The sequence below is a fragment of the Hippopotamus amphibius genome, chromosome 8 (assembly GCF_030028045.1).
Source record: "Hippopotamus amphibius kiboko isolate mHipAmp2 chromosome 8, mHipAmp2.hap2, whole genome shotgun sequence".
Classification (NCBI taxonomy): domain Eukaryota; kingdom Metazoa; phylum Chordata; class Mammalia; order Artiodactyla; family Hippopotamidae; genus Hippopotamus; species Hippopotamus amphibius.
In genome coordinates this window covers 27,117,044-27,372,114 of record NC_080193.1, presented here as the reverse complement: position 1 = coordinate 27,372,114, position 255,071 = coordinate 27,117,044, and the positions used below count along the sequence as shown (strand labels likewise).

Genomic DNA, 255,071 nt, shown 5'->3' with positions numbered 1-255,071 from the left:
GACCGCACCCCCCCACCCCCCACACGTAATCCTGGGTTCCCTATGACCACTAACGCCATCCACGGACTGTGCTGAAGCCAACCCAGCCCCCTAACCCCTCTGACCCTCCTGTTCACACTTCCTTTACCTTAAGGCACAATGTTTCTTCTTTGTCCTGTTTTTTAACCACTGGCCCATGGTTGAGGCCACCCTGATTGTACCAGCCTGCATCCCATCTGTCAAACAAAGGGAACTTGATAAAAGGGGTGGATCACACAAGTTACGGAAGGGCTGAGGCATCCCAGGGACTTGTCTTCCGTCGGCTGAAGGGACCCAGGAGAGGGTGGTGTTACTGGAGCCACGAGCCGTGGCCCTTTGTGGTGGCTGGGATGCCGGAAGGAAGGATGGAAGAGACACGATGCTTCTAGAAAGGGCCCTAAAACTGGAGATGGGGAGGGAAACACCCTGGTTTCTCTCCACCCTCCAATTTTCCAATGTTTCCTTTTTTTTTAAGAACTTTTATTGAGATACAATTGATATACAATAAACTGCATATATTGAAAGTGTACAATTTGATATTTTTTTCTTATTAGTAATGTATATATGGCAATCCCAATCTCCCAATTCATTCCCCCCAACCCCCCCACTTTCCCCAGTTGGTGTCCATATGTTTGTTCTCTACATCTGTGTCTCTATTTCTGCCTTGCAAACCATTTGATTTGTACCATTTTTCTAGATTCCGCATGTATGTGTTAATATACGATATTTGTTTTCCTCTTTCTGACTCACTTCACTCTGTATGACAGTCTCTAGGTCCATCCATGTCTCTACAAATGTCCCAATTTCGTTCCTTTTTATGACTAATATTCCATTGTATATATGTACCACATCTTCTTTATCCATTCGTCTGTTGATGGACATTTATGTTGCTTCCATGTCCTGGCTATTGTAAATAGTGCTGCAATGACCAATGTTTCCTTTTGGCTGAAACTACCTGGTACTAAAGGACAAGAAATCGTGGGACACAGAACTCTCTGCTCTGCAGAGCTGGGACACAAAGGCAGGAGGTGGATCCGAGCGCAGACCCGGAGGTGGCAGCCACAAGTCATCTCAACAGAACAAGATTCCTGTCTCTGATAGGTGGAAGCCAGGGCCAGAGGGTCACCCTTCCCTCCAGGGGGCCCAGGACACCCCCCTCCACACCGGCAGGGCCAGAGCTGGGCACCCGGTCTCATGGAGAAGCACCCAAGATGAAATCAGGCTTGCTCTGTCCCCTCCAGTGGCACCTGAAGCTGCACCTCTCCAGCTGGCAAAAGCCAAGTTTGAAATTTTCAGGAATTCTGTGCAGCAGTTGCAAAACAGAGCTATTACTAAAAATAAACCACATGAACTTACAATTCAATCAATTATATTAAAAGCTAAGGTAATAAATACTTACAACTCACCCCTTCCTAGGGATTTACTCTATTTTATTACAATCTATATTTTTGAGGTTATTTGCCTCTATGCATCTGCGGGGTGGGGAGGGCGGGGAGCTGTCTCTTCTCAACTCCGTGCTCCCAGAGGGCAGGTTGATAGCTGGAAATCGCGCCTGGTGGGAATATTTGTAAATGGATGTGGGCCAGGCTGCAAACCAGGCTGGGCATCACAGAGCTAGTGTTTAGGGTCTGAGCAGCGCACCACTGCCGCATTCTCCCCAGGACGCCAACGAGGGGTCTGCTCTGCCTCACGACCCGTTCCAGGACAGACACTGAGAACAAAGAGGCTCTACTGACGTGCGATTTCCCACCCCCTGCCCCGATTGGGGAAAGTGCTGGCAACCATTCTCAGAAGGCGGAGGAGGGAGGAAGGAGGGGAGAGAAGGAGGGAGAAACATGCTTAAAATGCCAGGTTTTAATCCTACTTAATTCTTGAAATAACCCCCAGTAGCACCAAGAACTTCTCCCATTTTGCAGATGGGGCAGCTGAGGCCAGAAGAGTGAAGTGACCTGGCACGAGTATATGCTTTGCCCGAGGCAGGCCCGGCTGGCCCACTCAGCTCTGCTCAACTCCAAGCCTCTGCTCCTTCCACTCTACCCGGCTGTCTGGTGTTTTGGGTTTTGTTTTTTTTTTTTAAAACAAGAGTCGTGTTTTAAATGGCAAAGATAGAAGCAAATAGAATTTTTTTTTAATTAATTTATTTATTTATTATTTTTTTGGGGGGTACACCAAGTTCAATCATCTGTTTTTATACACATATCCCCATATTCCCTCCCTCCCTTGACTCCCCTCCCCCACCCTCCCGTCCCAGTCCTCTAAGGCATCTTCCATCCTCAAATTGAACTCCCTCTGTTATACAACAACTTCCCACTGGCTATGTATTTTACAGTTGGTAGTATATATATGTCTGTGCTACTCTCAAAGCAAATAGAATTTAATAAAACTTAATAACAGGCCCACTTCTTTCATTAATTCAATTATAAATTGTCTCTGCAGCAAATTCAGAAAAATCCACATCGTTTGTTTGAAACAGTTTATTTGTAACCCAACCTAATAAACAGGTTTCTGGGAAAGGCCATTAAAAAGCAGATGCTTCTGATGGAAAACAGTGAATGTGCAGGGTTGGGTTGGTTTGGTTTTTTTCCCTTTCCTCTGCTCTTGATAGAGATAATGTGTATCAAAATTTAATTTTGTTTAATAAGAATGTTCATCACTCCAATGATGCATGCATAGCTCAGACTGTCTGAGTGAGTGACCCTGGGGGAAGCAGACTGCAGTGGGACTGGGCCCAGGGACTGGGGTCCCCAGGAGAGAGGCAGCCCCCAGCACCTGGGAGCAGGTGGGGGAGGTAGCCCCCAGAGGCTGCAGACTGGGTCGTGGGCCTGGCAGGGGCTGGCCGGGGACCCAACAGACATGAGGGCCGGAGAGTCTTGGGAGAATCCCAGAGAAGCATCTGGTCTTCGCTGATGAGCCAAAGTGAGCTAAGAAGGAAGCAAAGGTGACAAAACAGGGGCCTTTGGAAAGCAGCCCTGTGTCCTAGGGAGGGACCCCAGGAGCAGATGTGCTTGGATCTTACTTGCTGTGTGGTTTTGGTCAATTTCTTTCCGTCTGAACCCGAAAAGGAGAAGTAATACCTGCTCCAAAGTTTGTTCTGAGGATTAGGAAAAAACATATAATACCTCTTATCCATAGTGGTTTTGATTTTTTAATTTGCTTCTTTTTCTTATCTGTATTTTTAAGATTATCTGCCAAGAAATGTGTCTACTATGAACAATAATTTACTTTCTTTTTTTCCCCAGATCTTTATTGGAGTATAATTGCATTACACTGTTGTGCTAGTTTCTGCTGTACAACAATGTGAATCAGCTGCATTTATACATATATGCCCATATTCCCTCCCCTGTGTCATCACCAATCATCGATTTGATCTCACTGGGTTATGTAGTTGCATCCCACCAGCTAGCTATTTTACACTTGGTGGTGTATACATGTCAATGCTACTCGCTCACTTTGTCCCAGCTTCCCCTTCCCTCCCTTCCTGTGTCCTCAAGTCCGTTCTCTACAACTGCTTTTTTATTCTTTCACTGCCACTGAGTTCATCAGTACCAATTTTTTAGATTCCTTATATATGCATTAGCATACAATATTTGTTTTTCTCTTTCTGACTTACTTCATTCTGTATGACAGACTCTAAGTCCATCCACTTCACTACAGATAACTCAATTTCATTCCTTTTTATGGCTGAGTAATATTCCATTGTATATATGTGCCACATCTTTATCCATTCACCTGTCAATGGACATTTAGGTTGCTTTGATGTCCTGGCTATTGTAAATAGTGCTGCAATGAACATTGGGGTGCATGTGTATTTTTGAATTATGGTTTTCTCACGGTATATGCCCAGGAGTGGGATTGCTAGGTCATACGGTAAATCTATTTTTAGTTTTTTGTTTGTTTGTTTGTTTTGAATTTATATTTTTAGTTTTTTAAGGAATCTCCATACTGTTTTCCACAATGGCTATACTAACTTACATTCCCACCAACAGTGCAGGAGGGTTCCTTTTCTCCACAGCCTCTACAGTATTTATTGTTCCTGGATTTTTTGATGATGGCCATTCTGACTGGTGTGAGGTGGTACCTCATGACGGTTTTGGTTTGCATTTCTCTAATGATTAGTGATGTTGAGCATCTTTTCATGTGTTTGTTGGCCATCTGCATGTGTTCTTTGGAGAAATGTCTGTGCAGGTCTCCCACCCATTTTTGGATGGGATTGTTTATTTTTTTGATATTGAGCTGCATGAGCTACTTGCAATCTTGAGAAGAAAAAATGGAGCTGGAGGAATCAGGCTCCCTGACTTCAGACTATACTACAAAGCTACAGTAATCAAGACAGTATGGTACTGGCACAAAAACAGAAATATAGATCAACAGAGCAGGATAGAAAGCCCAGAGATAAACCCACATACAAATGATCACCTTATCTTTGACAAAGGAGGCAAGAATATACAATGGAGAAAAGACAGCCTCTTCAATAAGCAATGCTGGGAAAACTGGACAGCTACATATAAAAGAATGAAATTAGAATACTCCTTAACACCATACACAAAAATAAACTCAAAATGGATCAAAGACCTAAATGTAAGGCCAGACACTATAAAACTCTTAGAGGAAAACATAGGCAGAACACTCTATGACATAAATCAAAGCAAGATCCTTTTTGACCCACCACCTAGAATAATGGAAATAAACAAATGGGACCCAATGAAACTTAAAAGTTTTTGCACAGAAAAGGAAACCATAAATAAGACAAAAAGACAACCCTCTGAATGGGATAAAATATTTGCAAACAAAGCAACTGACAAAGGATTAATCTCAAAAATAATTTACTTTCATTCATTAATTTATTCAACACCTGCCACACAGTGGGCACTGTCCCTGGTGCTGAGGACACAGCAGAGGATGGAACAGAATTAAATCCTGCCCTTCCATGGAGTTGGGCCGCACCTTCACAGAGTGAGTCAGATGATGATAAGCAGTAGACAAAACACATATTGCATGGTGGTAAGTGCTTAGGGAGAGGCTGGGGTGCAATCCTTAAAGATACATCAGGGGAAACCCCATGGAGGAGGGCCACTTGCGCAAAGACCAGAGGGGAGAGTCATGCAAAGGCCCTTGGGGCAGCAGCACCCAGAAGGCAAGTGCAATGGGGTGGGGCAGGCATGGGGAGAGGAGTGGAGATGGTCAGAGCAGAGCAGCATGCAGGCCCCATGGACCCTGGGGAATTGCCTCCAGGTGGGATGCGGGGCCATCGGGGATCAGGCAGAGCAGCATCACTGTCTGTGGTGGCAGGGACCTTGAGGATTGGATGAGGGGGTGAGAAGGGAGAAGGGGGCTCCTCCAATTCAGGTATCTGGGCTCAGGACGGATGGAGTTGCTGTCAACCAGGTACCACTTATTGAAGAGGCTATCTTCTCCCCATTGTATAGTCTCACCTCCTTTGTCAAAGATAAAGTGACCATGTGGGTTAATCTCTGGGCTTTCTATCCTGTTCCATTGGTGTATATTTCTGTTTTTGTGCCAGTACCATACTCTCTTGATTACTGTAGCTTTGTGGTATAGTCTGAAGTCAGGGAGCCTGATTCCTGGGGTCTGGGGAAGGTGAAGGTGGGGAAAGGGCACAGTGTGCGGGGGCATGTGCCCCTCAGATGGCTCACTGAGGACACCAATGGACTCTGGGGTTGGGGGAGAGGTCTGGGCTGGGATCAGGAATGTTTCAAGACGCCAGACTGGGTGAGATCACCCAGGAGTGAGTGTGGCCAGGGAAAGTCTCCCATGTAGAGGCCTCAGAGAGGAGAAGGCCTTGGGGAAAGAGAACCAGGTGTTGCACCAGTTTGCTGGGGCGGCCAGATGCAGTGCCACAAAGTGAGCGCCTTCAGCAACAGACACATATGTATCCCAACCCTGCAGCCAGAAGTCCAAGATCAAGGTGCCAGCAGGGCTTTGGAAGCAGTGGGAGGGGATCTGTCCCTGCCCCTCCCCCAGGACCTGGCGGTCCACTGGCAATGTCCCTCAGCTTGTAGAAGCATCACCCATCTCTGCCCTTGCTGCACGTTCTCCCTGTCTGTGTATTTGTGTCCAAATTTCCCCTTTTATAAGCACACCAGTCCTGTTGGGTCAGGGCCCACCCTTATGACCTCATTTTAACGTAATCACTTCTGTAAAAACCTCATCTCCAAATAAGGTCACATCCTGAGGTCCTGGGGGTTAGGGCTTCAACATATGTTTTCAGGGGATTGCAATTCAGCCCACAGCAGGGCAGCTCAGATATTGGGGCCAATGAAGAAAGCCCATCACGGGGGAGAGACAGAGCTTGTGTACACGTAAATGGAGTGAGAGGAAAGCTGAAATGACCACCAGACAACAAAAGAGCCTTTATAAAACACTGACCATCAATGCTTGGAGAAAAGCACAGCGCATGAAGGTCCTAGAGTGGCTGCAGCAAAGACAGTCATTATTATTAATAGTCCTTGTGCAGCCCCGAGGGGGGGCCTGGTCTGGAAGAGGAAATGGGAGGAGGCGGCCCCAGCACCCACTGCATCCTGGAGTGCCCAGCCCAGCTTCATGCACCAAGAGAGGCAGATGCTGTGGTCTCGACATCCCAGGCGTCCTCTTGGGGGTAGACCTCCCCCAGGCACACTCACTAAGGGTCAGCTCGGTGCCACCTAGTGTCCCAACAGGGTCCCCCCTTCCCCCATTCAGAAGAGCCCCAGCTTCATTTAATACTTATCTGAGCTCTCTAATCATGTTTGAACGAGGAGCAGAGCAAATCGTGTGGTCAGTCCAGCCACATGCCTGCCGCACCCCAAAGCCTTTCCCGAGACCTTCTTTCAATGGTGACTGGAGGGAAATATCTCTTTCCTGGGCCATCCATTCATTTATTCCTTCGCTCACTTATTCAACGTGTGTGTTCTGAGCACAGTGGCTGGGAGTGGGGAGCCTTGGGGAGCAAACGCTTTGGGAGGCACAGGTGCCAGGAGCCCCCAGTCACGAGGCAGGGCCCCCCATGCAGGGCCTCCCTGGAGAGGTGAATTACGAGCGCTCTCTCAACAAAGGCTTACAAAGAACTTTATTCACGGTGAGGAACCCAGAGCTCGCTTGAGATGTGGGCCAAGCTTTTATGAGCCCGCAGCCCTGAGCATGGCCAGTGGCCAGCTGGCAGGCACTTAGTTAGCACTTACTGTGTACTGGCCTCAGGGGAAGCAGGCTGGTCTGTGGATCCCTGCCATTTTAAGCCCCAAGGGCTGCTATTCTCTGGAGTCACAAAAGTTCTCCAAAAGGAAATAAGAGACTCCCCATCAGAGTGGCTTTACCGTGTGGCTCCCAGGTGACCCATGGTTCTCACCCACTGGGTGACCATGACGCTGCCCCTGTCACCCCCATCACAGCATCCGGGAGCCTTACCGTTTGCCTGGGAGGGGACCCTGGAATGTCCCTGAGGTTTGGAAAAGGAAACACCTTCTGCTTTCTGGGCCCAGACTGTCACACACCCTTTTGCTTCAAAATGCAGCTGCTTTGCTTCACATCGCATCGAGTGGTGCATCTCCCGCCAGCGTCACTTCGAGGGAGATGAATGTCTGTACAGCAGAAGTAGGAGCAAAATCAATAAACTGTCTTTGAAAAATGTCTTCTGTGTCTGGCAGCAGAGGTTTACAAATGAGGATATAAACTGCCCCAGGCCCATGAGACACTTCAGGCAGAGAGTCCCAACTGCGCCTCTCCCGGGGAAGGCGGGGACAGCCCGGCGAGGTTTATCCTGGGGCCCAAGTAGACAGTGGAGAAAAGACCCTTGGAGCTCAAGAAAGAGCTTTCAACAGCTTTGAGAAAGCAGGGGGGCCTCCTACAGAGAAAGGGGTTTCTCAGGGCCACACGGTAGGCGCAGGGCCCAGGGTCTCCTGGCTCCCTGTGCAGCTGGAACCCCTGGGTGCGCGGAGAGGTCTCCCAGATGGCAAAGAATTGTGCTGCCTTTGGCCCCGAGGAGTGGACCCCAAGAGAACCCTGCCAGCCTCGAGGCCTGGAGGGGAGCATAGAATGAGACCACGGGGCTGACTGCCAACGGCCATCACCCCCAGGGGTCCCAAGGGCCCTCTGGAGGCACGTGACAGCCACCCCCCGGGGACCTCACCTGCCAGGCTGACCAGGCCCTTCAGGACAGTGTCCCCTGGCTGTGCCCTTCTTCCCCCTCCTCCTGAAGACACCAGCCATGGAGGAAGGCCCCCCCGGAGAGCGTCTGCCAAGGCCCTGTTTCCACATAAGGTCACAAGGAAGCTGCGAATGCAGGCATCAGGGATTAACGGCTGAACACATCCTTTGGGGTGGGGGAAGGGAGACACAGTTCACACCACACACTGATGCTTTCACTTTCTTCTGTGGAAGACAGAGCAGCCTGGCAGCCAGGCCTTGTGCTGGGGGAGCACAGAGGCCAAGGTGCACTCGCTTGGAGATAAACCGTCCCACACAACACGGACGGAAACAAGCCTCCCACCCCCAGGCTTGCTCACACCAAGGCTGTCCTCCCCAAGGGCCTGTGGGAGGCACGGGTCCTGACACTGCCCACCTGGGCCTTGTGCAGATGGGCCGTCCTGGCAGAACTGGGAGGAAGGCTTGATGTTGGCCTTTGAGACGCACAGCACCATCTGGCCCTGGGAGGTGAAACCCCCCAGGAGAGTGAGAAGCAGGGGGTCCAAGGCAGGGGCCACATCCCAGCATAGGGAGGAGAAGCTGAGCCAGGTAGGTGGGCCCAGGAAGCCTGGCTCCCTGGGTGGGAGGGCTGAGCAGCTCTGGGGGCTGCAGCGAGTGTGTGGGACGGGGCTGGGAGGGGAGAGCTGTAAGGCAGGAGGACGAGCTCTCAGACACCCCCGTGGATGCCCACCCTGGAGCCTGGCTCCCGTCCCTTCCAGGAGCCTCCTACAGGCTGGAGGAAGTCACCACCAGACCAAAGCCAGAAACCATCCTTTAGGACCAGGACTCACCCTGACTCTCAGGCTTGGTCCTCTTTTGCCCAAAATCCCAAGCTCATGGCAGGTCTGGACTCCCAGGAGCACTCCGGGTCCCCTCCCCAGAGGAGCAGGTCGAGGACGGAAGCCATCCTGATAGGCAGCACAGAGACAGAGTGGGCCCATCACCAGCTCCCCCAAGTTGAATTTGGCTCAGAAAACATAAGCTGCAGAAGCATCAAATGAGCACAGAGGGGACTTCGCTGGTGGCGCAGTGTTTAAGAACCTGCCTGCCAATGCAGAGAACACGGGCTCGATCCCTGGTCCAGGAAGATCCCACATGCCATGGAGCAACTAAGTCAGTGCACTGCAACTACTGAGCCTGTGCTCTAGAGCCCGTGCTCTGCAAAAAGAAGCCACCGCAGTGAGAAGCCTGCGCACTGCAATGAAGAGTAGCCCCTACTCCCCGCAACTACAGAAAGCCCACACACAGCAATGAAGACCCAACGCAGCCAAAAATTAGTTAATTAATTAATTAATAATGAATAAAATATTTTAAAAAAGAATAAAATTGCTTAAAATGGTAGGGGAGTGCACGGAGGTGGGCTGAAGCCAGCAGGAGCCCACGCGGTGCAGAGGGAAGCCCACAGCAGGCAGCTTGCTCTGGGCCACTTAGGCGGCAGCAACACCTTCCTGAGACAGGGACGGGCCAGGGAGGTGGTCACTTCGGTGCTGGGATCAGTAGTGACCCCAGGATGGTGTCCATCTGGAACCTCAGAAGGTAACCTTACTTGGGACTAGGGTCTTTGTGGAGGTAATTAATTAAGATGAGGCCAGCCCGGAGTAGGTGGGCCCTGATCCAATGACAGAGTCCTTATAAGAAGAGATTAGATACAGACACACCCAGAGGACACGGCCACGTAGAGACGGAGACAGACATTGGTGTCCCGGGCAGCCACACGCCTGGGACACCAAGGATGACGACAGCACCAGGAGCGGGAGGAAACCTGACCCAGATTCTCCCCCGACCCAGGAGGAGCCAGCCCTGCCCACACCTGGGTCTCAAGAGTTCTGCCGTTTTAAGCCAGCAGTTTTGTGGTCGCTTGGTACAGCCGCCCCAGGACGCAGATACACTTCTTTAGTGATAACTCCCCTCTCAGAGATGTGTGAGGTGACTTGCTCATCACCTGCAGCACCTGGAGGACAGAGCCAGGACCCACAGCCTGGGTGCTCAGCAGACGTATCATGGACACTCCACACCATGACCCCTACTACCCGCCCCGCCCCCCCACCGCCGGCATCATGGAGTCGCCGGACCAGCACGCGTCCACTGCCTCCAGGGGCTGCAGAGCAGAAGTAAGGTCTCCCAGGTCTGGTGGCCAAGGATGTCACGTGGAGACTGCACCTGGAATATTGTCTCCAGTGGGGAAGAAGGGAACCTTGGGGCTGTCGCAAGCCATTTTGTGCCAGAATCCAATTTTTTAGTATATGGAATAAAAGACATGGAATTATAGAGGAAACGAAGTCTTTTGAAATCCAGCCAGCTGTCAAAATATTAAAAACAAACACACAGGACTTCCCTGGTGGTGCAGTGGTTCAGAATCCGCCTGCCAATGCAGGGCACACAGGTTCCATCCCTGCTTGGGGAAGATCCCACATGCCACAGAGCAACTAAGCCCATGCACCACAACTACTGAGCCCACAGACCACAACTACTGAAGCCTGTGCTCCTAGAGCCCGTACTCCACAGCAAGAGAAGCCACCGCAATAAGGCCACACACCACAACGAAGAGTGGCCTCCACTCACTACAACTAGAGAAAGCCCATGCACAGCAATGAAGACCCAACACAGCCAATAACTACATAAATAAATAAATAAATGACAGAACAGAACGTGCTGCTTTATTTGAGCTTCAGATATGAAGGTGCAGCTGCAGGTGTGAGAGCTCCTCAGTATCAGAGCCATGATGAGGCAGGAGATTTCTTCAGCGATGGCAAGGATGCGAATGGAAACTCTGATTTCCACTGATGACAACATCACCATCAACGTGCTTGTCGCCGTGCAGCCATCTGCGTCATTCACAGATTCTGTGTTTGTGATTTACCTGCTTGTTAAATCTACCTCTAATCCCAGCATCAATAGTTGGGTGCTTTCGTGGTCACTCAGAACACGGCATAGCAGGCGAGACGTGACTGGCCCGACACGCATGTTCCCGGCGGGGGAGGAACCAGGCGACATGGCTGCATCATGTCAGCTCTGGGGCTGTGGGCAACTGCCCTTCGTGTCTGTTTAGGGGTTTTTGCATTTTTGTGTTTTGTTGGTGGTTTTGCTGTTTAAAATGGACCCAAGCTCAGAGCTGAAATGCCATCCATTGTCCTAAGGGCAAGAAGGCTGTGATGAGCCACCAAGAAGGTACGTGGGAGAGGGTTTTGTTTGGCGTGATCGCAGTGCTGTGGCGTGAGGTCCACGTTATGAGTCAACAATGTAGAGTAAATTCGGTGCCTTTAAACAGTAACACATCAAATAAAGTTGTCTACTGATCAGTTGACAAAAATATTGTGTCCAGAGGCTCACAGGTTCGGTAATCGCTAATTCCGCGTCCATGTGGCTTCGTAGCACAGGACTCCCGCAGCTGAGGAGAACCGAGCGTGTTTCCAGCTGACGGAAGCACTGCTTTCCGTTTAGAAGTTACTGAGGACCAAGATGTGATTTCTCTCTACAACGCTCACAGGCCCTGGGAACTGCTACCACGCGCTGGCACTGTCACTGTCACATCCCCGTGACCCACTGGCCCTGTCACTTCCTTGGGATGCCCTGGCACTGTCACCTGCCATGACCTGCTGTCACTGTCACCTGCCTGACCCTCTGGCACTGTCACATCACCGTGACCCGCTGACAGTGTCACCCCCGTGACCTGCTGGCACTCTCACCTCACCATGACAGGCTGGCACTGTCATCCCCCATGACCCGCTGGCACTGCCACCTCCTTATGACATGCTGACACTGTCACCCTTGACCTGTTGTCACTGTCACCCACTATGAGCCACTGGCAGTGTCACCTTGCCATGACCTGCTGGCACTTCCACCCCCATGACCTGCTGGCACTGTCACCCCCGTAGCGGCCTGTCCCTCATCTGGTTGCTTTTACGCCCTGTGCAGCCGTAGTCACTTGGGCTCAGGGGAAGGAGGTGAGAAGCCCCTTGAACCGACTGAGATGCGTGTCCCCCATTCCCAGGAGGGGGCCTCCAGTGCTCAGAGGTGTTTAGCGCAGACAAGTTCCATTTCTCAGCATCCTGGACTCGTGGAGCTGTGATCAGGCTCAGATCCTCTGGGAAGTAAGGGGAGGGACTAGCCCCGGGGCCTCGGGGTTTAAGGCAGGAAGAAGAGAGCGGCCAAGGGCTGTGTACTGGAGGCAGGGCCGATGGGGCGTGAGCCCCCCAAGTCCCTGGGCCCCAGAAGAGCCACAGCTGCGTGAACAGAGAGGGACCCACAGGGCCCGGCATGGCCGTGCTGCTCCCCCTTCTTGATAAGAACTGCCTCCCAGGCCAAAGTTAATTAAACCGACAATCTTGGTAAGTCACAGGGGTAACTGCTCGGGGATAAATAAGATGAGAAGCCTTGTTTGTTATTTCTTCTTGCTCTTTTAAGCACCCAATAGATTAAATTAAATGGCTGGCTTATTTGCGCTAATACAGGTGGACGGGGCGCTCTTTCCTCAGTGACTAAGTGACAGTTGGTAGTGTTCTCACCTGGCAAACATCACCCATCTCAGTGCATGTTAGCCTGGCCACGAACTTCCAAATGATGCATGTGAAAACCAGCTTTCTTTTCCTCCCGAAGGCCACAGTTGAGTGGGCTTCAAGGTTTGTCCTTTCTAACCTCAAAACCCGCCTTCATGTGGTGTCCAGTGCGGAGTGTGGAAGCCACAGCAGTGGGGTCTTCTCCCAAACCCCCACAGAAACAGGAACGTCCTGGTGGCGGGCTCGCTCCTGCATCTCTGCAGGGCTGTGGGGCCGCAGGAGGAAGGACTCTGTGCTCACCATCAGGACCATACTGGGGCCCGACTGCCCCTCCTCCCACAAGTGCAGCCTAGAACTCAGGACATTCCCGAGAGAGGAAACAGAAGGAGAGAGACTCTGGAAGATAGAGAGACAGACAGGCTGGCTTAGGGCCTTGGGCCTGAGGAGTGGTGGGTGAGGAGTGTTGCAGAAACTCAGCCTCTGTTAACCAGGGCCGAACAGAAATGCAGAGACAAGAGTTTTGGGTGAAGCAGAAAAGAATAGCTTTATTGCTTTGCTAGGCAAAGGGGCCAGAGCACGTTAATGCCCTTAAAACTGTGTGTCCTGACCTGGTGGAGGTAATGAGGAGATTTATAGTAATGATTCAAAGAGGGCGTGGTCAGCTCATGGACTTTCTTTTGATTGGTTGGTGGTGAGGTAATCAGGAGTCGGCATCATCAACCTTCTGGTTCCAACGCTTCTGGGGTCTCCATGCTTGTGGGCAGCGTGCAGTTAACTTCTTCCACCTGGTGGGGGTTTCTGTATCTACAAAACAGCTCAAAGGACTGATACAGCTTCTGCTTCAGCAGATCTGAGCGGCCCTGAGAATTTGCACATCTGACAAGTTCTCATCGGATGTTGATGCTGTGGGACCAGGGTCCCCACCTGGACAACCTCGGACGAGATGAAAGCTGGAAATAGGATGTGAGTTCAAGGAAGATGGAGTCACGTCTCTTAGATGCCTCCATGGACAGAAACTTGGGCACATGTGGGAATGGACAGCAAATCTCAATGACAGGTACCTCCCTGGTGGCGCAGTGGTTAAGAATCCACCTGCCAATGCAGGGGACACAGGTTTGAGCCCTGGTCCAGGAAGATCCCACATGCCACGGAGCAGCTAAGCCCGTGAGCCACAACTACTGAGCCTGTGCTCTAGAGCCCACGAGCCACAACTACTGAGCCCGTGTGTCACAACTATTGAAGCCCGCGCACCTAGAGCCCATGCTCCACAGCAAGAGAAGCCACCACAATGAGAAGCCTGCGCACCACAATGAAGAGTAGCCCCCCTTTGCCACAAGTAGAGAAAGCTCACGCACAGCAACGAAGACCTAATACAGCCAATAAATAAATAGATAAATAAATGTATAAAAAATATATAAATCAATGGCAGTGGTCACAGGGAGTACCTGTGAGCTCTTGCTGTGCTCAGCATGTTCATACCTGAGTTCTTTCATCTTCACAAGGAGCCTGTGAGGGAGATGCCAGTATTAACCCCCATTTTGCAGACAGGGAAAATGCAGCAGAGAGAGGCTCGGTACCTGAAGTCACACTGCCAGTAAGCAGTTGTAAAAGTCAGGGTTCTCCAGAGAAGTCGAACCAATACGATAGATGGGTAGATGGATGGGTAGATGATAGGTAGATGATAGATAGATGATAAATGGGTAGATGATGATAGATAGATAGATGATAGATAGATAGATATAGATATAGATAGATAGATAAGACTTATGAGGGATTGGCTCACATAGTTATGGAAGCTGAAAAGTCCCAGATCTGCAAGCTGGAGACCCAGGGAAACAGGTGTCATTTAGCCCAAGTCCAAAGGCTGAACTCACATCAGAGGAGCCACTGTCGGAAGGCAGGAGAACATGGCTGTCCCAGCTTAGGCAAAAAAGCAGATTCAGGGACTTCCCTGGTGGTCCAGTGGGTAAAACTCTGTGCTCCCAATGCAGGGGGCCCAGGTTTGATCCCTGCTCAGGGAACTAAATCCCACATGCATGCCACAAATAAGAAGCCCGCATGCTGCAACTAAAGATCCTGCATGCCACAATGAAGATCCTGTGTACTGCAACTAAGACCCCGTGCAGCCTAAATAAATAAATAATAAAAGTTTTTTAAAAAGCGAATTTGCCTTTCTTCTCACTTTTTGGTCTGTTCAGGACTTCAACGGATTGGATGATGCAGCTCGCATTAGAGAAGGCGGATCTCTTTATCCACTGATTCAAGGGAATCCCTCACAGACCCACCCAGAAATAATGTTTCACCAGCTCTCTGGGCATCCCTGTGGCCCAGCTGAGAGGACACTGAAAAGTAGCCATCACGGGGGTCAAGGTGGGGTTCCTCAGAGCCCACACTTCCAGGACCACAGGAGACACGTCCTGATCAGTGTTTGGAATCTGACTCCCTGTTGAAAGTGGGCAGAGGGGCCAGAGGGCACGAAGCCCCAGCCACATGGCAGTGTTTTCCTCGGAGCCCCCCAGCCCTCAGCCCCGGAGATGAGAGGCCTGCTCAGGGCGCTGGCCACCCGGGGTGTGTCCTGGGGGGCGCGATGCAGCAGCTGCAGAGACGACCTTGTCCCGCACGCATTCTGCCTGGAGCAGCCCTCCCTCCCGCATGGCGAGAGAGAAAGCTCCTGGGGGCGAAGAAATTAATTTTAGGGAGAAACAAATGAACAGTGCTGAAGGGATACACCTCATAGCCCCGGGGACATCTGCTGGGGACAAGGCGTCTGTCCTCGGCTTCCGTGGGACACCTGGGTCATCAGACAAAGCCAGGACCCCCGGGCCTGAGAAGGATCCTCCTGAAGGTGGGGATGGGGGCCCTTCCCTCTGCACCTGCTGGGCCTGTGGGAAGCGGCTCCTGGGCTCTGAGTGGCGCAGAATCACCCCGATGCCATCCCACCCTGTCTGGGTCCCACCGTCAGGCCCCCTCTGTATGGGGAGCCCCAGAGCCTGTGTCAGGCTGGCTCAGCTCCTGCAGGAGGCACAGGCTGTGGCCAGGACCCACGAGGAGCCCAGGAGTGAGTTTAAGGAGAGACTCATGTCTTAGGCTTGCTTTTCTGCTCCATCTGTAATAAGAAAATAGTATTCTACCAGTTTCCATAATTATAATTGTGGTTATAATTAATACCTATAGTAATTCTATTCATAATTTTATTTAATTGTCAATATAAATAATAGAAGAGGAGAAAAAGATGGCGGCGAAGTAGAGAGACGTGGAGTGCATCCCTCTCCACAGATGCATTGGGAATGCACGGAAGGAGGCAGTCATTCCCACAGAGAACCAGCTGAATACCAGCAGACGGCCTCGGACACCGGAAAGGGCTGCGGAGAACCTGACATAGCCGACTGAATATTCGTCTAATCCAATACTTGGACATTAGTCTGAGGCTTGGACAGTCTTCTATAAACACCTCTATCACCAGGACAAGCAACCCCAAAAGCTTGGACAACCATGAGGAAACAAAGAAACACCATGCAGGCAAAGGAGCAGGAAAAAAACCCACAAGACCAAATAAATGAGGAGGAAATAGGAAAAATGCCTGAAAAAGAATTTAGAGTAATGATAGTAAAAATGATACAAAATCTCGATAACAAATTAGAGAAAGTACAAGAAACAGTTCATAAGAACTCAGAAAAACAAACAGCAATGGATAACAAAATAACTGAAATTAAAAATACTCTAGATGCTCTAACCAGCAGAATGACTGAGGCAGAAGAACGAATAAGTGAGTTGGAAGATAGAATGGAAGAAATAAACGCCACAGAGCAGGAAAAAGATAAAAAAATAAAAAGACTAGAAGACAGCCTCAGAGACCTCAGTGATAACCTTAAACGTACCAACATTCGAATTATAGGCATCCCAGAAGAAGAAGAAAACAAGAAAGGGTCTGTGAAAATATTTGAAGAGGTTCTAGTGGAAAACTTCCCCAACATGGGAAAGGAAATAATTCACCAAGTCCAAGAAGCACAGAGAGTCCCATACAGAATAAACCCAAGGAGAAATACACCAAGACACATATTAATCAAACTAACGACAATTCAACACAAAGAAAAAATATTAAAAGCAGCAAGAGAAAAGCAACAAACAACATATAAGGGAAAACCCATCAGGATAACAGCTGACCTTTCTACAGAAACTCTGCAGGCCAGAAGGGAATGGCAGGATATACTGAAAGTCCTGAAAGAGAGAAACCTACAGCCAAGAATACTTTACCCAGCAAGAATCTCATTCAGATTTGAGGGAGAAATCAAAAGCTTTCCAGACAAGCAAAAGTTAAGAGAATTCAGCACCACCAAACCAGCCTTACAACAAGTGCTAAAGGACCTTCTCTAAGTAGGAAACACAAGAAAAGGAAAACACCTACAAATACAAACCCAAAACAATTCAGAAAATGGTAATTGGAACACACATGTCAATAATCACTTTAAATGTAAATGGATTAAATGCTCCAACCAAAAGACACAGACTGGCTGAATGGATACAAAAACAAGACCCTTCTATATGCTGCCTACAAGAAACCCACTTCAGACCAAGGGATACATATAGACTGAAAGTGAAGGGATGGAAAAAGATATTCCATGCAAATGGAAGTCAAAAGAAAGCTGGAGTAGCAATACTCATATCAGACAAATTAGACTTGAAAGTAAAGACTATTAAAAGAGACAAGGAAGGGCACTACATAATGATCAAGGGATCCATCCAAGAAGAACATATCACAATGGTAAATATCTATGCCCCCAATATAGGAGCACCTCAATACATAAGGCAAATGCTAACAGCTATAAAAGGGGACATCGACAGTAACACAATTATAGTGGGAGACTTGAACACCCCACTTACATCAATGGACAGATCATCCAAACAGAAAATAAATAAAGACACACAAGCTTTAAATGACACATTAGACCATCTCGACTTAATTGATATTTATAGGACATTCCATCCAAAAACGACAGACTACACTTTCTTCTCAAGTGCACACGGAACATTTTCCAGGATAGATCACATCCTGGGTCACAAATCAAACCTCAGCAAATTCAAGAAAATTGAAATCATATCAAGCATCTTCTCAGACCACAATGCCATGAGACTAGATATCAATTACAGGAAAAAAACTGCAAAAAATACAAACACATGGAGGCTAAACAATTCACTATTAAACAACCAAGGAATCACTACAGAAATCAAAGAGGAAATCAAAAAGTATCTAGAAACAAATGACAACGAAAACACAACAACCCAAAACCTATGGGACGCAGCAAAAGCAGTTCTAAGAGGGAAGTTTATAGCAATACAGTCCTACCTTAAGAAACAAGAAAATGATCGAATAAACAACCTAACCTTACACCTCAAACAACTAGAGAAAGAAGAACAAAGAAACCCCAAAATGAGCAGAAGGAAAGAAATCATAAAGATCAGAGCAGAAATAAATGAAAAAGAAAGGAAAGAAACCATAAGAAAAATCAATAAAACTAAAAGCTGGTTCTTTGAGAAGATTAACAAAATTGATAAACCATTAGCCAGACTCATCAAGAAAAAAAGGGAGAAGATGCAAATCAACAGAATTAGAAATGAAAAAGGAGAAGTCACAACGGACACCTCAGAAATACAAAACATCATGAGAGACTACTACAAGCAACTATATGCCAATCAATTGGATAACCTGGAAGAAATGGATACATTCTTAGAAAAATACAATCTTCCAAGACTGAACCAGGAAGAAATAGAAACCATGAACAGACCAATCACAAGTACAGAAATTGAGGCAGTGATTAAAAATCTCCCAACACACAAAAGCCCAGGACCAGATGGATTCACAGGCGAATTCTATCAAACATTTCGAGAAGAGTTAACACCTATCCTTCTCAAACTCTTCCAAAATATTGCAGAAGGCGGAGCACTCCCAAACTCATTCTATGAGGCTACCATCACCCTGATACCAAAACCAGGCAAAGATGTCACAAAAAAAGAAAACTACAGACCAATATCACTGATGAATATAGATGCAAAAATCCTCAACAAAATACTAGCTAACAGACTGCAACAGCACATTAAAAAAATCATACACCACGATCAAGTGGGGTTTATCCCTGGGATGCAAGGATTCTTCAATATACGCAAATCAATCAACGTGATACATCATATCAACAAATTGAAGGATAAAAACCATATGATCATTTCAATAGATGCAGAAAAAGCTTTTGACAAAGTTCAACATCCATTTATGATAAAAGCTCTCCAGAAAATGGGCATAGAAGGAAATTACCTCAACATCATAAAAGCCATATATGACAAACCAAAAGCCAACATTGTTCTCAATGGAGAAAAACTGGAAGAATTCCCTCTAAGAACAGGAACAAGACAAGGGTGTCCACTCTCACCACTGTTATTCAACATAGTTTTGGAAGTGTTAGCCACAGCAATCAGAGAAGAAAAAGAAATTAAAGGAATCCAAATTGGAAAAGAAGAAGTAAAATTATCACTCTTTGCAGATGACATGATACTATATATAGAAAACCCTAAAGACTCTACCAGAAAACTGCTAGCACTCATTGATGAGTTTAGTAAAGTAGCAGGATACAAAATTAATGCACAGAAATCTCTTGCATTCCTATACACGAACAACGGAAGAGCAGAAAGAGAAATTAAGGAAACTCTCCCATTCACCATTGCAACCAAAAGAATAAAATACCTAGGAATAAACCTGCCTAAGGAGGCAAAAGATCTGTATGCAGAAAACTTTAAGACATTGATGAAAGAAATCAAAGATGACATAAACAGATGGAGGGATATACCATGTTCCTGGATTGGAAGAATCAACATCGTGAAAATGACTGTACTACCCAAAGCAATTTACAGATTTAATGCAATCCCGATCAGATTACCAATGGCATTTTTCACAGAACTAGAGCAAGAAATCTTACGATTTGTATGGAAACGCAAAAGACCCCGAATAGCCAAAGCAATCTTGAGAAGGAAAAATGGAGTTGGTGGAATCAGGCTTCCTGACTTCAAACTATACTACAAGGCCATAGTGATCAAGACAGTATGGTACTGGCACAAAAATAGAAAGGAAGATCAATGGAACAGAATAGAGAACTCAGAAGTAAGCCCAAACACATATGGGCACCTTATCTTTGACAAAGGAGGCACGAGTATACAATGGAAAAAAGACAGCCTCTTCAATAAGTGGTGCTGGGAAAATTGGACAGCAACATGTAAAAGAATGAAATTAGAACACTTCCTAACACCATACACAAAAATAAACTCCAAATGGATTAAAGACCTACATGTAAGGCCAGACACTATCAAACTCCTAGAGGAAAACATAGGCAGAACACTCTTTGACATACATCAAAGCAACATCCTTTTTGACCCACCTCCTAGAATCATGGAAATAAAATCAAGAATAAACGAATGGGACCTCATGAAACTTAAAAGCTTTTGCACAGCAAAAGAAACCATAAACAAGACTAAAAGGCAACCCTCAGAATGGGAAAAAATAATTGCCTATGAAACAACGGACAAAGGATTAACCTCCAAAATATACAAGCAGCTCATGCAGCTTCATACCAAAAAAGCAAATAACCCAATCCACAAATGGGCAGAAGACCTAAATAGACATTTCTCCAAAGAAGACATACAGATGGCCAACAAACACATGAAAAGATGCTCAACATCACTCATCATCAGAGAAATGCAAGTCAAAGCCACAATGAGGTATCACCTCACACCAATCAGAATGGCCATCATCACAAAGTCTGGAAACAACAAATGTTGGAGAGGGTGTGGAGAAAAGGGAACTCTCCTGCACTGTTGGTGGGACTGTAAGTTGGTACAGCCACTATGGAAAACAATTTGGAGGTTCCTTAAAAAACTACAAATAGAACTACCATATGATCCAGTCATCCCACTCCTGGGCATATACCCAAAGAAAACCATAATCCCAAAAGAAACTTGTACCATCATGTTTATTGCAGCACTCTTTACAATAGCCAGGACATGGAAGCAACCTAAATGCCCATCAACAAATGAATGGATACAGAAGATGTGGCATATATATACAATGGAATATTACTCAGCTATAAAAAGGGATGAGATGGAGCTATATGTAATGAGGTGGATAGAACTACAATCTGTCATACAGAGTGAAGTAAGTCAGAAAGAGAAAGACAAATATTGTATGCTAACTCACATATACGGAATATAAAAATGGTACTGATGAACTCAGTGACAAGAACAGGGATGCAGATACAGAGAATGGACTGGAGAACTCGAGGTATGGGGGGAGGCGGGGGGTGAAGGGGAAACTGAGAAGAAGCGGGAGAGTAGTACAGACATATATATACTACCACCTGTAAAATAGTCAGTGGGAAGTTGTTGTATAACAAAGGGAGTCCAACTCGAGGATGGAAGATGCCTTAGAGGACTGGGGCAGGGAGGGTGGGGGGGAATCGAGGGGGGGGCGTCAAGGAAGGGAGGGAATATGGGGATATGTGTAAAAAAAACAATTGATTGAACCTGGTGTACCCCCAAAAAAAATAAAATAAAATAATAAAAAAAAAAAAAAAATAAATAAATAATAGAAATTATTTAAATAAATTAGTGATTTATTAATTACATAGTGATTACAACTTAAACTATATTATTCATAACTAATGAGGATATATTAATTATACAGTTATAATTAATGATTATATAATAATATAATTAACTATATGTTATTCATTTAAAATAATAGTTATAACTAGTTATAATTTCTACAGTTATTCTATAAAAAGATAATATTCTATATCAAGAAATTATTTCTGAAATCAGGGATGAGTTGAGTGAGGGCCCAGGGGTCTCTGCTGGGCTGAAGGGACCTGAAAAGGCACATTTGGGGCCAATGGCAGCTGTGCCTCACCAAGACAGCCTGCCGGGCAGGAGTCTGGGCAATCCATCCTGGGTCCCTGACTGGTGCCCACCTGTGTCCCAGGAAAGCTCAGGCCTGCGGCAGTGAGAAGCAGCACCCTCTGAGGGACCCGCTGCCCCTGCAAGGGGAAACGGGCAGCAGGAGTCCCCAGACCCAAGACCGCACCTTGCTCCTCAAAGGCAGACCTAAAAGCCTTGGGTCCAGCTAGCGGGGCCCTGGCCCCATCCTCACAGCACAGCTGCCCACCCCCACCTCCAGCTGGATGTTTCCAGTCCTCCCCCTCCCCAGCCCCCTCAGGGTACCCTCTTGTTTAATTCCAGGTCCACCCCAGAAAATGAGGTGTAATGGCTTTTGGAAATGCTGTCCTACTTACAGTAAGAGCAGGTCTACGTCTGCCCCACCCCAGCGGTTAGGCAAAGGGATGCCTCTTAATAAACTCTGCACTTCAGCTTCAGGCTCCACCGAGACAGGCTCCATCAGCAGCACCCAAGAGGCCCCCGACTAGCCCGGGGCAGGAGGCACCGCATACGTGGGTGCCTCTAAACCAGAGCTACTCGGTCTGAGGGCCTGTGTGAGCACGAAGGCTGCCCTATCCTTGCAGCTTCCAAGCCAGGTGGGGCCAGAATTTGCATTTCTTTTCTTTGTTTTTAAGGCAAAAAGATATTTTAATACGTATAATGAAGAACCACATCAAAAACATATATAGGGGCTTCCCTGATGGCACAGTGGTTCAGAATCCGCCTGCCAGTGCAGGGAACATGGGTTCGATCCCTGGTCCGGGAAGATCCCACATGCCATCGAGCTACTAAGCCCATGCACCAGAACTACTGAGTCTGCGCTCTAGAGCCCATGAGCCACAACTACTGAAGCCTGCCAGCCTAGAGCCCGTGCTCTGCAACAAAAGAAGCCACCGCAATGAGAAGCCCACGCACTGCAATGAAGGGTAGCCCCCGCTCACCACAACTAGAGAAAACCTGTGTGCCGCAATGAAGACCCAACACAGCCAATAAATAAATTAATTAATTAAAACAAAAATTTTTTAAATGTATATAAAGAACATCTACAAATCAACAAAAGTCAAGTAGAAAAACAGGCAGGACGCTTGACCAGACTTCTCAGCACTAAAGATGGGCTGAGGGGTGCTGTGTCCAACACTGAAACCCGGCCTAAGAGCGTAGACCTCACAGTAGGAGTTCTTACCATGATTCAAAAGTGCTTTAAAATACTAATACTAATAGCTGGCATTTCTGGCAAGTTCCCAGGTGCTACGGCGGCTGCTCCAGGGACCCCGCCTTGAGAACAAGGGGTGGAAGCAGCCCCCGCTGGAGCTCAGGTGCAGCCTCGAGCCCAGGAAGTCACTTCTCTTGTCACTGGGACCTCATTATAAGGAAAGGAAAGTGCTCACCAGACGTTCATCCTGAGACACACCACCACGGTCGGGGCACCTTCTGCTAATTTCCCTCTTCTGCACCCCCCTCCTCACTTCCTCCCCCGCACCCACCCCCACTGCCGTGCCCCTCTCCCGTGTGTCTGATATTTGTCTTTAAATAGGTACATATCTTTGCAAAATATGTAGGATTGTTTTGTGTGGTTTTCCAGTCACACCAGTGGTATTGTGTTTCCACATCTCAATCTATTACCTCTTTTTTTTCGTCAAACCCTGCCTTTCACCATCTTTTGCCGTTGCTGTATGCGTATCTGGTCCCTCGAGGCCGTGCCCTGCCGCCTGCACCCACCACATTTCACTCATCCAGCCCGTCGTTGTTTTGAACACTCAGCTGGCCCCCAGCTCCAGGTCGCTCAAACAACAACCAACAAATAACCTCATCCCTTCCTGGAGGCGTGAGAATTTACCCAGTGCCGCAAAGCCCAGATGTCCGAAATTGTTCCCCGTGGTCCAGCATCCTCCCCGCCTTCACGCCCTTTGAAGCAGCGCATCTGCCCTTATGCTAGCTGAGAATGCAGAGACCAGCTTCCAGCCCAGGACCCCACGGGCACCGGCAGCACCGGAGGCTGGGGAGGCAGGAGGGCTCCTCCCCTAGAGCCTCAGGGTGGAGTAGGAGATAGATGGGCCCCTGGACTGGACAGCTGGTGTTTGTCAAGTGGAGTAATTTGAAGCTTTGTTCTCACCCAAGGACAAGGCAAGTGACAGACCCTGAGCTCTGTTGAAGTAAAGAGATAAGATGCTCTCTCCTGAGGTCAGGAAAACTTCCCTGTCTGCACATGAGCAGGGAGACTCCTTAGGGGTCAAAAAGGGAAGAAGTGTGGACATGCACCTACAGGCCTCTGTGGTGGGATCCATCTTAGCAAAAAGTTGCCCACGCATGTTGGGGAGGGTCCTAGGGCAGGGCAGGTGTGAAAAAAGAAACAAGACCATTGGCCAAAGGTAAACAAAGCCCCAGAAGAACGGTCCTAATAAGGGGTTTAAGTCATCTCTGTACTGCACTCCTCCTCATTAGAGAGGATGCCCAAACCCTTTCTCTCTGGGTGTGTGCTTCTGCCTTGCGTCTGTCTTAACAGTTTCTCTGTGTGCTCTCCCACATGTTATGCCCTATCTCTAATAATAAACTGTGTACCTACTTTTATACTTTTTGCCTCCTCGAAACATTCTCGCTTTCAAACGGGGGAAGAGCCAGGGCCGCTACCCAGGTTTAGCTCCTGGGCAGGGAACTAAGATCTCGCTTCAAGACCACTCTCTGAGATCAGGGGGAGCACGGACCTGTGATACCTTTTGGTTCAGACTTCTGGCCTCCTGTGCTGTGAGAGGACAAATGTCTGCTGTTTTAAGATGTCAAGTTCATGGTCACTTGTTACAGCAGCCCCCGGACTCCTGCCGTTTGGTGGGGGGAGGTCACAGTAATTGATTGCCCTGCAGGTGCCCTGCACTGGGCTCTGACCCCTGCAGTCCCCTCCCCATTCCACAGCTTCACCGCCAGCCTGTATTTGTAAGCATTGGGGAGGCCCTGCTCCACGAGCCAGCTAAAGAAGCACAATGTTCTCCCCAAGGTGAATTCTGAACTCATCTCTTCTCCTAACATTTACATCAAACAACAGCACAGCCTCCACTGATGTCTTGTGCTTTTTCCTTTTTTTTTATGCACTCATTTCACTGGGCATTTAATCCACCATCCTGTTTGAAGAAACTAAAAAGGAAGCACACATCTACTGACAGATCTGAGTGTCCTAATTAAACTCAGAGAAGGAAATGGAACATTGCAAAGCAAGTTTCTTTAGCTTCTGCATTCCTGGGTCAGACTTCCTTTTTCTAACAAATCCTTTTCATACAAAACTCTACTTATCCTCCAGTCATTTGCTTATGACTCGGAAATCCGGTCCTATTTGTGGGAGAATGGAAGTGTACTTGCCAAGGAGAGCAGAGACCCGCTTTGGGAGAGGGGGGATAGTTAAGGATCACATTCAAAAACATGAGAAATAGCAAACATGAGAAAAAAGTGTCTTAAACCTATTAGCAGTTTTATTTTTCTCATATTTCTCCCCACTGGGGAAGCATTTCAAGAAGATCAGAACCAAGTGTCTCCAATTCCCTCAACCTTTCCTGATGATCTCAAGAGGGCTGCTGCAACTCCAGCCATCATGTACACATTCTAGACAATAAAAAGGAGGAAGAGGAAGGAGGAGAAAACAGAGGTCAGAAAGACTTTTCCAGAAGTCCCCCGGAAACTGCTGGTTTTGTCTCATGGGTAAATGTGTTTCACACGGCGACCCGTAGCTACAAGAGAGTCTGACAGGTTTGTTGGTTCAATAGTTGAGGAAAGCCAGACAAAAGAGGGCTGGGCGAGCCAATCTACACAGCATGGTCTCACACCAGTGATTCCAAGGGGGCGGGGAGTAAACCCTCAATGCAGCCCCTGCCTGCTGCTCTGGTGGTTTCTAGATGGTGGAAAGTGTGCCCCAGGGGAGACAGGCTGCGTTCCAGGAATGGGGGGGAGGGGGAGACCCCACGGACCCTGCCAACATAAGCAGAGGAGGTGGCCCCAGACCCCCCAGGCAGCAGAAGGCTCCTGTACTGACACGAGCCCTGAGCAGGGCTGGCCGGCTCTGCTGCAGCCTCCAGGAGACAAATGAGCTTTTCCCCAGGCAACCTAAGGGGGACACGGCTGCTGGTACAAAATGCGGCCGGGGCAACCGTGATGCATGGCTGCTGTTTCTCAAGACTGGGACAGAGAGCTTACAAACTTCCAGAAGGAGCCGGTCAGGCTGAGGTCCTCGGGGGTTTGCAGCCTCTCCTGCTGGTGGCCTGGCTTCATCCAGCATGCTCGCCACAGCTGCCCGTGTCCCTGGGGCTCTCTGCCTCACCCCTGCACGTATCCCTTCCCACTGCCTGTCCCCTTCCTCCCGTGCCAGCATCCGCCCCTTCTGTGCAGGGTACCCTGACCCCCACAAATGCATGATGTCCCCACGGGGCCCCAGGTGGGGTGGCTGCCCCTGCCCCCTCATCTCCGCCACAGCAGAGGTGGATGGTTTTGTTTTCTGCGGGCAGCATCCAGCCCAGATCTCAGCTCACCTCCCCCAAAGGTGGGGCTCCTCCCCCAAGCTGCCCTCTGACCATAGCCTGGAAGGTTCTCAAGTATTTGTTTGTTTTGGTTTTTGGTTTTTGTTTTTGTTTTTTTGGCTGCATTGGGTCTTTGTTGCTGCACACGGACTTTCTCTAATTGCAGCAAGCAGGGGCTACTCTTTGTTGTGATACACAGGCTCCTCATTGCAGTGGCTTCTCTTGTTGCAGAGCACAGGCTTTAGGCACATGGGCTTCAGTAGTTGCAGCACGCGAGCTCAGTAGTTGTGGCGCACAGGCTTAGTTGCCCCGTGGCATGTGGGAATCTTCCTGGATCAGAGATCGAACCCGCGTCCCCTGCATTGGCAGGCGGATTCTTAACCACTGTGCCACCAGGGAAGTCCCAGTTCTTGGGTTTTAAAGGTCCCTGTGGGAGCCTTGCTTGGATCGCCCAGAATACCCTCCCCACCTGCATCCTGTCGGCTAAGCCCTGTTGCCACATGAGGTGACACAGTCACAGTATCCGGGGGTTGGGTTGCGGGCATCTTTGGGAGCCATTATCCCAGGATCACCCACAAAAGAGGACGCGCGCACAAGCTCTTGTTCCAGGGCTGTTTTTGGAGAATCCCCTAAACCCACCTACCTCTGGGCTTGTTAGTTACAAGAGGTCAAAAATTCCCTTAAGGATTTTGGCCAGTTGGGTTGAGCATTTGGTTACTTGTAACCTAAAGTCATTCCCAGCATCAGTGCTCTCCTCCCAGCTGGTGGAGGGTGAACTCCAGCCATGCAGAGGACACGGGGAGAGGCGCCGCCCAGGACCCCTGAGAGGGTGCTTCATGGTGGGGGGGGGGTGCCTGCGGGAACACAGCAGACGTGGTCTCTCTGCAGAGGTGCCCTGTCCTTTGAGGCCTCCGTTGCTCAACCACACCATGTTTACTCCCTTCTCAGGGTCCCTGCTCCCGCAAACCCCCACAGGCAGCGCCTTTCCATGGTGGGATCTAGCCCCCCGGCTGCCCTGTCCCGCCCATGCCCACCACCTGCCCCCTGGCATTGCCTCTCCAGAACTCCCCTCTTCCTGTATTTCTAGGTGGTGTGTGTCTCTCACTGTCTGTCTGCGTGGGGTGTCAGCTCCCTTCAGATTCATGTGTTTTCTTCTGCACTTAGCACAGAGTACATGCTCAGTAAACAGGTGTTTGGTGCAATGACAGAGCTGGTTTCAGGACCAGAGCAAACTCACAGTCCTGACTCAGCCTCTCTCCTCTTCCTCCAGGTAATTCTTCCAGAGAGCTCAGGACGGCCCCAGGCTTGCAAAGCACCAGCCCTGCCCAGAGACTCTACCTCTCGGCCCTGAAAGGACCTGCCAGTTAATGTGGGGAGAGGGGTCTTGGTGGTGGCGAGGGGCTGGAGCCAATGGCTTCACCACAACACGGATCAAACAAGACTCAGAAGCCCCCTCCCGACCCCTGGACAGCACAACAGCAACCCCCTTTGTGGAGGCAACAGCACTGAGAGGGGCGTTGGAGTGGAACAGCCATAGGTCACCCTGTCCAACCAGCTGACAGTCATTTGCTCACCAGCTCGTTAGGTTTGTAAAGCAAATTGCATTTCTCATAATTCTGCTGTCAACTGTGGGTGTACTTCGTGGTCCGACAGTGGGGAGCAAAGAATTTACCCAGAGCAGAGAAACCCGAGAAAATAAATGTGTGGTTAAGAATTGCTGCAACGGTCAAGAAGGCTCATCAATGGCACTTTCGATTGTGAAGGACAAGGGTTTGAATCTGCAAATATGGGAAATCAGCCCCTGTGCCCAATCGACTGAGCAAAGATCTGGCCACTGAGCGAGTTCTCCAGGTCCCTCCTCTGATGAGAACCTGGCCCAGGTATTGATGGGGACCAAAGAAACAAAATTTGACATGAAATCAATTCCGGAGCAGGGCTTGCTGATGGAATCCACCCCAGCTGTGTGTTCTCAGCAACTGCCAAGCCCTTCTGCAAGCTCTCCATCGGGACTGGGGTGGATGCCAGACTCTCCTCTGCCCCCACCCCCCAGGGACTGCCAGCCACCCCTGCTGGCCTGGGGAAGTGTTCAAGCCTCGGAGACTCAGAGGCCCCTCTGCCTTTGCAATGATGCAGCTACAAGCCCAGGAACGCCAGGCACTGTTGGCCACACCGGAAGCTGGAAGAAGCAAGGAAGGATCCTACCCAAGGCTCAGAAACTTGATTTCTGACTTCTGGCCTCCAGAGCTGCAAGAGATTAAATTTCTGTTGTTCTGTTGTTTAGCTGTTCAGTTTGTGGTAACCTGTAATGAAGCCCTAGGAAGCTAACACAGGTTTCAAATATGAGCAGAGAGAGATGGGGGGTTGGGGGAGGGGAGAGAGAACAAGGGAGAGAGAGAGGCTGTGACCCACTGGGAGGCCTGCCGCACCCACTGGAGGGGCCCCCATGACGAGGTCCAGGTCCCAAGTCTGGGAGCAGAGCCCCATGGTGGGGGAGGAACCTCAGTTCCGGTGGGTGGGGCAGATGGTGGAGAGTGCCATTGCCTCCCCACCCCACCACCGCGAGTGACCACAGAGCATCTGCTTTCTCTGGGGCTTAAATCTGGCTGCAGTGCTTGGGGTCCCTGTACCTGCAGCACCTGCACTCCTGCTCTGGAAGGCGGGGCTCTTTGCCTAAACACATGGCCCTGGGGGTTGCAGAGTGGACATCAGGGCAAGCTGACTGAGAGCAGAACCTCTCAGACCTGGCTGAGGGAGGACAGTCCAGGGAAGGACTCCTGGCACCTCTTGGGATTTTGCTCTGGGCAGGGCTCCGGGGTCCTTTGCGATGTTTAAACACATCCTCTGACCTTTCTTTGGAGCTTTGAAATTTATACCTAACGGAAAAGTTAACAGCTTCCTACAGTAAGTGAAATGAGCTGGTCACAGAAGAACAAATCCTGTATGATTCCATCTAAATGAGGTCCCTAGAGTAGTCAGATTCACAGAGACAGAGAGAAGGATGGGCGCCAGGGGCTGGGGAGTTAGTTTCAATGGGTACTGGGGTTAGGACTCGGCATAGCTTTCAAATACTCCATTCAACAGGGCATTATGGGAGCGGGCACTGCAGGTGCAAAGGCCCTGGGGTAGGGACTACCTGCTTGTGTCTGAAGGACACAGAGGCCATCGGGTTTGGAGCAGCACAAGGGGAGCGTGAAAGCGAGATGTGTGGGTCACACAGGGTCCGGGACTCTGAATGAGGAGCTGGGATTTTGTGCAAAGGCGATGGGAAGCCTCTGGTGGGATTTGATCAGGGCGTGATACAAGTGGCCTTCGCCTGCTGCGTGTGGACCGCTGCTGGGGGCTGGAGGTCCCAGAGTGGGAGCGGGAGACGGAGGCAGCCTCTTACCGTCCCTCAGGCCAGAGTGGGTGGGGCCTTGGAGGTGGAAAAAGGAGGCTGGATTTGGGGTTTGGGGGTGGGGCAAACATCTGCCTCCCTGTCCGGGTGGTGGTGGTGGGAAAAGAAAGGAACTGGGAAAGTCTCCAAACTTCCAGAAGGGATGGGCACACTCTGTAAATGTCTTGCTAGAACTGGTGTTGTTACCTGGGTATAGATATCGTTAGAACTTTGAACTGAACACTTCTCTGTGCGTTTCATTATAAGTTAATTCTATCTCATTTTTAAAATGCCTCAGGACCTTTTAAGGCTGGGAACTCTTCCGTGTGACAGTGTTGGGGACATGGCATTGTGCATCCGTAGAAGCCATAGATGTGCAGCACCAAGAGGGACACTGATGTGAAGAGTAGAATTCAGTTATTAACACTGAGTCAGTGTTGGCTGCTCAGTTGTAACAGGTTGTAGCAAATGTACCCACAGGACTGCAAGACGTTAGCAATAGGGAGTCTGTAGAAACTCTTTTGTACTTTATGCTTGGTTTTTCTGTAAACCCAAAATTGCTCTTTAAAATAGTCTAGTAATTTAAAAGGAACAGTCAGGGCTTGTGGTGGGCCTAGAGCCCCAGAGGGGCAGAGCTGGGGGTCTGGTTACTTGTTGTATCAGCACATCTGAATGCCACGTAACAAGTATGCCCTTCTGCTCTGCTTTTACGATAGCCCAGCATCTGGGCAGCAGACTCTTCCCGCGGTTCTGGCGAAAGCCCCCTGTTTGTCAGAGGGCACCCACCTTCCACTGTTTTCAATGAAGGACCCCTGACCCCCAACCCCACCCCACCCCACCCAACCCCATACACCCAGGTGCGGCTGCTGTGACCCTGCCAGCCAATTGGCAGAGTTGGTCCCAGGGCCACAGGGATTGGCTCAGGAAGAGTCACGTGATCCACATTTGTCCAATGGGGGGGACTCCAGGGTTTTTGCAGCAATTGCTTAAACCCAGGTGTTCTTGCTGCTCCAGATGTGCTAAGCAGCTGGGACCCAGAGTCCAGGCTGCTGGGGACCCACACAGAGGCTGCGCCTCCTGTCAGCCTGTCTACCTTCCCACATAGCCTCTTGTACCTTCTGGAACAAGAGCCATGGGAGCTCGACCTTGGGGGCTGACTCCTCACCTGGTCTCCACCAGCGCAGTGACAGGGCTGCGAACACTGCAGCAGAGGAGGGGGTGAGGTTCAGCCATGCTGGTGGAGACCGTTTGGAACAGTGGCCCAGGGAAACAGCCACTGCCGAATAGGGGAGCATTTATGCAGAGCACAACCTCCTGAGCGGGATGAGCCCTTCTCTCATGTCTGGGGCAGGAGACCCGGGGACAAGCCCCACCGCTGCAGTTAAAAAAAAACCAAGTGTGGGGCTTCTCTGGTGGCTCAGTGGTTAAGAATCCGCCTGCCAGTGCAGGGGACACAGGTTCGATCCTACTCCAGGAAGATCCCACGTGCCATGGAGCAACTAAGCCCATTAGCCACAACTACTGAGCCTGCGCTCTAGAGCCCGCGAGCCACAACTACTGAGCCCACATGCCGCAATTACTGAAGCCCGTGTGCCTAGAGCCTGTGCTCTGCAACAAGAGAAGCCACGGTAATGAGAAGCTACTCTGCAGTGAAGAGTAGCCCCCGATCACCACAACTAGAGAAAGCCCTCGCATAGCAACAAAGACCCAACACAGCCAAAAATTAAAAATAAATAAATTACTTTAAAACAAAACAAAACAAACAAACAAAACACCAAGTGTGTAACTGCGGCTGTAATATGCTCCTTTCTGTGTAAATCAGGGATCTGCAAGGCGTTGTGTGCCTGTATTTGCATAAAGGCACTTCCCACGGGAACAGACAGGTCAGAGAGCTGGGCAGCTGGGGCCCTGGTTACTAATTTGATCAGCACCCTTTCCCCTGAACCACCATCCCTCTTAATCCCCTCCCTCTTGGCCTCCACACTGAGCCCCCTCCCTCTCTGCCCCCTCCCTCTCAGAGTCTTCAACCTGCAATATGTCCCTCCCTCCCTGAGGCCTGGGGCCCAGGACGCCATCCTGGCCAGGACTGAGGACACCTTGATGGGCAGAGGACCCAATGCCCATTGCTGGCCTTGCAGAGCCAGGAGGCCAAGGGTCTTGCAGTGGCCCAGCCTGGACAAAGGACGTGCCAGGGAGGGCCCAGCATAGAGCCGACCACTCCGAGGGTCTCCAATCAACTCCTCGTGCCCACAAACCACTGTTATGGGCCAAATCGTGCCTCCCAAAATCATGCGCTGAAATCCTAACCTCCAGAACCTCAGAATGTGACCGTGTTTGGAAGGCAGTTAAGGCAAGTTCCCACTGGAGTAACATGAGGCCTGTGAGCAGCATGTCCTTACCTGAAGGGGCCATCAGGACGCAGACATGCACAGGGAGAGCACCACGTGAGCATAAAGTTGCCATCCCCAAGCCCAGGAGAGAGGAGGGGACAGATTCTCCATCACAGCCTTGGGAGGACCAGCCCAGCTGCCACCTGATCTCAGACTTCCGGCCTCCAGAGCCAAGAGAGGATACATTTCTGTGGTTCAAGCCACACAGTTAGTGGTGCTTTGTTTCCGCAGCCCGGGAAAGAGCGCAGCCCCTCACTCAGTAGAACTGAGCACGCACGGTAGGCTCAAGGCCGGCGTGTGTGTCTGGACACCACGTGGAAAGCAGCTCTGCCCCTGTGCGTTGTGGCTGAGCACAGACCCTCGACGGCAGAGCGGTTCACAGGCCTGGGAGGAGTCCAGGCGATGCCCTGCCTCTTTTCCACTTGGAACTGGTGCAGACGAGCAACAGAAGACCTTCCACCCCCTGCACCCCGCTGGGTGCCAGAGTGAGTTCATTGGGGAAGCAGATAAACCCTGTCCCACACCGAGCCCTGCGTGCCTGCCAGGTTGCAGGAGGCACATGGCTCTGAAGCAGCTGCTGCTGTTTAACAGGCAGGAGTTAGGTCGTACATCAGTGTCCTGCGTGCTCACTTCTCCACTGAGGATGCCCAGGGTCCTCGAAGCCCCGCCTGCTGTTCTGGCCACCAGACTCCAGGCCTGGATGAGGCCTGCTGACCCTAAGCTGGGGAACTCCTAAATCAGAAGTAATGCTGAGCTCATTACAGCAGTTTGTCTGGGACTTGCGACGGGGCTGTCAGTGTCCATTAATAACCCAAACTTGCGGGCGAGGGAAAAGTTCAGGAATGAAAGCTCATTAATCACCCGTGTGCCCAGGGGAGCCCCGGCCATGCCCTTGATGGGAGAGGGACGGAGAGCCCCCCAGCCCCTCCCCCCAGCTTCAGGGATGCCAGCCCGGATCCAGGCCCAGAGCTCAACCCAGACCCAGGGCCCCCCTCCCATTGTCATCTCCCACCTGGGCCACTGCGGAGCCTCTGAGAGCTTCCTGCGGCCACTGCAGCAAAGCACCCCCGACTGGGGGCTTTAACCCAGAGCTGGGTGTGTGAGGGGTGCCACATGTCCTCCACCCAGGCCACATGGACAGGGCAGGTGGTGACTCCAGGGCCACAGGGAGCGGGGGGGGGGGAGGGGAGGGGGTCTCTGTCTCTGCCAGGGCCTCAAAACCTTGCCAGGGGACAGCAGGTTCTCCTGGGACTGGGGACCCTCACCTCCCTTGGCCCGTAGGGGTCAGTAAGGGCCTGGGGCCGGGGTGGGGGGAATGTTTCAGGAACGGAGACCCAGAGTCGGTGATGACACTTGGCAGGAGCCGCAGGCTGGGCTGAGGGATGGCCTGAGGACTCTGCGGGTTGCGGCGGGGAGGAGGGGGAGCTGCAGAGAGGCACCCCTCACTCTCCCCGCACCCCCACCGAGCCCGGTACAGGCCCTCAGGGGCTCCTGGGCGTGGAGCAGGCACAGAAGCATAGCTGCAGAGAGGCAAACAGGTGCTCTGAAGCCCATGAGAGGGGAGAAGCCAGGGTCCCCTCCCCGCAGAGCTCAGTGGAGAGGGTGGAAGAGTTGAGGTCCTGAGGGGCCCCGGGTGGGAAGGTGGGCCATCCGGGGCCACGTGCAGGGCAGGGACCAGCGCCTGGAGCCTTCAGAACAGAAAGGACACCCGTCGGCACTGAACAAGGTCCCCAAACCCAGAGCCCCATCGCCCCACACTGGGAAAATGCACTGGGAGAAATTCCACCCCCCTCCTCGCCTGCCCAGTGTTCCCTGGCCGGTGCCGCCACATCTGGCTCCTGGCCCGGCCACGGGCTTCGCACAGGAGGCTGCTGGGTCCACGGACGGTGAGAAGAACCCAAGATGCAAGCCTCTGCCTCCCCCTGCCCCCCACTGACCTGTAGACCGGTGCTCAGCCTGGGAACAGAGGCCCCCACCCGCCACCTGTGCTGGACCACCCAAGGTGAAGCCTGTTTCCAGGGCGATGAGCAGAGAGCACACAGGGACCCGGCAGAGTCACCCGACTTGGCTTCTGGCTCCGGGAAAGCTGATCCTTGCACATCAGCCTGAGAACAACCCGAAGCAGCTGGTCTGGGGACCCTCCCCAAGACCCTCTGCTCCCTGTGCCCCCAACACAGAGGGAGACGCCCTGAGCAACCCGCCACCCCCCCATCCCCCACCTGGTGTTCAGGTCTCCAGCCGGAGGCCCCAGGGATCCCTCCTACAGAAACCCTAAATTCAAGTCAGGTCCCTCCTCCAGTCCCTGTTGCCAGGGCTCACCTCACCGAGAATGAAAGTTCAAGGCTCTACCTGGTCTGTCCCCACCTCTCTGCACTGCCTCCTCACTTCCCTCCAGCCACTCTGGCCTCCAAGAGGCCCCTGCACCAAAGCCCTCTTCCCTCCTCCCCTCCACCAGGCCCCAGGGCTCCCTCCTGACATCCCGTCACTGCCCCGTGCCCTCTCCCTTCACCACCTCCTAGAACACTAAACATTTCAAACACTTTATTTCACCTGCCATCTGTCCCCCTCAATTAGAACACAAGCTCCAGTAGGGCGGGGACCTTGTTCTGCTATATTCACGGCTGCATCCACGGTGTTGCTTCCACAATGCCTCAGGCACAGAGTGGGTACCAATAAGCATTTTGAAGGAAAGAAAATTGAATAAATGAATGAATGAATAAATGAATGAATGAATACACAGGGAGAGGGCCCAAGGGCAGGCCCAGAGGGCATTCACCCCACCTCCTAACTGTCTGCCGGCAGCCTCCATCCACAGCCTCAAAAAACTCTTGAACCCCCAGCCCCATGCCCACGAGTGGCCTCTGTGTCCCCAAATGCAGGTCTAGGACGAGACCACCAGGAGCCAGTTCTCACTGTGCAGGGCCACCTTCCTGGAAGAATCACGCCTGCCTGGCTCACACTCTGTCTCATCCCCCCGGAAGGTGACTCCTAGCACCACCCAGCTGAACAGGCCTCCATCTGAGACGAAGCCTCCTGACCGGCCCCTCTGACAGCAAAGGATGCCAGGCATGTTTTATGAGAAAGTATTAAATTTTATTTTTCAGCTCAGCGGCTAAATCAGTGGGAACACGACTTCCCGACTGCGGAAGAATCTGCAGGTTGATCAGACAGGTCAGGCTGAAATGCCAGGCGGACATTCTCCAGCTGATAAGTGTACAAGCCTCCTGGGAGCCAGATGGTGGCCGTAGTCGAGGAGCAGGCATTGTCTTCCATGTGGCGGCAGGCGCCCTCCAATCCTGGCTGGAAGGAGGAGGAGGAGGACCCCTGGGTGGGCACAGCAGAGGTCCAAGCTCTTGTCCCACCAGCTGTGGGAAGCAGGTCTGTGATCGCGGTCACCAGATGCCCACCTCCCACTGATGGGTAAGCTTTGCTCCAGGCTCCACATGGTCGGGCCCAAGGGTCCCCGCCCAGCCCTGCATCCCTTTCCTTCAGCCAGCGGATCCTGTGCTCTGACTCCCTTTCCTAGGGCGCCCGTGGCCTGAGGACCACCGCAGAGGTGGGCAGAGGCTGTTTCTGCCCCAGTTTACTTGGGGTTGAGCCGTTACACAATGAGCAGGAAGCTGGGGTTCAGAGCCCGAAGCTGGGGTTCAGAGCCCACACACCTCCACCTCATTATACCCCCCTGTTCCAAGCCAACCACAGGTCCACACCAGGGACACCAGGCTCTGAGGGCTGGGATAGACAGTGAGGACAGTGGTCCAGTGCTCACTGGCCCCATCATGACCAAACCAGCCCTGAGGATGGGTCAGCCCCCACATCCTGCCCGCAGTGACCGCCCCCTCCCCAGCCTGACCTCACCTTCTCAACAATGACCTCCACGGCTTGTGGGGTTCCTGGGACCCCATGCTGGGACCCGCACCAGTCATCCACTCTGGGTGGGGAGTGTGACAGAGAACTTGTGGACAGGTTTAGATCCTACTCACTCAGAAATTGCATAACTTTGGGCTCTGGGGACAAATTAATCAAGATAGAAAACCTCTTCACACTGATTCAAGTGAGAAAGGGAAATGTTGGCTCAGAAACTAGAGAAAACACAGGGTTCTGGCTTCAGGCTTGGCTTGATCTAGGGGCTGGATAGATTCAATGACGTGCCTAAGATTGTTGAGGGTGCCTGGGTGTGAACCTTGGCCCCACTGTCTCCAGAAGATCCTACGCGGTAAAAGACTAACTGTGCTCAGAGTGAGAGCTGGCCCTTGACCAGCTCCTAGGAGGTGACCTCCAGACCCTGGGTCCTGCCTGATCAGTGTCTTTGTTTACGTGGGGGTCTTGGGCCACGTGATATCACCTTGACCTCTGGGGGGGCTGGAGACAGGCCAGATTAGCCATGGGCGGTCAGCCACATCTAAGCGGTCAAGCTCCAGTAAAAACCCTGGACACCCAGGCTAGGGTGAGCCCCCTGGTTGGCCACACTCCACACGCTGTCATATGTCACTGCTGGGAGAGCTCAGTGCTGTCCACGTGACCCCTAGGAGTGGGTGACTGGAGCCCATGGCTTGTTTCTCCTGGACCTGGCCCCAAGCACTGCTTTTCCTGTTGCCATTTTTAGTCTGCCTTTCACTGCAGTCAGTCCTGAGTGAGTCATGAGTATACTGGCTTCACTGAGCAATGTTGAGCCCTTCTATCGAATTGTTGGACCTGAGTATGGTCTTGGGGACCCCTAAGCTGCAGAACAAAAGCATTTTCACATGATTTCTTGGAAGAATGGGTGGGTCCACCTTAGGCAGAGCTGGATCCAGAAGCATGAATGAATGACCAGGCTTCCCCCCCATGCACTTCCTCTGCTCTGCCCTGTGTCCCATCTGAGCCCCATGCACTGAAAAGGCTCCCTTTGCTCACGGTAGGTAGTACAGAGCCTCGGGGGGTGGGAGCAGGGACACCCCAGTCCTCCCACATCTCCCATGCCAGACGCTCTGCTGGGCCCTGTGGGGCAGAGATGGGCTTTGAGGTCCTCAAGAAGCTACAATCCGGGGTTCAGTGTCTGTGTGTCCCTGGGATCCCTCAAAGGGTCTGCCCTCGATGGGATGGGTACAGCCAGCCCCTGGCTGTCCATCAGAGATGGGGCATCATCAAGCTCCAGAGGCCTTGCTGCCTGTACGAATAGCCTGGGCAATGATTTCTGGCTCTGTGAGTGATGCTGCGACACTCTGAGGCTTCAGGGCAGCATCTTCTGGGAATGGTCCACGCTGTCCCCATCCAGCTGGGTGCTAGACGGGCTCAGAGACCAGCCTCCACGGTCGGTTCTGCACAACATCCGTTTTTGTGAGTGAGTTGCTGGCATTTAAACTCAGGAGAGATCTCAAGTGTGTGGAGGGAGATGAGGTGTGACAGTGGCGACTAGTCTGGAGCCCTGGGGTCTTCCTGCAGCCCCCACCCACCTCTACCCAAGCAGCTGAAGGCCCCTTCTGACGCCCGAGCCCTCTGCTGTCCCCCAAGGGGCCCAAGCCCATCAATGTCCCCACGCAAGTCAAGTACATTTTCAGGAAAAGGAAATTTAAAGGCATCTAAGTGCCTCCCACTTGCCAAGAGGTGAATCTGCCAGCACATCACCAATTAGGAGGCCCCGGCTGGGTGGGTGCAGCGAAGTGGGCTGTCAGAGAGAGGAGGCGCCGGGGAAGGGGGAAGGAGCCATGAGAACATGCAGCAGGAAAGAGATGCAGAGAGATCGCGGGAGCAGGAGAGAAAAGCAGAGACAGAGCAACAGAGCTGGAACCCCTGCCCAGACGCCCCAGGAGCCATCATGTTTGCAGCCAGAACAGATGAGGAGGCTTGGCCCTGAGGTCCAGACAGAATAAACAGCACATTCAGAGATGATTTCCTGGTCTTCTCTGAAAAATTAATAACCAGCCCCATTGCCCGACGGTGAAGGAATTGGAGGAAGGGATTTCCCAGGAGCCACTTCAGAGACCAAGACTCTGGGAGCAGCGCACCCCGCCCCTACCCCGGGGCCCTCACAGGTGCACCACGTCCACCCAGTGCAGGGGAAGCAGGGCAGCGGCTGGGAAGGGCTTGAGGTGGCCCTGCCGGCCTCCTACCTTCCCCTTTCCAGCCACGAAGGCAATTACCACCACTGCCCAGGAAGACGGCCATGCCATTATTGAATTTTAAATAAAGCCCAAATTGACTGCGGAGGCAGGGAAACGATTTCATAACACGGGAATTTCTCCTCGGAGTGCAGTTGCTAAATCCAATAAAAATAACCGGCTCTGGAATCAGGCAGTGGTGCAGGGCCGGCCCGGAGGACCCCACTCCTGGTCCTGACCTGAGGCTCTGGCCGAGCCCCCTCTGCCCCACGAACCCCCAGATGCCTCCTGGATCCTACGTGCACCCGGCCTCCTACCTTTTTCATCCAGAGCCTCCCACGTGGCTCTCCCCAGGGCTGCCGAGCTTCCTGGTGGCCTGGCAGCTGGTGACCCAAGAGTGAGTGATGGAGAGAGAGGACACCGAAGACTGAAGCCACAGCCTTTCATGCCAAACCTTGGAAACCACACACCAACTCCTCCACCAGATGCTATTGGTGAGAGTGCTGTGGCCCCACCCTGGTCCAAGGCTGTGCGTGTGTGAATGCAGGAGGCAGGGATCTTTGGGGCCTCCTGGAGGCTGGCCCTTCACCCAGGAAACGGCTGGAATGTAGCCTCCAACACAGCAATGACCTCGTGGGAGCTGGGGTCAACAGAGGGGATGGTCATAGATGTTGAACAGCAAGGAGCTGGCTTGCTCAGCCAGCCACGGACCCATGGCTGTGTAACAAAACCTCCCCAATCAGAGGTGCAGAACAACTGTTTCCTTTTACCATCGGTTCTATGGGTCAAGATCAGACAGGACACAGCAGGGCTGGCCGGGAGGCCTCTGCTCCACAGGAAGGGGGCCTCTGCCAGGAAGGTGATTCCATGTCCGGGCGCCAGAATTATCCAGAGCCTTGTACACTCTGGCACCTGCCCAGGACCCCCTCCCCTGGTTCGCAGGAGCAGGCAGAGCCCCCGGGTGGTCTCCCCCTCTACCCCGATCACCACGGCCGCCCTGGCCGATGCAGAGCTCTGCAGACCTGGAGATGAGACCGGTCTCCGCGGCCCGACATCCTTGTCTCTTGATTACTTCTTTCTGTTCTCTGCCCGTGGTTTCCATTCTTTCCTGCAGCTGAACCCGGGTGGCGTGGGATCGGCCAGCATGCCCACCCCCTCCTCAGCCACCAGCCCCGTTAGCAACGTCCATCAGGCTGCGGTGACGGTGTTTGCAGCGGCCACTGCTCTTCCCCCCGGGGGCTGGACCCGACATCCAGGCTCCAGCCCGCCCAGCAGAGGGCCCTGATCACAGGCCGTGGTGACAGCAGAGGGGGCCCCGCGGAGCCCTCCCCAGCTGGGTCTTGGGGCACAGTGATGGAAATTCAGGGTGCCCTGGACAGCCATGTGGACGACGCCCAGGTCCACGGCTGGGAAGAGGGGGAGAAAGGCTGAGAGAAGGGGAGGCAGAGGCAGCATTTCACCTCCTGGAGCCGTGCCCACCACCCGCCCAGCCCACCTGCTGTGTCCTAGACTCAGGCGCCTGTGCACATGTCACCTCACGCGGCAAAAGGCACTTTGCATACGAGATGGAGATTGTCCTTGGCGATTGGTGGGCTCAGGGTCATCGCAAGAACCCTGACGAGAGGGAAGCAGACCTGAGGAGCTTTGAGGTGAGGAAGGGGCCGGGAGCCCAGGAACATGGGCGCTTCCAGAAACTGGTAAATGTGGGGAGCGATGCTCCCCGGAGCCCCAGAGAGACCAGCCGGCCCACACTTCATTTCACCTAGCAAGACTAGTGTGGGGTTTTTGGCCTACAGACTATAAGGTAGTAAATTTGTGTTACTGAAAGCCTTTAGTTTCCTACAGCAGTCACTGAAAGCTTTGAAACCACCTTCCCAGCGACGTGGCCCCAGCCTCTTATGGATGTGAGCTGGCCCGAGGTGGCCGTCATTTGCCATCAAAGGGTCCCAGCCAGCACAGAAAGTGGCCCTGCAGTGCAGTGCTGAGTGGCAGGCCTGAGGCTGCCTGAATCCAGGAAGGAGGTCAGTGGTGGGGCCCCTCCGCCGGCAGCTGAAAAGCCACAGGCCTTGGGACAAAGGAGCCAAGTTGTCACTCCATCGCCAAAGTGGGACTCAGACCACGAGCCACTGAAGCCAGAGGCCCAGGGCACACGGTGACAGACATCGAGGGGCCGTGGAGAGAGAGACCAGGGACACGCCGGTCTGTCAGGGGCAGGGCGGTTGGACAGCTTTACAGAGGCCCTTCCTGCCCAGGGACCCTGGTCCAAGGCCTCCACCATCAGAGAATCATTTACTGCAAAAGCAGCTTCTCTGTCCCATGAGGAACGTCCCTCAAGCAAAGGCAGAAAAGCGGGGGACACAGTGGACAGTGAAGTTGGGGATATAGGGGAGCTGGGTAGGGGCTGCCTTCACCCCTCCTGATGGCATGGTGCCATGGAGCCCCACAGCCTGTGTGTGGAAAGGCGTGTGTTCACTGTCTCAAGGCCAGAAGCCCCACGGGCCCCCCAGGTGATGTGGAGGTTGGGCCTCTGGCCCCTCTGCTTCCTGCTTTTTTCCAGCTTCTGGAGGCGCCCATGACCCTGGCTCACGGCCCCTTCCTCCATCTTCAAAACGCCTCCCTCCAGCCTCTGCTAACGTCTCTTTTCCTCTGTGTTCTGACTCTGTCCCTCCTCCTCCTCTTGGAAGTCATCACCCTGTGATGACACGGTGTCCCAGGACCATCCAGGGCAGGCCTCCATCTCTCAGCATCCTTAACTTCATCCCATCTGCCCTCGGACGTGGACACAGCTCTCTGGGGACACAGTTCAACCCACAGCGGGATCTGCTGACTGCTCCAGCCCCTGTTAATGTGGATGAGGGAGTCTTGTAGCTTCCGTTCAAGGAGGATTTGCGTGTGCATAGGTGATCCTGTACCCTGATGACGCCAACTACAGGCCAGGAGGACAATTTGGAAGACGGACGCTAGCAGCATTTTGGCACCCACCAAGGCACACCTGCGGGGATGCCTGGCACTGTCACCCCCTCTGCCCACGCCGACCATGACTCTGGTGGCTACCGCCCCCAGCAATCCTAAATCGTGGCCGACTTCACTTCCAACCTGAAATGAAAGCCCTGCCTGGTTCTCCTCTCGACCAACAGGCCCAGAGCAGAACAGCTGTGGGTCCGGCAGCCTCCTGTCCCATCACGCCCTCCTGCTGAAGTCAGGGCACCTTCCAGGGAGGCCACCGAGCTCCCTGCCACTGGAGCTGCTGTCCCCTGGGAAAATCAAACCCTAGCCCCATGACTCCCTCACTTGCGGGGCCCCGGGCTCACTCGTCACCTCTGCAGAGGTTCCCAAGAGCCAGTTGAAATTCTAATCAATCCACAGCCTGAGAACGTTTTTATGATGGGCAGAGTCTGAGAAGTCAGTGGAACCAGGCTTCAACCGGATTTCTTAAGGGACTAAAGTTGACCGCCCCAGGCAGAGGGGAGGCTGCCCAGGCCGGGCAGCAGGATGGAGAGAGGCCGGGCCCCAGCCTCTGCTCACCCAGTGTGACCGTCTCTGGGTCACCTCCCCACAGCATTTAGCCCTCGAGCTGGAAGCCGGTTACCATCTGGTAAATGCCAGCTGGGTCAGGGTCTCCTGTACGCGTTTGCACTGCAGTGGGTTCAACAGGGTGTCCCCCAAATTCACGTCAACTGGGACATCAGAAGGTGACCTTGTTTGGAATGCCTTCGTAGGTGTAAGTAGTTAAGATGAGGTTATACTGGAGTAGGATGAGCAGTGAATCCCATTTAAGGTTTCCTCATAAGGAGAGACACTGACACACAGGGAGAAGCCGTGTGAAGACGGACTCACCCCCAAGAGATTGCAGGGATGCAGCCACAGCCAAGGACAGTCGGCCACCACCAGAGCTGGAAGAGGCAGGAAGGGCCCTCCCCTAGAACCTCAGAGGGGGCATGGCCCTGTGCCACCTTGATCTTGGACTTTTGGCCCCTAGAACTGGGGGAGAATAAACTCCTGTTGTTTTAAGCCTTGAAGCTTGTGGTGTTTGCTACGTGGCCCCAGGATACTAATTTCCCCCCAGTTTTTCATTTACTCCTCGTCACCCTCCATGGGATGTGTGCTGTTCTTGTCCCCACTTTACAGATGGGAACACTGAGGCCCAGCCAGGCCAGGTCACTTGCCCACAGTGGTAGAGCCAGGGCAACTTTTCCCCCATGCACAGCCCTCCTCCCCATGCCTGTAAGAGGAAGGACCTTCCCTCCCTCCAGCCTGGGGCCAGCAAAGGCTCCACGGTTTGACACTCTCCCAGTTGGGAAGTGAGGTCCGTGTCCCCTCCCTCCAGACTGGAGCACAGCCGGTGGCCCCAGGTGGCTTCTGAAGCTGGGTTGTAAAAGGCCACTCAGAGTCCACCTGCTCTCAGAGCCCTGGGAATCCACACGCCTGAGGCCCTCGGGCGCCGAGGAACTAGCCCTGGGAGTCCAGCCTCCTTCAAAGGACCCAGCCAGCCATCAAATCACCACCAGCCTCCCGCTGTCCTGCTGGGGCCCCAGACAGCGTGGAGCTAAGCGAGGCACCCCAGGGGCCCTGTCTGAATTCCTGACCCAAAAGAGTTGGGAACATAGTAAAATGCTGTTTCAAGTCACCGAGTTTGGGGGCGGTTTGTTACATAGTAACTGACATGGGAGGGGTAGGAGGCCTGCTGGGAAATGCACACATGTCCCAGAAACTGTCAGGGCTGCATCCTGACCCCCAATGCATCAAGATCCCAGCCAGGATTATGGGGGCGGGGAGCGGCACTGAACTGCTTTGCGCAAGAGAGAGACCAGGCAGAGAAAGGTCTCACGGGGTAGGGAGGGGGAAGAAGGAGCCCCTTCTTCTGGGTCCACTCCACTCAGGAGCATCCCTCCCCTCCGCCCCCCACCCCCACCCCACACTGTGATTGGTTCACGGGCAGCTTCTGTAGCTTCTGGGCATGGCAAGGATGCAGAGGGAGGGATACAGAAGGTGTCACAGTACAGACACTGTCACATTCTCCCAGTAGAACACCTGGTCACACATCTAATATTTAATCCACTTCCCAAGAATCTGTTGTGTCCAGTAGTACTATAAATTAGTAACAGCCTCTTGGAAATTGAATCAATACTGCAATGACAGACATTTGATGAGAATTCAATATATCACAACTCAGGGAACATGCAGGGCGGCCAAGGAGAACGCCACGTGCACAGACGATATTGTCACGTTTCTGAGGCAGAGGGGAGGCGGGGGCACACCTGTGATGAGACCTGTGACGTGACGCTGGGATTTTTCATTAAAGGGATACTGGGGAGGGGGCAGATACGCACCGAGCTGGCAATCATGGTCATGTCTGGGGCTGAGATCTCAGGGACTATTAACGGTCAACTGCTATAAAACGGAAAAAGCATAACTCACCTACAGATACAAATGAACCTCTGTCAGAGAGTCGATTTAATCCATTATTTAATAAAGGGGCCGGTAAGACATCAAACAGTTCCCGGACACCCAAGTGCAGGCCCATCAGGAGAACTGAAGTGAATCCCACGAATTGATGCAAAGCGTCCCTTCCACCTGCGGGAAGGACACCACTGTCCCTCCTACAGACCAAGTTCATTTCACGGACAAAAACTGCGTAGCTTTCGGGCATGTCCACCAGCGAAGACCCAGAGACAGACAGATAACCGAGGAAGGTCGCTAGACCAGGGGTGGGCAAGCTGCGGCCCACAGGCCAGATCTGACCCCCTGCTTTGTAGAAGGTTTATTGGCACACAGTGTTCACGTCCACGCTGTCGCAGCGGCTTTCTACAGCACAGGTGAGCTGTTGCCACCGGCCACGCTCCAGCCTTCGCAGAAGCCTTGCAGGTGGCCCCGCTGGGCAGCGCCTGGCCTCCCAGAGAAGATCCTGGGAATCTTCCTGATCATTTCAGAGTCTTATGGGTTCTCCATAAGCGGCTTTCCCTTCCCACCTGTCTATTTCTTTCTTTTTTTTAAAGATAAATTTATTTATTTATTTATTGGCTGTGTTGGGTCTTCATTGCTGTGTGCGGGCTTTCTCTAGTTGCGGCGAGCAGGGGCTACTCTTCGTTGTGGTGCATGGGCTTCTCATTGCAGTGGCTTCTCTTGTTGCAGAACACAGGCTCTAGGCACGCAGGCTTCAGTAGTTGTGGCACGTGGGCTCAGTAGTTGTGGCTCACTGGCTCTAGAGCACAGGCTCAGTAGTTGTGGCACACGGGCTTAGTTGCTCTGCGTCATGTGGGATCTTCCCGGACCAGGGCTCGAACCTGTATCCCCTGCATTGGCTGGCAGATTCTTAACCACTGTGCCACCAGGAAAGTCCCCCATCTGTCTATTTCTGTAATAACTGAAGTTTTTATAATGGGCACAAATGAACTGTGTGGTGAAAAAATATTCTGTCCTATTTTGGCATGGTTTTTTTGGGGGGTTTTTTTGTTTTTTTGCTATGCTGGGTCTTCATTGTGGCATGCAGGATCTTTTTAGTTGCAGCATTGCAGCATGCAGGCTCTTAGTTCCAGCATATGGACTTCCTAGGTGCGGCATGCACGTGGGATCTAGTTCCCCGACCAGGGATTGAACCCGGGCCCCATGCACTGGGAGCACAGAGTCCACTGGACCACCAGGGAAGTCCCTTGGCACATGTATTGACAGGCTTTTAAGCCTCAAGCATTGTCAGTGGTCCAGGCCTCGTCTGACCTCTGACAGACCCCACTTGCTCCCACTCTGATCCCAGAACAGCCCAGCCCTCAGGGGAGCTCAGCCCCGATGTTCCAGCTACCCCAGCTCCTGCTGAGCAGGACAGAGACCAGCTTGTCGCCCCCAAGCCCAGCCCAGGCTGCAGACTCACGAGCGAAATCGAAGTTGTAGTTTCATGCTGCTAAGTTTTGGAGTGATTCCTCACGCAGTCACGGCCCCAGGAACCACCCACTCTGTGGATGAAAAGCCTGAGGCCTGGAGGGGCCAGACAACCTCCCCAAGCGCAGAGCGGAGCCCCAGCTGGTGGACACCCAGATCGTGACATCGCCAGGCCATGACCTGCTGAGAGGGGGGTGCAGCCCTGGGGCGGCTTCCATTACCCGAGGATCCCCCCCAGAGGCGTGTGACTCAGTGCTGGTGGGGAGGGCTGCTGCCGCCACCCCACCAACAGCCCAGTGGGAAAGCCCTGATGGGGGGGTGTGGGGCGCATTCCCCAGGCTCGACGCACTGAGTGACATTTCAGGAGACATGCCTCTGACATCCCGCTTTGTGCAGCTAATTTGCTAAATTCCAATTAAATGCTTGAGCTTTCCTGCCGCTGGAGAGGGTTCTCCACTTCTCATCAGACTTTCCTTGTTGCTTGTGTGACTATGACTTAATTGGCCGCCAGCCCTATTCATCTGCTGTTGGGAGACAGGAGACAAACAGGGAGACAAACAGGGAGACAAACAGGGAGACAGAGGGACAGACGGAAACGGGCAGCTCCAGAGACAGGGCTGCCCTGTGTGTGTCCTGGGCACACAGCGGGCAGCCTCCTCTTGGACTGAACAGGCCCCACATCCCTCCAAGCTTTCCTGAAACTCTGGACCCGACGGCCCGGAGCCCTGGCATCTTACAGAGGGACAGTCAGCAGGGGGTCACTCACGGATGCAGGAAGTGTCCCTTGTGTCCCTGGCTCACTGGGTCTCAGTAACTTAAGAGGCAGGACCACGGGATGTGCAGGACACGATGCATCCCCATGTTTCTGCAGCAAATTCTACTTCAAGCTCCAGCCGTGGATGCAGGAGAAATGGACCTCTGTTGGTCAGGGTGCCCCCTTTCCCCGACAGTGCTGGGACGGAGGTGTATGTGTCAGGGTCAGGCCAGGAAGAGACAAGCAGCGCTTAATACAGGGGGAGGGGAGGCCGCCCAGAGATTGGCAGCAGCAGGAAACCACTGTCACCCTCAGCAAGTCAGGGAGCCGCACCCACAGTGGGGCTGCCTGCGAGGAGCCTGGACTCAGGTCACATGGGGGACTTGGTGGTCCCCTGACATGTGGGGCACTACCTGTCCTTGCTGGCGCCCCGAGAGGCCCATCATCCCCACTGTCCCGTCTGGAGACCATGTAGGAGGCCTCCGGTCCCCGCTTCCCCACTGTGAGGCTCCCGCCTGCCCTGCTGCCCCCGGGGATCCTGGGTGCTCTGTTCAAGGACCCCCAGTAATCTTTCTGCTCTGGAGGTGCCTCCTGCCCTGCTCCGATCACCCAGGGACCCTCATCATGGGGGGGGTCTCACCCCTACTCGGTGGGGTGGCAGGCACAGGGATCCTCTCTCTCAGGGGCCCTCCAATGTCATGCACACTCCCCCACTCTGACCCCGACTGCAAGTCTGGGGTCCTTGAATCCCCCTCATGATGGACAACCCCCTGGGAGGACTCCCTGAGCCCCCGAGGGCTCTGGTCTCAAGGTCCCGGTTCCCTGCAGGGAAGGGGCCCTGGTTAGCATCAGCCGAGGGAAAGGCACAGGACAGACTCTGGAGACCCCCAGACACGAGCCTCTGGTGTCCTCCCCGCGGGGCCCTGACGTGTGGCAGCACACATGGGGCGCTGCCAGCCAGGGGCTCCCCGCCTTGGAGCCCAGTCTTTACCGGGGCTGAGGGGCCCACATGGCTGCCCCCAGTGTCCAGCCCCTCCGGAGGGGGAGTGGATGCCTCGCAGTGAACCCCGTCAGGGACTCTGATGGGCCCTGGCAGCGCAGACAGCACTCCCAGTAGACAGGACGCCCGGGGCCTGGGGTCCCTCCCAGGGCCGAACAAAAGCCAGCCCTCGATGTGGACCACATGAAATCCTCCACGAGACACCGGCCTCCCAGGGTGCAGAGCGGGACAGGGTGGAGAGGGAACGGCAGGCTGGCAGCCCAGAGTACGTGGACCTCCTTCCTACAGGTCCTAGCTCTGCGTGTCCACTCAGGTTGCTGATTCCTGCCTGAGGCCTGGGGCTGACCCAGCTCGGAGCAGCCACCCGGCCTTGGAGGGAGAGGAGGGCAGAGAATCTGTCATGCAAGCTCCCCAGCTGGCCTGTGGGGGCTTCTGGCTCCCAGACACCTCCCCACAGGCTTCAGCATGAAGCAGGAAGGGTCAGGACATAGCAACCAGGGGCGACGGAAAGTTCTGGAACTAGATACAGACAGGGGTCAGCAGTCATGACTACACAAATGCTGCCACATCACGCATTTTAAAGTGGTTAATCGTGTCATGTGGATTTCAAGTTTTAAAATGTAGGACATCTCAAACGTCAAATGGGGCATACTTACACTGAAAAGATATTCGTTGCATCCCTGAAATTTTTTTAAGCAGTTTGTAAAAACTCTGACTCAAGCTGGTAACTCACAACATCCCCAGCGCCACCAGTAAAACATCTACGCGGGCAGGTGGAGGGAGGCCTCAGGCGGGCGTGCCTGATCTCTCCCCGAGCGCAGGCAGCGTGAAGAACCAGGACGCTCGAGGAGCTTGGAAAGAGGCAAGAGAGCTCAGCCCAGAGCTGAGACGGAAACACAGACGGGCACTGAAGCCGGGGACCATGGGCGACAGCAGAGGGGAGAGTGGGTTACGCGACTGGGGGCCAAGGGGGTTTCCATGCCTCCCCACACACTGCCTTTCACTTGAATTCTTAGTTAGGGTCATACTGCTTTTGCCATTTACAAACGATAAGTAAACTGCAGCAGAGCTTTAATTAAGCAAAAGGCGGCTGGCTTTCCCTCCCTTGTCCGAGGGAGCCACTGGAAGGGTGAAGCTGCCAGCAGTGGGCCCACTGCGGCCTTTTTTTTTTTTTTTTTTTTTTAATTAGAACATACAAATGTTTATCCCTTCTAAGCACCTGTGTTCTCACCTCTGGGCTCTGAGAGGAGGGCCGCTCACAGGCCGCCCAGGACAGCCTCCTCGCACAGACCAGGGAGCCGCCAAGGCCTCTCCCTCCACCTGCCCACACGGATATTTTATTCGATCCCAGGTGTTTCCAAAGCACTTGAAAGTCTGAGCTCGAACCTCCCCTGGAGCCAGGGGTCCCGAAGTCAGCCACGTGTGCCCCAGAGGCTGTCCTGGCCACCCCTCGGGCGTGCCCCTCACACCCTGTTCAGTTCTCGCCTCCCGCCCACCATGCAGCCACTCAGCCAACCTCACAGTCCCTGGGAAGGGCCCTCTTATCCCATCTCCCCAGTGGACGACCAGGACCCAACCACAGGAAACGGGAAGCTGCCCAGGGACCAGCATGGCTGTGGGGCAGGTCCCCAACCTGCCACAGTGAGGAGCTACAGAGAGCAAAGGACGCTGAGTTCAGACAAGACCGGGGGAACCAAATGTTGTGTGATTTATAAAATTGTTTTTTTACATAACAGTATTTTTCAAGACAAGTATGAAGCTTCAGGCCTGTGCAGCACTGCCCCCTAGTGTCCCCACACAAGGCCATGGTGGCCTCTAGCTCACTGGACACTCCTGGTGCCAGGCTGCCCAGGACCCTCGAGACCCCCCCATCCCTCACACCAGGCAAGGCCTGTGCCCCAGGGACAAGGCAATTTCCAGGTCAGTAACGACCTCCCTGGTTCTCTCGGGAGGACAAGTGAAAGGCAGTAGGGCCGTGCAGTGTGCTGCTACCAACGGGACACTCAGGGCACCCTAGGACCCCAGGCCAGCGAGGGGGGGGCCTGGAGACCAAACTGGCTGAACTATTCCTTGCTGTGACTCCAAGGGTGCCCGCTGGGAGCTCACACCCTGCTCCCCTTGGGCGGGGGTGCAGGTGGGACAGGGTATGCCAGCAAGGTGGCATGGACAGGAGGCTCCTGGGGGCAGTGAGGGTCTCTCCCTGCTGGGTTTATGCCCCCCCAATACTTCTATCAGTCCCTGTCAAGCGTGAGCCAGCATCAGTCACGTGCTTGACTAAACAGGTCTTTTAAAGGAAGTAGGGTCACTGCCATAGACAGAAAACCAGACATCTTTGGTAGAAAAGGAGCCTCAAGGAAATAACCACCCTGGAAACACAACCAGGCACTGGCTGGGCCTTGGCTGCAGCAGCCACTCTCCTCAGGGGGTGGAGGGATGAGCCGGCCCTGCCAGTAACTCCCTCCATGGGGCAGACGCCCCTGGGACTCACTGCAGTGCTGGGGACAAAGGTGACCTCAGCAGGGTCTGGCCGGGCACAGGGAGCTTGTGCCCCTCCCTGTGCTCCCCGGAGACTGACCAGGGCAGAGAGCCCCTTCTGTCCCTCCCGGGGCTGCCCTGGTGGGAGTGCGGCCTGTCCCGTGTCAGGAGGCACAAGGGACGCCGAGGCCGTGGGGGGCTCTGGGGGGCAGAGAATCTCAGGGGCTGAGAGAAGCCACAAGCCAGCACGCTTGTAACTGAGGTTCTGGGGGCAGGGGCTGCTCCCCACAGAAACGCCCACCTCACCCCTCCCCACCAGGCCCCAGAGAAGGAAGGGGCCCCTGGGCAGAACCCAGCTAGGCCAGCAGCATGGTGGACCGGGGCGGGGGGGTCGCGGGCAGAGGGGAGAGCACCCTGCGAGCACTCCGACCCCAGCCCCACGGGCACAGGTGGAGGATCTGTGCCTCCCTGGACCCCTGCCCACCAGCCCACCCCAGCAGCTCCCCTACAAAACCATCCATGGGGGAGCAGGGCACACAGTCAGCTCAGCGTGAAGTGCTGGGCGCAGAGATCGTCCCGCTGGCCCAGCAGGCCCTGGGCTGGGATGAACTCCAGCGGCACCGACTCAGGCCCCTTTTTCTTCAGGTCCCGCTCGAAGATCTGCAAGGCAGGGTTGGATGGCCAGTCAGCCGCATGGTGTCCCCACCACTCTGGCCCTGCAGCCCTGTGGCCCCGTGGCCTCACCTCGAAGGCGCTGAGCTCCAGAAGCGGCGCAATGCTGACCTCGGGCACGGACAGCGCCTGGTTGATAGTGCTGGCAGCCTTGGACACCTCAGGGTGGTAATGCTGCTGAAGGGCCTGAGGGGCATGTGGGATGTCACCGCCCCTCCTGGGGCAAAGCGAGAGGCGCAGGAAGCACTGAGTGGGGGATGTCCCGCCACTCCAACAGCCCAGGAAGGGGACAGGGTGGTAACTCCAGAGAGAAACAAAGGCTCCCCCGGGGAACCAAAGCGATGGGGCAAGACGGGATCCCTGGAGACCCGGCAGAGCTGCTGGCAGGGGCATGCAGGTGGGCTGGGTGGGTGGCCGAGGGGGAGTGCCCAGGTGGGGTGGCTGCAGGAAGCCGAGGGCGTGACCCGGCGGGCAGGGCGCCCTCACCTGCAGCTCCCACAGGGAGCTCTCCAGGGCTCGGCTCTGGGCGGGATCCTCCTCTTGGGGGTCGTAGGGGTCGGCATCTAGCTCTAGGAACAAGACCCAGACTCTGGTCTGCCACCTGCCCCCACGTGCTGGCCGCTGGGCCGGCCACCCCCGGGCCTCTGACCGCACTCACCAGGGCCCCTGGGGCGGTGCACGAGGACGCGGCAGGCCGGGTGTCTGCGCAGCAGGTTGCAAATAAAGGGCAGGACCATAAGCAGGGCCTCAGGGGGCGCCGTCAGGGCCAGGCGGGCCAGGCGCTTGGCGAAGGCAGCCACCAAGTAGGCAGGCAGGTGCCTGGGTGGGTGGGTAGGTGGGCGTGAGACCCCGGTGCCCCCCACGCCAGCCCCCACTTCCCTTCCTGGTCTGAGACTGCAACCCCACGGGGATTGGGGAGGGGGGCACCAGGCAGCCCTACTGCTCTGAGCCAGGCCAGGTGTCTCCTATCCCCACCCCACCCCCCACACTCACGAGGACGACAGGAAGAGGTCGGCCAGGTGGAAGAAGCGGGCCCGGTACTTGACATGGAAGACAGATGGGTCGAGGAGGCCATACAGCTTTCGGTAGAAATCAGGGTACTCCCTGGGTACGGGGGCACGTGTGGGGGTAAAGCCACAGAATGGATCAGAACCCCAGCCCAAGTCACGGATGAACAAGCAGAGCTGAAAAGCCCACAGGTCCCCAGGCAGGCACTCACAGATTGTGCTTGTGAATCAGGATGAAAAGCCCATTCAAGGCCAGGAGGCTGATGGCTCCACCTGAAGACAAACACACAGCTGTGGAACCCCAGCCCAACAGCATCCCCACCCCTGGGACAGGTCCAGCAAAGCCAGAGGCCATCCGCCAGGTGGCGGGTGGGAGGAAACTCCCAGCACACACGTTGCTGACCCCAGTCACAGCCCCGCCGGCTGCAAGGCTCCAGCACAGAGTCCCCCCCCACTGGGGCCTGCCAGGCGTGCGCTGCTCACCGATGTCGTAGGCACGGGTGAGGAAGTCGATCATGAGGCTGGGCTGCGCCAGGTGGGGCAGGATGGAGTCGTGCATGATCACCAGCACCTTCTTGTAGATGCGGAGCGGCAGCTGCGGACAGGAAGCAGCCGGTCAGGGTGCGGCCCGCCCCGCTCCGAGAGCCACACCCCGGAGCCCAGCCCCGGGGTCCCTCCCCGACCCCTACCTGGTGCTTGAGGAAACCGAGCCACATCTGCTGAAAGGCCTTCCTGTGCTCCTGTGGGGAAGAGGCAGCGGTCGAGGCGCCCCATGCTCCCAACCCTGCCCCAGCCTCCTCTGCCTGCTCTAAGCAGGAGCCAGAACCTAAGAAACCCCAGAGAGACAAAATCTCTCTCGCAACCACAGGCCCCATGTCCACAGCCGCACTGGCAACGACACTCAGCCCCCGAGAAGTCTGGGCAGGCTGCCTCTGACCTCCAGGAACCTTGCCTGGGCCCTTGAACCCTCGGGCCCTCCTGTGACCGCAGTGGTTGCCAAGGCTAGGAAGGAGGCACTGGCCCAGGATCAGGTGGTTGCCACCCACCCATCCAGGACGTCTCACCTTCAGATGAACGACCTTCCACTTGTCTGATAGTTCTGCAAAGAAGGTGAGGGGTCACCAACGTGCGACAAGGCCGGGCCCCTGCCCACTTGCCCTCCCACCCCCGACACTCACCCGCATGCTTCACGTAGAAGCTGGAGGAAGCGCTCTCCTGACGGGGCAGGCTCACGGAGGACAGCAGTGTGAAAGCGTTGTTCCAAAAAGTGAGGGGCACCTGCCGGAGGCCTGGCCTGAGCACCTGGACGCCACATGCCCACTGCCCACCCCTCACCCCTGCCCGGGATCCAGGCAGCTCACCTCGGGGTGCCCGTCAGTGGCCCGGGCCACAGCATCCGCAGCGGCCTGCATCGTGTGGTAGCGGATGTCATCGTGTTCCAGGTACTCCCGGAACTGGGAGAGGAGCAGGGAGCGGTCCTCTTCCAGAGAGAGCAGGCCTCCCACCACCAACTGGGTGGGGGGAGGACACACAAGGTGGTGAGCGCGCCCCAGGGGTGGAGCTCACAGAGTCTAGGGGGGCTGTCAGAGTCCCCCCAAACCACACAACCCACAGACTGCCGGGGAGATGCCAAAGCGGGCAGCCTGGGCCTCACCTTGAAGAGCTGGCGGGGGAACAGATAGTTGCCTTCCCACTTGGGCTTCTCCAGGGGGTGTTTGCCCTCCAGCTGCACAAACTTCATAAGTGTGCTGAGGGCCAGCTCCTAGAATGAGGGGTGGCAAAGGGACCACGTGGCTCCCACCATGCATCAACCCCTGCGGACAGGCCCACAGAGCTCCCCTGGCACTCAGGCCTGAATGCCTGCAAAATAACACTCCTGTGAGTCAGGTGACAGGATGAACCCACAACCCAGGAAACCAGCTGCAAAAAGAGAGAGCATCCTTATCTAGACGGATACCTGCAGCCACAGCCCCAGACTCTGCCAAACACCCAGACTCACCTTGACCTGAAAGGAGGGGTGAGCCAAGAGCTCCCCCAGGCGGTTGCAGCAGCTATGGTACCGGTGCCGCATCCACACCTTGTACTTGCGAGTGGCCCCCTGGGACCCTGCAGGCAGGGCAGGGTGGTCAGCCCACACCGATGCCAGGCTGGGCCCAGCCCCACTCTGCCCCTGCGCTCTACTCGACCCAACCAGAGAACAAGTGGAAACAGTCACTGTGGTTCCAGACCTAGGGTGAGACTGGCACCTTCCCCTAGGCAGGGTCCTCTCTCTTCACACCAAGACCCAGACATCCCAAGGACTAAGACACATAAACCTCAACCTTTGTGGTACTAATAGCCAATGATACACAGCATTAAATCCCCCAAGAGGCACAAACCAAAACAAAGTCACACCCCACCCAGCCTTTACTTAAACCTGTCTTCAAAGCCTGTATTACCCACCCTTCCCCCAAACACAATCTCCAGATCCCACCAAACTGCATGGCCTGTGATGGAGTTTTGGGGGGCTCATCCCATGTTAGCAAGATCTCCTTTCCACGCTGTCAGAGATTTGGCCCTCCTGGACACTCACCTGCCGTGACCATGTCCTCAGAGGGCAGCTGGCCCACAAACAGCTCTCCGCGGGCCAGCAGGGCCCCGAAAAGTCGGCTGCATGCGTGCACCGCTTCCTGGATCTCCTCCTGGTCCTCAGACTGCGGGGAGATGCCGGTCGCAGGGTGCCCCGCCAGGAATGTGGCTCCTGCCCCTTTTCCCGACCCGGACCCCAGCCCCATCTCACCCCACCCTTGATCCCGGCGTGACCCACCAATCCCACCTCTGCCAAACCCCCCACAGTACCCTCCAACCTAGGAGCCCTACGAGGCTAGAGAAACCCTCAGTATGGTCCTGAACTCCGCTTTGCAATTATCTGCCCATATCCGAGCCCAAGCCCCACTTCGAGCCCGAGGAGGCCCCCATTCCGACCTCCAACTCCGGGACCCGACGGCCGCCACACCCAACGGGCCCCCACCTGCAGCACGGCCAGGATGTCGAACACGGCGTTGGCCTCGCCGCGGCTCGCCAGCACCGCCTCTACCAGGCGGCCCAGCGCCCGGCGTGCGCCCCCGGGGCCGGCTTCCCGCTCCATGCCGCCGCCCCACGCGGGAGAGACCGAAGCCGCCGCTCCACCGCTCCGCCGCCCGGCGCGCCACTGACGTCACCACGGACGTCGCCGCCGGCGCCCGCTGACGTCAGCGCCCCGCCCCCTCTGTCGTCGCTGCGCGCGGGGCCGGTGGGGCGCGGGGCGGTCGTCATGGCGCTGTTCCACGTGGCCCGGTACGCGGGCCCCGAGGCGGCTGGGGCGGAGGCCGAGGCCGGGGCGGACGGCCGGGCTCGCGCGCTGCTAGAGCGGCTGCGGTGCCGGGCCCGAGAGCGGCAGCTGCTGAAGCAGCCGCCGCAACAAGAGCCCGCGGAGGCCGCGCAGACCGCGCAGGCGGCGGGGAAGCGGCGGCGGCGGCGGCCGCGCCGAACGCGGAGGCATGAGGGTCCCGGGGCGTCGGGGAGCCCGCACGCGCCCCCCAGCAAGCGGCGGAAGGCGGACGAAGAGGACGCGGGCGCAGGTGGGGCCTCGCGCGGCGGGGCGGGGCGGGGCGGGCCCTGGGACTCGGGGCCGCGTGGGGCTGACGCGCCGCCCCGGCCCCGCTTCTGCGGCGCAGAAAGCAGCGAGGAGGCGCCGGCGGAGAACAGCGTGGGCGCGGGAGCCTCGGGGTCGCCGGAGGGCCCGGGCGCACCGCCCCCTGAAGAGGCCTCTGGGCCTCCAGCCCACGCCCTAGTGCTCGGGGGCTTCGGGAAGAGCAAAGCGCCAAAGGTGAGCGGCTCCGGGGAGGCTGCAGCGGTGGGACAGCTTGGAGGATGCTGCTTGCGCCTGGTGGGTGTCTGGTTGTGTTCAGTGAGTGAATACCTGAGCAGGTTAACGACTGATGTCTTAGCTGTCGTGTCGGCGATAACTATTAATGGTTTGAATTCTGTGCAAGCTCAGGGTTGTAAGCTTCAATTCTAAGAGGCTTTTTTTCCCCCTAAACGAGCAGATTGGTTTGGTTTCTGTGCTGCTGTCACAGAGATCTGTCTAAGCAGCTTTGCTTCCTTGCTGCACACTGGAGGAGGGTCCGCTGTGTTCACCAAGTTAGTGAACAAAATGGGAGATTCTGCCGGGTTCTTGGGCGAGGTGCAGGTTTTTCTTAACATGAGAGATTCGAGTAAAGAAATACTGGGTGTTTGGAGGGTGACAATCACCATGAAGAATAAGAGAGGCTTGGCAGAGTGTATGTGAGGAGCTCCACTTTGAGTTGGGATCAGAAGACAGGGATCAGCTAGTTAAGATGAGGTGGGGTGGGAGGGAGGGCAGGGAAGTGTGTGCCAGACAGCGGGCCGGTGAGGCAAGGCCCTGAGGTAGCAATGAGCTTGATGTGTAAAAAGAACAGAGAGGATTGTGTGGTTGGGGTAGAGCCAGTGATAGGAAACGAAGCTGCAGGCAGGAGAGCGCCAGGTCACGGGGGCCTGGCAGGTGTAGTTCTGAGCACGGATGTTATTGTAGGTGCAAAGGTAAGTCCTTGGGCAGTTTGGCTCAGGGAGTGGCACGTTTTGGTGTATGTTTTTCAGTCCTCTTAAAGGCTATGTGGAGAGTGATTTGTGGGGTTGAGGAAAAGCAGGGAGAAGTTAGAGAGCTTGCCTCTTTCTTGCAGCCTCTTCGGCTTGAGTATTTTGAGTCCCTGGATTCCGGAGCCTTGCTCTGCTGGCCTGGCGGGCTCTGGAGTATCCACCTGGCCTTTTTCTCCTGCCCCTTGTGATAGGTCCAGCCTTTCCTGCCAGTGTGGTTGGCTGAGCCAAGCTGCGTTGGAAAGGATGTCACTGAAGGCCTGGTGCCTATCGAGGACATCCCTGAAGTCCACCCAGACCTACAGAAGAAGTTGCGGGCACAGGGCATCTTGTCCTACTTCCCAGGTGCTGCAGCCCTGGGCAGGTGGATGGGGGGCGGGGGTGGAGCAGGGTTTCCTTCCAGAGCCACTTCTCCCATAGCCACGCAAGGCCATCGCTCAGCAGCTGCCAACATGGGCAGCCCCTGTACCAGTCCGGTGCCAGGTGTGGTCTGGGTCTCAGCATCTTCAGCCTCTTGATGCCCTGGTGCTGACCTCGAGCGAGAGCCCGGCCTGGAGGTCGCAGACACGGAAGAGGCTATTTCTGGCCCAGGCTTCTGTGCTGATCCTGGGCATCCCTGCACAGACATGACGAGCCTCTCGCCCTTCCTCGTCCAGTGCAGGCAGCAGTGATTCCCGCTCTCCTGGAGAGCACAGCCAACGGGTTCCTGGTGAGCAGAGGCGGCTACCGGCCTAGCGACCTCTGTGTTTCTGCCCCGACGGGCAGCGGGAAAACCCTGGCCTTCGTCATCCCTGTGGTGCAGGTGAGCGTAAGGACCCTTTATCTTCTGGGCCGGTCTGTGGGTGGGGAGTGGCTCCGCTGACACAGGTGGCTGTCCTTCCCGCGCAGGCCCTGCTGTGGCGAGCCGTGTGCCAGGTTCGTGCCCTGGTGGTGCTGCCCACCAAGGAGCTGGCTCAGCAGGTAGGTGGACCCCACGCCTAGAGATCAGACCCAGGGTCTTCGTCACGGCAGCATGGGGCCTCAGGTCATGCTGGTGACGCCTGCTCTTCCTCCAGGTGAGCAAAGTGTTCAACGTGTACACGGACGCTACCCCTCTGCAGGTCGCCCTGGTCACTGGGCAGAAATCGCTGGCCAAGGAGCAGGAGAGCCTCGTGCAGAAGACGTAGGTCCCGCTGGGCTGTGGGCTCCTCAGGGAGGCGGGCCCGCTTCATGCGGCCATGTTGGCCCCAGGAGAGCGGGAGCATTGCCGTCCACAGGGTCCCCACATTGGAGGGGTCAGTGCAGGGTGGCCCTGCTGAGCCATCCTCCGTTCCACAGAGCAGACGGCTTCCGCTGCCTGGCCGACGTCGTGGTGGCCACCCCCGGCCGCCTGGTGGACCACGTCGACCAGACCCCAGGATTCAGCCTCCAGCACCTCCGCTTCCTGGTAGGTCGCCCGCGTGGAGGGAGGCCTGGGCCCAGAGCCGAGGCTGACCTCGGCCCCTGACTCCTGCAGGTCATTGACGAGGCTGACCGCATGATAGACAGCATGCACCAGTCCTGGCTGCCGCGGGTGGTGGCCGCGGCCTTTCCCAGTGAGGGCACCAAGGACCCCTTTGCTCTACTCCAGAGAACGCAGCCCCGGGCTGTGACTGCAGCCAGGTACCCAGCTCTGCTCTGCTCTGTGCCCAATGGGGCCGCCCTGAGCCGGTCCCCTCCACTGTCCTGCATCTGAGATGCTCTCCCCAGGCTGGGGTGGGCTGGTTGGGCTGTTCTGCCTTCTCAGCACCCTCTTCCCTTTCAGCGTCTCCTGTCCCCAGATGCCACTGCAGAAACTGCTCTTCTCGGCCACGCTGACCCAGAACCCCGAAAAGCTGCAGCAGCTTGGCCTCTACCAGCCCCGGCTCTTCTCCACGGGGGCGGCGCACGGGGGCCCCAGAGACCCCGACGTTGACAGGGACGGGGACTCGGGTGGGAAGTACACCTTCCCCGCGGGGCTCACGGTGCGCAGGGCACTTGGGGGTGGGGAGGGGGTGCATCTAGGCACCCAGGCTGTGGCCAACCCTCCGCTGTCCCCTGCAGCATCACTACGTGCCCTGCACTCTCCGCTTCAAGCCGTTGGTTGTCCTGCACTTGATCCTGGAAATGAATTTCTCTAGGGTCCTCTGTTTCACCAACTCCCGAGAGAACTCCCACAGGTAAGGCCTGACTGCACAGGGCAGTGGCAGGAGGGAAGTGGAGGTGATTCTGGCTCCGGCCCACCCGGCTCCGGCTTCTCCCACCCAGGTTGTTCCTGCTCGTCCAGGCTTTCGGGGGTGTGACCGTGGCCGAGTTCTCCTCCCGCTACGGGCCTGGCCAGAGGAAGATGATCCTGAAGCAGTTTGAGCAGGGAAAGATCCAGCTGTGAGTGCTTGGAGAGTCAGGCCGGGTCCTGCTCTGGAGAGGGGCACTCACTCCAGGTGTCAGCCTGGGTTCCTGGGGGCTCCTTGCACAGGAAATTTGCCTCCCGACTTCATGGCGGGGCCCCCAGCAGGCCGAGAAGGGGGGAGGTGGTGTCCCTGCTCCCGGCCTCAGGCAGGGCCCACAGCCCTCGTGTTCCGACAGCCTCATCAGCACTGACGCCACAGCCCGCGGCATCGACGTGCAGGGCGTGCAGCTGGTGGTGAACTACGATGCCCCCCAGTACCTGCGGACCTATGTGCACCGGTGCGAGACTGGCCCTGGGTCTGGGTAGGGGGTGGCCTGGGGGGAAACCATGGTCCTAACAGAGCCGTGAGGCGCTGGGGGCCACCGCTCTGGAGGTAGCTGTGCTTGGTTTCAGGGTTGGAAGAACCGCCCGTGCCGGAAAATCTGGACAGGCCTTCACGCTTCTCCTCAAGGTGCAGGTTAGTCTGCGTGGTCTAAGCGGGAGGCCAGGGTTCAGGCTCTCCCTGGGGGCCGCCTGGGGCGGGAGTCAAGAACCTCTTCCCCTCATGTGCTTCCCTCCAGGAGAGGAGATTCCTCCGGATGCTGGAGGAAGGCGGGGTGCCCAGGCTGGAGCGGCACAACACCCCCAGTGAGCACCTGCAGCCGCTGGTCCCGCGGTACGAGGAGGCCTTGTCCCAGCTGGAGAGGGCCGTCAAGGTGAGAGGCTGCGGGCTCGTCTCCGGGAAAGCGAGGTGGAGGGAGGAGATGGGCAGGGGAGGCCCACAGCCCGGGAGCGAGCATGGGGCATCTCTGCCCTCGGGGGTGGAGAGGCAGGGCCACCACAGGGAGTGAGGGGAAGGTGGCACCTGCCAACCCCCATCTCCCCTCCTGCAGGAGGAGCGGAAGCAGAAGGCGGCCTAGGCCAGGGCTCCGGACAGACTGGTAAGGGGTCCTTCCCTCCTGGTGGGGTAGCCGCCTCCTTCCTGGAAATGTCTTGAGCACCAACTGCCAGGCGTGTGAGCAGCAGGCGGGGATTCCTCGGCTAAAGGAGCCTCAGTCCCCAAGCACGCTGCTGCCTCGGGCCAGGTCCGCTGGACACAAGGCTCCGGCCCAGGCCTGAGACCGTCAAGGGGGCACAAGGTCAGCCTCCGGTCCGGTGGTTTTTCTGGAAACAAGGTTCTAGTGAAACCGTTCACACTCACCTGGAACTGACAGGGTGGCATCTGCCACATGTTTGGCTGTAAGTTGGGGATCAGCCTTGAGGTTCCTTCAGGAATTTAGTTCTCACAACGTGAGCCACCGCCCTGCGTGAGAGAGGTGGCCCTGGGCCCCTCACTGTCACGTGGGGTGAACACGGCCACTCAGTAGCTGCTCCCCACAAGGCGTTGCAGAGACCAAAGGACGCGCTGTGTGGTTGTCCTGGCTGTTCTTCATGACTAATCACCGCGTGTGTGAGGCAAGTGTCCGGGAAACGGGCTTCAGGATGCTGACCGCCGTCTCTGAGAAAGCCTCATTTCCAAGACTCACGTGCTGACAAAGTCTTAAAAAAACAGAAATGAACCGCGGCTCCTCGTCTCTGCCTGGACATGGGTCACTTGTGTCGGCAGAGTGACGACCCCGAGTCCTGGTGTCCCGTGTGCTCACTGCCGCCTGGTGGACGTCGCAGGGTGGAGTGGGCTGCTTACAGGGGAGCACGCGGACTGGGACTCGGGCCACACCAGCCCGGACCCCTCAGGGCTATAAACCACTCCGCGTGCAGAACCCGCTTGCGATTCAGCCCAGGCTTTGCACGGGACCCAGGGGGACGGCGCAGCCATGACCTGTGAGAGGTGGCTTCCCATCTCCGTGCAGACCGAGGCCGGGCCTGGCGTGTTGAGCCTGGAGCTTCCTGGTGTGGACACAGCACAGCATGGACCCAGGCCCTCGGCTGCCCCACGTGGTTGCGCTCCAGCGTCAGGATGCGCCGTGCTCCCAAGGGATGCGCCCCCTCGGCTGGGCAGCCCGGGGCCTGTTGCTTGCCTGAGGTCAGGGAGGCAGTGGTCACCACCTGCGGCTGAGCTGCTTTCTGCGGAGAGTCACCGCAGGGCCTGCTGTGCGGCCGTGGTCAGGTCCTGTGTCGGGGTCGCGGTTACAGAAGGCTCAGAGCCTGCTCTCACCTCCCTGGGGGGCTGGGACCCAGCTGTGCAGGTGGTGGGGGAGGGGTGCAGCCACTGCTGAAAGAGAAGCCTCTGCGTCGCTTGTCAGGAAGCCTCGGGTCAGATGCAACCCGTGTATTGAAACACAGTGCCTGGAGTTACCAAAATCTTGCTTGTGATCAATAAACAGCCCCCGCTGACTGGATCTAGCTTTTGGTCACAGGAGGTAAGGTTGGCTGGACTTGCCTTCCAGGGGGTGGCACAGGCGCACCGCAGGTCCTCTCCCCAGCGAAACAACGGTGACTGGCAGAAATCACCGCAACAACAGCCACCTGACGTCTGGAAATTGTCGTTGAAGGCAGACAGTGAATGGAGAAGCCTTTCTCTAAGAAGATCCAAACAAAGGCCCCCTGTGTTTGAGCCCTGCGCCCCATCCCCCGCCCAACATGGTGGATGCGCGTCCCTTCCCCACCGTGGGTTCCACCAACAGGTCATCAAAAGGCACTCAGTGTTGCTGGTCACGCGGAAAGTGCGCATCGGACACAGGGACGTGCCACCTCCCACAGCGGCGAGGGGGGACCGCACAGGTGTGTGGACGTAGGGGAGGGCCCCCTCATGCTGGCACTGCTGGTGGGTGTGACACGTCCACCGTGCAGCTGCTGTGTGACCCCAGTCCCACACCTGGGCCCTCGCTCAAGAGAATGAAAGTGTGTCCACACGGCACAGTGTCCCTAACAGCTAGGAAGTAGAAACATCCCAAGTGTCCATCACTGGACTTGGTAGGGAGGGGCGGGTGAGGGGAGTGGCAGGTAGTGGTGTGGGATTTCTTCTGGGCACGATGGAAAAGTTCTGAAGTTGAAAGTGAATTGTCTAGTCTGGGGATCATATCAATAAAGCATCTATTTCCAAAAAAAAAAAATAGTAAACACAGTGCCCGCCTGGGGTGATAGGATTGCTATAATACCAGGCTGCCTCCTCAGCCTGCTTTTTCTTTGCATTCAGACACATTTGTGCCAGAAGACAGGAAGAGGCTCAGGCAGGTGACTAAGGACAACAGCTGAGCCTTTCGAGTTTTGCAGTCAATGCCAGCAGAACAAAGAATTCCAGTAACACATATACTATATATTGTCAGGTAGGACTTCCTAGGTGGCACAGTGGTTAAGAATCCCCCTGCAGTAATCCCACTACTGGGCATATACCCAAAGAAAACCATAATCCCAAAAGAAACTTGTACCATAATGTTTATTGCAGCACTATTCACAATAGCCAGGACATGGAAGCAACCTAAATGCCCATCAACAAATGAATGGATAAAGAAGATGTGGCATATATACAGAATGGAATATTACTCAGCTATAAAAAGGGATGAGATGGAGCTGTACGTAATGAGGTGGATAGAACTACAATCTGTCATACAGAGTGAAGTAAGTCAGAAAGAGAAGGACAAATATTGTATGCTAACTCACATATACGGAATCTAAAAATGGTACTGATGAACTCAGTGACAAGAACAAGGATGCAGATACAGAGAATGGACTGGAGAACTCGAGGTATGGGAGGGGGCGGGGGGTGAAGGGGAAACTGAGACGAAGCGAGAGAGTAGCACAGACATATATATACTACCAACTGTAAAATAGTCAGTGGGAAGTTGTATAACAAAGGGAGTCCAACTCGAGAATGGAAGATGCCTTAGAGGACTGGGGCGGGGGGGGGGGGGGACTCGAGGGGGAGGGGAGTCAAGGAAGGGAGGGAATACGGGGATATGTGTATAAAAACAGATGATTGAACTTGGTGTACCCCCAAAAAATGAAATTAAAAAAAAAAATCCCCCTGCCAATGCGGGGGACACGGGTTCGATCCCTGCTCCAGGAAGATCCCACGTGCTGCAGAGCAACTAAGCCCGTGCGCCACAACTATTGAGCCTGCGCTCTAGAGCCCGAGAGCCACCACATTGAGCCCTTGTGCTGCAACTACTGAGCCCACGTGCCTAGAGCCCGTGCGCCACAACCAGAGAAGCCACTGCAATGAGGAGCCCATGCACCACAATGAAGAGTAGCCCCAGCTTACCACAACTAGAGAAAGCCTGTGTTCAGCATTGAAAACCCAATGCAGCCAATAAATAAATAATTAAATTTATTTTAAAAAATAAATATTGTCGGGTGGCAGGCACATGGGGACAGAAGGGGGGTTCTGCAGTGTGCGTGGTGGCCCGGAGCCTGCCCACGAGTTCCAGGAAGAGGTTCAAGTGGAGGGGGAGAGGATTCCCACAGGGGCACACGCAGGGGCTGGGGGCCAGGTCGGCGGGGAGGGCGGAGGCTGGGAGCACGCAGCCACTCGCCTGGGGGGCCACAGGCACCGTCTGTAGGAGACCAAGCAGAAGCTCCTCGGCTGTGGCCTGTCCTGAGCCTTCCCACGTCCTCACTTCTAAGGGACAGAGAGCCTCAGAAGTAGCAAAGTGACTGCAAGGCGGAACCTGGACATTGCCCGCCTTAGCCTTTCCCTTTGAACTTGGAGATACAGGGCCTGCCTGCAGCTGCCCCTACACCTGCTGGGTCCCCCGGGCCTTGGGCGTCTGGGAGATGGGTGAACAAGGAGGGCTGGGGTGTACAGGTTACTTTTTTTGCTGTTGAGTTTCAACAGCACCTTGCTGGGCCTTTATCTGGAAAAGAAAGACTTCAGAAAAGAGTGAAGTAGCAGGACTTAACAGTGTGTAAGCAAAACAAACTCAAAAAAAGAGACCAGGTTTGTCATTATCAGAAACGGGGATTGGATGAGACGGTCAAAAGGTACAAACTTCCATTTATTAGGTACGTAAGTACTGGGAACGTAATATACAACATGACAAATATAATTAACGCTGCTGTAGGTTATACATCATATGCATGAAAGTTAAGAGTAAATCCTGAGTTCTCACCATAACGCTTTTTTCTATTTAATGTTTACTACGTGAGATGACGAATGTTCACTAAATTTACTGTGATAATCACTCCGTGATGTGTGTAAGTCAGATCATTATGCTGTACACCTTAAACGTGCACAGTGCTGTATGTCAATTATGTCTCAATAAAACTGGAAGGAAAAGAAGGAACGAGTGGAAGAGGGTGCGAACGTAGAAGCCTCGCAGGCCTTCCTCCCGAGCAGTGGCCCTGGCGCCACCATGCAGCCCAGTGGGCAGAGATGCTCTGTGCTGGCATTAACTGAGCTCACAAAGGCTCCAGGGGGACCACAGACCCCAGAACTGTAGCCTCCTGAGGGTTAGGAACTGAGCATGTTAAGGCCGCCCCTGAAGCCATGGCCCTCAGACTGAGCAGGGCCCAGCGGGGACCCATCCAGACCAGCGGCTGTGCTGGTGGTCTGACCCCCTGGGCTGGCTGCTCAGCCCTCCTGGGGGACCCCTCAGCCAGGATGACAGCAGATGACAGTGTGGCCTTGGCGCAACCGCCCTGCCGCCCTCGCCTGCCTGGGTGTGCCAGGTAAGGATGGGGAGCAAGGCAGCTGCGCCAGGTTGCGGGAGGGAAGGCAGTGGCAGGTGCCCTCACGCAGGAGAGCCCCAGGTGCTGCCTCTCCAAAGGCTGGAGCTGGGGGAGGTGCCATTCTCGGGCGCAGCGAAGGCTCCCTCCTATTAGAGAACAGTCTAGAATGTGCCCACTGGTGCTCCTGGGAGCACTCCCTGGCAGGTGTGTGAAGGGGGTGCCGTGGCCTGCCAGCCTCTCCTCCCCTGGCACATGGACGCCTCCCAATACAAGAGACAGAGAAGGAGGATGGCGAGGCCGTGGCCACGGCTCTGGACACCTGTGCTGTGTCTGTGAGCCCGCATCCCCACCCAGAGCATCACGACAGAGCTGGGCATGAAAAGGCAAATAGGGGACTGCCGGGTACCATCCAATACTCCATCTCTGACTGGGTGCTTGCCATCACCCTACACAGCTACATGTGACCACACGGTTCTTTAATAACCGAGGGTCGCCCCACACTCCTCTCTGTGAATCCTATTCCTGCCCCATCCCCCCACAGATCTAATCCTAACATATTTTATGCTTGGAATTGTTTTATAGATCCCAGATCACACATCTCTGCAATAGAAATGTGCTCGAAAATTGACCACAAAGCTCTAAGTGTTCAAAAATAATAATCTTCTGGATTGAGAAATCAGTACAATTATTATTGGTATGCAAGTAATCAAAATGACACGTATATTACAATTTTGGTAAATGATTACTAAATATAAAAAGTAAAATTTAACAGATGCACAGGGTTAGTCTAATTTTCTTCAATTGTCAACTCTATTCTTATTTTTCCAATTTATAAATCAAAACACTGAAAAAATCCCATTCCCATAAATGAACTGATGGCACCGGAAAGAACTTTGCTGCTGAAATGTCACTCGAGCCCTTGGTCCCTTTCTGAGCTCTATAGAGGCTGTTGTCAAAATCTATGTCCGGTGCTCTCTCGGCTGAAGGACGGGTCCTCGTGCTGAGACACAAAGTAGAAGCTGCACCTGGAAGCTGCTGCATCCCCGCCCCCAGCCTGCCTGAGAGCATCCTGTCCTCAGACTTGTGCCCACGGCAGGCGGAGGGACATGAGGTATGAAGGCCACAGAGGCCACTTCCCCAAAGCCATCCTAGAGGCCCCCCACAGAGCCTCTGTTTATCCCAACACTCGGAGGAACTTTCTGGTTTCCGTGGTTACCAATGAGAAGTTAGCCACGGGTCTAACTGTCCTTTTGCAGGTGCTCTATGGGTTCCCTCCACTCCTGTGACCTCTCCTTGCCTCCAAGTTTACAGGTGGCCTAAATGTGTCTGCGGGGAATCTTTTCTTCATCCTGCTTGAGACCCTTCTGGCTTTCCTGAATCTCTGGATTGGTACCGTAAGCCGATTCTGGGAAGTTCTCAGATATTACCTGTGTCTCCCATTCTCTTCTGGAACTCGGCTCTTGTAACAGTGGCCTCCCCAGATGGGACCTACCCTGAAGCACGGTAGGCCCTTCCCTCCTCCCTTCCTTTTTCCCTGGCCCACCCATGGTGGCGGCAGGGGCCACTCCGCTACCCCTCTCCTAAGCAGGCTGGGCCCAGCTAACTAGACTGGCCCCACTCTCTGCACAAGCCAACCGGTGGGGGCTCCCCTCTGGGGACACCAGCTCCCAGGCCGCCTCGATGGTTATGAGCTGATGGGTGAAGCTGGCAGCGGGCTAAGCCCACAGCGCCCACCACCTTGGAGAGTGATCCCTTGTAGGCGCGTTAACCACCTCCACGTGGACACTGCAGTCTGCATGGCTTGTGTACCTGGCTCTGCCGAGGGCTGGAGGACAGCGTTGTTGGAGCAGCCCCGTACTTCTTCCCACCTGGCTGCTTTCTAGTGTCACACGGTCCTGCCCGGGATATGGTGGCAGCGAGGCAGGCTGCAGCTACAGCAGCCGTGCCCAGCCATTGGTCAGTGCCACGGTGGGCCCCTCCCCCAAGCAAGCAACCAACCATTAGTGAGCAACTGTCAACCAGCCACTGTTAGTGGTCCTGCTCAGCCATTGGTTGGTGGCACAGTGGGCCCCACCTCCTTCCCCTCTTGTATATAAAAGGAGGCCGAATTTGGCCAGAGGTAAGATGGTTTTTTGAGTCATTAGTCTGCCATCTTCATGATCTGCCAGATTTCTGAATAAAGTCGTATTCCTTGCCTCAACACCTCGTCTCTGATTCATTGGCCTCTCGAGTGGCAAGCAGAGCGAACTTGGACTTGGTAACACTCTGACCTCTGACATTACACCTCTCACCCCTCTGTCCTCCATTCTCCACGCGTCTGTCTTTCTTCCTGTTCTTTATGCTGCAATAGGTTTCTCCAGGCCCCTCTCAGTCACTAACTCTCTAATGTACTGTTTACTCTCCCATGAAGTTTTTTAAAAAACTGCAGTAGAATTTGCATACAGGGGAATGCCCTTGTAGTCCAGTGGTTAGGACTCCGTGCTTCCACTGCAGGGGACACAGGTTCAATCCCTGGTCGGGGAACTAAGATCCTGCATGCCACGCAGCTCAGCCAAAAAATAAATAAAACACCAGTGTTTTAAATAAATTTAAGAAAAGAATTTGCATTCAGTAAAAATCACCCTTTTTGATGTATGGTTCTATGAGTGTTGACAAAGGCCTGTGGTCATGTGGCCACCCACACAAAGGTGTGACATAACAGGGCAAATCCTCAATGACCTTTTCAAGGTCTGTCCTTTCCCCCGCCCCCATCCTGCCCCTGAAACCCCTGAGCTGTAGTCTGACCCTACAGTTTTGCTGTCTCCAGGATGTCACAGAAGTGAAATCACAGAGTATGCAGCCTTTTGTGTCTGGCCTCTTCTGCACAATTCATTTGAGATGCCCCCTGCTAGCCGAGCACCAGCAGCTGGGTCCTGCTTCCTGAGTGCTATGGCATCGTCCACAGGGACCACCCTTGGAATCTCCTGAGTGGCAGGGGTGCCAGGAGGGTCTTCTGTTCCAATGAGGCGACTCTTGGTAGGCTCCTGGCTGGGGGCTGGTCACTAGAGAGACCAAACTATGATTAGAAGCTTGGAACCTTCACCCTCACCCCCTCCCCCAACCTCTGGGGAGCAGAGAAGTGGTAGGCACTGAGTTAATCAGCCCCATGTAATGGAGCCTCCACAAAACCCTGAAAGGACAGGTATGGGGGAGCTTCCCAGTTAGTGAACACATGAAGGTGCTGGGAGAGTGGTGCCCAGAGAGGGCACAGAAGTTCTGCACACCTTGCCCACACTTTGTCCCATGAACCTCTCCTATCTGGCTGTTCCTGAGTTACAGCCTTTTATCATAAACCACTAACCTAGTAAGTAAACTCTCCCTGAGTTCTGTGAGCCGTCCTATTAAATGATCCAACCTGAGGAGGGGTCATGGAATCCTCCAATTTGTAACCAGTTGGTCAAAAGGACAGTCTGACAACCTGGGACTGGTAATTGGCACCCAAAGTGGGGTTGTCTGTGGGGCTGAGTCCTTAGCCTGCAGGCTCTGTGCTAGCCTTGGGCAGTCAGTGTCAGAACTGGGCTCTGGTAGGACAGCCGGGTCCATGTCACGGAGACCTGGAGAACTTCTGGGTGTGGGAAAACCCACACATGTGGTGTGAGAAGTGTTGTGAGTAGAGGAGGCAAGTGTTTTTTTCTTTTATTTATATATTCTGACTACATATGCTTCATTAGCTGTGTCTTTTGCAAATGTTTTCTCCCAGTGACTCTTCATTCTCTCAGTAATGTTTTTCACATAGCAAAAATGTTTTTAATTTTATTAAAGTTTCACTTTTCCTTTTTATTCTTTTATAGATTGTGCTTTTGGTGTTGTAGCTAACCCAAGGCCACAATGATTTTTTCCCGTGTTTCAGAATTGTGAGTTTTACATTTAGGTCTCTGATCCATTTTGTGTTAATTTTTGCATATGTTGTGAGGTAGGGATTGAGATTACTTCCATTAAGTTTTAAAATTCAACTGTTTTATTTTTAATTTCTAGAAGAACTATTTGGTTAATTTTTTTATCTGCTTGGTCTCTGATGACCCCTTGTTTCTTCTCCATGCTTGTACATATTTCCTCCTCTGTTTCTTTAACCTATTAAATACATTTTGCATTTCTTATTCTAGATCCAGCAATTCTAGCATCTAATATCTCTACAGGTGTGAGCCTGACTCTTACTCCTGAGGCCTCTTTGCTGTGTATGCTGTGACTTTCTATTATGAGCACACATTGTGGGGGTCTGCTGGCTGCAGGCCTGGAGTTGAGGGTTCCTCCAGCAAGGCTAACATTTTCTTAGCCAGTCTGGGCTCAGACATGGTGCTAATGGCTTCCCACCCCTCACTCAGTGACTACTCACGAGAACACCACCAGACCAATTCCACCATTGTCCCATTTGATACTGAGGGAACCAAGGATGAGAGGGGAACACCCCACCTGAGCCAAGAGGCAGTTGGTGTCTTCAGCCCTCCACTCCATCACAACTTGGGGCTAAAGCCCAGGATACAGGTGATTCCTTATTTCCAAATATGTTTGAATAAAGTACGTGTATTATAGACAAATGTATTTTAAAAGATGATCAGATCTCATTTTTTTCCCATCATAATACATAATATAAATTCAGGGAAAACATTTAAAAGTTTTTCAAATTACATTATCTGATAGAGAATTTCTATCCAGAAGAATTTTCAAACTCAATTTGAAGAAAAAATTTTTTTAAATATTTATTTATTTATTTCGTTATGCCAGTCTTAGTTGCAACAGGCAGGCTCCTTAGTTGTGGTTTATGGGCTCCTTAGTTGTGGCTAACTGGCTCCTTAGTTGCAGCATGGGAACTCTTGGTTGCCACATGCACATAGGACCTAGTTCCCTGACCAGTGATCAAACGCAGGGCCCCTGCAATGGGACTCTGGAATCTTAACCACTGTGCCACCAGGGAAGTCCCAAGAAAAAATTGTTAATGGGCAAACTATTTGAACAGACATTTCACTAGAGAAAAATGTATGGTTAGTCCCTGACTTCAGACTATACTACAAAGCTACAGTTATCAAGACAATATGGTACTGGCACAAAAACAGAAATACAGATCAATGGAACAGGATAGAAAGCCCAGAGATAAACCCCACACACCTATGGTTAACTAATCTAAGACAAAGGAGGCAAGGATATACAATGCAGAAAAGACAGCCTCTTCAGTAAGTGGTGCTGGGAAAATTGGACAGCTACATGTAAAAGAATGAAATTAGAATACTCCCTAACACCATACACAAAAATAAACTCAAAATGGATCAAAGACCTAAATGTAAGGCCAGACACTATAAAAGTCCTAGAGGAAAACATAGGCAGAACATTCTATGACATAAATCAAAGCAAGATCCTTTTTGGCCCACCTACTAGAGTAATGGAAATAAAATAGAAAATAAACAATTGGGACCTCGGGAACCTCAGTTGGCCTCAGATAGCCGGTCCCCCGCCGTTCCCACTGGCGGGCTGTTGCCTGTGTCCCTCGGGGCGCAGTACAGTGCACCCCGCTGCACGTCGGGACCGGGGTCCAGTGCAGAGAGCCATTCATCTTGGGACACGGGGTGCGGCCGGAAAAGCAGCTGCCCCCTCACCTGTCACTCACAGCACATTCGTGGGGAACCTGGTGCTAAACCATTCGTAGACGACCTGCTTCTGGGTTGGGGTTTCGTACGTAGCAGAGAAGCTCCCTCGCTGTGATCTATTGAAAGTCAGCCCTTGACACAAAAATTAAAAAAAATAATAATAATAAAATAAATAAATAAACAAATGGGACCTAATGAAACTTCAAAGCTTTTGCACAGCAAAGGAAACTATAAGCAAGACAAAAAGACAACCCTCAGAATGGGAGAAAATATTTGCAAACAGATCAACAGACAAAGGATTAATTTCCAAAATATATAAACAGTTCATGCAGCTCAATATCAAAAAAACAAACAACCCAATCAAAAAATGGGCAGAAGACCTAAATAGGTATTTCTCCAAAGAAGACATACAGATGGCCAAGAGGCACGTGAAAAGCTGCTCAACATCACTAATTATTAGAGAAATGCAAATCAAAACTACAATGAGGTATCACCTCATACTGGTTAGAATGGGCATCATCAGATAATCTACAAACAATAAATGCTTGAGAGGGTGTGGAGAAAAGGGAACCCTCTTGCACTGCTGGTGGGAATGTAAATTGATACAGCCACTATGGAGGGTCCTTGCAAAACTAAAAATAGAGTTACCATATGACCCAGCAATCCCACTGCTGGGCATATACCCAGAGAACACCATAATTCAAAAAGACACATGCACTCCAATGTTCCTTGCAGCACTATTTACAATAGCCAGGACATGGAAACAACCTAAATATCCATCCACAGATGAATGGATAAAGAAGATGTGGTACATATATACAATGGAATATTACTCAGCTGTAAAAAAGGTATGAAATTGTGACATTTGTAGAGACATGGATGGACCTAGAGACTGTCATACAGAGTGAAGTGAGTCAGAAAGAGAAAAACAAATATCGTATATTAACACATATATGCAGAATATAGAAAAACGGTACAAATCAACCAGTTTGCAAGGCAGAAATAGAGACACAGGTGTAGAGAACAAACATATGGAAACCAAGTGGGGAAAGCAGGGGGGCGGGGGCTTGGGGGGAATGAATTGGGAGATTGGGATTGCCATATATACATGACTAATGAAAAAAATATCAAACCATACACTTTAAATATATGCAGTTTATTGTATATCAATTGCATCTCAAAAAAAGTTCTTAAAAAAAAAAGAATCTGCCTGACAATGCAGGGGACATGGGTTCAATCCCTGGGCTGGGAAGATCCGTGTGCCACAACTACTGAGCCTGTATTCTAAAGCCCGTGAGCCACAACTATGGAGCCTGTGTGCCACAACTACTGAAGCCTGCAGGCCTGGAACTGGTGCTCCAAAACAAGAGAAGCCATCGCAATGAGAAACCCTTGCACCACAACGAAGAGTAGCCCCCACTCGCCACAACTAGAGAAAGCCTGTGCACAGCAACAAAGACCCAATGCAGCCAAAAATAAATAAATAATAAATCTTTATAAAAAAATAAAATTAAAATAGATGACATAAGAAAAAAATATCAAATTGTACACTTTAAATGTATGCAGTTTATTGTATGTCAATTATAGTTCAATAAAAGTTCTTTAAAAAAAAGTTAGTAAATGGAGCCCAGCATACACTAAGATAAGAAACTGTCCTCAGAGGGGAGGTAGGCCAAAAATTTAAGAGAGTGGAATATCAGGAAACTAACTAACTTTATCATAAATTTTAAACCTAAAAACCACTAGAAGACAAAATGATAGTTTATAAAAATAGCAGCTATTTCTAACAAAAATTCAAAATAAAATGCATATCAAAGGAAACTACTTATACATGATGTTTAAAAAAAAACAAAACAGCACCCAGAACTCAACAGCAAATACAGTTGGCCCTTGAACAACACGGGTTTGAACTGCGTAGGTCCACCTATATGCAAATTTTTTTCAGTAGTAAATACTTTAATATTACACAATCTAAGATTGGTTGAATCCATGAATGTGGAACCATGGAGACCAAGGAACTGCCGATTCAGAAAGCCAGCTATAAATTATAGTTGAATTTTCAACTGTGTGGAGGGCTGACGCTCCCACGTTGTTCAAGAGTCAACTGCAGGGACTTCTGTGGTGGTCCAGTGGTAAAGAATCCGCCTTCCAATGCAGGGGATGAAGATTTGATCTCTGGTCAGGGAACTAAGATCCCACACACCATGGTGCAACTAAGCCCTCGCACCACAAATACTGAGCTCGTGAGCCTCAACTAGAGAGCCTATGTGCTGCAAACTACAGAGCCCATGCACCCTGGAATCTGTGCACCACAACTACACAGCCCACAGGCCCTGGAGCCTGTGCACCACAACTAGAGAAAACCTGCACACTACAACTGGAAAGAAGGCCTTGCACCACAATGAAAGATCCCACATGAAGATCCTGTGTGCTGCAACTCAGACCCAATGTAGCCAAAAATAAAAAAATAAAGAGTCAGCTGTATATTAATGTTGATGTACAAAAGCTAATTACATTAAATTAGGAACACAGCAAGAGTGCCAAATACACCGCTTCTCATTAACACTTCAACAGAAGTTGGAGCAGTTAAAAAAAAAGATGAACTAAATAATGAGGGGAGATGAAATCATCTTTATTTGCATATCACATGACTATGTGCCTGGAAAAACTAAGAGACCAAAAATTGTAACAACAGAATTTCATAAAGTACCTGGAATCAAGATAAACATATCAAAAAAATAGCTTTTTTTCTGTCAGCAATAAACAATTGAAATGGAAATGGAAAAAACATCCCATTCACAATGGCCACAAAAACTATAAAATAACAATGAACACATTTAACAAGAGAAGTGGAGCACAATCTGAAGAAAACCATACAATCTTACTTTAGGACATAAAAGAACACAGATAAATGAAATAAGATACCTTCCTCCTGAACAAGAAGATTTAATATCATAAAATGCCACGCCTTCAAAAATGAACATATAGGGGACTTCCTGGATGGCGTAGTGGTTAAGAATCCTCCTGCCAATGCAGGGGACACGGGTTCAAGCCCTGGTCCAGAGAGATCCCAGATGCCACAGAGCAACTAAGTCCGTGAGCCACAACTACTGAGCCTGAGCTCTAGAGCCTGTGAGCCACAACTACTGAGCCCACATACCACAACTACTGAAGCCCGCACACCTAGAGCTTGTGTTCTGCAGCAAGAGAAGCCACCACAATGAGAAGTAGCCCCTGCTCTCCACAACTAGAGAAAGCCCATGCACAGCAATGAAAACCCAATGCCAATAAATAAATAAATAAATTCATAAAAAAATAAATAAAAAATAGCCAGGACATGGAAGCAACCTAAATGCCCATCAACAGATGAATGGATAAAGAAGATGTGGCACATGTATACAATGGAATATTACTCAGCCATAAAAGGGAATGAAATGGAGCTATATGTAATGAGGTGGATAGACCTAGAGTCTGTCATACAGAGTGAAGTAAGCCAGAAAGAGAAAAACAAATACTGTATGCTAACTCATATATACAGAATCTAAAAAAAAAAAAAAAAGGTACTGATGAACCCAGTGACAGGGCAAGAATAAGGATGCAGATGCAGAGAATGGACTGGAGAACACGGGGTTGGGGATGTGGGGGGCGAAGGGGATGCTGGGATGAAGTGAGAAAGTAGCATAGACATATATACACTACCAATTGTAAAATGGATAGCTAGAGGGAAATTGCTGTATAACAAAGGGAGATCAACTTGATGATGGGTGATGCCTTAGAGGGCCAGGACAGGGAGAGCAGGAGGGAGTTGCAGGAGGGAGGGGATATGGGGATATATGTATAAATACAGCTGATTCACTTTGGTGTACCTCAAAAGCTAGTATAAGAGTGTAAAGCGGGCTTCCTAGGTGGCGCAGTGGTTAAGAATCCGCCTGCCAATGCAGAGGACACGGGTTTGATCCCTGCTCCAGGAAGATCCCACATGACACGGAGCAACTAAGCCCGTGCGCCAAAAAAAAAAAAAAAAAAAAAAAAAAAAAAAGAGTGTAAAGCAACTGACTTCCTCTTGCAAGAGCACCAGAATTACAACAAACTGCTGAACAATCATTGACATAAATACAGTGGAACTCACCAAAAATGACACCCTACATCCAGAGACAAAGGAGAAGCCACAATGAGATGGTAGGAGGGGCACAATCGCGTTAAAATCAAATCCCATAAATGCTGCGTGGGTAACTCACAAGCTGGAGAACAGTTATACCACAGAAGTTCACCCACTAAAGTGAGGGTTCTGAGCCCCATGTCAGGCTTCCCAACCTGGAGGTTTAGCAATGGGAGGAGGAATCCCCAGAGAATCAGACTTTGAAAGCCAGCAGGATTTGATTGCAGGACCTCCATAGGACTGGGGGAAACAGAGACTCCACTCTTGGAGGGCACACAAAAAAGTGTGATCACCAGGACCCAAGGGGAAGGAGCAGAGACCCCATAGGAGATGGAACCAGACCTACCTGGTGGTGTTGGAGGGTTGCCTGCATAGGTGGAGTGCAGCTGTGGCTCACTGAGGAGACAGGGGCACTGGCAGCAGGGGATCTGGGAAGTGCTCATTGGCGTGAGCCCTCCCAGAGTCTGCCATTAGCCCCACCAAAGAGCTTGTAAGCTCCAGTGCTAGGTACCCTCAGGCCAAACAACCAAGGTGGGAACACAGCCCCATCCATCAGCAGACAAACAGATTAAAGTCTTACTGAGCTCCGCCCATCCAGCACTACCCACCATCAGTCCCTCCCATCAGGAAGCACCTACGAGCCTCCTAGATAGCATCCTCCACAAGAGGGCAGTCAGCAGTATCAAGCAGTATCAGCAGTATTTCGTCTTCTGGAACTGAAAACCACGGCCACAGAAAGATAGAGAAAATGAAAAAGCAGAGGACTTTGTACCAGATGAAGGGACAGGATAAAACCCCAGAAAAACAACTGAATGAAGAGTAGATAGGCACCCTTACAGAAAAACAATTCAGAATAATGATGGTGAAGATGATCCAGGACTTTGAAAAAAGACTGGATGCTAAGATCGAAAAGTTTACCAAAGACCTAGAAGAATTAAAGAGCAAACAAACAGAGATATGCAACACAATAACTGAAATGAAAAATACACTAGAAGGAACCAACAGCAGATTAACTGAGGCAGAAGGGCAAATAAGTGACCTGGAAGACAGAAGGTGATCATCACTGATGCAGAAAAGAATAAAGAGAAAAGAATGAAAAGAACTGAAGACAGCCTAAGAGACCTCTGGGACAATGTTAAACGCACCAACATTCGCATTATAGGGGTCCCAGAAGGAGATGAGAGAGAAAGGACCTGAGAAAATATTGGAAGAGATTCTAGTTGAAAAATTCCCTAACATGGGAAAGGAAATAGCTACCCAAGTCCAGGAAGCGCAGAGAGTCCCAGGCAGGATAAACCCAAGGAGAAACACACCAAGACATATAGTAGTCAAATTGACAAAAATTAAAGACAGAAAAGTTATTAAAAGCAACAAGGGAAATATGGCAAATAACATACAAGGGAACTCCCATAAGGTTAACAGCTGATTTCTCAGCAGAAACTCTGAAAGCCAGAAGGGAGTGGCACGATATATTTAAAGTGATGAAAGGGAAGAAACTACAACCAAGAATACTCTACCCAGCAAGGATCTCATTCAGATTCGACAGAGAAATCAAAAGCTTTACAGACAAGCAACAGCTAAGAGAATTCAGCACCACCAAACCAGCCCTACAACAAATGCTAAAGGAACTTCTCTAAGTGGGAAACATAAGAGAAGAAAAGGATCTACAAAAACAAAAACAAAACAACTAAGAAAATGGTAATAGGAATGTACATATCAATAATTACCTTGAATGTAAAGGGACTAAAGGCACCTACCAAAAGATACAGACTGGCTGAATGGATACAAAAACAAGACCCACATATATGCTGTCTACAAGAGACCCACTTCAGACCTAGGGACATGTGCAGACTGCAAGTGAGGGAATGGAAAAAGATATTCCATGCAAATGGAAATCACAAGAAAGCTGGAGTAGCAATACTCATATCAGATAAAATAGACTTTAAAATAAAACCAGACACTATAAAACTCCTAGAAGAAAACATAGGAAGAACACTCTTCGACGTAAATAACAGCAAGATCTTTTTTTGATCCACCCCCTAGAGTAATGGAAATAAAAACAAAAATAAATAAGTGGGACCTAATGAAACTTCAAAGCTTCTGCACAGCAAAGGAAACTATAAGCAAGATGAAAAGACAACCCTCAGAATGGGAGAAAATATTTGCAAACGGATCAACAGACAGAGGATTAATCTCCAAAATATATAAACAGTTCATGCAGCTCAATATCAAAAAAACAAACAACCCAATCAAAAAATGGGCAGAAGACCTAAATAGGTATTTCTCCAAAGAAGACATACGGATAGCCAAGAGGCACGTGAAAAGCTGCTCAACATCACTAATTATTAGAGAAATGCAAATCAAAACTACAATGAGGTATCACCTCACACTGGTTAGAATGGGCATCATCAGAAAATCTACAAACAATAAATGCTTGAGAGGGTATGGAGAAAAGGGAACCCTCTTGCACTGTTGGTGGGAATGTAAATTGATACAGCCACTATGGAGGGTCCTTGCAAAACTAAAAATAGAGTTACCATATGACCCAGCAATCCCACTGCTGGGCATATACCCAGAGAACACCATAATTCAAAAAGACACATGCACTCCAATGTTCCTTGCAGCACTATTTACAATAGCCAGGACATGGAAACAACCTAAATATCCATCCACAGATGAATGGATAAAGAAGATGTGGTACATATATACAATGGAATATTACTCAGCTGTAAAAAGCAATGAAACTGGGACATTTGTAGAGACATGGATGGACCTAGAGACTGTCATACAGAGTGAAGTGAGTTAGAAAGAGAAAAACAAATATGGTATATTAACATATATATGCGGACTATAGAAAAAGGTATAAATCAACTGGTTTGCAAGGCAGAAATAGAGACACAGGTGTAGAGAACAGACATATGGACACCCAAGTGGGGAAAGTGGGGAGGGCTGGGAGGGAATGAATTGGGAGATTGGGATACCAAATTGTACACTCTAAATACATGCAGTTTATTGTATGTTAACTGTATATCAATAAAAGTTCTTAAAAAAAGTGTAAAGCAATTATATTCCAATAAAGAGCTTTAAAAAAAATGAAAAAAATTATAAAAACAAACAAACAAAAAAAAACCCAGAACATATACATGTAATACAATTCCAAGAAGAATTACAAGGAGTTTAACTTTTGTTTTGCCTTAGAAATAGACAAAAATGACTTTAAAGCTTGTATGAAAGAGTACATATCTGGAAAGAGGCAACACTTGTTTGAAAAGAAAAATAAAAGAATACCGAGGAGGTTCTTGACTTACAAAATATTCATACTTATTCTAGAGCTGCTGTAATAAAAAAATTAGTGTTGTTCCAGCACAGACATAGACCGGAAAAAAAGAAAAAGGAAAGGAAAGGAAGAGTACAGAGATCCAAAAATACATAGATAGTGGTGTTTGCTTTGAATGAAAAAAGAACACTTTATTTATGAAATGGTGATGGCCTCTGAGGGGGAAAAAAGGCTAGTCCCAATTCTATATCATTTCAGATGGAATAAAAAGCCAAGCGTTATCTTCCTTGAAAAAAAGAAAAAATGTGGGGAGAGGATGGGAGGAAAAGAGAGAGCAACTTTATTAGAATAAAATTTAGGAGAATATTTCTATAATCCTGGGATAGTGAAAACTCTTTTTTCCTGAGTTCTGTTTTTATTTTATTTTTATTGGAGTATAGTTGAAGTGAAAATTTTCTTAATAAACACAATAGGAAACCGAGATGCCATAAAGGAAAAAATGAACAACTATGTAAAAATGTTCAACACAAAGTAAAAAGACAAAAAAATAACCCAGAGGGAAATATATGCAATGTTTTATTTATGGCTGCAAAGGGTAAATATCCCTAATATAAAAAGAACCCCTACAGATTAGTAAGAAAACAACTCATGAGGGAAATGGGAAAGAACACGAGGGGCGTTTATGGAAGAGACCATGCAATGGGCGACGGTGACCAAGGAAGAGCAACAGGAAACAACAGCAGGAGATGTTTCCACCTATTCGACTGGCAGAACTGCAGATATAAAGTCATGGGTCCTCCCCTGCATGGCTTATAGGAACGTAAGTTGCTGTAACTTTCTGGGATGTACTCTGTCAATACCTATTAAGATTTTAAATGTGCATATCCTTTGACCCATTATCCCGATTTATTTCCCACCAATGGGAATCTAGCCTATAGACGTGAAGTACCAGGACCTACGTATTAAAATGCTTACCTCAGTGTGACCTGTGGTGGCAAAAGCTAGACTCTTAGTGAAAAATCCATCAGTGGGGAATAATGGAATAAATATGGTATATGCTCCCTGTGGACTATTATGCAGCTGAAAAAAGAATTAAGTTGTTTATCTTCTGACTTGAATAGATGTTGGAGATCTATTGCTAAGTGGAAAAAAAAAAGTGGGGGTGGGGGTGGGGTAAATACATAGGACTAAGGAGGATATATTTATTGAATGTATCTTGTAATATTTTAAAACTAACTTTAGGACATCCCTGGCAGTCCAGTAGTTAAGACGCCGCAGTTCCAACACAGGGGGCGCAGGTTCGATCCCTGGTCAGGGAACTATGATCCCACATGCCATGCGGTGCGGCTAAAAAATAAAAAATCATAATAAATAAAAACTTAAAAATATGCGTTATTCCAAGGTACAAAAAAAAATTACTTTGGCAAATCAAAGTTTTCCAAAGTATCCTGAGATTCAAAAAAGTCAAAAAACAAACTGGAAACGAATACATAATCTCTGTGGCAGCTGGAGTGAAATAAATACAGTAAAACAGCAGGGGCTGGGTTTTCCTTCTGCTCAGAATACCTCATCACCATAACTGCACCGACCGCATCCCTTCACCACTCTCCTCCATATGGTGGGTGTCACCAAAACTTTGAGGGGACTAAGAATCATTTTAGAACATTTTGTTCTTCTAGTCAAAATGCCCCAGAGACTTTCCTGGTGGTCCAGTGGTAAAGAATCCACCTTCCAATGCAGGGGATGCAGGTTTGATTTCTGGTCAAGCAACTGGGATCCCACATGCCGCAGGGCGACTAAGCCCATACACCACAACTACTGAGCTCACGCGCCACAGTTAGAGAGACTGTGTACCTGCAAACTACAGAGCCCACATGCTCTGGAGCCTGCATGCTACAACCAGAGAGAAGCCCACGTGCTACAATGAATGATCCCTCACGCTGCAACTAAGACCCAAAGCAGCCAAAAGAAAAAAAAAGAAGTCCCATAGTTCTCAGGGTCATTCCTGAAAATCATATTCTTTTAATGCTTTCAAAATATGTAAATACTATCCAATAAATGGGTGATTCTCCTAACACCTCTCCAGGGCCCCTCATTCCATTATCATCAACTTTAAAATATTAAAACATTACCGTCTTTGATCATCCATGATGATTATTTATATTTAATTATTAATATTATGAATCATCAGTTTTGTGTCAACAGACCCAGCAGTACAGAAAGTCATGCCCAGAAATACTCTGTATCCACTGTTCTCAATAAACCTATTTTCCTTGCGTTTACTACATATCTTTATTTTTGTTTCATAATTGAGATTTTATTGGTTGTTTTGAGGATCAGTACAGACATTTCAATTCGTACACAATTCCTTTTTTATTTTTTTTTAATTTATTTGGTTGTACCAGGCCTTAGTTGTGGCACGTGGGCTCCTTAGTTGTGGCATGCAAATTTTTAGTTGCAACATGTATGTGAGATCTAGTTCCCTGACCAGAACTAGACCTCCTGCATTGGGAGCACAGAGTCTTATCCACTGTGCCACCAGGGAAGTCCCTGTACAAAATTCTTAACATACATACCAAAAATCTAAAAAATGTAGTTGTGATTCTTTTCTGAACAGTTATTCTGGTGACTTTCCAGCTTAAAATTTGAAGGCAAATGTTCCTTCAAACAGGATATCAAGTACCAATATCTTCAAATATTAATATGCTGTTACATCATAAGTCCCACTAATTCACAATTTAATATCATATACACTACATACTCAAATTGTCAATTGTTCACAGCCCATTAACAAAGTTACTAGAAGAAGGGGACTACCACAACCAAAGATGTTACAGAGTGCACAAAATTCTGACCAGGAGAGCCAAGATGAAGAAGTGAGTGGTTTGCTTTAGGAAACAATTCTACCAAAAAACAACATGGGAAGAGAAGTAATTTAAAGTGTTCAAGACATTAAATGTACAACTAACTCCAAGCTGCCATTTAGTATGCTTTGTATTATAGGATATAAAAGCTACTATCCCCATCTATGGAATGTTTGGCTGATACTCAAGACAATCAAAGCCTCCCATGTTCAATATCCCACTATTTTCTAGTGGTACCAAAAAATAAACAACCAGCAAATGATTTCATCTCTTAAAAAAAAAAGCATTTACACTTAAAAAATGGGATGAGGTGGGATTCCCTCCTTTTTAAAAATGTTTCCAGAGCTACTAAAAAACTTGCATTTACAAAACAGTTGATAAAAATATTCCTCTGGAGACTTCCCTCGTGGTGCAGTGGTTAAGAATCTGCCTGCCAATGCAGGAGACACAGGTTCGATCCCTGGGCCCGGAAGATCCAACATGCCACAGAACAACTAAGCCCGTGTGCCACAACTACTGAGCCCATGTGCTGCAACTACTGAAGCCTGTGTGCCTAGAGCCCATGTTCCACAACAAGAGAAGCCACCACAAGAAGCAATGAAGAGTAGCCCCCACACACCACAACTAGAGAAAGCCTGCGCACAGCAATGAAAACCCAACACAGCCAAAAATATAAATAAAATAAAAATAAAATAAAATTGTAAAAAAAAAAAAAAAATCCCTCCGGGTTGTGCAAGAAGGGAGACAGGGACCACTGATAGGACCAAGTATGTGATATTAATCAGACTTGGCTTCTTTCTCTGCTGCTTCATCAGAGGCTGGGCTTTCCTCATTTTAGTTTCTCCGTTTTCTGCAGGTAAGTCTTCTTTAGTCTCTTGGTTAGCCACTTCGCCTGTTTCCCCTTTACTCCCCCTTTCCCTTTTGTTTGCACTTTTTTGTCTTAAGATTCATCCTTTCCTGCCGCCTTTTTTGGCTTTGTTTCCACTTTTGCAGGAGCCGGTTTAGCTGACAACCTCGCTGATTTCTTGGGCTCCTCCTTCACCGCCCCCTTGGGGGAGCTGACCTTCCTCTAGGGCAGGGGTCCTTAACCCCAGGGCTGGTCAACAGGAAGGAACTGGGCAGCACAGCAGGAGGTGAGCGGCGAGTAAGGGAAGTTTCATCTGCCACTCCCCACTGCTAGCATTACCGCCTGAACCATTCCACCCCCACTCCTGGTTCCTGGAAAAATTGTCTTCAATGAAACTGGTCCCTGGTGCCAAAAAGGTTGGGGACCGCTGCTCTAAGGCATCCTGGTGGCGGCAAAGCTGGGCTGCCTGGCTGCTGCTGCTCCTCCCGCCACCCTGCTATGTTTTATCTTTTTTTTTTTTTTTTTTTTTTTTTTGGCACACGGGCTTTGTTGCTCCACGGCATGTGGGATCTTCCTGGAGCTGGGATCGAACCCGTGACCTCTGCATTGGCAGGCGGATTCTTAACCACTGCGCCACCTAGGAAGCCCCTATGTTTTAACTTTAAAGGAGAAAGTTTTATTTATTACCTTGATGTGAACATGAAGTAGACATTTTCATAAATAAACTAACCTGTCTATCCACTTAGCAAAAGGTTACAGAAATGTGTGCGCAGTACCTTTGCATCATTGTGTAAGTGTTGAGCATCCCCACTCAAAAGCACCTAGTTGGACAGACCCAGAGACCAACATACAGAGTGAAGTAAGCCAGAAAGAGAAAAACAAATACCATATGCTAACTCATATATATGGAATCTAAAAAAAATGGTACTGATGAACCCAGTGACAGGACAAGAATAAAGATGGAGATGTAGAGAACGGACTTGAGGACATGGCGTGGGGGGTGAAGGGGAAGCTGGAATGAAGTGAGAGAGTAGCATTGACATATATACACGACCAAATGTAAAATGGATAGCTAGTGGGAAGCTGCTGCACAACACAGGGAGATGAACTCCAGGAAGGGTGATGACTTACAGGGCTGGGATAGGGAAGGTGGGAGGGAGTCACAGGAGGGAGGGGATATGGGGATATATGTACAAATACAGCTGATTCACTCTGTTGTACAGCAAAAGTGGCACAACAGTGTAAAGCAATTATATTCCAAGAAAGAGCTTAAAAAAAAAAACCTAGTAATTTTAAGATCCAACACCACAGCTGGAAAACAAATCATGTGTACCGAGATGTGCTGCACGTTCTTAGTCTTGCAGATGCTGAATCAGCACGTGTCATTCGCAGACACCGCCCCATGAGGCCCCGGAACAGACTGGGAACCTGGGGCTTCACATGCCAAACCAATTTTCTGTGAGGAAGGAATCCTCACTCACTTTTGGGGCCAGATTATTATGTGTCTGTTAAATCGCAAGGTTTTCGGTCTTCAGTGCCAAGGTGTGCACAGTTTTCGCTCTCAGTCCTGGGAAAGGCCTCCAGGGGCAGCAGGGGTGGGGAGGCGCCTCTCCTGATAGACACCCCGCGGGGTCTGCCGAGGAGACGCTGCAACCCTGGACTCCACTCCGCTTCTCGGGTGTGGGGCGAGGACACTGGACCAGCAGCCCCACCAGACATGCGGCGCCGGCGGTGTCAGCACCGCGGACAGCGGCCTCCTTGGGGCTGGAGATCACCAGGGAGGAGGGTCATAGGGCAAATGTCCCGGGATGGGTGAGGATCGCGGGGGGGGGGGGGGGGGGGGGGGGTATTGAGGGGGAGGTGGGCCGGTGGAATCGCAGGGCCAACGGGTGGGCAGGGGGGAACCAAAGGAGCGCTGTGCAGCCTTGAGCGCCCACCCCCGTGCGGACACGCTGTGGGCACTCACCACGGCTGCTGGGCAACGTGGCGGGGAGCACCGGCTGGGACCAGAGCAGGGGACACGGGTTCGAACCCTGGTCCAGGAATATCCCACATGCCGCAGAGCAACTAAGCCCGTGCACCACAACTACTGAGCCTGTGCCCTAGAGCCTGCGAAGCACAACTACTGAGCCTGAGTGCTGCAACCACTGAAGCCCACATGCCTAGAGCCGGTGCTCTGCAACAAGAGAAGCCACCACACTGAGAAGCCTGCGCACCATAATGAAGAGTAGCCCCCACTCACCACAACCAGAGGAAGCCGGGCACAGCAATGAAGACCCAACACAGCCAATAAAAAATAAATTTAAAAAATAAATAATAAACTTCTGTTGAATAAACCAATGATTTATCCATCTATCTCTTATAAGCTTTGATTTTCTTGAAGAAAAGACCCAAGTGTTGCTTTTCTAAAAAAACTTCCACCACTGGTGATAAAGTTGGCATATAATATGCTTCAATAAATACTCATTGAATAGGGATAAAAGAGAACCACAGTGCAGCTGGGGAAATACTGCTGTCTTGTACAAGGTAGTACTGGAGAACAAGAATATCATGAAGAACAATAAAATGCACCGGGTCTTTCCTCCTCATGTGGGTTCGCAACACAGTGGCCAGGAGGACATGGTCTCTGCGGAGAGAAATGGTGATTTCACTGAAAAACTCCATTCCTTCTAGTCCCATCTACTGTGTGAGGGAGGGGCGAGAAGAAGAAAACCTCAGCTTCCAACACTACTTGGTTTCCCTGTGTTTTGTTTTTTCTTCACAAAATGAAATAAATACAACTAGTACCTTATTTTAGCTTGAACAGTAGTTTTCTATGAAAGAAAGAACAAAAAGCATATAAAAAGGTCAATTTATTATACCTTTTGTTTGGTGGGATATCAGTGCCCTTTACAACCCTACTATTCAAGTACAAATGACTGTTTACAAAGTATTTACAATTTCAGTCTTCTTTCTTTATATTTTAAAACACAACAACTATCTAGTTACAACAGTTAACAAAAAAAATCCTGAAGGTGGCAAAAGGGAAAGCCTCTGCCTCAGAAGGCTCATTCCAGCCTCCTGCTTCCCCCATTCTCCAAACACCACCCGGCCTCCAATGGAGCAAATGTCTCCAAATTAGAGAAAACTGGATGACTGATTTCCATGGTGGCCAATTCCAATTTGTCTGACAGTGTTTTGGCTGCTGTCTTTATATGTTATGTTCTGAAGATTTCTCTCAACCATCACCACTGCATTGGGTGGGAAACCTGTTCTACAAGGTAATGCGGGATTCTGCCAACAATAACAATCTGAGAAGCCTGGAAAACAACGTCCTAAACTCACACTTAATTCTTAAATATGGGAAGTTTCACCTTTAAAACAAAAGGCCAAGAAAACAATACACTGGAACTTTTACCTAAATGACACTATTGAAGACTATGAGGTCAGTGGTGACATCTAGATGTTACTAAATCGACTGATACCAGTAAAACTATTTTCTGTCCCATATTTTCAATAAGGAGTCGCTGAAGAAAACACTTCTTTCACTCACATAGTAAGACAGTGCAGGAGTTTCACACTGCAAATATTCAGACCCCAGTTCTGTTCTCTTAGCTTTTGAGAGATTTTTCTAACTTTTCTTCTGTTCTATTCAGGCAGCTATGTCTAGGATATTCTAAACACTCAACATTTCACCATCATCTACAAAGAGACCATCAACACCCCATGAAGGATAAGAACAAAACCAATAGGCTGCACAAATTAAAATAAGCTGAAAAGGAGAATTCCTTTTTAGTTCTGCACATTTGAGGATTTAAAAAAAAAAAGTAGGAACTCTGCTCAGTACCCAGATATGAAGCACAGAAAGCCTCCTGCAATGCTGTACTCTCTCATTACAGCACGTCCCGAACCACAGTGAACAAGTTAGAAGGCAAATTACAGTGTTCTGTTCTGATATGTTCAACTAACTAGAATGTTAAATCCCTTCCACTATGAATACCTAGTTTTTACTTTTTTCCAAATTTCTCACAAAGAATTCAAAAATGAGCTGCCCAGTTGGCTTGGATATCAATCACCATATTATTGTCCACATATATTGATGGGAAACAAAAAAATTTGGGACAGAACACTTTCCTTTGTCATATCAAGTGATATAAAGGGGGAGGAAACGGATTGATTAAAATTAAAAACCTCTCAGTATGCCAGAACTGTTCCTTAGTACACACAAGACCTAACACAACTTGATTTCCTGGACCAAAACTGTAAAAGAGGCACCAAGACAGAGCAGAGAGGGTGTCATCAGACACACACCTTTTGCTTGGGTGGACACTTCCAGGTAAGCAGACATCGTCAGCTAATCAAGCCCATTGCAGTTGCCACAGTAAACAAACAAGAAAACAAACAAACAACCCCCCCCCCCCCCAGCAAATACAGCTCTTCCTCCTTGCCCCTCAACCACGGGCCCCTGACCCCAAAGAGCCCAGAGGGCTCTCTGCTTTATGCAGAACCCCAAGTGGCCGATCTGCTCACATACGAGACCTGACAGTCTAGTATGACTTTCTGTGAGTAATACTTGTAGGTGCATACACACACCACCTATACAAAGAGGCTTCTTACCTCTGCAGGTCACGCCTGAGCCGGGCACAAAAGCAAAGGGGCGATGGCAGGCCGCCCCTATTAGCAAGTGTCTCGCCTCACGGAGCACTCAGCAGTGCCATCTGCAATGTGACAACACTGCACAGACTCTGGGCCCCACACCATTCCCAGACAGAAGCCTCACAAAGTTTGCTGCAGCTGCTTCAGCACTCTAAGTCCAATCACAAGTTTATCCGAAACCTGGGAAAACAGCATGGATGGGATGGGGAGCATCCCAAAGGTTCCCTTTATGTGGAAACATGTCACTTGGGTGCGGGGAATCCCACTCGTTGCTCTTGGGAATGAAAACTTAATCACAGATCATTTCGCTTCAACACAAGCTGGGAACTCGTCATGAGTGTGCTTTGATACATGTCAGTATTAAGTATCTCCTTTAAGAGTCCAAACAAGTCATATTTTAGGAGGGAGGGAAGAAACCACATTGGTTTTCTCTGATCTGAGATGACCCACCTTAGCTATCAGATAGTCTTTCTCCTCTCGAATGACCATAACGCGTTTTCAATCAAGAATAAAGAACCAAGCAGAGGCAGACGCTGTCAGACCATGTTTTAGCTTCACAAGGTCTATTTTATGACTCAATACACCTTCCAAATAGCTACTTGTGATGTGCAAAACACTGTACACGAACAGAGAGATTCTAAATGGCTTTCGAGACCCAGCACTATTGCCCTGGAGGAGAAACTAAAAGGTACGACATCTAGGAAAAACTGCCACTGTCACTTTTTCAGTCAGTCACTTCACACAGGACACACGTGTTCGCTGAGGACTGCTGCTCCAGGTGTGAACACCCCCATGACATGGTCCTGGGGTTCAGTAAACAAAGTCCACGTCCTTTTGGCAGGACGGTGGCACTTGTGGGTGGCGCGCCTGGGGCTGTCCTGCTCTCCCACTAGGGGCATGGAGGCTTGGTGGGCGTCTTCAACCTGACGGCCGGGACTCTCATCTGGAGCTTGGGTTGCTGACTCGGGCTGTCGGAGCTGGCCGGCACCTGGGCTGGGTTTGGAACACCGGGGGTCTGCAGCTGGGCAGCTGCCGTAGTCACCACTTGCTGCTGCATGAGCTTCTGCTGGACCACCTGTGCCGTCGCTGTCACTGCGGGGATCATCTGCACCTGCTGCCCGGCTGCTGTCGCCTGGGTGAGGGTCACAGTCTGCGGAGAAGCCTGAACCAAAACAGAAACACATCACCTAGAAAACACAGATCAAGTGACACGAAAAATTACACATTCTTGGGGGTAGGGGCGGGGGTTCAGAAACTTAACTAGCATGAATGCCTCTGTGAAATGTAAAAACTACCTGACATATCAAAATAGGACCTCTGGTCTCTAACCAAACAAAAGTAGAAAACTAAACTACTGTTGTTTTTAGGCTAAAAGTGGATGCCTCTGGGGAAATGCACAGGACAATGACTGCGGACTGGTGGTGCTGGTGTTCGGCTTCTAATACTATTTGGTTTCTTGAAATTCACATGCTGCTGTGACTTTGAACAAAATAAAATTATTTTAAAGCACTGCTTTTATATGGCCACATTTTGTAGCAGTAAATAAAATGGTAAGAACCTGGAAGCTAGGCTCTGTTAGGAAGGTAAGTCCTGGCTGTCTCCAGTAGTATTGATATTTCTACTTCTAGGACCCGAGGTGGATATGAGCAGATTCTGTTTTCTTTCTGCATTTCCCTAAAGCAAAAGTGTGGTGGCTTCAGCTGGCAGGATGCACCTAAGGTTACTGGCTAAAGGAAGGAGCCCAGAAATGAGTCCCTCAGCACGTGACACTGAGTCTGAACACATCTGTTCAGGGCTTTCCTGCTAGTCTAAGGATACCAAGTGTTTTCCCTGAAGTTAATGCTTCTTCCATGTTATGAAAATCACAAGCGGTTCTCTAGGAATTAAAAATTCTATTTCCTTGGGCTGAGAAGCAAGAACTCTATTCGTGGGACCCCCCCCCCCCCCCCCCAGGCAGCTGCAGGTCTCCAGGTCCTACCTGTTGGGAAGCAGAGGCGACCTGCTGGATGCTGGCCACAGGCGTCTGCTGCTGGACAACTTGAGGGAGTTTCGCAACCTTGGACAAAACAAAAAAAGCCAAATGTAGACGCCAAATGAATGTGTACACAAAACGAGATTTCTCGCCCTTTCTCTCCTTCTTAGTTCTTAATGCAAAAAACAAAAAAACAAAAAACAACTGTGGTCAGGCTTCCCTAGTAGCACAGTGGTTAAGAATCCGCCTGCCAATGCAGGGGACACGGGTTCCAGCCCTGGTCTGGGAAGATCCCACATGCCACAGAGCAACTAAGTCTGTGTGCCACAACTACTGAGCCTGCGCTCTAGAGCCTGCGAGCCACAGCTAATGAGCTCATCCACAACTACTGAAGCCTGCATGCCTAGAGCCTGTGCTCTGCAACAAGAGAAGCCACCGCAATGAGAAGCCTGCACATTGCAATGAAGAGTAGCCCCTGCTCTCCATAACTACAGAAAGCCTGCACGCAGCAATGAAGACACAGTGCAGCAAATAAATAAAAAAATAAAAATAAATAAATAAATTTAAAAAACAAACAAGCAAAAAAACAGTGGTCAGACAACACAAAATCGCAGTTCTCTAAGTGTGCTAACCTGGAACCCCGAGAGAACCAGTTATCTCACCCCTGACTGAATAACAACTACCTTCCTAGTCTGTGATCACGTGTAATTTGAAGCTTATTATTGGTCTCATGTGTCAGTCACATTTTTCTTTTACTAAAAATTGTTGGAAGTTTACATGAGAGAATTAAATGAAAGACGGAATACCTGGGTGCTGTTCCAGGTGTGCCTCCACTGTGAAGCGACCTGGACCAACACCAAGGCTCAGCCCTAGTCCAGAGATATTTGTGCCCAAATTCTGAAGTGGTTATTTCATCATTTTTCTACATTTTTCTTCATCACGATTGAGATCTTCCTCTTCATAAAACAAAACCTTCCACCTGATGGTCACTTTTTGTAAACCTGCATATCTTGCTGTCCTGATGTAATAAGATGATTCAGGCTACTTGTGTCTACTCAGGACTGCAGGGACACCAGCTCACAGAAGCAGAAGGGGCTCCTGAGTGGGCAGCTGCTGGGGGCCATGGAAACCCCCCTCAGGTCTCTAACTGGTAGAACAGGGATGAAAATAAGTCTTGCCCAGATAATACTGGAGAAAATGTGAAATTACAGGATGTAGTTGTAAATGACAAGCTGCAAATAAATATGAGTTCTCGTTATGGAAATTAAAATTAATCAGAAGGTATTTACTAGTTTACTATAACTCAAATCAAAAATTGTAAACAGCATTCGCTGAGATTAAAGGAACCCCTGACTGAGCCTGTGTGTCTCCTCTAATGGGAGAGATGTGCGGTCAGCTGCCGCAGCACACGGCTCACAACCCAGACAGGCAGCCACTGGAGACGCTGAGATGCCACGGCTAACACTAAGGTGACATCTTAAATGCATCGATAAACTTGCAGGAAGTCCAGAGCTCCCAGTTCCAAAACCTAAGCAAAGGGGGGACCCGGAGCCATGAGAAGGTGCTAAGGCAGCTTGTGCCTGAGACCGTGTGCTGCAGGGGAAGCCTTGCACTGGGTTCTCATGGCCTCCGGGTGTGGCGAAGAGACTGAGACCAAACCCACTCTCAGGAGGAGCTAACAAGAGGGCCGCCTGACGCCCCCCACAGCTGCGATCCTGCCACTCAAAGGTTATGTAAGGAAGTCGCCTGCCTTAGGCCTCAGTGCTGGGCAGGGGAGGAAGAGACACAGGTTGAGAGACCAAACTCTCAAGCCACAAGCCGATGTGGTCCTGACGGCGCCCACTGGAACCCAGCAGATGGAAGAATGCACGGTCAACCCAGACCTCAATGCCTTCCCACAAACAAAGCTTCAAGGAAAACTGGCTCACAAGAAGACAATTCCTATAAAGACAAAACCCCCACAGTTCCTGAAGTGAGAACAGCAGAAACAAGTAAAGTCAGATGCACAGGGACTTCAAATAGAGGAATTATCAGACACGCACAAAACACTGTGCCACTCTGTGCAGCCTGAAAACACGCATGGGAACAAGAAACTACAAAGACCAAGCAGATCTGAGACAAAAACGAACAGAACATCAAAGAATAAAATACTTAAAATCACCAAAATTAAGATTCAATGGACAAGCTTAACAGCAGATTAGACCTAATGAAAGGAAAAATCAGTGAAGTGAGAGACAGGTTAGAGGACATTACTCAGAATGCAGCACAGAGAGACAATGAAAGGAAGACACAGACTGCAGATACATGGAGGACAGGAAATGGGGCAGAAGTGGCATCTAAAGAAATAATGGCTGGTCATTTCCTAAACTGATGAGAAAGATCTCATTTCCTAAACTGATGAGAAAGATCAATGTCCAGATTCCAGAAGATCAACAAATCCCAAGCTAGGACTTCCCTGGTGGTGCAGTGGTTGGGAGTCCGCCTGCCAATGCAGGGGACACGGGTTCAATCTCTGGGCCAGGAAGATTCCACATGCTGCAGAGCACCTAAGCCTGTGCACCACAACTAATGAGCCACGTGCTGCAACAATTGAAGCCCGTGCACCTAGAGCCTGTGCTCTGTAACAAGAGAAGCCACTGCACTGAGAAGCCTGCGCAGAGCAATAAAGAGTAGCCCCTGCTCGCCACAACCAGAGAAAGCCCCCATGCAGCAACAAAGACCCAATGCAGACAAAAGTAAATAAATAAAAACACTAAAAACAAAACAAACAAAAAAACCCACCCAAATTCCAAGCTAGGGTGTCACAGCATTTACAAAACACCGAAGACAAAGAAAAGGTCTCAAAAGGAAACAGAGGGGAAAAGACAGGTTACCACTGAAGTGGTGACCTGCTAGACAGACATCTGACTTGTCATCAACAACAAAAGACCAGGATCCAGGGAGTACTGTTAATGTACTGAGAAAAGAAATGTCCATCTAGAATTCCATACCATCCTTCAGGAACAAGAGTGAAATACAGGCATTTTCAAACACGACAGGAAACTCCAAAGGATGCACTTCAAGCAGAAGAAAAGCACTTTTACGTGAAAAGTGAAAATGAAACCAGACAGAAGGAAACTGCGTGACTGCCGCGACATGTGAGTTTAGAGGGCCAGGGAGCAACGGTGTGACAGGCCGACGCCCAGAGCAGAGCAGAGACAGTAGTCTGCGCTACTCATGCTTTGAAAAGGTAAATCTGCACAAGGAAATTTTAGGATAATTATTTACAGAAAGAAAACATGTAATTTTCCAATGAATAGAGGAGAAAAAAAAAAAGACAAAAATAAATATATAAATGGAAGAAGAGAAGGCAAGTAAGGCTGGAAAAAGAAAATAGAACAAGTTGAAACCCTAACAAAATGGAAGCTAAAGGCCACCCTCCCAGGCCTCACCGTAAAGGCAAGTGAATCTGTCACAGGTAAATGACCAGAACTGAGACACAGGACAATGACAGTGAGGCAGCATCCACAACTGTTTCTGTGACGTACGTGTGAAATAGAGAAAGTACACCAGGAAATTCTAACACAGAATGGGTGGCGTTCTCACTATGAGGCAGAACAGGCTGCCACACCAAAATAGTCCTTCAAAATAATAAGATTTAAAAATTTAATTTATATGTAACTAACTATAAAGCACCTAACAGAAAAAGCAAGGGCAGAAAGGAAAAAAAGAAAAATGGATAAATCCACAACCAGAATGGGAGATTTTAATACACCCCTCTCATACCTGACAAAACAAGCCGGCTAGCAGGCACAACACCCATGATAAACCTGACCTGGAGGTGAAAAGGGACCCACACCTGCACTCCACACCGCCACAAAGCACGTCTCAGCACTCTTCACTGCAGGGTCAGTGCTGGGCCAGGTCTGGAGTGTGAGGACAGTGGAGGGTTTGGCCCCGGTAAGACTGAAGGTCCGGGAAGACAGAACTGCTGTCCTAGGGCCAGAAAAGGAGGAGTTCCGGTGCAAAGGATGGGTCTCAGGTACTGGAGGCACACACCTCCAGGAAGCTATCCACAGGCAGCTAGGATTAAAGCCCTGGGTGGGATGGCAATCGGCTGCAGGTATGAATGTGGACTCGTCGGCAGAGATGGGCTCAAAGCCTCGAGACTGGAGGGACCACGAGGGGAGGAGTGCAGACAAAACACCACAACCAAAGGAACAAACAGTTGTAGCAAACTAGATAAGGAAGGAAATTTTCTTACTGTGCTGAAGGGTGATTTCAAACACCCTGCAGAACGACCATCAGGAGAGCGATGCTGCTGAGCGTTCTGTCTGCGCCTGCCATGCTGCCCTGTGGGCTTCCCGCCACGAGGCGGCAGGAAGAAGAAAGGAGGGAAGGAGGAAGGAGAAGACGCGGGCCGCCAGGACTCACAGGTGATGTGATCGACACAGAGGAAACGCAAACCAACAACCAGAATAGATTGAGGCTGCGGGATTCAAGAGTCAATACACAGTGTCCTAGGGACACAGACAGAAGAGGGAACTTACGGCAGAGCATCAGGAAATGCCCATTACTTAGGAATAAATCCAATACAGGCAATAAGGTCTTTATGGAAGAAAACCCAACAACTTGCAGGGCAGTAAAGAAGATGTGAACAGCCCATGATGTACCATGTTGTAAATCTGAAGTCAAGGCTGTAGAAACATCTGCTCTCCCCCAAACTGATCCACAGAATCAACGTGATCCTAACAAAAACCCCATCCGTTCTGACCTCAGTGTGTACACTTAATAAGCTGACAAATCAATATGGACGTGCAAAGAGCCGGGGAAGCAGGACATCCCCGGCGGGAGGCGGTGGATGCGAGAATCATCACGTGGCAGAGTGAGCAGCAAGGGCTCAGGGGCACCGAGGGCCCCCCCCCCGGTGCTGGAGAGACGTCTCCGGGCAGCCATGCCTGACACGCACTGGGCACATGGTGGGTTGGGGTAGAAAATGAGTTGTGTGAGAGTGACAGGGCGTTCTGTTCACGTGGAAAAATTAACCAGAATTCCTATTCCTATTTTTGGATTATCTCCAAAACCCAATTCCAAGAAAGTTAAAGACATAAATGTGAACACAAAATTATCAAGTTTTTAGAAAATAATATAGAAAACAGCATTGTGACCTCTGGGAAGGATTTCTTAAGCAAAACACAAAAAGCAATCTTCAGACTCAAAAAGATTGATAAATCCCAACACACTCAAATTCAGAACCTCTGTGCCTAAAGTGAGTGAGAAGACAAGCCACAAGCAGGGAGAAGTGTGACACACAGACCTGACGGCGAACGCCGGGGATGCACAACACACCAGGAAGCCCCCAGACAGGCTCGGTCCAAGGGAGGGGCCCCGACGGTCAGCAGCTTCTCCAAGGACAGAATCACACCGCTGCCAGAGGAAGGCAGACGGCAGGCCGGCGCAGGCCTGGGCCAAGGGACGGAGCAGCTCACTGGTGTGCGCGTCTACAGCCCCACATCCCCTCCCAGGCGTCACGTGTGGCGCTTATATACGTGTGGTGGGACCCAGGAGACGTGCGACGCCCGGAAGCCGGTGGCAGCGGAGGCACAGAGCTTGTGGGTTCCTGAAGCGGAGGGAATGACCCAGGAGGAACCTCACCCGCACAAAGGCTGCCACCGCAGCGGGACCTCAGCACGGTGCCCAGGCCACACTACTCTTCACGGGGCACTGGTTGGCGGCGTTCCCCGCTTTACCCCTGAGCATCCACCGTGTCTGCTTCCAGGCCGGGTTCCCTCCCGCTCACCTGGATCTGGGTCTGCACCTGCTGGGTCCCAGCCAGCTTCTGGGCCTGGGAGATGGGCGTGGTGAGAAACTGGGTTTTAAGGGCTGGCTGGGTGGCATAGGTAACCTTCTGCGGTTGGCCCTGAGCAGCAATCTGCTGAGCCGTGATCTGAGGAGAGAGAGACCACCCAAGGTCAGAGCAGGCAAGGCTCTGCATCCCCTTCTCTCAGTGCTGGGCCTCCTTCCTGGGCCCCAACGGCCCCCAGATGCCCACAGCGTGACCACCCCCGCTCCTGGCCCTGCCTGCCCACTGCCCTGTTCTTGCTGCTGACCTTTGGGGCCTGAATCAGCTCAGAGCTGCCTCCCAGCCTTCTGAGTCAGTGGGTCACTGGTCACACTCCTCTCACAGTACCCTTCTCCCCTCCCTCTATCCATCCTCTAGTACATGCATGTGCGCATGTGGACATGGTCCTTGCCTGGCTCCATCTGTCCTGTGCACCCAGGTGGGTCGCACACCAAGAGCTACACCTGCTTCCCCGAATCCTTCTGGCCCCTCCCAGTCATGCAATTCCACAGCCTGCATCCTTCACAGTTGCTCCCACCAGCCCAAAGTGCACGGGGGCTCCCCATCTCATTCACCACACCCTCCCTCCAGGGCCAAATCCAAGGCCATCCTCTGTGCAGCCCAAGCCCATGACCCCGGGGCCTCCTGTGTGTGGAGGCTGGGCAGCCAGGCAGGGCCTGTTCAGGATCCTTCCACCTGCGTGCATTTCACGCTTGGCAGCAGGGCGTGACTCACGTAAAGAGGGGACGGCCAGGAACCCAGTACCTTCTGCTGGACAGCAGCCGGGCCTGGGGCAGCTTGCGGCTGGATGGCCTTCTGCTGCTGGACGGCTTGCTGCTTGAGCTTCAGCAGCTGCTGGACATGCACGGGCTGGGCCACGACAGTCTGTCCTGCGAACACCGATCAGGTCATTTAATCACGAGTGCCAAGTAGGCACAAGGTCTCAGGGCTAACACTGAGTTCAGCTTCAGGGATTTCTGTACAGAAAACTACATGCTGAAACAAGGCTGAGACAAATAAAGCCTCCCTTACATCTACTTAAAATGTTTCTGGGTTCACAATGACATTCAGATAAAGGTCTACGAAGTTGAGAATGCTGATGCTTAAATAAAGGGACACTTCTGCTAAAATACACTGTGATACACCCGAGATGGCTGGCGGCATGGCTACCAGAAAAGGCTTGTCAGCCCCATTCAAGGCTGTAAGTGGTGGGGGTGAGGGGCAGCGTGAGACAGGCACCTGCGGCTTTCTGCGGCTGCCCGATGGCCACACTGATCCCAGCGACGTTCATGGGCAGGGTCGTGACGCCCGGCGAGGAGACCACGGCTGCGGGCACCGACACCACCGGGGGCTTCGCCAGCGCCACCTGGGCCGGCTGGGGCGCTGGGGCCTGCATTTGCCCTTGCGCCTGCAGCTGTGAAGTGGGGACCCGGGTCTAGACAGGGAACACAATGGGAGAGTCCAGAAACATTCAGGATTCCATGCGTCCGCAAACATTTCCCCACCAGATGTCAAGTGGTGAGAAACTGACACATGCACAAAGGTGCCGCGTGGTGGTCAGCTGGTGGAAAGACAGCTCACTGTGGGCCGCCTACGCGCCCTGACCGTCACCAACAGACGCAGGGAGCGGGGCTCGGCAGCTCCACTGCTGCTCAGATGCGGCTCCTGCCCCACAGCGAGTGTCTCTGCCTCCCTTCCATCTCAGAACCGACAGCCTCGCGGTCCCGCCACATTTCGTAGCCTCACCTCCTATCCTTCAGCCGCCACAGAAGATCAGCCCACTGCCCTCACCCCGGAACTGCAGCCATGGCCTCCCGTCAAGGGCCACCCTCGGTCTCTACCTCCTGTGACTTTCTAACCACACTGCTACCAAACACTTTTTTCCTTCAGTTATAGTTTCAAAAGGGAAAATGGAAATAGATCAATTTTTAGATGCACAAAAACTCAGACTACCTAAGGAAACACAAAGAAGTGGAAATCAGCCATAACCCTGAAGTGCCCACAGGTGAATGTGGAAACGACACTCAGCCCACCAGACCCTGTTCTCATCTGTGGGGCTTGCTGGGAAAGAGATTCTAGATTCTAGAATCCAGAGAATCTGATTTCCTTCCTCTTCTAACAACCCTCTTTCAGAGCTGCGTACTGTTCTACTGTGCGCGTGCTGTACGGTCTATTCAGTCACCTCCCCAGTAACGGAGGTTTAAGTCCCCCAACATTCCTGCACAAGTCTGTACATCTATCACTTTGTACCTGTTCTACTCTTTCTTTAGGATATAACAAAAATAGAATCATTGGGTAAAATACTGTGCACATTCCTTAGCTCAACTGACTAGAACTCTCTCTACAGAGGGAGTCAGTTCCCGCCTGCAAGTCCCACCTGAGAAACGAGCTCCCCTGAGCCTGGCCATCGTGTGTGGCTGCTACTCTGCTCATTTGAACTGGCATCTTCTGTGAACACAGGTAACACCAAGCTTGCTTTCACAGTTTTTATCCACTTCCATCCCCTCTTACAGACTTAAAATGGAATGAAGCACACGGGAAGCAGAGCCTGGGTCCCCGGACCTCCAAAGCACAGCTGTGCCGTGGGTGACGCGCTGTAGGATCTGGGTAAGCACTAAAGGTGTGTGCCTCGGTTTCTGCAGCTGCGAAATGGAGTCAGCATCACAGCACCCACTCCTGCCTCAGCACCAACCAGGGGACAGGTGGAGAGCCTGAGGCAGCACCCGGCCCAGAGCAGGATCCCTAATATCAGCTGCCACCAGCGCCAGAGAGGGAGCTGCCCACACTGGGCCCTGACCTGCCCGACGTGACAGCATCTGGCCCACGAGACACTCCCTCCACGCGTGTTGGATATGACTGATCTTCCCAGACGCCCCTCTCACCCCATCACCACCCCTCCCTCAGAAATCATCATCGCCTCTCCGTGCCTGCAGAGCCTGTGACCCCTGAGCCTGCTCTGGGGCCTCGCGCGCCCCTCCACCTCCCAAGGGCTCCTGCGCCCTCCCTCTGCTCCAACCGCACGGGCCTCGGGCCGGCCCCTTCGCCCCAGCAGCACTGGGACACCTTCCATGTGCCGTGTCTCACCCCCTCGTCCCCGCACAAACCCTGAGCTCCCTCCACGGTCTGGCTCGCTCCCACCTCCCCAGCCTCTCGGGCCGCCACAAGCTCTGTGACATCGACGTTCTGGAAAGTGTGACTGCGTAAACGCTTCCCATGTGTGTGCTTCGCCCTCTCCAAGGAGAACGCAAGTTCCTGGGGGAAAGACCATGCCTCTACTTGTCACTCCACCACAACACCTGCGAGGGCCTGAGCAAGCAACAACAGTTCTGTTAAACGTAAGAAGACGCTGCTCTGGAAAAACAAGCGTATCGACCGCAACTTACGAGCCGGGCCACCTGGAGGTTGGCCACGGTGGTGCCCGTGAGCAGGGCGCCGGGCCTCGGGGCCGTGACCGTGGTGAGCTGGGGGCTCTGCTGCTGCGTGGGCTGCGGGGGCTGCACCTGCACTTGTGCCGTTGGCTGCGGGGGCCCCGGTGGGGCCTGTGCTGGGGGCGCCTGCTGGGGCAGCTGCAGTTTCTGCTTCTGCATTTTGATCAGGTGTTCCTAAAACCCAGATAAAGTAATCTTTTCATCAACATTAACTGTATTCCATTTTGTATATATTTTGGTTTTAAGTTACTGTTCTACTATCCATTAAAGAGCGAAGTAAACAGTTGCTACTGTGCGGTATGCAAACCATCCTCCAGGCCTTGCCAGCATTTGTAAATGTTCCTTTATCACTGATGACAACTAGCAACAGGGATTCCAACAAATTAGCAAATTCATAGCAAAATTTCTAGGTTCTTATCATTTAGAAACAAGGCTATTTAAATCTGTAGTACCATCAAAAATTTTTTAAGTCTTAAAATCATAGTCCCTCTTGAAAGTTTAGAGTTCATAAGAAAAGCATCAGCTCTTAATTTCGTATTTCAACTGTTTCCGAATGAAAGTTTAATTGATAAATAAAAACATGTCTTTTAAAGAAATCAAAATATCAAGATAAAGATAGTTCAAAAAATATTTTAGGGGATAAAAATTTTTTAAGAAAATTTATATTGAGTTACTCATGACTATCAGATCTCTTTCAAGATACTGAAAAAGAAAAGGACTTTGCCTCTGGTTTAGGAAAGGGAAGAAGAGTAGGGAACTAGGCAAGTGAGCCTGGGGCTCTGAGCAGCTGGAAGCGGGGTTGGACACCTGAAGGCCCTGCTATCTTAGAGCAGGAAGAGCAGGAAGGTAGGAAGGAAAGGCAACGGGGTGGGGGCAGCGCAGACCAGCTTTGACAACTCGCCTCTGCTGGGCTGGGCAACCCTAAATCAGCGCTGTCCACCAGCTTCTGCAGCGATGGACATGTTCTGGAGCTGGGCTGTCCAATGTGGCAGTCACAGCCGTGTGTGGCCTTGTGCCCTTGAGCTGTGGCTGGTGTGACGGAGGACGGAACGCTTTGTTTCTGGGGTGCACATTCAGGTGCCTCCAGGATGAAGTCTCGGCCAGGGCTCACACGTGCTCACAGCCTCCAGCACCCTTGTCCCTTCTGTGACCCGTGAGGGGCAGGCCCAAGGTCAGGTACTTACTGTGGCAGGCCCGACGGCTAGCTGGAATTCTAAAATACCACCTTGCTTTTATTACATATGTTTTTCTGGTTACTTTCTATGCCAAATATTAATGCTTTTCCATTTGTGGTAGGAACACAGCATTTCCTTTTAAAATGAATGTGTTCACTTATATGACAGCATAGGTCGTACATAGACCGGCAAAATTCATGAACTTCAGTATTCAAATGGCTGCCTATGAGAAATGATAATGCAAGTGAACTACTCCTAACGAAACCAAGTCTTCACCACCTTGTCTCTTAAACTGTCAAGGAATACTTTTCACCGACATTTTCTCAGGCTGGGAAAAGGGTCCCTGGAGCCTGAGCTGCTGCACAAGCAGGCGAGTGGGAAGATCCACCTGGGAACGGGGCCTGAGGTCTCAGAGAGCTGTGAACAAGCTGGTCACATGATCATGGAAGCGGCCCTGTGTGTGGTTATTTCTAAAGACAACACAAACACACTTCCCACATAAAGATGATGGCAGACTGTGACAAACACACGTTGAACCACATGACACATCAAGGCATCATCACACAGTGCGTGTTTTCGGGTTTCTAGGAGACACTCACCGGGGTCAGCTTGCCCACCGCTTTGATCTGCGCTGGCGACTGGGCTTGGCCCTGGATCTGTGGGACCTGCACCTGCGAGGCCTGCTGCTGCTGCTGCTGCTGCTGCTGCTGCTGCTGCTGTCGCAGGAGCTGGAAGTGTGCAGGCGTGATGGTCTTCCCCGGAAGCTGGACCCCTGTGGCTGGAGAGGGTGTCTGGTGAGACCACACCCCCCACACACGCGCACACCTGAGCCCTACGCAGCTTTACGAGCAGGGCAGATCACACAGAAAAGCAACCCAGGCTTTACCTTGGGACACCTGAGTCACCAAAGACCGGGTCGGGGTCTGCACCGGGGTCAGGCTGGTAGTGACCACAGCTGAGGCCGTCACCGAGGTGACTGCTCGAACACCCTGAGTCGGCGCCAGGGACACCAGGTCGGATGTGGCCGTGGCTGGGGAGCCAACTGCTCGAGGTTGGGTGTGGACCACCTGGGCAGGGGCAGAGCCTCCTGAGGTCTGGAAAAGGCAAAGGGAAGAAACTGTCAGGCTGCTTCGCAATACTCAAGACTCTTTACAGAGGTCAGGTGAGGACAAAAGGACACCAAACTCTAAATCTTAGGAAATGAGGCACATTCCCGATTCTGGCCCTCTGACAGAGTGCTGAGAGACTTTCCCTGTGAACTTGAGTTGGTGCCATGGGCTAGCGTGGGTGGGCCACCTGAAGAAAGGAGGATCCTCACGCAGCTGTTCCAGCCTAAATAAAACACGGCCCCGGCCCGCTGAACTCACACAAGAGACCTTTTGGTCCCAGGAACCACCTAGATGCCCGTGTTTATCCCCGCCAGCCATCCCCAGCCGGGTGCCTAACTGCAGCCCTGGACCCGCACCCACCCGCTCGGCCGCGTGGCGTCTAAACCTGGCCTCGCCCACAGCACGCAGCGGCCTCCCCGCGTCCTGTGTCGCACAGTGCCACGGCTGCCGCAGCCCCACAGCTGACAGGGCCCAACTCCACCGAGTCCACCTCTGAAAGTGCCCTGAAACATGACACTGGCCCCTGCTGGCCCCCTTGGTGCAGATGGTCATTACGTTTTCCTGACTGTTTAGTTTCATCGCTGATCTTCTTACATTTCATTACCTATATATTTAAATCTAAATCCAGCATCTTATTTTGTGTTTTCTATTCAACCTGTCTGTGAATCATCTTTCTTGCCTTCCTTCAGATTATTTTTTTCTCATCCCACTGTTGCCTCACAAAGTTTGGAAGTTATACTCTATTCTTATTCTTTTGGTGGCTTGTCTAAAAATTATATCAAATACTTACTGAAGTCTGATCAATAATTTCACGCTTTTCCTGTTGACCATCCTAAGCCCTGCTCACATGTCATTGTATCATGTATATTCTACTGTGTGTGTTATTTCTACCTTTGTTGACCCGACAATAAGTTACTGTTGTCTGTAAAGTCTGTTTTCACCTCAGTTAGTTCATTTAGTGGAGGGAATTTTTAGGTTTTGTGTGGAAATGTTTTTATTTTATTGCTGTTGTTCAAGGTATCTTCAGGGCTGACAGCTGTATTTTCTTACTACGCTGTAGATGTCCTCCCATTCCAGGAGCTGGTTCCTGGCTTCATTACGACCACTGAGAAGTGAGCAGCTGTACCTTTGAAGGCCACCTGACTTCGCTGGCTGCTCTGAAGACCTCCTGTTGTTGGCACCGTGCAGGTGTAGAGTTCCTCTCAGCACCCCTGACTGGGATTAGCTGGGCTCTGGTGTGTACGGAACAGTGTCACCTATCAGTTCTGGGAAACTCTTACGTCTTCAAGCATTGTCTCTGCTCAACTTTCTCTCTGTCTGGAACTCTGATTAACTGCATGTTACATCCTCTCACTCAATCTTCCATGGCTTTCTGTTCTCTTCAGTACTTGCATCTGCTGTTTCCCTGTGCTACATTCAGGATAACTACTTCTGATTTACCTTCCAGTTCACTAACTCTCTCTTCAGCTGTGTAGAAGCCCAATTATAACATATTTATTTTTCGGTGCTGGTAACCATATTTTTCATTTCTTAGAGTTCCCTTTATTCTTTTTAAGTATAGTTTCCTCGTTTTTACAGACATTCACAAGCTTCTCTATTATTCCTTTAAAATAGAAAGTGTAATTGTTTTATAATCTATGCCTGATATTCCCACAATCTCAAGTCTTTAAGGGTCTGCCCATCCACTGTTGTTTCTGCTGATTCTCACTCATGGTGCCTTCTTTCCATGTGTGCTTGGTTATCTTCTATTATATGCGGCTCATTACACTTGAAAACCATTGTGGACATCCTAAGAAGTCCAGGATGAAGGCACATTCCTCCAGAAAATCTGCACTTGATTCTGGCCACTTATCCAGGAACACTGCCCATCCAGGTCCACGTCACATGATTTAAGGGGGTTTGGAGGTCCTTTTGAGGCACCATCAACTTGGGCTGCCAACCGACAGCTGACTTGTGGCTACAGCTTCACAGGAAGAGCCCCTACCCCACCCTCTGCTCAGTGCGAGAGATTTTACTTCTGGTTCACCCTGCCTTAAGGGCTTAGCCATCTGGGGCCCTGTCTCTAGGCAACAATGCCTCCTTTTAGACCATCCACCTGGTGAGCCGAGCCTTGGGTTTGAATGGGGGATCCCCGGTCCAACAAGGTGAAGTGCACTCCAAGGTGGACACAGCCTCAGGGCACCCTGTTTATCTCTTGGGGTTTCCTCTTCCCTTAGATTTTGGCCTAATAATTATTCACTTTTTTGTCAGCTTCTTGAAGCTTTTAAGAGGATATTTAAAATTTTTATCCAATAATTTCTGTTCTTTTCATTAGGAAAGTGGTATAAAACTTAACTCACCTTGTTACCAGAAACAGAAGTCCTTTCCTACACCACTGAAACAGCTTTCTGTCTAACCTTTTCTGCTCTAATCCACTCTATGCATAAAACAACACAGGAATTTTCCTAAAATACACCTCTGGTCAAAGATTTTCAAGGGCTCCCTATCACCTGGTGAACAAAATCCACATTCTTCATCCTGAAATCCAAACCCCTGACAGATCAGCCTCAATGTCACACAAGACCAAGCACCATAGCCGCTCAGGAGCTTCTGAGGGGTTGTGGGAACCACGGCTTCTCTGTAACACATCCTGTGCTCCGTCCAAACAGAACTGTACACACCACTCCCTTTCCCACCACTGAACCTCTGCTCATACAATTTGCCTTGTCTTCCAAAGAGCCATTTTTGTGGATGACATCTTCCTATTCCGTGGAAGCCCAATGCCACCTTCTCCAGAAAACCTCCCTGTTGTCTCTGTTTTAGGTGTTGGATACAGGACGGTAAAAACCCCATGAAAACAGGCTGTGTGTTTGACTCCTACATCTACCCCCACGTCACCAGGGAGAGTATCTTGTCTGTAAGAGCTGTTCAAAAAATACATTGTGGGGACTTCCCTGGTGGTCGAGCGGGTAAGACCCTGAGCTCCCAATGCAGGTAGCCTGGGTTCGATCCCTGGCTGGAGAACTAGATTCCCCCATGCCACAACTAAGAAGTCTGCATGCTGCAACTAAGAGGCCCACATGCTGTAACTAAGGAGCCCAAATCCCGCAACTAAAAAAAGATCCCAAATTCCATGACGAAGATTCCCAAGTGTCGCAACTAAGACTCGGAACAGCCTAAATAAAAATTTAAAAAACAAAAAAGTAGTGTGGGTTAATTGCTTTATCTTTTAAAAATATCAAAACAGGGACTTCCCTGGTGGCTCAGTGGTTAAGAACCCGCCTGCCAATGCAGGGGACACAGGTTCGATCCCTAGGCCGGGAAGATCCCACATGCCACGGAGCAACTAAGCCCGTGCACCACAACTACTAAGCCTGTGCCCTAGAGCCCGAGAGCCACAACTAATGAGCCCATGTGCTGCAACCACTGAAGCCCGAGTGCCTAGAGCTCATGCTCCGCAACAAGATAAGCCACTGTGATGAGAAGCCCATGCACTGCAACAAGTGGCCCCCACTTGCCACAACTAGAGAAAGCCTGTGCACAGCAACAAAGAACCAAAACAGTCAAAAATACATTAATTAAAAAAAAATTTTTTTTAAATAAAAATATCAAAACAGAAATAGGCCTTTTCAAAATAAAACACCAAACGCAATGACTGGGGCTTGCCACCTTCATGGAAGTAGTGACACTGGTCATAGAGAATGATCCCAGTGCCACGAGCCTAACTACCAGCTTCCGTATTTAGTGAAACAGCTGAGTCTAAAGTGGTTTATTACAAAGTAGAAAAAAAGATAAATAAAATAATCCTAACTCACATCCTAGAAAAACTGTCTTCATATTTACTCTATTGCTTAGAATATTTTAATTTTTTAAACCCAACTTAGTGAGGTATAACTCACAGACAGTAAAATTAACCTGGCTCAGGAATACAGCTCTATGAATTTTTACAAACGTATAAGGCCGAGTAGCCACCAGATACAGATACAGAACATATTCTGTTTTCTGTCCCTAAAGCCTTGCCTTTTCCATGCTATTTAAATGGAATCACACACATGAAGCCTTTCAAAACTCCTATCAGCCAGCATAACGCCTCTGAGATCCGCCCATGCGGCCGCACCACTGAGCGGTGCTGGACGGGACGGGTGCACCGTCTTCCCTTCCGCTCACCTGCTCAAGGACATGATCTCGTAATGATGAACACAGCCACTAAACACACTCACGCTCAGGTTTTTTGTGTAGACGTGTTTTCATTTCTTTTGAGAGAAAACCTAGGAGTGGAATTGATAGGCTGGAGGGTAAGTGTATGTTTAATTTTAGAAGAAATAAACTGTTTTCCAGAGTAACTGCTAAGATTTTGCATTCCCATCAGCAATGAGAATTCAGGTTGCTCTGCATCCTCACCAGCATTTGATATTGCCAGGTTTCTTCTTTGCTTTTTTTAAAAGCCATTCTCATGGATGTGTAGTAGATCGTTACAGCTTTAATTTACGTTTCCCTAAAGACTAATAATGTTGAACATCTTGTCACACTTACTTACTATCCACATGGCAAATATAAATATATATACATATACACGTATCTCCACATACATCTCCCAAGGCGAAGTAACCGCTCAAATCTTTCCTCCGTTAAAAAAGATTTTTTTTTGTCCACTTTTAAAAGTTGTTTTTTCTTATTATTGATTGAAGAATCTTTATATAATCTAAATACCAGTCCTTTATCATATATATTCTGCAAATATTTTCTTTGGTCTTCTTTTCATAAGATTTTCCAAAGGGCAGAAATTCTTGATTTGATGAAGTCTCATTTATAATTTTTTTTCAAAATTCACAGGCTTTTGGTATCCTAGGAAATCTTTGCCTAAACCAAGGTAGCAAAGATGTTCTGTGTTTTTTCTAGAAATTTTAGTTTTGAGTTTTACATCTGGGCCTGTGATCCACTGTGAGTGGCTTCCTACAGACTGTGTTTACTAGCAACAGGTCAAAGGTCATGGTTTTGCACACGGCTCCCAGATCCCCCCAGCACCATGAGTTGAAGAGACTGTTCTTTCTCACTGGATGCCTCTGGCACTCTGGTGAAAACGAACCGTGTACACGTGGGACTACTTCTGGACTCTGTCTCCACGGACCTATGCGTCCATCGTGGTCTCACCAGCACCACACTGTCAACATCACTACCAGCAACACTTTCACAGGAAAGACATTTCTCAAAACCCAAGAGGGAGAGCACTCTTGCTGCCAAAAGCACTGCTGACTCTGAAGCAGCAGCTTCTCATTCAGAGCACGTGTTGTCTTCAGGTCTGTAACTAAACTGGAACTCAGGACGTAAATTTAAACTCCTTAACTTCAGTTGTGTGCTTGTTTTTTAGGGTGGAACACCACAGACAGGCAGCTGTGTCTTTTGGTGAGTGCCCTATCTTCTGGTTATGTGCTCAGGGCTCTGCGTCCTTCCCTCTGCCCAGGTCTGGTCCCTTCCTGCTTCCTACACATGGGCCCAGACACCCCATAAACGCACTGCCCTGCCTCGTGCCCCATTGTGCAACGGCCCCATGTCCACACACATGGGCAAACGTGTTGCTGTGGCATGTGGGGCACCCCGTCCGTGGAGTCGGAGATGTGCCCTCACACCCTTCTTCCTCCTCCTGGAATCACTGTGGGGATTTCAACACACTCTCCCTCAGAAGCACAGCACCTGAATGCTCTCGGTATTTTAAGAAATTCAAAGTAGATCAGTACTTTCTGTACCAATGCAATAGAATTTTTGAAAAAAGCCAACAACTACTGCAGCGCCCTAGGTCACGCACACGACCCAGAGCACCCAGAAGCAGTGACGACTCACAGTCAAGGCGCCAGGCGCCACGGGCGAAGCAAGGCGCTTGTTAATGGACTGGAAGGTGGCGGCAGGGACGCCGGCGATGGTGTTCACGATCACGTTCCCGCTCACTGTGCCTGCAGGGAGAAGGCTGTGAGGCAGGGGGACGGGAAAGTGCTCGGCCCCAAGTGTGGCATCTCTGACCTCTTACCCGTGGGCATGCTTGTCCCCGTGACAGACGTCTTGATGGCTCCTGCCTGCTGAAGAAGGAAACCACGTGACGTTCAGGCCACGCCCTCTCCCGCGAAAGCGCTCCACAGCCTTCCCGTTCACCAGGGTCAAATCCACACTCCTAACCATGGTTACTCGGCCCATGTGGCCGACCTCAGCCCCCTTTCCCCACCCCCTTCCACAGTGCTGGGTCCAACCCTCAGTCACCAGGCTCTGGCCACAGCGACCCTGCAGACCCCTACATTTGCCAAGCTCAGGGCCTCTGTGCTGGCTGTTTTCCATTCTTTTCCAACTAACGTCATCTGGCTGCAGTGCAGGGTTCAGCCCTGCAGGAAGTCCCTTCGTGACCACCCACCACTGTTCTCCTGGACAGGGAGCAGCCCTCACACTGAGCAGGTGCTTAGTTTTCTGAACAATGAAGGACAGAGCTGCCCAGGTGCACATCAAAAAGCCACTGCAGCAGATGTAATAAGAACACATGGAGGAAGAGACTCTGTGTAACAAAATCATCCCACACCGGCAGCAGTGCTTCCCCACGTGGGACTCTAACATATCACCAAGCACATGCCGGGGGAACACGGCAGGGCACGGTGGCGACAGCACAGTGAGGCTGTCAGACTGCCTTTCTTTTTTTCTATGCATTTTACCGCTTTCCTCTCACGAGCGTTGAAGATGTGTGCATACGTGTGCACAGCTTTGAGGGAAAGAGAGGCAGGGTTGGGAGAGGGAGGTTTGCACTAACAGTACCTGCCCTGTGAGTCTGCAGGGACAAGAGGGGGTGTCCTCTTCACAGTTACGCTTCATAAAACCCTAATCCCAGACTTCCCAGTCACCTCCACCAGGAGCTGCGCCTCCCACATCACTGCTGAGCTCACCCAGCCCAGAGGGCGGAGCTGGCCGCCGGAGCAGGGATGAGGAGCACGGGTGAGGCGTGTGCTTCCTTGAGGGGGAGACTGGGCCTCCTGCTTCCTCTGGGAGGAAAGTCTGAGGGCTGGAAGCCGCGGGACCCTGGACAGGGGTGCGCTGGAACCGACCGCTCCGCGCCGTCTCACCAGCACTGCAGCACTGCCCACTGTCGTGATCGCGGGGGGCACCTTCGGTGGGGGTGGCGCAGGCTGCGCTGGGGGCTGCGCCTGGGCCTGGGGCTGGACGGCGGGTGGCCCTGCGGGCTGCTGGCTGCCCGCCGCCGGGGGCTGGGGCAGAGGCGGAGGCGGCTGCTGGGGTGGCGGGGGCTGAGGCTGCGGTGGGGGCGGCGGGGGCTGTGCCACAGGTGGCTGCTGTGCCTTCTGCTGGTCAGCCAGCGCCTACGGGGGAGGAAGGAACGGAGCCATGAGGAGCAGCCCCTGGCGGGCAGACTGCCAGCCACCCTGGCCCCTCTAGCCCGCTGCACCACACCTTCTTCTCCTTGGCAATGCGCTCCGCCCGAAGGGATGCGACCTGAATGGGAGGCAGGGGTTTGTCGTAGTTGATTCCACTAAAGACAAAGGAAAAATGAGAAATAAAATGCGAGTTCTACGTAGACAAACATTCTAGAAATCCAAAGCCCTAGTTTCCCAGGCTGCCAGGTTCTGGGACGCAACTCCTATCAAGCCCCACAGACCAGGGCACTGAGCGGATCCGCCCTGGAAAGGAGAAGCTGATGCAGTCTGCCCCAGACCACGTCTCCCATTCCCTTCCGTGTCACACTTTCCAAAAGGAGGGTTTGGGCCTGGGTCCCTGCAGCAGTGGCACTGGCATGGCGCCCAGGATATCAGGTGCCCCCAACGTGTAGGAGAAAGAAAGCCATTCAGCTCCCCTCACAGCCAACCGCCTGCCTCTCCACCCAGCCCACCAAACGCCTCCCCCCCCACCCCCGCCCCAAGCATCAGCCCTTCTCCAGCAGAGGTCAGCCGGTGGTCACCTGCCCAGTGCCATGAGTGCTGGACAGTCCTCCCCAGCCTCTCACAGAACCCGTGCTTCCAGGGGCTCCTGCGCCCCCACCCCCATAACTGTCACCTACCAACCTCAAGTCCTCCTGTCACGGGAGGCTGGCTCTGCCCTCATGCACTTCCTCCACATCTCAGGGGACCCACCAGCACGGCCCAGGTGCCAGTGCTGCACCTGTCTGGCACCTCTGGACATCAGCCCTCCCATGCCACATGCCCCCCCAGCTCGCCCAGTGCGTTCTCTCCCGTTCTCAGACTGCGCTCACGTCAGTCTACTCAGCCCCCCGAGGATGCCCTGCAACCTACCCTGCCACCCCCATATTCACACGCTGGCCCCCCTCACCCTGTGTCTCTCCAGCATGCTTGGTGGTAAAGCCACAGACACACCAACTCCCATGGTCGGCCTGCCCCAGGCCTCCACCACTGGAGGGAAATTCAACAGCCAGGCATGGAGATAGCCCAGCCGGGCCGGTGTTTCTTGTTCCACATCCAGCTCCCTCCCCGGGCACATGGTCTGGCCTCCTACCAATTATGGACCTGCCCCTGGCCATCACCTAGAAACGTTCCCATAGCACACCCAGCCTGCACGAGGCCAAGTGCAACCCACTTCCACCCTCATCCTCCCCACTCCTCATCCTGTCCACCAACCACTCCTACCAGAACCACATGCACACAAAGAAAACTAAGCCACTGAGACACCCTCCAGGTCTACGCTCACCTTGCAGCCTCTCCAACTCATGCCAATCGGGCTTCACAGCACACCTGCTTCTGCCAAGGCGCTGGGTCACCTCTGCACTGCCCTGGGGCCCTCTGCCCTGCCTTGGTGGCACTGTCCCCGGACCTCCTTCTTCCTATCCTGCAGACCAGCCTTCTGATCACCCTCCTGCCAAGCCACCCCGCACTCGGAGGAGGAAGGCGTCAACAGGAATACCCCTCACTGCCCCCGTCTCCTCAGCTTGGCCAGGCTAAGTTCTGTTCACCTTCAGGATGAATCCTCACCCTCCGTAAGGATGACTCAGAGTTTGTTTTGTGTGAGAGAAAAAGAAGGGCAGGGCTAGGCCCCCCTTGCTCATGGGTGAACCCCAGGCCCAGCGTGGTGCTAGACGCGCAACCTTGTTAAGAAGACCAACTAATGAACGAACCATCAATTTGATCAACACAGCGTATGGAGCACCTGCTCTGCGCCTCTAGCCTCTACAGCCCTGCATCCCCGGGGCTCATGGAGACTCTGAAGGAGTCATGTAAAAATGCACAGATGATCCACCCCAGGAAGAAACACAGAGCGGGGCCGGGGTGCGAGTTTACACAAGGAAAAGGTGACATGAGAGAAAGGGCCTAGGGGAGGAGGCCGACACGTCCGGGGAGACCGTCCCAGACGGAGTGATCTGCAAGGCAGAGCCGCGAGGTGGAGGCTGACTAACTCCTCAAGGAGCAGGCCGTGGAGGCTGGGACGCGTGGAGCGGGAGGGCAACGCAGGCCTTGGTCCCCGGAGCGGCCAGGAGGGGCCAGGGGCTCAGCAGGCACGGGCCCGTGTCAGGCAGTATTTGCAAAAGCTACCTGGTGACAAGGAAGGCTTGAGCCAGAGGAGCAACTGAGTTCCATCTGAACATATATTTTTTTCCCGATCTTTTATTATAAAAAGGCAAACATGCAGAAAGTTGCAGGGATTTTATAGCAAACGCCCACGTGCCGAGCAACCTACCCACCTCCCCAGTCATTTTTCCTCCCTTTGCAAAATTTCAAGGCAAGAACACTCACCGCCCGCCCCCCCCAAACTGGATACATTTTTAGGTCGGAGCCAACCAGACGTACACTGCTCAGAGGTACACCGCTCAGAGGTGGCGTGCTGAAGGAAGAAGTCGCCCTCCCTCCCACAGCCGCTGTCACGCTGTCAGACTGAAGGCAGGACACCCCCTCATCATGTGAACAGGGAGGAGAGTGTGCCTGGCCCGCCCCAACACCACCCCCAGCTGATGCCTGGACACACCCTTTGCACAATAATTCACTAGACTTGTAGTGTTTAAGAAAACAGTAAAATAAAATCATTTCAAATAGTGAAAACCATGTCACAAATACAGAAATACCTTTCTGCCAACACGGAAGCATGCTTGGGGTTTTTCTGAAAGGGGTTCATGCCCAGCCTGTAACAAAGAAAGAGACAATTACTGAACAAAGGAAAACGCACTGAAAAGGAGAAGGCCAACAACAGAGAGTGAAATCCAGGCCCCACACTGACTCCGCAGAGCCTGGTGGGGCACTCAGGACGCGTACAGAGGCTTGATGGGGGGGCTCCTCTTCCCGGCGGTCATCTTCATCAGGTCGAAGTGGCTCGTGTATAGCTGGGTGTGTGTGGCGTTCTCGTCCTGGGCGTACATCTGGCCGGTGCGCAGAGGACGGTTGTTCTTACTCTGAAACAGGACCGGGGGCACAGCAGAGTCAAACACTGACCCTGTTAACCGGGTGTCCAACTGGGAGGCCTAACGTGAAACACCTGAATGAGACGATGAGCCTCTTCTTCCTACCCTTCCCTCTGGGACTCAACACAGACAGAACAGCAATGACACAGTGGCCTTCGGCACTGACCGTGGACACACTGCCCAGCCTGCGCGAGGCCTTCCCGCCTGTCCCTGGAGGGAGAAGGCCTTGGCTGCAGCAGGGGAGATAGCAGCGAGGCCAAGTGGCCGGGTCACACAGCAAGCGACTCACAGTCAGCGAGCACCCCTTCACCCTGATCCGCCCCCAGGGCACCAAGCGGCAGCTGCCTCCCAGCGGACATGAGGGAGGGATGTCCAGTGATGCCTGAGTCTATTTTTAGGGGACTCCAGCATTATTTGTGCCTGAGAATCTCTCCTCCATGGCCCCTACAGCGAAACCAAGAGCCTCTCTGCTCCCACAGAACTTCAGGGCAACCCTTTCCACCGGTCCTGTGAGGCTGTGTGCGGGAGGCCAGAAGGCTGGTGAGTGACCCAATCAGGGCCGCCCCACAGACCCCTCAGGCCTCGCCAGGACTCTCCTCAGCGTCTCTGCGCTCTGGTCACTCCCATAAATGGGAGGCATGCACAAGTGTCCCCGGATGGAAACCAAGACTCCAGACAGACAGACAAGAGCTGTGCATGTGAGGGAGGGGTGCATGCACACGCACACACGTATGTCCTTTGTGCTAAACAAATGCCTTAAGTTAAGGCAGGCAATGCACAAGGAAAATCAGAACTACAAGTCCAAGTGAGATCATTCATGTCTGGCAGTTTCCCGAACGCTGGACCGAAGATGCAAGCGTCCCCATGTCACGATAAAATGCAACAAGGAAAACTGGGAGGAAGGGAGAGTAGGTACGTTACACCCAACTCCAGACAGTGAGCCGAGGTTGGACCAGCAAGACAGCCTGCAGGGGAAAGCGCTTCTGTGATGGTTCTGCCTGAGCTGACCTGCTCCACTGGACACCCGTGGGGCCAGCGGGCTCTGCTTAGGAGGGGCTGTGGGGGCCTCGCGTGGGTCTCTCTAGTGGACATAACACCTCTGACCACCACTGCCCCAGGCTTCAATGGGTGTGAGCAGGTCGGAGCCGCAGGACACCCCCTCGGAGCAGCCCTCTAACGCAAAGAAGCAAATCCTCCACACACAGGAGTGACGCCTCCTGGACACCGAGTGTCTGCCGGTCACTGAAACACGGTCCACTCACGCTGTGCTCCTCTGCACAGGCACTTAACAAGGTTCTCCGACTTATTCAGAACACCACCTCTGAACCCTACAAATAACCTCTGCTGTTTCTGTAGGTCAGCTTCACACGTGAGCTCTAACAGAGGATAAAATTTTAGCCTCGACGATTTTCCATACTGAGCTTATGGCGACTGCCAGACATGCTTCCCAAATCTAACAGGCCTGACACAGGATTTCAGGACACCTTGTTGCTGACGGCATCACAAAATGGTGTTCTGAGGAAAAACTGCTTTTTTGCTGTTTGTTTCCAAACAAAAAAGAAAAACATGCCTTATTTGGAGACCATTATTTTCATAACCATGAAAACTGAGATTCGTGAAAGGGTGCTTATGGAAACAAAGTAAATAAGCTTCCTGAACTAGAAGCCCAGGAGTACACGTCATCAAAGCCCAGGAGGTCTGCTGCTGCTACACCTGCCCAGCCGCCCCAGGTGGGAGATTGCAGTCACCACTCCCATTCTATGACTTGATGTGAGGGCTGGCACCCCAAAGGGCACCGGCCACAGTACACGCTAGCCCAACCCCACATGCAGAAGCTCTCTGCATGGAGGCCGCGGACACCTTCCTGAGGACAAACAAGGAGCGGAGGGGCAGGAAAGTGGGGATAGAGCAGACGGGGAAACAGAAAGAGACATGTGGCTTGAGGGGGACAGGAAAAGGCACCGCCCTGGAGACCTCCTCGGCAGCCCCTGACAGCTGGCCTCCTGACGACAGACACCACGGACTTGGCTATCCGTATCTGTGATGCCCGCAGCTGGGACCAGAGTGTCCGGCGCCTGTCTACCCACTGCAGCAGCCGGGTCCCGGGAAAGCACAGGAACACACGGAGGAGGAGGCACGGACGGACCTTCCTTCAAACAAGCCAACAGCACAGAGCAGGTGCTCTTCTACTCACCCCATTCGGGAGGGAGGACGAAGCCCTCAGATGGTGCCAGGCACACAGAATTTTCCAAATGACGCAGCAGCGCAGATGCTCCCTATTGGCTGAGCTCTCAGCACCGAGACTACCGCCGGCAGTAACTGCGGCCGTGCCCAACCCAGCCCAGGGCCAGGCCCAGTCCCTCGCGCCCCTGCCCCTGGCCGAGCCCCCCAGGCCTCCGCGAGCTGCACACCCTGTAGGGAGTGGGCCTCACCTTGCCCTCCTCCCTCGGGATGAGCACGTTCTCATAGCGGTTCCGGCACTGCTTGGAGGAGCGGTAGATGCGGCTGCAGGAATTGACGACGTCGCTGACCAGGTCCCAGTTGGGTGTGTGGGCCGGGGACATGATGGTGAGGTTCAGCGGCAGCTCGAGGAGCTGCTTCACAGCCTGTAGGACCGAGTGCAGGCGCCGCGGGTCAGGGCATGGCAGGGCGGCAGCTTCCCTGCCCTCCAAGGGCCCCGAGGATGGGCAACCCAGGTCGGGCCGGGACTCACCTGCAGCAGCGCCCAGTCCTCGCTGATGAGCCACTCAGGGTTGTCGGGGCCCGACTCAGCAGTCGGTTTGGCAAATGTTGGCAAGGGCTTGGCGAACTGTGTCTGCTGCTTCAGCAGAAGGTTCTTCTTCTGCTCCTTCCCCTCTCGGCGAATCTTCAACATGCCGGGTGTCGCGCGGTCAAACAGCGACCGCGGGGGCACCACGGCCTCCCCGTGGCGCTGCTTCTTCTTCCTGCCTGCGGCTGCACAGAGACACTGCTTCAGCCAGCGGGACAGCGGGGAGTGGGGAGAAGGGCCACGGAGGAGGGTCACCAAGGCCACCGGGGCGCCAAGCCCTCTGCCCCCACAGGAGCCCACCTGAGGGGTCTGTCTTGTGTCGCCGGCGCTCCTTCCTCACGTACACGGGTGGCAGCTTGGACTCCGGGATAGGCGTGGATTCGTACATGAGACACATGACCGAGTCGATGTAGATGTCGTTGTCGTCCTGGGGGGGCGTGGGTGGCGTCCAGAGCTGGGTGCAGAAGGGAGAGCCCTGAGCTGTGTGGCCATGGGAGCAGCCGCCCGACATGGGGGGAGGCCCCGGGGACATGAGGCGGCGGGCACTCACCGGCATGACCTCCGTCTGCCCGTCGACGCCCTCGCACACGAATTCCTGCGGGAAAGGGGAGCTTTTCAGATGCACACAGCCCTGGCTTCAAGCTGCAGCCACCAATCCCTACCCTCCCTCGCACCTGTTCAGTCTTCAAAATAAGCACACAGTGTGGCTATTCAGAAGATTCACAACGCGTTTCCAGCACAGCCAGCAGTGGGTCAGGGAAACCCTTGCACCCAATGCGCCCAACCGGAGGGCCCTCTGGACCCGGGGCGGGGTGGGGCGGGTGCACGTACTGCACTGTAGGCGTCTTCCCGGGTGTAGGTGAGGAGCTGCTCCTGCTCCTGCTCCTGCCGTGCCCGGGCCTCCCGCTCCCTCAGCCTCCGCACGTTCCGGGCCTCCCACTCGCGCACGGCTGCCAGCACGGCGCCCTGCAGGAAGAGCAGCCGTTCCCATTACCGCCCCGTGCCCAGCCCCTGCACTGCCGCCAGCGCCCCCCGGCCCGGAACCCTCTTTTTGTTCCCATCACATGACCCTCAATCAAGCACTGAGCTGTTTCAAAACCAAGGAAAACAGCATCTGCAGGTTTCTCCCTTCCAATCATTTTGTACACGGGTGAGGTTCGGTTTTATTCTTTTAATTCTAGGCAAGTCACACTTACTTCCAACCCAGTTTAACACTGAAGAATCTGAGATTCTCACACGTTAAGATGGTCAAAAGTTCATTCTCTTACCTCACTGTTCCTCTCCTTTTCTTGATCAATGGACGTATGGAATAGTTCCAGGTAATTCAAAGCATATTTTTCAATTGGTGTGAGCTGTTTCAAAATGCATTTTTTGAACAGGGTTAACAGCAAGTTCACAAGGATTTAGTTCCTCACATAACCTCCCACCAACAGTTGAATCAAAACAGCAATTGTTCCTGGTCAAAATGAACAAGAAATATCTCACAGAAGGGTCACATGTTTAAAAAGTTTAGGTGTAAAGAAAAAAAGAAGTAGAAACCCAAAAGAGAAAATGCCCAAACCTGCCCCATGAAGTCTGCTAACTCCTCCAGCTGCGAGGGCTCCTCGTCCCACCGGGAACCATCTGAGTATGGAGACCCAGGCACCTCCTCCGCCGGCTCCTGTGCACCCTCCTCCCCCAGGTACTCGATGCTCTTGAGGGCCTGCGGAAGTGCGCACTCAGTGGAGGTGACCCTGATATGCTTTGAACATTTTAACACGTTACGCAGACCTGACTACACAACCACAGTGTACACGGTGATGCGTGCACTCCTTGGATCCCCCACATGACTGAAAGGACGGCGCCTCAGGGACACGGAGAACAGGTACGCCCAGGGCACACAGGCCGACAAACACAGCAAGGCCCCCAGATTCAGAGAACAGAGCAGGACGGGTGTCTGGTTCCGTCTCACACCTGACACCCACCACCTCGCCCCTGTCCTGATGATGAGAATAGCTCTTCATGGTATACGAGACACAGGTTGTGGTCCGTGGTGTAGACAGAAACCAAGCCCCCAGGAAACGTGCTCCAGGTGACGACAGACGCGTGAGGGTCAGTGTCACCACAGTTCAAGAAACACACACTAGATGAGCAGACACCGTCGCATGCACCTCTCCCAACAGCCGGGAGCTCACACCTGCCAGGGGCTGGCAAATGCGGACACGCACGCTCACATCAGGGGGCCGTGCAGCTTAGAGGATGCCAGTTAAGAACTGGTACCTCTTCCCAGGGCAATTGGGCAACATCTGCAAAGTTTAAAATATACCCTACCTAACACAATACCCAGAAATTATTTCCAGACAGACTTTATATCTAAGCATGAAGAATAAAACACTGAAACATCTACAAGAAAATAAAGGAGAACTTCTTTTAAAATGCAAAACCACCAAACACATGATAAAGATGGTCCGCTGGGTAGCATTAGGACCAAGAATTTCTGCTCACTGAAAGACAGCATTAAAAAAGGCAAACCAGGGGCTTCCTAGGTGGCACAGTGGTTGAGAATCTGCCTGCCAATGCAGGGGGCATGGGTTCAATCCCTGCTCCAGGAAGATCCCACATGCCGTGGAGCAACTGAGCCCCTGCGCCACAATTATTAAGCCTGCGCTTTAGAGCCCGTGAGCCACAACTATTGAGCCCACGTGCTGCAACTACTGAAGCCCACGCACCACAAGGAAGAGTAGCCCCCACTCACCGCAACTAAAAAGAAAGCCCGCACACAGCAAAAAAAAAAAAAAAAAGACCCAACACAGACAATAAAATAATAAATAAATAAATTTATTAAAAAAAAAAAAAAAAAAAAGGGCAAACCAGGGACTTCTCTGGTGGCGCAGTGGTTAAGACCCTGTGCTCCCAAAGCGGGGGTCCCAGGTTGATCCCTGGTCAGGGAACTAGATCCCATATGCATGCTGCAACTAAGAGTTCGAATATCACAACTAAGGAGCCCTCGTGCTGCAACTAAGGAGCCCACGACCTGCAAATAAGGAGCCCACAAGCTGCAACTAAGACCCAGAGCAACCAAATAAATAAACATTTTAAAAAAAAAATTTCAAATGTGTATTAACTTGAAGGAAAAAAAAAAAGGTAAACCAGATTGGAGAAGACATTTTACACATATCCCCAAAAGGCTTTGCATCCAGAATACAGAAAAAAGAAAAAACCATTAAGAAAAAAAGACAACCTAGTTAGGGAAGAAAAAAAAAAAAGGAAAAGACATGAACGAGCACTTCATAAAAAAGCACCCACAGTGCCGATGAACACAGAGCTCAGCAGCCAAGAGCAAGCTGCACTTCAGCCAGAGATGCGCCACACTGCCCCCACTCCTGCACCTCCAAACTGGCCGCCAGTCGAGTGTCGACATAGCCAGGCGATGGTCCCAAACCACACGTCCATGGACAGCCTGTCTCCATCACCCTCGGCCATGCATGACCCCTGCTGCCTGGACCTGGAGGGCTGCCCCTCCGCCCACAACCCTCCTCCTGGACGCCGCACATCACACCATCTCCACGAGGTGACATTCTCTCCTCTCTCCTGACACTAGAATACAGCTTCATGGACTTCCCTTGTGGCAGAGTGGTTAAGAATCCACCTCCCAATGCAGGGGACATGGGTTTGACCCCTGGGCCGAGAAATTCCACATGCCACCGAGCAACTAAGCCTGTGTGCCACAACTCCTGAGCCCACGTGCAACCTAGAGCCCGTGCTCCGCAGCAAGAGAAGCCACCACAATGAGAAGCCCATGCACCACAACGAGGAGCAGCCCCTGCTCTCCGCAACTAGAGAAAGCCCGTGTGCAGCAACAAAAACCCAATATAGCCAAGCAAATAAACAAACAAAAAACTACAGCTTCGTGGCGGGCGAGTTCTGTCTTCTTCTCAAGGCTGTTCGCTACTGCCTAGACCAGTGCCCCACACACAGTAACATCCTCAATCAGAACATTCAAAGAACATGTATGTTGAAAGGCCACTCTGTGCCAACATCTCCAAGATACACTAAGAAACAACAGCAAGGGTGTGTAACACACTCACATTCCTCAAACACACATGCCTTCAGGCCTCACATTTTTCTTCCAGAATTCATATAAGGTTTTTAACAATGGTTGAGTGGTTACCTGCAGGAGAGGTAACCTACTGTTTACCTACTATCATTTCTGTTATGGGGTTTACATCATGCTGTTTGAGATGTTAAAAAACAAAACAATAAAAGAAACAACCTAGGGCACCTATCACCCACTTTTCAAAGAACAGAAACAGCTATAGGGTATTTATGTGCGAGTGACATTACACACAGACAACTCCTGGAAGGAATGTGAGAGACAGTGGACAGTGGTTGTCTCTGAGAGGGAAGTGAGGGCCTGGTGCAGGAGACTTACTTTTCATTATAAATTCCTGTAGGCTTTACCACATGCATATATTACGTGTCAATAACCAAGCAGTCAACTTTTAAAATAGAAGAGGTGGCGTCCTGCTGCCAAAGGTCTCTCCAAGAGGCAGGATGGGAGCAGGGCCTTGGGGAGGGAAGTGAGGGGCCCTAACAGGAGAGTGTGTGACGTGTCTGCACAGCTGGCCCGAGAAGCGCAGGAGACGGTGCCACTGGTGGTGGGGCAGCAGGCACGCGAGGCCCACACCACTCTTCCCCACGCCCTTCGCCTCTTTTTACAGCTGAAATCCCCGAAACCGACGCCAGCCACCCTCACCTCTATGAAAGGTCTTGCGATCTTGGGTGCGATGGTTTCTGTGACAGAAGGCTCCTGAGAAAGGACAACAAACTCCTCGGCTTTGACTGGGAAGCCGGTGTCGTCCATGGGTGGGTAAACCTCAAACAGCTCTTGGATCGTCCGCTGAAACCAAAGTGCCAATCCCTGAGCTTACGACCTCCGCACCTGGAAAACCGCCAGCCACCAACCCCTCGGCCACATTACACCCACGGGTTCCAGTCACGTGGGGCACTATCCCCCGCCGACACCCCAGGCCTCCTCGCTGACAAAGGTACCTGCGTGAGGAACGCCATGGAGTAGTCATTTCCCTGAGCAGCCACTTCTCGGATCAGATCTTTGGTTCCGTTTTTCAACAATTTCTCTTCAATGGAATTGCCGCTCACAAGCCTACAAACCACAGTCACGCACACGTGACCGCTAAGTCCCTGGGAGCCAAGGACAGCATGGCCACGGAGCCCGGACCCCCCTGCAGAAGCTCTGCGCTGCTTCCTCCTTTCGTGTGGTGGCCAGAGGTGACTGGAGGCTTCTGCAGTCGCCTGTCCCCTCCCCCCAGAGGCTCGTGTGCCACCCACGCCTGTCATTCGTGTCCCCGACCGGCCTCCACCTGGAAAGGCCTTGGGACCCCTCAAGCCCTGCCTCCTTCAGTGCTGATGGTGGTGGGCAGGTGTCCCCGCGTCACTGCACACCTCCCTGTACAGCACCCCCAAACAAACACGTGTCTAGTGGCTGCAGCCCAAGGACACGCATACCCTGGCTCCTGCTTTCTGCCACCTGAAAAGCTGCAGTAACCACCCCACACCCATGACCAGTGCTTTCATTAATGATGTTAAACTTTACTATCGCTTTGGAGGAAGTTCACAATTTTATTAACCAGGTCTTCCTGTCCAAGAACAGAGTACATCCTCCCACTGGTGAGCGCTCTCAGCTTATACCCTTTCACAATTCTACACTCTATTTCCCACACATCCTGCACCTTTACTGCCAAGGTCATTCCTGAGTGTTTATAGACTGTGGCTACTGAGGATAAAACATTTTCCTCATTTCTAGCTAGTAATTACTAAGGGGCCAAGGACAAGGAAGGGATTATACAATGAAATGTTATTCGTTTATATAAACAACATATCAAATTTATATTTATTAGCATGGAAATACACTCATATTGTTAAAATAAGACAGGAGTACACGGTAAGACAGCTGACGTGAGCCATCTAAAAAAACCAGGGAAACGTCTGGAAAGACACACACCAAAATGCTACAAACTGCCGTCTGGACAGGATGCTTATTTTTTCCGTGTGCTTTCCTTCTTTTTTTTCTTTTTTCTTTTCAATGAACAAGTAATACATTCATAATCAGGAAAAAGTAAAGCTATTTAAATACAGGGTGTGGATGGCAACGTCTTGATGAAAATGGCGAGGGTTACAGGCGGGGGCTGGGGCGCAGCATCTGCCTGGCACACTTGGGCATCGGACGGGCAGACAGCGGGGGCCGAGCGCTGCTGTGCTCTCCCAGTTGACGCGCCCAGAGCTCAGAGTTGACAGCAGAGTGTTCTCTGATTTTCTCAACTGCATGTGGTTGGCCGCTTGTAAGATTTAAATTCTTTCAATAGCCAATTTACAAATTGCTGTCGGTAAGTTATAACAGATAATTGATGTTTGACAACACTGGAAACAACCTAAGACATGAGGCACCCTCTTCAGGGTCGGGCACTGGGAGAAATAAAGTGCAGGCGGAAGGACAGCTGTTGTGTCTCAGCAGCGCAAGCCAGTCACCACTGCAGGCAAACTCAACTACGTCTCAGGCAGACGCTGCATATAGAGTAAGAAGAGACAGGACAGCAGGAACATGAGCCTGCCTGAAGGAAGGTAAACAAAACGTGGTAGGAGCTTCTGCAGTGCGCTGTATCCACCCTGTCCGGCCGCCTCACCTGTATATGTGCACATCCTTGCGCCGCCCAATCCGGTCACACCACTCCTGGGCCTTGGCATCCATCACAGGGTTGAGGTCGTGGTCATAGAACACCACCGCGTCTGCCTCCACCAGGCTCACGCCCGTGGCGCGGCTGTGGGTGGAGAGGAGGGCGCAGAAGACCCGCCGGTCTCGGTTGAAACACCTCATCAGTTCCTGAAGTGAAATGAACCCCCCAGTGAGCATTCCCAGCAGACGGGAAACCTCTGACATGTTCTGACACTTACCAATTAGAAATTACTCCCTAACAAAACTGTCTGGATTATGTTTTCTTCAACACGTGATCTGTGTTCCAATTACACCGGGGTTTACCGTTTTACTCTGGCTGTCTCGGGCATGGGCAGCATCTCTCGCCTACCTACCACTAACAGCTCTAGCCTGTCTGAACGTTGCCAGTCGGCACACACAAAAAGGAAACGGTCAGAGCCCACCTGCCCAGTGCTGTCAGCTCCACGTGTAGGCCCCACAGGACAGCAGGGTCTCCCTGGGGAGGGATGTGTGCTTGTTCATGTACCCTCCAGCAATGCCAGGCACTCTACAGCAAAAGCCCCTGGAGTAAGGCCGAGGGAGCAGTGGTCAGCCAGGAGCAGTGTCCACCCCCGTACCTGCCCCACCCCCACCTCAGGGCCGCCAGCTGAAGGGGCCTCATTCCCACGACTCCTCTCCTGCAATGACTTCAGCGCCCAAACAGACCTTAGCAGGTGACCAGCCCTCTTCCTTCAAGAAATTCTCTATATAGTTTGTTACCTCACTCCCGACACAACTTGTTACTTAAGACTGTGGTGTATTTCCTTCCAGGTCCTCTCTGCGTGTGCTGGACAGCATGACGTGGGTAGTGGGTAATGTGATACACAGCCCAGCAGCTGGTCGGCACTGGGGAATGCTTTGTCTCGATACTAAAACCTGTTCATCCTGTGGGACACTTGGGACGATGCCGGGCCCTGTGTCATGCAGATCACTAAGACACATTCTCCTACTTCTGGACTTGGACTTTGCTCCCGATTGGGAGTTATTACAAACATTTCCACAGTTAACAACTGTGTATATACATCTTTAAGAAGCATGGTGCTGGGACTTCCCTTATGGCGCAGCGGTTAAGAATCTGCCTGCCAATGCAGGGGACATGGGTTTGATCACTGGTCCGGCAAGATTCCACATGCTGCAGAGCAACTAAGCCCGTGTGCCACAACTACTGAGCCTGTGTGCCACAACTACTGAAGCCTGAGCCTAGAGTCCATGTTCCACAACAAGAGAAGCCACTGCAATGAGAAGCCCGCGCACTGCAAGGAAGAGTATCCCCTACTCGCTGCAACTACAGAAAGCCCGTGCGCAGCAACAAAGTCCCAATGCAGCCAAAAAATAATAAATGAAAATAAATGAAAAAGGAAAAGAAAAAGTGTGGTGCTGCTGAAGCAGAGAGTGCTAGACAGAGAATTACCAGGTCAAACATATATCCCTTTTTTAGGTTCACAACCCACACGGCCAACTTGCCTTTGAGAAAGTTGTCCTAATCTGCATCAGCAACGTAGGAGAAAGCCTGTCTCATGGTGTTGGTGGAATCAAGTTGCCCTTAGCTAACTTGACAGGTGAAAAAATGGGCATATTATTTTAACCTGTATTTCTTTAACTGTAAATCAGCCTGGAGAGCTTTCCTGTTTGCATGTGGCGACCTCCTGGAGGTCTCTGCGTGTGCTGGACAGCATGACTCATCCTCGTCTCATCCTCGTAAGGACTGCAGGTCACCAATTTTGATTCTGCGTTTCCCAAGTAACAGGACTTATGAAAAAAATATCAAAGGATGGAACAAAAGTCCAAAAACATTAAGAAGTTCTTCCCTTCGTTTAGAAAGCATGACAACACTGAGTTTGTAGAGCTCTGAGAAACTAGGTTAGAAACTGGCGATCAAAGTTAACCCAACTGGGCATAAACGATACCAAAAGAAACGACATCTTTCCTACCTGCCGCTGTTCACTGTTGGCATTTTCGTCAATTCTTATATAGGTGAGATAATGGAAGTTCAAGAACATTTCTAAAATGTCTAACATGAGAACCATCTGTGATAAAATCAGCACCCGACGTCCTTCAGATTTCAACTTCTGAAGTAGGATAGCTAACGCTTCCAGCTTTCCTGTGAAATAAGTAACATCAAGAGTATCTCACGATCCAAGCAAGTAAATTCGACACAGTCAGTGGTGCAGATGGGATGCCTCCTGTACCTGAGTCAAACTGGACCAGTCTCAGCTCGGGAAACCGCAGTGAGCGCAGAGCTGTCATCCGCTGCAGCTGCTGGGTGTATGGCGCCGTGTGCTCCCGCAGGCAGTGCCTGAAGAGCCTCATCTTGTGGCTGTAGAGGGAGGGCGGCCTCGCCACCCACAAGCATGGGGGTGCAGCCACCACTGGCGGGATCACACACACCACTCTGAGAAGCAGAAAGCACATGTGTCACAGGCAGCACCCGCGGTGTCTCCACCAGGCGGCCCCTCTGTCTCAGGCACAAAGGCTCAAGAAGGAAGAGGGCAGAACTGCCGGGCAGTCGGGAGTTGCCAGAGCAGCCAGGGTGGCTAGCTCCAGTCACCATGGGGGGGATGTGGCTGCCAGACCACGCTATCACAGAACCATGGGAGCAGGTCCCAGCCAGTGAGGGCTGCCCTGATCAAAATAAACAGCGCAGGGCACCCCCCAGAGCACAGGGACAGGTGTGGAGACGGGAATTCTGGAGCACAGGCGCTTGTCTTCTGGACAGTCTGGGGAGGATGTGAGCCCTGGAGCTGCTACAGCCACTGTGCCACCAGGAGGGAAGCCAGACTTGGGAGGAGGGGCCCTACAGAGAGCAGCACGACGACGACTCTGATGAGCCACCACAGCCAACCTGACGCCCACCTCCCAATCTGCAGATACCACCTGCTCCAGAAAGGCCCTCATTCTGGGACTCAGCACGAGATGGGCTTGCATGACTTCCTACCAACTGCATGCAAACTAAAAACCAATTATGACCAAAACTCTGATCAATGAAATCAAAGAAGCACTAAATAAATGGAGATATTCCAAGTTCATGGATAGAAGATCCAATACTGTCAAGATGTCAGTTCTTCCTGACTTGTTCTAGACACTGACTGCAATCCCAGCCAGCTCTTCTGCAGATATCAACAAACTGAATCTAAAGTTTATATGGAGAAGCAATAGCCTGAAAAAGCCAACACAATGCTGAACAAGAAGTCACAGGACTGGCACTACCTGACTTCAAGACTCACTAGTAAGCAACAGCATGGTACTGGCAAAAGAACAAACAGATCAATGAAACAGAATGGAAAGACCATACACAGGCTCTCATGACACAGTCAACTGACCTTTGACAAAGGAACAAAGGTAACACAACGGAGCAAAGATAGTCTTTTCAACAAACAGTGCTAGAACAACTGGGCATCCACGTGCAAAGAAAAAAAAAAATATAAAAGAGACAACCAGGACTTCCCTGGTGGCACAGTGGTTAAGAATCCACCTGCCAATGCAGGGGATACAGGTTCCAGCCCTGGGCCAGGAAGATCCCACAGGCCACAGAGCAACTAAGCCCATGCGCTACAACTATTGAGCCCACATGCCTCAACTACCGAATCCCATGCACCTAGAGCCTGTGCTCCACAGCAAGAGAAGCCACCGCAATGAGGAGCCAATGCACCGCAACGAAGAGCAGCCCTGGCTCACCACTAGAGAAAACCCGTGCACAGCAACGAAGACCCAACTCAGCCAATAAATAAGTAAATAAATAACTAAATAATTTATGGAATAATTAGAAATGTGAGTACTGAATAGACATTTGACGATATTACAAAATATTTGCTCTATGAAAGACAACGTGAGGAGAATGAAAAGACAAACCACAGACTAGAAGAAAATACTTGCCAAAGACATATCTGCTAAAGAACTGTTAACCAAAATATACAAAGAACTCTTAACATGCAACAATAAGAAAACAAATAACCTGTTCTAAAAATGGGCCAAAGACCTTAAGAGACACGTTAGCAAAGAAACACAGATGGCAAGTGAACATAAGAGAAGATGCTGAACATACATGTCATTGAGGAAATGCAAATTAAAACGACAAGACCCCACTGCACATCTACTAAAATGGCCAAGAGCCAGACCACGGACAACACCAGTTGCTGGCGAGGATGCGGAGCAACAGGAGCTCTCACTCACTGCTGGTGGGAACGCAGAATGGTGCAGCCACTTTGGAAAACAGTTCGGCAGCTTCTAACCAAACTAAACATTCTCTTACCATAGGATCTGGCAATCATGCTCCTTGGTATTTACCCAAATGAATTAAAAGCTATGTCCACACAAAAACCCACACATGGATAACTGCCAAAACTCAGAAGCAACCAAGTTGTCCTTCAGAAGGTGAGTGTTTTTAAACAAACTGTGGTGCTTCCAGACAGTGGACTATTATCCAGCACTAAAAAGAAATGAGCTCTCAAGCCCTGAAGAGACATGGAGGAACCTTACATGCACACTCCTAAGTGAGAACAGCCATCTGAAAAGACTGCCTACTGTATGTTCCAACTATATGACATTCTGGAGAAGCAAAACTATAGAGACAGTAAAAGGACAGCGGTTGCCAAGGTTTTGTGGAGGGGAGAGAGGGATGAGCAGGCAGAGTACAGCAGGGTTTTAGGACAGTGAGACTATCTTGCATGATTCTATGATGGCGGGTGTGAGGCCACAGAACAACCAACATCAAGAGCAAACCCGCATGTACCGCATGGACTCTGGGTGCTGATGATGTATCACTGCAGGTGCATCGACTGTAGCAAGTGCACTACTCTGGGGGGGAGCGCTGATGGTGGGGGAGGCTGTGGGTAAGTGGGAAATCTCTGTACCTCCCCCCCAATTTTGCTGCAAACCTAAAACTGCTGTAAGAAATAGCCTATGTTTTAAAAAGCTATCGGTAATGTTAGAGGAAGAAGGAGGAAAAGAGGACAAATTAGCATCTGAAACAAGAAGAGTGAGTGAAGGAGGCCGGCAACGTTCCTGCACAGAGAAGGCAGGAAAGAGCTGCAGGCTAGAGGCTGGCGGCTCCACATGGAGGCCACTCCCTGTTCTGTCATTTCCATTACTGCTGTTCCCGATCTGAGAGACCTAAAGTAGACACACCCTGAAAGCTGAGCCAGGGCACAGCAAGGCCAACAAAACAGAAGAGAGAGAAAGCACCCTCAGGCTGAACCTAAAAATCTGGCCAAAGCAGTGAATGAGACTTGGCAAGTACACCCTGTGCGGGGCAAAGAGAAAGTACGGCGGGCCTGCTGGGGAGGGGCTGACACGGCCACTGGGCCCCAACAGCATCTGGGTTTTTGTTTTCTCTCTTAAAGCTTGTTTCTGAGTTCAACTCTTGAACACGTTTCTCATTATGCAACATTACATCATTCCTGTGGTTTCTTAATAAAATACTATTTTAAAAGACCAAAATGGAGAAAGTGGTCAACAACACAACAGTCTGCCCCCACCCAGGAATAGGGGGTGCTCTGCACACAGGCCAGGCCCTCTGGGTAAGGAATCAACCCTCAGGGCAGGGCATGCAGGCTCCCTGGAGGGTGGAGAGACCATCTGATGCCAAAGCTGAAGACCCCGAAACTGACTTCGATCAGACTGCAAGAGACAACTCGGGGAGAAACTTAGAGGAATGTGATGAACGTCCCAAAACAGCTACAAAAACTGTTGGCGTGCAACACAGCAAGTGAGCAGAGAACGCTTACAATATGCTGCCTCACCTGTCGATGACATCCTGGAGGGATTCTTGACGTTCAGTCAGCGTCAAAATCAGGTCACTGTGACTTTTCGAGGGTGATGTGTACTGGCTCGCGGGCCCAGCCCCCCTCCTGTGACCACCGTCAGGAGCCCCAAGCCAAGGCATCTGCTCCCTGCCGGGCAGGGAACAAACCCCTAACAGGTCTCTGCCATAGACAGGGGCGCGGGAGCAGCGCCGTTCGTTGACAAAATAAATCTGGTCCAGCCGCTCTTTCAAAAGTCTGGTCTTTTCCTCCTTCATCAAAAACAGGGATGAAAATGGATACTGAGAAACAGCACGGCCACTTACTGGCCTCCCCGAGCCCCGTGGGTCCCTCGCGCACAGTGACTGGTCACAGAGCATGCTCAGATACGTGGGGCTGGCCCCATGGGAAACAGTGACAGGAAAGAGGGCAGAGAAAAGAGGCGCCCTTTTCCTTGCCAATGTGAAAAGTCTTTCTTAAGACACAGTGAGCATTTCTAACACCTGGAAGACCGGCAGAAGAATCCAAAAAATGTGAAAGGGCATTTTTGCAATTCTACAGCCTAGTTTCATTTCTTTTAGTAGGAAAAGTGTTTTTAAAATCAGAATTCTCTAATGCAGAGGGACAGTGTGTTTCTGATGATGCCTCGCAGAGAGGTTAACCATCCCGACCCTCCCTGGGACGAGCGGCTCCCGAGAACGACCCCTGTGTGGTCCTGTAGGGGCGGTGCAGGCACGCGTGCCAGGTCTGCTGCCCTGTACCTGGGTCGGTCCCGCGACGGGAGAGGCTGGCTTGGAGGCCATTCCAGCTTCCCCTGAGGCCAGGGGACTGACTGCCACTCGGCCAGGCACACCCACTACAAATGCAAAAACGAAGGGTTGGCACATGAAGCTACGACACACCCTCCAGACCCCTCCTCCTCCGGCTCCCTCTCAGGAACGCTGTGCGCTTTTACTAACACATCTCTGGAATGTGTCAACTCAAATTTAAATCATTCAGAACCACCAGTGAGGTGCTTCCGCTCTCTGGCCACCATCTGAGCTGAACACTGCAATTCATCTCTTTCCTTTGACGAGCGCCCGGCGTGTACCTCAAACCCGCAGTCACCTCCCTGCTATCGTGCCGAGCAGCAGGCACGCGGGCCCAGCGCTCCCCTGACCTCAGCAACTTGGCAGCACCGACTCCGTGTGCTCAGGACAGAGGGATTGCAGGGCCCCGCACAGCCTGCTCCCACCAGCCAAGCCACACTGCCCGTCGTGACGGAGACGTCTCCACAAGGGACTGAGAAGGGGCCGCTTGCAGGGAGCAACAGGGAAGGGTCAAGGTGACTAGACCCCAACGGCCAGACTGGTGTCAGGTCGGGAGCCTGGGGCCCACAGAGCAGGACTGAGTGCCCTCTGGGGACGGTGCCAGCAGCTGGATCTGGGAGGCGGGGAGAAACTGAAGAATCAACCAACCCCTGGCGGCACCACAGATGACACAGGGCCTGGGGCTGAGCAGAGACCAGGGATAACGGCTGGGAGAGGTCCCTCCTGCTTCCTCACATCAGCCCGCTCCTCAGCAAGCACCACAAGGGGGTGGGTGTGTCTGGAGAGCACAGGACCCTGGCGGAAGCAGGCGAGGGACAGACGAGGAGGAGCACTGGCCGCGGACAGGACAGGGTCCAAACCCTGCTCCTTTACCTGAGAACTTCTAGCATGTTCCCTAAATGTATTTGTAACATTCACAAGCAAAATTTCTCATCATTCAAAGTCTCTTGTCAGAGCAAAATCAAAACAAAAACCTGAGGTGGGGTGGAGGCTGGTTATATTCAACCAGTACCTCTGGGAACAAAAGGGAAAGAAAAGAAAGCAAGCTGACATGGCCATCTGTGGAAATCAGAGCCACCACAAGTGGGACTGTTGGTTCTGAGGCGTCAGAGAAATCATCCACGCCCTCCACTTGCCTCAGAAGCAAAGAAAGTCAGAAAGAAGTTTCAAAGCCAAGTCTCCTTCCTGCTCACAGCACTCTACCTGGCGGGGTCACGGGTGCGGGGCTTAGGCCACCAGCTGGGGGCTTGCTTCCCAGAGCATTCAGGGCGCCCGCCTGAGACACGGTCTGCATCACCACGGGGCCTGGAGGTCGCAGGTAGGACTGTCCAGGCGCGGACACGATCTGGAGGACGCTGCCTGCAATCACACGCGCATGGGGGTCAGTCATGAGCCGCGTGTGCCTGCCACCCCCAGGCTAACCCACTTTCAAAGGCACAGAAATAAGACAACAGACCAAAAGTCCAAAATCAAATTTACTCCAACAAGGCAATGCCAAGTTAAGTTACTCGGAGAAAAACACAGTGAATGAAAACTCTGAGGATCAGAGTCACTTGGCTTAACGTCAAGAAAAATTTCCTCTACTCCTTCGATGCCTGATTTTGGGTAACATAGCGGGTAAGCGCTCAGCGTCTTGTCATGTCTGCTTGAGGCTTGAGCCAGTCATGGGTGGGAAGGTCCCAGCTCCCAGATCACACACTGGGTGCCTACCAACCAGTCAAGCTGGATGAAGAAATACAAAAAAACTTGTTTTTTATTTAAGCCCAAATGCTGTGGCTCTACAGCCACTGTTTAAAGAGCTTACCATTTTCTTCTTCTTTCTTTTTTTTCCTTTAAATATTTATTTATTTATTTGGCTGCACTGGGTCTTAGTTGCGGCACACAGGATCTTCCGCTGCGGTACGCAGGCTCTAGAGCGCGTGGGGCTTAGCTGCCCCGCAGCATGTGGGATCTCAGTTTCCTGACCGGGGATTGAACCTGCATCCCCTGCACTGGAAGGCGATTCTTAACCACTGGACCACCAGGGAAGTTCCAAGAAGCCTGCCATTTTCAACCTGTGTGACTGTCTTTCTGACATCTTTTACTCTGGACTTGTACTCCACAAAAACTAGAGACCACCAGGAATTTTAAAAGATGGCCTCGCCCCTTTGGTAAAAAAACTGGAGAAATATGGAATAAAGCTAATGAAACCATTTCTTTGCTGCGCGTTTCCTGGGGGCCTCCATTCTGCTAAGGTGTGTGTCCCCAGCGTCCACGAGGAGCACCCTAGGCCTGGCTGACAAATGAATCCTCCGCCATGACGAGAGTAGTGAATGACATGTCTGGGAAGGATGCTGGACCCCCTTCCTCTGGATCCTGACCTCCAGCTGAGTCACTGAGGATTAATTTTAACTCAAACTGCATCCCCTCATTTCCTCTGAGAAGCACTTACTACACAAGCACCTTGCTCTCAGCCAAAGGCCTGGGGGGCTCAGGCCTGCAAGTTTTAAAACCTGTATATAAAAAGAAAATAATTTCTCCTACAGAAATTGTGAGCCCTTTGCCATTTTCAGGACAATGTACCTCACAATAAAATTTGAAAGGAGCAAATACTTCGATTTTGATTTTTAAAACAAGGAACTTTATTAAAAGGGCAGATTTTATTTAAAACATGACTATCCTCTATTTAACGTGTATCAAGGGCCAGGCCACCAGGTGATTTACCTGTTATCTCTCTAGTCCTCTGAATACCCACAAAGTGAGGCTCATTAAGGCCATTTACAGGTGAAGCACCTGTGCTTACAGGGGCCAAAGTCACAGCTGCGGGGGGGCATGGGGAGGGGAGCCACCTGGATGCCCCGGTTAATTAAGCCCTTTGCGGGTCACCGCTGGTCAGCGAGATTTACCTTGGAGCTGCAGGGGCTGGCCAGCCGTAAGCTGCCGTAGCTGGCTATGCGACAAAGTGAACTTGTTGCCCTGGAACTGCAGTGTCACGGGGGTCTCTGGCTGGGCGACTCGGCTCGGTGGGCCGGCAAGGGAAGCCAGCTGCGCTATTTTGACCACCTCTCCACCTGCAGAGACGCAGAGGAGACGGGAATGAAGACTCTTGGGAAGAGTTTGCGGTTGCTATTCTGACGATCACCTGTCACAGAGGATGACCGTCTGTACCATTACTTTAAGTGTCACAGAAACGTTCATTAGGTATTGCTTTCTAACACTTTCGGAAAATATTTTAACAGAAAAGAAAAAAACAATTAAAATTAACACCAGATTTTAATGGTCAACTTAATCATGATTGGTAAAAATTTCAGAGTATCAGATATTAACATAACTAACCAATTAAGGAACATTTTGCTTTTCTTTCCAAACAATAAAAAAGTAGCAAACATCAAAAGTAGCAGAAATGTACTGGTCATACACTTTGAAACTCTCATATCAACCTCAACTTCAGAATACTTTCAAAATGTGAGAAAGTATATGTCCAATTTAGCTCACAGAGATAAACGAGATTTTATCACTACTGATACAAAACAGAGAACTAGCTTCAATTACACCCATAACCTTTTCAAAATTTGGGAATGTATTTAAGTACATAAATACATCATACTTTATGATACAATGCTTCACACTAATTTGAACTAGATTGTAGGATTCGGGCTATAATTTTAATTGTGAAAAAAAGTGAAATTTAACACCGCTTAAAGCATTATTTTTTTAAAAACAGAACTCAGATGCAGTCATATGCACCTGACTCAAAGAGGTACTACCTTCAAGCTGTAACTAAATCACAGCTTTAAAGGTTTTTTGTTTTTTTTTTAACCCAATGGTTGATATTTGAGTCTAAATGTTCCTCCCATGAAAATTCACGCCAGGATTATTAGTGATACTATAAAGAGAATAGTTAGCAAAAGACTAGAAAAACATCCCAAGGACATCTTGCCCACAGAAACCATAAACAAGGAAGGGAAGACGGAAAAGGAGACGCAGAGCTCTGTGCATAGAAACATGACTCTCCCACGAGCCCTCCTCAGTTCACAAGTGGAGGCACCAGAGTGAAAGGTGGCCTGGCCCCTCTCGCTCCCCTAAGCACGGCTCCTGTGGTGATACACCCTACGGGACTCCTACCCCTGGCCAAAAAAAATAAAACAAAACAAAAACCACGAAAACACATGCAAGGGCTCCCCTCCCGCTGGCAATGAACTAGGACAAATGCTCTTCATTTGCTGGATGGAAGAGAGAGGCTCATCACAAGAGAAAACCAGCCTGAGCTCGTTGTCTCCTTGTGACACTACTTTTCTCCCGTCTTTCTAGAAAGGCCTTGACACAACTTGTTGGGCCAACAAATAAAGTGCTCCAGGTGGCATCTGAGAAATGGTGTAACCCAGGATAGTTTCCGTCAGGGCACTTCCGACAGCAGAATGGACAGAGGTAGCACGCTAATCGCACTGGTTACAATAAAAAGCTCTAATTAAAAAATGTAATAAGGTTGTGATATTTTAGTCAGTGATTACAAAATGTCACTTGAGCAACAATTCATCCTAGGTTTAAAGCTGGTAATAAGTGAGACTAGAAGGAAGTGGAGCCCTAGTTCACAAGACTTTCCTTTTATTGCCCCCTGCTCTCCGAGGGGCCCTGGAGGCTGACGGGACGCACCCGCGGCTCACTAAGGAGAAGGGCCCTCCTTGGCCACCAAGGCACAGCATGAGCGCGGGAGGGGAGCAGAGCTGATGGACGGGGTCAGGAGGAAGGACAGAGAAAGGACAAGACCCTCGACTCTGGCCCTGAGCAGAGCCCTCCCTCTGTAGATGCAGGGCTGGAAAGGACAGCGTGGCGAAAGGCAGCACCGGACACGGGGTCAGGGAGACAAAGGGAGTGGACAGCAAGGCTCTTCAGACGCCACTATCTGAACACAACGTCCTTGTGCAAAGAGGTGGCAGACCCGGGAGAGGCGAGGCCACTTACTAGGCAGGCGCGCCTGGGCCTGCGAGGTGAGCACCAGCCCCTGAGGCAGCGCGCTCTGCCCGGCCGGGTGCGAGGGGGCCTGGGGCTGGGGCTGGGGCGGGCCCGGGGCGGAGGCCGGGGCAGTGGTCTGAGCCCGCAGTTTCGCAGGATGGGCTGGGCTAGGTGCTGTGCTGAAGGTCGAGGCGGGCTGGTGTCTCGGAGCACCGGTGGAGGCCTGAGAGGTCTGAAACGGGGCTGCTGCCACTGCAATCGATAAGGTTGGTTTGTGCAAAGCTGTTAGAGGTTCTTCACAAAATGCAGTATTAAACCCGAATTTTAAAGAAATAAAACAGACATTATTTCATACTGCCTCTCAAATGAGAAGCCCTCTCTAAAAAGGGGGGGGGTGGTCTGTGGGGTGAGAGAAATCTGCTTTTTTATCCCTCGTTAACTGTTTTCACTTTGAGTTTAACAGTCCGCGACATGGTGCGTTTCTGGAGTAAATGGAGTGTTGGAAGTCGGCCCCTTCAGACGTGTCACTGAGAACCACGTCCTAACCACACACAAGAGGGCAGGCAGCACTGGCACCCCCAGCTACGCGAAGCAGCTCTGGCATTTATGAAAATCTCAGAAAAACACAGTGGACTTGATACTGAGGACCCCGTGGATTCGGGTTAGAAGACTATTTTTATTACCTTTCCTGCCATTTAAACCTATGCTTCCTCACAGTAACAATCAGGTTACGTTGAAGTGGTGGCACAGAACACAAGAGTAGACTTCCTCAGAAGTTTCTTAAACGACTGACGTGTTTCCCGACATAAAAGAGAATGTTTCTGCTGAGGTACATCTTCACCATCACATCAAAAGTGACTTGACTAAGAATGGAACGCTTTGTACAGTTTAAGACAAAAAAGCCTAAAACTCATGTGAGAACTACACATGGTCTCCTGGGCAAAGCCAGAGTGGACGGTCCCACTCCTGATTAGAGGACTGGTTACACGTCCCCATGGGGCCAGGGAAAGTACGAGGAACTTCTACGAAAACCCTCTGGGATGCGAGCACATCCCCATGAGAGGCATACCTTTTGCATCCGGATTTGCAGAGAATGTGGCAATGGGCGGCCGTCCTCGAACATGGCCCTGTGGAGTGGCAGCAGCTGTGGCGGAGGCTGCCGTCCGGGGCAGGTGTGTGCTGGGGAAAGCCACAGTGCGGCCCTCAGGCTTCTGGCCATACTGCACGGGCTGAAACAACCTGGACGCCGGAGCGTGGGGCAGGAAGACATAGGCACTGCTGAGATGCGGCGGGCACGACCTCCTGGATGGGCCCCAGGGATACAGGGCTGCCCCAAGGGCAGAGGCGTTCCAACCCCCGGTGCAGTTTAAAGGGGGGTGGGGGGGATTTCTAAATGCTGTGCTAAGAAGCAACCACTCACCAGGGACCCTAGGGGAGCTGCTTCGTACATAAAAGTGGTACATCTACCCCAACGCTTGGGTGATACAGGGGTGAACGTGATTTTAACTTTCAAGTTCCCATGAATGTGGACTAGAAAATCTGTAGCTAACACATAAAGTCCATTCTACTCTTTTGAATAAGAGTAAAGTGGGGTGAAAAGCCAACTTGCACAATTAGGTAAAAAGGCAGTACAGGAAACAGACAGAAACAGCAGAAATGGTAAAGGCACCTCACAGGCGCCAGTGGGTAAAACTGTAAAGCAGGATGCACACCATGGCTGCTTTGTCCGATTTTATCACAAGGCAACAAGCTCTTTGTGTTTCTTTCACCTGGAAAAGGCTACGCAATGCAACAGGTGTAGACAACCAGCAGAAAATCACTAAATGACGCCAGGCCAGTCCCAAGAGGATGGCGGCTCCGTTGCCCTGGCTATGTAAATATTTCACTGAGGGCTGCAGGCTCCTGAGAGTGTGGGCCAGGCAGCTGAAGCAAGGGTGGTTGGATCCCAGTCGTCAAGGAAGTCACACAGAGAAGAGGCAATGAGAATGGGCTGCCAATTTGCAGGGCTGGCCCGTTTCTCTCTAAAACACCTATTTGCTTTTTCCCTGTGCTTATAACTGGGGCATAGAACTTTGCACAAGTCCGGCTCGGTGGGTGTAGCCTATCTTGAGTCACCTGTGTTCCGAGTTCATCGTCTAACACATCCACTCCTCCCAGTCTCAGAGCACCTGCAAGATGCCCCTCAATGCCCACTACACTGTAGTCGGGGTGGAGCCTCTGCAAGACCTCGGGGTCCCAATCCCGGCCCCTCCTGCTGACAGCTGGCACCATGGCTGCCACCACACCCCACACCTGGTTACAGGCAGCCTGACCCCTCACCCCCATCCCTGACCGCCTCCCCACGCATGGCCCTCCCAAAGCCCATGCTTCTTCAAGGTGATGAAAAAGGCCACTCTTCAGGCACCCTGCCCACACCTGCTGTTTAACCCAGGAATCAAGGCCATCTGGGCAATTTCCAGGAGAAACAGATAATCAAATTAGATGATTAGCCTTTCTTTTCACAAGCTATAGCCCAAGTTCTCACGTGGAACTCAAATTCGGTCATCCCAGGTCTCCCTAAGGGGCTGTGGGGCCGGGGTCCCTTTCAGCAGGAGAAAGAGGGGATGCCACCCGGACCCCATTACCCACAAACAGCCAGGACCCAGCCAGAGCTGGCTGGCGCGCAGGAAGTGACGTTCCACACCACACCGCACCGCACCACACACCACACCACACACCTGCTGGGCTTCAGTCTGATGGCCGCTGGCCTGCCCGATGGCGGTGGTGCGGTGAACAGCTCCTCGAAGAGTCTCCGCGTCACCTTCTTCTTACCCAGCAGCTCTGCCTCGTGGCGAGTCATTTTATTTTCTAAGCCAATAAGATCAAATATAGAAAGATCGGTTTCCTAGAGAGAAAAAGAAAACAATTTTGCTACACGAGGCAGGAAAAAAACAACCGACTAGGGATTGAAGTTGATTCCAAACTGGAAGGAGAGGCACCCACCAGGCCTCAGTGTGCTCCGTCCCCCATCTTAGAGGTGGGGGTGATGGCACGTGGTCATCCTGAGCGGCAGCGGGAAAGGAGAAGGTGGCACTTAGAGACAGACCAGACTCAGCAGAGGAGAGAGATGAGTGAGGCCACCGGTCTAAACAGACGGACGTGCTAGGCCCTGTTGAGGTGGGGCTGGCCGGAGCAGGTGCAGTGGACGCGTGGCGTGTGGCACATCACTAGGTCCAGAGCCCTGGGGCGCTCACTCCGCCTGTGCTTCTCCTGAACTTTCTCACTCCCACCAGGATGGCGGGAATCAAAGAAGACGGACAGCAAGTGCGGGCGAAGATGTGGTGATGTGAAAGCCCCTACCCCACACACCCCGGTGGGGATGGGAAACCGGGCAGCCACCGTGTAGAAGTCTGGCTGTTCATCCAAAGGTGACCCCGCCATTCCTCGCCTGTCAGACACGTGCCCACCAGGAGGGAGCCCCAAGAGAAGGGAGCCCCAGGCCCACAAAAAACCTGCACATGAATGTGTACTCACAGGGGCCAAAAAGTGGAAACCACCTAAGTGCCCATCAGCTTGTGGACGGATGAACATAACGTGGTCCATCCGGACAACGGAGGAAAGAGAGAGGGACACCGGCTGCAGCAGGGATGAACTCTGAAAATACTACACTTGGTGAAGTAAGCCACGGATATAAAATACCTGGACCAGGTGACTCCACAGAGACAGATACAGGTAAGTGGCTGCCCCGGGCTGGGAGAGGGGGTGGGGGGGGAATGGGAGTGACTGTGTGTGGATTTTCTCTTTGGGGTAAGAAATGTTCTAGCATCAGTGGTGAGGGTTGCACAATTCTGTGAATATACTAAAATCAACAAACTGTACACTTCAGAACGGTGAGTTTTACAATAATGAACTATCTCAATAAGGCTGTTTTTAAACTAAAAACACAACATGAAAACTACCATCCATGGAACACCGCCCCACCCCACAGAATCCTGAGGTAACCTGCTTCTGACTCACCTTTACCTCTCATGGCTCAATTTTTCTTTAACTCAAGGAGAAACACATCCCTGCGTTAAGGGTAGCAATCATAACAGGGGATACACGAACATGCGTAAGTGATGCACTCCGCCGTACACCTAAAACTAACACGACACTGTAAAGAACTCCACCCCAGGACAGGAGCAGTCGTCACAGCGTCAGGAATGACATTCATCACGTACCTCACCAGACGCTGCTCACCCACCAGGCCCTTCCTCAGACCATGACCTACATTAACGGACTCCCCACGACCTCCCGGTGTGGTGAGGAAACCGAGACAGACTGACCACCTGAGGCCACACTCGTGATGAGGCATGGCCAGGACCGGCGCCGCCGCGATCTGGCCCCAGGGTCCCCATCCTGTCCACACCCCGAACCTGCACAAGCCTATCCAAGCCACACAGCTGGTTCCCGTGTCTCCCCATCTGTGAGACTGTGGTCCCCAGTCCTCTGAGGTAGCAAAGGGGAACTGGGGCAGCAGCCTGCCAGCGGCCCGGCTGGTCTGGACAAGCTCCGGCTTCCTGTGTGGAAGCCGGAGCAGGAAGGACGGCCCCCGAGGCAGGGCCGGGCCCCGCCCCGCTGAGACCCACGAGCCCAGCATCCTTCTGCTCTTAACCTCCCAACCCAACCCGATCTCTTTTGTTTTAAAAAATTTGGTTTTGGAAAAAAACTTTCATTACCCCAAAAATCAAACAGAAAAGTACACAACTACATTTTCTTGGTTAAAAAATAACCAAATTTCCCCACCTGGGGATAGTTACTGACGTTTTAATAAAAAGTCCCGGGGCCCCCCATAGGTCTCAGACCATGCCTGTAAGGACACTCCCACGGTCCCGCAGTTCCAAGTCCCACTCTCCTTCACACGCTCTGCTGTTTCTCATGGGCCAACAGCCAGGCGAGGAAAACCCTCCCCACGGCCTTCACACCGTGGGCTTGCCCCCTCGGGGTCCACTCCAAAGCGGGTCTAGGTCGAGGGGAAGCCCCGTCACAAACGGCACTCGATGTTGCCCAGCATCAGGCGATTGCAAAACACAGGACGCGAGTTAGTGGGGACCAATGTCCCAGAAGCACCCGGAACAGACCTCAGGTGGAGCCCTGCACCCTCTCCATACCTTCCAGAAGTCTCGGTCGAGCGCCTTCAGGATGAGCGAGGCTGAGCGGTACTGCAGAGGCCCCGCCGTGTAGGACGACTCTGGGAGCCGGGGCGCCACCAGCCCGGGGTGGTTGCAGATCCGCTGCAGCTGCAGGAGGATGCTTAGCACGTCCACGAAGTGACCGCTCTTCAGCGCTTCCTGGGTCCTGCACGCAGGGAGAGACACGGGTGCTGCCACGGGTGCGAGCGCGCGCCAGCTGGGCTCCCTACCCTCTACTGTCCTCACCCCACAGACGCATAGCCGGCGCATCCCCCAGACCTGGTGAGTAAACCAGCAACAGCCGAGCCACCTCCAGGTGGTTACGGTTCTCACTCGCTCGCCGCCACTATGAGACAGGACGGGTGGCCAGAGAGCCAAGGGTGAGGGCCAGCCGCGGGCAGCCCTCCTCGCCTCTGCCAGTGGGGATGACATTCTCCACGGCAGCCACGATGAGCGCCGGGAGGCAGTGGTGGCCCCCGTGCAGGTCGGGGTAAGAACACCTGACCTGGGAGAAGGCCCCTTGAGGGGCAGGGGTGAGAGCACCTCGGACGGGGCAGTCCAGCGAAGGAGACAGGCACACGGGCCTGACGCCGCATCAGCACCACGCAGGACACACGGGGGCCACAGTGTGGGGCTCCACACAGAGCCAGTCAAGACCTCCAGGCTGGCGCGGGGGGGCGGGCACGTGAAGGGCAGCCTCAGAGCACAGGGCACCCAATGGATGAGGTAGGAAGGAGCTGCGGGGGACAGGTGGGCGGGGCAGTTGGCCGGCAGGGACACGGGAGCAGAGGTGGTAGAACGAGGGGGCGAGAAGGAGGTGCAGGTGGGGGGAGGGGAGGTGACAGGAGGATGGCCTGGAAGAGAGCCACATCTGCACACACGGGTTCTGTGGTGCTGGGGGACAGCTCAAGCCGTCACAGGAGGCTGCAGTCAGCCCGATGGCCAAGTGTCCTGCCAGCACCAGCAGCCCAGGCTGAGCGTGGTGGCATCAGGGAACACGGACGGCACATAGGCGGCACCAGAGGCGGGGTAAGGGGAATGTTTAGAGGCAAGTGATAACCGTGTGGACGAGACACGAGAGAAAACACAAGAGAGAACAAGAAAACTGCAAATGGAAGCTCCTGAGTGGGTGGGGCTCAGAGCCCACTGGGGAGACAGAGAGACCCTAAGAGAAACCAGGAGGAGATGGTGCCAACACAGGCCGGTCTGCAGGGTTCTCCGGGGAGAGGGCAGGAGACAGGGCATCTGGAAAGGCGTAGAGACATGTCACACGGTCGCCAGAGGACAGGCAGGCACTGGCCGGGAGCAATGCTGAGAGCCCACCTGAGGACCCCGAGCCCATCACATCAACGTGCATGAGGTGTGTGGGGTGCACCCAGGAGCTGCAGGGGGTCAGTGCAGGCCCGCTCACCGCCTGTGACTTGACCGACAGGCCCAGAAAGAAAGGCGTGCAGACGTGGAGACGCAGACGTGGAGACGGGGGTTACCCTACCACTCCATTGGGACCTACAGGCACAGGACAGCCTAGGCTCTGCTGACACAGGGGCTCCCAAATCCAGGGGCCTCTCCTACGGGCACACGGAGAGCGTCCCACACTCCCAGCAGGACTGAGGTCATCACCCCCAAGTGCAAGCGAAGCAATGTCCCATGGCACGCCACGAAAGAGCGACAGGGCAGGTGTCCTGAGGACGCTGGAGTCTGCCTGGGAGAGGGATACCCTGACCCCACATGAGCCTACACACGCTGGCCCAGGACCCGCCTCTGCACACGCTGCACTCCTCTCTGGAGTCAGCCCAGGCTGAGAGAGCAGCTGCCTGCTCCCACAACATCCAGGAAGGAGGTTCTGTCACTGGGCATGTTGTCAGGGGTGGGGTCTCCACAGCTCCTATTATTCCTCACTGAGGTGAACTGTCACAGCACCAATGCCAGTTGTCAAGCACTGGCTACTTACACCCTGTCCTAAACATTCCTAAAAAGAACCCTGTAACACAAGCAGGAATTAACAGGAAAACCCTCTCCTGCAGACTTACTACTGCTGATGCTACTCTGACAACTTTACACACTTGACCACTCAACACTCACAACCAAGCCCAAGCACCTGCCCTGGTGTCACGTGTGGCTCTGCCAGGTGGCCTAGCTCCCAGCGCAGGGGCCACCACCACACTATCAGCGTCCAAAGCCGCACCCCACCCCACCCATGTCTGTGCCCAGGCCTCACACCCTCGCCCTCCACATCCTGCCCACAAGGAGCGGGCAGGTGAGCAGCCCGCCTGTCACCTGCACAGAAACATGGGAACTTGTTCTAGAATGCTGAGCCTGCTTCCGCCGCCGAGGATGGGTTTGTAGAGAAACTGGTGAGCTTTGCGTGTGGCTTTTCCTGGCTTCCATGAGGAGACAAAAGGGTATTGTAATACTGAGTGCAAATGTATTTAAAATATTCTGAACTTTAATTCCACAGGCTTATTTTTGTTTTTTTATTTAAACTCAAGAACACGGAGCATGTGATGGAAAGAGCCAAACAGGTCACAGGACGGATCATGGAGAGGATGGGGCCCCACGCTTCTAGGGTCCACATGGAGGCACCAGCGTCTGCGGGCAGACAGCAGTCGTGGAGTGGCCCTGCAGCGCCACCTGTGCCTAACTACATGGCACGTGGGCCTGGGTCCCACGTCCTATACATGGCTGTGAAGGGATGAGCTGCCCAATCAGCACAGCCTCCTGCCTGAGCCTCAACTGCAATACCACGTGGGGTGCAATACCGCACTCCCCCCAGGCCAGCTACAGGCGCAGCCTCGGAAGGGACCAGGGAGGGGCGGCCCGTGAGCCTGAGAGGAGCGGAGCCATCAGGCCCGGGTGGAGCGAGGCCTCCAGCTCCAGGCGCCCACCACCCGGGCAGGGAGGGTGAGCAGAAGCGCCAGCCCTGCACTCACCCCGGCTGGAGGATGACATCCTCGTACAAGGCCTTCTGTCGACTGGAGAGGCGGCACTTCAGGACGTGCTCGTATTTCTTCGTCAGCTGCTTCTCCACATCTCTCTTAGTTCTCCGCAGAATAAAGGGCTGTGTCACCTGGAAAAAGAAAGCATGCCATCGTTCCCTTTCCAAAACTGACATCAAGACGCACCCACGTGGATGCAGGGGTGCTCTGCGAGCAGGGCGCCACGCCATGGAGCCGCGTACCCGGTGCAGCCGAATGACCACTTTGTGGTAGTAGTCCTGGTTCTCTTCACTGGGGGCTTTCAGGGGGAAGTGCAGGTAGGGCCTGGAGATGCCCGGGATGAGGAAGTGCACCATGGTCCACAGCTCCAGGAAGGTGTTGTGCAGTGGGGCATCGATAAGAAGCAGACGCTGCTGGCTGCACACAAGATGAGAGGTGACAGCTGAGACCCCAGCGCGCTGAGCGGGGCACAGGGGCGCTCTCTCTGAAGACGTTCAAGGAAAGGGGCGATGACCCTATGGAACTCACACTCACACACACACACACATCTTGAAGAATGGTCTGAATTCAATGGGTGCCTTGGGTCTCCTCAGCCCAAAGCACTGGGACAGCTATGAGGGGAACCCTTGAAGCGGAAAGGCCATTTTGGGCATCTGCAATTTCCCACGGTTCCTCCAAAGACCCTGCAGGGCGACAGCAGACAGCACACGGCAGGCGGTGAGGGGTGCGCAGACCTCTGCAGCGTGAACACGGCCTCCCAGTGCCTCTCGGTCATGCCCTTCACGCGCTGCATCTCATCGACGACCAGGCACCTCCAGCGCACCCGCGTGAAAGACGTGTAGCCTTTGAAGAACTGCTTGTAGGACGTGATGCAGATGTTGAAGCTGTTGGGCTCTGTCCACTCCTGCAGAACAGAAGCCAGGCCTCACCATCTGCTCAGGAATAAACAGCCCGGAAAAGACTGCCGAGCTCGCTCACTGCCCACTTAGCCTGTCCCCACCACCATCACTCTTCTCCTTTTTCTTAGTAACTTGCTATCACCACACAGAAAACAGCTGTTTATATAATCTTTTTCTCCAGGAGGCTAAAGCACTTGTGTAGACACATTAAGAAACTGCTTTGGAGGTATTAACAATTACTTTTGGAAAACAGATTAGCACAGTGTCCTGAAGTGGAGCGTGCTTTCACAGCATATAATCTTAGTGAGGGAACACGTATTCAGAAGATAGGAAACGTGAGTATCTATGTTGCAGCTGACTACATTATAAGCTTTTAAAAAGCAAATTAATAACCAGAGATAGTAAACAAACAAAAGAGAAAAAAAAGAAGAGACACCTCAAGGTACTCACTTTTAGTAACTATTACTTAACACAGTGAAGTCTAACCATAAACCAAACCTTTCTCTTCAATGAAAAATTGTGATCTGTAACATACTTTTACTTATAATCTAGTACTAGAAACTACTGGGCAGAAAACAGAAAAATATGAGTCCAAATTTGTTCCAGAAGGTCATCTGTTTGTCACATATATTCCTAATAAACACGTCCATGGCAATTATTTTATGGATTTGTAACTGAAACTCAGATGCATTACAAGTTCTCATTTCTGGCTGTGATAACCAACAGGTCTATAGTTTAAAAGGACGGCAGCACCTCCAGAGACCATCTGAGTTCTGGGGGAGTTCCCTCACTTCCTGGGACGTGAACACAAGCCCTTCAGGGAATGGCCGGTTTACCGAGTGTAGCCTATGCTTCAAGGGGCCCCAGGTCCAGACAACTAGAAGGTCTGGTATCTCACAGACGAGTGACTTACAATAATTACACTAACAAACACGTGCTGACACTTTGAAATTTGTCTTCTATAGAAATTAAGGTGGTTTTCTGTTTAGTTCTATTTCTAGTTTAAAACAGCATACCTGTCTCTTTGCCTTGAGTTCTCTATGGCTGCCAACATACAAGAGCGTTTTGAGCCCCGGACACCAGCGCTTCAATTCGAGCTCCCACTTGAGTACGTTACAGCTCCTCACGACGACAAGATGAGGGCCCCAGTTGCCTACAAAGGAGACACAGAAGTTTCCTCTATAACGAAAACCTTCTGTCCAGTGCAAGCGCCTGACACACTGCCCGGTTAGCAGGTGTGTGTGGGAGGCCAGGGCACGACTAGAGCACACATCACCCGGGACGCAGGGGCGTCCTCTGTCCACCCTACAGTGCAGCCACCACCATCAGGACGGGCTGCTCCCCTGCTCCCAGGGCCGCCGCAGGACCCACTCAACAAAGAGATGCTGAATGAGTAAGTACCTGATAAAACGAGAATTTATTAAAAAACACAGACCCCTACTGTAAGTGGGGGAAGAACTCTCATCTACACTGAACAACGCTCAGAAAAGAACCCTCAGCCACGAGCCCTGCGCCCGCCAAGCCCCAGCCAGCACGGCCCACCAGCACCAGCACACTATGTATGGGCGCGAGTTCAACACTCACGCTCATCGCAGCTCCCAACCACTAGTCAGAACACACCCAACCCATTCCAACCCATCCCAAAACACACAGTTTCAACTGCGTTCTTCAGAAAAGTAAGGGTTTGTGGGAAGACATTCAGAAGTCTTTCTGAAACCTTGTAAATGTTACTAAAAGTAATTAAAGTATGTGGGCTGAGTGACTGGATGCAGAATGTCCTGCTTGAGCAGTGGAGGAGCTAAGGGTGCTGGGCGTGGAGACCATGGGGGCATATGCTACCATGGAAACAGAATACTGACCCTCTCTGGGGGCGCAGCCCCTTTCTCACTTGCACACCTCATATCACCCTGTTTGGCCCTGGAGGATGGCTGGTTAGCCAGAGACAGGTAAGATTCCTCAGGGGAGGAACAACCTAAGACAGGCACAGTCGCAGAGGGGCCAACAGGGGTGGGGCACAGACCCCTAATCCTTCTGAGAGAGGTCTCCTGCCCCCAGGGCTGCTTTGCTCTCCACGCCCAGCTCAAATCTACGCCCAGCTCAAATCTGCACCCTGCTCAGATCCACACCTGCACAAATCGAACCTAGGAGGCAAACAAAGATCATTGCCCCAGTCATGTGAGGCCTTTGTGTGTTTATTTCAAAGATAGCCTTGTTTATGGGCCTAAATTGGAAGCGTTAGACCCTTAGGCTATGCCAAGAACTCAATAAAAGCAACGTGGGATCAATCAGCAAGGCGCTTGATCCTAGAGGTCTTGAGTCCCCCGGTCCCATCTTTCTCTTAAATCTGTGTCTGTGTTTTCTTTAAGCTTGCGGCACCCGTCACTCACCTCGAGTCGCCGAGCTGGTCTCGGCAAGGGTTTTTTAAATTACTAGAGCAATACACACATATTTTTCAAATTCTGTGCTATAAATAAACATAAACCAAGTTAAAAGTCGGAAATGGCAGGCTTGGAAAAATCAGCTATAGTCATTAGTCTTTATAGTCATTACAACTTATATGCAAAGCATTACTACTGATCCTTAAAAAGAACCACCCAAAATGGGAGAAAATATTTGCAAACAATACAATAGACAAGCGGTTAACATCCAAAATATACAAACAGCTCATAAAACTCAATATTGAAAAAAAGAACACCTCAATCAAAAAATGGGGAGAAGACACAGACATTTCTCCAAAGAAGACATACAGATGGCCAACAGGCACACGAAAAGATGCTCAACACTGCTAATTATCAGAGAAATGCGAATCAAAACTACTGAGATATCACCTCACACCAGTCAGAATGGCCACCATCAAAAAGTCCACAAGCAGTAAACGCTGGAGAGGGTGTGGAGAAAAGGGAACCCTCCTGCACTATTGGTGGGAATGTAAATTGGTGTAGCCACTATGGAGAGCAGTATGGAGTTTCCTTAAAAAAGTAAAAATACAACTACCATACATGATCCTGCAATCCCACCCCTGGGCATATATCCAGAGAAAACTCTAATTAGACAAGATATATGCGCCCAATGTTCATAGCAGCACTATTTAGTTCCGGGTCATGGAAGCAACCTAGAAGTCCATCAACAGATGATGGATGAAGAAGATGTGGTATAGATATACAAGGGAACACTACTCAGCCATGAAAAGGAATGAAATAATGCCATTTGCACCAACATGGATAGACTTGGATATTATCATACTAAGTGAAGTAAGTCAGAGAAAGACAAATATTATGTAATCAGTTACATGTGGAATCTAAAAAATAATACAAATAAATCCATTTACAAAACAGACTCACAGACATAGAAAAAAAACTTATGGTTACCAAAGGGAAATTAGTAGGAGTATAGGATTAACAGATATAAACTACCATACATAAAATCGATAAGCAACAGTACAGGGAACTACATTCAATATCTTGTAATAACCTAAATGGAAAATAACCTGAAAAAAAATATATATATATATAACACTGAATCACTCTGCTGAACACCTGAAACTAACACAATAATGTAAATCAACTATACTTCAGTGGAAAAAAAAAAAAGAACCACCTCAGAGGAAAACAAACAAGGAAGTGAACAGAAATTTCACAAAGAATGGGAATTCCCTGGCAGTCCAGTGGTTAGGACTCCTCGCTTTCACTGCTGAGGGCCCAGGTGTGATCCCTGGTCAGAAAACTAAGATCCCACAAGCATTGCAGTGCAGCCAAAAAGAAAAAGAAATTTCACAAAGGAAAAAAATACAAGCAGACAAGAAACTCTTTGAAAGGTACAACCTCACAAGTAGGAAAATGCAAATCAACCCCAGGTGCCCTTTCCCCTCCAGTGAAAAACAAGTTGTTGTTTTTTGTTTTTGTTTTTTTACTATCATTTAGCACATTGTTCCGTTTCTGGAGAGGAGGAACAAAAGGTCTATATACGTGTTCGTGAACATGTCTGCTGACACCTGGGTGAAACGGGGCAGGACACACACCAGACTGTGCCGAGTGGTCACCACTGGAGATGGATGCAGGTGGACGGCTGCAAACTGTTCGTTGTTTTACTTTAAAAAGACACAGGGGATGAGTTTGCAAGAGATTTTAACTGTGTGAACTTAGCAGAATCCCCTAACTCAAAGTCTCCTGGAGTGAGCCCACTGCTCTTGAGGAACTGGTAAACTCCAGTTTTACGGTTACACAGTGATGAGGAACTCAAAGACCCTGGGCCCCATGGAGTCAGGGCAGATGGGGAAGCCACGTCCGCGGTGGGCCACACTCGGTCCATCCCGTGCAGGAGTGGAGCAGGCAGCACACGCCCGCCTGCCCTTCCTTCGGAGCCCGTCAGGACCTGCCATGCACCCGCCTCTCCCCCGATGCAGCTTCCCAACGGCTGGCCCTCTAAGTCTATTCCCAGCACCAAGGTGATCGAGTGACTCCTCCAACACCTGCACTAACACAGACCTCTAACGAGGAAGAGCCAGGCCCCTTGCAGCCTGCAAGGCCCCCACGTGGCCAGCCGACTGGGCCTCCTGGCTCTGCACCCTTCAGCCACCATACCAGCCTCAGCACTGTCCCAAGGACACACCAGCAACCCCTTCAGCCTCTGCACCCACCACCCCACCTCCCAGAGCCCCCCGCTCCTGGTGGCCACGGCTTTCTCAGGCCTCTGCTCACATGCTATACTGGGCACACCGTACACAATGCCAACGTGCTGCTCCCCACATGCTGAATCCTTATTCCGATTCATTGTGCCCACTGTGGGCCTCCTGGGGCAGGACGGGTGGGGGGAAGGGATGCCTTGTTCTGTTCACAGCTGCACCCCCAGTGCCTACAACAGTGCCTGGAACTTGGTAGGTGCTATGTAAGCACCTACAGAATAACTGATTCATTCGTTTGTTCAATAACTGAAATAAAATCCCCTAATTTTGGAAGTGCACACAGCTTCCAATTTCTTACCATTACAAATAATGAACACTTTTTTCAACTAAACAATAAAATAGTAAGACAAGGTAGCTTCTCTATCTTGAAATACCATATATATTAAAACTCATTTTAAAGTACTACATGGAACTCTTTGTGGTACTGGGTCAAAAACAAACATTAACACAAGAAAATAAGGCCCCAAAGTGGACCCATTTTTATTAAAAGTAAGGTCAAGTAAGCTTTCAAAACCAAGGGCAAAGAAGAGTTATTTATTAAAGATGCTAAGAATTTGGAGTGAGACACTAAGAATCTGCATAAGAATCGGCCTAAGAATCTGGAAGGGCCAGGAAGGAAGAAACTACCGCAGGGCTGAAGGAAGCTCCAGCCAGCCTACACAGGGTGTCAACTCCCCCGAACTCCAGCAGCCCCTGCCTGTTTCTAAAGCTCTAACACGGAGAGGAAGGTGACGGTCTGTGCTTCCCCAGGAGTTGACTGAGTGCTGGAACGTGAGGTTCTGTGGCTCCCCGCCAGGTGCTAACGGACACTTCCTCTGCGAGAGGAAGCCCCCAGTCCCTGTCTACAGCCCCGCAGGCACAGAGCAGGCAGGTGCCGGGCCCACAGGTGACTGGACGGAGGTAAATGGGGTCGGGGGCAGAACGTCTGTGTGAGCTCAAAGACCCGAGGGGTGCAGAAGCGGACACACGGGGTGGCGGGCAGGGCCTGCTGTTGGGGCAGCAGACACTCTGCCCCTCTGCTGGTGTACAGACGCGGAGCCCTCACAGGGCTCTGGGGGCGGCAGGAGGGTCTGCGCCACGGCACAGGTAAGTCGGTGGTGGGCCTTGGCAGCGCTACTGCTCACGCCAGGAGGCACGCCACCACCCAGCCCGCAGCAGCCCGAGCAGAGAGCCCGGCCGCAAGGACACGTGCCAACGTGAAGGAGCGGAGAGACCCTGCCGCCGGCTCTGCTGTCCACACGAATGGGCAGTGGGACCCTGGAAGCCACAAAGCCTCTGTCCCAGACCCATGCTGGGTCCTGCATCACGTTAGACTCTGAAAAATGGTGGGTTACTGGATCTAGTGCTGCGAACCAGCGTTTTGTTTGTTCCAGTGATGAGTGCCTCTGGCCTCTCCCCACCCTCGCGCCACAGGCACTGCCTATGGTTCAGTCTCAGCAAACATGAACTGTTCAAAAAATGACAAGCTCTTACCTTCATTACATGCTAGGTGGGCAAAAAAAGCAATGATCTGCACCGTTTTACCCAGCCCAGCTTCATCTGCCAAAATGCCATTGAGGTTCTTCCGGTAGAGCTTGGCCAGCCAGTCCAGGCCGATCTTCTGGTAATCTCTGAGGGCGCCGTACAGCAGAGCTGGGGCGTTCAACTTCACCTGCGGGGGCAGACGGGGCCATAAGCATATCTCAGAACAACCATCACAGCTTTTATCCAAAGTGAAGTCAGATCAGTCACATGATAAGCCTACTGGAAAGCCACAAAGACGATTTACAGATAACAGAAAAAGATCAATAATTGTTTATTCCCCCCAGCTTCTGCAGTTGGGATCTTTAAAGAGCTCATGTGGAAGGAGGAAGCCTTTTCCCTCACGCAGCGCCTCACCGAGGTGCTGATCCGAGCACTGCCCTTGGGCAGGATGGCTTCGGCCACAGCGGTCACCTCCGCGATGTCCTTTGTGTGAGGTTTCCCAACAATCACTCTCTCTGTGGCTTTAAACTGGTCCATGATGAACAGCGAGTCGATGAGAACCACATCCTTCCGGCTCTCCCGGTCACCTGAGCAGTCTTCCATGTCTGTCGTCAATGGGAAAACGGGGTTTGTGGGGTTTGAGATGCTATGATAGTATTATGAGCCCACTTAACACGAAAAAAAAAAGAGAGTAAGGGGGAGGGGAAGGGGGGGAGGGGGAAAAGCAGTCGATAGAACCCAAATACTTCACACAGAGTTAAGCAGCAAATTTTTGCTTTTAATCTGCTTTATAAAGCTAACAATGCTATCCAGATAAATTGGCACAAGCTCTTATGGGGTTTGTAGGGCCACTCTGGAAGGCCTTTGGGTGAAATTGGAAAATGTCTGTGCAGCATTAGGAGCTAGTATCATCCAAAGATTTACAGCCTTCTAAGGGTTTAGTGAACGCCCCTCCACCACAAGAAAGGAAGAAGTAGAAGCATCTTAGTTTGGGAGGCAAGGGGCCGCCAGCCCCTCCTCGAGGCCTGCTGTGAAGTGGAGTCCGGGAAGCCCTGGCCTCCCCGCAGTACTCCTCTGGGCCCCTCCTGAGCTGCCCGCCACGGGTAGCCATGTTTATCCCCCAGAACCGGTGGGATGAAAACAAGAACAAGTGGACTCTTTGGGTGTAGTCTGTGTACCTGCTTGGAACGTCCAATGAAAAATCAAGTCCTTAAAATGGGTGTGTTAAACAAACACAGCACAGCCTGGATAAATATGATAAAATCTAGGCCCATAAAACACTGACTTGTATAAACCTGCAGAATAGCATTTCTACATTGCTCACAACTTGACCAAGTACTCTGATAATTGTGCCAAGATAACCAATAAAAATAAAAGGCACAAAATTTAATAAGAATATTAATATAAACTTTCATATTAAATATATTTTCAACTTTTTCTTTCATCAGACTGAAAGAAGTAAAGATAATTCTTAAACTCTGTTTTAAGTACCCTTCCTCTATTAAGTATTTTGGCTTTTGTTTTCAAAGCTGAATTCTTCAAAGATGTCAAAACAGACCTTCTTCTTCACTTGTCTCTTCACTGTCAGGTTTAGGTTGGGGCCACTGGAAATTCGGCAGAAAGGCACCTTCATACAACTTCATCAAATCTATTAAGGGCAATTCAGCTGGAAAGGATTGCAGGAAGAAAGATTATTTTACAGCAATAGTGTCAGCTGGGAAGAAAACACAGTCAGGAGAAGGGCCCTTTCATATACAGCTGACCTTGAACAACTGGGGGTTAGGGGTGCCAACTCTGCAGTGGAACATCGAGTGCAGCTCACAGCCCTCCCTCCTCACACGAGGCTCCTCCACACCCCACCAGCCGTGGCTCGTGTGGCACGGTACTCTTTACTACTGGGAAATATCTGCGTGTAAGTGGGCCTGCGCAGTCCACACCCGTGTTATTCAAGTATCAACTATATATTCCTTTTCCTGGCTTTAAATTAATTCCTTGGGAAAAGTATATATTTTCTAAAAACACATTTATTTTTTTCCAAAAACTAATAATGATTGCCCATACTGATACAAGGTTTAAGACAGTTTCTTTATAAAGACGAGAATCTTTAAAATGAAGAAACTCAACTTATTCATAAAAGAACAAATATTCCCAAAATAACCTAATCAATGTACAATAAAACCAACAGATTAATAAACGGAAATACACAAAAATACTACTGACAGGAATAACTGATGGATATGATACATAAAAATACAAAACCTCAAATAAAACTCAAAGATAAAAGGGACTTCCCTGGTGGCGCAGTGATTAAGAATCCGCCTACCAATGCCTGCACACCACAACAAAGAGTAGCCTCTGCTCACCAAACAACGAAGACCCAACACAACCAACAAATAAATAAATGACTGCATCATTAAAAAAAAAAAATGTTCAAAAAGGATGATTAAAGACTTTCTGTATAAAGAGCTCACCACACTAAAGCCCCAGTCACAGTGAGCAAAGGGTACGAAGCTGTTTTCACACAAGACACTATGAAGGGCTCATAAAGCACCTCCAGAAACCAGTGCACAACGTGTCCTCCACCACACTAGCAACCACCTCAGAAACCATCATGCTGGACAAATATGGTGAGTCAAACACCCTTAGCACAGGGGTGATGGTATGAAGCAGTATGAAAAGCTGAAGAGCTTTAAATTTCATGCCCTCTGATATCACTGCTTCCCACTTCCATGGGTCTGTTCAGGGAAGTAATTGGAAGCTTGGACCCAGGTTCATACTCAAGCACAGTTCTACACGGTGTTCTATACAAGGTGACAAACACTGAGCTGTGCACCTGTGATACGAAAGCTTTTCTGCATGTTTATTGTATGTCAATAAAACCTGTGGTCACAATAACAAACACCACAGAAACGTACCCCAAAAGAACAGTATTAAAGGCATTCTTTGTTTAAGACTAATAATCCAGTGACTTTATTTGCTCACAATTTAAACTATTCGTCACACGGGGCTGATGGGTAGATATGTGATAAAGCCAAGTGAAATCAACTGTGGAAGGGAAGGGAGGAGGTGGGTACATGGGTGTTTGAAATAAGATTCTTTAACTTTTCTGTTTGTCTGAATGTTTTCATAATAAAACGCAGGGAAATGTACACATACATCATATAATGGCTATCAAAGTAGGAAAAAAAACCAGGAGAAAACAACCGAAAAACTACTTCAGTAATAAGATAATTCAGTAAGGTGTCTTGGAACAAACAACTCACAGGAATTAACAGTCTTCACACATATAAACTAGTTTGAAGATATAACGGGAGAAAAGATTCTATTTAGAAGATAGAAACCATTTCTATACTTCTTTAGATAAAAAGTGTTTAAATACTTAGAATTAAGGTTTTAAAAAATTCACATCTACATAAAGAAAAGTGCTGAAAGGTTCACGAGGAGCATAAGAAGAGACCCAACCAGGAAGAGGCACCCAGTGAATGCACGAAGATGCACCCCCGGGGACAATAACCAGGGTGACCATCTGCTCTGGGGAGACCAGCCACCACTCCACGCCGTCCTGAGGATATTCCAACAACCACTCGGAGAAGTCCCTGTGTAGGAGGACTGGGCTCGCCCGCTGACAGCCAGCCGGCCAGCTGGGGGCGAGGGGACAGCCTGCGTAGACCAGAGGCTCACCCTGCTGAAGGCCGCATCTCCAGGAGACCCAAACCAGAAGCACCCAGCTGGGCCGCTCCCAATTGCTGCCCTACAGGAAGTGGGAGGGGGCTAAAGCTCCAAGTTAACAGGCTCTACCAAGTCAGGGATGTACACAGTTATGAGAAAGGCCAAGAACAAGGATGTAAGACAAGGTGCAGCTCGAAGGCTGAGAGAAGCGATAAAACCAACACTGGGCACCAAGCAGTCGTGATCAACCACCACAAGCTACCGCCTTTCTGGGTGAAAATGTCCCTCTAAATTCAAGAACAAGTCAAAGGCCAGGAAATTCCCAGGCTGTCCAGTGGTTAGGACTCCACGCTTTCACTGCTGAGGGCCTGGGTTCAATCCCTGGTCAGGGAACTAAGATCCCACAAGCTGTGCAGCACAGCAGGGAAAAAAAAGAAAAAGAACAAGCCAAAGGTGTCCACCATCAGCACCTCTATTTCTATACTTTACTGCAAGGAACAGTAATAAAAGGACCAGGATTATAAAGAAAAAATGGTTATTCTTCAGAGATGAAGAGGTTGTATACACACAAGTAATGTGAGAATTCAGCAAAGTTGCTGGATTTAAGATCAATAAATAAAAATCAACTGCATTTCTACAGACCAGCAACAAACTAAAATCTAATCTTAAAAAATATACCATTTATTACAACTTCAAAAAATATAACGCACCTAAAATAAATCTACTAAAAATCTGCAACCATTAAATGTTAGTGTAAGCTGTTTAAGGAGATCTAAGTCATCGGAGAGGCTATTTTGATCAGGCTATTTTGATTACAGAGTGGAAAAGCTCTTCACAGAGATGCAGTTCTCACCAAACACCCACTAATTCAACCACATTCGAATCAAAATCCCCAACCAATTTTTCTCTCAAACTTGACAGGCTGATTCTGAGTTGTATCTGAAGTAGGCCCAAACTAGTCAAGACTCTCCTAAAAAAGAGTAAGGCAGAAGGACTGACCTGGCCAGACCTCAGAATTATTGGAAAGCTAGAGTAATCAAGAGAGTGTGGTATTGGTACAAACTGACCAATAAAAACAGTAAAGGTCCCAGAAAGAGCCGTGTGTATCAGGAAACCTAACATCTGAACTGACACTGAGCATCACTGAGGAAGGATGGTCTTTTCAAATGGCACTGGGACAATTAGTCATTTGGGGAAAAAAAAGAAACTGCACTTATTTCACACTAGGGACAAAAGCGATTCTCAGTGGATTAAAGACATGAATATGATGGGACATGGTTGAGAACACGAGTTCGAGCCCTGGTCCAGGAAGATCCCACATGCCCCGGAGCAACTAAGCCCATGCGCCACAACTGACTGAGCCTGTGCTCTAGAGCCCACGAGCCACAACTGCTGGGCCCATGTGCCACAGCTACTGAAGCCAGCGTGCCTAAAGCCCATGCTCTGCAACAAGAGAAGCCACCACAATGAGAAGCCAGCACACCGCAATGAAGAGTAGCCCCTGCTTGCCACAACTAGAGACAAAGCCCGCGCACAACAACAAGGACCCAACAAAGCCAATTAATTAATTGATTGCTTGACTGATTGATTTGCATAGCCCTAATAAGTAATGTAGATGAATGGCTTAAAAAAAAAAAAGACATCAATATGAGACTAAAACAAAACTCTTAGGCAATACACAAAGACATCATTTTGATCTTGAGGTTAAAAAAAGTTTTTTTAAACAACAGTGACAAACTCAACTACACTAAAATTAAGAACACCTGTTCCTCAAAAGGCACCATAAAGAGAATGAAGACCCACCCAAACTGAAAAAAGGTCACTATGACACACACATCACTGACAAGAAAATGTGTTCAGAACATATGAAGAACACCCACAGTCAGTACAGAAAAGAAAACCCAAAAGCAAGCGAGTGAAGACAGCTGTGAGAAGACACTGCTCCTCGGGGGTCGTCCTCCCCCACCACGGACCACGCCGGGCGTGCCTGAGACGCGGGGCCTGGGACAACCACTCTAATTACCCCGTGTGTGCACATCCCACAAGTCAGCCCCTCTGCTCTGACACAGACACCTGAGCACGTGTGCAAAGGAAACATGAGAGGAGTGCTGCAGGTGGCCCCGTCTGTAAGGACAAGTGCAGGGGAACCACCGAACTGCCCACCAACAGCATAACCGCTAACCCGTGACACGTGCACACACAGAACACGTTCAGCAGTGAGAATGAATGACTTTACAGCACACACAACTACGGGGTCGAAACTCGGGAACAGAACTGAGAAAAGGAAGCGGGTGAGCCTCCAGAGGGATTCCGTTTATACAGAAGTTCCAACACACAAGCAAAGGGGTACGTTCAGGATTCACATGAGTGGAAGGGGAAAACTGAGCCGAAGGAGTTACCTACGCAAGATCCAGGCCGGGGTCACCCCCAGGACGAGGGGAGAGGAAGAAGGGTGCTATTCCATGCTGAGCGGCATGGCTGGTTACACTGCACGCAATACGTGGGGGTTTTTCTACCTACACGTGTGCTTTAAATGTCCCACAAGGCACTTCAGTAAGCTACTCCATGCCTACCTTCTTTGGCTAAATTCGACAGCTCTGTCTGGTGATCCACGGCCCCCTCATTCGCTTCTTCCTCTTCAATCGTCTCCTCCTCATCTTCCACTGAAACGGTCACCATCAAATGTCAGCAAGAAAGACTCCATGTCATCTTGTTTGCAATTACTCATGAAACACTACAAGGCTCCAAACTGCCCTGCACCACTATCAGAAGTTAAAATGAAGTCCTAATTTCTCAGGTTAAATCTGGAAGTGACAGTTTATTAAAGTGAGCAAAAAACCAGTGATCACACTTTATATTTCCTCTGCCATTTCAGGGTGTGAAATAGCGGCTGGTTTTTCATTACATGGCAGACCTACTCAGGCCAAAACAGAGAGCGATGTGGAACTTCTTGTCTGCCTGCAGAGCCCGCTACACAAAACCCACGAGCCCGTTGTTTGGTGTCACTAGGAATTCGTCATCGCCCATTTCAGAGGTCCCAGGCCCTGCCCAGCTGACGACTGCCCTACCGCAGCTCCTGTCCTGTGCAGCTTCAGCCCTGCTGCCTGCACCCAACTCCTGGCAGAGAAGAGAGTCCACAAGCACCCACAGCAGAACCCCACACGCCCTTGGGCCACCTCTCCATCTGAGCTGAGCCCGCCTTCCCGCTGACTCCTCCCCATCAATACTCACCACCCCTTCTCCCTACAAACAAAAAGCACCCACGTGCACACACACACACAGTCTGACACCCTCTCTCTTCCACAATCCAACTCCTCACTTCTTCACTGCAAAACCCCCACCATCCACCAAGGCACCCAACAGCACAAGCCACTGAGCCACCAGACTCTTCCTGTCCAGGCTGTACCCGACACCCTGGCAGCACCGAGTGAGCTCTCCTGCTGTGCTTTCAGAGAGCCCTGTAGACAGCCAAGAGCACCGAGGGGACAGACCTTCGTCATCAGTTAAAGATGTGCTCGCTTTTCTTTTTCTTCCAGATATTCCTGAATCCTGAAACACAGAACACAAATCGTAAGCATGAGATCTGAAAACACAGAATGAGAACCAAAGCAGAAATGTCTACTCAATATGCACCTAGGAAGACGTGGGAAAGCCTGTGACAGGTGTGTCCACGCTAGACCCAGGAAAGATTGGAGGAGGCAGAGGAGGAGCAAGACTACATCCAACACCCGCTGCACTCAGCTGCATCTTCCCAAACCACCAACGGAACACCCAGGGGAGCCTAAAACTATAAAGAACCAGCTTCATGCCCAAGGGAGACTGATTTCATAATGAAAGAGAACACTATTCACGTCTACGACTTCCTCCAGATACAGCAACTCCACTTTGTGAGACACTGTGTTTCACTCACACTGCTCCCATCCTCTCACATGCAGACGACAGTACTGAACTTACCAGGAAGTTTTCCGGTAACACATCAAGTCCCTTACGTCTCAACTCTTTTCCTAAAGAGACAGGTAACGTGATTCACCTTCACTAAGGCTGTGGAGGAGGTGACATTCTTCGCACAGCCAAGGGCACCTCTGCCTGGTCCCCCTCCCCACGAGGAGAGGGCAGCAAGGGCACGTCCCACCTCCCCTCTGGGACACAGGGCACCACCTCCACAGCTGCTCTCAGTAGGACCTGGCGTCTCCAATCCAGCAAAGTTTCTACTTCATGATTTGTAAAATCTTAGAGCTCTATGACCTTCAGCAGGGACCACCTCTTCGCCTCAGTTTCCTCATCAACAGAAGAGAGGAACTTCCCCCCACCCCCCAGCACCCTTACAACGAAGACCCCCCCCCGCCCCGGGTGTCCAGTGACGGGGCAGCTACTGCTGAGCACCTCTAGAGCAGTATGATGACTAGAGACACAGCGACCGAGGGGGAAGAGCCAGGGGAGTTCACTTCACTGTCCAGGGACACAGACTCGGAACTTCAGTTCTCAGAGCCCCCCACAATTGATCACCCTGCGGGTACTGACTGTACTAGCGAATCTCAAAAGAGCTGAAATGCCAGGACCAGGCTGCTGAGTAAGTGGCCTCCCAGGAGGCTCTGCAAGGAGCTGTAATGTCACAAGGCGACGGTGCACAGCAAATGGGAACAAACACAACCCTTGAAAGGGGAAGGCTTTTTTAAAGTTAATCATACCTTTCCGGGAAACTTTCTGTAAATTTAAAGCCTTTTTCCTTTTTTCTTCTAGCTCTACTTGTAGTTTTATTTCCACAACCTAAATGCAAAGAGTTAAATAAATAAGCATGTTATTAAGGATGTAAATTATAAAAGTTCTGTATATGAAAACAGTAAAACTCATACATGTAGACGAAAAGCACAGCTGTCCCAACCCATTCCAGATTAGAGCTGACCCTTGAACAACATCAGTTTGAACTGTGCAGCTCCACTGGCAGGTACATTTCTTCCCGTGGTAAATCCTACAGAACTGCACAGCCTGCGGCTGGCTGAACCCGCAGCCGTGGAGCCATGGAGCCATGGATACAGAGGGCGGATGATGAGTTATATGCAGATTTTCAACTGCATGTAGGGTTGGCAGCCCTAACCCCCACGCTGTTCAAAGAGAAATGTTCCGTTTGGTACTCTTTCATGATTTTGTGTCAACTGCATCCTGCCCAAATTCTGTCAGATGGTAAGGTGAGAATTTTTATGAAAAGGAAGCGAGAGACGGAGCAGCCATTCTCCTAAGGAGCCAGCAGCCCATAGGCGCCAAGGCAGTGCAGGCGCCCCACCTTTCTCAACGCCACTGCAGGCTCCACCTGCGGGGTTTCTCCATCACACAGTCAGGCGGGGCTCAGAAGGCAGCTTCACCCCCCTGGCACAGTCTATGCTTTCAGGACTGCATCAAAATTTCAGAATTTACCTGTTCAATGTTTGACCAAAAATATTCTATTTCTCTAGCAGTGGACGCAGCTATTCGTCTCAGCCGGTTCTGTTCTTCTCTCTTTCCCCTCTCCTCCCGAAGTTTCTTTTCTTCATGATGACGCGCTACAGTTCTGACAAGCTAGTAAATAAAAGTCCAAGAATTTTATGTTGTGCTCTGAGTCATGCTATCAGAAAAGATACATAACATGTCTTTAAAATCTTCTCAGCCCGTAACTACACATAACTCACAGAGAGATGCACCCTCAACTGTTCGAAGGGCGCATGGGAGAAACGCTGATTCCAGGGAAAACCACTGCCAACATTCTGCTTGACTTTCCTACAAGTGCTATTTTACCAAATACACGTTTTTCTCCAAAATGGAATATCACACTGCGCTACAATCTTCCTTCCCCTTTTAATATATGATTAACATCTTTCCATCAATCAACACAGATCGAAAGCATTTTTTTTTTCAAAAGCATTTTTAATGAGTATCATTTCCACTGTGTGAATGCAGCAAAATCAAACTCCGTGGTGTGAAAGAAGTTGGGCTGGGATAAATTCACATTTTTTAGGACATTTGCTATAAACTGCCAAACTGCTTTCCAGAATTACCACTCTTTACATCTCCATCAGCAGTACCTCCAAAAGGTGCAGAGAAGTAACTGAGAAATAGACACATCCTGAGCCCCAAGAGCAACACAGCTGCCAGCCCCCCGGTTCTGGGGTGACCCTGACGCCGCCTCCCGCCACAGAACTCCCGGGGGCCTCATCTTGGTCGATGTACACCCCTCGAATGAAGCCTCCTGTTCCCAGGGGTGAAGGGATGGCGTGAGGAGGGGCCACACTTGGCCACGGCTCCCCGCTCAGCTGCCTCAGCCCCCCTGCTCCTCAGTGTCTATCAACCCCCTGCATCCCCCAGCTACCGCCCTGTCCAGCCCTGCGTTCACATGCTCAGGACCACTGACCTTTGTGAAAACAGAAATGCTTAAGGAGCAATCTGCTTTTTTTTTCTGAAATACATGAATCTGACTTAAGACCCTCTACACTCAGAACCCACTGTAACTCCCACGGTCTCAGCTTCTCTCCACCAAAACTACATGGGGAAAGCAAGGGAGAGAATTCAGAGGCGGGAGGTGGACAGGCAAGGTACATGGGATCGATCCCCAGTCCTGAGAGTAAAGGAAATAGGAAGATAGCGTCCAGGCCCCAAGGAATAAAGACACACAGTGATGGAGGGAGAAACAGCTGGGCCTGGAGCTATGCACACGTATGCAGGGACAGCTGCTCTATACTCTGGGACCTAAGAGTCCTAGAAATCTGTCACTTTCCACACTGCTAGCATCAGTAGTAGCACCTCCTAGAGGTTCTCCTCAGGGCTGGGTGCCTGCTTTGGGAGCAGAGAGAAGGAAATAAATTCTGAGTCAGAACTGGAAAGAAGAGGACAGGAAGACCAGGCAGCACAGAGCAGGCAGGCTGTGGGCAGCCGGAAGGCCAGGGACAAGTGCCTGAGCTGCCCACCAGCCAACTGGCCTCTTCCCCTTCCTATGCTCAGCCTGGATCTGGGGAGCTGCAGGCATCCTCATGCCAACTGCCAGGCGAAACTGGCCAGAAAAGAAAGCTAAATGCCAGGATGGAACTGCAGCAGAGGAGTGGTGTCTGCTCCCAGCAGTCCACGCCGGAGCAGTAAGGACAGCCCTCAGAGATGAATGACACAGCAGTTACTTTCTAGACAACAGCAAAACATTCTTCACCCACATCACGTGTGAAGGATCCCTTCAGAGTGGGGCTGGGAGACATCCACCTGTAGCACGGTGAGTCCCACCACCACCCAGCGATCACTGAGAATCACAGTGGCCTCTGTCCCACGCCCACCTTCTTGGCAGCGGCCACCTTCCACCTCCGCTCCTGGGCAAAGTCTGTGGCCATCCACTGCATCTCCTCCAACAGGTAGTCCCAGTGCGACTTGGGCCGCGGAGCCTCCTGCAGCTTGGGCAGCCGTCTGAGGGACCACAGGCCTTCTTTCCTTAAATCTGCTATCCGCTGGTGGGTCTGGTTTTCCTGCAAGGAGCACACAGCTTAAGTGTGAGCCACTAATTCACACCCCAATCCGTGCGGCCCTGCTATGGGAAAGTCTCAGTAACAAGGAAGAGTTGGACACAAAGGTTGAACAAGGCTCTACGAGAGGTCAGAGGCCTGGGTGTGCGACACCCCCAGAAGCCCTGGAAGCAGCTGAAGCTATAGTTCTGCCCCACCCCAGAAACACGGGACAGAGCTCCCAGACCAGTGCTCACAGCACAGTACTTACAAATAACTGCTTAGTCACCCAATAAAGAGTAGGCACCAACTAAGTGCAGGCTGTGATCCACACTGGCCTTGGCAGCCTCCCGTGGGCTCTGAGCTCTCAGCCTGCACCTCACAACCCCCTCACCCTGCAACTGCTGATACCAGCACAGAAAAGACCTTCTTCACTCCAGCCTACCCCCAGCAGAACAGGGCCAACTACACAGTTTTAATCTTGGTTTCTCCTGATCACAAACCACGTTCAATCAACCTTGCTATCAGGTGTTCTGTTTTAAACTACTGCCCCCTTAGAAAGTAAAATCGCATGCATTCCACAAGTTGGAATATATGGTACACTCTTCTCGAGCACTTTAAAAAGATTCTTTAGGTGCACTTACCAGTGCTATCTGTTCTGCCAGCTTATCCTGAGAACTGTCTTGGGGCGGGGCGGCATTCTGAGCTGGGCTCTGTGGTTTTGGGGGCGCCGACACAGCTGCCCCCGGGGAGCGAGAGGTGACCGGAGACAGTGACTTGTTGGCTGTCGAGGAGGGTCTATTCACTGGGGAGGCCCGTGCAGGCGAAGGTCCCGGGCCTGAGCCACCGGTGGGGGCAATGGTCAAGGCGGAGGTGGCGGAGGGCAGGGGCCGCGGGCAGGGCTGGGCAGGGTCCACAGGTGGTCTGGTTGGCGTCACCGTCTAGCGGGGAAACAGGGCTCAGTGCCTCGCCCAGAACCCACAGGCCAGCCAGAAGGGCCTACACAACGCCCCCCTCTCCCCAGCAACCAAACCAACCAGCAAACCCCATCCACAGGCCACAGTAACATGCAAACTAAACCGTGTCTACAGAACAGCAGCAGCCCTATTAGTCCACAAAACCACATCAAGAGCTCACTGTAAACTGTGCTTTCGCATATTCTCTTATGTCGTGTCTAAGCTTTTTCTTTTCCTTTTTTTTTTTTTGCTTTTTCCAGCTTTTTCTCCTGTTTTTTTCAAATAATTTTTTAGAATTTTTAACTGTATAAACTTCTTAACTAAAAAATACCAAATGCTCAACTTGTACCTTTTCTCTGAAAGGCAAATACAAATTCCGTGTGACCCTCTGGTGCCAGGCAAGCTGTAAGGTTAGACCCCCTTCACTGTACCGTCTCTGTACTTGTAAAAGTGAGGCGCCCCCCCACTCCCCCCAGCCCCGGACTGAAGGTGAAGTAAAAATTATACAGGAATTCTGTCCAGGAGGAAGTGGGGGTGCAGAGAGCAGGGGAGGCAAGGCAGCCACCACTAGGAGGCCTGAGGACAGAGGGGCGCACCTGAAGCCCATGTATATAACCTGTAGTGTGGAGAAGACACCACAGCCAAGGCTGGGCCTCTCGTGGCGTGTGGCTTCGCCCTCCACATCTGAGGAGATTTCCTCCACCTCAGTGGTGGGTAAACTACGGCTGTCCACACCCTTTGGGAAAGTTCTACTGGCCACGGCTGCGCATCTGTGGGCCCTGGCGCTGCTTTCATCTTCAACGGCAGAGCTGAGTGACTCAACAGAGACCACCCAGCTTGCAAAGCCTGGAATACGGTTATGCTCCCTGTCTGTGGCCCCTTACAGAAGTATGCCAGCCCCTCCCAACCTAGAAGGAACAGATTCCACGGCTTCTGCAAGGAGCCTCTCTAAAATCACATCCCACAGCTCACACTATCAACAACAAGGGCAGGAAACAAACCCAAGAAAAACGTCAATGCTGTGTGAAGTCAGTACGAGGCTCAACGACAGTGTTCAAAATAGACAGATTCATTTCCACAAAAACCTCAAGCCTGTGAAGACCTGAGAGGCTCAGCCGCCCTGGCGGAGGAAGGGGGGAGCTCCTGCCCAAGGCGCACGAAAGACTCCAGCATCAATCGGGGAGCCAGTCACAGCCCCCCCAGCACCGGCTGGCCAACCTTGCCAAGTTACCGGCCTCACTGGCCTTGGTCTTTCCATGGCTAACGGGGGTAATAAAGGTTCTACCCCAGAGGGGTGCCAGGCAGAGGAAAGCAGACAATGCCAGGGAGAGCCCATGGCTGCCCCTTGCACCTGGCAGGAAGTGAGTTACATAGAGCAGACTTCTCCAATCACCAGAAAAACTTGAACTCCAAGCCCAGCTAGGAAATCTCCATGTTAACACGACAGAGGCGAGAGGAAGGGGAGATTTTCCTAAGTGTGACCATGCGCTGCTAAGAGCCTCTGAAAACAATGCCTCCCCCTCCTTCGGGGCCCCAGACCCATGCTTCATGGACACATTGCTCATCAGGGACCCTGCGCAGTTTACTGTACACATTTCAAAAAGGCATCTGGGTGAAGTTACTGAGTGGAGGAGGAGGGACATTATAAACACGGTAACCGTGCGTGTACCAAGCCTGGAAAGCAATGCCTCGCCCGTGTGGAGTGTCCAGGGCGAGGCACCCGTGGACAGAGCCTGGTGGAGGGTCAGGAGCTGCAGCGAGCCCCGCCATCCCCAAGCCTTTGTTCCTGTAACCCCGAGTCACTCGGCACATCGGGCGGGACAAGGGCCACGGTGCCCTGTGCGCGGCTCCCTGTACCAGAGCAGGAATGAGCATTATGTCATTTCCTGACTTCTTAACAACAATAACTGCAACTACAGAGCAAAATAAAATTGTTTTGCAACTACTGAAGTAACTGACTGTTGCACAGTGGAGACTGAACTGCTGGGAGAGAGTGGGTTATCCAGCCGGGCACCGTCCCGTCCAACAAACAGCCTGTCTTCTCTTCCACCTCTAACTAGGGGCACAGCAGGGGCATGGAGTACCTGCGGCTGGGATGGGAGTGGAGGGGCCTGCATCTGCGCCTTCCCGGGCATCGGGACGTGGAGGGCCGGCGGCATGGGCTGCGGGGGAGCCACGGGCAGCTGGCTGGGCGGGGGCGCGGGGACGGGGGCGTTTGGCGGCTGCGTCTTCACCAGGACGGGGAGCTGGGTCTGCGGCTCTGCCATCTGCGGCTGCGGGGGGAACTGCAGCGCCGGCGGCAGGGGTGCAGCGGGGAGGCCGGCCGGGGGCAGCCTGGTGGGCAGCTGTGGCGGAGGCGTGTGCAGGCTGGCGGCGTTCTGCACTGGGGGCCCCGTGGAGGGGTCATACTGCTGCTGGCTCTGCTTCTGGCCGGCGAGCTGAGCGGCCTGCGGGGCGGGAGGCATTCCTCCTGCAAGAGAGGGCAGACCCACCAGCCCTGACTCCGGGCTCGGATTCCACCTCCCGGTGCTGTCACAGGCCCTGCACTTACACCACCACACACTCAAACGGGAAATTTAACTGGTGGGAACTCTGTGTGTATTAGGTCTAATGTGATAAATGAGCACACAAAAAAGGAAAGAAAGGCACTCGGCCTTTGCGAGTTAGCACCAAGCAGAGCAGGCACGGAATAACCACAGGGTCCCTACCACAGTGGCAAGTCAGAAAACACACAGGAGGGAGAACCGGAGAGAAGCTGAGGAGAGTGGGACGCGCGGCCCTGCTACAGTAAAAAGAGCTGGTCCCCAGTGGTTTCTTCGCGCCACGTCAAGTGGGACTCAGAGGAACGTCCCAGTGGCAGAAACCAGCTCAGGCAGATGTGCTACCTGGACTGCACACGTTTTAGTCTGGTGTTGCTTCCCTAAGCCCTCTCTGCACTCCCTCTTTCTGAGCTAGGAGAGCTAGTTCTGGCGCTGGGTCTTACCTTGAACTGTCGGCATTAACTGCTGGAGAGGAACTCCTGTATTCACCCCTGGGTGCTGGAAAACTACCCCTTGGTGACCCACTTCAAGTCGAGGTCTCTTAGACTGCTCTAGAATAATTTTCAGAAAAGGTGCAGTTTGATGTAAAAATAAAACCACAAAAGTAGTAGAAAAAACATGTGTAAGTGTTTTTATCATCTTTGAACAGAGAGGCCTTTCCATGCATGAACAAAAATGCAGAAACCATAAAAGATAAAGTTGATAAATAAAATTTCTTTCCGTTAAAAATTTTAAATATGAGGAAAAGCATCATAAAAAGGCGAAGGACAAGCGTCACCCCAAGAGACAAAATCTGCAACACACATGACGGGCAACACTCAGAAAGCTCTTACAAATTAATATGAAAAGAATCAACAACCAGACAGACAACTGGCAAAGAACAGAAACAGCTGCCAGAGGGACACATTCACAAATGGTTAAAAACACGAAGAGATACTGCAACCTTAGCAAAATTAAAGCAACCCATATCAAAACAAAGATTTCATTTTCACCCAACAGATCGAAAAAGATTAAAAGATACTTAATAAAATAGCCAAAATTTGAGGGAACCAGAAATTGCTGATGGGGGTGAAACTGGCCCTATCCTTCTGGAGGACAACTTAGCATCACCAATGCTTAACTATGTATAGGCTTTGATCTAGCAACTGCACTCTTGGAGGCTTCTTTTAGTTACATGGACAGACAAATATAGAAAAAAATGTGAAACTAAATGTCCAATTCTGTTTTGATTATAACAGAAGAATGGTGATACTAACAAATGAACGCTAACAGGGGTCTGAAGAATAAAGAAGGAAGCACCCATACGATGGGTGCAATATTGCACAGCCATCAAAAAGAATGAGGTCTGTGACTGGGAAAGACGGCCGAGGAAGTTAATACTAAAGACATAACAGTGTGTTATAGGATCACACATGAACTTTTCCAGAATGACACACCTGTATCAATGCCTGTCTGTGAAAATGAACAGATGCAGCCAGCTCTGTGGCCAGGGAATGGGGAAGGAATACCAAACCAGAGGTGGACTTAAATCACAGCCCTCCAAACAGTTTGAATCTTTTACACAAAACACATATTAACTTTCTAGGTTGGGGAAAAAATTCAGTTTGAAAAATGATTAACAATTTGAAAAGGCAGATGGCTTTATACTTAGTCATGTCATGAGGACTAAAGAGCCTACCACTGTACACAGAAAATCAAAATCAAACCGGAATATACCTATCCAACTGACAAGCTTCTAACTTCAGTACACATAAACATGCACATAAATATTCTGTTTAGCTAATTACCACCAAAGGAAAAATTAACTTTCAAAGTAGAAAACTAACCAAAACTAAGTTCTTTACGGGCCATGCTTTAGCAGCAGGTGGCCACTACACTAGAATTCCCAAATTAAGAAGCTAATTGGCTCCTGAGCCTGTGCTCTGTGACATACCTGCTGGGGGTCCCGCCTGCTGTCTCTTAAAGGGGTCCGTTTCTATCGCACTTCCAGTCCCTGCCACCAGGGTCCCTGCAAGGGCTTGCTGCTGAAAAAAAAAATGAAAAACTGAGATTTTCATAATTTAAACACATTAAAAGAATGAATATAAACTAAAACTATCATAATTATCCCAAACCCTGACTTCCCTTCTTTTTAAGGAGAAATGTTATGTATGCAATGTATCATAATAAATAAAGTTCTAACTTACCTCTGGAGGATAAAAAAGCACTTGCATTCTGGTTTTAAATGGGATTTCAGATCAATGGCACACAGAACGACAGCAGAAGCTAATGCAGGAAACATGAGTCTCATCTAGGACCACAGCTTAGCCTCCCTAACCAGTCAATGCCTGCATCTCACAGCCCGCCAAGATCACACAAGCTGAATGATAGAAGAAAGGTTGAAACTGTCTTCCCACTGAAAAATGGCACTAAAACTCCAATTAATAACAATCTATCTAACTTCAAAATGGTACTGCAGCCAGTACCCTATTTGATATTTAGCTCTGTGAAATAGATACAGGTTATTTAAAATGTTTAAATGAGAAGCTGCCTGCAAAGACAGAAACTAGCTGAGTCTGGCAGCCCTACACCTTCCACCACCTCTGCACCATGCTTGCAGGGATACTGAATGCTAAGAATGATGTGTAACAGTTGCTAACTGAATTATAAATAATTCAATTATATCCACTCCACTTAGTAAGGCATTTTAAATGCAGAAGTTACAGACGTCTGAACGAAGTGACTGCCAGTGAGAGTGGCTGTTGGCCCAGCAGCCCTCGGAATGGACACTACTCCGCCAGGGCCAGCCATGCTGCAGGTTTTGCCTTACATGGAGAAAGGTCTTAGAGTAAAGAAAAGGGAAAGTGAGCACCCCCTGTTTACATTTAACAAAGATTGGGGGAGGAAGGAAGGAAGGAAGAGAGGGTGGGAGGAAGAGAGAAAAGAATGATTTAAAAAATAGTATGTGAATAGTGGTCATCTCTGGGGACAAGATTACAATCAATTTATGATTTGTGTGTGTGTGTGCACTTTTCTAAATTTTCCAAATGTTTTACAATGAACATGTATCACTTCTGTAATCAAAGGTCTTTTTTTTTTTTTAATAAAAGAAATTGATACAGGATTCTGTGTCCAGTAATGGCCAAGTACTTCCTGTTGAACCAAACACATTCCAGATAAACTCTAAAAGAAATATTAACAATGTGAAAAGGTGGGCAGATATAAGATGCAACTCCATACTTGCAAGGAGGGAATGAAACTAGGAGAGGTTTTTGGGTTTATGGCATTTGGCACAAGGGCAGGCCCCAATCACAGACTCAGAGACAGAGGGCCTCACTGGCTTGAAGACCACTAGGAGGGAGAGCAGGAGACCACAGTGGAAATAAGTAAGGGGCGATCGCCACAGGAGGCAGCTGGGAATAGGCCCCAAGTTCTCTCCTTATCTCTGGCTGCCTCCTAAACCACACACACGCCAAGACTCCAAGCACAGGCCAGCATAACCACACTGAAATCTCAGGAGATAGAGTTTACAGTTGCAATCCAATCACATTAGCTAAACGTGAAAGCAAAACCATCAAAACTCTTCAGAAGAATATAACAGAACTCAGGGTCTCTACAACCTATCACTCACAACACCCAAAATCCAATTCAAAATTACTCCGAAATGCAAAGAGACAAGAAAACATAAGCCACACTCAGAAAACAATCAATGGACACCAACCCCCAGACAACTCATGCTCTGGAATTAGCAGCAGGAATTTTATGGTAGCTTTAATAAGTATCCCAAGGACATAAAAGTATGTTATAATGAAGGATGAGACGAAATCTTGACAGAAAAAAAAGAAACTATTAAAAAATGGAACCAATCTGAAAAAGAATATATATGTATGTGTGTGTGTGTGTGTGTGTGTGTATCTCACTTTGGTTCTCTGTACACCAGAAACACTGTAAATCAACTATACTTCAGTAAAAAAATAAAAATTGAAAAAAAAAACAAAAACCCCCCAAAAACAGAACCAAACAGAGATTCTAGAACTGAAAAAGTATCTGAAATTAAAAAAATTCATTGGTTAGGCTGAACAGTCGAGTGGGGATGCAGATGCCAGTGAACTGAGAACAGACTCTTGAGGAAGAACAAGAGGAGGGCTGGACTTCAAGGCTCACAGGGCCAGCGCAGTGCTGCTGAAGGGCGGACGATAGGTGACCATAACTGAGCCGAGAGCCCAGAGGGGAACTCAGACTCACACAACCCTGTCAGTTCCCAAAGACTCCAAAGCAACCCAAAGGATGCAGAAGACTGGGTATCCACATGAAAACCTGATAAACTGGACTTCATTAAAATAAAAAACTACATCATCAAAGACACTGACAGGAAAGGAGAACTTCTCTTTTCCTAACTCCTGACTGCCACAGTCTCTTGATTTTCAGAATGACTTTTAGTTTTATCTTGTATGTCTTCATGAGTATTTGAATGGGAAAGATATTGCTGTCTTTAAAATACAAATTTGACTTTAATTAACAATCATATATTAGAACTCTTAAAAAAAAACTTATGGGGGGAAAAGAAAAAAGAGTAGCTGAAGGAACTGGGGATGTAGCTCACAGAAAAGAAAATCTGGAATGTTTGCCACCAGAAAGACAAGCAGACTTACGCTACTTTGGAGGAAGAAATTAAGAGCAACAGTTGTAGTTGGTGGTTACCAAGGCGTAAATTTCTATCCAATTTAAACAAACAAATGTAAACTAAGTGGAACTATGGGGTCTATAAGGCTGGGTGCGCACTTACTGAAAGAAAAGGACATGGTCAATGAGACGATGACCTTCCTAAGTACCTTCAAAAGAACTCCCTGTAAGTGGATAGGACTTTGGACTCAATGACCAGGGGTCTCTCAATTCAAGACTCTAAAAGAAGCCTCCCCAAGGTTAATCTTGGGTGAGGGTAAATGAGAGGAAAGCACAAACAAAAAAAAGTCACTCATGCCTTCTTTTTACAAGTACATCTATGGTACAAGTTAAGCTACCACTTTATACCTAAAAACTTTTAACTATACACATAAAAATTTGAACATGCAAATAAGAATAAAAAATCAATAGCTGAGGGCTAAATTAGGAGTTTAGGACTGAAATATACACACTACTATATATAAAATAGGTAACCAACAAGGACCTACTATATAGCACAAGGAACTATACTTAATATCTTGTAATAACCTATAACTAAGAAAATATTTTACAAAGTATATATATTTATATATACATGTGTGTATAACTGAATCACTTTACTGTACACCTGAAACTAACACAGCATTGTAATTAACTATATATAATTACAATATAAAAAAATTACAATAAAAAATTTTTTTAAATGGCCAAAAAAAACCCCCAATAGTTGGGGTAGGGTTACGGAACTGTAATTATTCATTCCCTTTAACATTATAATCACTGAAAAATAATCTCCAATTAGGGTTTTTTTTAAGATCTTAATAACTGTTATAAAAACTATTTTGGGGAATTTCCTGGCGGTCCAGTGGTTAGGACTCCTCACTTTCACTGCCGTGGGCCCAGGTTCAATTCCTGATCAGGGAACTAAAATCCCACAAGCACAGCCAAAACAAAAAACAAACAAAAAAAAAACCACTACCTCAAAATCTTTTGGAAGCAGACAGAAATTAATATACTGTACATGTAATACAAAGAATTCTGAATTTTTTGCTCGTTTTATTAGTCAATATAAAAATTCTACCACTGGTGGTAAATAACAAAACTCACACTGAGATTTTTTTTTCCAAAGAAAACAATGGGTATGTTTTCCATTTCAACTCCTCCCTTGACACCCTTTCCATTTTCTTGTCTCCTTACACACCCACTAGTATTTGCCTCAAAGATCTGTAACTCAAAATGGAGACTCCTTGGTTTTCCTCTTTTAGCCTCTTAAATACTTACTATATTATATAATGTGATTTTTAAAAGCACAGTAAAATTAATCATGGAATTTAAATAGTGGGATATGTGTTCACTGAACACTGTTTAACTTTTCTGTTTGAAATTTTTTATAATAAAATGCTGAGAATTAGAAAAACTTATAAGTTTAAAAAGTATTCGTAAAGCAATCACCCATGAACTCATGCCGAGGCTTGAGAATAAACTGTTCCTCACGCCCTGGAGACCCTGTGCACCATGAAGGCATCCCCTCCCCACCAGGTACCGGCCATTTGAACCGTGTGTGAACACCTCCCTTGGTGCCATCACCTACAGGCTTAGCTTCACGCTATGCTGTGTTTGGTTTTGCTTCCTAGCGAACTTTAACTGAAGGAATGCAGCACCTGGGCTCTCGCGTAACCCCGTCTGTTCCACAGGGCGCTGTGAGACCCACCCACACCGACTCACGCATTTTCACTACTGGTCACGTTAGCATTCCTCTGTATAAATATGCACCACCCACTGATGTGTTCTGTGAACACTGTGCTTCTTCCCAGAGTGGGGCTGTTACAAACAATGCCGCTGGCAGCATCATGAGATGCGTTTTCCGGCGCACTAACAAGAATATCTTTAGAGCATGCTGTCTGGGTCAAAGGGCCTACCCACACTCACCTTTTCCAGTTCACATGAAATGTCTCCCTGCTACACTCCCGTCCAAGGTGGATGAGAATCCCACACACCTAAACCAACAGATTCTGCCCAATTTAATTTCTGGCAATCTGGTGAGTATGATAGTAAATCAGAGGGTTTAACTTGTGTCATTGTGGAGACCATGCACCTAAGTTTACGGGCCCTCCCTGCCTCCCACTGTCCCACGGTTCTTTTGCAAATATTTATCAATGTGGTCTGTAAACGCACTGATGTGTTATGTTCCTCCAAGCACTAACAGGAAAGATATCCCACTAATAAATTTTCTGACAATCTCCAATTTAAGAAATTTTATCTTCAACTGTATCAAATTCATTACAAGAGGCACCTAAATATTGGGTTCAAATTATTATTCCCCACCAAAAGGAACCCGGTTCCTTGGAGAAATGACTGATTCCTGGACTGAACCAAGGCATATGCAAGACAAACTGTAAACATTTTGTGCGAGAAGATAAGGAAGTACTCAGAGAGTGACAGGGATGTGTCAAAAGTATCCTAGAGCTCGCCTGAAAGCGCTCCCATTGGTCAAACTACAGATAATCTGAACATCAAAATAAACAGTAATAGTAGGAGAAATAGGAATAAAATGGGGCCGTGGGGGTTGGGTAGCGGAGGACTTGCAGGCCATGAGGAGACTTGATGCAAGTGGACATCTGGACACGCGTATGGGTCACATAGGCGTTTGTCAAACTCAACAAACTGTAACACTTAAGAACTGTGCATTCCCCGCTTATAAATTATACCTTAATAGGACATAATTCACCATTTTTACAGACCAAGAAGGAAAAATCACACGATTATGTGAATAGATGCAGAAGTAGTATTTGACAAAATTCAACATGATAAATACTAAGAATAAAGGAATTTCCTTAACCTGATAAAGGAAATCTACAAAATCTACAGCTAACACCATACTCAATGGTGGAAGACTAAATGCTTCCCCTCTAAGATCAAGCAGGTAAGAATGTTTGTTCTCATCACTCCTACTGAGCATCACCATGGAAATCCACGCCAGTCCCTGCCACTGCCAGGGCAATGAGGCAAGAAAAAGAAAGAAACAGCATATACATAGCGGAAGAAAATACAAACCTGGCTTTCTCTGCAACCATGATTCTCTAGATAGAAAAATCCCATGGAATCAACAAAAAAAGCTCCTAAAACTAATAAATGAGTTTAGCAAGGTTGCATAATCAATTGTATTCCTATATACTTGCAATGAAACACTAGGGAAAAAATTTTTAATTTAAGTACCATCTATAGTACCACAAAAAAGTGGAATACTTGAATATAAGTCTAACAAAATATGCATAGAATTTGCATGCTAAAAATTACAAAATACAGATGAAAGAAATCAAAGAAGACAAAAATAAACGGAGAAATATACCATATTCCTGGCCTAGAAGACTCAACATTGTCAAGTAATTGCCTATTACACCCCAAATAGGTCAATACAGTCAACGCAATCTCAATCAAAATCCTAGCAGGATGCTCTATAGATAACGACAAGCTGATTCTAAAATGTATATGAAAAGTGAAATGAACCAGAATGACCAAAACAATTTTGAAAAAGAACAAAGTTGAAGAACTCACACTAACTGGTTTCAGGACTTACTACAAAGCTACAGTAGCAAAAAGACAGACACAAAGATCAATGGAAGAGAAGAGAGCCTAGAAACAGACCCATACACATAGAATCAACTGATTTTTGGCAAAGATGCAAAGTCAATTCAGCAGATACAAGACAGTCTTTTTAAGAAACAGTGCTCAACTAATTGGCTACTGATGTGCAAAGAAACAAACCTCTACTTATGCTTGCATGTTATACAAAACTTTACTCAAAATGGATCACAGACCTAGACGTAAAACATAAAACTAGACAACTTCCAGAAAAAAAAATTAGAGGAAATTTTTGTGACCTTGGATTGAGCAAAGAGTTCTTAGATATATATCAAAAGCACAATCCATAAAAGAAAAATAATGATAAAAGAGACCAAAAGAGATCAAAATTCAGAACTTGCGCTTTGTAAAAAACAATATAAAAGAAGAAAAAGGGCTTCCTAGGTGGCGCAGTGGTTAAGAATCCGCCTACCAATGCAGGGGACATGGGTTTGATCCCTGCTCCAGGAAGATCCCACATGCCGTGGAGCAACTAAGCCCGTGCGCCACAACTATTGAGCCCATGTGCCGCAACTACTGAAGCCCCCACACCTAGAGCCCGTGCTCTGCAATAAGAGAAGCCACAGCAATGAGGAGCCGGCGCATCACACCACAACAAAGAGTAGCCCCCACTCGCTGCAACTAGAGAAAGCCCATGTGAAGCAACGAAGACCCAACACAGCCAATAAATAAATAAATATATTTTTTAAAAAAAAGAAGAAAAAGATAAGGCACAGAATGAGAGAAAAATATTTGCAAATTTATATCTGACAAATTATATAAGGAATTCTCAAATGCAACAATAAAACAAATGACTCGGGAAAAAAAGGTGAAAGAAATGAATAGATCCTTCACCGAAGAAGACACACAAATAGCAAATGAACACATGGAAAGTTGTTCAACATCACTAGTTTCTAGAGATATACAAGTTAAAACCACTACATACATACTAGAATAACTACAGAAGACAACTGACAAGAGTGAGCAGGGGGGAGGATGCAGAACCACAGGAATTCTCCCTCACTGCTGGTGGGAACGTGGAATGGAACAGCCACTGTGCAAAAGTTTGGCAGTTTCACATAAGGCTGAACATACACTTATGAACAACCCAGCAATATGTCTCCTCGCTATGCCAACAACTGGAAACAACCCAAAACGTCCTTCAAAGGGTGAATGGCTAAACCAACTGGGGTACATTCATACAGTGGAACACTGCTCAGCAAAAAAGGGAAACAACTGGCAAATTCAACAATGTGGATGCACCTCAAATGCACTGCAAGAACTGAAAGAAGCCAGACTGAAAAGGCAGCACGTACTATACTGCATGATTCCATTTATATTTTATTCTGGAAAAGACAAAATCATAGACAGAGAACAAAGGTTAAGGGAAGGAGAAAATCTGAGGACAAAGATGTAGCATGAGGAACATGTGGGGGGATGACAGAACTCCTGTTTCTTGTGTGGTGGTGGTTACACAACTCTAGGCATTTGACAAAACTCACAGAACTACAGCCCCAAAAGAATGAACTGTACTGAATTAAATAAGTTTAAATAAACAAATACCATTAATGACATATTATAACCCACAGATTAAAATAAGAATTCATATACGAATATAGCAATGGAAGGAAAAAGAAAGCTCATTTTTACAGTAGAATGCCAGCTACTGAATGCAGAAGGAATATGGAGTTAGAAAGTCCACTCTGCAATCTTTAATGTGACAACTAATTTTGGCAAGACTTGTCAACAGATGATAGAATTAGTGGCCCATGTCAAAGGACATTCTACAAAATAACTGACCTAACCTATACTTCTCAGAAATGAAAGAGTAAGGAGCCAGCCCGGATTAAAGAAGACCAGAAAGGCATGACAACTAAACACAATGGGCGGTCCCAGACTGGCGGAAAACAACTACACAAAGGATATCACCTGAACAAGAGACAAAATTTGCATATGAGCTGTGGCTTAGTCATAGTAAAAGTTACTGTACAATTTCCAGAAGTGATTGCTATACCGTGGTTAGGTCAGATAACACTTGTACCTGATACTACATGCCAAAGTACTTAGGGATGTAAGTGTGACATGATGTCTGCAACTTACTCTCAAATAGTTCAGGGTGGAAATGTGTATGTGTGTACATGTAAGAGACAGAGAGAGAATGAAAATAATGAAAATGGGGCAAAACATTAACAACCAGTGAATTTGGGTAGAAGATATAAGGGGAGTTCTTAGCACAGTTATTGCAATTTTTATATGTTTGAAATTATATCAAAATTAAAAATAAAAAAATGCTTAAAACATATCGCCATAAGATTAAACTGCTTTCAGAACCTAGCACAATCTATTCCAAAATGACTAGAATGTGACCTGTACTTTTAGGTTCTTGGCATTTACTAATGTAACAATAAATGATTTAATTTTCAAAAAATTAAAAATAACCAGTTTGCATTCAATTAACATTCATTTAGAAGCCTAAGGTCCTGATATTTTAGAAGTGTGTCACTTCAGTGTTTCTTCTAGCTACAGAAACTATCAAGTTACCATCTGTATAATCTTTTTTTTGTTCTGTTTGCACTGTTCTCAAAAATACAGATAGAAGACACGAGAAAGAACCAACATTTAAAACACAGCACACAAGGAACCCTGAGCACACATTCAACAGGACTGCAGGTGTTAGAGGACATGCATGCTGAAGCTACTGCTGCGTTACAGGTCACACACACACAAGTTATGCAGTAAGGTCCGTGTTGTCATTAACTCATGCAATTTAGTTGTATGATTTTATATGCAGGAAGACTTTCTTACTTTCTTAAAATAAGGAATGGGCTCTGGAAAAAAATGCTGAAGAGCAAATAGTAAATTGAAGGTTAAAATATCTGGATGAAGGAAAAGTTTTGGATGAGACTACATTTTAGAACCATCAAAAAGTACCTGAAATGGTTGCTGCTGGGATGAAAAAGCAGCAGAAACATTTGGAGGAAGCTGGGTTGCTATAGCAACAGGAGTACCAGTCTGCCCATCCTTTCCTGTCACAACCTTTACCTGAGAGGAAATATTTTGAGAAAAAAAGGCAACATAATTTTTAAGACTGCTCAAAATTTTGTTAGAATTTTATTGCTGATAGCTCACTGATGTTTGGTGTTTAAAAATGGAATGTTTTTGCATCAAATCCTGTAAAAGGACACTGAACTGATTTATGACCAATTTATAACATAACACCCTAATGTAACTGCAAATCGTGCAGAAACTCCAATTTAAGTCACAAGTGCAATATCCTCAGATTCTGCAACTTCAAACTTTAAAAATGGGAATGGCAGACAGTCTTTACGTAGCAAAGCCCTGACAACCTCATAGGCAGTTTGCACCCTGGCCTACTACGTGCAGGTCAGAATGGCAATGACAGATAAGGGGGATTGAGCCTACAGACAACATTGGTGTACAAACATAAAGAGCACTAAATTTCACTATTTCATGGCAACAGAGGTGAAATCCTCAAAAAAAATCATATAAACCTTTTAGAAAATAAAAATGGTTCATCCTGGAAAGGGTGTTAAGGAAAACACCAAATGGCAAAGCCACACATAATAAATACCCATGAGGAGAAGAGCAAAGAGGCCAGCTTTTGTTCATCAAAGGCTGATTTCTTTGCCGAAGAGCTGACAGAGATTTACATTATTTTAGCTATATCAAAAAACAAAAGCTCCACCAACAAAGTGTACACTACACAACACAAAGGCACAAATACAGTGCATCACAGTGCACCTCACTGTCGCCCTGTCTGATCAGCTTCATTTTCAGGAAGTACACATAAACGGATCTTAGGAATCACTGAGGTACTGAGCAATCCCAATTGGGGGATTTATTAAGCACCCATTCCAGGCACCCAAAAATGTCACTATCTAAAAAACATTCTATCTTAAATATCACTCTGTAGGTATCTACATAATTGTGAGTTAAATACATGGTCTCAAATCTAAGACTATACCTAAAAATTGAAAAAAATTCTCAGTTGTTTTGTCATAATAACCATATTTTAATCATGAAGACATCTTATAAACGTAACTAATGATTTACATTATATCTGATATACTCTAACAAGCTAGTGATTCAAATCCATTCTGCAAAAACGACGTTCACAGTGTTTTTAGTGGGTGGACCTACGTAAGTAAAATGTGAAACCTGGGGTACCAGTGGGAAGGTGTCCACACCTCTGGCTTCTGCAGGCCCTTCACACCCTGGCAGAGCACAGGGGAAAGTTGGGTCAGGCCAGGTTAGTTCTCCAAACCAGGGAAGCATCCCTGTTCCAATAAATAAGCCAGCACTACTCACAGCACCACTGTGCACCGTCCTCCCAACTAGGGCAGCTCTTTCCGTCCATGAAGGAAATAGCAAATCCATCTTCAATTTTACTCCTGGATCAAATCCCTATGAAACTGCATCTTATAAACACCCCAGGCTCACAGATTACTTTTAGTTTACAGTTGCCTAGACTCAAATCCAAGTAGCGTGGCCCGCTAATTATTAAACTACTGCTTCTCACCTCGTCGTTGATAACTTCAGACTTCTCTTCCTCCTCCTCCTCCTCCTCTTCCTCCTCTTCTTCAAGGTCCAAATCATTTTGCCTAAGATAAGCTTGTAACGGGGCATAATGTTTCTTCTTAAAAGCTAAGAAATCCATCATGTTCCCTTGAAGGTGTTGCAAGAAGAACAGTTCGATCAAGTACTCCTTGAAGGCCTCCTTCAGCGTTTCCATCTCCCTGTAGTGATAGTCCAGGCACTGCTTCCTCATCTGAGCCAGCTCCTGGGAGGCCGGAGGGATCTCCTCTAATTTCCTGGGAGCCTTTCTCACCCCCGCGCTCCCCACAGATGTGAGAGGAAGGCTGGAGAGGCCCGGGGGCACTGCGGTCCTGGAAGGGCTGGTGGGGGTCGGTGGGGATGTCATCCCAAACGCCGAAGTGCCCCCGACCCCAACCCCAACCCCGGAGAGCAGAGGTCTGGCCAGCGGTGGCCCCTGCAGCACCTGCTGCTGCTGGATCAGCTGCCCCTGGATGATGCTGCTGATCTGGGGCGGCAAGCTTGTTGTGGTGATGTGGCCAGGGCTGGACAGGGGCTGCAGGCCAGCCCCGCCCGCAGCCGCGGGGCTCTGAGGTCCCAGGTGGTGGACAGTGCCCCCGGACTGCGCGTGAGGCTGTGACAGTCTCCGTTCTCGGACTGTGATGGGCGCCCCCGCGTGCTGCAGCTGAACCTGGGCCCCCGGGGCCATCTGCGCCAGGCCCGAGCCCTCCTGGAACACGAAGTGGCTGCCGCTGGACGGGCTCAGGCTGATCTGCCTCACCAGCACGCTGGCGTCCACGAAGCCCCCGGTGGGACTGCTGCTGCACAGGCCCAGGCCGGGGCCGGGGGCACCCGCCCGCACACTCTGCAGGCCTGGCCCCGGCCCGGGGCTGGGCTGGGTGGGGCTCTGAGTCTGCACCTGCTGGGACAGTGGTGAGGTGACCTGGATGTACGACGGAGACCCGTGTTCAAACCGCCTCTGCTGTGCACTGAACTGGAATCCCGGAGAAGTGGGGCTGGGCAGTGGCAGGGGGGCCAGCGTGATCTGGGGGTTTCCTCCCACCACTTGCCCCACATTCTGGAGGGTGATGTTCACGTTCTGCCCAGCCACGGGACTCCGATTCATCAGCTGCTGAACTTGGTAACCGGGGGACTGGGGTGCAGATGGGCTCGCCGCTGGTGCAAAGGGTGTGGCGGGGGATGGCGGGGGGTTCGGGTGGGCCTGCTGCTCTTCTCCTTCGCTGCTGGCGAAGGCCCTGGACCTCTGCAGCTGGTGCTGGACGTTCTGAGGGCCACTGCCATGGTGCATGATCACCCTCCTTTTTTATCCAACTTAACGTTCTCCTGAAAAATCAAAGTTAAAATCAAGTTACTTAAAGGCAAATATAACCATCTGATCACTACTTATTCCGAGTACCATTTAGTGGCACTGGACAGATGCTCCAAAGGGATGTTCCCAGCAGAATCCCTTACAAACCACTGTCTTATTGCCATTAAGCCCTGACAAGATGGACTGGAGGCCATCTCTTTTAGCACAGAGGAGAAGCGGGGCCTTCCGGGTCACTGCTGTGCCCAGGGCCAGGACATGGCCTGGCGGGAGCAGGTGGGTGGTCCCAACCAGCTACTGAGGAAGATAATTAGCAATCACTTGTTCAAGGCCAGCAGGATCTGAACTTGGCGCTGGCCCTCATGACTGGCACATTTCTTCCCAGAAGGCTTCTCCTAGCCCGGCGGCCCTGTTCGATGGCCCCACGTGTTGGGGCGGTGTGACCATCTCTCCCAGTGGAGGACGGCACCCAGGAGGTTGTCAGTGACTCCTGCTGCATGCCACCATCATATGCCACCAGAACAGAACCCACCCCCTCACTAGCTGGCAGCTCTCACAAACCTCTGTGCCACGCCCCCTGCAAACACCCCCCAGTTACTTGAGTGCAAACATGCAGAGCCCCATCCCGGGTCAGACTCTGCGCTCCTAGGGGAGAGGGCCCAGGCCGAGTGCCAGCCTCGCACCTCAGCCCTGTCTACAAGGTTACTGGGGGCGGGGGGGGGGGGGGGGGGGGGGGGTGTGTGTGTGTGTGTGTGTGTGTGTGTGTGTGTGTGTGTGTGTGTGTGTGTGTGTGTGTGTGTGTGTGTGTGTGTGTGTGTGTGTGTGTGATGGATTTCAAGAAGAAAACCTCAGGAGAAAGGGGAATGGCCAGGACTCAGGTCCCTGCCAGGGGTCCACCAACTCTCTGGGAGCTGGCTTTAAAGGGGCTCATGGCCCCAAGACTGCTGAGTGCAGTGGACTAGAGGAGGAGATGGGAGAGGGGACGGGATGCTGAGAAAGGACAGGAGAAAGCAGAGGACGGAGAGGGAAGAGTCCAGTTCTAAGGTGAGGCAGGGAGACTGCTCACAAGCCACACAGGGCTAGAGCCTCGATGTCTGCTAGGGGAAGAACCCCACTGGGAACAGGACAACAGCCTCAGCCTGTCTGCTCCCCACGGGCTGCATCACGGGCACAGAACAGCCTCCCACCATTTACAACTCTCAACTCTTCACTGACACACCTAGCTCCCCACTTCTTGTTGTTCCTTCTAACCCTCCCCCCAAGACAAGCAGGAGAGCCCTTTCATCTTCAGGGCATCACTATTATTTCACTGACAAAACAGACAAGGGGATAAAAAAAATCATAAACCCAAAGCTACAAAACTTAAAAAGTGGAAAAACATATTTATATGACTGCTCCCACAGTCCTGGACCCCAGTTGAAACACACACATATATGAAACCAGAAGCTACAGAACTCATGGGTGCACAAGGCTGAGGAAACATAAAAATCAGTGCCTATTTAAACTAGCAGCAGAAGGCCCCCTCTGCTCTGATGACTGCCTCTGAAGATGGAGTCTAAGACCATGGGCAAGTTGCAGCCAACATATCTAAACAGGAAATCAGGGCCACAGCCTTAAATATCAACCCAGGAGCCCACTCCACCCACGACCCCCAGCAGAGAGCCCAGGAAAGTGGGTGGGAACTGTGAGTTGTGGGACACTCAAGGGAGGGTGATTCTGAGGCATGCTTATTGCTTTCAAATTGAGCTTTAGGCACTTCCCTAGTGGTCCAGTGGTTAAGATTCCGTGCTCCCAGTGCAGGGGTCCTGGGTTTGATCCCTGGTCGGGGAACTGGATCCTGCATGCTACAACTAAAGATTCCGCATGCCACAACTAAGACCCAGTGCAGCCAAACAAATAAATTAAAAAAAAAAAAAATTTTTTTTTAAAAAGAGCTTGGGCTTCCCTGGTGGCGCAGTGGTTAAGAATCTGCCTGTCAATGCAAGGGACACAGATTCGATCCCTGCTCCAGGAAGATCCCACATGCCACGGAGCAACTAAGCTCGTGCGCCACAACTATTGAGCCTGCGCTTTAGAGCCTGTGACCCACAACTATTGAGCCCATGTGCTGCAACTACTGAAGCCCACAGGCCTAGAGCCTGTGCTCTGCAACAAGAGAAGCCACGGCAATGAGGAGCCCGCACAGCACAACAAAGAGCAGCCCCCATTCACTGCAACTGAAGAAAGCCCACGCACAGCAAAAAAAGACCCAACACAACCAATAAAATAGATAAATATATAATTAAATAAATAAATTTAAAAAAAAAAAAAAAGGAATCTGCCTGCCAAAATAGAGACACAGATGTAGAGAACAAACATGGATACCAAGTGGGGAAAGCGGGGAGGGTTGGGGGCGGAATGAATTGGGAGATTGAGATACCAAATTGTACACTCTAAATATATCCAGTTTATTGTAAAAAATTAAAAATTAAAATTAAAAAAAAAAGAATTAGATAAAGAAAGAAAAAAAAAGAATCTGCCTGCCAATGCAGAGGACATGAGTTTTATCCCTGGTCCAGGAAGATCCCACATGCCGCAGAGCAACTAAGCCCATGTGCTACAACTTCTGAACCTGCGCTCTAGAGCCCGTGTGCCAGAACTACTGAGACCACGTGTCGCAACTACTGAAGCCCGTGCGCCTAGAGCCTGTGCTCCACAACAAGAGAAGCCACCACAATGAGAAGCCCGCACCCCACAAAGAAGAAGTAGCCCCCGCTCTCCACAACTAGAGAAAGCCTGCACGCAGCAACAAAAACCCAATGCAGCCCCAAAATATTAAACAAATAAATAATAAAAAATCTTAAAAAAAAAAAAGAGCTTTTGTTCCTGATATTTTTAAAACAAGCATTACGATGAAGATTAGTGTAGAACAGACACAAAAATAGAATAAAAAGAATAAACACATTAGGACACAGGATTATTTCCTTAAAACATATTCTCAGAATATCAAAGATGATCAATAAGAGACAACAAAGGCCAGAAAGAAACTGTCTCACATATAGTAATTTACAAAACTGGGAGAAGGTAAGAATTAGGGAGAAATGCGTTGTGACGACTGACTGACTACTGAAAAAACGTGGAGAGAGACGGAGCAGATCTCAGATGGCTCAGAGCTCAGAACGTGCCTAACAGGGTGGGAGACAATGATGGGATGGCAGACCCCGTCATCTTCGACCTAGTAACCTGACCTCTAGAAACCTCTAAGGAAATTCACCTACCAACTTTTAAATTATACATAAAAATATTTATTACAGAATAATACAGTAAAACTAAAAAGAAGCGTAACCAGAAATATCCAATGTTCAAGTTCTAGATGGAGACTATGTTATAAACATGGAAAACTTTTTCATATTATATTATTAAGTGATATTGTACAACTTAACCACTACTCTGTCAAAAATATAAATTGAAAAACTATCCACTAAGATATATGGAAACATAAATACTGACCTTCACCTGGCAAAGGGATAAAACACCTGGAAAAGCCACACAACGGAGCTGCCTCAGCAAGGTAAAGGCCGAGCTACAGACACACCCACACCACAAGGATGCCAAGGAGCACAGCCAGACGCAAGGAGCACAGCCAGACGCAAGGAGCACGGACTGCAGGTCACTGACATGACAAGACATTCTGGAACAGGCAAAACCACAGGGACAGGTTAGACAGACCTTGATGGGCTGAAGTCCGGGGTGGGGCTGAGAAGGCAAAGAGGGAACTTGGGGGTGTGGAACTGGGTCTACATTTGACTTGTGATGGCAGTTACAAGAGTGAATGTGTTTGTCCAAATTCATCGAACTGTAAACTATACCTTGACTTTTTAAAAAGTTCCTGACTTCAGTGAGCTTACAGTCAAGTTAGAGAAACACACCCAATCAACTATAGCGTAAAGAAACTGCTGACCTAAAACAGCATTCCCCTAAAATGTGGTACAGGTACCCTGGTGGAAAGCAAAGCCACCACCAATGGCAAAACAACTTCTGAACTGGTGGCAGCGATATTCCTAATTGTAAGATCCGTCAGAAGCAGCTGGAGCGGGCAGTTCGGCTCACGGTTGGAGGAGGGCACTGCTCAGGAGCAGGCCAAGGTCGGCGGACTGGGTCAGGGCACCGCCACAACCTGCAAGGAGCGGGGACAAACCCTCGGGCCACCGCGTGCAGCACCCACCCATGCCACGCAGGGGTGGCGCCATCTGTGCAACTGCTGCTCGCTCACAGCAATGCTGACATCACAAAGGGGCACATTCGGCACCAGGAAAATGCCACCCTAAGAAGTATCTACCTGGGCCCTATCCTTAGTGTAGGCCAGGGGTCCCCAGGTCAGAATTGGAAACACTGAGGGGGGAAGGGCTCAGGACACTGGGTCCCAATCGCAACTTCTCCCACCCCCCAACCCCCTACCCAGGCCTGGAAGTGCTCCCAGCCCCCCAGCCCCTCCCTCCCCAGCTTCTCTTTCAGGCACTCCCAGAGTCCCGGCAGAACTCCCAGGGACTGGGAATCCTCTTCCTCCCCTTCAACAAGCAGGGAACTCGGGTCTTATGCCTTGCCCCCTTCTCAAACTCATCTCCTGCTCAAGCCCCCACGTCTCCCCAGACAGATCTGGCCTCCGGCCAGGCTCCTGCTCTGGATAGTTCTGCTACGTCAATAGCTCCCGGGCTTTTGGAGAGTGAGGAGAAGGGAACAAGGAGGAGGGTGGAACAGGGCTTGGACATACAAGCACGAACTCAGGGCAGAAGGGACAGACAGAACATGATGGGAGCGAAGGGACGACAGAAGCCACAGTGTCTGAAAATATTTTCAAGTGGAAACTCCAGAAAGCAATTTGGCCGTAGATACAAGAGTCTTACAGCACATTCACATCTTCTGACCCAGTAATCCGACTTCTAGATCAGCCTAAGAAAAAAATCAAAGCTGTGTTCAATACACAAGGATGTTCACTGAAATATCATTTCAAGGTGGCATACCCCAAAATAAATATTAATAAATTTTGATACATCTATGCAAAACAGTATCAATACTGAATAAGTGATCGTGATTTTTTATTTTTCCCTGCTACCTTTCTCCGCTTTCCAAACTTGTCCTTAACTGGCTTGTGCCACAGTCATTAATGCTCTTCACCAAATACCCTGATTCTCCCGCCAGTCACAACACTGGTGTGCCTTTCCCTGCCCTGGATTGGGTGGTCATGTGATGTGCTTTGGCAAAGACTAGGCATGCTGTTTGCCACGCTGACTCTGTCCTGCTTTGGCAGTTCATGGGAGCACAGAGCTGAGCCCGGAGGAAGCAAGCTAGCTGCAGGCAACACATGGTGGCCACTCTGCCCTGTGCTGGAAGCCAGCAGCATCCGGGGTGGACCTGGTACTTGCAAGAAGCAGGCATATCTTGGCTGATTCAGCACATACAGAAAACAATACATGAAAACAGACTCACAGATACAGAGACCAAACAGGTGGCTGCCAGAAGGGAGGGGATGCGAGGCAGGTGAAATGGGTGAAGGGACTTATGTGGTAAGAACCTCCAGGTCTATAATAAGTAAGTCATGGCATGTAAGGTGCAGCATAAGGAATACAGTCAGGGATACTGTGATAACTTCATGTGCGGACAGGTGGTTACTAGACGCATCACGGTGAGTATTTCATAAAATATGCACGTGTCAAACGATTAGTATACCTGGAACTAACATAACATTGTACACCAACTATATTTTGATTAAAGAGAAAAGAAAACGCTTCGTCATAGAAAAGAGTCCACACCCTCCGCTCCAGCCCATCGCACAAACCCCCGCTGTTCTCTGCCTTAAGACATAAGACCCTGCTGACATATCTGTCCCTGCCTCCCTGCTGCCTCTGGCAGTGGTTCACCCAGTTAGCCTCTCAGGGCTCCATGGGGTCCACAAATCCGTGCCTTACCAAGAGTTGCAGACCAAAGAGAAAAATGCCTCCTACAGACAGAAGCTATTTTTAAAACTCTCTGACTACTATGAGATTTTTAAAATAAAAAGTCTTTTTAAAGCATTACTAAATTCATAACAGCTTTCTGTAAAGCTAGAGAATTATTTTTTTATGATTTATTTACTTTTTAATTTATATTTTGGCCGCACCGTGCAACATGTGGGGTCTTAATTCCCTGACCAGGGATCAAACCCATGCTCCCTGCATTGGAAGCACTGAAAGCACAGAGTCTTAACCACTGGACCACCAGGGAAGTCCCAAGGTTAGAGAATTAAAATCCAAACTTTCTTAGATCGATCCATATAGAAAAATAAAAGACCTACCCCCTGAGGCCCACCTACCCCTATACCTCACACCATTCACAAAAATTACTCAAGGAGGGAAAATCAAACCATAAAAATACTGTAAAACATATGAGAATATCTTTATAATCCTGCAGTGAAGAAGAGTTTCCTAATCATGGCATGAAACCTGTAAACAATATTTATTTTTAAAAAGCATTAACAACTGATAAATTTACTCAAGAAAAACATTACCATAAAAAAGTGAGACTGACAAAAAAACATCAGAAGCCTATATGACAAAAGGCTATCCATCCTTAAGAATTCCCACAAATTGGGTTTCCCTGGTGGTGCAGTGGTTGGGAATCCACCTGCCAATGCAGGGGACATGGGTTCGAGCCCCGGGCTGGGAAGATCCCACATGCTGCGGAGCAACTAAGGCTGTGTGCCACAACTACTGAGCCTGCGCTCTACAGCCTGCGAGCCACAACTACTGAGCCCACATACCTAGAGCCCGTGCTCTGCAACAAGAGAAGCCACCACAATGAGAAACCCTTGCACCGCAATGAAGAGTAGCCCCCACTCACCACAACTAGAGAAAGCTTGTGCGCAGCAACAAAGACCCAACGCAGCCAAAAATAAATACATAAGAATTAAGAAAAAAAAAGAATCCCCATAAATCAAAAAGAGCAAAACAACCCAAGAAAAGAGGCTATAAACCAGAAATTCTACAAGAAATTCAAATGACAGATAAACATCAAAAATAATTAACCTCGTTAACAATGAAATATGAAATAAGGTGAGACAAGTATTTGTTGTCTAACAGGTTAGTGAAGATCAAAATACTGATAATATTCAGGTTCAGTAAGGCTAAGGCTGCTAGGCAATGGCGCACCCGCCACACAGATGAGGGAAGTAAAGCACAGCTACAGCTCTCCGGAGAGCAACGCGGCACTACCTATCCCAATTTTAATGTACACTCATCCAGGAACTCCACTTCTAGGGATATATTCACAGAAATATACAGTTGTCCAAAGATGTTCATTATAATATTATTTATAATGTCAAAATGTCAAACAGTGTAAATGTTCACCTATAGGAAACTTTTAACAAAATTTGGTAAACCACCCCTTAGAGGCAGCCACTAAAAGAATGAGGAAATACTTGTATGTACTAAAATTATATAACTTGAGTAAGGCTGAACATATGTGCAACATATATGTGTATACACGTTTTTAAAATCTCAGTATGACAATATGTATATGTGCATATTTCTAGCTATCTCTATACACATTAAAAGAAACATCTTTGGCCAAGCACAGCTGTGTGTAGCGTAAGGGAGGGCTCTCTGACTGGGCTCATGATGAACCACCAGCATCTAGAACAGTGCCTGGCACATCAGAGACACCTTGGTGAGTAAACAACAGAGCAGGAGAAAAGCAGAGGAGGGGGACAGTGCTAGAATATTAGTGTGCTGAAGACCAGGACCAAGAAGACAGACAGAGTCAGGGCTCAGCGGGCCGTTACACCACCCTGGGTGGGGAGTTCCCACGTCCTCGGAAGGAGGTGCTAGGAATCATGGGTGCCCTGTCTCTATCCAGACTGAAGACACAGTTTGTTTAGTCTGTATGATGTTATCTGATGTTTGGATTTATTTCAATTGATACTTTTAAATCAGGAGATTTCACATAAAAATGCAAGTTGTCAGCTTCATTCATTAGAAAAATCCCAGTGCTGGCCACACTGGGCCACGTCCCACCTGGCAACAAGAAGCAGGAGCTGAGAAGCTCCAGGCCACCAGGCTCACTGCGGTCATTACCACGGTCAACGTGCCTCCCCACACCAAAGCCAAGGGCCAGGCACTGTTCATCACCCAGGGAGCACTGCTGTTAGAGTGGAGAAGTGTTTCTATACTATACTATCAAAAGGGCCATTTCTGAAAGGGAGGAAGCCTCCATGTCCAACGCGCAGCATCTGGATCAAAGAGCCCCTCACAGGCCATGAAGACATGCGGAGGCAGAAACCAGAGATGGCCTGGCCTGCCAGAAATAAGGCCAAGTCCACAACTTCCTAATGCAATCACCGGCATCAACCAGAACCCAGGCTTGGCCTTCCTGACTGACATCAAAACCCACCAAACACTATCAGTATCTCTCTATAAGGCTGCTTACAAGTAACGAACTGAACATCTGATTCAATTCACTCACTCCCAGCCTATATTTATGAAACAGGATTTTCTATTGCAAAAATCAGCAAAACAAAGTGAAACTCCAAGATAAGACTTGAAGCTGAATTTTTCAAGCAACTCACTTGCAAATACATCAATCATAATAAAAGAAATGTGACTTAAAACTAAGCTGAAATATAATTTCTCATCTATCAGCCTAACAAAATGCAAAAGCCAGACAACACACTCTGCTGGTGAGGCTGTGGGGAAGCAGGCCCTCTCAGCTCTGCTGTGGGATGTAAGTGGTCCAAACCCAAGAAGGGATCTGGCACCATTTAACAGAGCTACACAGGCTCTTACTCTTGGACCCAGCAGTCCCACTATGGGATAGTCACTATGAATATCCACCTCCAAAATGAAAACACACAAGCGCAAAGTTTATTCAGTATAGCATTATTTGTAAATGCAAAATACTGGAAATAAACTACAAGTCCATAATATTTCAGAGACTGGTTGACTTTTTTTATGGTACACTCACTTAATGGAGTATTATGCAGCTGTACAAAAGAATGAGGGATATCTCCACCAACTGGTATAAAGCAATTTCCAGAACATATACTGTTAAATCAAATAAACAAAGTGTAAAAGACTATAAATGGGACATTAACTTTGTATAAGAAAGGGGAAAAGAAAGACAGACAGATGGACTAATGGAAGGATAGAGATACATCTTTTCTGCATTCTTTTTTTTACAGAAGTAAATAGATACATTCCAACAAACAAAAGTCCAGGACTGGACGGCTTTACTGATGAATTCCACCAAACATTCAAAGATGATTTAATGCCTATCTTTCTCAAACTCTTCCAAAAAAAATGAAGAGGAGGCAACACTCCCAAATTCATTTTACAAGGCCAGCATTACTGATACCAAAACTAGACACAGACATCACCAAAAAAGAAAATTACAGGTTAACATCCCTGATGAACATAGAAGCAGAAATCCTCAACAAAATACTAGCAAGCTGAACTCAACAATACATTAAAAGGATAATACACTGTGATCAACTGGGATTTATTTCAGGGATGCAAGGATGGTTCAACATCAGTAAATCAATCAACATGATACATTACATTAACAAACAAAGGGTAAAAATCACATGATCATCTCAACAGATGCAGAAAAAGCATTTGACAAAATTCAACATCCATTTAGAATAAAACTCTTAACAAAGTGGGTATAGAGGGAACATACCTCAACATAATAAAGGCCACATATGACAAGACACCCTGCTCAACAGCAAAAAGCTGAAAGCATTTCCTCTTATATCAGGAACAAGAAAAGGCTGCCCACGCTAGCCACTTTTATGCAACACACTGTTGGAAGCCCTAGCCAGAGCAATTAGGGAAAGGAGCAAAAGGCATCCAAATCAAAAAGGAAGAAGTAAAACTGTCGCTATCTTCAGATGACATGATGTGTATAGAAAACCCTCAGGACTCCACCAAAAACCTGTTACAGTTAATAAATGAATTCAGTAAAGTTGTAGGATACAAAATCAATACACAAAAATCTGTTAGATTTTCATACACTAAGAATTATTAGAGAAATTAAGAAAAAAACCCATTTACAATTGCATCATAAAGAATAAAATACTTAGGAATTTTCTGGCCAAGGAGGTGAAAGGTGCACACTAAGAACTGTACACTTAGGTATACACTAAGAACCGTAAACCACTGATGAAAGAAACTGAAGATGACACAAATAAATGGAAAGATATCCTGTGCTCATAGATTAGAAGGATAAATATTGTTAAAATGCCCATATTACCTAAAGCAATCTACAGATTCAATGCAATCCCTATCAAAATCCCAGAGGCATTTTTCACATAAGTAGAACAATCAAAAATCTGTATGGAACCACAAAAGATCATGAAAAGCCAAAGTAATCTTGAGAAAGAACAACCCTAGAGGCATCAAGTTCCCTGACTTCAAACTATATTACAAAGTTTTAATAGTCACAACAGTATGGTATTGGCATAAAAACAAACCCATAGGTCAATGGAACAGAACGGAGAGCCCAGCAATAAACCTACACAAATATGGTCAGTTAATTTATGACAAAGGAGGTAAGAAAACACAATGGGAAAAAGTCTCATCAATAAACTGTGTCGGGAAAACTGAACAGTCATGTACAAAAAAATAAAACGACCATTATCTTACACCATACGCAAAAATTAACTCAATATGGATTAATGAGTTGAATGTATGACCAGAGACCATACAACTCCTAGAAAAAAACACAGGTGGTTAAGCTTCTTGACATCTCTCTTGGAGATTTTTTTTTTGATCTGACTCCAAAGGTAATGGCAACAAAGGCAGAAATAAACAAATGGGAGACATCAAACTTAAAAGCCCTGTGCAGCAAAGAAAACCATCAACAAAATAAAAAGGCAATCTAGGGACTTCCTAGGTGGTGCAGTGGTTAAGAATTTGTCTGTCAATGCAGGGGACACAGGTTCGAGCCCTGCTCCGGGAAGATCCCACATGCTGCGGGACAACTAAGCCCGTGTGCCACAACTATTGAGCCTGTGCTCTAGAGCCCATGAGCCACAACTGTTGAGCCCATGTGCTGCAACTACTGAAGCCCACGTGCCTAGAGCCTATGCTCCACAACAAGAGAAGCCACAGCAATGAGGAGCCCACACACCACAATGAAGAGTAGCCCCCGCTCACTGCAACTGGAGAAAGCCCGTGTGCAGCAACGAAGACCCAATGCAGCCAATAAACAAATAAAAATAAATAAATTTTTTTTTTTTAAAAAGGCAATCTACTGAATGGGAGAAGAGATTTGCAAATCATGTACTTGATAAGGGGTTAACATCCAAAATATATAAAGAACTCATGCAACTCAATAGCAAAAAACAATCCAATTGTAAAATGGACAGAGGATCTGAATAGACATTTTTTCCAAACAAGAAACAGATGGCCAACAGATACATGAAAAGATGCTCAACATCACTAATCATCAGAGAAATGCAAATCAAAACCACGAGATATCACTTCATATCTCACACCGATCATCAAAAAGACAACAAACGACAAGTGTTGGCAAAGATGTGGAGAAATGGGAACCCACATGCACTGGTGGTGGGAATGTAAACTGGTGCAGCCACTATGGAAAATCGTATGGAGATTCCTCAAAAAAATTAAAAATAGAACTATCATATGACAATTCTACTACCAGCAATTTCATTATATCTGAAAAAAAAAAAACACTAATTTAAAAAGATATATGTACCCCTATGTTCACATGCAGCATTATTTACAACAGTCAAGATACAGAAGCAACCTAAGGGCCCATCAATAAATGAATGGATAAAGAAAACGTGATATATATAGACAGATATACAATGGAATCTTACTCAGCCATAAAAAAAGAATGAAATACTGCCATTTGCAACAACATGGATGGAACTTGAGGGTATTATGTTAAGTGAAATAAGTTAGACAAAGAAAGATGAATACTGCACTTCTATGTGAAATCTAAACAAAACTCAGATACAGAGAACAAACTGGTGGTTGCAACAGAGGTTGGGTGGTAGGTGAAATGGGTTAAGGGGATCAAAAGGTACAAACTTCCAGTTATAAAATAAATATACCATGCGGATATAGAGTGTGGTAACTATAGTCAATAATATTGTACTGTATATTCAGAAGCTGCTAAGAAAGTAAATCTTGAAAGTTCTCATCACAAGAAAAAAAATTTGTAACTTTGTATGGTGACAGATGGTAACCAAACTCTTGTTGGTGATCATTTTGCAATGTATACACATGTAGAATCATTATACTGGACACCTGAAACTAATACAATGTTGTATGTTAATTATACTCAGACAAAAATAAGCAGGTACATACATATCTGTAAATATATTTTTTTCTTAAAAAACATATTTCCTAGTTATGTCCAGTAAGAGAGTCTGGAAGCAATGACACCCTGTAAACATCTGCTTACTTCTGCAAAAGAGGAACTCAGAAAGAATAAGCCAGCAATGAAGGGAGTGGGTACAAGCAGACTGGCAGGACAGTGAAGGAAGGGGCACTACTGAGTACACCATCTCCTATCATTCTGACTTTTAGAATCATGTTAAAGTGTTACATGTTCAAAATGCAAAATTAAACCAATAAGGGTGAAGAACTCCCTAAAACTGAATGTAAACAGAAACAAATCTAACTCTGGAAAGCACAACACAATCATCAGTGGAACGGGGAAGGAAGGAACACGGAGCAACTCTATGTGCTGGGTAAGAACTAGGAGTCAATATCAACTCATGGTTTTTCCTTAAAACTCATTTCCTAATTCTGTCTCCTGAAATGGCCTGAAAGCAGTGACACCCTGGCAGAATGGAGGAAAACTAGGGGCAGAGAGCTCTGTGCAACAGGTAGCAACATACACAGCCTCGCCCGAGGCGGTGATGGAAGACAGAGAGAAAGGTTAGGAAATTTTAGGACAGTGGTTCTCAGCTGTTTTATCTCCATCTTTGAAAAAATAAAGTCACGCCCTCATTTAACACTATTTGTATTTCAAAGTCAAGTCAGTGATGGGACTACAAACAAATCCAAGAAGACTAAGTAAAGCTTCTCCTTTCAACTTGGGGGTCTCCTCAAACAGAGATGCTGCTGCACACACACCCATACTCTTGAACACCAGCAAAGAGTTCAGACTGGCAGGTGTGGTAACAGGCACAGGCGTTTAGGAAAGGCCAGGGTGAAGGACACCACTCAGGGCACCGCGGGAGCTGAGTCTTCACACACAGCAGGCCTCTGGGCGGCTGAAAGGCGTGCAGCATCAACTGGGGGATCTGAGGCCCTTGAGCTCCAGGCACCATCACCACCACCACGTCTCAGTTTTGTGAGAAAGCAGTTCAGGGGGAGCCAAGTGGGGACGGAGACTGACCCCCATCAGCAGAGTGGTGGCAGCTACACCACCAGGACCTTCATCTCCAGACACCCCAAGTCTAGCCACATGAAACCTCCCTCTTTTCCTGAAAAGCACTGCCATCCTCCAGAACTTCCCTTTGCAGAGAATGCTCTCTACACTCTACTTCCTGGTAACCTGTATCCAAGGGCTTTTTTTTTTAATACATTTATTTATTTATTTTATTGGCTGTGTTGGGTCTTCGTTGCTGCACACAGGCTTTCTCTAGTTGCAGCGAGCAGGGACTACTCTTTGTTGTGGTGTGTGGGCTTCTCATTGCGGTGGCCTCTCTTGTAGAGCACGGGCTCTAGGTGCATGGGCTTCAGTAGTTGTGGCACATGGGCTCAACAGTTGTGGCTCACGGACTCTATAGAGTGCAGGCTCAACAGTTGTGGCGCTCGGGCTTAGATGCTCCACGGCATGTGTTATCTTCCTGAGGCAGGGATTGAACCCATATCCCCTGCATTGGCAGGCGGATTCTTACCCACTGCACCACCTAGGAAGTCCCCAAGGGCTTTTTATAAGCTGTCTTTGTGCTGCCCTAAGTAACTTGGTAGACACCCCCAAAATGGACCAACTACTCTGCTAGAGGGAGTAAAAACAAGGCTTCAACTAAACACATTAAAAACAATGCTTTCACTCACCTTGAATTACTCCCCCACATTTTTAAAAGATTGATGGACAGATGTGTGATAAATCAGGTCAGTAAAATGTTAATTATAGGAAACTAGGCAGTGGGTATATAGGTATTTACCACAAAATTCTTTCAATCATTGTACATCTGAAATTTCTCATAGTAAATTGTTAGCGTCTATTATGATGGTAACGCGAGACGTCACTTAACAAAGGGCTATAACAAATGTCCTATTTGCTAACAAAACATTCATTCTTCTCCCACCTCAGAGCAGGTTATGAAGGTTCCATACTAGTTCCTAAAAACACGTTAAGTTCCAAAGATATAAAAATGGACTAAACTGAGTTTTAAAACTGTCTAGGAGGCATTACACCACGTGTACTACAGAGACCTGACCTCTGCGGGGGCTGCAGTGGAAACAGCAAAGCCCAGACTTCGTGCCTCCAATGTCCCTTCTGATTAAATCATGGTGTTGGTGGCAGGTCCTTAACCCAATGGGCCAGCGCCCCCTGTACCACACCAGGTGGGATCTATCTCAATTTGAGAGGAACATTCAAGACAAACTGAAGAAGTGCTTCCTTAAACACCAGCTAATAAAACTACAAGACACCCAATTCATTATTCCGCTGCTATTTCTCAACCTTTTTTTTCCCACTGTCCCCCTAAGAAGCCTATTTGGGCATTTCTCTCCCAATCATCCCCCATGAAGATGTAAACCACAGCTATGCTGTGTTATCTGTGAAGTACTAGGACCCTTTGAGAGGCCACAAACCACTGTCACACCTAACTTTTTTTCACCCTCCTCCCAAGAACCAATTCTGACCCCCTTGTGGGAGATATAACCCTCACCAAGAATGTAGCTTCTAATGTATAGAAAGAAACCTATTTCTGCTACTTTTCTGTACATCTAAAGTTATTCCAAACTGTGTATTTAAAAATTAAATAGACCAACTCTCAAATAAAAATCTTATAGTCTCAACCTGGATCAAGAAAATAAGACTCAACTATGTGCTGTTTACAAGAATACACTTTTAAAAGAAATGGATACCAGGGAATTCCCCAGTGGTCCAGTGGTTAGGATTCAGCGCTTTCTCTGCTGAGGGTTTGGGTTCAATCCCTGGTCAGGGAACTAACATCCCTAAGCTACGTGGCATGGCCAAAAAAAAAAAAATTAAAAAATTTTACAATTTAAAAAATAAAACAAATGGACTTCCCTGGTGGCGCAGTGGTTAAGAATCCACCTGCTAACGCAGGGGACACAGGTTTGATCCCTGGTCCAGGAAGATCCCACATGCCGCAGAGCAACTAAGCCCGTGTGCCACAACTACTGAAACCGGCATGCCTAGAGCCTGTGCTCCACAAGAGAAACCATCACAATGAGAAGCCCTCACACTGCAATGAAGAGTTGCCCCTGTTCACCACAACTAGAGAAAAAGCCTGCGCAAAGCAACAAAGACCCAACGCAGACAAAATAAAATACAGAAATGGATAGCAAATCAGTTAGTTTGGGGAAGTCAAGCATGAGGAGAAAAAGGGACCTCCTAGGTGGTGCAGTGGTTACAAATCTGCCTGCCAATGCAGGGGACACAGGTTCGATCTCTGCTCCAGGAGATCCCACATGCCACGGAGCAACTAAGCCCATGGGCCACAACTATTGAGCCTGCGCTCTAGAGCCCAAGAGCCAGAACTGTTAAGCCCATGTGCCGCAACAAGAGAAGCCACACAGCAATGAGAAGCCCATGCATCACAATGAAGAGTAGCCCCCGCTCACCACTACTAGAGAAAGCCCGTGTGCAGCAACGAAGACCCAATGCAGCCAATTAATTAATTAATTAAAAAAAAAAGAATGAGGAGAAAGAGCAAAGAGGAACTTCATCATGCTCAGGGTACTTCTGTACTGTTTGACTATAACGCAATGTGAATTGTTCATTCATTACTTGCATTAAAAGGCTGGCAACAATCCAAATGTCCTTGAACAAGTGAATGGATAAACTGTGGTCTATCCACACGGTAGACTGCTACTCCACAAAAAAAAAAACATTATTGGTACATGCAGCAACCTGGATGAATCTCAAATGCATAACGCTCAGTGGAAGAAGCCAGACTCAAAAGGCTCCACACCGTGTGAGCTCCTTTAACAGACATCCTGGAAAAAACAGAACACTCACTCAGGGGTCAGAGACTGCCAAGGGCCAGGGGAGGAGCTGACTTCAGAGTGGCAGCACAAGGGAACTGTCGGGAGGGAAGGAACTGTTTCGTACTCTAAATGTCGGGGAAATTATACATATTTGTCAAAATTCTCTGAATTCTACATCAAAAAGTGAATACTATTACACGTGCATTTTTTTTAAAAAGTGAAGTAGAATACCAAAATGAGGCCACGCAAAGACCTTCCCTTCCACTCAGAACATAAATGACTTTTAAAATTTATTTCTACAATATAATAATACACCAAAACAAGATAAAAATTTCTGTTGGTTAGAAATAAAGCAAAAATCACAGAAGGGGCAGGGCTGAGATAACAGGCCCAAAGGATGCTCTACCCAGAGGAAAACTCTAAGGGCTGGGGTCTTGATTCCTAAAGGCAATGGGGGCTGAGGAGCAGAGCCAGGGTCCACAGGAAGACGTGCAGGTCACAGCCACGAATCAGCTGCTTGCTCTCACAAAGGGAGGAGGCAGATGCCCCAGGTGCTCCCTGCCACCGCACTGGGAATGCGGGACCTGGGGGCAGGGAGGGGACGTGCAGACTGCTGGCGGGGATGGGGGGGCACGGGCTGCTGTGTGGCGAGAATGCCAACAAGACAATTCAAAACAGAAGCTGGACAGCCCCTGTGAATGGTCCATGTGAAGGACATCACACGCTGCCGGCGCGGGATGTCCAGCTTCATCCAGGACCCCCTGAATGCAAGCTCTGGCAGCTCACTCTTTCCTTCAACAGCCTCAAGGTTCTCATCTTCACCTGGAGGAGTCACATTCCAATCTTTTCATTTCTACCTACAAAACCCAAGGTCTACATCAAATCTCACCTCATGCATAAGTCCCTACTAGAAAAGCCAATGTCCCTCCTCTAAGTCACAGCATGTGAAATCTATTCCTCAGCCATCCCTATAATTTTTAATTACCCCTGTGTGCCTAGGTCCCTACCAAATCCACCTGCTTTAGAAAAGAATTTGTTCATTAATTTATTTACTCAACAAATATTTATTGAGCACATACTCCATCAAACACGATTTGAAGCACTGTGTGTACAATGGTGAACAAAGCAGGGCAGTACGGCAATGAACAAAGCAGTAAGCGCCAGACCCTCAGTGCAATGGCAAAGCTCGGTAAGGGACAAAGTGTGCAGGTGAGTGGTCAAGGCGCTGGGTTACCCAGCAGCCTCTCTGAGGAGGGAACTTCTGAAAAGAGAACTCACTGAGTGAGAGGCAGACCTGTGGCGCGTGCTCACAGGGACCAAATGTTTCAGACAGAGCCGAGGCGTGCCCAGGCCCTGAGCTGGGTGTGGCTGGAGCCAAGTGACAAGGAGTGGGGTTGGGGCGTAAAGTCACAGGAGCAGCAGGGACCTGGGCACGAGGGCTTCATAAACTACCTTAAGGACTTTGGCTTTTTTTCTGAGACAGATGAGAAAACACGGAGGGCTCTGAGCAAAGCAGTGTACCACCCAGATCTGTGTTGAGTCAACTGCAGAGAAGCTCAGCTCAGGTGAGCAGAGAGCAGGGAGGAGGTTGTGGGAATAACCTCTGCAAGATGACGTGCGGGGCTTAAACGACAGCTGAAGCCGAGAAGGCAGTGAGAAGCAACTCAAGTTTGAGAGTGATTTTAAAAATGCTGACCAATCAAATTTGGAACGTGGAAGAAATGCAGACATCCCACAGGGAACTCTGTCCTGAGCAACAGGAGGAACGGAGTTGCCTCTGACTGAGATTCAACAGTGTATAAGCAGGTTTCACACAAGTAAAAGTGGCTGTTTGGAGCGGGAAGATCCTGCCAGGAGATACACATTCAGGGTGTGTTGACAAGCAAGCTAGTGATGACACAGAATGAGATCACCCAGGTGTGCAGACCAGAGAGGAGGTGGGAGGACCACCCCGAGGCATTGTAATTTGTATAGTTTAGGGAGACAAGAAGGAACCAGCAAGGAGGCTGGGGAGAGAAGCCATCGGGGTAAAAGGACAACCAACAGAGTTGTGTCCCAGTGCCACCAGGGGACAGCAATTCCAGGAAGCCATGGGAGGCCCAGTCACAGGCTGCCAACAGAGGGACTTGGCAGTGGTGCCACCTAACCCCAAGAGGAGCTGTTTCAGAGGAGAGGTGGGACCAAAAGCCTAGCCTGAACCGAGTTCAAGAGAAATGAGAAGAGGAGGAAATGGTGGACTTTCCCGGTCGCTCAGTGGTTAAGAATCCGCCTGCCAATGCGGAGGACACGGGTTTCGGCCCTGGTCCAGGAAGATCCCACATGCCGCGGAGCCGCTATGCCCGTGCGCCACAACGACTGAGCCTGCGCTCTGAAGCCTGCGAGCCACAACTACTGAAGCACCCGCATCTACAGCCCGTGCTCCGCAACATGAGAAGCCACTGCAATGAGAAGCCCGCGCACCAAAGAGTAGTTCCCACTCGCCGCAACTACAGAAAGCGCGCACGCAGCAACGAAGACCCAACGCAGCCAGTAAAAAAATAAATGAAGAATAACAATAAAATGTGCTCATTTATTAATAAAAAAGAGGAAATGGTGACAGGGAGTTCGCGATTCTTTCTAATTCTGACATAAGAGGAAACTAAGACCTAGACCGGGTAACGGTAGCTGGGGCGTGGAGGGGGGCGGGGGGGTTGTATGTTGATGAGAATGCTTTGGAGAGGAGATAAACTGAAGGCAAAACAAGAATATTAGAGCCACAGCTTGGAATAGACAAGAAAGGGTGGATCCAATACAAGAAATTAAATAGATAACGGCTCACAGATACTACACCACTAACAGCAATCACTGTAGAGAATTTAAAGGCACCTGATCATGCCAAACTACACGTTTTTAAAAGCACACAAAATTACACTGTACAATCCCAATTATATTTTTAAAAATTACATGAATAAAACAAGGGACCATAAAGAAACTGCTAATTGTGCTTATCTTTGGGTGGTAGAATGCTTTATAGGTTTAAGATGTATTTTTACATTTTTTCCAACCATTCAGAGACCATATTTATATTTCACTGGTTCCACTAAAAAAGTTACAAAAACCACTTTATTGTACATATCATGTAAAAAAAATTTCATCAGAAAATACAGAGAAACAAAGAGAACAAAACTCATCTATAACGCCCAGGATAAGCAGTACTAGCATCCCGCTAGGTTATTTTTCTCTGTCTGATAAGGTGACATCTGAGCAGAGAAGCGGGCAGCCGATCTCTGCGGGAAAGCGTTCCTGGCGGAGGGGGCGGGCAGCGCAAAGGCCGGCGGGCAAGAAGGCTGAGCCGTCTGAGGGGTGCAAGTGGGCGAGGGAGGGGGGCTGGGGGCGCCCGCGCGGCGCCGCGGGGGTCCGCGGCCGACGCGTCTGACAAGTCACTTTCCCTCACGCGGGACAGCTCGCGCGAAGAAGCAAAGCGGCCCGATCCCCATCCTGTGGAAGGGATCCGGCATCGAACCCGCGTACCCAGATCAAAAGAAAACACAAGACCTGACCCTAATCCCGCGCAGCAAAAACAACGCGAGGAGCCCCGCGGCCCCAAGGCCGGCCCTCAGCGGGCCCACAGCGCCCCCGGCCGCCGCCGGCCCCCGTCACGACCGACCGGTCCCCGCGCCAAGCCAGCCCCATCCCACAGCCAGCATCGCGCGGGGCCCCCCCTCCCCGGGCCCCCGCCCGGGGACCCCAGGGGGAACCGAGGCCGGGGCGCAGGCCTATACGACCCCCGCCCCGTCGTCCCCGCCGCACCCACACCTACCCCGGGTCTGGGTCGCACTCTTCCTCGTCTAGCTGGGGCTGGGGCTGGGGCTGGGGCCCGGGCCCAGACGGCGCGGTTCCGCTCGCCACATCCGGGGCCCGGCCGGAGGAAGCGGCGGCGCGCCTGCTACGGCGAGCCGGAAGGGACGTGCGCCCCGCGCTCGCAGCTGCGCGTTGGCGCCTGGCGTGACGTCGGCGGAGCGGGAGGCGTCGAGACGGCGGGGAGAGCTAGACCGGCGAGGCGAGGGTGCGGGCTGATGGGGCGGCGGCGGAGCGGACGCCGGGTTTTGGAGCTCGGAGGTTGCCCTGGCGGCGCTGCGAGGACAAGGGTGTGGGCGTGCGCTCGCTCCTCCCGCCGCAGTTCCTATGAACCCTGTCTGTGGGCCCTGGGAGAAGGCCTGGGAAACGGGCAGGCCCGCCCACCCGCAGAGGCGGGCTCGGCTGCTGGCGCCGTGGGCGGGGTGAGGGGCGGGCAGGTGGGCTGGCCGGGCAGGTGGGCTGGCCGAGCAGGTGGGCTGGCCGAGCAGGTGGAAGGGGCAGCAGAAAGACGGCGGGAGCAGAGGAGGTCATCCCTCAGAAACAAACAAACGGTGCAGGGATACCTGGTGTCCACCTGGAAGTGTTACCCAGCTCAGCTCCACGCTTAAAGCCAATAATTCGAGAGGCAGGTATCTGGAGAAAGGAAAGGTGCTTCAATCAGAAAAGCTGGCAGTCTGGGGAGGAGGCGGATTGGTGTCCAGAGACCAACTCTGAGGATTCTACTCAGCCATGACAATTTTTAAAGGGAAAAAGCGGGGAGACTCTCAGGGAATCCTGGAGGCAGGAGGGTGGGTTCTGCATCCTTCTCCATTACCTGCAGACTGGCTGACGCTCTTCAGATATTATCTTGCTGGAGTGACCTGCCTGCAGGATTGCTAAGGGGGCTGCGGGGAGTAGTGAGCTAGTCATTTTTAAATGCTTAGTTCTTCATTCTGACTTCTTTTAATCTAGGAAAAGAATCAACAGGTTGGTCAAGGCATGGTGTGCATTCAGGAGAGCACAAATGAGGAATTAGGTTAAATTGCCTAGTGAGCTCATTCCTATAATTAGATTCCTTTAAGGTTAGAGGGGGACAGAAATGGGCAAACAGGAAGGAAGCATGAGAAGTGCTTTCATAAAGAATGGAGTTGAAAAATCAAAAAATTAAAATAAATAAAAAGAATAGAGTTGAACCCCAACCTCATGCTGTATACAAAGTGAGCTCAACATAGATGAAAGACCTAAATGTAAGTGCTAAAATTACAAAACTCTTGGAAGGAAACGTAGATGCAAGTCTTCAGGATCTTGGATGAGGCAGTGGTTTCTTATGACACCAAAATCAGAAGTAACAAAATAAAAAATAGGCTAGGCATCATCAAAATTAAAAACTTGTGCTTCAGGGACTTCCTAGGTGGCAGAGTAGTTAAGAATCCACCTGCCAATGCATGGAACATGGGTTCAAGCCTTGCTCCGGGAAGATCCCACATGTGATGGAGCAACTAAGCCCGTGTGCCACAACTATTGAGCCCGTGTGCCACAACTACTGAAGCTTGTGCGCCTAGAGCCCGTGTGCCACAAAAAGAGAAGCCAGCGCACTGAGAAGCCTGCGCACCACAATAAAGAGTAGCCTCCATTCGCCGCAACTAGAGAAAGCCCATGTGCAGCAATGAAGATCCAATGCAGCCAATAAACAAATTAAATAAATCTATTTTAAAAAAAATTTGTGCTTCAGATGAAACCATTAAAAAAGACAACCCACAGAGTGAGAGAAAATATTTGCAAATCGTATACCTAATAAGGGACTTGTATCCAGAATAAAGAATTTGCAACTGAAGAGTTAAAAGACAACTCATTTTAAAATGGGCAAAGGCATGGATAAACAACAAGGTCCTACTGTAGAGCACAGGGAGCACAACATTGTAAATTATACTTCAATACAAAAAATTTTTTAGGGACTTCCCTGGTGGCCCAGTGGGTAAGACTGCCCTCTCAATGCAGGGGGCCCAGGTTCGATCCCTGGATGGGGAACTAGATCCCGCACGCAGGCCGTAACTAAGAGTCCGCATGCTGCAACTAGGAAATAAAGAAAAGATAATGCATGCTCCAATGAAGATCCTGTGTGCTACAACTAAGACCTGGAGCAGCCTAAATACATAAATGCTTACAAAAATTTACAAATTATTTATTTTTATTGCCTGCTTTGGGTCTTTGTTGCTGCGCACAGGCTTTCTCTAGTTGTGGTGAGCAGGGCCTACTCTTCGTTGCAGTACACGGGCTTCTCATTGCAGTGGCTTCTCTTGTTGGGGAGCACAGGCTTTAGGCACACAGTCTCAGTAGTTCCAGCACATGGGCTCAGTAGTTGATGCGTGTGGGATCTTCCCAGATCAGGGATCGAGCCCGTGTTCCCTGCATTGGCAGGTGGATTCTTTTTGTTTTGTTTTTTTAAGCTCTTTATTGGAATATAATTGCTTTACACTGTTGTGCCACTTTTGCCGAACAACAAAGTGAATCAGCTGTATTTATACATATATCCCCTCCCTCCCGTGACTCCTTCCCACCTTCCCTATCCTAGCCCTCTAAGTCATTAACCCATCATCAAGCTGATCTCCCTGTGTTATGCAGCAGCTTCCCACTAGCTATCTGTTTTACATTTGGTAGTATATATATGTCAATGCTACTCTCCCACTTCGTCCAAGCTTCCCCTTTGCCCACCCCCACCCCCCATGTCCTCAAGTCCGTTCTCTACATCGGCATCTTTATTCGTGCTCTGTCACTGGCAGGCAGATTCTTAACCACTGTGCCACCAGGGAAGTCCCCCCCACCAATTTTTTTTTAATGGGCAAAGGACTTGAATACATGCTTCAAAACAAGATGTACAAATAAGCACATGAAAAGATTTTCAACATCACTAGGGATCAGGGAGATATAAAACAAAACCACAAGGATGGCTTGAATCAAAAGTCAGGTAACTGCATCTTTATCCTGGATTGTCCAGGTGAGCCCTGAATGTAATCACAAGTGGGAGGCAGAGGGAGATTTGACTCCAAAAGAAGTAGGAGGAGAGATGACAGAAGCAAGAGGTTGTGGGCTCTGATGCACGGAACGTGGGTAGACGCTGAAAAGAACAAGGAAATGAATTCTCCCCTAGAGCTTCCTACCAACACCATGATTGTAGCCCCATGAGACCCATTCTGGGGTTCTGTCCTGCATGACTCTAAGATAATAAATCTGCATTGTTTCCAGCCAAAAAAAAAAAGGTAACAACAAGTGTTCACAAGCCTATGGTGAAATCAGAAATCTCATACACTGCTAGTGGGAATTTAAAATGATGCAGCCACTTGAAAAGATGGTTTAGCAGTTCCACAAAAGAGTTGTTACGAGTTAACATATGACTTAGGAATTCCACTGCGAAGTATATACCCAAGAGAATTAAAAACACACATCCACATGGAAATGTGTATGAAAATATTCTTAGCAGCATTACTCATAATTCCCAAGAAATGGAAACAACCCAAATAGCCATCAATTGAAGAATAAATACACAAAATGTGGCATGTCCATATAATGGAATATTATTCAGCCAAAAAAAAGAGGATGAAATATTGACACAGGCTACAACATAGGTGAATCTTGAAAAATATATTACACAGAGTGAAAGAAGCCAGACACAAAAGGCCACATATCACATGATTCCATTTATATCAAAAGTACAGAATAGGAACTGCTGAACAATCATTGACAGGAAGACACTGTTACCAAAAAAGATACCCCACATCCAAAGACAACAGAGAAACCGCAATGAGATGGTAGGAGGGGTGCAATCACGATAAAATCAAATCCCATAACCTCTGGGTGGGTGACTCACAAACTGGACTCACAGAAGTCCACCCACTGGAGTAAGGGTTCTGAGCCCCATGTCAGGCTTCCCAACCTGGGGGTCTGGTAATGAGAGGAATAATCCTCAGAGAGTCAGACTTTGAAAGCCAGTGGGATTTGACTGCAGGATTTCCACAGGACTGGGGGAAACTGACTCCACTCTTGGAGGGCACACACCAAGTAGTGTGTGCACCAGGACCCAGGGGGAAGGAGCAGTAACCCCGTAGGAGACTTAACCCGACCTACCTGCTAGTGTTGGAGGGTCTCCTGCAGAGGTGGAGGAGGGGAGGTTGTGGCTCACCACGGGGACAAGGACACTGGCAGCAGAAGTTCTGGGAAGTACTCATTGGCATGAGCCCTCCCAGAGTCTACCATTAGCCCCACCAAAGAGCCTGTAAGTTCCAGTGCTGGGTCGCCTCAGGCCAAACAACCAACAGGGAGGGAACTCAGCCCCATCAGCAGAGAAGTGCATTAAAGTTTCACTGAGCTCTGCCCACCAGAGCAACACCCAGCTCTACCCAGCACCAGTCCCTCCCATCGGGAAGTGCACAAGCATCTTAGATAGCCTCATCCACCAGTGGGCAGAAAGCAGTAGCAAGAAGAACTATACTTCTGCAGCCTGTGAAATGAAAACCACAGCCACAGAAAGACAGAGAAAATGAAAAGGCAGAGGACTTTATACCAGATGAAGGAACAAGATAAAACCCCAGAAAAACAACTAAATGAAGTGGAGATAGGCAATCTTCCAGAAAAAGAATTCATAATAATGATAGTGAAGATGATGCAGGGGACTTCCTAGGTGGCACAGTGGTTAAGAATCCACCTGCCAATGTGGGGGACACAGGTTCGATCCCTGCCCCAGGAAGATACCATATGCTGCAGAGCAACTAAGTCTGTGTGCCACAACTATTGAGCCCATGTGCTGCAACTACTGGAGCCTGCGCACCTAGAGCCCGTGCTCTGCAACAAAAGAAGCCACCACAATGAGGAGCCTGCACACCACAATGAGGAGTAGCCCCCACTTGCCGCAACTAGAGAAAGCCCATGTGCAGTAACAAAGACCCAACACAGCCAATAAATACATAGTTTTATTTAAAAAAAAAAAAAAAGATGATCCAGAACCTTGGAAAAAGAATGGAGAAGATGCACCAAATGTTTAACAAAATTAAAAACAGAGATGAACAATACAATTACTGAAATGAAAAGTACGTTGGAAGGGGGATTCCCTGGAGGTGCTGTGGTTAAGAATCTGCCTGTCAATGCAGGGGACATGGGTTCAATCCCTGGGCCAGGAAGATCCCACATGCTGCGGAGCAACTAAGCCCATGTGAGCCTGTGTTCTAGAGCCCAGGAGCCACAAATACTGAGCCCATTCACCATAACTACTGAAGCCAATGCACCTAGAGCCCATGCTCCACAACAAGAGAAGCCACCACAATGAAGAGTAGCCCCCATTAGCCACAACTAGAGAAAGCCCATGCACAGCAAGAAAGACCCAACGCAGCCAAAAATAAAATAATAATAATAATAAATAATAAAATAAATTTTTTTTAAAAAAAGTACACTGGAAGGAATCAATAGCAGAATAACTGAGGCAGAAGAACAGATAAGTGACCTGGAAGACAGAATGGTGGACATTACTGCCACAAAACAGAATAAAGAAAAAACTGAAAAGAAATGAAGATAGCCTAAGAGACCTCTGGGGCAACATTAAATGCACCAACATTTGCATTATAGGGGTCCCAGAAGGAGAAAAGAGAGAGAAAGGACCTGAGAAAATATCTGAAGAGATTATAGTTGAAAATTTCCCTAACATGGGAAAGGAAATAACCACCCAAGTCCAGGAAGCACAGAGTCCCAGGCAGGATAAACCCAAGGACAAACACGCCAAGACACATAGTAATCAAATTGACAAAAATTAAAGACAAAGAAAAATTATTAAGAGCAATGAGGGAAAAATGACAACATACAAGGGAACTCCCATTAAGGTTAACAGCTGATTTCTCAGCAGAAACTCTGAAAGCCAGAAGGGAGTGGCACAATATATTTAAAGTGATGAAAGGGAAGAACCTACAACCAAGAATACTCTACTCAGCAAGGATCTCATTCAGATTCAACAGAGAAATCAAAAGCTTTACAGACAATGAAAAGCTAAGAGAATTCAGCACCACCAAACCAGCCCTACAACAAATGTTAAAGGAACTTCTCTAAGTGGGAAACACAGGAGAAGAAAAGTACGTACAAAAACAAACCCAAAACAATTGAGGAAATCGTAATAGGAACATATATATCAATAATTACCTTGAATGAAAATGGATTAAATGCTCCAACCAAAAGACACCGACTGGTTGAATGGATACAAAAATAAGACGCATATATATGCTGTCTACAAGAGACCCATTTCAGACCTAGAAACACATACAGACTGAAAGTGAGAGCATGGAAAAAGATATTCCATGCAAATGGAAATCAAAAGAAAGCTGGAGTAACAATACTCATATCAGATAAAATACACTTTAAAATAAAGAATGTTGCAAGAGACAAGAAAGGACACTACATAATGATCAAAGGATCAATCCAAAAAGAAGATATAACAATTGTAAATATATATGCACCCAAAATAAGAGCACCTCAATACATAAGGCAAATGCTAACTATTACAAAAGAGGAAATCGACAGTAACGTAATAATATGGGGGGACTTTAACACCCCACTTACACCAATGGACAGATCATCCAGACAGAAAACAAATAAGGAAACACAAGCTTTAGATGACACAACAGACCAGATAGATTTAATTGATATTTATAGTACATTCCATCCAAAAACAGCAGGTTATACTTTCTTCTCAAGTGCACACAGAACATTCTCCAGGATAGATCACATTTGGGTCACAAATCAAGCCTCAGTAAATTTAAGAAAATTGAAATCATATCAAGCATCTTCTCTGACCACAACACTATGAGATTAGAAATCAATTACAGGAAAAAAACTGTAAAGACAGAAACTCATGGAGGCTAAACAATAAGCTACTAAATAACCAAGTGATCACTGAAGAAATCAAAGAGGAAATCAAAAAATACCTAGAGACAAATGACAGGGAAAACACAATGATCCAAAACCTATGGGATGCAACAAAAGCAATTTTAAGAGGGAAGTTTATAGCAATACAATCCTACCCCAAGAAACAAGAAAAATCCCAAATAAACAATCTAACCTTACACCTCAAGAAACTAGAGAAAGAAAAAACAAAACCCAAAGTTAATAGAAGGAAAGAAATCATAAAGATAAGAGCAGAAATAAATGAAATAGAAACAAAGAAAACAATAGCAAAGATCAATAAAACTAAAAGCTGGTTCTTTGAGAAGATAAAATTGATAAACCTTTAGCCAGACCCATCAAGAAAAACAGAAAGAGGACTCAAATCAATAAAATCAGAAATGAAACAGGAGAAGTTACAACAGACATTGCAGAAATAAAAAAAAATCATAAGAGACTACTACAAGCAACTATATGCCAATAAAATGGATAACCTGAAAGAAATGGACAAATTCTTAGAAAGATAAAAACTTTCAAGACTGAATCAGGAAGATATAAAAAATGTGAACAGACCAATCACAAGTAATGAAATTGAAACTGTCATTAAAAATCTTCAAACAAGGGCTTCTCTGGTGGCACAGTGGTTAAGAAGGCACCTGCCAATGCAGGGGACACAGGTTCAATCCCTGGCCCAGGGAAGATCCCACATGCCACAGAGCAACTAAGCCCGTGTGCCACAACTACTGAGCCTGCATTCTAGAGCCCATGAGCCACAACTATTGAGCCCATGTGCCACAACTACTGAAGCCCATGTGCCTAGAGCCCATGTTCTACGACAAGAGAAGCCATCGCAATGAGGAGCCCGTGCACCACAATGAAGAGTAGTTCCCACTCGCAACAACTAGAGAAAAGCCCATGTGCAGCAACGAAGACCCAAAAAATAACGCAGCCAATAAATAAATAAATTTATAAAAATAAAACAAAACATATGATCATCCCATAGATGCAGAAAAAAGCTTTTGACAAAATTCAACACCCATTTATGATAAAAACTATCCAGAAAGTGGGCATAGAGGGAACCTACCTCAACATAGTAAAGGCCATATATGACAAACCCATAGCAAACATCATTTTTAATGGTGAAAAACTGAAAGTATCCCTCTAAGATCAGGAACAAGACAAGGCTGTCCACTCTCGCCACTACTAGTCAACGTAGTTTTGGAAGTCCTTGCCACAGCAATCAGAGAAGAAAAAGAAATAAAAGGAATCCAAATTAGAAAAGAAGAAGTAAAACTGTCACTGTTCGCAGATGACATGATACTATACATAGAAAATCCTAAAGATGTCACCAGAAAACTACTAGAGCTAATCAATGAATTTGGTAAAGTTGCAGGATACAAATTAACACACAGAAATCTCTTGCATTCCTATACACTAACAATGAAAGATCAGAAAGAGAAATTAAAGAAACAATCCCATTCACCATTGCAACAACAACAAAATAAAATACCTAGGAATAAACCTACCAAGGAGGTAAAAGACCTGTACTCAGAAAACTATAAGACACTAATGAAAGAAATCAAAGATGACACAGACAGATGGAGGGACATACCATGTTCTTGGATTGGAAGAATCAACACTGTGAAAATGACTATACTACCCAAAGCAATTTATAGATTCAATGCAATCCCAGTCAAATTACCAATGGCATTTTTCACAGAACTAGAACAAGAAATTTTACGATTTGTATGGAAACGCAAAAGACCCCGAATAGCCAAAGCAATCTTGAGAAGGAAAGAGGGAGTTGGTGGAATCAAGCTTCCTGACTTCAGGCTATACTACAAGGCTACAGTGATCAAGACAGTATGGTACTGGCACAAAAACAGAAACATAGGTCAATGGAACAGGATAGAAAGCCCAGAGATAAACTATGATCAACTAATCTATGACAAAGGAGGTAAGGCTATACAATGGAGAAAAGGCAGCCTCTTCAATAAGTGGTGCTGGGAAAACTGGACAGCTACATGTAAAAGAATGAAATTAGAACACTCCTTAACACCATACACAAAAATAAACTCAAAATGGATTAAAGACCTCAACGTAAGGCCAGACGCTATAAAACTCCTAGAGGAAGATATAGGAAGAACACTCTTTGACGTAAATAACAGCAAGATCTTTTCTGATCCACGCCCTAGAATAATGGAAATAAAAACAAAAATAAATAAGTGGGACCTAATGAAACTTCAAAGCTTCTGCACAGCAAAGGAAACTATAAGCAAGATGAAAAGACAACCCTCAGAATGGGAGAAAATATTTGCAAACAGATCAACAGACAAAGGATTAATCTCCAAAATATATAAACAGTTTATCCAGCTCAATATCAAGAAAGCAAACAACCTAATCAAAAAATGGGCAGAAGACCTAAATAGGCATTTCTCCAAGGAAGATATACGGATGGCCAAGAGGCACATGAAAAGCTGCTCAACATCACTAATTATTAGAGAAATGCAAATCAAAATGACAATGAGGTATCACCTCACACCGCTTAGAATGGGCATCATCAGAAAATCTACAAACAGTAAATGCTGGAGAGGGTGTGGAGAAAAAGGAACGCTCTTACATTGCTGGTGGGAGTGTAAATTGATACAGCCACTATGGAAAACAGTATGGAGGTTCCTTGCAAAACTAAAAATAGAACTACCATATGACCCAGCAATCCCACTGCTGGGCATACACCCAGAGAACACCATAATTCAAAAAGACACATGCACTCCAATGTTCATTGCAGCACTATTTACAATAGCCAGGACATGGAAGCAACCTAAATGTCCATCAACAGATGAATGGATAAAGAAGATGTGGTGCATATATATAATGGAATATTACTCAGCTGTAAAAAGCAATGAAACTGGGACATTTGTAGAGACATGGATGGACCTAGAGACTGTCATACAGAGTGAAGAGTCAGAAAGAGAAAAACAAATATCATATATTAACACATATGTGGACTATAGAAAAGTGGTACAGATCAACCGGTTTGCAAGGCAGAAATAGAGACACAGATGTAGAGAACAAACATATGGACACCAAGGGGGGAAAGCGGGGAGGGTTGGATGGGAACGAATTGGGAGATTGGGATACCAAATTGTACACTCTAAATATATGCAGTTTATTGTATATTAACTGTATCTCAATAAAAGTTCTTAAAAAAAAAAACTACAATGAGGTATCACCTCACACCTGTTAGAATGGGCATCATCAGAAGATCTACGAACAGCAAATGCTGGAGAGGGTGTGGAGAAAAGGGAACCCTCTTGCACTGTTGGTGGGAATATAAATTGGTACAGCCACTATGGAGAACAGTATGGAGGGTCCTTGCAAAACTAAAAATAGTTACCATATGACCCAGCAATCCCACTCCTGGGCATATACCCAGAGAAAACCATAATTCAAAAGGACACATGCACCCCAATGTTCACTGCAGCACTATTTACAATAGCCAGGTCATGAAAGCAACCTAAATATCCATCAACAGATGAATGGATAAAAAAGGTATGGTGCATATATATAATGGAATATTACTCATCCATAAAAAGAAACAAAATTGGGTCATTTAGAAAGACATGAATGGACCTAGAGACTGTCATACAGAGCGAAGTCAGAAAGAGAAAAACAAATATCGTATATTAACACGTATATGCAGAATCTAGGAAAATGGTACAAATCAACTGGTTTGCAAGGCAGAAATAGAGACACAGATGTAGAGAACAAACATATGGACACCAAGTGGGGAAAGCGGGGGGTCCGGGGGGGATGAATTGGGAGATTGGGATTGCTATATATACATTACTAACACACAAAAAATATCAAATTGTACACTGTAAATATATGCAGTTTATTGTATGTCAATTATATCCCAATAAAATTCTTTAAAAAATAAAATAATACAATTAAAAAATAAAAGTACAGAGTAGGCAAATCCATAGAGATGGAAAGTAGATTGATGGTTTCCAGGGGCTGGAGGGAGGGGATTGGGGTCACATCAGCTCATTGTAGGGTTTCCTTTCAAGGTTGATGAGAAAGTGCAATTATGCACTGCTGATGGCTGCACAACTTTGTGAATTTACTAAACTGCACTGGAGTGTGCACATTGAAAAGATGAGTTTTGTGGTATGTGAATTATATCTCAATCAGAAATTCATCTTAAAAGAAATGCAGGCTAAAGTGATCAACTCCTCAACAAAATGCAGATGCAAATACCCTCTCTGATACTAAACACACAGAAGATTTTAAAAAGAAAAACTCTTGGGCTTCCTAGGTGGTGCAGTGGTTAAGAATCCGCCTCCCAATGCAGGGGATCCCTGCTCCAGGAAGATCCCACATGCCGCAGAGCAACAGAGCCCATGAGCCACAACTATTGAGCCCATGTGCTGCAACTACTGAAGCCCACGCGCCTAGAGCCCGTGCTCCACAGCAAGAGAAGCCACGGCATTGAGGAGCCTGCACACCACAACGAAGAGCAGCCCCCACTTACTGCAACTAAAAGAAAGCCCGTGCACAGCAAAATAGACCCAACACAGCCAATAAAATAAATAAATTTATAAAAAAAAGAAAAAAAGAAAAAAACTTGACTATAATAGGGAGACAGGAGAGGGGCATAAAATGGGATCGAATTAGTTCGATAAAAGAGGGGAGTGATTTCATGTTTCTAAGCGCTGACAGGGAGGCCCTTTCAATCTTCACTCCACCCTTCTACTTAGTTGGAAGTTGGAAAGTTAAAAACTACATCTGCCAGACTCTTTGGAGGTCAGAGTCCCAGCTGAGACTGAGGCCCCTCCCGCTTGCTCCATCTGTGCAAGACTGGTGCGGTGGGGAGGTGGCCTCCTTCCTGCTGCTCCTGGCTGCACTTGCTGCGAGAGTTGACAAATTTGAGTCTCTCCTGTAAGGGAGGTCCAGTGGCAGGTGGCTTTGTGACCTGAACCCCTGACCCTGGACGTGGCTCTGAGTCGGCCATCATACGTTTCCAAGGGTGGGGCAATTGGGGGCCCTGGGTCCTCCCATCCCTCTCGGCTCCAGAGGCAGCATCAGCAATAGGAGGTGGCTTGGTTGGTCAGTTCTGTTGTTCTGGGAGTCATTCCAGGAGACCCAGTCCAAACCAGGTCATTTCAGTCCCTCTAACAATTCATAAGCTCCGAATTTCCTGTAGAAAATGTCTGCCCAACTAAATCTGCAGAGTGGTTTCTGTTTCCAGAATCGGACTGTAACATTTTCCCTTTTAGACCCTCTCGAATTGCAGTTTCAATATACACGGATCAAAACTGCTTAAGTGTAACCTTTAAAAAATGTGGGACTTCCCTGGTGGTGTAGTGGTTAAGAATCTGTCTGCCAATGCAGGAGACACGGGTTCAAGCCCTGGTCTGGGAAGATCCCACATGCCTTGGAGCAACTAAGCCCATGCGCCACAACTACTGAGCCTGTGCTCTAGAGCCTGCAAGCTGCAACTATTTAGCCCTCGAGCCACAACTACTGAAGCCTGTGTGCCTAGAGCCCATACTCCCCAACAAGAGAAGCCACTGCAATGAGAAGCCCGAACACCACAACAAAGAACAGCCCTTGCTCGCCACAACTAGAGAAAGCCCACGCGCAGCAACAAAGACCCAATGAAGCCAATAAATAAATAAATTAATTTTAAAAAAAAGTGTTTAAAAAATGTGAATCACTATATTGTATACCTGCAACTTATAGACTATTGTATATCAACTATACTTCAATTTAAAGAAACTGCTTAAATGATTTTCCCATGTTTTCCTGGATGGCTGCTTCCTGTGCACGTGTTACATGCGGGCCGCCGTGGGGATCTGTGGGGTGGCGGGGAAGGCTGGTATGATGGGCCACTGAGCTCCTCCCTCAGCCAGGAGGACTGGGGCGGGAAAGGAGGTGCCAGCTCAGGCTCTGCTTGCCCTCCTGCATCCTGGGGAGATCATGCTTTTCTGTTTAAATCAGCCAGTCTCAGTATCAGTTGCCGACAACTGAGACCCTGACTATACAGACCCCTGACTCTAACTGTTCCCTGAGTGTGGAACCACACTCAGGGAGGAGCATGAGACCCAGTAAAAGGTCGGCCCCAAGATCAGGTCTGCTTCCTGGTGTCGTGGAGAGGGGGGAACAGGCACTGTCATATGATACTGGCAGGGATTCAAGGAACCACCTCTATAGAGGAGAGGAGCTGTCACAATTAGGCCGACATTAGAAACCCATCAGTAGAGGGAGGGTGTGGGGGAGTCGAGGGAGGGAGGGAATACGGGGATATGTGTATAAAAACAAATGATTGAACTTGGTGTACCCCCCCCCAAATAATAAATAAATAAATTAAAAAAAAAAAAAAAAAAAGAAACCCATCAGGAACTTCCCTGGTGGCGCAGTGGTTAAGAATCCACCTGCCGGGTGGCGGCCACGCCGGGTTCCGGTTCCTGTGGCTGCGGCCGCAGGCTGGCGGTGAGGCTGGGCGAGCTTGCAGCTGGCGCCCCGGCTTGCCGCCCCTCGCGCTTGCTGCCTCGCGGGGGCCCGCGCCGCCCGTGCCTCCCCTTCCGGGCCATGGTGCAACCTCAGTGCGCGTCCGTCCCCCGCCGCCGCTGACCCCGGTCCCCCACTCCATGGCCGCCTCGGCGCCGCCCCCACCGGACAAGCTGGAGGGAGGTGGCGGCCCCGCACCGACCCCTGCGCCGCCCAGCACCGGGAGGAAGCAGGGCAAGGCCGGTCTGCAAATGAAGAGCCCAGAAAAGAAGCGAAGGAAATCAAATACTCAGGGCCCTGCAATACTCACATCTGACGGAGTTTGCACCACCTCCGACTCCCATGGTGGATCACCTGGTTGCATCCAACCCTTTTGAGGATGACTTCGGAGCCCCAAAGGGTGATTGTTTTCCTGTCTGGCTCTTGGTCCTTGTTTCCACCGGCTTCCCATCCCCATGGAGCAGAAAAGGAACTGAGGTGGGCAGGCAGAAGAGCCTGGATTGCTCACTTTTCTGGGAACTTACGTGTTGAGATCTACAGAGGTCCAGGAAACCAAAGCCCTGCTGAGCAGAGCCGTTTTTGGTGGCTGTCTCTGGAGGCCTAGGGATGTGGCTGCAAGAGCAAAGAGGCTGGTGGAAGATCTGAAGGGCAGGGGAGTACCTCCTACAGATGATGGATGCCCCCGGCACCTGTGCCTAACACTCTGCTCTAGCCCCACAGCTCCAGCCTTAGTTTTTGGAGTCCAGTATTAGAAGTTTATGGCCAGAGGAGTTGGGGTCTCTTCCCCTCTCTGCAATAGCCCTTTCATGGGTGCTGGGAGACAGCTTTAGGGAATAAATGGAGATTTTACCCTTTTCCTGTGTTCCCCTTTCCTCCTCTGAGACCTACCCAACTCCTCCTCCCTCAGAGAACCAAATAGCTTGAAGAAGCAGGAGAGTACGTGGCTATGGCAGTTTCTTAGTGATTTGGGGCTTCAAGACAGTAGGTAAGAGATGCTGTCAGGACATACCTCCCTCATACCAACGTCACTGGTCCTTTCTCAGCCTCTCTTGTGCTTTTTCCCTAATGACCATATTTTTGCCAAAAATTGGGATGTGTGGTCTGACAGACCAGAATATTTGAGGTTTGGATTGTCCTGGAAGCCTGAACTCTGTGGTTGTACCCACCCCCCGTGTCCCCCTCCCCCCCCCCCCATTCTGTTGCACATTATTCTCAGCGCTGGTCTTCAACTTTTGGCACCCTTACTTCCCTGCTTCCCTGGTTTGACTGAAGAAAGCTTGCAAAGGTGCAGAGCCCTCATACCTCATTTTTTCTGATGAAAGGATCTCTGTCGCAGCCTGTGGGTGGGGGAGGCTGCAGCACCCTCACTGCCATGGTACTAACATGCAACCCAGAGCCTAGATGATTTTTGCTTCTCTCTTTCCCTGCTGCTCTTAATATTGTCTCCGGCCTGGTGATCTAGCTGTTCTCATGCTTATCAGCCAGGGTCCTGCACTGGGCTTTGTTTTTATTTTATTTTTAAAGCACTGCCTGCTAGAGATGGCCCTGGGGCCTGATCAGGAGCCCCTCACAGCTGCTCTGTCTTCTTTTCAGCTCTGCACACATTCCTCAGTGGGGCAGGGACTGCAGGCTTGGGGTGTGGCCCTGAGAGGGGCTGGTGGTCCCCTGCACCCACTTCTCCCGGGACCCTAGCATGTGAAGAGAAGACAAAGGTATACTGCAGAACTCTTGCCTGCCAAGGTGGAGCATATAGACTTTGAGGTTGTGAGAAAGAAGGGAGCAGCTTCTGGGCTTCTCTCCTCCAGCGTTCCCTGCCATAGAACAGCAGAGATGGCAAACCCGCCCCGCCCCGCTCCCCCCCCCACCCACGTCCGCACTGCTCAACTTTGTGTTGTGTTTGTGGTTCTGTTTGCCCCTCTTTCATCTGTTGCGGGTTTCATGGTCTCCCCCATCTCTGCATTTTGTAAGATGGCTCCTGGGGGCGGGGGGTGTCTGCCCAGTCCCTCTGTCCCTCCACTGCTTTTTGGAAGAGGGAGTGGCAGAGATGGGGTGGTGGGGAAAAGTTTTGTGCAGTTGGATTAATAAAATGACTTGGAAAATCTAAAAAAAAAAAAAAAAAAAAAAAAATCCACCTGCCAATGCACGGGACATGGGTTCGAGCCCTGGTCCAGGAAGATTCCACATGCCGTAGAGCAACAAAGCCCATGAGCCATAATACTGAGCCTGCATGCTGCAACTACTGAAGCACCCACATCTACAGCCCGTGCTCCGCAACATGAGAAGCCACCGAAATGAGAAGCCCTCGCACCGCAATGAAGAGTAGCCCCTGCTCACCACAACTAGCAAACCCCGTACGCAGCAACGAAGACCCAACATAGCCAATAAAATAAACAAATAAATAAATATTAAAAAAAAAAGAAACCCATCTGACCCTGTATGACAGTCCAACAGAGACAGAGATGTAGAGGACACCAAGGGGGGAAAGCGAGGGTGGGTGGGGGGATGAATTGGGAGATTGGGGTTGACATATATATGCTAATATGTATAAAATAGATAGTTTAAAAATTAATTAAAAAAACCCAATAAAGAAGAAAAAATGAAAAGAAAATAAAAAAATTAAGAAGAAAAAAAGAAAAAGCAAAAAAAAGAAACCCATCAGACCACTGAGTCAGCATTTAGGGACACTCACACGTGGACCAGGATGTATAGGGGTGGCCATTGTGTGCAAAATTGATGACTGGACACACATCCACCAGCAGGCTGAGTAGTATGGACCACGTACATGGTGGGCCACCAGCAAGAATGACACAGACTTTTGTGATGGCACAGACATGCTAGGCTGAGGCCAGCATCTGTGTGAAGACAAGGGTTAAGCACGCTCACATATGCAGAGATCTCTGGAAGAAGCCACAAGAAAAAAATAAGAGTAGGGGCCTATGGAGAGATACCGGGAATTAGGGAGGGAAGGCAACTTCTCTTTTTTTGTACTCTGATTGTTTTTCCAAGTACATATTTTATTTACTTAATTTTTTTTGGCCTCGCCCCAGGAAGTATGCGGGATCTCAGTTCCCCAACCAGGGATCGAACCTGTGCCCCCTGCAGTGGAAGCACAGAGTCCTAACCAGAAGACTACCAGAGAATTCCCTCCAAGTACATATATTATTTTAAAATATCACATACCCATGGATCTTCCAAGATGATTTAAATGAGTCACACATTAATTGCCTGGAGTCACAATTGGGACTTGTCTACAACTTGGCCCTGAAACCAAGACCATGTAGACTTTCATGGGGTGAACCCCACGATCCCAGCAGTTTTCAGGTTACTTTCTGCCCTGGGAAGTAACTTAAAAAGCCCTACCACAGGTAAAATTAACATGTGTAAAGCCAACCCCCCATATTTCTCCTTCAAGCCCATCCTGTTCCCAATCACCCCACCTGTTAATGGCCCAGCTCATCAATTCCTCGAACCCAAAGCCCAAGTCAGCCTTAAACCCTCCCTCCTCTCCCAGCCCCAGACCGCCCGGCAGCGGCAGCGACAAGCACTAAGGGTTCTCTGACCCAAAGGCACACCGCACCTGGCCTCTCCCTCCCCAGAGCGCCTCCCCCACGTCACTGCCAGTCTTCTGATTCTACTCACCCCACCCCCTCTGTTCTCCAAAAGGGAGTGGTCCTGCGAAATCTGCCCAGCCACACTGTGCACACGTGTGCAACACACCACACAGCATATGCACATACATCACACATGCACACGTGTACCCGGGAACACACGTCACCTACAATTACATCACATAAATACACACTCACAAACTGCTTTCACACCACACGTGCATCCACGTGGGTACACATGTACCACACAGCATATGTGTGTGTGACACGTGCAAATGTGACACTGTGCACACACACCACTTCTCCACTTGAAAGCCTCCCGTGTCCTCTGCAGCAGACTTGCCGTTCGCCCACCCATCACCTGATTCCCTCTTCCCTGCTAACAGAGCATCACTTTTCTTCTGCAGGGCACCACTTAATAAAAAGTATCTCCCTGCCTCCTTTGCAGCTAGATATGACCACATGACACACCTCTGGCCAATGTAGGGATGAAGTCGCTGGCGGGTCTTCCAGGAGAGCTCGCTAAAGGACGTATATACCACGTGCGCCTTTCTTCTGCCCTCGCTCCTGCAGCCTGGCACATGAACAGTGCCAGGGCCTGATGGACCAGGATGGAAGCTACATGCTGCACGGAGCCCGGTGGACACACAGGAGCCCATGTCCTCCAGCGCTGGGGATGGCTACATGTGGCCCAATGGCCGCCTTATTCTGTTCTGGTTTGCGCCCCTTGCCTGGCCGCCGAGCCCCATCCAGACAGCCTGACAGCCAGTCCTGCAAAGAGCCTCCCACTATCCCGGCGGCTCCAGCCTCCGCCCACCCACACGCCCAAGCACATGCGCACTCGCCAGGTCACCCGTTCGGCTCCCAGCCGAGGCGGGGCCAGGTCTGCTGTTAACACAGCGCAAGGTGCTCCTTTCATCTCTCTCGATGAAAGACCCGTGGAACAGACCGAGAAAAAGGTAAAAGAAGTGACTAAGCAAAGTTTGTACTTATTTAATAAGAAAATCGCTTCTTTAAAAAAATAGTGTCTTTACATGCTGAGTGGTGTGTAGTCAACGCGAGAGGTGAAAATAGATTCGCAGCAGGTTCTCCCTGGGATGGAAACTCAGACTGATGCAGGTCTCAGGATCCTGAGATGTAGAGGCTGCACGGAGGCTGTCCTGGTGTGGGCAAGGCACGCAGCCAGCAGCAGGCAGACAGGTCCTGGAGCTCGTGTCGCAAGCCAACTCAGTCACTGTCCCCGTCCCCATCACTGCCTTCCAGGGGGCTGTGGACCTGCAAAGCAAAAGCAGACGGGAAAATGGTTGTGAGGGAGCGCGCTGCCCTGTGGGGGCACGTCCCCCTGTATTGGGGGCTGCTCAGAGATGCCCAGGACAGGGCTCAGCCTGACTCTGTGTCTCTCTTAACTGGTTCAAGAACCTGTCTTGGACTTCCTAGGTGGCGCAGTGGTTAGGAATCTGCCTGCCAATGCAGGGGACACAGGTTCGATCCCTGCTCCAGGAAGATCCCACATGCTGCGGAACAACTAAGCTTGTGTGCCACAACTATTGAGCATGCGCTTTAGAGCCTGTGAGCCACAGCTATTGAGCCCATGTGCCTCAACTACTGAGGCCCATGCGCTTAGAGCCCGTGCTCCGCAACAAGAAAAGCCACCGCAATGAAGAGCCCGTGCACCACAATGAAGAGTAGCCCCCGCTTACTGCAACTAGAGAAAGCCCGTGTGTAGCAACAAACCCAACATGGCCAATAAATAAATAAATAATAAATACATTAAAAAAAAAAAAAAAAAAAAAGAACCTGTCTTGACCAGGGAAAGCCAGGGGCTGGGGACGAGAGGGGCGTCTTCATTGGGCTCTTTCAAATCCCCAGAGGCTTCAGTGACCTTGGGGACATAAAACTTAGCTGCTGCAACACTGGACAAGTACAAGCCCCTCAGCACTATGTACAGATGGCAAATGGTCCGCAGCCTCTACTTGTGGGAATCAAGCAGAGGGCGCACCTGGCCCCCAGGTCACATCTGTACACATGTTCCATTTGGCCTCCCAGTGCTTGGGAAAATTAATAACCATCAACATCTAAAGAGTGGAGTATTTCACATACAATTCTGGAATGCCAGTTTCTCTTGAAAGAAACTAAGCTCTGACAACACTTGGGCCCACCCTCTACTGGCTGGCACTGAGCTGCACTGGCCTCTTCAGGTGGAACAAAAGCTCTCCTGTTTGTCACAATCTCCACCAAGCCCTATAGCCTCCCTGACGCTGTTGAGAATTTACCATCTGACCTGCACTCCTGCTTTTCTTACACCTGGCCCACATCGCTTGTTTCCCTTACCTGTATGCACTTGGATTTACAAGCCCGGGTGTGGAGGAAGGACAATGTTTTTCCAGATATCTAGATAATGGGAAGAAATCTCCCAGAGCTCCAGGTGGGAATCTCACCCTTCCACAGGCTGCTGGGCCACCACAAGAGAACACGGGCTTTGGGGACCTCCCTCGCCCCAAGGATAAAGAATTGAGAACAAAAGTAAAATGTTAACTTTTGGCTCCAGCACCTCAAATCACAAATGTTCTTCTAAGAGAAGGTTGACAATTAAGTCACAGATGAGCACACCTTGAGCCAGTCCCTGCTGCGCAGCAGACAAGCCTGGCTCCTGCGCTCACAGAGCAGAGCGGCCTGATTGGTGCGGCTCGGGGAGAGCTGGGCCAAAAGCACAGCCTGCACCAGCCTGCATCCCCTCCCAGACGGAGCGGGGCACCACGGGCCTGGACAGAAACGTCACCCAGAGAGGCAAGGAGAATGACGTCTGGCCAGTGTCCCGGGTGCCTCTCAGGTGACCCCACATTCTGGAGCCAGACACATGCCAATGGCCCAGCAGTGTCAGCCAGAAAAGGACATCCTACTGGCACCTCCACCTCACACCCAGGAAGACGGGCCACCAATCATGTCCCTCACCCTGGGTCACTAAGCGCAGAGCAGGGGAGCTGGCCACCAGGTCCTAAGCCCTGGCCCTGCTCCTTCCGCTGTTGTGACCCTGGGGGAGTGATGCGTCTCTTGGTGCCTCTGCTTGTTCATCTATACAGTGGGCAGTGACGGGAGCAGAGTAGGTTAAAACTTAGCCACGGACAATGACAGACGTGGACAAGTGCTTGGCTGAGCTCCTGGAAGGGCCAGTGCCAGCCCCTCTAGTACCCGTGGTCCCCAGCCCCACCTTGGTGCCCAGGCTGGCAGCTGCGTGGGCGGTGGCACTGAAGTCGTGCACGGGCAGGGTGCTCAGCCACTGGGCCATGGACCTCTCGTGGCGCTCAGTGTTGATGATCGTGGGGTAGATGTGCTGCTCCTTGAAGGCCATGACCTCCGCCTCCTCCCTCGCCCAGTCCAGCGGCTCGTGCAGCCCATCGTGGCCGAAACGCTGGTTGTACTTCTCGAAGTGCACCCGCTCCAGAACCAGGCCAAGCCCTGGCGCCTTGGGCACGTCCACCTTGGCCTCCCCCCAGCAGCGCTCCAGCACGTTCTCGGGTGCGTAGCCCTTGACGATGGCCACCACCAGCCCCACCATCTTCCTGATCTGGTGCGTCATGAAGCTCTGGCCCTTGACCTTGATCACCGCAAACTCCATGCCCTCCCGCACGAAGGGCTCCTCACAGAACATGTCGAGGATGTAGCGCCGGGCGCTGGGCTCGCGGGGCCCCTTCTGCGAGGTGAAGTTGTGGAAGTTGTGGGTGCCCCTGTAGCAGGCCAGGAGCCGGTTCACACGCCCCAGTGTGTCTGCGCTCAGCCGGTACGTCTCGTCCTGCACGTCGTGGTCCTTGTGGGCAAAGGCGAATGTGGGCAGCATGTAGAAGTAGGTCCTGGCGTCGCACTTGTTCTTGGAGTTGAAGCCGCCCGTGACCCTCTTCAGTCCTGAGGGCAGAGGAGGCAATGAGGACAGCCTGATGACACCCAGCACCTCACCTCCCGAACCCGGACGAGCCCGAGGGGCACCTGGCTCCGTGCGCTAAACCCTCAGCCTGCCAGACGCTCCAACCCAGAGCCCAACCAACCAGTACAGCAAACACGTAAGCGTCTGTCAAACAAAACCTAGGGCGTCCAAGGTGTGGGAGATCCTGCTCTCGCCTCGCAGATCCCAGCGGGGACCCAGCACAGCTACCACTTGGACTAAAGCACCAGCCGGTGACCCTGACCCAGAACCCTCAGGTCAGAAGTCATCCTGCAGGTGAGGCCAGGGGCAGCAGCGTGTTCAACAGCAGAAGAAACTGGAAACAACTGAAAAAGTCCAGCCACAAGGAAAAGGATCAACACCTCCTAGACATTGGCAGAATGGAACAGAAAGCAGCCCCCAGAGCAGGGAGCCCGGCCCCAGGACTGGGGGTTGTACCGCTGAGCACTCGCTGCCCCTGGCCAGGGCTGCGAAAATATTTCTTACCTGTTAAGTGAAAAAAGAAAAGCAAAATGAAGAGCTATAGGCAGGCGGACTCCCTTTGTGAGAGAAATACAAATATATAGATTATGTCTGTAGTTATAAAGAAAATTTCCAGAAGAATTAGCAGGGGTGGTTTCCAGAAGCTGGGGACCAAGAGGCGCTCTGTGCTGCGCAGCTGTCCTCACGCTAAAGTCACGACCGGGTAGAGAGGACTCAACCCCACAAGGAGCCTGACTTACAGGCCAACGCTGGCTGCATATTACGAGGGGTGATTCAGACCCCTCCCCGCCACACCAGGGCTGCCAGTTCAAGGCCACACCTGTGCAGCCCTCCCCATCTTCTGTCTCCGCTGTCGTGTTTGATTTGGGGCAATCTTATTTTTGTCCCTTGTCTTGCTTTAAGAATTCAGTTTCATCGACAGAGACCATCACAAGTGTGTTTTGTACACCTAATTTCCGTCGTGTGGAACATCATTGCCAAGAAAAGCCTGAAAAGGCAGACGACCACGTGGCTGGGCTGTTAACGAGGGAAACAGCCTTGCTGTGTCATGTTATGCAGCAGTGCTTACGGCTGGGGGTTGTGTATGGTTTGGTGTTGTTTTGCAAAACTGGGGAATAACCCGTGACATACGTTAGAATATTTCCCATGGAAATGAATGTTAAGAGGCACTGAATGGGACTTGAGGAAGGTTGACTCTAGGTTTTCAGGAGGGAATTGTCCTTACAGGCAGAGAAAGACCACAGTGAAATAAAAATAAAACTAAGTTATACTAAAACTAAATTCAGGGGACTTTCCTGGCAGTCCAGTGGTTAAGACTCCGTGCTTCCACTGCAGGGGGCGTGGGTTCGATCCCTGGTCGGGGAACTAAGATCCTTCATGCCAGCGTGGTGCAGCCAGTAAGTAAATAAACAAATAAAAATTTAAAAAATTCAATAGTGAGCAAACTAACCAAAAACAAGGGTTGTGCCTTTGCGTTGAGAATCCTACGTATCTATGTACTTGCACCAAATGTTCACGGCAGCTTTTTTTTTTGTAACAGCCCCAAACTGGAAGCACCCACAAAGTTCCCCAGCAGGTAAATGGATAAACAACTTAGGGCCTACGTAGATGATGGGAAAACACACAGCGGTGAAACAAAACAAACTGAATACATGTGACAACGTGCAGGAATCTTTAACCAGGCTCAGTGAAAGAAGCCATTCTATAGGATCCTATTTACATAAAACTCTAGAAATACAGAGCAATCTATAGCGACAGAGAGCAGATCAGTGGACCCCTGGTGAGGAATGGGGTGGGAGGGATGGGGGCGGGGCAGGTTACAATCTCCTTGGGGTGATGGAGAGGGTCATTCTCTCAAGTGGGATGGTTTCGCAGGTGTGCACATACATCGGAAATTTTAATTGTATAATTAAATATGCAGGTTATTATATACTGATTATACTTCAATTTTAAAAAGCACTTAAAAATGTTTTTAATTGGCTGCTTAAAGAAAAAATACAATGTAGTGTGGGGGCTATAACATAGGTAGACATGAAATAGACGTGCACAATACCAGGACAGGTGCGAGTGTGTGGCCACAGGTGTTAGACATGCACAAGGTAGCCTAGCTTCATGTGAAAGGGGCTGTGGTAAGTGAGCGATGGGTGCTTTAACCCGGGAACTGGCAAACAACAGCCAAAACCATGGCCGTTTTTGTACGACCTCTGAGCTAAGGTTGAAAGGGTGGTTAAAAACAAGAAAAAAAGCAGAAGAATATGTAACACAGACAGTAATCTATGCGGCCACAAAGCCTCAAAGATTTTACTACCTGGCCCTCTACAGAAAAAGTTTGCCAACCCCTGCTTTAAACCCCAAAGCAAGCACTAAAAAAGAAAAACCACAGCAAGTCACAGCATTAGCTAATGACCAAGATGATAATTAAATTCAATTATAAAAAAAATCAATTAATCCAAAAGGAGGGAAAAAAAGAAGAGGGAAATAACAGAGGGGACAAAGAGAAACAAAAGGCCAGGAGAGCTACACTCAGCCACACCAGTACCACGTTAATTATCAACAGCACATATATGACACTTAAAAGGCAGAGAGAGTCAGACTGGATTTAAAAAAAAACAAACAAGACCTAGAAATCCCATTATTAGGCCTGTTACAAAAAGGAATAATTGCCCATTTAATTAATTTTATCAAATCTGGACTTTCATATCCAAGCATCTGGTTAAAACAAGGCATATGCAACGCCAAGATGCTGCACTGATGGCCTCTCCAAGTCTGTCTGGCTGTGCCCCTTTCTGAAGGAGGCAGGAGTACCAAACCCTTTTTCACAGCTGACTTACAACCACTCCTACCAACTGCAAAGCAACCACTCTGTTGTCTTATCTCCACACCAAAGGAATTTGGTGAAAGAAGAAGTTTCGTGTCCCTGTGAGACTGGCCACCACCCGGTGTGCAGCCTGGCGCTGCAAGGCTTACCCAGTATCCGAATGTGAGATGGAAGGTGGCTGTTGATCTTTTCTAAAAGGTCGTCAATCAGCCACACCTTCAGGGACACGACCTGGCCTGCCGCGGACACGCCCTGCAAAGGAAGCAGACGTGGGAGGGCCAGCTGGGCCTTGCACTTGGAGCACGACACTCTGCGAGCTGGTCTCTTCGGCAGAAGGACCACGCACACGCTACACCTTTCCATGCAGGAATTCTGCTTTTAGCAGTGCGTCTGAAGGGAATAATCAGATATGAGAACAGTGTTCTACATACCAAGGGAGTGAGTGCTGCATAACTTACAAAATATTACAAGTGAACTTCAAAGCCCAACAAAACATAGAACAAATACATGACATCCGCAAGTAGGAGATAAAGTCGCACCTTGGATGTGACTCTCAAGGACTCAGGAAAAAAGAAAATGCAATTAAGATAACAGAATTTTAGGGCACAGCAAAGAAGAGGTCACCATCTAAGTCACTACAGCAGGCATCCTGTGGGGATGGGGTGCCGGTTCCGCAGGTTAAACTGATCAAGCTCTGCGCTCAGGATGAGAGCGGGTTACCGTCTGTATATTATACCTTTCTTCTAAAAGCAGGTTTTCATAAAAGTCAATACGAGGGGAGCGGTGTGATTCGGAAGGTGGACAAGGAGGGTTCCTGGGATGTGGGCAGAGATAATCCAGGCATCCACCGCAGAATCACCCATTTCACTTTACGCTGATGCTGTGTGCAGCTTTCTATTTACTAAAATCATGCTTTCTAAAAAGGTTTGTAAAATGTAAGCAAAGAAGATAGAACACCGTGTAACAACACCGTGTAACACATGGAATGTTGCTGCCAAAAATTTTTTTTAGTCTGAATCTAGCCATGAGAACAATCAGACAAATAGAGATTGAAGACATTTGTCAAAATAACTGGTCTGAACTGTCCAAAAGCATCACGTCGGGAAGAACAGAAAGGAGGCGAGGAGATCATTTTAAAGGAAACTCAAAAGAGAGGACAACTGAATGGAACCATCAACCCTGGGTTAGACACTGGATCAGAACCAAAAGCCGAAGCATATTAGAAACGGTACATCAGTGTTACATTTCCCAAGGGCGATAGTTACACCCAGGAGTTGCCAGAGGACGCCACTGCCCACAGGAGACTCACGCGGCATATTCTGGGGTGAAGGGTGATGATGTCTACAACTTCCTCTCAAATGGTTCGTTCAAAGGCAAAAAAGGAAAAGAAATATGGCAAAAATTTAACACTGCCAAGGCTAGGGGAAGACTACTGGGTGTTCACACATTGTTCCTGAGACTTCTGGAGGTCTGAAGTTTTTCCAAATAAAAAGTTGGAGAGATTTTTTTAAAAAGAAGAAAGAAAAAAAATAAACTGGTGAGATGTAGCAAAGGCCAAATCCACTGTTCCCCAGGCCCACAGCCTCCAGCTCAGAGGCATCTGACCACAAGTGGCTTCTGAGGGCATACAATGACTGTTCTCAAATGAGGTTTCAAAGACTCAGAACACAAAAAAGGAACGGAAACACATCTCATTGCTAATCTTTTTATGTTGGTTACATATCGAAATGAGAATTTTCTGGATATGCTAGTGAGGATGTGGGTGATGACTAAAGGGTACAGGGAAGGTTCAGGGATGATAAAAATTTTCTAAGCTTGACTGTGGTGACGGTTACATAGCTCTGAGAAAAAACTAGAACTGCTGAACTGTACTCTTCTCATAGGCAAAATGTGCAGGAGTGAATTACAGCTCAATGAGGTTTGTTTTTTTTTTTGAAAATTTGAAACAAAAGCTAACAAAATATTGTCATTTGTTCATCCATGGAGATGTTAGTATCAAAGGTTTTCTAATTCTTCAGATTTCCCAAACTGTAAGAAGGAGAACATTTTAGAATAAAACCATCCCTAGTAACAGTGGAAACAAATAAATAACAGCCCTGTATTTTGACATACTGTCTTCATTAGCTCAGGCAAATGTTTACTTTTCTTCTGCCTTGAAAACAACCAGAGAGCTATAAGTGGGAGAATTAAAAAGAAAATGAACACTGCGAAGAGCCCCGCTACTTTTTACCTGGACCATCTAACACGTGACTGCATCACGCTTGAGACTCCCGGTACCTATTTTTATTCTTACCTGTCTGTGCAGTGGCTCTGGATCTGGGGTTCTGGCCCAGGCCTGCGAATCCCAGAGGACTGTGTACCTTTGACACGAGATGTTATTCAGATTCTCGGTACCCTGACCTGCAAAAAGCTATGTGTACGACAGACTCCTGGTGACATTAGGTGGCCAGAGAGGTGATTTTGGGACCAGGGTCTCAGAGAGCAGGCTGAGAAGTACTCAGGCACCTAGAGTTTTTTATCTCCTGGAGAACTTCACGTTTTCAGTGCCTGTCGGTCCTACCTGCCTCAGCGACACCCTCCTTTCTCCCATGGGGAGCCCCTGCCCTCGCCGGCCCCACAGCCAGGAACATGCCAGGGTGGGACCAGCCATGACTGAGCCTGGGACGATGCGAGAGCCAACCAGACGGCGGGACTCGATCTTGTGAGCGTGAGTGGACAGCGCTGGGCAACTGCCACCCGTGACTCCTGAGCCCAGGAGAGGCGGCGAGTGTGGCAGAGACATGCTGGGGGTGCAATGCTTGCTGGATTTCAAAGACTTGGTGCTCACACGTGCACAATGGAAACTAGTTCCCGTGCATCATTTTTTATGCTGAAAGGAGACTACCTTGGACACACTAAGTTAAATACAATTGGTAACAAAACTCAAATGCATCTGTTTCCTTTTCCCTCTTGATGGTGGCAACTAGAAAGTTTAACAACAGGAGTGTGGCATGCCTCTGCGGCCACGTGGTCCTACTTGTATCTCAAGTCTGAGATGGGTGGATCTAAGGCAAGTGTGGTGGCCACCAGGCCACCCGTGGGAACAGCCGAGGAGAAAGCACAGACCAAGAGGACACGAGGCCCTGTGGCCCCAAGCACCTAGGACCAGCCACACCTGTGCTGGAAATGCCCTGGCTTCTTGGTTACACGAGGCAACAACTTTCTTTCCACTCAGACTTGTCTGAGCTGTGCATCTGTCATTCGTGACCAAGAGAATTTTGAGAGATAAAGATGCTGAGGTGGAAAGTGGGACAAAGGCACACACTAACCACAGACCGGCAGCTTCGGAGCTGCTCGCACCTGCAGGGCACATGCGGACGGCGCCTACCTTGTCTGTCCGGGCACAGCGCTGGAAGGACATCTTCCGCATGTCCTCCCCATGATTCTCAGGAATACATCCCGACTGGACCAGGGCGGACACCAGGTCATCTTCGATGGTCTTGAATTTCGAGGACCCGACATTTCTCTGAGGAAAAGAGAAGAAAAATTGTTTTTCTCTCAATCACTACCCACAGTGAGGGGCCCTGAGCCAGGGCCAGTCCAGGTAGGGGCTGTGCAGTGTGCCCGCACCCCAGAGGTGGGGACCACACCTGTGGGCATGGAGAGACCCATGGGAAGTAGGAAAGCCACCTGTGGGTACCCACAGTCCTAGAAACATCCCATCCTGGGCAGCTGACAGTGGGCATTACCTGAGATATTGTTCCCACACCTGCTGGGATGAGACCAGCACCCTCCTGCTGGAGACCATCTGTGTGCAGCACCCGGCCAAAGAGGGACTCCCCTCCCTCAGCACCCCAGGGGCCCCCTCCCTCATCATCCCCAGGGCCCCCCATCTCCCCAGGGACCCCTTCCTCATCACCCCAGGGGCCTCCTTCTCCCATCTCCCCAGGGGCCCCTTCCCCCATCTCCCCAGGGGCCCCTTCCTCATCACCCCAGGGGCCACCTTCCCCCATCTCCCCAGGGACCCCTCCCTCATCACCCCAAGGGCCACCTTCCCCAATCTCCCCAGGGACCCCTCCCCCATCACCCCAGGGATCCCTCCCTCATCATCCTAGGGGACCCCTTCCATCTCCCCAGGGACCCCTCCCCCATCACCGCAGGGATCCCTCCCTCATCATCCCAGGGGACCCCTCCCTCATCACCCCAGGGCCCCTCTTATTACCCCAGGACACCCCCACCCCCCATCACAGCAGGGAGCAGGCCCTCCTGCATCACTATAGGGAGGCAGGCCCCCCTGCTGGAGGAGGAAGCCATCCCGGGGTACTGCCAGCACCTAGTGGGTAGGGATGGGGATGTGCTGTGGGTGAGGGATGAAGTGTAATCATGGCCCAGGGCCTGCAGGACCCTGTGATAGCAGTGAGGTCACCACCCTGACATTCTCAAAGAAAACCTTTGCAAAGCAAGGGACACAGGCCTACTAGCACTTCGCCAAGACTCACCAGAGTGGGCAGGTTCTTCCCAAAATCTACCTTACAGTTCCCACTGCAACTTAAGTCCAATCCCTTCACTCAGCAAGAAGCTATAAACGCTCCTCCAGTGATTGGAATGGGTATTAAAAAACACGGATAACAACCCTTCCATACATCTTGATGTGTCCTTCTGTCACCCTGTGAGCTACCATCACTCTCTACCCCCCCATTCATTCCCCTAATGGGGAAAATGAGGCAAACAGCAGCTGATGAGACACGGGCAAAATTCTCCAGACAGAGCACAAGGCAACAACACGTGTAATCAAAGTCACCCTCAGAAAAGCATTTAAACATCCACAAAGAGCAGTGGAGGTGGTTTATCTGCTCCACTAAGTGAGACCAAGCAGCTTCCACCACTGTCATAGTCTACCAGTGGTCATCAAATTGGCTTCAGGGGTGCAACCTTACACTTTAAAAAAATAATAAAATAGGATATAAAGTATCTCATTACTTCCAATCCTATTATCTTAGCACCTGGCAAGGCTGGGCATTGTTTTCTTAAAGTTCTGCTTTAATTAGATATTCTACACAGCAGTGAATTCCTCCCTGCGAGTCAAGCTTAAAGACGTTTAAAGAACAAGGAACCAAGGTATAAAAGCCACAAAGTTGATCACAAGGAACAAGAAGCAAATCTATGTGCATCTGTCAGGGCACCTGGACCCTTGTGCCTTTCAGGAAAGGGTCACGTGGCTGGGCTGGGCAGGGAGTTCTCATATGCCTGCATAACCCACAAACTGTCACCCTCTTCTGAGCATCCCTGGTACTGTCCAGGTTTGTGCCGCATCGCTCAGCCTAATGACATTTGGTGCCCTACAGAGTCAGCACTGTGATCTTAAAGATGCGAAAACGAGGCCCTGAGAGCTCCGGTCACTGGCCTGAGGCCACATTGCTGGTCAGTGACAGGCCTGGACCCTTAACCACCTTGCCAGACTCGTGAACGCCCCCCCCCACCCCCGCAAGCATCCAAGCAACGTGTGGATGAAACAGGGCTCAAAGCTGCTTCAATTCGCATCTAAACCTTGCTTGAGGGGACCCACACGATAAAGGAGGTGAAGAATGAGACCCCGCTCTCTGCCACTTTGCTCTGAGGTCCCTGCCCCAAGCACACGGTGGGGGGCAGTGGCGAAAGAAGTCAGAGCTGCCCGGGCCCTGCAGGCGCCCTCACCTGCATGCCGTGGTAGCCCTTCCCGGAATAGGCCATGAGCAACACAACCTTGCGCTTGGGCAGCTTCCTGAGCTGCTCCCCATCCTCGCTGCTCTTGAGCTTTTTCGCCTGCTGCTCTGTTTCCTCCCAGATTCTGGCTGCGCCCTGCCAGCCACTCCGGGCCTTCTTGTCCTGCTCCTTCTTGGTCCCCACGGGCATGGGGGCCTCCCCGTTCCCTGCCATGGGGGGCAAACTGAAAAGACACGGTGGGGTGGGGGGGGGGGGGTGAACAACACAGAAGGAAGCAGCCCAGTAAAAGAGCGACGGGGGCAGCATGGTCCGGTCAACACCCTGGCTGACCGCCCAGTCCAAATCCCAGCTGGGCGCTAAGCTAACTGGAGACCTGGCCCAACCACCAACTCGGCCTCGGTTTCACTGTCCGAGAAATGGAGCAGTGACAGCACTTTACGCCATTAGGGCTGGCGCTCGCCGGGCATGCAGTCGGACTCAGTGGGGGTCAGCGTGCTACCCTGGGGTCACGGACAAGTGCACTGTCATTACCAGAGGAGGCGCGGTCCCAGGCGCGGGGTCCACGGTCCGCAGGCTCTCCTCAGGGCCCAGGCCACCGCCCGCAGGCTGGGGAGCCCCATGCAGGGCCGGGAGTGGCGGCGGGGCACGCGCCCGACCCCTGACTTCCCCCGGGAACCACCCACCCGGGCCCTCTAGACCCCTGACCTCCCGGGACCCCTACACACCGGCCCGCCCCTGCTGAACTCCGACCACCCCCACGCTCCAGCCCCACCCCTTGTGAACTCTAACCCTTCCGGGACCCTCTCACGCTCCAGCCCCGCCCGCGGATAACCTCAGACGTCTCTGACTCCCAGGCTGACCCCTGACCTCCCCAGTCCCTCCTGCTCCCCCCATCATCCTCTCGCCCCGCCCAGCCGGCGCTCCCTCGGGAGTCAGGGAAGACCCCCCCCCCCGGCCACCCCTGCCGGTACCAGTGGGGCGCGCCCCCACCCGGCCCCACTCACGGAGCCGCGGACTGAGACTGAGCCGGACCACGTGGGCGAAGGCGGAAGTGGAGCGCGCAGCCGGACGGCGGCCGGACGTGGACAAAAGTCCTCCTGGGAGAGGCGGGCCGAGGCGGCATGGGGCGGATCTTGGTGCAGGGGGCGGGACTGGGCGGGGCTTCTGGGCGGGGCCTGGCACAGGGAGCCAGGTTCCCCGCCGCAGACTTGGGGATAGTTTGAGGCCGCTGTGCGTGCGCCTTCTTAGAGCGAACGAATGGTCCTAACGGCTACGCTTGCAGGCGTTGTTCCGTGTTACACGTGTTAGCTCATTCGGTCCTTTCGCCCGCCTTAGGGAGCAGGCATCCCCACGTTACTGAAGAGGAACCCGAGGGACAGAGAGGCTGAGCCCCTGGCCTGAAGTCACACAGCACCAGCCCTGGCATCTGGAATGACAGCCTGTCTTTCAACAGTGTGCAGACCAACGCCTTCTGACAAACCTGTGGTAAGAAAGCACTTGCTGTGTGCCAGGTGCTGCTGTAGTGGTGTGACGCACGTTAACTTATTCAGTCCTCATGAAGCCTTGAGGAAGGTTCTCTTGTTCCCATTTTACAGATGAGGAAGCTGAGGCACGGAGAGGAGCCGAAATACAAGGGAGAGAATGGGTCATGCTGGGGCCTCCTGTGTGAGAGCTCTGGGAACTGAGGACCTCCCGGGAGCTGGTGGAAGACAGATGGGAAACTCGTCCACGCGTGGGGTTTGGGAGGTGGCAGAGATGTCACTGCAGATGGAGAAGGTGGAAGGAAGTGCTGCTGGAGGCATGGGACTCACTAGGTTCCCGGCACCTCCAGAGGCTGGGAATAGACTAGGAGCAGAACCCCGGCCCTCGGGAAGCTTCCATTCCAGGGGGAAAGATGATGACAAACCAACAGTAAGAGACTGTATGATCAAGTAGTAAATGCCGTGTGAAAAACGACTCAGAAGTACGGCCACATGCTACAGCTGGATGTTAACCTTTGAAAACACGTTCCGTGGAAGAAGCCAGGGGCAAAAGGCCACATCGTGTATGATTCCGTGTACAGCTGACCACTGAGCAACGCAGGGCTGGATGCGCAACTCCACTTATATGGGATTTGTTTCACTAGATATGAGCTGCAGTACTACTCATTCTGTCAGTGGTGCAATCCCGGGATGCATAACTACGGATACGGAGAGCCCACTGTGAAGTTATACATGGATTTTTCAACTGCATGGGGAGGGGGGGGTGTCTGTGCCCCTAACCACCACATTAAAAAATTTTTTATTTATTTGGCTGCGTGGGGTCTTAGTTGCAGCACATGGGATCTTTTCCTTGTGGCTCTTGGGCTTCTCCAGTTGCAGTGCACGGGCTTCAGAATGCAGGCTCAGCAGTTGTGGTGTGAGGGCATAGTTGCCCCAAGGCATGTGGAATCTTAGTTCCCCCACTAGGGATGGAAGCCACATCCCCTGCATTGGAAGGCAGATTCTTTACCACTGGACCACCAGGGAAGTCGCCCCTAACCACCACATTGTTCATGGGTCAGCTGTATATGAAATGTCCAGAACAAGCAAACCCACAAGAAAGAAACTGGATCACTGGCTGCTGACGAGGATTCTCTCATGGACCAAACTCTGCCCGGCCTCCTCTGTGCTCAAAAGTCAGGCCTAGTTGGAAAAGAGCTCAGGCAGGTGGGAGGGCACAGCTCACCTGTGCTGAACAACCCCCCAGGACAGCCCACCCCTTGGAAGAAGGGAAGAAAGAGCTGCCCCAGGGTGCCAGGCATGAACAAAGGTCAAGGTCATATGTGATCTGGGGAACTCAGTGGCTGAGCAGCCTTAGGAAGCATCGAGGCATCTTCACACAGAGCACCCCACCATCACAGCATCTCACTATCACAGCACCCCACCTTCACACAGCACCCCACCTTCACACAAAGCACTCCACCGTCAGAGTACCTCACCTTCACACAGAGCACCCCACGTCACAGAACCCCATCACACAGCACCCCACCTTCACACAGCACCCCACCATCACACAGAGTACCCCCCACTCCTTACCACAGAGACTCCTTTGTCAGGAGACACTCCTTCCCTGCCCTCAGCCTCTGCAGCTTTGGAGGCCTGGGCCCCGCTCTGGCATGTGCAGGTGGACGCGGGGCCCCAGGCTGAGCCATCTGTGTGAAGGCACAACCTGGACAACTGTGACAGCTGGAGGTGGCGGAGGTAATAGAGCCACTGAGAAGAATGGTTGAGACTGGATGATGGGACTTCGGGTTGTACAGTCAGGCTACCCCCGCCCATGTGAACCAGGAAGCTCATGGTGCTGGAACAGAAACTCAGGCCAAATGAGGGCAGCTTCAGTCAGGCCCAAGACCCTGCGCTGTTCCCTGGGGAGGCCCCGGGGCAGCAGGTGGGGAGGGTAGAAGCTTGGGGCCCTGCTCCAAGGTCCTGCATCAGGTGAGAGAGAATGAAAAGACCACCGAGGCTCCCTGCAAACCAGCCACAGAGGCGCCGAGCACACCTGCTCCCTCTCCAGACCCAGCAGCTCCCATCCTGCATATCTGATCTATCAAGGGCAAACTGAGGCGTGTGAGGCTGGGACAGGTGCCCAAGAGCAGTTGGAAGCGGGGCAGGCACCTGAACTGGACCTGTGGGCCGAGGGCCCCCTGTGAGTGTGCCAGGAGCGTGCAGGGCAATGCAAGGTCTGCAAGAAGAAGGGGGAGCCAGTCCCTCCCATGTGCTCGCTGCACCCCCAGCCCAGCCAGCCCTCCTGGGCCCTCCTCACTGTCAGGCTCCTGCACAGGCATGTTTATAGCAGCTTTACCTATAAATACCAAGTCTGGGAAGCAAGAGGACATCCTTCAGTAGGTGAACGCATAAATAAACTCAGCACATCCAGACATGGGAGTATTGTTCAGAACTGAAAAGAAATGAGCCCTTAAGCCAGGGAAGGACATGGGAGAAGCCAATTGGAAAAGTCTACACACCATGTGATTCCAACATTCTGGAAGAGGCAAAATTATGGAGACAGTAAATGGACAGAGGTCAAAGTCAGGGGAATGAACACAGGATTTTCGGGGCCGTGAAACTACTCTGTATGATACCGAAATGGTACATGTCATTGTACGTGTGTCCAAACCCACAGCACGTGCACCGAGAGTGAATCACAGCGTCAACATGGACTCTGGGTGATGGTGATGTGTCAGTGTAGGTTCATCAGTTGTAACATGAATCCCACCGATGCCAGGTGTTAACGGGGGAAGTGAAGGGGGCGGTGGGGAGAGAGGGAGTGTTTGGGAACTCTCTGTACTTTCTGCACAAGTTTTCTGTAAACCTAAAACTGCTGTAAGAAATGCAGTCTATTAATTTAACAACAAAATGCCATGGTTGCCTTAATCCTCTTTTGGCATTTGTGTTACAAACATTCCAAGAGCCCACAGAGGGGAAGGGGCTGCATCTCTGTCTGCATCTCCGTCGGCACGGCCCTCCCTGTCTGCAGAGATGGGAGCACTCCAGGAAGCCAGGCTGGAGCAGCCGTGCTGCGGCCTGGCCTTTCGAGGCCCCACCTTTCACTTCCTCTAACGCTACCCCTCTGCGAACTTTAGTTTCACACTGCAGTTAGCTTTTTTGGTAACAATGAGATATTTTTAACCTATTAAAACAATACCTAGTGTAAAAAATGCAAATCTTACCACTCAACAACAAAAAGAGAAACCACGTGATTCAAAACTGGGCGAAGGACTTGAATAGATATTTCTCTCAAAAAGATCTAGACATTGCCAACAAATACATGAAAAGACATTGAGGTCACTAACCATCAGGGGCGTGCAGATCAAAACCACAGCCTCTCACACCCACCCGGATGTGCAGCGGGGGACCCTCCTGCACTGCGGGTGGGGATGGAAATGGCGTGGCCGATGTCAAGGTCTGGTGCCCGGTGAACCCCCAGCAGACTGAGCACCCCAGCTTTGCCCTGAGCCTGACCTCCCAACTCCAGTCCAGGTGCTGCTGCAGGACACGGGGTGGGGGTGGGGTGGGGGGCTGTACGAGAAAGGAGGTGACAGGAGAACGACAGTCTGTGACAAACCATCGGTAACAGCAGCTCAACAATTCCAGAGGTTTATTTCCTTAAATTGATATTACACAATTTAACACGGGGCGGGGGGGGCAGGTCACACAAAACGTCTTTTAAAGTAGACCAAGGATGGAGAGCCGTATGATGGAGAACAGGATGGGCTGGCAGCGCGCACCCCGCGCCCCGGGAGGCAGGCAGTGGGGCGGAGCGCAAGAGGCCCCTCCCGTGGTGCCGACCTCCCAGCGGCCCTGATCCCAGCCCACCATAAAGCAATAAATACGAACACATTCTGTGCAGAAGGAGAAACTCAAGTCACCGGTGATGAGACAGAAACAAGTCCCAGGGCTGCTTTTCTTCTTCTAGGTCCAAGCACAGAGGGAAGATTTCAAGTATCGCACGAGAGAAACACATGGGGGTCTCTGCCTGGGCCTGTGGTGAAACCTCAAAGCCGGGGGTGCTGGACTGGGGCGGCTCCTTCTGCATCCTTGGGGACACATTTGAGAGGAGCTAGGCAGAGCTGGGCAGACCAGTAAAGGGCCCCCCTGAGCCTGGAAGGTGGCTTCCCCGCCGACCCCTCATGGTGGCCAGGACCTGGGGAGGGGGGTGGGGGCAGGGGGCTTGACATCAAAACCTACTGTGAAAGCTGGACGGGGAGATTTTCGCAGAAAAACGGTCCTCACCTGCCCACCGTCTTCAGGCAGGGAGCAAGGGCAGGGGTAGGGCCACCCTACAAGTGGGAGGGCGGACAGCCACACACAGGCCACGTGCGCCCAGCGCCACCAGCCCCCGGGCCTCAGCACGGCTGCCAAGGCTGCCACCGTCTTCCCCCTATCCTTGCAAAACAAAACATCAACTCGTATGAGTTTTCTTCTTTAAAAAAAAAAAAAGAAAAAAGGAAAAGAGCTGCAGAAAATAAGACACGTTTTAGGAGTTAAGTGTGAAGACGGCAACATCTGTGCTGGGTTTCGGAAGCTCGCTGCTTCGTACTGTCCGTCCCTAAAAGAACATTTAAATAAGACGGCTGTGTCTCCCCGAGAGCGACCCGGGCGGCAGGCACAGCACACACGCTGGCGGGGCTGCTTATACACGCACATGTGAATACGGGTATGTACACGCGCCTCGTAGTGCAACAGCCGGGACCAAGCAGCAGCCCCGGGTCCAGTCCGCCTGCATAAAGTGCTAGGTGATTCACAAAGCTGGGTGGTGGTCTCGGGAAGGGAGAGGAGGGAGCCAGGAGGACACACCTTTTCCTGGGTGGATCCGCTGGGCAGGCCTGGCAGCTTTGGCATGAGTGGGCATCATGGTCTCGGGGCCTCTGTTCGTCCACAGCGTGACGGCCCTGGGGTCTGGGTGGGGTCAGGGGATGCCCATGCGTCCCCACCTGCCATCAAGGCAGCCGGGAGAGAAGTTCTGATCGCCAGCTGGGCTGGGAGTCCTGCCCGTGTCAGCCAGGCCAGGGGACTGGCCGGTGTTGAGGTTCTGTGCGGGGCCCTCCAGCGCCCTGAAGTCCAAGGCCGCAGAGCCCAGGAGACATAGACACGGCATGAAGCTTGGCTCCAGACGCTGGGTGAGGAGCCACGGTCCTTTCCCCAGCACCGGCGAGCGGTGTCAAGGCCATGGGCTTGTCCCTTCGAGCCCGGCCAGCACGCTGCTGCCCGCCCCACGGATCAGCAGAGAAGGTCCAGCTCCTTGGGCACCGCGGGCCGGGCCTCCAGGAGGTCAGGCACAGATGCCGGTGAGCAGGGCCGAGAGTCTCCTCTCGATGCACAGCTTGCCTGCAGCGAGGAGGGGGAGGGGGGGAGGGCACCATGGTGAGCAGGTACCCAACTGCCCCCTCCCGCTCCCCCCAGGGGCCCAGTGGGCACTGACACTTGGCGATGTTCTCCACATCCGCCTGGTCCGTCAGGATCTGCTGCAGCCCCTCCATGAGCAGCAGGGCCTTGTGGTAGCGCTGCACACAGTCCTCCCGGCGGTGGAACATCTCGTCCAGGGCAGCCGACTGCACCTGCCGGGCAAGGCAGAGGCTGGGCCCGCTGCCCCTCAACAGGGAGGGGGGGCTCAGGGCTGACCGCCCGCATGAGTGAAGGTGTAGTGTGGTGTGGGCGCCGCCTGTGTCACGTGGGGTCTAAACAGATGCTCACAAGCCTCAGATAGCCAGGGGGTTACAGGTCATGTGACCGGCTAGCTCCACCCCCAGGCCGGCAGTGCCACCTGGTCATTATTAGTGATGGTCACCCCTGAGGGAGGGGGAGCTCAGGGACGAGGGGGCAGACTTTTCCTGAACATTTGTTCAGACTATGGTTTTACTACATGAGCGAATTTTCTCGAAAACTGGTGCTGCCTCAGAAGCAGCTCTTTTTTGGGCACAAAGACCCCAAAGCGGTAGACACAGCACTGAGCGGGGTCCCTGCTGCCCCTACTGCCTTCAAGCTGTGGTTCCGAGCTGGACTGTCTGCACTGGTTTCTTCTAGAGAAGGAGGAACCAACTCGCCTAAGAGGCTTGAAAACCAGGTCCCGTTTTCCAGATAAGGACCCCGCGTTTCAGGGAGGGGTGTGGCCAGGGGCGTGCCTGGGCCGTGGAGCCACACAGCGAAGCTAAGCGAGGTCCCAGCTCCCCGCTGGGGCTGGAGGGGCCTGGGTGTCACCTTCTGGCCGAGGGGACAGCGTCATTTCATTCCCGCCCCAGGAGCGACCCCCAATGAAAGCCGGTGGAGCTGTGGCCATCAACCACCCCAACCCTCCTTGGCCTGCTCTCCCTGCCCCTCCCCACACGGGGACCCAGTCGTACCGTCTGCACTGCGTGGCTGAAGATGAGCTTCTCGGCAGTGACGCTCTGGATGCGGTCCAGGAGCCGCTGCTTGTCCAGGAAGAAGCGCTGTAGCCGCAGGCTCAGGCCTTGGCAGGACACCACGCTCGTCTTGTACAGCTCATTCAGTTTCCGCACCACTGTGGGGGGGTGCCCGGCAGCTCAGGGCGGCCCCCAGGAGGAGGACCCGTGCAGCCGGCAGGACAGCTGTCCGACCCCACCTCCTAGGTGCTCTGCCATGCCTTCCTGAACCCCCCACCCTAAACACACATGGGGAGCCCTGCCTCAGGGCCTTTGCACCTGCCCCTCCCACTATCCCCCTGGCTGCTCCCCTACCCGGGTTGGACCTGCACCAGGTCACCTCCTCAGAAAAGCCTCCCTCACCCCCTCTTCCTCAGTCTTTCTCTCAGTGGTTATCCCTCCCTCCCTGACCCTCCGCCACGAGTGTGTGGTCTCCTGCCCTGAACCCTGCTGAGGGCACCAGCGGAGTCCGCACTCACCCTGCTTCACGGTGGATGACAGGCAGAGCTTGCCGGCCCGGATCTGGTCGATGGCGGTCTGCAGGCCCGAGGAGAGGAGCTCGGCCACCTTCAGGTACAGCACCAGCTGCTCCGCGAAGCTGGAGGGTGACAAGGACACGTCAGGGGGCTGGGGGGCCCGCACCCCAGGCCGCCTCCCCGCCGGGCCCCGCCGGGCGCACCCACCCCCACTCGCGGCTCAACAGGCTGATCTGGTCGGCCACCAGGCTCTCCTGCAGCTGGTACTCGGGCCCCCCGGCCAGCTCGCTGGCACTGCCCTTCAGGGCCGCGATCTCCAGGACGTGCTGGACGAAGACGAGCGTGAAGCGCAGGCTGTGCAGGATCTCCGTGTGCTCTTGCTGTGGAGACGGGGCGCCTGAGGGCCGACTCCACGCCCCGGGCCCCGCCCCGCCTGGAGCCCGCGCCGGGCCTCGCGCCTGCCCCCGCCCCGGCCCTCACCTCCATGAGGGTCTCTTCGGGGAGATCGGGGGCCTCGAAGGTCACGGCCCCCTCCAGGTTGGCAGCAACGGGGTCGGCAAAGCTGCAGCAGTGGCCGGGGGCGGGGACCTCGAGGGCGGCCTCGCTGTAGGCCCCGGGCGCCAGGTGGCGGGCGGAGGAGGAGCCGGCCGAGCTGAGGGAGCTGGAGGAGCCCACTGTGGGGCGAGGGGCGGTGACCAGAGGCCCCACACGGCCGCCCCGCCCCCCATCCTCCGCCCCACCAATCCAAAGCCTTCCCCCGACCCGACCCCCCACTCCTCTCCCTCTGGGGAGCAGACCCCGCTGCAGTGGCCTCACCCTTCCCGGGCCCCCGCCCGCTGTAGGGGGCATGCTTGAGTCCAGAGGCTCAGGGGCCCGTCTGCGTGACCTGTGCCCCTGAGGCGGCCCTAAGCCTGGGATGCGCCCCAGGCCCAGGGTGTCACCCCTGCTGGACTGGTGACGACAGCAACGGCCCCTCCCGCTTCCTGAGGGGCGGCGCGGGCCGCTGACGCACTGCAGCCACGAGGCCACCGTGACAGTCCTCACCTGAGAACATGGTGGCACGGGGGCCCTGGGGGGGCGTGGTCCCGCTGGGGGGCGAGCCCACCGTGAACACCACGGGGGAAGGGCTGCTGGCGCCCCCAGCGCGGGCTCCTGGGTGCAGGTTCCCTCCGAAGCCAGCAGAGGGCGCTGGGAGAGCGAGAAGAGGGGCTCAGGGTCCTCCCCCCGCGGCCCCCCACTTCCCAGAGCGCTCCCCGCCACCCCCTCGTGCGCACCGATCTCCATGGGCTTTTCCTGCAGGCTGTCCGTGCTGCCCGAGTCGGGGGCCTGTGTCCCGAATGCGGCCTTGAGGAGCAGATCCGTGAGGCGGCCGGTGCTGAGGGACCTGCACAGCAAAGGGTGGTGAAGTGATGCCGTGAGTCACCCTGGTGGTCCAGAGGCCTGGACCCCTACCGTGCTGGCCACTTGGTCCTCCCACCCACCCCAGGCAGTTACTGTCACCCACTGAACAGATGCACAAACTGAGGCTCAGAAGGGGTCACAAGAGGGAGGGAGGTGCAGGCAGACGGCAGGTGGGGCCGGGTCTCTCCCTTCTCAGGCAGTGCCGCTGGGGGGTTCCCCAGCCACTCACCTGCCAAAGGGGCCCTTGGTGTCCTCAGTGGGCCGCAGGCCGGGGCCCAGCTGCTGTCCCTGGAAGGGCCCTGCCTCAGAGAGATCAGGCAGCGTCCGGTTCCGAGGCGGCGTCATGACCACGCCCTGCCGTGCCAGGAAGGTCAGCAAGTTCTGGGAGCTGGGGGTCTTGGTGAAGTCGAAAGCGGGCACAGTCTAGGAGGGGCAGGTGAAGTGCTGAGGATGACCCACCACGGTGACATTAACACCCCAATGGGGTCAGCACTGCTAGCCTGAGTCTGTAGGACCCCACACCGCAAAAGCCCCAAACTCCATGACCCAGGTCTTCACAGCAAAGGTGTGAAGGCCAACTCTACCCTGTGCTGGAGGAAAGGGATACACGCAGATGCATGTGTACAACACAGGACACCTGAGTGCACCTGTGCCCTCACAGAGACACCACCAGGTAGCTGCAGGTTCTGGCCCCATTTCACAGACAGGAAAACTGAGGCAAGGGGTGAACTAAATAATTTGCCCATGGTAGCAGCCTGGGCTCTCTGGGGCTCTGGACACTGGACCAGTGTCGGGACACTCCCTGTCAAGGGCCAGTCTTCATCATGGGGATGTGGCCACCCCACATGTGAACGGAGAGATGAATGGAGCCGGCACAGAGGGCAGGTGCAGCTGCAGCTGTGTTGGAGCACACCGGCCCCACCTCTGGCTTCTGGGGCCCCTCACGTCTGTGGGAATCCCACCAGGCAGAAAGCCCAGCAGCCCGACCATGTAGCGAGCCCCTCTCCACCCATCACCCTGGAGGTCTGGGGCCCTGTTACCTTGGTTGGGGAGCCCAGAATAGGGGGCAGGGGGTTCCGCTGCAGGAAGTCAGGCAACTTGGGTGAGCTGCGCAGGGGCCGGCAGGACTGCAGCCCGTGGGAGGGCTGGGGGGGGCTAGCCTGCGGGTGGCCAAACGCCACCCCCAGCGGGTCCGTGGGGGGCTTGGGCAGCTTGGGACGGATGACATGCAGGTCGGACAGGTTGGGGGCGCTGTGCAGGCGGCAGCCCAGCCCGGTGGTGTGGGGAGAGTGCTCAGGCACGGAGGAGCCTGGGGTGGGACAGAACGGGCACAGTCACAGCTGTCCAAGGACTGCCCGGCCCCGCCCACACCACCAACCAGGATAGTGTATGGAGACCCCAAGTCTGCTCAGGATTCCCTGTGCCACACTGAACCTACGCTCCACTGTGCACCTGACAAAACAGGCACAGAGGAGCAGAGACACCTACCCAAGGTCACACAGCATGGCAGGGGTGGGGGCTGAGATGGGGCAGGATTCGAACCCCACAGTTGGCCTCCATAACCTGAAGCCTTGAGCTTGTTACAATAATCTCACAGAATTTCCTGCCTTCCTTTAACTTATAAGAAACGAAGGTTGTGAGACAGGAAAACAGCCACCATCCCAAGCAGCGACAGGCCAGCCCAGGGAGGTCCGCCCAGCTCCACCCTCACACCCACTGGGCTGGAGCGGCACCTACCTGGACGAGGGGACCTGCCACCCCGCATCTCGGCTGCTTGGGGGGAAGGCGCCCCGCTCCAGCCTGGCCGCTCGGGGATGGTTCCGACTTGGGGGCAAGAGGGATTGCCAAGGTCAATGTGGGACAGAGAACGAGTCCCTCTCCTGCCCCCGCGTGGAGACGCCCAGTCCCAGCTTAGAGGCTGGGTCCGCCAGCGGTGCGCGGGCTCACCCTGGGGAGACGGCGTGTAGGGCCGGCCCCCACCCAGGGAGAGCTTCCTGGCCAGGGCGGCTCCGTGCTCGGCATGAGACGGGGGTGACGGGCTGGCGCGTGCAAAGCCCAGCGGGCTGGTGCTGCCTGACCTGCGGATGGCAGAGGACCTGGGGACACAAGACGGCACGAGGTGTGAGGCCCCTGGCCATGTCCGGCCAGACCCACGAGACGTCTGTCCACTCCATTCAAATAATGGGCCTCAGCAGGAGCCACAACCAGGTGGGAGCCCCCAGTCCCTGTCAGGGCCACCACCAACCCACAGGAGCGTCGGTGAGTTACAAAAAAGGCGCCCTCTCCTCTTCCTCTGTTGAAACTTACAAAAATCAACATCCATTTTGCAAACACAAGATACTTCGCTTACATCTACCAGAAAGCAGTCACGATACAGCTAAGGTGCTAGTGTGTCCACAAAGCAAGTGGCAGTGCTCACAGTTACGCAGTGCACGGCCTGCACAACTGTGCGTGTGAGATGGCCCTGCACATCCAAGTGGGCTGCATGGGGTTCTCATACGGTCCTCGAGGACGGGCCCGGCCACTGGGGGGCCCCCTGCACTCACCGTGCTGTCTGGTACTGGGTGGGTGACTGAAGGTTCTGCTCAATGCGCTGGTAGTTCTGCACCTGAGTGGGGACTGGGATGGGGACAGAGGCCCCACACCTGCTGCTGGAGAATGTGCCGGCCCGGCTGTGTGGGGAGAGAGAGGTTGAGGTCAGTGCAGATGGGGCACTGGGCCGAACCCCAGGTGCAAACATCCCAGGAGCAGAGGCCACGCTGCACACGGCCGGCACAGCTATGTGGGTACCAGGGACTGTCTGTTGGCACCCCACCCCACCCCACCCACTCTTTGCACCCAGGTGGCTTCTGGCTGGGACCAGCCAGTAGGAGCGGGGACAGAGAGGGAGGCTGGGCCAGCTCCTGATGGCTCTGGGAGTCCCTGCCTCCTTGGCCCTGTGAGCTCGGGGGTGGGGGTGGGGGTGGGTGATGACACTGGTCTCTGGTTGTTCCCGTAGCCACCCCTGGACCCTTACCCCACCCTGTATCCCTTCCACCACAATTCCTTCCTTCCGCTGGACCACCCCCGGGGGGCCTGGCACCCTGCCAGGCCTGAATGAAGGCAGGGCCTCTGGACACAACTGCTTCCTGCATGACCCCACTTGGGGCTGAGGGAAGCCCTGACTCTGGCCCCAGGCGCTGCTTACCCTGAGGGGCTGAGGGAGCTGCTGCAGGGCGGGGAAGGAGATGGGGTCCGGCCGCGGCTCTCCAGGCCGGCAGAGGCCACCAGCGAGCTCCTGCTGGGGACAGAGCGGTCGGGCAGGGCCCCACATTCGGGCCAAGTGAGCGCACAGCCTCTGGCCCCACCTTGGGACTCTGCCCTGCACTGGGCACAGCAGACTTGGCCCTTTCCAAACTGTCTGACCCAGGTGGGTCAGGAGACCAACTGAGAGCAGGCAGGCCCCTCCCCGCAAAACCAGGAGGGCTCAGGGCGGGGGCTTACCCGCTGCACATCAGGCTGTCTGCTGGGGGCTTGGCACCAGCCGCCTCAGCCACCAGGTCACCTGTGGATGGCAGACGGGTGAGGCAGGGCCCATGCTGGGCCCAGTGCTCTCCTGTCCCTGCTTCTGTCACTTGCACTGCCAACTCCCTTTGCCTGCCTGGACCTCACGGCTCTTAAAGGAGACCCTGGTTCCCTCCCGGCCCACCAGCCGTCAGCCAACCCCAAGCCAGGTGTCCCCACCTCCAAAACTGGGCCTGATCCCTCCTGCAGGGCCTTTGGGTCCCCACATGCCCACTGCCCTCCCTGCACTGCCCGTGGCTGGGTACAGGGCCTCTCCTCCCCTGCAGAGCCAAGCCGACAGGCTCAGGGTGGCCCACCGGACACCAGGGCCCTCTCCCACCCAGTCCTGTCCCAGGAGTCTCAGGGCAGCCAGGATGAGCGAGAGAAGTGCCGGCATCTGGGGTCATGAGAGGAACCGAGGACCCCAGGACAGGACTTGGGGGTGGGGGGGTGCTGGGCCTGCCCCAGGGGCTGCAGCTCAGCAAACACACAGTGGGCAGCAGCTCCCTCCCTCGGAGCAGGCGCTCTGGATGCTCCGGGCGCTAGAGGGTATCAAGGAGTGTGGGGCCTGTGCAGAGCCCACAGCAGGACTTAGCTTTGACTCTACTGGCCAAGCTGAGCTGGGGTGGAAGCTTCCAGAAACCCTTTCTAAGGGGCTCTGTCTGGCACATCCACAGTGATCGCCCTGCCCACCGCTGCCAGGTGGCCCCCTGACCTGGAAACTGGGCCGGGACCATGACGAAGTCATCAGTGTCACAGGATGAGTCCTTGCTGCTGCCGCCTGAGTCCCGGGAGCCCTGCAGGAAGCCGGCGGCCTCGGCTGGGGAGGTCAGGGTCTTCTGGAGCTGCTGCTGCATCTCCCCCAGGGACTAGGGGTCAGAGGAGAGGCCGCTGAGACCCGGCCCCAGGGCCTGGGTGAAGGGGCGCCGTGGGGACGAGTCAGGGGCTCCGCTTGTTCTCTCCCCCGGGGCCACTCCTCCTCCCGTGATTTCCCCACAGGGATAGTCATCTCACGGAGCCGCCCGCCACCCAGTGCTTGGCTCCCACAAGCTCCAGGGAGACCCCATTTTGGGCACACACACCCCCTCCCCCACTTCTCCCTCTGTCCCATGAAGGCCTGAACAAGCCTGGAGGGCTGAGGTTGTGTGCAGAGGGAAAGGCTGCCTGCTGGCTGGCCCTGCACTGCGCTCAGCAGACAGGGCATCTGGAAGGTCCACTTTCAGGCGTGAGAGAGCTATGCTCTCCATCACCAGCCTGGCCCTAGCCCCTGCCTGGCAGGATGGACAAACAGACGGAGGTTCAAGCCCCAGTGCCCCCAACCCTGTGCACAACCTCAGCCAACCTCACGCCACCCCTGTGCTGGGAACACAGGCTACGGGGTGGGGGGGCGGGTCCCAGGACACAGGGCCCCTTGCGTGCCATCCTGCCTGGGCCCCTGCCCACGTCCACACAGGCACACGCAGGCTTGGAGCTGACACAGTCTCGAACAGATGACAGGACACAGGGACCCTGAAACGGGTCTTCACCCCCTTCTAACTGCTCCACATTCACAAGCAGAATGTGTCTGGTGAGTCTGGTGTGATCTGACCCAACAACAGAGCACAAATAAAGGCAGACGCTGGGGCAGGGCAGAAGCCCAGACAGGGTTCCTACAGGCGTCTGTAAGCCCCAGAGTGAGGGCGAGAAGAGCCTGCAGCCCGGACTCCATGCAACTCACCGGAGGGGAGGCCAGGTGTGAGGTGGAGCTGCTGCTGGAGCTGCTGCCGGACCCCGAGCTCGGGTATGAGGGCACGGGCACGGGCGGGGCTGGCGGAGGGCATGGGTCAGCACCGGTCAGCACCAGATGCTCCCCTCCGGCCCTGCACACTCCCACCCCGGCCGCATCAACCCAACGCTGAGGACAGCTGCTGGCTTGGGACGCCCCCCCCTCCGCGAAAGAACCCAGGGACCGGGAGGAGACCTGTGCCGGGCCCCCGCCTCCACCTCTCCAATCCCGCCGCACCTGGGAGTTAGCTAAGCCCGAGCCCACCCCGTGGCCTGGGGGCCCCTGGGAGACTACAGGCTGGAGAAGGGCTGAGGAGCTGGTGCCCCTCAATCTCCCAGGGTGGGGCTGACAGCCCACGGGGAGAAGGCAGGGACAGGAGTGCCGGGACACTCAGGGAACTCACACTTCTTCACAGTGGCACTGGCATCAAGGAAGGGGTGATGGAAAAACTCATCTGCAGGAGGAAGGATGGGCCGGGGCTCAGGAAGGTCCAACGCCAGGGCTCCCAGGGTCCAGGCCAGCCTCACTGTCCCCTGGGGCCTGAGCTCCAGCTGGCTCTGGCCCCCGCCCCCGCTGCCTCACGCCAGGCGCAGAGGGAGACAGAGCCCCAGCTGGCGGCTCTTGAGCACATCTGGCACCCCCAGGACAGCCCAGGCCCAGCTCCACCCACCCTGCCGACAGTTTTCCCAGCAGCGGGGCCCATTACAAAACTGGGGATTTTACCGTCTGCGCTGCTGGGAAAGGAGCTGCGGGCCCTGGGAAACCCACTCACTGCAGCCACAGAGGCCCCTGGGAGCTGGGTGTGCAGGACGTGGGGTGCAGGGGTGCAAGCCAGAAGGACCCCTGCCCCGCCGTCGGGAGGGGTGGGGGACCAGCCAGCCGGTGCTCACCGAAGTCCATGCGGTCTTTGTGGTTGCGCTGAAGCAGAGCCAGGAGCAGCTGTCTCAGGGGGGCCGAGGTCTCCCGGGGGATGCTGGGGGCACACGCACAATGTTAACAGGGCAGCCTGGCGGGGGCGGGGGGGGGGTCTGCAGCCAGGGGGAGGGGCACTCACGGGGGGACCAGTGTCTTGTTCTTCTCGTAGAAGAGGCGGAGGTCCTGGGGGCTGCTGGCCTGGAAGAGGGGGGCGGGGGATGGGGTGTGAGCATCCCCGCTGCTCTCAACCACCGCCTGCTCAGAGCCTCAATCTCCCGACAGGTCCCTGGTCCAGCACTGCCGGCCTGGCCGTCCAAACACTAAGCGCCCTCACGTGCTTCCAAGGAAGGGGCTCCCCCCTCCCCCCATCGAGGCTGTGGAACCATGGGGACTACACGAGGGGGACCAGGTGAGCCCGGAGCAAGGTTGCTGGGCCCCCCTCCCAACTGGTGTGGCTGCATCCTGGGTATCTAGTGTGACTGGTCATTTGCTTCTTGAAATTAAAAAATAGCCCACGCACCCCACTCCAGAAAAGGGCCTCAGAATAAGCTCCCCCCGAAGTGGGGCCGCCCTCTGCGGGGAACAGCTGGCTGGCACACGTGTGTACATTTATCACTCGCTAAGCACTGCCATGTGCCAGGCACTGTTCAAGGCAGGGGGTCACAGCCAAGGGCACGACAGCCCCCTGCCTTCCCAAGGCCAACACGCCAGCGGGGGACAGCTCTGCGCCCGCTCACTTGCTCACGCGGGGAAACGGCAGGCAGGGAGAGGCGGGGGGAGCAGGCGCTGCCGTGGCCTAGGTCACCGGGCAGGCAGAGCGGGCGCTGGGGCCAGCTGGCGGCACTGGAGAGCTGCCGGGCGAGTCCACGCGGCCACTACAGGATGTGCGGGCCTGCAGGGTGGGCTCAGAAACTTGGGCCCTTTGGGGTCCAGGGCAGAGCAGGCCACTGCCTTCCAAATGCAGGGGGCACCCCAGAGCTTGGGGTCCTGGTACCAATTCAGTGGGTCACATCAGCACTGGAACGGGTGGGAGTGAGGCCACAAAACTTGGTTCAGACATACATGTGGATACACACAGGTGCACCCCAGAGCCACTGGAGACTCTGGCCTTGGCCCTGAGCAGGACAGGGCCCTGAAGTGACTGCACGGTGGGGAGCCGGGCGGCCACTAACTCTAGAGAGGGGAGGCTGCGGGACCCTGACGACCGACGACTCTGCTGGGCGGCACTGCTGAGCGCACCCACACCCGCGTGGGCCCCCCTCTGCCCCGGGCCCCTCACCTGGAAGGGCGCCTTCCCCGTCAGGCACTGGTACACGATGGTGCCAATGCTCCACAGGTCCGCCTTCCCGTCGTAGTGCTGGGACATGATGACCTCCGGGGCCTGCGGGGTGGAGAGTGTGGTCAGTGCTGTGGCGAGAGTGGACACTGGGTGCGGACTGGCCAGACTCTGGCTCCGGTCAGGTGCCAGCCCATCAGAACAGACGCCAGCCACGTGTCCGCCAAACACCAAAGACGTGGTGGGATGAGGCACGGCCACAACGGCTGCCACCCAAAGTGAGGCCACAGGACGGGGCTCAGCTCTGCACACGGGAGGGAACCCCACTGCAGACGCCCCTCTCAACAGGACGGGGCAGTGGGGGCTGGGGGTGGCCCACCTACCATGTACATGGGGGAGCCGCAGAGCGTGGCCGCCATCATGTTGCTCTGCAGGTACCGGGCAAAGCCGAAATCGGCTGCAGGCGAGGAGAGATGTGTGAGCAGGCGGCGTGGCCCCCGGGCCTCCCCCAGCCTCCCCTGGCCGGCCCCGCCTCACCAATCTTGACCCGGATGTTGTTGGGGTTGGCGCGGCGCCCGCCAGGGTTGGACAGCAGGATGTTCTGGGGCTTCAGGTCCCGGTGGATGATGCCCTTGCTGTGCAGGAGCCGCATGGCGCCCGCGATCTGCTGCAGGAACAGCCGGATGGTGTCCTCGCTCAGCGTTCGCATGGCTGTGGGGACACGGGGCTCAGTGAGGCACAGCTCATCTGGGCACCCAGAGCCGGGGCCTCCTGCCCCCCGTGCTGCTCCCCTGCAGACTCAGCTGTTCTGGTGTCCCTTCCCCACCTGCGAGCTCCGTGCACACCCGCCCCTTTCCCGGGTCAGGACCCCTTCTTAGCAGCTTCCTTTACCCCCTGCTTAGGGCAAGCCCCACGGCCAGCGGCTGTGCGACGAGCCCCAGGCCCGGCCTCAACGTGTGAGGGGCTGAACCACCAGATGCCAGGGTGGTCCCCGATCTGTGCCAGGGCCCTGTGGGGAGGCCTGCCCCCTGTTGAGAGTCAGGCCTTTCTAGGGCCCAGAGTGCTCAGAGCAGGCCTGTCTCCTGCAGAGCAGCCAACCGGCAGCCTCAGGGACCCTGCAGGGCACCACATCCCAGCAGACCGCACGGGGCCCCGCTCAAGAGGGACTCTTCCAAACCGAGTCTGCCCTGCGAGGCCATCCCTCACGGTTCTGACACAGCATGTGTCCCCAGTGGGGCTCCACCCCCCCTTCCATCTTTCCCAGCAGGCACCGGGGGCCGGGAGGAGCCGCCATCGCCATCAGGCTCAGGAAAGCTCATTCGTGCCAGGCCACTTCGCAGACTGGGTCAGGGTGGGCCTGGGCAGGCAGCCCAGCGAGCCACAGTGTCCACTCACTGTGCAGGTAGTCGGCCAGATCCCCGCCGTTACAGTACTGCAAGAGACCAGCCACACACCGTGGTCAGCGGCCAGGGCAGACCTTCCATCCCTGCCCAGGTCTCCCCACCACCCTACCCCTGGACACCTGATCCCCGGGCACTTGGTGCCCCGTCCCCAGCCTGGGGCAGGTGTCCCCTGCAATCCAGGCTTGAGGAGGTCAGCGGGGACGCTCATCTCCCCCCCAGCACCTGCTGTGGCCGCCAGGGCTGCTGGTGAAGCGGCAAGGGGCCCACGGATGTGAGGTGACAAGGGGCCCAAGACCCAGAAGGGCGCAGCCTCCCTGTCCTCACAGCTGGCCTCCAGGACTCACCTCCATGACCAGGTAGACGGAACTGGCCATTTCCTGCAGAACACAGAGAGGCAGTGAGAGGTGGAGGGGGCACGCCCTGCCGCCCAGCCCGGCAGCCGCCTGGGAAGCCATGCTTGGCCCCAGTGCGACCTGGGCACCCGGCACCTGCAGCGGCCCTCAACACACTGCTTGGGCTCAGGCAGGGGAGCATGGTAAGCGTGGACACCGGCCGGCCTGGCAGCCCCAGGGCCTGTCAGGCCAGGGCTTGGCCAGTCGGTTTGCAGCCAGGAGATGAGGATGTCTGAGAGCCAGGTGGGCTTGAGTGACAGGAGAAAAAGCCAATCAGATCATTATGTTTGTCAAGTCTGGGGAAGGGGCTGAGGTCCCAGGAGATGTGCCGGGGGATCCCACCTCCCAGGGAGAGCCCTCAGCAATCTAATCTCCGTCAAGGTCAGGGTCAGCCCTGGCCCTGAGGTTTTGACAGGGCTCAGCTTGCTGTTCTATGAGTGGCAGGTCCTGGCCAAGGAGACCCACCTGGTGGAGGACGCATGCCCCCAAGAAGGGACACAACTAGGACGTGAGGGCCTTAACTCTCAGGCCACGGAAACTGCTCTTGACTCCGGAATCAAAGATGCCAACAGAATTCTAGGTCGGTGCTGCCAGCCCACTGCTGGCCAGCAGCACTAGGCCCGCTTCTGGCGCAGCCCCGGGCCACCCATGGCCTCGGGGTGCCACCAGCATCCTCAGCTCGGTCTACGCCAGCAAGACTGAGGAGCCCGTCGCTCAGGCCAGTGCACAGACACAACCCCACCTCCAGGTCCGTATGGGAAGTGCCACTGAGATCCCCAGGTCACGGATGAGTAAACTGAGGCTGGGGACACCAAGTCATCAGGCAGGTGGGGTCCTAACCTCCCTGCTCCCCCGCAGACAGTCCCCTCCACTCTTCCCCAGGTGGGGTCTTCCCTAACTGAGGGGGGGCGGGGCTCTGCCAGTCAGGAGTAAGGTCCCCAAACCCGTTCAGCACCAGTACATTGCTGGGCCTTGGGAACCAGGAGGAGCCCGCTTCCTGCCCCCCCAGCGCAGCAGAATACACCAAGTCCCCACTCCCCACCTGCACGCCGCTCACAGGCAGCTCCAACTTCTAAGCCCCAAGGTGCAAGGGGGCACGTGTGCGAGCTGGCCCTGAGGCTCTCAAGGCACTGGGGGGAGCCCCGAGGGAGGCCTGGGTAGGGGGAGGGAGGTGGCTGTAGGAGGGACATTTCTCAGTGGCCTTCAGGGGAGGGAGGGCACCTGAGGCCCAGACAGACGTGACCCCCAACAGCAGGCCACCGCCTCCCGCCCCCATTTGGGTCCCAGGGATGCCCCCACCCCCCACCTGGCAGGACAGAGGACCCCTGCTCAGCCGTCCTGCCCCCAAGAGGTTGGCCTGGGCTCAGACCCACACCAGTAGAGACACAAAGCCACTGGATGACACCCCATGTGCAAATGTCAGCCCCCCGAAACAAGAGAAGCCCCCCACAGCTCCAGAGCTACACCAACAGTGGGGCTGTGGGTCCAGGACGGGGACATCTTAGGAAGCAGGGGTGAGACCAACATGGAAACCTCCCGGGGCTAGCTGGGCCCTGGAACAGGCCTGTTCCCGCACGCCCCCACCCTGCAGCCCGAGGCCCGTCACTGTCCTGGCAGGGATGCAAAAGCCTTCCAAAGTGTCCTCTGGGAGGGTGGTGGGCTCCGTCCACAAAAGCAGCCCCCCTCCCCGCTCCCTGCAGCGAGCGTGGGAGCTGCCTCAGCCCGGCTGCAGGCCCCGCCCTCCCAGGCCAGCTGCAGGGAGAGATAACGCAGGCAGGCAGTCCCCGGTCACAAGGGGCCAGCGGGGCAGGCCCAGGCCTGGGGGACAGGGCACGAGGGGAGACAGAGCGGGACAAGGAGAGGGAGAGCACGACGGGGGAGGCACGTGGAGGCTCTGGGAGCCAGGGGCAGAGTCGGAGGCTCTTGGGTGGAGGACCCAGCAGAGGGCAGGACCCAGGAGAGGGCGCAGGGAGGTGCCAAAGATAGGGACCCAGAAATAACTCAGGAGATGGAGACACTCTTCCCCGTGACACCCAGGCCACCCGCGCTCCCTCACCTGCCGTCGCCCTGACCACGGCCGCCTCTGGGGATGGGCTAAGCAGACTCCCAAATTCACTCACCAGGGAGCACCCTTGTCTGGAGTGGCCCAGCGGCTGGGGCGAGGCCGGGCCACACAGCCAGAGGACAGGGTGGGGCACGGGCCCAGGCGCCTCCAGCGCCTGCCTACCCTCCCCACAGGCCCTCTGCTCCCCAGGACAGCCCCCAATCACCCACCGAGCCAGCATGGGCAGGGACCTAGTGACAAGGACAGGAGACAGAGGCGGTATCCAGGCCCATCGAGGGTCCCCTGGGAGTCACCCAGGGCTGGCAGAAACGGAGACACCACCACGGCTGTGAAGGGATGAGGGGCCTGCCAGCTGGGAGGTGAGTCCACCGCACCGCCCGCCTCCCCCCAGTCCAGGCACACCCTGGAGCCCACGACCACCGCCCCCAGACAGGAGGTCCCTGTGCCATCAGTGACAACACACTGTCCCTCGTGCCCAGGAATCCATGGGACCCCTGCACAGGACCCCCGCACCCACCACACCCACTCCAGCCAGGGCCGCTTCCAAAAGACAGGCCAGACGCCCTCCCTCTCCATCCCACAGGGCCCGCTGCCCTTTGGCTCGGGGATCCTAGCCCTCCCCCTCCCCCGAGACCTCCCTGAAGCCTTCCCGGCACCCCCCAGGCCTCCATGAGCCTTTGGTGAGCAGACACCAGAGGCTCTGGGGCCATGCGGGGCTGTGGGCACCCAGGCTTCTCACCTCTCTCTGATCTTTGTTCCTCCACCCCGTGGGTCACCCAGCAGAGATCGAGGGTGTCCCCCGCACTGGACCTGGGGTCAGGCCCGGCTTCCACAGGCCCTACTGGGCACAGAGCAGAGGGTCAGGGCCTGGTGGGGAGAGCACGGCAGGGCTGGGCCAGGGGGAGCTGAGCCCACCTCACGTCACCTCCCCACGTGGGATGTGGGTCTGCAGAGACCCAGCCTCGGGGTCCCCTCTGCCGTGGCTTCAGAAGGCCCCTCCTGGCCGGGGCCTGGCTCCCCGCCTGCGGCATCGGCTTATTAGGTGCTAAGCCCCCGGCTGGCACGAGCCTCGGCCTCTCCCCAGTGAGGTCAGGAAACACGCTCAGGGCTGAGGAGCGGACACCGGCTTGAGCGTGTCCCCCGCCACCACCCCCCAAGCCAACACCCCAGACAGCCCCAACCATGGGGCCTGCAGCACCTGCAGTGGGGCATTTTCCAGGGAGGCCAGGTTGGGTGCCCCCAATGCTCCCTGACGAAGCCGGCTCTCTGGGCCTCTGGGGGGAGGAAGAGGTCAGGGCAGCCACGGTGGCACAGTGGGTCCACCCCTGCCGGCCTGTTGCCCACCCAGAACCCAGAGGGGTTCCGCCTTGGCCTGCCTCCTCATGAGCTACATTTGGTTTCCACAAGCTCCCCCAGGGGGTGGGGACCACGTGGGGTCCAGACAGCAGGCCACCTCCTTAGGGGTCAGTCTAGACTCAGTCTAGACACTTGAAAGGACCAGGACAGCTTCCTGGTCCTGCTATGACCGCCAAGCCAGAGAAGGTTCACCTCCTGGAGGAGGCAGATGAGAGCTACCAGCCGCATTCTCGTCCTCGGGAGTCCGTTACGTTATCAATGCAAAAACACCAACCCGGCCAAGGCACCGGTCCCCCAGGCCCCCCGCCCCCATCACTCTGGTCACCCCCATAGCAACCTGAGGACTGGGCAGGTCCCACCGACATCCTAGCCTATTTAAGGAGGAAACGGGCACAGAGAGGTCCTGCGATTCTGCCCATCACACAGCTGGTGAGGAAGGGGCAGGTCCTCACCACTCCACTGTGCGTGTGGCCCCCAGGGAAGGGGTGACGGAGTGGACAGGCGAAGCCCGGAAGGTGGGCTGAAGCAGAGCACTCTCTGTCTCTCAGCGGCACGCCCACAGGCCCTGGGGACAGGGCTGGCCCGGGTGTCGGGGCCAGGTGTCCTGAGCAGCCTGACACGGGCGCCCAGGCACGTAGGAGGCTGCCCCGCCACAGGGTGCTAAGGTGCTTTGCTTAATAGGATCCCGGCTCCCGGGCTTGGCCGAGCCCACTCTGTCTGGTGATCCTGGGCTGGGCCTGGTGGGCAGGTGGGCAGGCGGGCAGTGACCTAGTTATCTCCGCGGGAATGGGCCGTCTTGGCTCCAGAAGGTGGCAAAAGCCACAGCTGGGGCCAGAGCACAGCCGCCCACGGGAGCAGGCTGCGCCCTGCCCCCAGGCTGGGCTCTCCTGGACAGCGCCCAGACAGGAAGGGATGCCCGGCCCCACCCGCAGGAGGAAGGCCCACCCTCCTTCCTCAGGGAGCCTCCTTCAGCTTCCATTGTCTGATGTGGTTCCTGGGGAGCAGGGGGTGGGGGGGAGCCAGCGGCCCTCTCCAGCCCCCTTCTTCCCACACACCAGGCCTGCCCCTGACTCGGGAAGAATAGGGGACACTTCCAGAATGGAAACCACAGGATCGACACGTTCCCCCCAGGACTCACCAAGCCCGCCTGGGTCACAGTGCCCATCACCAAGAGCCAGGGCTCTGGAAAGCGCAGGCCAAGGGTTGGCACTGTCCTCAAAGACCCACAGTGAGGCAGACCACCCGCTTGACTGAGGTGTCCACCAGCCCAAAGTCACAAGGGGCTGGCTCTGTTGGCCGGGCCGGGGGGAGTGAGTCACCCAGCTGTGGGAACCAGCCAGACGGCGTGCTGGCCTCAGGAAGGCCCGCCTCCCAGGGCACACTGGGCAGGGCTGGTCCCAACTCTTGTGATGACCACTCTCCCCAGAAAGAGCACGTCCAGACACCACACAACAGGCTAGGGTAACACTAAGAGCCCACCCCTCTGCCCCTCAAGGAAAAGCCAGGGGCTCCAGCTGCCTCCCCGTGTCTGCCGGCGTCAGAACAGAGCCCCGCCGCAGGGGCCCACCTCCTACACACACACATCAGCCTGATAACAGTCACTATTTCGTATGGCCGCAAAACAAAACCACCTCAACAGACAAGAAGCAACCTGAGGGGGAATATTTGCAACCTATCATGGAAGAGCTTTCCTTAATATATAAAGAGTTCCTACAAATCAATAATATTTGTATAGCACTTATTAACTAGCAAGTACAGACCTAAACACTTAACATACATGGACTCAAGCTGTCATCACAACCACCCTACAACATAGATGTACAGTTATAATCTCCCATTTTCTGGGTAACACTAAGGTACCAGGAGGCTGAGTAACCTGCCCAAGGTCACACAGGTAAATAAATGGGTGAGTCGGGCTCAGAAAGGCAGTATGGTACAGGGCCCGGGCGGTCAACCACAGTGCTGTCCAGCTCCAGCAATCATAAGACCCACAGGAACACATTCCTGGGCAGGAGGCGTTCCTAGTGCTCACGTGCACAGGGAGAGATGCTGAGCCTTACTCAAGAGTGAAAAGCAAAACCATAAGAGGTGTCACTTTCCACCTCTCAGATGGGCCAAGATGAAAGTCTGATAACAGGCCTCCTGGCAAGGATGTGGGGAGACAGGCCCTCCCGCGGGGAGCGCTGCTGTGTCCACGGTTCATCTTCTATGGACCACAATCTGGCAACAGTTCCAAACTAAAATACGCATCCTCTTACTTCTAGGAATCCGCCCTGCAGACACACACTCATGGCAAAGGTGAATCAAGGAGAGTCACCACCACACTGCTGACGTGTCAGAATCCCAGAATAACCCCACGTCCCATCAGTGGGGGACTGGTGAGGTCAACTGTGGCATATAGGGCCATGGAACACCACACAGCTGCAAATAACACTCACAGCCACAGTCGTGACAACACCAACACACACAGTGCTTACTAGGACCAGTTTCAACCAAACAACTCCAGGCTCTCTGTTTTACAGAGAAAGAGATGGAGGCACAGAGAGATTAAGACACCTGTCCAAGGACACACAGCTAGTTTAAGTGGCAGAGCCAGGATTGGAACTAGGTCACCTAGCTTCAGAGTCTGGGCTCTGAAGCGTGCAGAAGGAATGGGGGAGAAGAGGGGTGTCATTTCTCACATATGCATTGAGACAGTTAACGTGCAGTGACACAGACCTTCTCCAAGACACACACTTAAGCGAAAAATGCCCCAGTAAACAGTGCATGGTGTGGCAGGAAAGAGGTACGTGAGGACGTGTCCCTGCCCCCAGAAAGACCCTCTAGGGGAGATCGGGCTCATTGGGACAGGGATGGTAGAGTCACCTTTTTCCACATTCCTTTTGTACTGTTTCTTCATTCTTTTTTTTAAACCAAATCATTAACTGCTTTTAAAAACCATGATTTCCTGGGTCCCATGTGTGTCTCAGACAGGTGTCTAAGGACTCAGGGAGCCACCCCATGCCCTGAGGGCTGAGAGCAGAGCCCCAGGTAGGGGGCCTGGAAGGGAGAGGCTGGCTGGCCTCTAAAGCACTTCCTCCACACAGGGGAAGCCACAGCCCTGCCAGCCCTGGAGGAAGTGGCACTGCCCACAACCAGGTGTGTGGCCCAGCCAGGATGGGAAGGAGGGAGAGCAGAGGTGGGGGTGGGGGGGCAGGGAAGGGTGGGAGAGGAGGAAAAGAAGAAGGGGAAAGGGGGCCGCCCTCTTGGCCCCAGAACACAGCTTTCAGGCACTCGCTGTCGCTGTCACATTGGACCTGGGCCCTCCCCAAGTCACCTCATGTCATGCCAGAGCCCCCAAGGCCACTGCCCAGCTCTGAAGGGGGAGGGAGAGGACAGGGGAGGAGGGAGGAGGCCACCAAAACACAGACAGCCAGGCCGGGAACTTCCCCTCAGCCAGGGGCTGGTCCCGTGGCCTCAGTAAACAGGTTTCAAAACCATTAGTCAGCACTTTGGCCCTCCGATCTGCTGCCTCAGGTTCCTGGTCCCCAAATTGGGTCTCCAGGGTCCCAGACCTGGGCGGAGGCTGGGCCCCACCGCCAGGCCTGGGGGCCCAGGGTCACTGGGGGAAGCCGGCCACGGTCTTCTGGGCCAGCTAGGCCTGAGATGGCCTCATCAGCCGGGCGCCCGCCTCCCTCCTGCCTCCTGCCCGGGTGGCTGCCCCAACTGCCAGCAAGAAGGAATCTCCCTCAGCCCCTCCCCTCCCCCAGTCTGACGCAGGGAGACACTGGCCAATGCCAGGCCGCTGGAGTAATGTCAACAAACAAACCGCTGGCCCAGACAGGTGGTCCAGGCCGGCAGGACCGCCCTGGGCTTGCGCTGGGAACAGGACTCACCATTGGGGCCACTGGGCCAGATACCCCCAGAGAGCCACGCTGCTGTAGCCAGACCTCTCTCAGGGGAGCAGCGCTGGTGCCCGTGGCAGTGAGGCGGCTGGGGAAGGTGGGAGCTCTCCCAACATGCCCAGAGGAAGCCCGGGCCCAAGAACCGGGCTGAAGGTGGGGTCTCCAAGGTCCCATCAGTCCTCCAACACCCATCCACACATGGAGGTGCCCAGCTCCTTCCCCCAACACAAGATGCTGGCCTCCAACAGTCCACTCCTGACCACTCCAGGGTCTCCAGCACTTGGCTGGCCTGAGACTCAAGTCCCCAAGGCCTGAGGCTGTGCTGGGGCCAGCCTCGGGGGGAGCACACACCCCTCCCCACCAAGACTGCAGCCCCAAGCCTTACCTGGAAGTCATACAAAGCCACGATGTTTTCATGTTTCAATTCCTAGGACAGAAACCCAAGTTTCCCATGAGTGAGGGGGACTCACCCACCACCCTCTCCCCTCCTGCTTTCCATGCCAGCCCACCTTCAGGATCTTGATTTCCTTCCCCAGGAGAGTCTGGGACTTGGCGAGGTTCTTCTTATTAATGCACTTGACGGCGACCTCCAGGTCGTGTTTCTGAAAACCAAGCGCGGGTGTCCCTCAGGGGCCGGGAACCCCTTGAAGGCCTTGCCCAAGCCCGGTAAGTACCTGCCAGGTCCCTGGAGATGACGGGGGCAGGAGTGTATGTGAGGGGGATATGGGGTCCCAGGGCTGTGGGGTGGAGATGGGGAGGCGCCCAGCTGTGTACATGTGGGGTCCCCGGCGGGGTGACGGAGTCTCTGGGGTGTGGAGGTGGGGATGGGGGATGCCCGGCGGTGGGGATGAGGGGGGGGGTCCCTGAAACGGGGGGTGGGGAGAGGGACGCCGGGGCGGGGGGCCAATCTCGCCGGGGCTCTGTCCGGGCCCGCCGGCCCCTCACCTCGCGGTGGCGCCCCTTGAAGACCACGGCGAAGGCGCCGTGCCCAATCAGGTCCTTGCGCGAGAACTCGAACTTGCCCACGGTCTCCAGGCCGCCGCGGCCGGGCTCCATGGCGCGGGCCGGGCCAGACAGGCCGGGATTCAGGCGACGGCACGGGCCGGGGGCGGTGGGCAGGGGGCACGCCCCATTGGGCAGCCCGGACTGCGGGCGCGATCGCACTCCAACCCGCTCTTGAACTAGGCTCGGACCCTAGCTCCGGATCCGGCTCGGGCTCCGGCGGGCAAACAAAAGAGCCGCGGCCGCCGGGCCCCGGAGCCTGAGACGCCAGCGCAAGCGCACTGAACGCCGGGCGGGGCGGAGCCTGGGGGCGGGCCTGGCTGGGGTGGGGCGGGGCCTAGGGCGGACCTGGCCAGGGAGGGGCGGGGCATGGCGGGCGGCCGCGCTTAGTGGGTGGTGTCGCTGGGCGGGGCCTGTTGGGGGCGGGACCAGATGGTTGGGGCGGGGTCAGTAGCAGGCCCGCCTCCTTGGGAATGACAGGAGGGGAGCTGCAAGCCCGGGCATGGGCCAAGGGTTGCCATCCAACCTGGTCTCCTGCTGCAGCCTAGCACTCCGTCCCTTGTCTGCGCATCCGGGGGGTGCGCATTTGCCACAGCCGCCATTAATACCTGGGACGTGGCTTATGTACCTCAGGGCCGGAGATGGGATAGAATAAATTCTTAGAAAGAGAACGACTGCGTTGCAGGTTATGCATTTAAAATTGCGCTCGATAGTTACAAACTGTCCCCCAAATTGCACCAAACCTAAGAAATAGTCCACAAGTCCTAAGGTTAGGTAAATCCTGGTGCATCCTTTCTATAGAATAATACACAGCAGAGGTAAGAGCAGAGATGCTCAGATAAAAAGTGCTGCAAAGTTTATAATCCAGTGAAAGCAAAATGCAGAGCAATGAACTGCACTACTATTTGTCATTTTCGAAAGTTTACACATATACCTACACGTGTATATAGTTTTATGTATGTATATATATGTATACGGTACCTAGTACTATACTGTGTATGCATACACAGTACATTGTATAACATGTCCAGGTAATCCATTGCTTACCATGTGCCAGGCAGTAGTCTTTCCATAAATTAACTCATTTATTCCTCACAATGATTCCATGAGGTACTTGCTATTATATCCCTATTTTACAAATGAGAAAATTGAGGCCCAAAGAAGTTAGGTAAAAATGTCACACAGCCAGCAAGAGAAAGACCCTGATTCTCACAGAAGAAACTGTTAACCGTGGTTGCTTCCCTAAGAGTCAGTCCTTTTCACTTTACACCTTGAGTACTGGTGGGGATTGGTCCTATCACCTTCAAGTATTGCTTTTGCAAATGCAGAATTCTAAACAATTCTCCCTGCCGCCCCTAGCCTTCAGTAATAGCCATGGATGGTTGCATCAGCCTGCAGAAACACAGTTCTGAGGGGCAGGCTCCCAGGCCGCTCAGGGAGGAGCCCCACTCCAGGCTCCAGGACATGCGGGCTCCCTACCCCGGACTGGGGCCAGAGGCCATCCCAGACGGGCAGGACAGTGGGCCTCCTAGCCCACCATCTTTGTTTTCCAAGGACAAGGTCTCACAGTGACACATGGTCAGCCATAGCCTGCCCTCACCTCCTCATCCATCCCTCGCCACTTGATTCAACACCCAGAGATGCCACAGCAGAAAAAGAGGAAATTCCCTCCTTCAAGACCTTCCTGTTCAGGGCTTTCCTGGTGGCGCAGTGCTTAAGAATCTGCTTGCCAATGCAGGGGACATGGGTTTGAGGCTTGGTCTGGGAAGATCCGACATGCTGCAGAGCAACTAAGCCCGTGTGCCACAACTACTGAGCTTGCTCTCTAGAGCCCGACAGACACAACTATTGAGCCCACACTCCACAACTACTGAAGCCCACGTGCCTAGAACCCGTGCTCTGCAACAAGAGAAGCCACCACAATGAGAAGCCCGCGCACTGTAGAGAAGAGTAGCCCCTGCTCATCACACCTAGAGAAAGCCCGCGCAGCAACCAAGATCTAATACGGCCAAAAATAAATAAATAAATAAATAAATTTACAAACAAACAATCAAAAAACACTTCCTGTTCAGTGGTTGGCGTGGAGGGACAGGATGGGCAATGATTGCACAAAGAGTCATAAAATTCCAACCCAGGAAAGTGCAGCGAATGGGCAGAGCAGACGTGGGGGCCAAGACAGCAAGAGGGAGCCTCGTTCCCCTGGAGACACACCTCCAGGAGCCCAGCATACCCTGGGAAAGAGATCTTCCCCCTAAACTTGAGAACTGACAGGGCAGAAGTTAGGAGGGGACAGATGAGATGGAATGTGCCTTTGGAAAAGGTTTCTGGGCCCTCGGGGGAGGAAGAGAAGGGAGGCTAGGTATGCTGGATTCCCCTGGCCTTGGGCCCAACCCAGTTGCTCAGGCTGCCACCCTCCTCTGTGTCACATGCCCACCATGGTCTGTGCCAAGTCCATCCTTGTTATTCAGATTCCATATTTGTTAATTCACCTATTCACTAAATGTTTCTTATAACCCCTAAATCAGCACTTACTTGCTTTCCTGGGCAAAACGTCTGAGTCGCCCGAGGCGCTCATTCCCAGCTGAGGGTGAGGGAGGCAAGTGCCTTGTGTCAGCAGCTCTTGCACTGCAAGCAAGTGTCCTGTGGGCTACTTAGGGCCACATTCTTTGCATCTTTGTGCTTTTTGTTGGTAATTTTGCTGTTCAAAATAAAACAATGTTGGACTTCCCTGGTGGCGTAGTGGTTAAGAATCTGCCTGCCAATGCAGGGGACATGGGTTAGATCCCTGGGCTGGGAAGATCCCACATGCCATGGAGCAACTAAGCCCGTGTTCCACAACTACTAAGGCTGTGCTCTAGAGCCCTCGAGCCACAACTATTGACCCTATGTGCCGTAACTACTGAAGCCCACGTGCCTAGAGCCAGTGCTCCACAACGAACAGTAGCCCCTGCTTGCCACAACTAGAGAAAGCCCTCACACAGCAACGAAGACTCAACGCAGCCAAAAATAAATAAATAAAATAAATAAATTAAAAAAAATAAATTTAAAAAAATGTTAACGAATCAACAGCATACAAGGGTGAGTTAAAAATTATCTGCACGCCAGTTATATTAAAACTTCTTTTGGCCATACTGTCTTATCACCGCTTTCAGTTCAAGGCTACTGTCTCCGCAGTCACTGCTGGCAGGTGTGAACGTGTTACATCAGTTCATCTGTAACTGTGGTCTGAGCAAAAATGGACCCCACCTGTGATTTACACAGAAGAAGAGCAGCGTGCAGTGATTCGTTTTTTGTGGTCTAAGGGTGTACCTGGTGCCGTTATTTATTGAAGTGCGCAGTATGGAAAAAGTGTTTTGTCACAAAGAAGTGTATATGAATGGATAGAGAAGTTCAAGGAAGGTCGCACAGTGTTAGCCACCAAGAAGGAGCTGGATTCACTTCTGATGAAGAAGTGAAGACAGTGGTGCGTTCGTGGCTCGCAGCTCAGCCTAAAACATCTTTTAATGAGGGAATACAAAAGCTTGTTGACAGATGGACCAAGTGTATTGAAAAGCAAGGAGATTATGTTGAAAAATGATGTCTTTGTCTTTTCTAAAAGTTAATTAAAATAAATTCTACAGCCAGAGTGCGGATAATTTTTGACTCAACCTCGTATATTAAATAAGATGTCTTTTAAACAAAAATACACATAAACACTTAGTGATGTATTGAACAGTTGGCAAAAATGTTGTGACCAGAGAGTGGCAGGAACCTAACTGTATTTTTCCTGAAGCAAGTTCAGAATCCGCTAATCTTGTATTGGTGGCAACGTCATAGAGCACAGGTACTGTCGACTGAAAAAAATGCACCACCTAAAAGTTAAGAGTTATGCTTTATTTGGTGGACAAAACTAGGACTTAAGCCTGGAACACAGCATCTCAGAACCTCTGACAGACTGTCCCAGAGCGGCAAGTGAGGGGAGCCAGGATATATAGGAGTTTTTGCAACAAAAACTAGGTAGACAGAACATCAAAAGATTACTGTTAAATAAGGAAAACCAGATATCTCAAGTTGAGGAATTTAGTGCTTTTCTATGTATAGGAAGATGCAAGAGTCTGGCCTTATTGAAATCATTCCTTTGATATGCACCTCAGCTGTCTGGGGCCAGTACCCTGTGCTTCTCATCCTGAGTCTCCTGAGTGTACCATCTGGGCAGCTGTAACATGATGGCTTGATGGCTGCAACATCCTTTGTTTACTGAAATGGCAGGCGACGTTCTTAATTCACAGAACCATGAACAGTGAGAATGAACTGTCCTTGCTACATGCAGGGAGCACTCTTTACAGGAAGTAACTCTTATGCCCACATCAACCCTTGGAGGTAGATGTCTACGGTTACTCCCACTTAGTGAGCGAAGAAACTGATGGCCAGAGAAGTGACTTGCCCAGGTTCACACAACTAAGAAGTGATGCCTCTCTGCTGCAAGCACTTGCTCCTCATCCTCCTAGGCCTCCAAACCTCCCAAGACAAGGACAAGATCCTGTTCATCTCCAACCTCCGGTGCTTAGCTCAGTGCCCAGCAATCAGTAAGGAAACTTGTGGAAAGAATGTTTAATGAAGAAAACCACCCCTGACTCGCTTACTCCACATGCAAAAAAACACCACCTTCCATGGAGGTGCCACCTGCCCACCCAGACA

General features: G+C 51.2%; 5 protein-coding genes, 1 non-coding gene and 1 pseudogene across 30 annotated transcripts; 1 reads left to right on the top strand and 6 right to left on the bottom strand.

The window, feature by feature from the left end:
• Positions 1-48,297: 48,297 nt before the first annotated feature.
• On the bottom strand, positions 48,298-53,928 carry NOC4L (nucleolar complex associated 4 homolog). 3 transcript variants are annotated; one of them, XM_057746262.1, is made up of 15 exons: positions 53,796-53,928; positions 53,358-53,478; positions 52,785-52,891; positions 52,440-52,547; positions 52,147-52,296; positions 51,964-52,063; positions 51,850-51,884; positions 51,475-51,525; positions 51,269-51,380; positions 50,998-51,058; positions 50,772-50,882; positions 50,437-50,597; positions 50,265-50,347; positions 49,851-49,964; positions 48,298-49,766 (listed from the first exon to the last, which is right to left on the bottom strand). In XM_057746262.1, exons 1-15 carry the CDS (start codon positions 53,910-53,912, stop codon positions 49,647-49,649), a joined length of 1,551 nt encoding a protein of 516 aa, XP_057602245.1. In that variant the 5' UTR covers positions 53,913-53,928; the 3' UTR covers positions 48,298-49,646. The 3 variants fall into 3 exon arrangements, with proteins under 3 accessions (XP_057602245.1, XP_057602247.1, XP_057602246.1); XM_057746264.1 differs by having other exon boundaries at positions 53,750-53,899; XM_057746263.1 differs by lacking the exon at positions 48,298-49,766 and having other exon boundaries at positions 49,873-49,995.
• Positions 53,922-61,550, top strand: DDX51 (DEAD-box helicase 51). 3 transcript variants are annotated; one of them, XM_057746259.1, is made up of 15 exons: positions 53,922-54,632; positions 55,615-55,765; positions 56,077-56,222; positions 56,309-56,380; positions 56,476-56,582; positions 56,738-56,846; positions 56,916-57,061; positions 57,204-57,402; positions 57,482-57,597; positions 57,686-57,802; positions 58,004-58,105; positions 58,221-58,284; positions 58,388-58,522; positions 58,700-58,747; positions 60,194-61,550. In XM_057746259.1, the coding sequence occupies exons 1-14, from the start codon at positions 54,078-54,080 to the stop codon at positions 58,724-58,726; spliced, it is 2,046 nt and encodes a 681-aa protein (XP_057602242.1). In that variant the 5' UTR covers positions 53,922-54,077; the 3' UTR covers positions 58,727-58,747; positions 60,194-61,550. The 3 variants fall into 3 exon arrangements, with proteins under 3 accessions (XP_057602242.1, XP_057602241.1, XP_057602243.1); XM_057746258.1 differs by having other exon boundaries at positions 59,188-61,547; XM_057746260.1 differs by having other exon boundaries at positions 53,922-54,384; positions 54,481-54,692; positions 58,700-61,546.
• An 18,192-nt stretch (positions 61,551-79,742) lies between these two features.
• On the bottom strand, positions 79,743-85,302 carry LOC130859140 (non-histone chromosomal protein HMG-14-like; annotated as a pseudogene).
• On the bottom strand, positions 83,016-193,692 carry EP400 (E1A binding protein p400). 18 transcript variants are annotated; one of them, XM_057743975.1, is made up of 55 exons: positions 193,545-193,657; positions 172,227-173,584; positions 170,618-170,728; positions 161,358-161,448; positions 159,868-159,975; positions 158,969-159,354; positions 156,573-156,869; positions 155,767-155,952; positions 153,890-154,030; positions 153,166-153,244; positions 152,432-152,481; positions 151,969-152,026; positions 151,051-151,140; positions 146,367-146,474; positions 145,223-145,413; positions 144,818-144,995; positions 139,680-139,816; positions 138,499-138,668; positions 138,007-138,181; positions 137,759-137,895; positions 137,106-137,205; positions 134,808-134,994; positions 132,396-132,525; positions 130,748-130,917; positions 129,688-129,930; positions 127,632-127,796; positions 125,950-126,105; positions 124,699-124,793; positions 123,938-124,209; positions 120,389-120,591; positions 120,131-120,300; positions 118,132-118,328; positions 116,483-116,594; positions 116,187-116,330; positions 113,013-113,153; positions 112,720-112,803; positions 112,283-112,417; positions 112,002-112,046; positions 111,752-111,905; positions 111,395-111,636; positions 111,114-111,287; positions 108,536-108,672; positions 108,349-108,405; positions 105,735-105,813; positions 105,392-105,643; positions 104,320-104,368; positions 104,136-104,245; positions 98,096-98,303; positions 97,809-97,987; positions 95,990-96,208; positions 93,846-94,041; positions 93,372-93,496; positions 92,565-92,711; positions 86,792-86,869; positions 83,016-85,975 (listed from the first exon to the last, which is right to left on the bottom strand). In XM_057743975.1, the coding sequence occupies exons 2-55, from the start codon at positions 173,547-173,549 to the stop codon at positions 85,703-85,705; spliced, it is 9,444 nt and encodes a 3,147-aa protein (XP_057599958.1). In that variant the 5' UTR covers positions 173,550-173,584; positions 193,545-193,657; the 3' UTR covers positions 83,016-85,702. The 18 variants fall into 18 exon arrangements, with proteins under 18 accessions (XP_057599958.1, XP_057599959.1, XP_057599961.1 ...); XM_057743976.1 differs by having other exon boundaries at positions 104,320-104,365; XM_057743978.1 differs by having other exon boundaries at positions 161,358-161,445.
• Positions 118,613-118,742, bottom strand: LOC130859739 (small nucleolar RNA SNORA49). Its single transcript, XR_009055293.1, has one exon. It is a non-coding gene; the product is annotated as a small nucleolar RNA SNORA49 (small nucleolar RNA).
• A 17,881-nt stretch (positions 193,693-211,573) lies between the features above and the next one.
• On the bottom strand, positions 211,574-225,238 carry PUS1 (pseudouridine synthase 1). 2 transcript variants are annotated; one of them, XM_057744259.1, is made up of 6 exons: positions 224,021-225,238; positions 223,008-223,239; positions 220,702-220,839; positions 217,484-217,586; positions 213,806-214,497; positions 211,574-211,872 (listed from the first exon to the last, which is right to left on the bottom strand). In XM_057744259.1, exons 1-6 carry the CDS (start codon positions 224,137-224,139, stop codon positions 211,825-211,827), a joined length of 1,332 nt encoding a protein of 443 aa, XP_057600242.1. In that variant the 5' UTR covers positions 224,140-225,238; the 3' UTR covers positions 211,574-211,824. The 2 variants fall into 2 exon arrangements, with proteins under 2 accessions (XP_057600242.1, XP_057600243.1); XM_057744260.1 differs by lacking the exon at positions 224,021-225,238 and adding an exon at positions 223,548-224,014.
• Positions 225,239-228,117: 2,879 nt separating this feature from the next.
• Positions 228,118-250,654, bottom strand: ULK1 (unc-51 like autophagy activating kinase 1). 3 transcript variants are annotated; one of them, XM_057744256.1, is made up of 28 exons: positions 250,338-250,654; positions 249,902-249,994; positions 249,778-249,819; positions 242,040-242,072; positions 241,688-241,724; positions 240,830-241,003; positions 240,676-240,749; positions 240,296-240,397; positions 239,156-239,214; positions 238,992-239,074; positions 238,505-238,555; positions 238,054-238,142; positions 237,052-237,205; positions 236,277-236,337; positions 235,981-236,073; positions 235,340-235,465; positions 234,741-234,889; positions 234,531-234,617; positions 233,834-234,102; positions 233,023-233,216; positions 232,667-232,776; positions 232,437-232,580; positions 231,873-232,066; positions 231,600-231,772; positions 231,396-231,514; positions 230,878-231,035; positions 229,959-230,094; positions 228,118-229,864 (listed from the first exon to the last, which is right to left on the bottom strand). In XM_057744256.1, the coding sequence occupies exons 1-28, from the start codon at positions 250,446-250,448 to the stop codon at positions 229,809-229,811; spliced, it is 3,171 nt and encodes a 1,056-aa protein (XP_057600239.1). In that variant the 5' UTR covers positions 250,449-250,654; the 3' UTR covers positions 228,118-229,808. The 3 variants fall into 3 exon arrangements, with proteins under 3 accessions (XP_057600239.1, XP_057600240.1, XP_057600241.1); XM_057744257.1 differs by having other exon boundaries at positions 235,981-236,070; XM_057744258.1 differs by lacking the exons at positions 249,778-249,819; positions 249,902-249,994; positions 250,338-250,654 and adding an exon at positions 244,892-244,985.
• Between the last annotated feature and the right edge of the window lie 4,417 nt (positions 250,655-255,071).

What these genes read in the sequence shown, in the direction of transcription:
- PUS1 (XM_057744259.1), bottom strand. Translation starts at nt 224,139, where the DNA reads ATGCCGCCTCGGCCCGCCTCTCCCAGGAGGACTTTTGTCCACGTCCGG. An exon ending in AGGGCTACCACGGCATGCAG is followed by an intron (nt 220,840 to 223,007) that starts GTGAGGGCGCCT and finishes TCTTTTCCTCAG; the next exon opens with AGAAATGTCGGGTCCTCGAA. An exon ending in GCTGTGCCCGGACAGACAAG is followed by an intron (nt 217,587 to 220,701) that starts GTAGGCGCCGTC and finishes CTTCCTTTGCAG; the next exon opens with GGCGTGTCCGCGGCAGGCCA.
- ULK1 (XM_057744256.1), bottom strand. Translation starts at nt 250,448, where the DNA reads ATGGAGCCCGGCCGCGGCGGCCTGGAGACCGTGGGCAAGTTCGAGTTC. An exon ending in CAACATCCGGGTCAAGATTG is followed by an intron (nt 240,750 to 240,829) that starts GTGAGGCGGGGC and finishes CCTCGCCTGCAG; the next exon opens with CCGATTTCGGCTTTGCCCGG. An exon ending in CAAAGACCGCATGGACTTCG is followed by an intron (nt 238,556 to 238,991) that starts GTGAGCACCGGC and finishes TTCCTCCTGCAG; the next exon opens with ATGAGTTTTTCCATCACCCC.
- EP400 (XM_057743975.1), bottom strand. Translation starts at nt 173,549, where the DNA reads ATGCACCATGGCAGTGGCCCTCAGAACGTCCAGCACCAGCTGCAGAGG. An exon ending in TGGCAGAACAGATAGCACTG is followed by an intron (nt 155,953 to 156,572) that starts GTAAGTGCACCT and finishes TGCTCCTTGCAG; the next exon opens with GAAAACCAGACCCACCAGCG. An exon ending in GTGCTCGGATCAGCACCTCG is followed by an intron (nt 144,996 to 145,222) that starts GTGAGGCGCTGC and finishes CTGCCCCCGCAG; the next exon opens with GTGAAGTTGAACGCCCCAGC.
- NOC4L (XM_057746262.1), bottom strand. Translation starts at nt 53,912, where the DNA reads ATGGAGCGGGAAGCCGGCCCCGGGGGCGCACGCCGGGCGCTGGGCCGC. An exon ending in ACCCCTCCTTTCAGGTCAAG is followed by an intron (nt 52,548 to 52,784) that starts GTGAGTCTGGGT and finishes CCCTCATTCTAG; the next exon opens with GAGCTGGCCCTCAGCACACT. An exon ending in CCACTGACGGGCACCCCGAG is followed by an intron (nt 52,064 to 52,146) that starts GTGAGCTGCCTG and finishes GGCCTCCGGCAG; the next exon opens with GTGCCCCTCACTTTTTGGAA.
- DDX51 (XM_057746259.1), top strand. Translation starts at nt 54,078, where the DNA reads ATGGCGCTGTTCCACGTGGCCCGGTACGCGGGCCCCGAGGCGGCTGGG. An exon ending in CCAAGGAGCTGGCTCAGCAG is followed by an intron (nt 56,381 to 56,475) that starts GTAGGTGGACCC and finishes CTCTTCCTCCAG; the next exon opens with GTGAGCAAAGTGTTCAACGT. An exon ending in TCCAGCACCTCCGCTTCCTG is followed by an intron (nt 56,847 to 56,915) that starts GTAGGTCGCCCG and finishes TGACTCCTGCAG; the next exon opens with GTCATTGACGAGGCTGACCG.